The following is a 279,496-nucleotide window of genomic DNA, read 5'->3' on the forward strand; positions in this document are numbered from 1 at the left end:
TTGGGGTGAAAGGAGCCTCTTTTGAAAACTCCATTGCTAGATGCTGCTAGGCAGGATTACAGGTGCTTTTAACTGGGAACCTCTTTCCCCCAAACTTTTGTCAAAGAATCCATAAACCTATGCCTTCCACCATTTAACTTGTTACTAAACAAGAGGAAAAACCCAGCCATTAATCCAGCAGAGCTCTTGCACACCCATCTGTGTATTTGGCATATAATACACAGTACTGTTGAAGTCAAATAGAGGTTTAACACATCACTTAAAAGTTATTCCCAGAGTTGAAACACTTGTGTGGACTTCCTTGGGTTTCAGAACAGCTCCTTCATAGAAATGCCACAGTCAATCAATTAAGAAAGCTTAAAGTAATCAGTCACCCACGGTTGATTGGATTTAGTACTTGGTGAATGCTTTTTTGTTCTTGGATCAACTACACCCACTTTCAAAGCTGATTAAAAATTGTTGATGATCTCTTCCACCTGTTCAGGGTGATAAACTAGCTCCAAAACTAATCATTTCCAAAACCCTGGCTAAGTCAAATGTAGCTCCCTAACAGGCTGCCGCCTGGTCTGAAGACAAAAGCAGGTGAAACATGAAGCAGCATCTGTGGAAGAAGAGTTTACAGACCTAACTTTTTGAATCCATGCTAAAGAAAGCAGTGTCCCTGGGCACAGGAAAAGGGAAGTTGCTGCCTGCAAATACTCAGCAGCAGCCAGTGCTTAGGCTCTCCTTTCTGCCTCCCTCAGAGCCACCCTGCAAGTGCGCAGTGCAGGACAGCATCACTGTGGGTGAACCTCCAAAACTTGAAACAACACTGCCCTGCTACTGAAAACACAACAGAAAGCTTATTTGGGGTTGCTAAGACCCTGAATCCTGGCTCTGCCATTCCCAGGGCTCCTGCAGGCACATAGATGTCCTGCCTCTTCAGTAGACACAGTGGAACACTCTGAGAGGGTCTGCAAAAACGACAAAAATGGTCTCCAAGGGTGCCATGTTGCAATCCAAACCATTTGGGCAAATAAAACCCATCTGCCATCGTAACATGAACCTGAAAACAAAAGCTGACAAAGCCAGGAGTTGCAGGACTCCACAGAAACCCTCCTGTCTGTTGTTGGATACCATTATTTTGTATTGTTCAACATGTACTTCAAACATTTGTATGAGTAATGGCCACAAAAAAAAAAATTCAACAGATAAAAAGACCAACCTGAATGTGCTATCACTGCTTGAGTCATTGCCAAACTGCACTTTAAAATATATTTTCTGGTGAAATAGACAAACAAAATTATCTAAGTTTCATGCAGCACATAGATAAGGTCTAGATCCTTAAGCAGATGCAAGTTAAGCGCACTCCCAGTGAAATCAGTTCATAACACCTGCAGGCTCAGATCAACTCATTTATCCTTATTTCCTTAATTCTCAGTGTCACCTTTCCTAGGCCGTTCATTTATGCTGCTTAAATCAACCCAAAAGCCTATTTAATTGTGGAAGAATTTCAACATTCAATTTTAACCCCTTTTTTTAGAAAGGGGTTAAATGCTTTTTTTAGAAGTATTTTTTCAAACAGAATCTTAACAATTTTCTGAAAAGGTGAAAGTAAATGGTCTTTTATACTTGTCACTCATTGTGAATCTGCTGGCTGGGTAAGGTCTCAGACACAGGTTAATGTGCTCAGCAGATGAACCAGGCACTCCCTGGGGACTCCCGTGCTGAACTCTTAACATTGAATTTGCAGGTGATCCCACTGGCACACGGCAATAGGAGGGGCACAGACCTCCACAGCAGTCTGAAAATTTGAGGCCAGAATCCTTAAGGGACTTTTGGATTTAAACCCACTATAAACTGGCACCTCCAATGCCCACTCCCTTGCTGGTATTTGCGTTTCCAGAGCATGTAAGATTTGTCCACGCTCAGCTGCTGAACAGCCCAAACACTGATGCTGTTCCTGAGTGAAGGATTTTATCCCAGCCTTCCAGTGAGTAGGAGCTCAGAGACCATCCCCTAGAGGACCCCCTGTGACGCCTTAGACCCTGCTCAGGTCCAGGTCAGACCTCGGTGGCTGGTGAGGAGGAGGCAGGACACTATGTTCTGTGAAAGCCACCATCCCAGTGACATTGCTATGGTGAGGAAGGACTAACTGCAGAGCACGGGAGGCAGGAAGGAAGAAGGGCCTGCAAAAGCAGTACCTGCCTCGGGCAGCTCTCTCCACGACTGGCTCAGGGCAGGGATTGCAACAGGCTCCAAGGCATGAGAGGCACCAGAGCAGCACAGCAGGTCCCTCCACACAGCTCTCCAGCCTCTCTGAGCTCACATGGCTTCCTGCTGTGATGGTTGGCTTCTGAAAAACTGCTCCCCAAGGTGATTAGAGAAGAGTTTTGGGAATTTCTTCAGCAGGATGCTTAGTGCAAGGCTGAAAATCCAAGTGGGAAGGGGGAGTTCATTACCTGAGCTGCTGCATCCCTCAGCTAAGCAGGATCACTAAAAAGTCAGCAGTAGGCATCTACCTGCACCTATAAATGCTTACTGACCCTGGGGGAGGCAGGTTATCTTGTCAGAAATGGGAGGGGAGCTGGGTTCCTCATGATGGCTTTGTTCTGCTGACCAGTGGGTTTTTTTCATTTTAAAAATACTCTTCAAAAAATTGATGTCTCAAAATGCCTCAGCCCATTTAATTAACTACAAGATTTTATAGAAGACAACAATGAATAAGTTCAAGAGCACTATAAAAACAAGGATTTATATTATGTTTTGTTGGTCGGGTTAAAGGCTACTAATGCACAGTAGATTACTGGGGTATAATTGCCCCATATATACAAATACATGTATATGTATGAAAGTAAGTTAATGTAGCATATTCTTGTGGCTACTCTCTCCATCCACCCATGGAGAATACATTTTACTAAACTGATCAGAATGAAATGCTTCAGGTTTTAATTTTACTTTTAAAAGTCTACATATTCATGTAACTTTCTCAGAGGCTCCTATAAACAAAGAATTATGTTCAGGGCCACTGCCAGAAATAAGATATGTCAGGGGTCTGTAACCCATTCAATAGAGGATCAGTCAATGGCCCAAGGGTACTTCCCTGTAAGGGAAAGGGTAAAATAACTGAGGTCAAGGCCTCACATGCAGCTCTAGGTTTAATCATGTTGCTGATTTAGAGCTTAACATGCCTTTTTTTTTTGCTTTGCAATTGTCAAAAAACATTTTGTTTTTCTTGACATGTCTACAGTGGCCCCAATGTCCGTTTTTTGCACTACACCACGCTCAGCTCAAGGACAGGGATATTCACCATCAATTAAATGAAAATATATGGGCTTTATGTGTAAATAGATTTGCTTGCTTCATGCTACTGTATAAGTGTGTGGAAAGAATGAGGGGCAGGGAGAGAAAAAATGCCTTTTTGGCAAGGAAATCTTTCAGTAAAATCCATATACTTGGAAGTAAATGAAACAATTGGGATAAAAAGTTTTGAGAGGATTTCTCAGATTTGAGAGCTAAAAGGGATAAAGAGCAGAGAATCAGCAAAAGAAGGGAGAGGGCCCAAGTGTTTAACCCTCACTGGACATTTTGAACAGTTGTTTCTTAAAAAAGATGTAAAGGTTCTTTTTTCATTTCACAATGAAACTAAACAATTTGTAAAACATCCTTGTGCATGTGAAATGGAATCTGTTTTTCCACCCATGACACATTCTCTCTTAATACCTGACTGGCTGAATCCAAGTACCCCAGAAACACCCAGCTGGCTGCCTTCCTCACCCAGCTACAGAAGGTGAACTTGCTTTTAAAATACAACCACCCAGTGCTAGAAGCAGGGCTTTTGGGGACCAGCACTGCACAATACTGTTCTGCTGGCATCACTTTTCCAATTTGAGTTTGGTCCAAAATCTTCTTCATAGCTCAAAATCTTAAGGAAAATTCTTCAAGAGCCACCATTGCTTCTTTGCCCCCACGTGAATGGTGCACATGTGTAATTTGGGTAGTTAAAAGCCTGTGTATCCAAACTAAGCAGCAGCCCTGTAGAGGCGATGGCTGAGGCCACTGCACCCTCAGCACCCAGACGATACAGCCCACGCCCATGTGCCCATCACACAGCTACACCCTTTACACAATAGCCATGCTCTTGATTCCTGGCTTGGAGCCCTCCTCAGGGAAACCATTTTCTGCTGCTCCTGACACCTCTCCCCTTCTCCCTCTCTGGCCGTGAGTCTCCAACACGAGCCCACCGACACAGGCAAAGGTAGCCCCTGAGCAGAGCAGAGCAGAGCAGGCAGTAGCTCAGCAGCAAGGTCATGGTCCCACAGGAGAGGTGGCACCTTGGCCCAAAGGGCACTGTCAAAACTGTAGGATTTCTGCCATGGTGACATCTGACCTTAGGCAAGGTCCAGGCTGGGGAGCAGGGAAGGGACACTATCCCTAGCCAATCCCAGTCATGAATATAAAAAATTATGAGCCTGTAGATTTTTCTCAGGCATAGTGCCCATGGAAACCACCTGGTCTCTAAGGAAGTATCATTGATATTATTAACAAGGTCAGCCTGGCTGCACCACCTTCCCACATCACAAACACCACAGTTCAGGACAGGAGCAAGGGACAGCAATGTGCTTTAAGGTGCATGCAGGAGACACACAGCTCAAATGAACTCTGGGAGTGCATTCCTGTGAAATCTGCTGAAGAGAGTAAATCCCTTTGGGGCAAACACCAGGACTGTCGCTCTGAATTCTGTATTTGTATCTGTTGTGAATAAACTCTAAATTTAAAAAACATGCAATAATTAGAAATAGTCAGTTTCAGGTTTGTACAGCAACTACTTTATTATTTTCAAATGCAAATGTTTGCATTGTTTGCTATTTTACAATTTTACAAACTAGGTATAAAAGACCATAAATAAATGACATAAGTTATGTGTACCTAAAATTCACAGAGGGAGAAAAAAATTACAAATTAAAACAAAATAGAAAAATCTATATATCTAACCCAGAGATCGTTCAAATGCACGAACAAAGAAATGCTGTTAGATTTTTTCAGTATGAACTAAATTATAATATGCCTCATACATTCTAATTTTAACCACAGTCCTTGCATATTCCAACATACTTGCAGTGATACAAAAAAATAAATGCACTCTCTTTTTATTTGTCTGATTAGTATTTCAGATTTTTTTTTCTGGTTATGAAAATGTCACATGAAAGAAAAATACTGCTTTTTAACTCCTGTTTACTGGTTACTTACCAGCGTTTTTTGTATTTTATACATATATATTTTTAATACATAAGATCCATCACAAAATTAGCACAGCAAGAAACCTGGACAAACATCAACCAGTGGTGTGGGAGCAGGACAATTGAACACACTTGTCATGGTGGACAGGCCGGTGGTGGCCTGTCCCGAGGGCAGCAGTGCTGTGGCACTCGCCTTCCTCTCGCTCCAGCTCCGTCTGGAGCGTCCCGTGGCGGCCCAGCCCGTGGCCACCCATGCCAGGCACAGCTGGCACCTCCTGGTACCCTGCCATGCCCAGCCTCAGCACAGCTCCCCTTGCTTCCCTGCCAGGCCCTGCTTCTCCTCCTGTCAGATCAGGCAGAATTACCATGGAGGGTCAGCGAGGAGGGAAAAGAGGAAACAGGAGCAACTTCGGGACACCATGTCACAGCTCGGGCAAGGCTGCACATCCAGACTGCCCCACATGTGCAGAGCGAGCCCCTGTCCCATGGCAGGGGACAGCCCCAGGGAGCACATGGGGAGCACCTCCACCTGCCCCACGCCAGGTACTCATGGCCCTGTGTCCCCTGGGTGCCAGCACTCAGCTCCACTCCAGCTGCCTCATGCTACACTATGATGAATTCTCCAAACGCAGAAAGTGCTCCCAGGTAGTACCAGTACGTTGCAGCACTGCTCCCTGGGCCATGGAAGAAAGAGCGTCTTCTACTGCACTTAACCTGCTCTCCACCTGCACAAGAAACAGGACACACTTCACAACTCTTGCTAACTGTAACTTTACAGGTCTTGTTGCATTTTTGTTCCTTATCTGTGCTGGGAACCAGAGAAGTGTTCTGATTATTACGTTGAAATATTCCACAGCTTGCACACAGAGCAAGGTGCTTCTGCGAATGGAAGAATTGCATATATTTGTCAGCATTCAACAAGTCTTTAAAATCCTATTTTTGCAGATAAAAAAGGCTACATAAGAATTCAGTTCAGGATTACTCAGGATGGAGATGCAGGTCTTGCCTCCATCACCTTGCCACTAAAAAACTGGTTGGTCTCAGTCATGAGCAGGGCATTAGTACAAATAAACAACACTCAACAAAAACCTTTAGCACCCTTTAGATCCCACAATCCATAACCCCAAAACTAACTCGAAATTGCCCCTATTCAGGCTGCAGAACTACTCAACAACGTTAGTGTGGCAACTAAAAAATACTTACAGATACAGAAATTTCAACATTTTCTAATGTGTGTGTTCATGCTACCATTTCAGACATGAGCTATCGGCCTGGTCTCATAGGACAGGGGACTCCTGCACTTCCAGAGGTGTTTGGGGCACATTCACAGGCAATTCTACACATGAGGTGACTTGCACGCCGACACACACACACAAGCACACGTACACACCTTTCAGAGAAGATAATAATCCATTATCAATTCAAGGAAAAAAATATATTTATATCACTGCAATGGCACCTTTAGTGTAAAATGTCACTTCAGCAATGCACATAGGCAGCTCACAGGAACTGGGTTCTTTGCTGTGGCACCTGGCCTGGCGTCCATGGTAGGATGTGTAGTGCTCTGTCACCTGCATTCGTCTGGGATGCAGCAGTGACAGTCAGGGGAATGAGGAGAGACAACAACAAAATATATAAATAAAACCAAAGGTAGGCAGAGAAAGCAGAAGAGAAGGAAAAAAAAAAATCCAGAAGTCTGCAGGGTTTTGACACAGTACATTCCTCAAGTGACAACTGGGTGCTGAGTCTTAACGAGTTAGTTACCGCTCAACGGAGAAAAACAACAGAGTGGGTGGCCCAGGAAAAAAAAGAAAAAGTAAAAGTCACACTCTCTTCAGGGACTGATGACTGTTCAGCACATGTTCTCCAGAATCAGTGCTATGGAAGACGCAACTGTGGGTCCAGAAGGCTTCATGTCTAGTCTGTATTCCTCTGTGGTCAGTGTGATCAACGGGACGGGCTACGAGGCCATGAAAGCAAAATCCATTTCCCTGGACAAAAAGAGAACCCAAATCAAATGTATTAAACCACATGCATCAAGATAGACACCCAGACCTGCCCAAATGGCAGCACTCCAAGGGCGAGAACCCTTTGCCTTCCCTGTCTTTCTTCCTTCCCTCACACTATTTCAAAGTCTTGCTTCCATGGCATACCTTATATACAGATATGTAATCAACCAGTCAATCAATCTTTCTATCTATATTTACATGTGCCACCTTTTGCTTCTTCAATCTGCTCTCTTCCAGCTAGAATCACACTCCAGTGGATGCCCCCCATTGGCCATATTTTATCACAGGAAGCACAACCACCAGTGGCAGTGCTGAAAACCCAGCATCTGAGCTGCCTTCACAGTTTTCATTCTATAGGGACACAGTTTTCCATTTTGTGTGGAAAATATTGCACTGTTTTGAACTACCACTACTAGACTCCAAGACAGCAGTTTAACAAACTGGCCAGAAAACTGGGTGTATTTTGGTTTTAGATAAAAAGATGATCTCAACAGAACGCAACAGATTTACAGCAAGGGAACTTCAAGTATCTCTGCACTTGAGAGGCAGAAGAATTTTTCCTGTTGAAAGTACAAATGTCAGGTCTTTAAAATGAGTAACTACTTCTTATGTTGCCTGGCAAAGTGACATTAGAACATGCTGGTTTAAGTAGATTTTTTTAAAGAAATCTTAAATTTCTTGAAATGGAAAAGCTTTTAGAAGTAATACTGCAGAACAGTTTATACTGAGCTGTCATGACTTGACAGGATTCAAATTTAGCATCTCATATTCAGAACAAGTTGTTCTCTGAGAGAGTTGGGAGTGAGGGAGAGTTAGTGGTTAAAATCAGCAAGTTATTGTTAAAAGTGATAAAAAAGTGATGTGAGTGACAATACAGTATGTGCGATTTGTCCCACTGAGTGAACTGTTTTGGATTTAGGATAAACTCAATTATTAAAAATGTCTGACATATAAAGCCACTAAATCATTTCTGAATTTGCTGTCAGGTGTGGAGTAGGACCAAAATATTACAGACTAAAGAGCCAGTCTTAGTGCCATTAAACTATAAATCTCACCTTTCTGACATTGTGCCTGGCACAGCTGAAATGCATTGTCAGTTCTAAAGGACGTGTCATGAAAATCCTCCTCCTACTCAGCACAGAGTAAGTCGCCCGTCTTTTTATTAAGGTCATCTCATCACTTTGGTCCTCAGAAGGACTTTAAAGGAATCTAACTTACATACTCTGTTCAAAAAGAGTAATAAAAGCCTTATTATAAATAAATTCAAGCCTCAGTGTGTTCAGAGCTTTACTAGATAAAGCTTTATCCTGTGTGACCTACTGAGGACAACCACATTCCCACAGCAGTCTCCTCCACCTAGCAACCCAGGGGATGTTTCCAGTCACTCAATTTCCATCTATTCCCTAGAGCAGGCAGAGGGCAGCTTTTCCACACTCCATCTTGTTGGCCATGCCTGCAGAGGGGTATCAGGCCCCAGCTGTACAGTCTGCACCTGGCACTCACACCCACAGCTGCCCTGATAGTCCCCCATACCTGGTTTCCAAAGTGGATTTTGGTTCCCACAGCTGATCCAACTGGATCACAGTGCCTGAACTGTTACACTGCTGCACTGCACAGAGCTGCCACCATGCCTGACACCCAAACTGCACAAAACCAGCAAGGCTGCATGCGCAGTCCCATTTCCTTCTGCTCCCCTTCCCATAAAATCACTGACACCACAACTGAAACACCTTTCTAAAACACAAATAATGTTTTTACTGCTGTTCATGAGCGTGCCAGTAAAGTCCTTGGTTCTTCTTGCTGCCTTTATGAGTATCTATACTTTACAAGGTTATTCTTGCTTTCTGTGGGATCCATATGCAGCCAAAGCATAAGGGCATCCCTACTGCTCTCAGTGTGAAGTGGGGTCAAGCTCTCAGCTCAGAGCTGAGCCCCGACACACTCCTAACACCTTGTCTGCACACCCTAACATGCAACTGCCTGAGAGCAATTTGAGACAGTGCAATTGTCACCGCCATCAAATAGAGCAAACAATGGGAAAGGTTCAGCGATTAGTCTGGGAAACCAGCACAAATTCTTACAAACCAGTTACAACCCCAAACAATACAAACCACAGCATTTTTTATTTTCCCCCAACGGTGATGAGATCCTAGCACAGTTTACAAAATAAAGCACCATGAACATGTTGGACACTGTACTTCCACTGACCTTCCATGAGGCAAAGGGAGTAAGTTTCTTGAAAGAGAAAAGAAGTCTGAAAGCTCCACAGCCACGATTGTCACAGCTCACTACTGGCAAGATGGTCACAAAAGTCTTTCAATGGTAGGCTTCAGCACAACAGCCAAGAACCTCCCCAGAAGTCCAGTTTTGCCCAGCAATCCACAAGGTGGGTCACTTCATGTCTCAAGCCCATAAACAGGTAGATCACTAATTGGCAGGCACTGATGAGCCACACGATATTCTCCGTGAGGTTTCTGCACGGTGTTAGTGATGCATCAAGTCTGCAAAAAATATCCTAGGGTAGATTCTTCATTCCAGTGAAAGATGCACAACGGTGGCTTCACCCACAAATAAAACACTATGGTTGTAATCCTACGGGTCACAGGGAGAAGGAAAGTAATGCTGTTGTTTTTTAAGCACAGTATCTGGCAGCAAACATAGCATCAAAACTTGAATGTGACTTTATATATATATAGATACACGTATTTTACATATCATTGATCAAGAGAAGTATGTTCCAAGAAACAATTTGTTCCAGGTCTGGTTTCAAATGACGACTTGTCATTTCTGGAGGTCCCCCTCCCAACACACACACTCGGGTTCCGCAATCTGTACATCAAGCAATGCTGCAGATCTTTATTTCGACGGGCGAGGAGACGAAGTAAAAAAAGTGCAGTTCTTCAATTAAAGTGCATGGATGAGGTAAACTAATTTCAAGAGTTTTGAGTTTATTCAGTGCTGGCTCAGACAGGAACCATCCTGCCATGCATCTGTTGCATTTGGGTGCGCATCGCTTGGACACTGCTCAGGATCTTGTTCTGGTGTGCCAGGGCTGTGATCCCAATCCTGGCCAGGTCCCTGTGGAAAGCAAGAGAAGAATAAGGGGCTGAGAACCATGGATCAGATGCTGGTGCAGAGAAAAATATTAAGAGTCAACCACAAGCAGCATTAGCAAAAGGAAGGCAGATGTACAGAAATGTTTAATTAAGTAAGTGGAGGCATTTTAAAGTTATCCTCCATCCAAATGAAAGGCATTCCATTCCTTTAATGAGTGTAATGATATGCAGCACAAAGCAAAAGAGGCTGATTAAATCCAGATTTACCAGTTTTTTTGTTATATCGCTGAGTACTTACTCCTGGTTCATATGCACCACAGCCTCTAGGGTGGTATAGCCAGCAGCTGTGAAGTTATCCTTGTATCGCTCCATTTTCATGGCTTGGAGCCAGTCACTGACAGAAACAACCGCCGAGAACTCAGGGGAGCTGGGATCCAGCAGGGCTGTGCTAGGTCTGGATGCCAAACAGTGAAAGGACAGAGAAATGGTGTCAGCTGGATCATGAACCACAAACCAAAGTCTGGTCTCTACAACAATTATTACCCTCAAGGATGAGGGAAAGCAAGTGCATGAGGCTGTGCCCAATGAAACTGGTGGCTCTGCACATCAACTCAGAGCAATGCAAGAAACTGAGCAAGATGCAAAGTAATAGGCCAATTTTTGCTAAGAGTAAATTTGACCTGAGGTTTCTATTTTTGGTTTGAGATCTAATTTGAAGCACAATGCAGCTTACAATTTCCACCAAGTTCATAGAAAATGCTTTTACTCCCCAAAATAAAGAAGACGGCAATGCTGGAAGGCGTTCAGCCTGCTGGGTCTGTATCTCATGGGCAGCAATGCCAGACCTTGCCAAGCCTGCATGTGTCAGACCTCAGCTCAGCAGCTATAGAAACACTACTGAAGTATGTGCAAAGAACTGGGAGCTCACACCCTGCCAGACTGGTTTGGAGGGTAAAACTCAGGGCGGGTTCAGATAACTCCTGTTTCTAGCCAGGTCTGCTCAGTGCATTCAATCAAACTCAGGACCGCAGGGAGTTAATCCCCTCTTTAATCAATCCATTCCTAACTGGAGTGTGTGCCAGGAGTGGCGGGAATCACACAAGCTTTGATCTTTTGTTTGCACTGTGGAATGTGTTTCTCATTTTCCCTTGCGCAGTTCTGCCAATAATTATTTTTACATTTTCTTCTCTTATTAATATTGCATTTTTATTATTTCATGTATCTCATAAGTCACAGCTTCATTAAGCACTATAAATTACTGCTATCTATCTAATCAAAAAAATTATCATTTAGCAATTTATTTGAAAATGCACATCATCAAAGACTAGGTGTGCAATAGCATGGTTAGGTCTTGCCCGAGGCATTGAGTACACGCTAGTAATACTTGGTTCAACTCTTGTACTGCACTATCTAACACAAGACCAATGATGGCAACCTATTTATATTTAATTATGCTTCCAACACTTCATGTATAAAGTCATATATCAATAATATTATATGCATATTTGAAATTCCTATTCTGAAGACAAGAAAAATATTTATAAAGAGCCATGAACGTGAAATGACCTTGAATAGGCTGTTAACTTAGACACACACACACAGAATGACCTTGAACAGGTTATTAACTATTGTAAAATCTATATATTTTCAAAGAGCACCTGTAAATTGAAAAGAAAGCAAAATGGAGGTTTTCATACTGTGATTCTTCAATCAAATTATCACAGCAGATCATATTGTGATTTTCACCATGTAAATTATTTAAGCCTCAAGGGAGGATACATTTTTGCAGGCTTCCAGTGCAATTAGGGCAATCTGGAAGACGTGGTGATCGTGGCCTCACAGGGTTAATGATCCCTCTTCTGGTGACATATATTGTAAGCAAGACACACAGAGGGATATACAAGTTTAAAAAAGGATGTTGTTCTGTTGGAGGCTGAGACAGAATCTCTGTTGCTCCCTCACTGATTCAAGCAACTTAATTTTGCACTGTCTAGTACATATTTTTGTACCTTCCCTCCTACTAAAAAACATTTTCCTATTATCTTTCTCGTTTCTTTTAAGCTTTTTTTCCATATTTGCTGCAAGCAAATCTACTGACAAAGCAAAGACATTTGAGAAAACCAGACCAAAGCTGGTGTAGATTAGTAAAGCTCCCTTTACTTCAGCAGTGTTTCACCAGCTTAAACAAACTGCTGATCTGTCCCAACAAAGATATTCTGGTTTTACCCTACAACTCTGGGAGTTTCCTTCCTGCTGTATTTCTCTTGCACATACCAGGTACACCATGCTTAGCAAACAAAACAAATGTAATATGGGATCGGTGGAGACATGAAACTGGCTTTCCACAAAATTAAATTCAAATTCACATAAAAATTAATCCACACCTTCCCAATGCCTGCGAGGCGTTGGCTGTAATGCTGTAATGCTCATTTGCAAATCCTACACAAATCTAGGGTTTATAAAACTTGATGATGTGCTTTTCCTGCAGAAAACCACATCACTGCTTTTAGCTGCACTGATTGAGGTTGACCCTACTCGTTCAAGCCCTTTCACCAGGGAGGAGAAGGAGAAAGAAGCAGCAAACTTTGCTTTCCAACAGAGCCTGCCTGTGTCAGGACGTGCTTAATACTGTGCTAGAAACTTGCCCAGCGTTGGTGTGATCCAGCAGCAGCTCTGCTCATTCCCCTTTCCTCCTGGCAGGGCTGGTGAGCCTGGCTGCCCCAGGGGCCACACGAAGCCAGCAGAGCCCCACGCTCGCGCACGCAGAGCAGTGGCTGCTGTGCAGAGCTGTGTGCCACCTGCACTCGGCCTGTCACCTCCCCTGCGCTCCCTCGTACGTCACCGTGACAGAGCACAGCTGACCTGGAGCTCTCACTGCCTGTCCTCTTGAGGCTGTTGGGGTTGCGGATGAGCTTGTCCAGCATGTTGACGATCTGTCCAAATTTGGGCCGGTCGCTGCGCTCCTTCTGCCAGCAGTCCAGCATCAGCTGGTGCAGAGCGATGGGGCAGTCCATCGGCGGGGGCAGCCGGTACCCTTCCTCGATGGCTTTAATCACCTACAAATAGCACAATTAGGAACACATTAGAGAACATCAGACACTGCTCACATCTACCAGCTGGGCACCGTTTATCCTAGGACCATCCAGACTATGGTGACAAACCTACAGTTAGGTGACACAACATTGAAAATTGCACTCAGACGCAGGCAGCTGGTGGTCTCAGAACTATCATTCCTCCTCTGCAATTCAAAACTAAAAGGGTACAGCACCCAGAGCAGACATCAGATACGGCAGGGCAATGTGTCACCAAAAAGCACATGGGATTATTTAAGCCTCACATGGGACACAGGGATGACAGAAGAGCCCTGGTTAGAAATACGCAACTATCCTCATTGGACAGAGGGCTGGAGAAGCAACAGCTCTACAAGTCTTTACTATCAGTCAGTTTTGGGTGCAGTATATTGAGACTGTATTTTCCCCATCATTTTTAAGGTACAGCAGATCACCCCTCCCCCTGTCCTCCTGGCCTAGCTCATCTCTGTCAGTAACAGAGGCCTTGCAGAGAATCTGTTTTCTCACTGCTGTAAGCTCTGAGCCAAGAAATGCAGAGATAGGAACCCTTCTGCGCAGCTTTACAGAAGTCCAACACATCTTAAGTATGTTTTTCATATTTAACATAACCCAGAGAAACTTGGACTGAAGTCACTTCAAACCCTCCAAAAAGCACTCCAGAGACTCTAATGGCTTCTTAACTCTCTCAGGAGGACAGGACATGACCAGAACTCAATTCTGACATGACAGGGACATGACCCAGGAGCCTTCAGATCTGAATTAATCGATATGACACTGCTGGCAGGACTCACCATGAGACTAGAGACCAGGAGTGCTCAGAGACTTGAGTTGCACTAAATTCCCTCCTTCTGGACTTGTCCAATTAGTGGCTAAAATCCACTGGGAGGACAAGGTGAGGGATATGCTTGCATTATTAGAAGCTATTCAGTGACCACAAACAAAGTGGCTCTCACTACTCCAGCACGTATGAAGATCCTTTCGATTTCTCTTGATCCAACAGACACTGAGTATAATTTGAAGTCCACTTCTGCTTTGCTGTGAGAAGCACTGTTCTTGCCATTATTAAGGAGAAAAAAAGGCATGTCTATGCCATGTACCATAAAGAGTGTGCAGAGACAGTAATATTGGCTTTCCCTGTCTTGTTCAAGCCAGCTTTTCAACATGGTCTAGCAGTGCACAGTCGCAGTGAACACCAGCCTAACATAAACAGCTCTAATAAAAACAGCTCTGTTTGTTGCAGTGAGCTCCACTGTGCTGTGCAGACATGCCTGATACAACTGAGACACATCTGGTGTTTTATTTTCTTGCTAAGTCTTGATGACTTCCTGTTAGCAAAAGGAAGGCAAGACTGGGTGCCAGAAGAGATGTTTCACATCAGAAGGAAATTAAAATTATATCCCCCATTTAGATTAAATGCCATCCGCATCTAGACGCTCTTTGAAAATGTTCAGCTCCACAGAAGAAAGCAGATGACTTGTAAAATGCCTTAACCACTCCCATGGCCATATATTCAGATTAACATTTTCTTCTTCCTTTATTTGCTTGTAAATCCCCTGGGAGAAGAATTACAGATAATCTAGGCCTCATTTTCACTGGGATTTTTTTTTCATTTAATAAAAATTCTATTAGTAAAAGCTCTTATTAGCATTATTATTAAATACTCTTCTGGAACAGCAGCCATTGTGCACAGTCCCTCTTGGAACACACTGAAGTAGTCCAGATGGTACAGTTAAACAGGACATGCATAATTTAAGAATGGTCATTTACAAAAGCTGTTTTTTAATGCCCTCAGGGGGCAGCTATGACATTGTCACATGGATGCCCTGACTGATAATCAGAGTTGGATTTCCTATGTGTCGATTTAGATATCCTACATGAAACAAAATCACCTGGAAGAGTTACAAGCATAGTGGAGGTTCAAGAACTAACTACCAATAAGAAGCCCAATTAAATTCAAGTGGTTTTCTCTTAAAGACATTCAGTAAACTCAAGATTTAATATGAACATTCAAATCTTCCTTCTCTTGACAGTATTACGACCTGAGAGTTTAAATATATTAGTTTCCCTTTCCTCCCTTTTTCGTTAATTGCTTTTTTTTAAAATTTAAAATACCAAACCAAATAAACCCCATGCACAAGGTATAGACCCTAACTTGAGAATACCCTAGTCCATGACCACAGACGAACCTTGAAGTACTCAAGGAACTTCAGCTCCAGAGAGGTTCCCTGAGAAAAATTAGGACTCTACCACGCATTATATCCTTTTAAAAGCCTGGAATAAATGTCTTACAACCATATAGCAATTGCCACAGAAACACATCAGCAGACATCTAAGGACAAAGATAAAGGCATGGTGGGGGGAAGGGAGAGAAAATGCAGAGAAGCTCAGAAGGAGACTCACATCTTGATTGGACATGTCCCAGTATGGTCTCTCCCCGTAGGACATCACTTCCCACATGACGATGCCGTAGCTCCACACATCACTGGCTGAGGTGAATTTGCGGTAGGCGATGGCCTCTGGAGCAGTCCACCTGATGGGGATCTTGCCACCCTGCCACCAAGAAAAGGAATCATAGGCTGGTGAGTCACTGACCCAGTAATGTGCATGGCTGACACCGCTCTACACATTCAAAATACAAAATGGTTTTATTGTGTACAACTCCAGAACCCTTCTTAAAAAGGCATCCACTTTCTCTCCTACTTGCCATAAAGCTGTCAGATCCGACCAGGAGGCAATGCTGCCCATCTGTTTTCTTTAGTCACGAGGAGGCGAATCAGTAAATTGTTAAATGTATTTTTATCAGGCCTCCAAGAGATCTCTGCTTAGGGCTATCCTGAAGCCTGAGAACAAGCCAGGGGTTTTACAAAGTATATATTAGAGATTTAGTTGACAAAACAAATAAGTACATGCTGTTAATTACTATTTCCTTGCTTGCCTGTCTGACCTGTTTCGCCTGCTTCAGAAAAATGGGATTATAAAGATTTTGCTTTTCAAAAAGGTAAAATAAAGAGAGGATAAACTGGGAAGATTTATGAATACAGTGGTGTTTCCCATGGGCAATATCCCAACTCCCACCAGAGGGAGAGGGCAAGCAAGCCTGTGGGCTCTCCCGGACCCTGGGGGAGGAGTTCAACAGCAGACCAGGATACAAGGCTGCTTTTGATACCTGTTGGAGAAAGCTGCCTCTTCTTACAATACTTCTTTTTAAACAAATAAAAACGCTTGGGTATCTGATTTGGGCCACTGAGGTCCTACACTGTTTAAAAAGGAACTCACTCCATCCTGTTTATCTGATTTTGCCTTAGCTGAGTGATCCCAGGCCAGAGATTTCTCCTTTTGTTTATGCTAATATGCAAGGTGTTTTTAATTGAGCTTTTGGTTTCCTGCAGTTCCATCTGGGGAATGACTTAAGCTGAACAAAGGTTTTTGGTTTTTATTTCATTTGCTTTTTATGCTTTTTTGATTAAGTTTATTTTGGTAGTTCTTTTCCCAGCCATCTCCTAGATAGCTTTTATCCATAACTGAGAGCAGTGGGTGCATACTTAATAGTATATTGTTCTACTATATCTCTCAAATGTTTAATATGGACTGGTTCCAAAGCCAGGGGAAATCAAAAGGGGTCCTTCTCCTGGCTGCTTCAGCCTTTGCATCAGGCCCTTTGTGAATCAGGTTGTGGCAGTATGTGCCTTGGTGACTATAGGATGCTCTCACTTTAATGAGTTACTAAAAGGAGCAGAACGCATCATTCTCTTAAAAAAATGTTGCTTTAAAAATTGCATTCTGTTGCATCCTCTCTGGTTATGCAAAAGCTTTATTCTTCCTTTCAGACACAGATGCACTGACATTGTTTATACATGCCTGTCATTCTAAAAATTGTCAATAAGCTCTTTATATTTAGCTGCTTGAGCACAGTGGAGTTAATCCAAATATTCCTGATCCTTCATTACTGATACCAAATGAAGACAATGACTATAAAGCAAATGTCATTGACTCTCTTTAGTTTACTCCTGAGAGCCAACAATACCATATCTCCACTTGCTAAATTCAAAGAGAAGCTTTTCAGGCATTTCTGTCTTGCCCTTGTGTGCTTGTCTAAACTCTGATTTCCCTGAATACAGCTTTTCAGACCTCTGCTTCTGCTTCTTCCACTTGCCACCCCTACGAGTGAGGGATACCATGGCTGGCCAGCATTTAATACTACATAAGTCTATCCTTCCCTGTAATGAGCTGTGAATCCATTAAAGGATGAGTGCTGGGATTAAACGGCAAGATCTGAGTGCTGCAAACAAACTCAGCACTAGGGAGAACAGATGGAGAATGGCAGATATTTAAAAACGAAGAAAATAAGCAATTAAAAAAGGAGACTTTATAAACTGACTTTTTTTTTCTTTACGTGCACGTTGGTATCAGAAGTATTGGTACAAAGGCTGGTAATGGCTGGGATGTTGTTTTGTGGCCAGAAGTACTTGCATTAGCCCTGTTCCATGTGCAGCATATTAAAATGGCTTTAGCAAAATTACTTAACAGTGAGATGCTGAAATACAGATAAAATGGGAAACAAACAAATGGGAATGCAGGCCTAACACTTTTACCAGTCCAAATTATCTAGGTCAAATTTATGACTGGCTTTGTCATGGGCAAAAGTGGATTTATCTGGTTTATTTTTTTGTGGTGTGTCCACACTTGTTGTATCAAAGGTGAGTAGGACCAGCCACTTGGAAACCATGTTTGTAGATACCAGAAGGAACAGAAGTCCAGGCTCTAATTTCTGGCATTCAATTCCTGTCACGTGCTGTACCACGATGAAGGAACAAGAGGAATACATGGGTCACATCCTCAGAGAAGAAATACTGCTGTGGCCACTGTTGTAGCAGTAACAGCACATCAATTTATAGGAGCTGTGGAGCCTGGGCCAATGTTTACTTTTAGGTTGAGATTTAGGTTTTCACTTGTGACTGAGACTATTTTAAAACAAACCACTGTCACCTCCCACACAGTCAGACAAAACCAACATGCAGGCACGACAACATGGCCATTCTCCCTCCCCCCTTACCCGTGTGGTGTAAGCTGCCTCAGGGTCGTCCTCCAGGACGCGGGACATGCCGAAATCAGACACTTTACAGACCAGGTTGCTGTTGACCAGAATGTTGCGAGCAGCGAGATCCCGGTGCACGTAGCTCATGTCAGACAGGTACTTCATCCCTGAGCCAATGCCACGGAGCATCCCCACCAACTGGATGACTGTGAATCTGCCATCATTCTTCTGCATATTGGGAAAGGAGCAAAAGCACAGAGCATTAAGCTAAAAGCTACATTATTGCCACTGCTGAAATTGGCAAAGAGCAGAGCTGCGGATTCCCATCTTCTCTCAAATAAAATGCAATGTTACTTCCTCACTCTCCTGACCAGTGTCTATAACTCACCAGTAAAGCAAAAACCCAGAGGTTCTGTCACAGCCTTCAGTGATGCAGTATCCCGTTTGCAATGATGAGCCTACAGCACTGCAATGCTTTCAAAAATGGAGCAAGTCAGAACTGCTCACATTAAACATGGATTATTTAAGATCCTGCTATTTTTAAAATTAATTTATTCTATATTCTTCCACTTTATGTTTTTTCTAGTTTTCGATAGAAGCAACACCAGAAAACAGAATTTCCCAAGTATAAACATAACTTCTTTGAAACTGCACAAGTTTCAGTATCTTTCTGGGGAAAAGAAAAAAGAAAACCAGAAAATGTTTCCCAGTCTAAAATCTCCTTAGCTTTCAAAGAAATCACCTACCCTGAGGAAGGCATCCAAGGAGCCATTCTCCATGTACTCAGTTATGATCATTACCGGTTTACCTAGAGTGTGCAGAAAGAAAAACACAATTCCTTGATGAACACCAATGTTAATGGGATAAAAATGGCTTGCACATGATTTTACTGCCAAGACACCTGGCTTACACAACCTAATTTAATTTGAAAAGCACCAAGCTTATGCCTCAGCTGTGGGGAGCAAGAGATGAAATATTATAGGACAGAAATATTTAAAGGGCCCATCTGGAAGGTTAACCCTTTGGTTGACTCATTGACAAGGTCTTTAACTAAAGTGGCTCCTGTTCTCCAAGGAATATATGAATTGGTAATTGAGAACTAAGAAACAAAGATCTGTCCAAACCTGACAAACATCTTTAATGTAATTAAATTGCTTATGGAGTAGAAAAACGGAATTTGTGAATGCTTTGGTCTCTCTGCCTTTTTTGAAAGATCAATGCTTTAGGCGAGTTAGAAGCTGTCAGGAGCTACAAGGTATTCCAAGACAACTGGATTCAAGAACAAAAAATACAGGCTGTTCCTCTCAATCTTCTCTGTCCCCAATTTGTATTCCGTGTCTCTCGTTATTTATAAATGAGCCAAAGCCATTTGCCTCCTGAAGTCAACCAGGGGCAAAATGACTCAGTGCCCTGTGTCACACATTGGGGGCACAGTGCTCAGCAGCACCCAGCTCCCCATGCTGGGCAATTGAAGGAGAAATGCAATTTTGCTGACAGGGGGATGCTTTCTAGGCACTCTCCTGCCTAAAACAACATCAAATACACAAATAATGCTTGATGTTGTTCTTAAGAGTTTTATAAACATTTAGGTACATACTCCAATTATTTCACAGAGTTAAATCCTACATACTTGCACACAGGTATTTGTAGAAATAGGTCTGATGAAATCTCAAAAGTGACCAATGGCAGAAGTACAGAAGTAACTTATCAAAGGTTGAATGGCAAAAGCCCAGTCCCAAGATGAGCACTGTTAAAATGAGCTCCTGACAATCAGTGCTGACTGGTATGGCAAACCTTCCTCTCTCTTATGCTTTACCTACAGGAACTATAAAATTTTCTTCCTTAAATAAAAGATGGTGTCCCAGAGAAACTCAGCTTTTACTTCCAGGAGCAGGTCTGAATACAGGCACATTATAGGGAAAGAAGGCTTCAAAGGCCAGGTCATCTAGACAGCTCAACTGCATCTTGGCATGAGAGGTACCAGAACTACTTAATTTTTCCTTGCTTCTGTCACCAGCAAGTATCTGCTCCAGAATGACCATCTCTAAAAATTACCCTACCGTGAAATGCTGCAGCATTTGAAGTTCCCCTAATAATTTCTACCTCAGTGCATCTTTCACCACGATGCTTTTCTCTTCATTTGTCAGGGATTTCTGGTTCTGAAGTAACCTTTTTTTAATTAGAAAACCATATGCTATAAGGGCTGACTGCAAGAACCTTTTACCACATTTCACTTAGGCCAACATGTATGTGCAATACATCACTTATTTCACTCATCATTACTTATTTCACCTTTCCGGTCCCAACCTATCCTTTAGAGGCCTTTTACTACTCCTGGTTTTACTTCCCTTTCCTGCTGATATCCAAATTCTTACTGTTTTCATCCTGTGCAAGCTGGCATGCCTGTGAAATGCCATTATTGAATGCTGCAGAGAAGCAGTGGTATTGCATAAAGCAAACTGCTCTGGATGAAGGGCTGAGTGACCTTGGCTGAGCACATCCTTAAGTACAAGGGTGTGATAAAACATCATCCTCCCTCTAATTCACCTTTGCAAGCATTCTTTGGTAGAAAGAGGAAAAACTTCAACCAAATCTGCATATGGCACTGTTTCATTTATTCTTTGCAACCGTGACAGCAACCCTTCCACTGAACAAATACAGCTAAATGAGTATTAATTAACCTTCCTCAATCAAAAGATACTATGTCAACGTAGAAGGGAAAAAAGGGAGACTCTTTCAGTGCATTAACATGTAATTTCATTACTCAGGCACTTCTTTAGCAGGGGAGGGGGGATAGGGAGAGGAAGGAGAAGTTACCATCAGCGAGTCAATTATTAAAAGTACTTGACTAGCAGCCAATAATTTATTCATGGTTTTTTGCTGCCTCTCTCAACCCCCATCTATACCACTATTTATCTCACATTTTAATTTTCAGTTTATTAAATGCATTCATTTATCACAGCATTCAGAAAACCTATGGAGAAATGGAGATAAATGTGTTCTTAAGTAGCCCTGCCTCCCCAGGAGCCCAGCTTGGAGGTAATGGAGCCGGGTTGCTGCTGGAGCATCACTTACTGGGAGCCAGGAATGGAGCACTCCTGGGTCAGGATGGCACCTCTTCGGTGAAAATTCCCAATCCTTTTAATTCACTGACAACTGCATTATGCAAATACATACGGTCATTTATAAGTGCTGGAGCTGCAGCAGCGCAGGGGCTTCCAGCCTCAGCAGGATTTCAACACAAAGATTCCCCTGTTGCCTTTCTTTTACTGAGGTGCTAAAAGAATCACTGTCTGGTGCAAACACCGTGGCCTGATCACAACCCTCATCCCCTTTGTTATAACAATCACAGAGAGAGATGCTCAACCTTCCAAATTTAGAGTACTGTATTTTAATTTTAGTTTTGAGGGAGGATCTCAGTAAAGGATGGCCAAAATTAGTCCAAACTGCTCTTTGCTGTTAAAAGCAAACTGCCACACACTGTATGAGCCATTTTCAAGTGTTCAGAGAAGGCAGATGAGGAGACAGCAACACAAATGAGCAGGGGTAAGACTTCCAGAAACAAAAGTGGCAGAGTAAATATCAGCTCTCACTGACATTCAAGAGGGACAGAGTTTTACAGTGGAACTGATGGTTTTGATAACCCTCTATGAGAGTGTCATAGGTTAGCAAGCATAGTCCTGGAAGGGATGTCCTTGCTAAGGGGTGCTTACAGCTTCCTCTGGGACCTGATAGAACCTATCAGCTGGCCAGTTTGAATTTGGACAATTCTCTAAGCCACTTAAAATTGTGACTGCCTCTGTGATCCACACTTAAGAATAGACAAACTCCCCCCCAAGCTCTCTCTCGTTTCCAGTGCTGGGACAGGTGGCTGCAGGCCCCGTGCGGGGGCCAGCGGGCCCGGCCAGGCCCTGCTCCCCTGCTTGGGCCAGGCCGGGCCAGGCCACGGCCATCCTGGAGTCGATGGACCTGATCCATCCGTGGAACCCCCCCCCACTGCTTTGCCATGGGCAGCTGAGCAGCTCGGCTCTCCCCCCTCTCCACTTCCATAAGAAACATTCAACATTCCAGCTGCAAAGCTGCAAGGCCGAGGTGAGATTAACCCTTTTATTGCTGTGAAGAGCTGAAAACTTGAGGGAAGAGAGAGAGAGGAGATGCTTAAAGCTGAAATTCTGTTGTGAAGCTATGATATATCAGAGTATCCTGTTGTAATTTCATGAAGATATGGGGGGTGGAGTGTTCAATTCATAAGCAATAGACAGATGCTGACGCAGCTGTAATTTCATGAGAAGTTTGGACAGGGAGAGATGGAAGCGATGAGGACTTTTGCTCCAAACGGGAAAGAAGAAAACCCCAGTTCCTAAAGATGGACCAGATGAGGACTTTTGCTCCAAATGGGAAAGGAGAAAACCTCAGTTCCTAGAGTTGCTCCCAGAGATAGTCCTAACGATGAAAATAAGGAAGACCCTTTGCTCCCAGGGAAGGAGAAGGGCCTCTGGTTTTTGTTTTTGAATGGCTCAACCTTAAAATTGTACCCCAAAAAACTTCAAGAGTGGACCCTCGAAAGCAGTTGTGGGAAAAGCTGCAAGTCGGGGGAAGGGACTCACATTGCAAGCAGAGAGACTCCTCTTCCTAAATGGACTGAACAATATTTGGAAGTGGGAGGCTGTCTCGGTGTGATACTGTTTTCATAGCACGAGCAAGAAGAGACTTCTCTTTCTAAATGGACTGAACAAGGTTATTATGGAAGTGGTAAACAGACTGAACATCTTAAGGGTTGTCTTTTTACATTGTCAGTGGGAGAAGGGAGGAAGGTGGGGGGAGGAGGAGAGTTCTGAAGGTGGTATAATTTTTTTTTTTTCCCCTCTTTTAGGTCCGTTAATAAACTTCTTTATATTCTTTCAAGTTTGGTGCCGGCTTTGCATTTCTCCTAATTCTTATCTCACAGAAGATAAACAGTAATGAGTATTTTGGACCAAACCACTACAGAGAGGTATTTTGTTCTTCTAGTAATATTTTACTTTTTAACTTTTCATCCGTCTCGAATTTTAATTGCTCTCACTATTAATACCTTGCATTCATGTTCCTCATGTTGCAGAAGGTGAGCTTTACAAACTCCACTCTTTGACAGCAGCTCACAAGATCATGGCCTGTTTTCTGTGCTACCCTGAGCATGAACCCTGACATCCAAAGGGTCTTTTAGTATTAGCAATCAGTGCAAGGCTTTGCCACCATGCTACCCAGGGCAGTTGGAGCAGGGACAAATACCTACATCGTGGCAGAGGCACCTTATCAGGTCAGACCCAAGCACGGCTGTCTCACAGGTACATTTTCAGCTGTAGCCTACAGACAGCACCCAGCAAGCACTGTCACTCTCTTTCCAAGGCACAGGGAACACTGACAGACTTAAAAAACCCCAAACCAAGCAAACAAAAAGATCATCCAGGTAAATTCTGCAGACTGAAATTAGCACACCTGTAAATCAGAGAAAACAAATAAGCAAGTTTCACACTAAAACAGCCTGCTTCATTTCAAAGGTTTGCTCCTTACATCTGTGCTTTGTACTTTAAGCATATGACTGTGTAGTTTTGTTTTGGTATTTTTCCCCCATCATTTTGAATTCTTCGCTCACCATCTGCTTTTGCCTATCCTGTTAACAATCATTTCAGTCTAGCAAAGATGTGAAAGATGCCTGCTTGGCATAGCAAGAAGGGATAAAAAAAAAGCCAACCCCTGCAGTATTAATTCCCTCTACAAAATCTTGTACAAGCTGCCTACAGATAGAGTATCAGTTGAAACCGTAAACCCATTTATAGCTGACAACAAGATTAATGACTTGTCCTGCACTGATTTCCTCCTATTAGCTATCAGTGGATCTGTTCCATCTGTCACTTTACGGGAAAGAGGGTAAGAAGAAAAAAAACGCCAGTGCACACCACACAGACTTAATTTCTCAGTGACTTTCAAATTGGACTTACCACGAAAATGACCTACTTACATTTAGTAACTACACCTTCCAAGTGGATGATATTGGGGTGGTCAAATTGTCCCATGATACTGGCCTCACTCAGGAAGTCTCTCCTTTGTTTATCAGTGTAACCAGCTTTTAGAGTCTTGATAGCAACACAGATCTCTCTTTTTCCTGGCACTTTGAGACGTCCACTGCATACTTCACCAAACTCCCCTTAGAGAAAAAGGCACAAGAATCCATGGTCATGAACCTGAAGCATGTACTTGTGTTGTCAAACTGTTATGTCAGTACATTTGGGAGAACTGTAATACAAAAACCATAGGATCACACATTCCCTTAAAGCAAATTTAAAAGTATATTTACAGAAAAAAATGCAAAAGTTCTGGCACTTACCCACACCAATAACTTTTTCAATCTTTATGCAGGAGGCATCAATTTCTTTGGCAAATTCCCTCACAGCTTGGTTTGGATCCTCATACGTAAAAGGATCCACATATGTTCTAACACCTGCAAGGCAGAAATGTTTTATTTGAAGTCACTGATCTACATGCTGCTGAACACAGAACATATGAGACTGAAGCCTTAATGATATACAACAGCAAAGAGACTGTACAATAAAAATGTACTGAAAGCCAGGAATGACTGATGAAGGAAGGGAGGACTTAAGCATTTTTCCCCCCAGTGCAATATTTTAAAGTGTAAACATTTAATATTTCCCAATATTGATGTAAGGAATCAGGCTTTTGCCAATTAATGAGCTTCAAAAATCACTGCCATCACTAGCATACCAATGGCCTGTCATGGACCTGTGAGAATAAAACACATCCCTTTTTCCTATGGGAGCCAGGAAGTTCTGAGCTCAGGTCCTCGGTTTGGCATATGGAAGAAGCCATAGAATTCAGTGCTGAAAAAAAGGCAGCAAAGTTCACATTCTCTTTCCTGCAGGATTGCCTCTGGCCCATTCAGAAACTGCTTTAGCAAAGTACTATGGGGAAAAATCCTGCCTAAATTTCGAGTGGCCCAGAACAGGTGTCTTTCAGTGGCAAAGAACAATGCAAAAATTTGATAAACTCTTCTTCTGTCTGTACCCTCAAACCATTTTACCCAGATACTTCTGTTTTCCCTGTTACTAAAATAAATTAATTTCAAAGTAGAATGTTTGCAAGAGGGGAAACCAGAAACATATTCACCTCAAGAAGAATGCAATCCCTTATTTCCCAAGCACCAGAACATGAGCCATATTTTACAACCCAAGCACCAGGGCCTTTTACCTTGGTTCAAGTGCTTCTCCTCATCAGCCTCTTGCTTCGCCTTGCTGTACTTACTGCGCCTGTCAGAACAAAACACAGCAGGAGTTCAGAATAAGGATCTCACTCTGAAACAAGCTCGGTTGTCCTGACCTGCAGAGACTTGAGCTGCTGGCACCTGCCACAGCCATGACACAACACACAGCCAGGGCAGGAGGATCCTCACGCTACTCTATGTGTTATTGGCATCAACAGAGCATCAAAGGAAACACAAACCTATTTGCATCTCAGCATTTAAAGAAAGAAAAAAAAGTTCATGTTTCAGCTACTTTTTCTTCAAACTTAGTTTTGCAGTTGAAGGGCCAAATTGTTTTTTAGCCCTGCTACACAGGGATTTAAATCTACCACAGAGGTGTTTTGGTAGATTGATTTTCAAAACATCATTAAGCAAATGCCGACATCAATACACTTATTTAACTGCAAATTTAAAACTGGAAACAAGTCTCTTAACATGGAAATCAGGATTTCAGCAGAAAAAATAAAAAGACAAACCACCAAAAAAACCACCATTTTTGACCATCAAAAATGAAGATTCCAAGGATTTTGCTTATTCTTTTAATCACTTCTTAATTGTAAGGGCTGAAAAACTCCTGGTGGCAGAGCTCCTCTACTAAGTCTCTGAGCTAGAGACAATAATGTAGCAGAGTATGTTAATTCTGTAGATTACTACTTCTACACCTACACATGTGGTATTGTAATCTAGTTATGTATTTAATTAGTTCAGCTTTAAGCTTCAATGGACAAGTAGAACTATGAAAAGCTAATACAAGAAGTTAGTTTGTTAGGGAGGATATTTAGGAGTCTGCTCAGCCAAATGTGTAGAGATTTGAAGTTGCCCAGAATCAAGTGCTACAGAGACGCAGAGAAATGATTTGGGCTTTTACCCATCCATCCTTGAATGCTCAGAACCAAGCACAGCAACAGACACTGCTGAAGAGAAGGGCTTAATCTTAGTTTTCCCAGGAAATCCAAGTTACCCAGTCAAACCCAGGCGAGCTGACTGGAAAGAGGCTGGGGTGGAGAGAAGAGGGAAGGCAGAAGAAGAAACCAAGCCTGGAGAACAAGAGGCAAGACTGGCACTGCCAGCAACGCGCAGGAGTGGGGCAAGGAACAACCAGGTCTGCCAGGGGCAGCAGAGTGAGACTGGATTAATTAATAGGCTGAAAATGGTGAATAGAAGAGGAAAATGGGAGCAGGTGCAACAAAAACCTGTAAGATGTGAGTTAAAAGGGGTCAAAAAACTCACAGAAAACAGGAAGAAAAGACATAACTGAGAGCCTCGCTTGCAGCAAATCTCCCTGAGTCTTACCATACCTCTCCTGTCAGCAAAACCCCTCTGCCCCTTAGCAAAAAGCATCTCACTTCCCACTCTGCACCTGCCCTGTGGGGAATAGCAGCTTCCCAGTGCTGTCAGATGGGAGGTCATCTCTCAGCCTTTGCAGTCCTAGTGCTGGGTCATACAACACACTATGCCAATAATGAAAAAATATAAATTAACCATGAAACAGAAGGAAAAAAATCCTGGTTTACAAGTGAAGACAACCTGATCTTTGAACCAAGTGTCCCAGTTCCCAATATTGACACACCTTGTATTCAGACAGAAAAAGCAGGTACACAGCCAACTATAAACCACTGGGAGCTTCTTTTCTTGACTCAAATAACTTAAACACAAATGGCTCCACTCACAAGAACAGCATTACTAAAACCCACACTGGATCCAAACATCCATTTAAACAATTCACTTGCCCCAGAACTTACAGCACTGGTATAACAGAACTGAGTGAAATAATGGATTGATGTTCTGCTCCCAGCTACTGAACTGAGTAAGAAGGAAGGGGCAGCACAAATCTCACCCAGTGCCACACAGGACCAGCTCAGCTAAGGAGACTGCAGAGATGGTTTCAGGTATTATACAACTCTCTCAGAGGAAAGAAAAAAAAGATTCTGCATTTTAATCAGGACCCTTCAAATTCATTTTATTAATGTTCAGGCACAGATGGGAAATGCAAAATGCAAACAGACTTTGCATGAAAGCATTTTAAATATGAAAAAAGTCCTCTTTATCTTATTTTTAAAAAGTATAAGCACCCTAACAACAGATTAAAAAATAACCTTCCCCCACTAAAACTCAAAGACTTGCAAAAAACAAAGGGAAACAAAGGGATTACTGTTCAAGCAATATAATTGTAGCTTATTAAGTTTAAATAATACCTTCCAAACTAACTACCTACTTCCACTTCTCCACGTGTCACCTGTTGACCTCTTCTGCCTGGCTTTGGGCAGGACACTGCTGTGTGCCATTGTCCTGGAGAGCAGCCCAGGAGCCCCTCGAACAAGGGCTGGGGCTGCCTCTGGGGCAGCTCACCTGAGTGGCAGAAGGGAGCCTTTGTCACAGATCTGAATACCCTAATTACAGGGATTTTGGCAGTGGTGATTAAGTAGCCAGCATTCAGGAAAAGAACACAGAAGCTTTCAGAACTGCAGGGGTCAGAGACAGGCAGAGCTACAGGTGGGGCTGGTGATGAAGAGGAGTTAAAAGCGGGGGAATTAGCAGGCACTGAGGTGAAACAGCAGGACCTGGTTGTCATGCCCCTGCTCCCACCTCCTCCTTCCCACACAAAGGAGGAGCTGGGGGGGCTCAGGCACCAGGCTGGCAGAGCACCTGCTCCCACACCACTGGCAAAAGGTGGGCAAATGTGTCGGCAGAGCAAAGATAAATCAACCTATCAGCTGGAAGAATTTCTGAGAGAAACTTTCAGACTTTCAGAGGATTCGGTCAGACCATGTAACTCCATGCAAGCCCTTTTAAAGGTGTCTCTCTCTGTTTTACACTTTCCCAAATCCTTTACAACCCATTTAGAGATGCTGCAATTTCCCTCAGCATTCCTGCAGAGCAGGGTTTAGAAACACCCACGCCATGTCCTGCCCACCGCTCCATGGATGTGCCCATCCAAACCTGGGGAAATTTAAATGAACATTAGGCAGATTGGTTCTCGTGTTGCAGGACAGAACCAACCAGCTTGAGCTGCCTGAAGGCAAAGTCCTTTGACTAATTCTGCTGTAAAGATTAATTTTGGGATTTGAACAATGTCTTGAAAAAAGCATGATGCTAAATTACCAGTAATAACCCCGTGTTCAAAAGTGGGCATCCACAGCATATGCCCAGTTCCCACATTTGGCTCGTGGATGCAGAGAGGCCGTGTCTGCAGGCCAAAGCACAGGTTTGATTGTACAAATACGACTTTTAGGTCATGGCTAGATTACAAAACCTTCTCATGGGGACTGTATGGACAGAAAAGCTTTTTCTCATCTGAAGTAATTTTGGAACAAAGTATAATTATTTTGCTATTAACTTCTGCAGGCTTAGGAAGATTGCGAAATATCCCCAAAGTCCACACCTCTAAATGACATTGTGATAGTGGTTAAAATCATTAGAGTAAGAGTGAATATTAAAGTAGATTCTGTTTATTGAGAGCTTCTTCCAGCTACTGGAGAGCTGTGTATTGAGGGCTATTAATTAGCAAGGCACCATTCATTAGTATGCACAGAGCAGTTTCACTGTCCTAGTATTTCATTCATCTTGCTCTGTCTTTCCTCTTCCACAGCCTCTCTGAGAGATACCAGTGAGGAGCCACAGGACATCCCTGAGCCCACAGCCACCGGGATGCTTTTATCTCCATTGCCACTAGTGCCTGGACTGGGCTTTTGTCCCTGCAGCCCACCTGCTCTGTGGTGCCTTTGTGCAACTGCACACTCTGGGCAGAGATAAGTGAGCAGACAGCCCTGGGCAGACCGGTCTGAGCCCAGCAGGTCTGTCAGTACCTGGCTCCAGGCAGCCTCTCCTCTGACAGCTTTATGGCCGATCCTAACGAGAATCAATACGAGGGCAAGGGGTTGACAGTTCATTTTCTAAAGAGTGATCCATTGAGGGCCAATCACCAAGCAGTGTTTATCAGCCTTGGGAAGAGGCATTTTTTTATAGGGGGAGGAAGGGAAGGAATCATCTCAAAGCAGCTCAACAGGCTCAATCCTCCAAGGTGGTGACTCGTAATTAGAAATCCAATGTATCCTGCTATCAATCCTACCTTAAATAATAGTGATCAATAAAAGCAGAGAGGAGATTAAGTCATCAAGCTCAGTGATGCTATTTTCTGTTGCAAAGGCTTTTAATAAACCTGTCTCTCCACATCACATTTTCATATGTTCTGTCTGCTCTTCTTTCCTCTTGCCAGCATGGAGGCTTTGAGTTGGACACCCACATAAAGCAATCACAATGCATGTCTACTTTCCAGATATTACAATCATAGGCACTTAACTGCTCTCTAGGACAATTTAAAGAGCAAATGAAGAGGAGTTTGAGCACATTTACAGCTGATGCCATTAAACCGAACAACAGACTGACAAAATGTGCACCCCTCAGATCCCAGGCTTCAGACGCAGTAATGATAAAACCAGTTTTATCTCAAAGTTACACTGAGGCAAGATCATGCTGGTCTTTTTAAATGAGACTGAACACAAAGACGAAGACAGAAACACTCACATTGTGTTTCTGCTACACTGTCCTCCCACTCACAGGATTGTTCCTGATGCCTGGGTTGAATTTGGGAAAATGAACAAGCACTTGGTAGAAGATTGTGGTGCTTTGTCGGTGAAATAACTATCGATCCAATTCTGCTGTGTTACTGCATCTGATGCTGAATGACTGTGGCTTCCATCTTACAGTCACATCCTCTCACACAGGAAGGACTAACCTGAAACACTAGTGCAGACTCATAGACTAACACAAAAATCACCAGCATGGCAGTCTGATGGCTTAGTTCACAAAAGTGCCGTTGTTTATTCCGTGTCTATCAGGAGTCAGTCCAAGAAAATCTACTGTACCCATACCCATCAAACTTAACTTCAAATTACACTAACCACAAATCTCTAGTTGGCTTGCTTCTCAATGCCAGTTATTGGAATCAGCTTTGCATTTGAAGGGCAAATAGAGCTGGAACTATTGCCATTATATCACATGCTGCTTGGTACTAATGTCGAGAAGATCAAAGCTACATGGGAGAAGGCTTGTAATGCAAATGTACTGTTTATGATGCTAATCAAAGAATTTAGCTTTGTTTGGAGGAGACAAAAAGCTCCCTGATGAAAGAGAGAGGGAGAGAGAAGCTTAAGTTCTTACCTCCTGCTGATGACAAAGGCTGCAATGAGAATGACCACAAGAACAACACTGCCAGCCACTGAAACAAGAAGCACTGTGGGATTGGTACCATCGCCAATGATGGGGGAAGGAACTGAAAACAGAAAAAGGAACGTTAGTGTCTGACAACCTCAAAAAATCAACCTAGGTAGCACACAATCAGCTTTCTGGCTTGTGAAGGCAGTTTAGAGTAGCACTCAAATCTACTTTCAGGCCTTTATTATATCGTCATTTGACACAATTTTCCAACAGGGTGCTAATGAGCTGAAGACATGGTGTTTGATAATGATTTGGGAAACTTCAGTTCATCAAGAACAAGGACTCCCTCTCCTTCTCCCCTCCAGTGTTGCTCAGAGGGTATAATGGCTAATTTTTTTTTCCTTTCTAATTGCTTTCCACACTTATTTCCTCCTCCTTTTTCTCTCAGTGGGGCTAGATGATCACTCCCCAACTGACACTAGAAGAGTAAGTTATTTTAAAATGTCTACCCGCCTCCTGATGGATTGTTTTCAGTTGTTAACATCCTGAATGATATTGCCACTAACTGGCATGACCTTAACTTGATTTAAGGAGACCTGTTATGTCCAGAATAAAATAGGCTTGGTCACAGTGCCTTTCTGCCACTGAAAAGCAAACATTTTGGGGGCTGAATTTGCATGTTTCCTTGAGCCAAGTGAAAAGCCCTACTGACAATGTAGTTTGAGCATTCTTGTCTTTATATGACTGTCTAAGGAAAAGTGAAAATATGGGAGCTGATGTAGGACACCTAACTGATCTATGTCAACAGCTTGTAAAGAGGAGTAACAGGTTCTATTCTCCTTAAAATATATTCCAGGAACGTGCAAACGCCTACATTTACAGGACATAAAATCTCTCAAGCATCAATGGCTTCCAAGTATTTATGGGGTGCATGTTTCCTTATGCCACAGTGAAGTACTGTCATTGCTAGAATCTAGAATGCAGCACATCCAAACAGATGTCTCATGCCAGCTTCACGGCCATGGAGGAACATTTTCTCAGAGCAGACACACCCCAGTCCAAGCATCCAATGGGAAAGTCCCAGCACACAGCCCCGTTACATCTGCACCCTCTGCTCGAGGAGAAGCAGAAGAATTCAGTGGGACTGTCCTTACCTGTGTTAGTTGTGAACTCGAAGGGTCCACTGAAGTCTCCATACCCTGCTGCTGTCCGGGCCCGCACGTGGAACACGTACGAGGTCAGGGGGTTGAGGCCTTTGATGTCGGTGTTCCTGGAGGCCGTTTTCACGATTCGGTAGCTGCGCTCGTTCTGGTCCTGACAACGGGAGAACACAGCGGTGATGGAGTGAAAATGCCTCCCTGCACAGTGAACCTGGAACCCCCACTGCCTTGCCAAAACTGTTGTGATGAAAGAGGATGAGTAACAGCAAAGGAATTCTCAAAATACATCCTGAGGGCTCCTGCTGCTGGCCTTGCTCAATCCCCCTAGCACTGCGTGCTGCATGGAGCCCTGAGCAAGCCAAAAAGGGAGGATGAGGCAGTAGGTATGATGCTCATATATCACTGATTATTTAAGAAATCACACAATGAAAACCTCTGGAAAACAGCCAAGCAATCAAATAGGATCCTATTGATGAACAGCACATTTTACTCACACATGCTGGCACTTTCTTTTTCTTCCTACCAGCCAGAAACCATATTTAAAAAATGATAATAATATTTTAAAAAAGAAAAAACTTAGAAAATATCTTCCAAAAAGTCCATTATTAAAAATTGATCTATTTTTGGCTGAAAACTTTATCAGAAAATGTAACAATCTAGCTTCCCTGCAGATCAGATGCCTTTTTCTGTATGTGGAAACCAAGTAAGTGATTTTCTTTATTAAAAAAATTAGAAGCATGAGTGTGAATGTGAGAGACAGTGCACACAAGCAAGAGCAGGTAATTGTTCATTTTAGCAGAGAGCCTTCAAAGAAAATAGCTCTTTTCATAATTCCCTACTTGAGAAGTTATTTGAAGGAATAACATCTCTCTCTAACTTGGAAAGTATGAAGAATCTAATTTTCTTTCCTTATTCTCTGTTAAAAGCCAGCCAGTCCACACTATCACTCTAAGCAGAAGCTGTCGGCAAACAGATCTTATTATTATGACTCTGTTATATACTTCATTATTATACTTCTGTCTATGAAGTAGAGCTAATGTTTCACTTCTGCCCAACATTATTGACTCTCATTATAAATGTGATTGCTATAAAAGCTCAGTTTCTAGGTAGGAAAGAAATAACAAAATAAACTCATACCATACAGCTGGAAGAGCCTATGAGTCTTATTCTTCCAAGCAACCATTCAAGTACATGAAATCCTTAACTGGATTTTATTAAACTGAATCTATTTGGTTTCAAATGATGGAATCCTATCTGGAAACAAACCACAGTGGAATGAAGTAAAAAAGCTCTGCCCAAACCCAAAGGGAACTCCTTGCTTGCCCCTTTTTGAGCAGTACCTTTTCATAGTATTTGACTTCGTACTCCAGGATGACTCCGTTTGGCCTGTCAGGTTCCAGCCAAGCCAAGGCAACGCTGTGCCTTGTTATCTCCTTAGCCTGGATCAATGCAATCGGGGACGGAGCTGCCAGAAGAAAAAAAAAAAACATTATAAGTGATAATTTAGTTTTAATGAGGAAAATGTATTTTTAATTGTAACTTTCACAACATAAGCACTTTCAGAAACTGGGTTTTTCTTGGGGGAGTGGGGGCAAGGGGAAATTAGAAGCATGAAGTATATTTCCTGTTTTCTCTAACAACATTACATTTAATCATGTCTAAGAAAGATTGGGTTTGGATCCTGGACAATACTAGATAGGTGGGTTTTGAAGTAACAACACAATTGTCTAAACACTGCAATGTTCATGATGTCCAGGTAAAAACCTTCATAAGAGATCAAGGTACTCAAAGGACCTCTTATTTTTGTTCTCTGTCATTTTGGTCCTCTTCTTCCATCTCCTAAAATTAACTGATGTTATTTCATTAGGTATTTACTTTACAGGAACTGTGAAGTTCCTGAGGTTCCAATCTGGTTTCTCTAAAGCTGAGAAAATATTGCCATTGAATTAAGTAAGGCCAGAGTAAAGCTGAATATATATGAATTTGGGCCCTTCCATTAAAACCAGGAAACTTGTATTTCAAGAGTCTGAGCCAATTTGTGTCTCATAACTTACCCTGCTTACACCCAAATCTGTGAGCAGTCCCTGGAAAATGGCCAAGGGTCAGATTCTGGCTTTGGTAGCTCCTTCCCAGCCAAAAGATACCAGAGACTGGTCCATTGTGCACCGAAATGGCATCGCCTGACCCTGTCCCATGTGGCGCTGCATTGATGCCATGAATAGAAAAAGCAGGATTGCACCACCAAGGGAAAGGGATGCAGCATTTTTGGAAAAACTCTACTTAGCAACAAGCTAAACTCCAAGACCCTTTAAACTGTATCTGTGTCAGTAATAAGGGCTGCAATGAAGGAGATAATGGAAAACATCTCTTTGTGCACTGTACACTGTCTAAAGAGCCCCTGCTAATGCTGAAGTTCAGGTTTCTGACTGGCTGGAGGACAATGCCTTCTCCCTTTGCCTGTGATAGCAGCAGATTCATGGCTGCGCTGGGGAACGGGTTTTCTGAAGATTTATGAACCCGGCTGCCCCTTTCTTGCTGTTGTGTTGCTGTGTGGTCACGTCTCTAGCCAGCTGTTATCAAGCTCTTTTGATGCTGACAATAGCTGGTATAAATGGCGGAGTCTCCAGGGATAAAAAGGGACATTCATGAAAATTTTAATCTTATCTAACAAAGCTGTCCTGTATAACCAGAGATTAGAGGTCTTCCTAAATTGAATATATTTCTTCTTTTGTCCCCTGACACTGTAGATGTTCTTTTCTCCCCATTCCCCCTTTTTTTTTGTTTCTTTTTCTACCTTTAACTTTGGGATGAAGCTCCATGAAAATGTTATAAAGTTAAAAGTATCCTTGAAACAGGTATCTTTGAAAACTACCAAGAAAGACAAATAAATAAAACAGTCACTATAAATGAAAGGAAAATTGAATGTTGAAAGCCTCAAACCTACTTGACCATATCAGACAGTTCTGATGGAAGTGAAAATAACCGGTAGACACCGCAGTCACAAAAGGGTGTCTCCTCTTGATGTGAAACCATCAGGGAGCTGCTTCCCGATTTACTATTTGACAGTTTGGCATCTCTGTTAGAAATGCCTCCAGAACCTTTATCTCTTTCTTCCTTGTCTGTCTCTCACAGGCAAAGGCAAATACTGAATGACAGAGGAGACTATAAACACAGCCAACAGGGAGGATTCAGGTGTGCTCCATCAAATTTTATCTGTGGCACAACTGCAAACCTACTTAATAACCTCACACTTCCTCAACAGAGAGTCAAACCTTTTTTTAATTCCCCTCTGCAATAAGAATACTGCTCAGCTAATAAATTAGAAATCAGATTTGTTACCCTAAAACACACGCGCACACATCATTACTGATGAACCAAGAGGAGAGAAATCTGCTTATTTAATGAGTTTGCTGCCTTATGCAGGGCAGACAAGTAATTCATTTTACTGAGAATCTGTCACTTATGCTGGTCTGACCTCAAGAATTGTAGAGAGAAAGTTCACTTTTTTCCCTCTATCCTCTCTTTAACCTCCCTGGTTTCCCATTTCATTTTGGCAGGCATCTATATGGGAATTTAGTGAGTCCTTCAATATTGGGCTGGTAAGTGCTGTATGAAAACACATTTCTTCTCTGTTGTAAAATGGCTATTTGCAGAAGAAGAATTTATATTAACTAAGCCTTCTTGTGAGAGACTCTTAGCTTTATATAGCTTAACAAGTGCTTTTTCCCATCTCCCAAAAATGGACAGCTGATCTTAGGCACTACACCATACTGGAATAAGCAACACGCTCCTGGCCTCCAGGACACAAGAAGCACTTGTACATCAACCCCTTCGTTACTCCTTACAATTTTAAGAATGGCCCTATTTTTTCCTTCCTGCCCTTTATAAGTAAATTCATTCTCCTTAACTTTTAGTATCTTCCTTTATCCTAGATTCTGGAGATAAACCATTTGTTTCTTTGTTTTGACTGCACAACCTGCCTCTCTATATGCTATACAGAAATCCTAAGAATGCCAAAGTCCAACTACAGGACCGAGTACCAGAACTGCAAGAGGCTCTTCAGGAGTGACATCTCTGCAGCACAGACCTACAATGGTCTGTGCAATAGGGTGGTGAGCTGAAATTCTGAGGACCTTGAGGAACTGGACCCAGTACCCACAGGGAGTACTACGGTTATCCCACTGCACAGATACAATCCTCAGTTAACAATTCCCTTTTATTTCTGCAAGTAGTCCTACAAATCAGGTGGGTTTTTTTTCCTTGTTTTTCAGGATCCACCATCTGACCTGAAAGACTGGACTCCTGGAAGAACAACAGTTTCTCCCTGCACATGTATTACCAAAGGGTGTAAGAGTCTGGTCAATATTGTCCAGGACAAAGAAGACATCGGCACTGCCAGCTCAACATGGCACTTCAGGCAGCAGACGCAGCCTTCTGAGTAAGCTTGTGCAAAATATTTACATTCTTTGTTCTTCTGCCTTTTGCCTTTAAATTGCCTCTTAGGGATGATGTGAAGATAAACATGTAAGGTTGTAAAATGATGCTTTGATCACAAGCAGAATAAAAGACAAAAAATTCTCTTCTATGTGCGTGGGCTAGCTGTTCATTAGATACACACATTCCTACCTAAAATACATTGAGGACAGCTTGACCAAAAAGAGTAACGTACACAATTAAGATGTTCACTGTAAGATCCCACGAAACTCATGGAAAGGAGTGGGAGATAACTTTTTCTTTCACTTTTTGCACTTTCCTCCACCCTGCTCCCTTATGCTTGGAAAGGAGCAGTAAACAATGACTTGTTTCTCAATCATCACTGCTTACAACAGCGACCTTTCTGCCACACGTGCACAGACTGCACATACCAAGCACCAATTCTACCAGAACAGCTCATTTCACAGAATGAGGTATTTTGGTGCCTAAAAAGGGGTCCCCCCCTTGAACAAAACCACCAAGTGTAACTTTCCTGAGTTCAAAGCTCAGCAGTTCCTCTCCCTTAAAAACCCCACTCCCTACTGATGTGAATGTTGCAATTTTCTTTCATCTACTTCCTCAATAACCTGCCATTAAACACCTACTAGTAGTTTTATTACCTCGGTTCTGAGCTTGCAGCCTACAGAGAGAGAAAGAGCACAGATGTACTACAAAAACTTCACCCAAATGCTATAAAACCATATCCCAAGGCTAGCAAGTGCTGAATTGTAGCAGTTTTGAGGCACTTTAAAGGATGGCAGAGGCAGAGTGTCAGTTTTTCATTACTGGTTCAAATTAGAAGGGGTGGGGGGGGAAAGGAAAGAGGAAAAAACCAGGAAATAAATAGATGCAATAAAGTCTCTGGCATGTAGGCAGCCATGAGTGAAAACAGCCCTTTATAAAACTACAGCACATGAGTACTCAGATATCAAAGATACACAATGCCCAGTGTTTTATTGAAGACGCCTTCTTACCCACAGCAGGGTTTACTTTCTACTCCCCATGATTTGAATTTAAATGGATCATGTTTACTCAAGGGGTCTTTCACTGACTGAAAAATATACCCACAGTTTGTACATTATCTCAGCTAAATTCAAATAACATATTTAAATTTAATTACTTGAAGCTTAGGGGTTTTCATGCTTTTCTTTATTCCCTCAGTTGCACACAACACTTATTTGTTCTTATCAATGGCTATGCACTTTGTCAAGCATCAAAATTAAATGCTTGAAAGCACTAATGATGTTACTGTGATTAAGGGTTTTTACCTTCCAGGGTAGATACTAAAAGCCTGCTCCATTATTAATTACTAAAAAAAAAAAAAAAAAAGATTTCTGAGAATCTAACACTGAAGAAAAGTCCTCTTAGAAATCAAAACAAGACATTAAAAGCTCTTCCATTAAAAGATCTTCTCTTGATTAGGACACAACATATAGAAGGGAACCTGGCACATTTCAGGTTTTCTCTTTGACCATTTACCTTGTAACACTGTGGGAGTTTATGCAAGATTTTGTAAATTATATTAGTAAATAATCTCACAGCAGGAAAAGGATATACAGCACAAAGAATCAAATATGGTTTTAGTAATTTCTAAAGGCAATGCTCTGGGTCAGATTCTGATCATTTTATTCATGTAAGAGGGCATCTTAATTAACTAGCTGTCACACTGACTTCAAATTGAGGGAAGAGAGAAATGTCCAGCCCTCTTTAGTTACATGTACCAGAATAAATTAAACAGAAGGCAGTTTTCTCTCACAGAATCACAGAATGTTAGGGTTGGAAAGGACCTCTGGAGATCATCCAGTCCAATCCCCCCGCCAAGGCAGGGTCACCTGGGCAGGTTACATAGAAATGCATCCAAATGGGTTTGGAATGTCTCCAGAAGGGGAGACTCCATGACCTCCCTGGGCAGCTGTGCCAGTGCTGTTCTTCCTCATGTTGAGGAAATTCTTATGTTTTAGTTTATAGCCATTGCTCCTTGTCCCATCACTGGGCACCACTGAAAAGAGTCTGGCACCATCCTCCGGGCACCCCTTTGAGACCTCATTGTTGCATTAATAAGATCTCCTCAGGCTTCTCCAGACTAACTAGGCCCAGCTCCTGCAGTCTCTCCTCATAAGGGAGATGCTCCAGACCCATCATCCTCTTTGTGGCATCCACTGGACTCTCTCCAGTAGCTCCTAGTCTTTCTTGCACTGAGGAGCCCAAAACTGGACACAGCACTCCAGATGTGGCCTCACTAGGACCAGAAAACATTTAAGCATGACCACAGTTCCAAACATATGCAAAGCATATGTACAAGCTATATATGTCAATCAGGATAAGCACAGGAAAGGCTCCTGCACACGTGTGAGGCGATGTGCTCTCACAGATTAGATGTCTGTGCACATCTGAAGAGCCGAGCTGGAGTCTGGCATTCCCATTCCTCACTGTCAGCATGACAGCTACGCCTTTCTCCGAGGGACCTGCCAGAGTCTGTGGGCTGCCTGTGCACTTTAAAAACTAACCACATGCATATTTGGGGCTTTTTTCATTATTCCCTCTGTAAAAGTGGAGCAAACATTTATACTAGTGATGATTGGACCAGGTTAAGACTTGGACAAGGATCTAGAGGCCTGATTGCTCAAGCAAGCCATTGGAAGCTTCCCAAGACATTCCCGAGTCCTCTGTCTTCCCACCGTCTGCCTCTCCTTCCCCCAGGAATGACGACTGGCAAGGAACACCTCCCAGCCTGGAGAGCAAAACACACCAAGATTCAGGCCAGCATTTTCAAGCTTTTAGCGTTTAAAGCAAAGACTTTAAATCTCCGCCTCTGGAGCAAAAGCGCCCAAGGTTATCCACCCACACGCGAAAATCCTGGCCAGCGCAGTGAGAAGCGGCATGACAGCTGAGCTTGGTTTGGCCCCTTTCTTCCCAATCCCTTTAACCAGTCCTAATGCTGTTGGAACTGAACTTTCCCTCCTTCTTGCTAGAAATTACACTGCTCAGGGAAAGCACAAGCTTGGCCACAGGGCCACTTGCAGGACACCTTCATCCCAAACTGACAGGCACAAGGGATCTCCCCTTACTTTCCAGGCTCTGCAACTCAGTCACAAAGTCCTCTGAGAAAAACAAGTGACAGGCTCTCAAACCTAGGGACCAGCTCACATCAGTTATGCTTGTAATGATGTGTTCATAAAGAAAGGGGCTAGAAAATGAGATTTTAAAGACTGTTAACACAGTATTATTATGTTTTTAACATTTCCTCTGTTTTAAACTTTTCATTTCTTGCCTCTCCCAAAAGAACCTGTGCTGCAAATCTTGCCAAACCACAAAAGCTGGCTCTGACTTGCATCAAATCAAAAGCTTGAAGGAAAACCCAGGCTCTTAGCAGCAACAAATAGTAGTAGTTGAGGATTATTAGAGTGCTGTATTTTTACCACCTCAATACAGCTTCATTTCTTGGTGACTTGCAGTGGCTGCTGAGGATCCACAAAGAGCCTGTGTATTTTCTGGTCTGCACATCTGTGTCACTTTTAGCACAGAATACTTCAGCATACCAGAACTGCTCTAATTTAGATCAAAACTATTATAGGAACTGAGATGTGACCACAGTTCCCTGTGGTTTACATCAGAAATGAAGGAAGGATGAAGAAGATTTTGCATGCCCAGGAGATGGCTCATTCTAGTGATTAAAGAGGCCCAGCTCTTGACAGCAATACATTATTTTCAAGTACTGGGCCCTCCAATTTTGAAGGCCAAATAATGATGTCAGCTCATGCAATGCAGGTCTGGAATTACTCCAAAGATTTGAATCTGCAAGATACAATCCCAAAGATTGCCTTAAACCAAAAGATTATAGAATCTACATAGCATTTAGCAAGAGATTTGTATTACAACTCAAGCATGGGGTCTGTTTCATCTGAAAACTGCTTGTTTTCTTTCTGCTAGCTTGCTAAGAAATCCTGTTGGCATGTTCTGACAAGGATAACTTAATAGTTGCCAACAGAAACATGGCAGAATACTGTGTATTTCCTGTATGTATGAATGCCAGTTTAAAACAAACAGGAAAACAAGCCTTTCAGTCATAAGGCAATTTATAAAGATCTATCTGAACATCACAACCACTTAAAAACCCCAGCACCAAAACGTTTCTAAATGCTAGAATGATTAACATGGAAGGGTGAACACACTCAGAGCTGTGAGTTACTCTAGAAACTCAGAGCTGTAAGTAATTTGTTAAGATGGGGAATTAGTCAGCAGCTGTCTGACCTGAGCAGTTTTGGAGCCGCTGGTCACAAAGCAGGTCACATTGCAGTTACTCTTCCCTCTAGTTGAGCTTGGAATCTGACCCAGTATAAACAACAATAAATTTTGTAGCCTAAAGAAGCCAACACTGATGCTCCACTACAATATACTGAGAGAAGCAAAAGAAATGGGCCAGGCAGTCCAGACAAAGAGAGACTGCTGTGGGCCAGAGCTGTCACACTTAGAGGTGGGACCCCAGGACCTGCATTTGGGTGGAACACTTGTGGGAAGCACTTGCTGTACTTCCTCTTACTTCCTAGATGCTGGTCCAGCAAGCACAGGCCACCAGAAATCCCTGATGCTGTGCCAAGCATCCAAGGACAGTGGCTCTGGGGGAGCTGGAAAGAGTTAGAGACCATAACCCCTAGTTATTAAAGCAGATAATGTTGGAAATGGAGCATTCCCCAACAGTTCAAAGTAAGTAGTGTGGAGGAAAATGCCCCACTTAGCATCATCCCCTCAGGACTACCCTGCCTCACCCACACACCCTGCTGTTCCTCCCAGGAAGCCAGAAGTAGCCACCAGAGGTAATTCCTCCCCAGAAATAGCCTGTCCTTCACCTGTGCACTGCTGCACAGGAGGATCTGCTGAGCTGCCTTTTCTAAATGAACTCCGTTCCCCCCCAGCCCCTTCCACCAGGAAATCAAAGCTACCCTTAAACACCAGCTGCCCTCAAATGAGACCCCTATCCAATTCGCTAAGCCCTTCCTCAAGTCAAACAACCATCCAGCTACTCCTCCTTCATTTTACCATCCTCCTCCCACAGCCAGAACAGTTAAGACATTTTTGCACATACATCATCAGTCAAGACAAAAGAAGGGAAGAGCTGTTCTTAAATTGTACATAACCAATGAAACAACTTACTGTATCTGTGCCCTGCAAACCACTTGTTGTGTCCAGCTTTCAAACCTCTTACAACAGGGCTTCAATAATCCATAAAACAACAAAAAAAATATTGACCCTGCTGTTTTAACAGGGCAGCCCTTTGTCTCATAGGGCATAGGACAGCTCTCACTTGATGCCCCATGTCTGTATCTATCAAAAGAAAGCCTCATTTCTGCTCCCTGGTCCTTTCTTATACTTACCACCAAGTGACCTGAGCATGTGGTTATCCCAACAGTTAGGGCATAAAGCTTAACCGACTATGGGGCAAATGTGTGATTTGGCACATGAGGCAACACATCCCCTAACGCTGTTCTCCTTGGTTCTCACACAGTTACTTTTTATTTACTTGAAATATGGATGTCTAGATGATGTATATATATGTGCTAAATAACGTCCTTTGTCACTTACTTTCAGCATTAAGAATGTTAGATTTTGTAAAAAGCGCTGCTTAAAAGCCTTTTTGAAATCCAGACAAACAGAAGCCTCTGCCCTATCTGCCACTTATATGCCTTGGAAATAGCGAAGTATCTTCTAAACAAAATAAATAAATAAATGGTATGACTCATTTTGCTAAAGCAGCATTCGCTATTTTAATAAATAGATTTGGCCACATTGCCTCATCCTGGCTTCTGAAGTGCTTCAGTAATAGCAGAGACTTAGACTTTGCCATTTGGGTTTCTCAGATCAATCATCAAAAGTCAGAAATGGCAAGATTCTTGGGGGAAGAAAAAGTAATAAAATTATGAACATTTTACTTCCATTGTGATCCACAGCTCCAACAGCAACTGCAGGGTGGGTCTCAGCCATGTCCTCCTGAGCCTGCAGCACCCAACAGAATCCAAACCCAGGACTCACTCAACAATAAAAATCACAATTCCCATCTTAACACTTGAGAGCATAAATTGTTTCAAAGTCACCGAAGTTAAGGAACTTCAGCCATATTTAGTTTCAGCTCCGTCACAGAGAAGAGGCTGTTGCAGAAGGTTTGCATTTATGTGTTCACATTTCAGCTGAACGAGCTACAAATTTTAATTATAGTTGATATTCAGAGTGTTCAGTTGGAACTCCGGTGAAGTACCTTCTGTACAAAGGTTAGATGGATTTTACATGATACAATCTCTGCTGTTGAGAATGCTTGAGATTGAATCAAGGTTTGGGTTTTCTGGGCTGATGTTAGTAGCACTTTGTGAAAGACACTGGTCTGACAGCACTTGGAGATCCTCATTCTCCCAGGATGCTGCAAGACACTCTGCCATACTCCCCATGAAAGTTCCTCTTCTCTAGGGGAAAAAGATACTCTGTGCTTTTGGAAAGTACCACAGAGGATCAGACTGCAGCACATTTAACTCACACTTGGAGCTCTCCCACCAGGTTCTTTCACTGGAACTGAATTAAACCCCCTTTCCTTCACCCACAACGGGCAGATTTGTTCAGGAAATTAAAAATCATTAATAGACCCGACGAGAGAGAAAAAACTTTGCACACAATGTTGCTGCAAAAAGCAAAATTACCTATGTTTGCCATTCATTAAAAAAAAAAAAAAAAAAAAAAAAAAAAAGTGATGAGGTACAAACTGGGGAAGAGCCCTAAGCTTCCTGAAAGGCATAAACCTTAAAATTAAATCTTACTTCATGATGTCAATAGCCAATTACATCATAGGTGGCACATAATTAAACTTATAAAGGGGTTTCATTATTTTGGTTTTATGCTGGATACAGAAAACCAGTGCATTATTCGTTTTAAAATTGTGTCAGTTGGAAAAACCCCAAGTGGAATCAGCAATTAAATATTAAAGGTGACTGCCTCAGTGTAAAACACTCCAAAGAATAATTGGTTTCCTGTGCATTGCAAGTGCCATTACAAAGTCTGAAAAATTTCAATCCTAAAAATAAATAAACTAAGTAAATAAAAATTAAAAAAAAAAATTCAACCTCATGAAGTTATGAGGCTTTTAAGCTGTACAAAGACCAACCAGTATTATGTCCTGGAGGAGTACTGAGCTACAGTCTGGGCAAATAAAAGCCCACGAAAACAATAATCCCGAATTCACTCAGCAGTCACACAGACTGGTCTGTATTCTGAGTTTGGACCTTTGTTTCTAGTCCCATATTGCAGCAGGTAGGATGATACTCTCTGGTTAAAGCAAAATGCCACTTGTGCAAGCAGTGCTGAGAAGTCTCCCTTTGAGCCCAATCCACCCTTTCCACATCAGTTTTTCCCAGTCCTTCCATAATTGCAGCTTTAACCTTCAGCACAGGCAGCACCGAAAGCAAGAGGCTCTTGCAAAGGCACCGCTGGGTCTGCACCTCCTGTCTGAGGTATCACAGAAAGCCCACAAATCCCTGCAGCTCCTCCAGGACTCTCCTTGGCTGCCCCATCCCAGAGTGCCCAGGGAGCTTGAAAAACATGGGATTTAATGCTCAGCCACTTACATATTCCAGTCACTTTCTGCCTTATTTATGTGCATGCAGAATATCCTGATAAACTATATGGGAGGCTGCGGCTATTCCATCTGCATTCCCTTTTATGCTCGAAAGATAAATTGGGGCTGATTCAGAGGACAGATTTAAAGAACGCAGTCTGTTACCGAGACAAGCGCAATCTTCCCAGGGAGCCCTTGTAACGGGTTGTCTCCAGATCATGCCTTGATTTGTTTGCTAAAATAAATGGGACAGCACACAAAACTCAATTCATATACGAGACACCTCTTCCAGCCCACTATGCCTTCCTATTTTGCTTAGTCAAAGCTGTCTTGTTCTATTATCTCTTGATAGGACCACTTAACAGCAACTTGGAAAATTAAAAATAATAAAAAGCTAATTAAAAATTTCAGTGCTTCCCTTTTAGCCTTCGGTCATCTATGGAAATGAAAGACATTTATATCCAAAGCACATTACAGTTTAAGGGTTTTTCTGTCTGTAATAATCCATGGATACTTTCAATGGATTTTAATACAGACAAAACCAAAGATATTTTATGGAGCAGTAGAAGAATTTAATAAAAAAATCAGAATCAGTCAATCGTCTTTTTAAGACTAGGTGATAGAATTCAATAGCACAGATAAAAGTCCTAATAAACTCTGCGGGAACAGTTCAGAAGGCTGAGACAAAAGCTATCATTTCATTTTAAATTAACAGTAGGATTTTTCCATAAGGGATGGTTTGAAATACAAATGACCACAGGAATAAAATACAAATGCTTGAGCTTCCTACATCTCTCGACTGCATTTTAAAAAATAAATACAAAACCATGGTCAACTTTTGTTATCACCAGTTTCCAAACCACAATTTTCAGAGACCCTGAATCCATTCTCGGAGTGCACTCGAAGTTCTGGGGCTCTGGCTCTTGAATTTAGTAATGAAGGCAGATTACCTTAATCTAAGGAGACGCCATGAAATCCTTCAAGTGGATGCAGAGAGAGGCTACGCATTTGCCCACTTTGTTTGGGAGGGGAAGCCCACTGGAGCCCTGCCATGATAATAAAGCGCTCCCTGCACACCAGTTCACACGTGGGGCTAAATCTGAAGTGACATTTCTCAATGAAAGAAGCAGTATTCACTCGTGTGCTCAGCATTTTGATGTCCACCAGAATCTGGCAAACATGATTATAGAGAACCAGCAGGCATGCCACAGCTCTATTTAGCCCTCACAGTTTAAAGCAATGCTATGCAACATATAAATAAAATATAACGGGCTGCCTTGGGATGGCATTCTGGGAGTGGGATTTCATGAATATGGATGGACTTGACATACATTTCACAAGGACAGGCTATCTGAAGCAGAGTGGGCTGCATTACCCACCCTTTGGGGTCAGTTCAGCATCCTGCCCTCCAAACTATGAGCCAATGCAGAAACTTTTGGGCTTCAGGGACTAGCTGTGTTTATGTGCGCTACTCTGCATGGCATTTTAATTAGTAACTGTGTGGATTTAAAAACTGTGAATGGACACACAGGGGTAGTTGTGAAGCCTAGCTTTTGTGTTTCTACTCTCTCAAAAAATCCTGTTTGAGGGCACCAGCAGGGGGTTAATGGAACCTTTGATAAAGTTCTCTGAAGCCTTTTATTATTGCTGAACTACCAACTGGACTCTGCTGCCTCTCTGACTGCTTTCCAATTAATTTAGTCATCTGCAAAAACAACTAGAGAATTTAGAAGCCCATCTTAACATCTAGTAGGCACAAACATTCTTGGGCAAATTCTCTTTCCACATGAAAATATTTCTGTGCCAATTGTTTAAGGGAAGTGCTCATACCAGTCGTCAAGCTCCATGAATGGGAAATGTCAGTGGGCTGCCGGGGAAAGTGAGCACACAGTCAAATAGTCCAGAGCAAATAAAAGCTGCAGGACCACATCTCCATCTCCACCAGTTTGGTAACTATCCATCTGTACCAGCAGCACTGAGACCAGAATTTTATGCCTCCTTGAAGTAAACTTATATGACTTAAATATATCAACACTCCCCAATGCTGAAATCAAGCATTTCTTTCCCTAGAAGGATGCATAACTAACCTCCATTTTCCATAACAAACCAAGATCTTTTAAAAAATGTGACCAAACTTTTATTTAAATGCTGCAATTACATCTTGGCTCTATCTGACATGCAGCTTGTCTAAGCTGTTCGCTGAACCCTGAAGCTGGTTATTTACTAAGGATCTTTAGAAAGCACTTTTTTATTTCCTTCTGACCAAGACTTGTATCCCCCACCTTGAATACAAATTCATGGAAATGGGTGGTGCAGACAGCTTTGCCAGAAAGCAAGAGGTTGTTATTTTAATTATTATTTCTTTGTGGAATGCTGCAGTTACCTTAAAGTAATAATAATTTAATCCTTCTCAACAATAGTTTTCCCGGTTTTGTTTTTTAAGACAGGAGCACGTATGCCTATAACTACACATTTATTACAGACCATCAGTTAAAGCCTCTGCAAGAACACGGAGTTGTTAAGAAGAAACTCCCACTTGCATCTGCCAGCTTGGAGAAGCTCCTTACTCAGACACTTAAACTTACACACGTAATTAAACGTGCAGCAGAAGAAGCCTGAGGCGGTCAACACATGACATCTTCAAGTCTCTGAGAAATCTCATGTTCAATGCTGAAATTCGCCCATCCAAAGTTTGCCCATCCCCCCACTTCCATGCAATTCCCAAATTTCTAGCACTAGGATCACTTTTCTTTCTGCATCTCCCACTGCATTAATATTTGAAAGATCTGTGGTTTCCCAAAATACATCATTTGGTTTGCTTCAGAAGTCTTCGCAGTAACTCCTTTCAATGCAAGTCTTCAGATATCAAAAGCCAAAACATGAGTCCCTTGGAAAACCAAAGCAGGGGAAGAAAAGGCAGGTGGCTGTCCTGCACAGCCTGGCAGGTCACCTCACTGATCAGGGCAGGTGAAATCCTACAACAGTGGACAGCTGGTCCCAACCCTTCTGCCTTGAACAAGCATGTGAAGGGGGGATCACTGCTCATGTCTAGCAGAAAAATGTGAAGCCTTAGAAACCTCACCAATTTATATTCAAAATGAGAAAGTTGCATATAATTAGCCTGGAATGCTGCAAGATCCTGTAAAAAATCACTCGGAGTGTCATGCTCATGGGTCATCCCTTTTCCAGGTCCTTGCTTACTAGTTTTGATTTTCTTTCCTATGGAATTCAGGCTTAACACAGCTCCATTTGGGGAATAAGGAGACTGCTGATCCATCATCCTTAGTACAAACACCTTAAAGCAAAGTAAGAACACCCCTTTTGCAACTCCCCTTCCCATTACCCTGGCATTTTACAGAAAAAAGAATGCAGCAGCCAGTAGTATCACACACACTTCCCATGCTCTGGACAGCTGGCATGCATCCAGATGTTTGCCAAGAGATTATTTTAAATCAGGTTTGTGGGGAACTGGGTGGCCAGGGTGCTGTGACGGTTTATACACACCCAGCTACGTGCATGAGTTTCCTCAGGGGTTTGCGTGCCTGAAAAAGGACTACTGGAACAGACTACTTTGTATCCTTTGGCTGCGGGGAACAAGTAACTGGAAAGGGTGGGACTGTGCGGGTAGCAAGTACTTAGAATAAAAATAAGAACTCAATTGACTCTTGGATGCCTGTGAAGGCTACAGCCAGGCCAACTGTGCCCAGCACCTGGAGTGCCACTCGCTGTCCTGCTTGGGCAGAGGCACGAACTCACCCTCCTGCACTTCTCCCAGGCTGGGCCATCCAGCCTGATGTCACCTCAACACTTTCCAAAGGGTTGAAACACTCCTGAGGAACAGCCTGGCCCAGCACCTTAATTCCTCCCTCCACAAAGCCCTGAACCCCGCCAGCACGGCCCCATCCCGACATCACCCACGGGAACAGGGCAGGAGTGGGGCTGGAGAGCTCACCAGCTGTGGAAGCGGAGCTGACTTGCACAAGCCTCCCGAAAGCCTCACCAGGGACTAGGGAAAGGGGATGCCACAACAGAAAATTACTTATTTTGCCAGCTTACACTATTTCATAGGGTCTGCGAAACTGTGACATGAGCGCATGATGAATTCTGTCTTCACATTCACAGAGCTCTTTCCCCAGCTATTTGGAGATGAAGTCTTCCTTGGGGTTATACAGCCCTTCAAAAATTATGTTTCAACACAACAATAAACAGCTCTTCACCAGGACTGCATTTTAAAAAAGGAACACTTTTTGCAAGAGCTGGGCATAAAACTAGCTGTCTGAATGACTACAGACCTTGCTATTTTTAAAATCAAAATTAACTTCTTTCAGCACCTATCAATAACATTCTTAATATGCACATAAATATCACCACACACAAAATCAAAAAATGTTATGTTCACTCTCAGCAAACAGAAATGATTTACTATTACTTACCCTGAATCCAGGACTATACTCAAAGAACATGAGGGAGCTCAGAGAATCACATGGATCGATCAACCTTCAGAGTAACTGTTAATTTTATTTTCCAGTAGTAGTTTAAGGCTGTTCATGCAGTCACCTAAAGAAAGCTCTGTGACTGAAATCTACTCAACGTTGTCTTTTGATGTTTCACTACAGAGCAATTCTTTATAGGTTAAGTTATAAATATCCAGGAAAATAGTACATTAAAAAGAAAATACTAAAACCCTTAGCTTTCCTGGCCTTGGCATGCGTTACTTTTGATTTGCCTGAGCAACTACTATTTTTTTGACATGAGGAGTGCACACTGACCAAGGGCAATGTATGTTCATGAATTTTTACTAACTGCAAATGTAGCTCAGCACAAGCTAAACCACACTGGCATAATGTAAGACCTTATATGCATTTTCTGTGCTGTTCTGTACAACACGTGAGGAATGCTAATCAGCATTTGAAAGGAAATGTGGGCTTTCAAAGAAGACCCACCAAAATGCAAAATGGAAATAATATATTCCCCTACCAAAAAGTCCAGAGGAATTTGCGAGTCATAGCTCCCACTTCTTTCCCCTCTACCCCTGCCATTTCTTACTTGAAACACCACCATCCTTCAAAGGATTGGGATCTTTCAGGTTTGGGGTTGTTTTTCCTTTTAGTAAAGGAATTAAGAACATAACAAACAAACCTAAAGGCTAAATAAAACAGTCTGAGTAACAGCTGACATTTCCCTTCCCTGCACTGGAAGTCAGTATTTTGGGTTCATTACAACTGCAGCCTGTCCTAAAAGAATACTCAATTCACACAGATCTCGGCGGTGCTCAAATCCTGGTGGCACCGTGACCCATTTTAGCTCCTGCCTGGAAATGGATACTGAAGCACTGCAGGGCTCTGAGTGACACTGAGGGACCGGGGGAGCACACAGAAGAGGGGGAAGGACTGCAGCACCGCCAGCCACCCCACTCTGCCCAGAGATGAGGCAGCTCTGAGACAGGTGAACACACGGCCGAACAAGCCAGGGGTGGGGCATTGCACAGACAAAGGGGCTGGGACGAAGAGTGACAGCAGGAGGAGTAATAACTGGGACAGAGAGCCCGAGATACTCTCAAGAAAGGTCATTTCTTGATCCTGAGCACAGGCAGCTTGAAAATATCCAGTCTGATGCAACGGGAGAAAGAGTAGGTTTATTTATACTGTATTTTCATCCTAATTGGCACATCCTGCATCCATCTAGTTCTGCCCGTCCACTTAAGGAAACACGGAGCCCCAGGTAACCTAACAAGGTAACAAATCACCACGCAGTCTGTTTATTCAGAAGTATCAACTGCTTAAATTCCAACAAGCAAAGGAGCGGAGCAGGACACACATCCCTCATAAAATGCAAACAAATCAAAGGGAGCCAAGCAAGCAGGATAATAAGTTTGGATTTTAAATCTCATTTAAGCTGGTGTAGGCTCTGCCCCCTACCCTGCTCCCCTGCCTTACAAATGATTTTAGCATCCATGCAAAAACCTTGTCCCTGCAGCACTGCCACACAGAGGGACTGAGCAGGGAACCGGCCTCTCAGGCTGGAGACCTAAATAGCTCTGCTGTTTAATCCTTAATAAAAATATAAACTGTTCAGTGCCTCTTCAAAAAAAACCACACAAGCTTCCTGCATGCTGTGAACAAGATCTCTTTATTGAGAGCTTTACTTTTAATTTTGAACAGCTTCACAGCATTACCCTTAGCAGAAAAAAAAACAACCAACAAGCCCGGAGATTTTTGAGCTACTCAGTCAACAGCCTGATAAGAGTTCCTCATTGAAATTAGCTTCTCCTAGCAGCATCACATGAGAACTGCTGGTCTGCATCTCTTCCACAAGTCATTTCACAATTTTTTAAAGACGTACAAAGTGCTCATTTCATTTCATTGAAAACGGAAAGCCAAAAAGCCACCACTGCTGGTGGACACCCTCAATAACAGCACTTAGAGTACTCATTCTGCTAAGAACACTGGCTCCAAGTTTTAGCAGCTCCGTGCTCCATCCTTGCTTTTTTAATTCTTTTTATTCTCATATGGTAAAAGAGTAATGGGTCCCATCTCAAAAAAAAAAAAATTATTATACTAAACATGCAGAATAGTGAACTGAATTCACAATTCAAAAGTCTTAAAATGTCACAACACTGAAGTATTTCACTAGGAGATAGAAATTTTTACTTGCTTCAAAGCCTGAAATTTTGCCTTTTTTTGGAAAAAAAAGAAAGCTATAAAAACCAAGACATTTTCCAAAGCAGAAAAAATACTTTTTTACATTATTTTTGATCCTACTTTGAATAGGAAATCTTATTTTCATTTAAACACTTTTCTACAGTATTGGAAACTGAAAAGAGTTTCTAAACAGAGTGGAAAGTAAACTGCTTCGTTTCATTATCTCCAGGAGTAAAACAACAAAAGCAAACAAAAACCCACCTGTGCCTTTCAACTGCACCTTTTATGTCATTGCAATGCATTCCATCAGTTTTGTGCTGAATGTATCACCAGTGATTTGTCTTTGCTTTCTGCTTGTCTCCAAATGCACACCTTCCACAGGGGCTGACACCAAGGCAAGCAAGCACACAGATACCCGGATTCCTGATTCTCGCATCAAAAACTGCTTCAAAAATTTCTGCATATTCAGATTATATGGTTGCATATTTGGAAGGTCAAGGTGTTAAGAGGAAAAATTCCCTGGTCCCTTGCATTCTTACCATTTCTACGGAATTTAACTCAGAGAGGCACCTCTTGCAAACGATTTTAGCAAATTCTCCAGAATACAATCCAAAAGCACTGCTCATACGTAAAGAACTAAATAAACCTCCCCATATTGACAACATTTTCTTTCCTATCAGGTGTTGGGAAGCACAAGCATAGAGAGCAAAACCAATAAAGTAATTTACACATTTTCAGTGTTGGTGGTTTCGTTTTTATTAGTAAAACAAGGAAGAAGTGCTATTAAGGGAGGAGCTTGGCTCTAATCTGAATTTAGAATTGCCTTAAAGAAACCAAAGCAGCTTTACATTAGTGTAAGAAAGGTGCAAGATCAAAACCAAGCCTGTGGCAGTGCTCCATCATGACATGATTTCTTTATAATGAAATATAGTGAAAGAAAATTAGTGGCACAAGGATTTTAATGCACCCCAGACACACATATACAATGATTAAACAGATCAGTACTTGTAAAACCCAAGGGTCTAACTTTACAAACCTTTACTCAAGCAAGCAGTTTCACTAAAATCAATGGGATTATTTGCATATGTAAGGCTATTTATCTCAGCTGGGATCTGTAGGTTTAGGCCACACATTTCTATTTAGATCTCCTGTGCAGCAGAAACCACATTTGTACGAAGAAGGGGAGAACACTGCACCTTGGAGTTAATTTTCATTTATACCAGTATAATTATCTCCGTCCCTCTGACGCATTTGATAAACTGGGCATGTTTCAAAATTGGAAATGTTGGCAAAAATACAAATTTCCTGGTGGGAAGAATACTACTCATGGATAATAAACAAAATCAATTCTTATTTGCATACTCAATCAGATTTTGGTTTGCATATAAAAGCATAAGATGGTAGAATTTTCACACGGTAGATGGATCCTGCTCACTTATTCATGCATATATGCATCCACTAATCCTTACACATGCCAAAATCAGTCAGAAATACTCTCTTTGCTAGGCATCCATAGCACAAAAACACTGTCCCTGCTGCTGTTCTCAACCTTCTCTTTTCGTATAGCATATGACAGCACTCTCTCACGGCTTTCTCCTAAGACTCCCTAATAGCCCCTGCTCTCTATTAGTCTTCTTTTCACTAGGCAAAGTGGTAGTTTGAATTTTTGAATCATAATTTAAAAGGGATGCTGTCAACTGTATATGAAGAACAAAAAACACTGGACCAGATTTTCAAAGACGCTTCGGCATGGACTTGACAATTTCGCTTGTAACTGTCACTGCAAAATTGAATGTATTTCTCCCTGGTAATACTGACATGTCCTGGACTACAGCTAAAATTTGCAGATTTAGACTAAGCCTACCTATTTTTCACATGCACCTACCAGGAAACAGAATTCAAAATATTTATATGGTCTGGTACTATCAAAATATGCAATATTAATATTGTCTCATACACCGTAAGCCTGGTGATAAATGATACCCTGTAAGCTACGCTCTGAGGTGCTGAATGCCTGCAACATCTGTGGGACCTGAAGGCAATCAGCACTCTGAGCCATCAGATAACAGGTTTGACGGTCTTGTAGCCAGTCTGACAGTCTGGATATCTAATTTGCATTTAGAAGAGTGTCATATTCAAATGTATATAATTTTGTGCATTAAATTAGAAATTCAACTGGAACCCTGTGCGTTAAACCCTAACTGGTTGCAAGCTAAAAAATGTTTTCATGTAATTAAAGAAAAAGATCAAACAAATTAGCATCAAAACGAAATGGCAATCTGCTGCAGCAGCCTTTGCCCTTACTAAGTCAAGCATAGGGTACCAAAAAAGCAGAGCTGCCCAGGGTATCTGAAATAACCTTGTATACACAGAAATAGTATTTCACTCTCACAGGTGAATGAAACGCAAAAATCAGTCAGCATGAAGATGAAAGCTCATATAGGATTTCTACAGCAATGCCAGCTCTGATCAACTGAAACACTGTCAGCAGCAGGTTAAGGAGGTATTTATTTAACAAGGGGACAGAATCTAATTGACTTTCCAGGAGAGGAGAGCGAGCAGGCAGGCGAGCAGGCACCCACTCGTTCCACTCATTGAATTCTACACAGCCCTTTTTCAAGGGGGGCAGGAGCACAACCCTGTGCTCCCCAAGCACCTATTTTGCCCTCTGCAGACACCAAGGACATTCTCGTGTCCCTGTGCAGGGTGTCCCCTGCAAAGAGCAGAGCTGCTGGTGGTCCAGGGAAGGGACAGGGCAGCCGTGCTGTTGTGCTTCTGTAGAATGCCTCCCAGCGTCCTGCCTGCATGCTGCAGCACAGCCTGCTCCCAGACACAGCACCCAAACCCTCCTCTCTCTCCCCGCCTCTGAAACATTTAAACTATCACATAAATCACCAGAAAATAAGGGTTTGACCCAGTTACACACCTCAGGGGCTCCTCGCATTCATTTGCTGATGCTAAATGTAATGGAAATCACAGCTTTCCTAAAAAACATGCAGCAGAGAGTGGAAGGGAATTGCTGTTTATGTTCCTACCTGCTTGGTTAGTTGTCACAGTGACTGACACAGCCTGGTCCTGGTTGGGGTTTTGCCTGGACACTCCATTCACTGCCCAAACTTCAAAGGTGTAGTTGGTGTGTGCCAGGAGGTCAGTGATGGAGACTTTGGTGGTTTTCAGGCCGTTCTGCTGGGGGCTGAAGTGCACCCCACTGCCACAGGAGCGGCAGCGGCTGAGCTCGCCGGCCCCGCACCTCTTGCACACCACGTTGTAGGAGATGTCCTCCCGGCCACCCTTGTTCTGGGGGGGGCTCCACTCCAGGTTCACTGAGGTCTCATTGACATTGGAAATCAGGTTCTGGGGAGCAGATGGAGGGCCTAAAAAGACAAAATACATGTGTTTTTAGCTAATTAAAAAAAAAAAAAAAGCTTACATAGTAACATCAGAATTAAGAGTTGCAGACCCTGTGCAATTCCCATTTAAGTCAAGGGCAGCAGAGACCAAACAGAATTTTACTTCTCTCAGTTCTTAATGAAGGCAGAAAAATTAACTGGTAAGTCAAACTCTGATCTCTTCATCTGATGAACTAACAGTATTTTCCAGCTCTAAATGAGCCTGAAAGCTCAGTATTGCAATTAAACAGGAGTGGGACTTTTTCACTATTTATACTTGTTATGAAAAATGTTAAATTTACATATTCTACACTAATTTTTTCCATGATCTCCTGAGCAAAGCATCAAATGCACAAATTCCTGCTTCACTTGAGATTTTCAAGGTCCCCAATTACCTACAGGCAGACTCTCATTGAAATTATTATAGAAATATCTCCTAGTATCTTTTTCTGAAAAATATAAGTGCAATATTTTCCAGACAAGTTGATGGCAAATCACATTCAGTGAACACTGAAGCTCATCAAGCAGGGACCTGAACATGACAGCTCAGGATGCAGGATGGAGATTTGAGTAGAAAGCCAGACACAGAACTAAGGCTTTGAAGGATGGGCAATAAGGTTTACAGCAGGGAAGTGCTGGAGAAAGTGAAATTGGAGAGGAGAATATGGTGAGCATCTGAAGGAAGAGCTGATAAAAGAAAACTGTTCAGAAACAAGAGCCCAGACAGAAAGCTTGGCAATAAGGCTGGATCTGAGACACAAGGTCAGCTTTTCCACCACAGGGACAGGAGACTTCAAGACTCAAACACACTGCCAGAGAGCTCCTCAGCTGGTTCCAGCACAGGGACTATGGGATTAGGGCACAGAGCCGAAGGCAGGCTGGGCAGGACCTCCCTGGGCAGGGGAGGACAGAGCCCAGAGGCAGCAGCCCCTCCTGCACCTGCAGCACCTCTCCAGAGGTGCCGTGGCCGGCCCTGCCCGAGCAGACAAGCTGCTGTCAGCACTGCCCTGCCTCATGCCGACCAACGCACGGGCACAAATACTATTTGTGTGCTTCAATCCCCACAGGCCCCAAACCCACAGGCAAACTGAAAATGCAGAAGAGCTAATCCTGTGACTCTTAATCTAATTTCAATACAGTTGAGACACACTTCTTGTACCCTTAAATTTCAGAAGGATGATTCAGAGCGAACCCATGAAAGACATGGGTATTTTACCCATCCCAAAAAGCTTCACGGACCAACACAAGGGAGTCTCCTCTGGGGCAGAGCACACAGGTACTCTGACTACACACACAATGCTTTGGGACAGGGCTTCAGGTAAGCACTGCATCAAACAGAAATGAAACAGAGTGAGAATGAAGCTTGTAAAATACAACAATCCAAACCAGAACACAGTAAAAACAGCTGTGTTTAATAACTGCTGATAGTCAGAGCTTAACATACAAATATTATTAACAGAAAAACACTGGAAATAATTTTGTGTAAAGTCACAAGTTCAAGACATGAGAAAGCTCATGAAAGCTTCTTAGATTTTATCAAAATACATTTGATGACTGCAATTCAAAAGAAGTTAAACCAGATCTCCTGGAAGAAAAGGAAGGGAAGGAGAAAGTTCTGGCATATTTGTCAAATGTTATGGAACTATGAAACTGGCAAAAAAGAATCAGCCAGCACCAACAGTTTAATTAAGTGTATAAATAAGTAAGTCATAACTTCTCATATGCCAAAGGTACAAAAACAGTCATCATGGTAAGACAGGAACCAAATACACTGAAAATGTGGAATTCTACTGAAATTACAAAGTGACTCATCAAGTCTAACATCAAAGAAGTTAAGCTGTTAAGGGATGACTATGGGGAAGATTAATTGTGGCTCCCTCCTCAATTCATCAAGTTCATCTCAAAGGAAGCCCGAGGCCTGAGCAGGCTGCATAGGACAAGGTTTTGAGGGCTGCATCACCTCCTCGGGTCTGTGCTTGAAGGATCTGTACACCAGGATGTAACACATGCTCAACAGGAGACAAGACTTTTATTTTGGGAGAGGTAGGTAGGTTAAGAAGAGGGTCCTAAAAGACATAGAGGTCAAATGGGTCTTCAGTACCTAAATGAAAGGTCTGTTGTAGAAGTAGCTAAGCAAGGATTGTTTGTCTGTGCTCACTTCAGAAATACAAAATTATATATTAATTTTGAAAGGAGGGAAATCCTCCCTTCTTGCCAAACCTTTGAAACAGTCTGTGAGTTAATCGGGGTTGACAGGTAGAATTACTGCAAGAAGAGAGAGCCGAGTCCAACCCCTGAGCCAGGGAGCCCTCCTGCCTGCTGCACCACCAGGCTGCCATTCATGGCTTTTATTTATTCACTGGCAGCATTTAGGACTCCTAAGGACAAAACCCTTTTACTCAAAGATCAGTTACCAAACACAGTAAGAGATGTTTCCTGATCCAAAAAATAGACGAGAAAGAAAAAGGAAAGAAACTAGTTTTAATCACTATTCATCACATGGAAATGGAGGCAGAGAGAGATGTGGTGAGACAAAGGCACACAAGATGTGCTTTGCACATCTGGGCAGCGGTCAAAACTGTCCCACATCCCAGCCCAATGCCTCTGTCCCATAACCAGCTCCCCTTCCCCCAAAAGCTGGTTTTGCCAGCTCCCCTGGGTATAAGAAAGCGGTCTCTGCTTAGCCTGCAAATACACGAGCCTGCTTTTCAAAAATACACTCGGAGTGCAATGAGGTGGAAGACACTACTGAAATTGTGAACTCAAGCGGCAGCGCAGGAACTGCTGAGAAGGAACTGAACCAAACTCCCTCTATCCCAGACTTCCCCAAACTGCCTCACACCTGGGCTCTCTCTTCAGGGCAGGCAGGTGCACAAGGTGGCAACACCTATCCCTCCACACTGTCAAGGGAACAGGAGAATCAACAAAAGCCTCTGGGGGGAAACAGCAGCCTCAGCAGGCTGCAAGCCCAGGTGCACATTGTACAGGGAAGGTCTCTTCTGGCCAGAGCAGCAGCCAGAGCCAGTGGGAGCTGAGGCTGTGTGTCCTCCCAGAAACTGGTCAGGGCCTGGAAGCAGCAAGCCCTGAACAGAAACTGCTCCTGTTGGAAATGTCAAGAGCCTTATAGTAAGAAAAAGCAAAAGGCATTTTGAACAGAGTATTCACTTGCTGCAGTCACACACATGAGAGCATCGATTCAGAGCACAGCCAGGAGAACTGAGATAAGGTGGTGCCAGTGCAAACACCTCCTGCCCCAAGCAGCACCAGCTCTGCCAGGGCCGAGAATATCCCCATTTCAGGGGGGTATTCCTGAAGCAAAGACCTCTATGGGAGGAGGGTTCATACTGCCACAGCTGCGGTCTGAAAGATGTGCCTCTTAGCTCAGATACAGCAGCCAGTCTGGGGTTAAACTCAGACCTAGTCTGATGTCCATTAAGATATTTTCCAAGGCTCTAGGTCCAGTTTCACATGGGAAAATGTGCCAGAATGAATCAAGCTCCTCAGAAGCAAAAAGTCAGTAATTAGTATGTGGGACAGGGCACTGCAGTGTCTAAACAGAGATGCGACGAAGCGGAAAACCAGGGAAGCAGATGCTTGCAGGTCACAGAGATGAGTGCACCACCTCCAGCATGAAAAGGAAGATGCGGGGGAGTCTCCAAATGGTGGGCTGACATTATAGTGAGGGGAAAAGCAATTTCTTTTCTTCCTGGAGCACAGTCATCAATGGAGCTGTTGGCACAGGGAGTGGGGAACAGCTTCAGATTGATGGGCCTGGTTTCGGATGTTGAAATACAGGGTGTATCTACTCCTTCAATGGTGATCAGGATTTGCTTTATTTCTGACAACAGAGCCGCTGCCGATAGATGAGACAAACCCTTTCAGGGCTGTGGCAGGCTGCTGCAAGGGCCAGGATGGTTCCTGGATGAGCCCAGCTAGCAGGATCCCACAGAAACAGCCAGACCATCGCCCTCACACAAACCCTGTGTCCTCTGGCAGAAAAATCTAGCTACAGGGCAGATGAGAGAGGAGACAGGGACCTGTGCCTCTGAATCACCACCACCATCTGTAATTTTATCACAAGTCCCATGATCTATGCATTTTTCATAAATCTCCTGCCAATGGAAGCATGCTATGGCATGGGCTATTTGGCACTCTGGAAGCATGGAGCTAATACTGCCACACTGCCCAGAACAGCTTAAAAATGTGACAGTTCCTACAAGAAACTGAATTTAAATCTAAAAATTTTAATTCTGAAAACCAACTAATTTCAAAATTAATTTTATGATGTAAAGAAGGCAGGTGCTGTTGTTTTCCCTGCACAGGACAACAGAATCTCAGGGATGGATGAGCGGGGCCACTCAGTCTTCTCCTGTTAGGGACTGCAAAGGGGACACAGTTTGATCATGGGGCTTGAAAGGTGGATCCCTCTCCATCCCCTTTAACCAGCACCCTGAACAGACACGGGGGGCTCCTCTGTGGGAACACAGGGAACGGAAGTTTTTAATTTTATTCCTTCCTGGGGCTCCATAAATCCTGCTTCACAATAAACCCATCAAAATCAAGTGAGCCATGAAGCAAATGGGAAGGCCCTGGGTGGAGCAGTTCATTGTGTGTGTCAGAGCTGAGGGAAACACTGAAGAGTCTGTTTAGCAACAAATAATCTTCATCAAGCTAATCTTGCTATCTTCCTCAACCCTCCTATTAGATTTCCTTAAATGTATTGGGCAACGCAGATTGTTTGGCTTTCTCTTGCTGCAATAGCCATTACAGCTATCTGTCTTTCACCCACAGATAGAGAGATCTAAGGATAATGTTGTACCCTATGTCAAACATTCACAGAAACAAGAGTATTTAAGGGGTTAATAGCATAAGCACTACTTGTACTAAAAGGACTGATGTATTTTAGTGCTCCTTTCTACAACTTCAGGCAGTATTTTAACTTTTCATCCATCAACATTTCTCCCCCTTCCTTCCTACACTCAAGTCTCTCTCCAGTCAGAAGCCTCCCACACGCGCCTGTACAACTGACAAGGACCTGGTGAAAACCACGACAAGGGCACATACCAACACCTGACTGTCTCCTTCCTTCCTTCCAGACCACAGGAGATCCCTGTGTGCTCCATTATCTGTGGGCCAGGTCTCTGTGGGCACACTCAAGGAGCCTCGATGATGCATCCCAGGGATGAAGCCTGGTCCAAGCACTGCAGTGACTCACACACAGCTTCCACAGTGAGACCCAGTAATGCACTTGCTCTCCACAACTGAAGGAACACCTGTGGGGTGCAGATGGCAAGGCGACACAGCTGGGAAGCGAACCAGGCTGCAGACTAACACTGAGCATAATGACACCTCAGTAAACTATGTATTTGCAAGGAGTACAATATTTTCCATTTGAATCAGCTGCCCTAAAGACTAAGGGGTATCAGAGGTAGTCGAGTCAAACATCAGCAGGTTGGTTGACTGTTGCTTGGATGCCATCCAGCTGAGAACGTTATCCCAAAGCCCCTTTCTTCCTGTCCCCAAAGGACAGAAGCACAAATGTAGGAGGTTCAGCCTCATGAATCTGGCTAAACCATTCTGCCAAGGAGAAAGAATGTCTACCCCAATGCAATGAATGATTTCAAAGAAAGATAGCACAAAGGGGATTAGCTGCAACTGAGTGAATATTCCTGCTGCCCTGAGGGATCAGCGTGCCCAGCCCTTCACGCACACCACAGGGAAAGCACAGACCGAAGGACGGGGTCTAACTAGAGCATGCCAGGACTGCAAGTGCAGCACCACCACAAAGGCACAAGTGGGGAGGAGAGAGCCTCTCCCCTGGCAAAGGCCATACACCACAAATCCACACAAAGCCATGGCAAAGGACATGCTGTAGCTGGGCTCCTGAAGCTGGAGGAGCTCCAGGGAGACAGGCAGGTGGGCACAGTTGGTTGGGTATGCAGGGAGACTCCAACCCAGTCAGTCCTCCCTTCCTCTCCTACAGCTGCAAACCCGACCAATCCACACAACCAAAAAATATCCCCGAAAACTAACCCTGGGATTTGAAGGTAGACTTGTAAGTGCCCTGTGCTGGGGAACTGTATTTAAATGGTTATGACAGAGGTTTTAATATCCCTGGTTTTACATCTTTCTTTTTTATTACTGATCTGCCCAGCAAGGTGTTTCTCTAAAAGTCTCTGTGGGTGTATGCGGTAAATTCAATTACAGTTTTCTACAAGGAAACCAGACAGACTTGTTTGACATAAAGAATACTGTCTTCACTAAACCAGTTAATTTAGTTCAGCAACAGTGTATGGTTAGGAGGCGTGGATTAAGGCACAGAGAACGGAGATGAGAAAGAAATGATTCCCAGCAAAACAGCTCCCAAGAGACCTTGTCGTCCCATAAAATGACAAGAAATAAGAAGGACCTTGCAGCTTGGTTTTCTGCTGCCCTAGGTTGACAGGACTCCAGAATCCCTGTTCTAGACAACTAGCAGCTCCAAATTTTGGGCAAACAACTTTTGTTCACCAAAGGTAGATGCAAGTAAAGAAATTACTTTTTGCCTTTTCTCAGAGGTCCCATGGCCACAGGACTGAAGATAAAGGTGTGGGCTTTGGTTTGGCCAATTTTATCAGACACAAGTTGCCTTTATATACTGTTTTCTTATGTTGAAAAACAAAAACATCACAAAACAAACCAAAAAGCACATTTCTGTCACAGCCTGGCAGAGGGCTCCTTTAGGTGCTCCCTTTTTCATGCCAGCTTAATCTTCAGCCACCAACAGTGGTAGTGAATTATTCTGGCAGCAACATTACCCACTAAGGACTGAACTGATATTATCAGTATTAGGACTGTAACCACATCTGTTTACTACTAGCCAATGGTATAGTTAAGATTTATTACCTTGAAAGATCTGCCTGTGGGAGGAGATCTATTAAAAACACAAACTGAAACCCACACTCTCCATGGAAGTGCTAATGGACATATTTCAAATATATACCCTCAAGAAGGCAAGCCTTTGTTAGGAGCATCCTGTCAGTCACCAGATTGGTGCATTTAAAATGTACATCCTTTAAAAGAAAGATGATTTCAAAAGATATGTATGTGACTATTTAACAAGCAGGATGAAACTTCTGAGCCCTGGAAGGAGAAAATGATTAAAAAAATAATTTACTCCGTCTGCATGGGCATGTGTGTAAAAGCACATTTCTCCAGCAGGTAACGGATGTCTCTGCAGCCAGGGCAGTGGATAATTATTTTCAAGTGGGTTGTCACACTGCATTCAGCCTGCATTCGCCTGACAGTGTGAAATCGGAAGGAAGCTTCATTGGCAATTCCCAACAGACATCAGAAAACCTCAAGCATGTAGAAAAAACTTTAATCTTCTTTAACTGTTCCTGCACTCTCCTTGAAGAAAATATCACCTCTTTTTTGAGGCAGAAAAAGCAGACCTTAGCTTGATAAGGATTAAAAATTATTTTAACAAACAGAAAAAAATCAAAATATCGTATTAAAAATAATACAATAACCTGCTGCAGTTCAAAGCTTTCTAACTTCAGCTAAAACTGTGAAAACCCTACAAAAATACTGTTAAATGCAGCTGTGTGCCAGCTATGGGTGTTTGCTAATCAAAGTCAATCAGGCAGACCAGCAGGCCTCAATGGGCTTTGGACCAGGACTGACAAAAGGATCCTCTTTATGAGCCTGCTCCAGAGATGCTGACCCTCTTCATCTGCCCTGATTTCAAAGGGAACTTGGGGTATTCAGAAATCTTGAGCTAATTTGCTACATAATAAACAAGATTCATACAACAGGGAAGGTTGCTATGACTCACCGTCGTTTAAAAGGAGCCTAGGATGAACTGGCCTGTTTTGAATCGGCAGCTTGGCCTTGGCTGCACTACAGAGGAGCAGCAAAGTCTTTGATAAGTTAAAGGAGCAACAGGCACCTGGGAGCAAGCATCCGACTGTCTAACAGCAAGAAAACCTGACTAGAAATGCACTATCAGAAGCAGTGAAAAGTTTAGCACATCTGCTATACAAGATCTGAGAGCCAGCTTTTGTGCGTAACACAGCGAGAATAAAGAGACCAGATAAAGAGGTGTACAAAAGAAAAGATCCATACAGTGAACGTTTCCAAAGATATTTGGAGCAAATCTGCAGAGAGCAATGAAATGCCAATGGAAGTACATCAGGTGCCTTTGAAGGGTCCGGCTCAGGCACAGAGGCGCAGTACTAGGGCTCTGCTAAGGCTGTGGGCTGTGTTGCCAGCCTCACCCATAGGGTCACACTGCTGCTCTCTCAGCAAGGCCTCACCACGCTGGTACTGTACGGATGGCCTTTAACAACTCTAATCTGCTCTCTTTAACTTGATCATGATCCTACAATCATCTCCCTGGGGGCAGGGCTGAGCATGAAATAGAGAGTTTACTATTTTCAGAGAGGACGCAAAGAAAGTAATTATTAAATAATCAGTGTCTTTAAACTCCTTAAGTTCACTGACTAAAATGTCTGGCAAAGCTGTGCCAGGCACAGTGTTCAAGAGGAAGCACTTTCGCCTCCTCTTTCCATCTCACAAGGCTTCATTAAGACTGTATAGCAGTGAAGCTGTCAATGATATTTCAGCATGTGAGCTGATGCCCTTCAGATATGCCTTTGTTATTGAGCTCTAACCATCTGAAAGAAAAGTTGTAACACAGAGTAAATACCTGGGCTGCGTTAAGTTTAAGCTTGCAAATAAAGCCCACACTTTCCCGTGACAGTTGTGTATGTTGCTGCCACTAATTGTTTCTTTCAGCAGTTGTGGACAGGTCCCCCATTGTTGTGGGCTAACTTACACAAGCACTGGCAGCTCGGACAACCCTCAATTCTTGTCTGCCTGGCTATTCCTGACCATTTATCATTACAGACTGTGTGTTTTACAACTGGCGAGACCAAAGCCAACAGGCCGCTAGATGCAGCAGCCACTTAAAATACCAGTCATCTGCTCCATTTCCACCCCCCCTCCTCTCTGGGCATAGTTAGCTTTACAACTGTGTTATAATAAGGCAAATGATTTGGTAAACAATTCTTCATTTATTTACTTGAGCAAGATTCCTTTAACTTCAGCGGGCATTCTGCCAAGCTAGGGATCCTGGACCAGTGCCAGTGATGAAATGCCCATTTCACTGGAATGTATGATTTCTTATTTACTTGCCAAAAGTATCCTGGTTCCCAGCTTCACAATAGGCTTTGCTCCTTTCACCCGGAGAACAATCCAATTAATAGCTTCTCTCCTAAAGAGGCTAAAGAAGTTACGCAAAGAGGTCCAGTTACCACTGGCAGAGGAGTGGGAAAACTGATGCTGGCAGGTACCACTCCTTTGGGCTCCAGGCTTCTCTTCCAAGAGCTGCCATGTAAGAATATTTTGCATTGTCACATATGCTAAGACATGTTATCACATCTACTCGAATGCATTGTGCTGCAGACAATACCACCTGTGTTCACTCATTCTTTCAAGATAAAAAGAATTCCACTGCAGAAACCAGAAAGTTATCTGACAGTCTGACAGGAAAGAAATCCAACCAGAAAAATAAGTTGTTCTGTAATTGGCCTGACTGCTAAATTTCTTATTCTGTTTGCCCTCTAATTTACTTCAACAACTCTACAGAACTGGGTCCTGACTAACCAAATCAAAGCCCCCACTTAATTGAGTAAATGTCTCTGTTAATTTAAGGCTCTGGCCAGAAAATCAGAAGACAGCTAATAAACAGTTGCTGTATTTAAAGGAGTGATGATTTTAAGTCTACTGATTATAAACACACACTGTCAAATTATTCCTGTCTCTTCTCTTCAAGCCATAACCACTCCCCTTCTTATTCAATTCCTTCAGCCCATCACCACACACAAGGGGAGACAGCTTTCTCCTTTGAAATTCCCATCACTAACAATCCCTTTCTCTCGGTCTGGCAGCGATGCAGCGATGGATGGTCTATTTTCCCAGCCTACGTGGAGAAGAAAAATCATTCTCTCCTTACAGCCTACCCACTGTTCCCTCTGCTCTTGCAACTGCTGTACTACGGCTTAAAAAGCATTCTGATGTACTATTTACATAATGAACAATCTCACAGGATGTTTTAAGAACAAAATAATTTACTGAAGGTACGGACATATATATATATAAAAAGATGTGGAAGAGTTATTATGTCATAAATTTAAATTCTGAAGATCAGAGGCTCTATTGGCATATACTTCATACAATAGAGAACAGGCTCCAACAGCAGAGGACTGCAGTAGTGCCAGCACAAGGGTGGAAGTGTGGCAAAGCCAGTGCAAAGCCGCCTAGAATGCAGCAGCCAGCATGACTGTGTGGTGTATCCTACTTTCTTTTCTCCTAACAGCCACAACAGTGATAATCCACATCCAACTAGAAGCTCAGAAAAGGAAAAAGTTGAAGGAAAAAGAGCACATTGGTTTATTTATATTGTTTATAGTCTAAGCAATCATTATAAACGTGCTCAAATAATCAGATCCTATGTAATTATTCATCTGCAGCCACAGTTATTAGGTAGGTAAAGTCACTCGTTTTTGAAAATGCAGGTCAAATGTTTATCTCTAAGATATGTTAAATGTAACACAGGATTGCATTAAGGGTGTATATTAGACTGCAATATTTACAAAATTGAAGTGTTTAGACCTTTCAGACCTTTTTTAAAGCCTTGACCTTGGAAACAAATAAGGACAGTGTTATTTTAATGTGCATTCAAATTTTAACAACACAGTCACACAGCTCTAGTGGAATTCACATTGAGTTTCCACTGTAGATTGCTCATCATTTCATTATGGTTCATTATGCTGATAACTGTCAGAAAGCATTAGAAGCAGGAGCCTTGAGTAATAGCACTGAAATGGTAATTTAAAAACAATATACTTTCTGGAGGAAATACTGCAGTGCACTAAATTCAATTAGAAGAGGGGAATGTAAAGACAAGTAAGTGATGTTTGCTGTTTGAAGTGAGGCTATGCAGTTTCTTGATAACCTAGACTGGAGAAGGTCCTTTTAAAGCAGGCACTCTTCTCTTGCATCTCACTATATCTGCTCTTATTATCTTCAAGCTTCTCCAGTATAAGTTGTCTTAAATGCAACCGTTTTTGAAATATTTCAGGCCATGACAAAATATCAATCAATCCACCAGTCCCTGTTTGGGTGACACAACTGACTAAATTATTCAGGGTCATTTACTGAGGCAGATTTCAAGCTGGACAGTCCATGATGATAATCTCTCTTTTGTAAAGGGCTCCCAATTAAAAATCATTAATAATTTGAATCGAACAGACAATATAAACAATACAAAACTGTCCCTTTCTCACTCATAATGCGAGCACTGTTTGTTAAGAGTTAGAGGACCCAACTCATTAATGGTGGGGACGCAGCAGCAACACCCATTAATTTGGGTGGGAACTGCACCTGCCTGCACCAGGCTGCAATTCACAGGATATCTCCTTACAGAGAAGGGAATTCAGGGACAAGGGCCATGATTAAGAGTGATTTGTTTTCCTGCCTCATGGATTCGTGTGTGGGTAAGGCAATTTATTCTCCATTACATTGCTAACCTTATGAAAGACCCTTCCTCTCCGCAAGTTCTGCAACATAATGAAGGTCTGTAGAGTTGCCTCGACATCACTTTTGCTATGCTTCCACAAGGGAAAGGAGCCCGTGTTTTCCACAGTTTGTGCTCAGGTGTATTATGAGTCAATCATCCCATCTCCATGGCCAAGCACACAGCTGACAAGCCCACTGTGCTTCAGAGTTCCAAGTCCGAATTCCCAAGTTTGGCCAAAGCGGTGGATCCAGGGTAGCTCTGCCCCTCAGTGGTGACAGACACATTGATGATTATCCCCAGGAGGCAAGTCTGAGGGGAAAGCTGCACCAGTAAACTCCTGTATGTCAGGGTGCCTCTGCCTGGCCTTCAACACAGCCCACTTCGCTGTCTCTACACCAACACTCTGCCACATTCTCCTCTTACTGGCACAAACTTTAGGCCAGACATAACTACTCACTCTGGCATAGCTGAAATAGAGCAGAATACTAAAACCAGAGTCTGAGTTACTTGTTTAGGAGCCTGATGCCTGGCTTAGCTAAGGTTAGACACAGTTTTTACAGCTCAACAAGGGATGGCATTGTCAGAGAGTGGTGTTATGGAAGGGTAAAACTCTGGAGCACCTCTCCTGGCCAGCACATCAGGAAGTAGCTACTGCTTTTGTAACTTATCATGGGACTTGCAAGAAAGGAAAAGGAAGGGGAATTCTCTAATTCCCTTTCATCCACTAGCACAATCAGGCTAATGGAAAAAGTCCTAACAATCTTCCTCCCTCAGCCTAGAAGACGAGGTAAGTGACAAGGCCAGACAGTTTACTACTAAAGGAAATCAATAGCCAAGGGTCAAAGCTTTACAAAAACACATCTTAAGAAGGCTGAAGTTCTTCATCTTAAAAAGTGTTTAGAAATAATAAAGAAAGGATCAATCCACAGTCCATTCCAGGTGTTCTTTCCAAATTATCCAATGTTACTTTTATTCACCTGGTCTAATAGTTCTCCAAGTGAACAGAAACCTGATTTTACAAGCCAGTGGAGCAGAGTCTATCTTTTTGCTAGAAGAATGGATCTCAGATACTGTGTTTTATTTCTTCATTAGTGTGCCGTCACACTGAGCGATTACTAAATGCAGGCCTGAATGAGAATACCAGAGTTAAAGAGAGCATAATGAACAAAGAAGGTGCCTGATTATTATGGCTGTCAGCACAAGGGAATTGGGTTTGTCACCTGGTTTAACCAACTGGTAAGAACTGATTACAGTCTGAATCCGCCTGAAAGCACCTTTGATGTTTATGCTCCCTTCTGTCTACACATCTTGTCAAGAAAGTCAGACAAACAGGGACCTTCTTCTGAAGGGTCTTCCTTCAGCAGAGGCCCTCTGAATGCTGTCACTTGCCTCAGGTACATGGGCTGAAGGCCATTCAGAGGGGGAGCATGGCAAAGGAAGAGCCCTCAGAGCCCCCCCCACAGCCCCGCGGGCAGGGCTGCATTTTGCGCCTGAGCAGGCACCACCCTTTAAGCACAGCTAAGGCAGGGCTCAAAGAGGGGCTGCCAGCGGGCACAGCAGGACTGGGGAAGCATAGTTGCCCCACAGGCCAGCTCAGGAACAGCTCCTGCATCATCTTTCACCCTGGATCACAGAAAAAGAAGCCCTTGAGCTACAGGAAAATTCAAAGCTGTGAAGCAGGACCTCCAGAGACAGGCCTGTTTTCCAAGAGCAGGTGTCCATAGGATTGTGGTGTTGGCTTGCCTCTGCATGCAGGGTCCTCCTAGGCTGTTGCAGAGATGAAGACTGAGGCCAGCACCACAGCCTTTGCCTTTTCTCCTTCCCCCTTTATATTCTCAGGGTAAAAGACTAAGATCAGGAACTTCAGCTTTGACTGATCTCCCAAGAGAGTGATGGGGAGGAGTGCCTCCAGCAGCCCCAAGACTTGACAAAAAAGGGCTAAGCTTGCAGGGGTACATTTTGCAATACCAGCAAACATACGTATCATTTAGTAACATCTGGAAATGTTTTGCTCTCTCCTCATACTTCACTAACTGCACATGCCTATTTAAATTCAACCAGTTGATTACGAATTTGATTTCAATTTGGTCAAGATATCACTCACAAGGACCAGGGCTTTGAAAATCTTTTATTGGTATAATGTTATTTAGGGTGTATATTCCAAACAATAGTTTTGCTGTTGCAGAAAGACATTTTTCCCATAAAATTGGTCACATTTTAGATCTCCTAGTGCAAATTATATTACAGAAAGCATGTTCCTGCCCACTTAGGCAAGGTTTCACAATACAGTTAGACTCCATTCCCAGTCAATACTTGGCAAGGGATATGTGCACCACTATGCTTCCTACTAAGCAAAAGCAGCTGCTCTTGGCTATGCCCCAGCCTCCTCAACCACCACCCAGCAAAACTCACTGCTGAAAAGAAGGAAATCACTGGAGAACAGCTGGAATCAAGGGGGTGTGAGGAAGGGATGAGTGCTAACTTAGTTATGGACATACACTGTTTCTGCCTTGTAAGGGAGAAATTAAGGTCTAAATGAATGTGAGTCATCTCTCACAAAATTAATTTGCAATATATTAAAATGTTACAAAAGAAGTATCTCGGCCTTCCCTCACACACACACACACACACACACACACACACACTCTCTCTCTCTCTACACAAATATACGGCTGAAAAATCTGGAAACATTTCCAAGAGCTTTCAGGGAAAGCCACACATGGATATCCCCTGGTAAAATACAGCCCTTTCACTTATTGTTTCAAACTGTTCTGCTCCTAAGAAAGTGAAAACCAAAGAACTAGATGATCACAATTTAACACCAGGACATGCCTGGAATCCCAGGTCTTCGACTGTATGAGCCATTAACCAACACACAGGACAAGGAGTTTTTCCAGTAACCCTGTGACTGTGCTCAATGCACCTCTCCTTCTCCCTGTTGAAGGCATTTTGGTGGAACTAAAGCAAATTCCATTTGCTGTACATGATGTACTTACCTACACAGGATAAAATAAACCATGCTTTGGGTGGTTGTTTCATTAAAGTTTAAGATTTATTATTACTACCCCTTTCAGATGAACACTTAAGTTCCGAAGGGTCACCAGCTGTATTTCAAGCAAATAAATATAATGAGATTATAAATATTACCTGTTTACCCGAGGTCATACAATTACAAGGAAAGCTTCCAAAATTTCTACAAATATCCATATGTAAAGAGAAGAAAGGTGATGTGATCTACTGGCCAGGTGTTCAGACTGGAAGTGAGGCCTGTATTTTACTTCTACCTGTATTACTGAGGTGTGCAAGTCCCTCTTTTGTAACTGTGTCTCCTGATTTATTTATACTGCAAGCTCACAAGGGTCAGCACAACCATGCCGCCATTAGGAACTGAGGGCTGAAAACACTTTCACTCAGAAGTGTGAGACAAAATTCAAACTGCGTCTGAAAAGGGCCATAAAAGCTACTGAATGCTCTTATGTCAGAAGCAGAATGCTTTTTAGAGACACAGAGAAAAAATGGGTTATAAAAGGGGCAAGAGATTGTTCAAAGACCAACTTACGAGTGCAGGGCATGGAGGCAGCATCATTTTCCGCTCGGAAAAAGCCCCGATCACAGGTGCAGGAGGTAGAGCCTTCCCAGATGGAGTAGCTGTGAGGCGGGCATTTGGCACAGGCAACATCTGTCGAGAGAGCCTTGTAGTATCCGATTTTGCAAGCTAGATGGAGGAACAGGAAGGGAGAGCGTTACTGGCCCGGGCTGTGATCATAAATTGCTAGCTTACTCATTCAAAATCAAGGCAGGAGACATTTCAAAGAGATCTAATGATGTCCTCTTAGCCCAGGTGAAGAATTAACAATCATCACACTCTTAATGAGTAATCTTATGTCAGGGGATACTGATTTCTAATTCCAACAAGAGCCATTTTAAAAGCTGGCTTAGAGATGGCAAAAAAAAAATTATACTCTTCTGTTGACACTGCCAGAAAATCAGCTGCTTCTTTGTGCTTACTGTGGAGTTGCATGTGGATTAACCCATGTCCACCTGCACCCACACACACACACAGAGCATGACAAAAGGGGTGCAAGTGGTTTATTCTATGACCACTTAAGGAATGGCAGCTGACAGTCAGACACTGCCAATTTTTAAGAGGGAGCGGGACAGGAACCCAACATGCCCGGAAATGGCACATCTCCCTCCTGGCAAGGCAGAATTCATTTGGCTCTTTCTCCCCAGGGGAGGAGATCAGCAATGCTCTCTCCTCCTCGAAGCCAGGGCACAGCAGTGACTGCACCACTGCCACCAGGGCCCATGTGCAGCTGGCAAGCTTTCAGTGACATCAGCTTCATAAATGCAGGGCTTACACAAATGGCTACTTTTACATCACTTGGAAAAAACTCATTAGCATCATTAATAACACATTTTCATGGTGGCTAACAGATATGTCATCCTAGAAATTTCTCCTTTGGCTAGAGAAAAAAGCCCACCATCACCACTGGCTTTTAGCACTGCAGAGAGGAGAGAAAATTCCCAGGCATGCAAACCAGTAAAAAGGAAAGGTTGTTCCCAATATTTACTGTGTGACTCACTCCCACATCTTGTCATTTATCACCTACACTACCTTTAGGGTTCCCCTGCTACATACAGGCTCCTGTTGGGAGGGCACAAGCCCCCGCACAGCCAGGGCTTGCTCTTGCTGTTTCAACCTTCCCTTAGTCCCCCTCACTCTTTCCCTGCTTCTATTACAAAGCCCTCCAGCAGGAAATGCAGAGGGATATTAGCAACACATTTATAAAAGAGCAAGTTACTTCATTCTTATTAGCCAAAGCCATTTATGAAATGTCCTTAACAAGTCCTGACTTTACGATGTGCCGCGCGCCATCTGTGAGAGCGCTGGGACATCAGCCTGGTGTCACTCATTGGGGCTGCCACGGGAGCAGAGGACTTTGTGAAAACACATTGCTCAAGTGACTGAGATTTACACTTCCAGAGTTCACATGCATTGTGTTATTAGTTAAGGTTCGACTTGCAAGGTCTGTTTTGGCCATGCTTCAAACAGCCTTGGGGTTGTTCGATTAAAATCAGCAGCCATAGCTCTGGCAGGGAGAATCATGGGGGTCAAACCCAGCCTCCCCACGTCACAGACAATTTTAGTCCCTGAATACAAATACAAACCCACCACATCTGGCCCATCAGCTGGGCACTTGCTGGACACAAAAGCAACTCCCAGAAAACAGCTTATTTTGCCTGGGATGGGAATTGCCCAGCAAAACAAACAAACAAGGAAAATAAGTCTTCATTTTTTTTTTTAATATGATTTGCACTATCTGGTAAGCAAGTTGCTATATCACTACATGTCCTGAGTTTAACAACAGCAGCAGTCAAGTGCCAGATGCTGGTCTCAGATATTACTCCTGGTTTTCACTGTCACTGGTCAGATGAGAAATGTGCCTAAGTCTGTATATGACCAGGACAGACACCTACGGGAAGAATCTTGCTACCATATATAAAGAAAAGGTATTAAAAAACAGAATACAAGAGGAAAGCAAGCTGACTGCTTTTATCCACAAAATTCTTTCTATTATTCAAGGCTTTAAAAACTAAACATGTAAACTCTAATATTACTCTTAATATGAACATCACAATCCACAGAAATCATTAAGCAAAGAGCCATCTTTAGCATATTCATGGTATTAAAATACTTATATATTCAACAATCTAGCTCAAGGCTGAAAATCCTGTTTGGACTATAACATGCTTCCAGAAAGAAGAAAATGTCACAGGTAAAGATTTTTGTGACCATTCCTCTCTGTCTTTTCATACTCTCTGGTTTAAAAGGGAATAGATGTATTCCATGGGTACTGCAAGGTCAACACTCTGTAATTCAAGGATTTTTTTCCCCCTCGTTTCATGCACTGTATTTTGTTTTCTACTATATTAAGCCAAGATCATTAATATTTCAAGACCTGAAGAAAGCTCTCCAAACACAGTGGTGGCTGCTCCTAAAGCACACACAGCCATTTTGCTTCAAAAAATCAACTACTCCTGAAGACGGTTTTCTTCATTTTAGCGTGCTCAGAGATTCACCACATTTCATAACAGACATAAAAGGGCATAAGAGAATGTGCTGCATTAAGCCAGGAGGTCTTTGCCCCCAAGAGCTCCATGGTACTGCCACTTAAAAATTCGAACCTAATCCTGTAAAAGCTGTTCTTAGCATGAAGTGCTGCTGACACACCTATTACAAGTACGGATGGGCTTTTTTTTGGAAGGTTAATGATTTAGTAGGCAAACAAGAAGCCTGTACAGAACTCATTCCCTGGAAGTCTTTATTGCTTGCTCATGACAAATCTTCACGCAGCTGCTTTTCTAGGAAGGATTTGCTGGGTGAGACCCACTGTGAATGGGATTCTTACACAGTTTTCGAAAGATGCCTTTGTAAAAAGATTAGTTCACATGTGCAATGCAAACTTTTGAGTTCAATTTCTTAGCTTTGCCTTAATTAGTTCTTTCTGTTAGGTTTCTTTTTTTTTTTTAAAGGAGAAAAACCTTTTCTCACATTCAGATCACCCACAAGAGTAACAACGGTTACAATCGACTGCACCACATCCAAGGGAAATTCTCAGACAAAAATATTTTCAGTTCACAGTTTTTCCTCAGAACAAATCACGTTACTCTAAATGGACATCAGCTTGAAATAATTATGCTGATGTCTTTGAGTTATAATATTAAAATCTATTTGGTTTCTCTTTCTACTAAAGCAAGACAAGAGCTGGCAAACATTGTTGATTATTATTACATGCCTTTTTCCTTCTTTTTTCCCAATTTACCTGAGTGATACATGTCAAAACTGCAAAAACTGCTCTGAAGAATTATGAAACTTCAGTCAAATCTAGATGTAAATTTTCTCAAGCTGTTTCTCAAACTCTATTTTCACATTAAAACCTGATTTGAAGATGTAAAGATTCCTCAAAAAAACAGAGAAAATACATGTGTGAGCTGCAAAGTCTGCTTGCTTGGTCTCTCCAAATGCTGAATTTTCAACTAGAAAATTTCATACAGCAATTACAGAATTTAAAAACTCATCTCATAGGGGACGGGGCTCTAATCACATTCTTTTTAAACACAGCTACAACAAAATATATGTATTAAATTGGTTTTAACTATTTTTAAATAAGCTATGTTGTTGGGGTTTTTAATTTGGGGGTGGGGGAAATATTTAAGAAAATTATTCTTTCAAATTTAGAGTTGTTTGCAAAAATGCCCCAGGTACTTGCTCTTAAATTGTTCCTTTATCCTTGTGGAAATGGCAGTGATTCTTTCCATCAGACTTTGGAAAAGGCTTGACATACCTAATACTCCTTTAAAAAAAATAAAAATCATGTAATGTTTTGCAAAGGACTGGATAAAGAAATCATCCCAACCTCTTTGCTGACAAGTTCCTAAACCATTAGAAACGCAGTGCATATCTTAAAAATATCTCAAGGAGCTCCAGGCAGAGGCTCTAGAAGTGCCTGGAGGCTGCGCAGGACTGAGGCAGGGATGAGAGGTACCCCTGAGCCCGCCTGAGATCTGAGCAGTGATGGGATGGGGAAGGCCCAAGAGGGCTAGCCATGAGCTGAAAACTGCTGGGCAGGAACTCTGGTGGCAGCCCTGGACACCAGGGACCAAGGCCAGGAGAAATCCTGCTTGAAGCTTCAGCCTCTGCTGAAGAGGAGGATTTGCGACCAACAAAATACTGATTTCTGATTAGGACCTAATAAAGTGAATAGGGAGAAAAACAAGCACAGACACGTGGTTTTGCTCAAGTAAATCTAGTTAAGTCAATGAACTGATAGTAGAAGCAAATCTGACAGAGATGTTCTGAAGTGCTTACTTACAAAAGCCCAGTGGGATGCAGTCCCACACAGGCCAGCAGCACTGGCTGCAGAGCTGTGTGCCAAAGGCTGAGCTCTCCACACAAGCACAAGGGCCCCCAGCCAGGACAGGACCACAACCAAACCATGCTCCCGCTGCACCCTCCTGCCCAAAATGAACCCTCTGTACCACCAAGGACATTTATTACCACAGGCAAGTGAGCCGTGCTGCTAAAACCTGTGTGTGAAGTCAGCTGAATTGTCAGTAGCTATGCATTCCAGTTTCCATTTTTTGAAGCAGAAAAATATGTTAGCTACATACTCAAGAAAACCTCAGAATTCCTTGAGAAGCAATTTTGAATCAATCTCCCTCCGCACACAACAGAAGTGGGGAAAACTACTTTTAAGTCCACGACTATAGACAACTTTTAAAGAAAGACTCCAAAATAGTGCTCTTGGTGAAATGAAGGACAAGGCAAATAATTTAATAAGAGATATTTCAATGGCACATTTATACATTTCAGTGAGAAAAGAAATTTGTGTTTAAAGACTTGAAAAAATACTTTGACAGCATATTTGATGTCTTTCATCACTGGTTACTTTTTCCACAGCTCTTCTCTCTGGAAATATTTTAAGCTCATGTTTTAACTGCACCCTTAGGAACAAAAAGTTACTTTTACTTTTCCCCTTGAATGTTGTTCTTAGTCTTTAAGAGGATGGATTTTCTCTCTCGCATTGTAACAAAACCACATCTGCCACATAAGAAGGCAGCATCTTCTCAGCTTTCTTTTACTGTTATTACCATTTCTGAACAGATTTTTGTGTGTTAATTATAGAACTGAATTGTTTGGATAGTCTCTTTTGATGAGCTTTCTGCCCTGCACCATGAACCCCTCCGTTATTGTACAGCTGTTTTACTTTCAAATGCTCATCAGGGTTTTCTAATTGTCAAGCTGTCCCAGCAACTAGTTCTTTTGACCTAAAAGTCAAAGAAAGGGAGTCACCCTTGTCTCCCCGACATGAATACCACAGCAGTCCCAGTGGCCCCCCCAATACCTACAAGACAATGCCTTTCCAGATCATTGCCACTACAAGCATAATTGGGTTTTGGGTGAAATGAGAAGATTTAAAATAGGATGAATTAATGAGTTTCTTGTAAAATTAAGTCATTCTCCTGGTCCAATCTAATTACTCACTGTAATGCCCCTGAGGGTGATAAATAAAGAACCTTAGAAGCCAAGCAGGAGGGAATAAAAAAAGCTTTCTCTTGAGCATTTCTTAAAAGTCAAGTTGTAGAATGCGATGTGATGTACCAAATGCTCTTTCCAAATAACATCAGATTCCTTTGATGTTCACGTTGTAAGATCTTTGCCTCCTGTTAATAATGACTGTACTATTGCTACACATAAAAAGCAGCTCCCCATCTTCAACTCGTATCTCTGATGAGAAAACCAGTATTTCTACACACTAAGCATGTATTTTTGATGCATGAGTGACACAAGGAAACACAAACACAATCCCACTGGAGAAAAGAGTCTAGACTGCTTGACTGCAGAGCACTTTTACTCCATGATTGGGTACAAACTCAGGAAGTTCAAAACAGAAATAAAGGTACCTTAGAACATAAATGTAGTATGATTTGAAATCCAAACTCTGAGTATTCAAGCCACTGGACCTGTACAGGCAGGTACCCTGGCAGGTTAAGCACTCAGACCTCCTTTGCAAAGCTGCAGCATAAACCAAGTGGAGGAGCTTTTCACACATCCAATCTGAACAACCATTAAAAAAAACATTAAAAATCTTTGGTTATTTTTTCACCAGTGTAACTGACTTGGCTACAGGTCTGCAGCTAGTGCTGTGCTTTGCTGGTTTTAAGGCTGGGGACTGATCCTGTGATGCCAGTCACATTAGAACTCACCTCTGGCAATCCAAGATTACCTTGCCTGATGTGCACCTATGGAGAGATGACGATCACCTCATTGAGAGGCAGCCACATTTTTATTTGGAGAGACTAGAAATTCAATTGCCTACTTCAGTTTAAGGAGTTAAAAGAAGTGAGCAGCTAGAGCAGCTTCTGGTGTGGAAACAAATCACCATCACCATCCAAAGTGAATTGAATCCTCAGGAGGGAAAGGGATGCAGAACTCACTGCTAACTGCAAGGTGCCCATTGCCACAGGCTGTCACAGACAGCAGGAAATGGCAGTGCACTGACATCAGCTAAATCCTTCTGCACCATCAGGCACATCAGGTCCATTTCACTGAAGTTCCTCTGTATTCAGTCCTCTCCTGTAACCCTTCACTTTCACAGACTCTGGTGGACCTGGAGGGCCAGACTCTGGTGGACCTGGAGGGCCAGACACTAGCAGTGAAAGCCAAGACAAAAAGACATTCAATACCTCTGCCATGTCCTCAGTCACTAGGTCACCTCTCCCACTGAGCACTGGGACCATGTTTTCCTCGGCCTTCCTTTTGCTGCCTGCAGGAGCAGGTGTCCTTCATATCCCACACCAGACAAACTCCAAAGCTTTGGCTTTCCTAACACCTCCCCTGCATCCTCAGGCAATGGCTGGACTGTAGAATCCTCCTGAGTGCTCCTCTTGCATGTCTGAGCTGTGCCAAGGGCTCCCTGCCCATCCACCTTGGCCTTCTGCAACACCCCCTTCTGCAGCTGCTGTGCATGTGCTTACAGCAGATTGTCCTTTAAAACCCACCAGCCCATGTGGGCTTCTTCACTGCTCTCCTGATAAAATTCCCGAACAAGCCAAAATCTTCTGACCTGAATTCCAGAGCTTTATTTTTTTTTTTTTAATATACATGAAATCCAGGGAAACAAAACATGAAAAATGAAGTCTCCAGCTCAGCAAAGGGCACAAGCACAACAGGACAGGACATCTGATCCAGCAATCTGTTTGAGAGAAGAGCTACAGGCACTAACAAAACTCCCAGGTGTATGATACAAGAACCAGAATGGCCTATTAATCCCAGCCAAGGAGGTCCTGTTTGCCTGGGTATCATTTTCTTTGCACAGCCTTCAGAGGCAATTGCCAGATGTTTTTGCCATGCAGTTGGGCACTGCACACTGCGGGCACAGACCTACAGCACCGCTGGCATGGCCACACTGCCAAATCCTCTCGGCAAGGACAGAGTTTGTGGGTTTGGAGTGCCACACCTAAGCAGCAGTTTTACACAGAAAAATGCTTTACTTGTCTTCTACAGAGATATTTCAAACCAACTTGTACCTTATGCAAAAAAAATATAACTATGCTGATAACGCAATCATTTCAAAAGTTGAAACCTGCTTTATCAGCCACCTTCTTCTAAAGAAACTAAATAGTCAAAACTATAAACCAAAAAATTAAATACATATACAATTCATATATTAAGTTTAATAGGTACATACATAGAAAAGACAAAAATGAAAAATTAGCTTTTATTCTTAAAAATTATTAAGAGTCATTCTGAACTTTGCTATATAGCTGATAGATCACAACTGCTAAAAAAAACCTCTTCCTACAAATACACAAATTTGAAAATCTCACATTTCTATGTATTAATACTAATAGCATATCTATGCAACCCTCTTCTCTACTACAGCTGTGGTAGTCGGGGGGAATATTTAGGGATAAGCTTGACATTTCCCACATCATGCTCACTCCTCTCTTTGACAGCGCCCTGATTTCACTTTAGCTCTGTCAACCCCGCCAGCACGCAAAGCTTCCAGCCCTGCACCAAGGGGAACAGCTGCAAAATCTCATCAGGGAAAATCAGCCCCTGGACAGAACATTTGCTGCACTGTGTTTTTGTCTGAAATTAAAATAAAAATAGAAAGCTAAAAATTCAAGGACTAGGTGAAAAAATTCATGACTGAAAATAACCACAAAAAAAAAAAAAAAAAAATCCTTTCTCATTGAGAAGTCAGCACTTTCCACAAGGAATGAAAATCCCAACCTGCTCTGCTCTCTACAGGAAGATATTTGCTAGGACTGCCAGTGGCAAGCCAACAGCCGATGGCCACCAGCGGGAAGCATTGGGGACACTGTGCCTGTGCAGTGGCACAGGGACATGTCCCTTCCTTCCAGGCAGCAGAGCACTAAAAGCACACAACTTTACGTTTAAGTGCTTTAACTAAGAGGAATGTGTTGCTGAACTGGGGACCTGGCATGGCACTGTTTGCATTTTTACTGTTTAAAAGTATTTAAAGAATAAACAGATGCCCTGGTATGATAAAGCTCCCTCTGCTTGCAAACAGCGCTGGAGCAGGCGTGTCCTTTTTGGGAGCAGAGAGCACCAACACTGCCAGCACACTGACCAAAGAGCTAAGGGCATCTTTAAAAAACTGCTGCCTGAGCCAAGTGTTCAGATGTTCTGCGCTTCAGAGTGCTCAGGCTGTCACTCTGCTCTATCACAGACTTCATCTAACTTTGAAAGTTTAATCACCTTTATACAAGCTGTGAGATTTAAGGGATGAGTCAACTAATCAGTTTCAAATAATTACTCAATTAGAAAAACAAGTTGATGGATTCCCTTGAACAGAAGTAACACAAGGAGAATCACGAAAACTAACACAGGTTTTCAAACAAACCAAAGACATTAAGGTGGGGTTTTTTATAAAAAACACAGAAAATCGTGATTTTTGTTCTTTATCAACTGTACTGTACAGGAAAAAAAATCCCCACTGAAGTTTTATGATATACTCCAGTGAAAGCTGATTAATTGGCCTGAATCTCCACATTAACAAGCCCTAATCCTCTTGTCAGGAGACCTGCTTACAAGCTTCTCTCCCCCCTCAGTGGTGTAAAAGCACTGATGAGAACAGAGATGTGTATCTCAAAAGCACTGTCCAGCCAGCCTGGGATTATCTCTCATCTCCTAAATCTTAACAGCCTTGTAGAAAGGCAATTAAACCCCCAAAGTTAGATAAGTCTGTGATAGAGCACAGTATCAGCTTGAGCACTTTAAGACAGAAAGGCACAACACAGAGATCTGACATTACTGTTTAAAATGTCTATTTTCTCCTACCACAAGCATCAGCTCAGGGCCCTGGACTTTGCAAAGAGTGTACTTATAATGAATGTATCATAGAGCATCTAACATGTTATTCCCAGGTATTTTATACAGGCCAATGAGACATTGCAAGTTGGCTGAAATAATTATTACATTAATACCCCTTAACAAATTGTCTCTTGTCAAGAATTTGAGGACTGATCATGAGCTCAAATACTTTAATGCTGTCTCTTTTGTGCAAGTGGAATTTCACTCCACAGCAGAACCCGGCGTGACTGTTATGTTTTCTGCTACTGTTTGAACTTGTATCATGAGTGTGACGGAGCCACATCATGCCAGCAAACTAAACACTACAGTGTTTTTCCGGGCTTTTTAAATTCTTGCTTTAACTGTGAGCAGCCTGGAACACAATTAAACCTCCTATCTCCAGAGCTATAGCAAGATGTCTTAATATGGTTTAATCATCACATCCTCTCTGGATGGCTGTGCGACATTATATATAAACAAACAAAAAAAAAAAGCTATTTTGGTCTCCCCAGAGAACTGCTTGACACAAAGGTTTTGGAAGATGCCTAAATATAGACAGCTCTGGTGAGATCCGGGTCTATGCAAGATAACAACTCTGCACTATTTTTGACTGTTTAACAAAGATGCTGGGAATACAATGACTTCAAAAAAACACTGCTTTGGCTCTCCCCAGCACTAAAGAAAATAGACGAGGTGCTTACAGAGTCATTTAGGCTGGGAAAAAAACTGAGTCCAGCCACTAACTCTGCACTGCCAAGTCCACCACCTGACCATGTCCCTAAGTGCCACATCTACACATCTTTTAAATACCTTTGCTTCTGAGAGACTCCCATCAACACCACTGCAAAAAACTATCAAACCTCTACTAAGTAGTACATCAATCAAAATAGTGGCATGCAAATCATGATCCATTAAGTACTTCACACTTGATTACCCACGACACTTTAGAGAGGGTCATACATTGATGAGTTGCTTCTCTCTTCTTTGCCCTTTGCTATTTGGAGCTCATGACCACTTTTAGTTCATTACGAATGCAAAATTTAGCACAAAGCTCAACTGCAGCCAGAGAAAAACAGCCGCTCAACTGTTTGTCCTTTTCTCCCTTAATCTGCTCAAGCTGCGTCTATTCTACACAGATCACACCTTTTCAGAAGCATTGGGTTTGAGGCACGCGCAGGGGCACCCTCGTTTAACCCTGGCATTCCCTACCAAAGAGGTTCTGAAGGAGGAAGAGGATGACTCAAAACACCCAGGATTTCCCTAGATGCCTTTTTTTCCCCCCAACTCTCTCCGAGATGTGAAAATCAAGCTGAAGTTTCACAGAATGGGTAAGGTTGGAAGGGACGACAGAAGGTTCTCTACTCCAACCTCTCCGCTCGGCAGGGTCCTGTAGAGCACATTATTCAGGATTGTGTCCGGTCCTCTTCTGAGTATCTCCAGGAAAGGAGATTTGCCCCTCACTGGGCTAACCTACAAAGCCCCAAACATGCCAGGAGCCATCTGGAAGCTATTCTTCCACATTTGTTCTCACTTAACAGCCTGAAGCTTCACAATGAGGCGCGATCTCACAGCTACATGGGAGACCAAGATAGGTGTAATTCCAGGCTCTGCCACGGAGGCTGAGAACAGCTTGCCTGACCTGCCTCTGGCATTCATGGACACAACAGTGTGTATCACAGTCTTAGAGAGGAAAAATCATTCATTTTCCTCCCAGCTGATCTGGCCTCACCTTCTGCTCACAAACTTCCAGCTGATCTCTCTGCAGATCATGGGAGATTCCCGTGCTAGGGATAACCCTCTCACAGGAGTTAATGGCATGAAAGAAGCAGGGAGCAGAGGAAGAGAAAGCAGGGCTGTTCCTCTGGGCCCCCTAAATTGCAGAGTGGAACTACACAGACAGCCAGAGTATAAGCTTCAATATCCCTGCCTCAGTTTATCCACTTGGAAAGTGGCAATAAGATTCACAATAGATACATCTAAAAGCTGTTGTGAGGTTTAATTAAGCAACAGAGCACTTGGAGATCTCCAGATAACAAGATGCCCATAAAACAAGAGGAGGTGATTATTTCTGATTAAACAAATCATGGCAACAACCTGGCTCAGCAGGGAATACCCAGGGCTGTCTCAACTCTCCTTTTACAGCCTTGATGGAGGAAGCTTGTGGAGATTGTTTACCTGCTCTTTTGCATCTCAGGCTTTGGCAGGATGTTCAAGAGGATGCAGCAAAATACCTGCATGGGCTGTGAGCTCAGGGATGTGAAATACAGCCCCTATTTAAAAATCAAAGAGTTAGAAATCTTCTATCAGCAAGCCTTCCAATAGAGAAGAGTAATTTAGCAAGAATAGCTGAAATCTTCCACCTTAGGGTGATCTGGGTGGCTGTGAGGAGAAATGCGTTTTGGCAGTTCCCACATTCTTTTATCAAACTTTTGTTGTCTGGGAAAGAGCAGAGTGCCAGAAGCCCTTGCAGGTGAATACCTTGGCTGTTTCATACTCATTTGATTCAGAGCAATAGCGTGTTTATCTAGATGTTTGGAAAGTTATTAATGAGATCAGCAAATCCTTTCCATGTATAAACTGTAAATCACCTTCAGCAATGCCATGTAAATTATCAAGTCAAGTGAGAACATGCTTATTTATCTGTGATAGTCTTTTATCACCAATAAATAAAAGCAAGACAGGGAATTACCTCAGGAGAAAATAGCTCTGAAGCACAGTCTGTTAGGTCACTGACAGAAACACCAGCACAGCAGAACCCCTGTAAAGTTGTGTATCGTGACATCTTGAAGGATATGCCGGAAGTGGCACAACGCCAATCCAGAAGGAGAAGGAAAGCAGCTCTCACTGCTGACCCCATTCAGGTGCACTCAGAATGTTTTCCACCATTCTGGTGCATCAGCACTTGCTCTGCAGAGAGCAAATGTCTCCTCCAAGCCTGCACTCGGTGCCTCTTCATCCTCATACATCCCTGAAGAGTGAAGGAAAAGCACTGGATGTACAGAGGCTGGTTTGGAGGACCTGCTATCACAGCCCCAGTAAGCAAGAGATTTAAAAAAAAAAAAAAAAAAAAAAAAAAAGCCAGAGAGAGACCAGTTTTATGAGTGGCTGGTGGGGGTTCTGGATAAGAAGAATTCCGATTTGAGCTTGACTCAGCTTTTAAATCCTCTGCTATCCTAAATTCATAAGATGTATGGTATCTTTAGATCAGAGCTCTGTTCAACCATCTTCCAGGTCCAGACAACCCACAGATTTACAACACAGCTGCTGCTCCAGGAGTACAGGATCTGGCCCAGTTGTGCAATGGGTATTTTAAAGTAGGGGATTTTATGGAGGCAGCCATTTAATGAATACTTTAGGCCAAGTTTTTCTTCAAAAGTCCTGCAGAAAGTCTCCCTTTGTATGAGAAGGTAAATTAAACAGTATATGAAATTAAATAAAGTCCTGGGTAAAAGAAGCCAATGTCAGGCATGACCAAAAATATTTGGGATAGCTCTCTTCTCTCCGAGCTTAGTCTTTGCCAGACAGTTCCAGGGAGGCTCTCAGCAGACACACCAGTGAGCAGTGAATTTATGAGAGAATAAATTATGAGAGGATGGCAGGGCTCTCTGACTTGCTCCAGGGGAAGCATCCAGAGTGTGAATCCACCTGTACCAGAACAAAGCCATAGTGGCCTACATGGCCACAACATAGTGGAGGTGCCTGCTGCTCCCATGGGAGATGAAGCTCACACTCTAAGCATTGCAGAAGGCACAAACCATGGCATGATAACACAGTTTCAAGACAAGACCAGCTCCAGCACAAGGAATGAGCCCATGGCTGAGCCAACTGCTGAAGCAAATAAAGACTTTTCAGGTGACTGGGTTAGTGCCAGCCAGAGCTGATAAACAAACAAGGGGTTTCTTCCCTCTCTCCATGCAGATCCCAGGATGCCAGTGGGGCATTGTCACACTGCCCTGAGCCTCCAGTAGCCCTGGTCACCAGAGCAGGTACCCAGAGGGCACACACAGTCCCCAGCCTGGGATACAGGTCAGGACACAGCCCAGCCTGCAGAGCCTTCACCCCAGCAACGGTGACAGGCAAGAAGGAAAGCTTCCCTTCGAATTCCTGCTGGATGTCGTACAGCTGCTAATTAGGAGAAAGTGACAAAATAAACACAGTTTTGCTTCTAATCTGGAAAAGCATCTGTCTTCGACAAAACTACTGGCAAATAAACTCAACAATAAGATTCCATTTTGGCTCAGAGGCCCCCAAGGTCAACATGGTAGAGCTATTTATTCAAATATCTACATGATACATAAATTAGTGCAAGATAATAAAGAAATTAATTGTGGTAACCATGGAGCTATTTAGAAATGGCCAAAAGCACCACTGACTTCAGTCCAGGCTACAAAAATTTACTCCAGCAAAGAAACCTGGTAGCAAGGCTGGAGCTGGCATGTGACTCACATCCGCTCTGATCACCTCACGCTCTTCCTGATACGATAACTTATCAGCTCAGAGCTCTTATGAGCACTACTTTAACTACTTTCACTAAACCATATCAAGGCTTAATTTTGCCACAACAATTAACAAAATGCTATCACCAACATCCCAATTGTATCTAAGATAGCTTAGGAGATCGAGGTTTTAAAATGCTGTCGACAAGGTGATCTTGCACAAGTTAAACAAATTTAGTTGGGTATGCAAGACAATCTGTTTTCAGCATGTATTTCTCACTTTTCAAGAGATCTCAAAGTCACACAGAATAACCTCCACTTCTACCTTCAGCCAAGACAGAAGACCTGAGGCAGAAATGGGTTTTTTCCTCCCTTCTCTCTGCCTCTGTCAGTAGGTTCTTCCAAAAACAGAAAAAAATATCTTGCAAAACTTCATTGTCTTCCTGGTGTTCCTCCAAATGTCGAGTTTCATACCGTGAGGCACCTTACAGGTACAGATGGAGAATCCTCAAGAGCAGCCCCAGCATCCACCTATGACCAGGAGAGCCTTTTCCCCTGCGCCCACTCCACAGAAGGGTTACTTGCACTCTTTCACCAGCAAAACTGAGTTCCCATAAGATTTGTTAGGTTGCCCCAGCAAGGAGTCCTTCAGGGACCATCTGCTTGAATTTGCAAGCACTTCATCACTCGTTTACCAAAATTTTTATTAGACTATTAAAAAAACCATAGGAGAGCCTGTACTCTCAAAAACTAATGCTCAGCTCAGCATAGTAGTTCTCCATGTCCCTCACTTGTAATTACTTAGCGCTTTCTCTTGCATGCATTCATTAAGAAATATAAATTTAAATAAACAAACCCCGGATTTTCTAGCAGAACCAAACCATTAAATTTGTACATAATCAAAACTTGAGGCAGTTAAGCAGAACAGGAGGAAATGTGCTGGCTGCAATGAATTAGTTATGGCGTGTCTGATGTGCCAAGTTTATTTTCAAGACATATTTTTCCTATGTGAAGGTGCAGCCAAACAGCAGCCACTAATGGATCAGTAAATCTGCACTGTGCCAGGCAGAGCCCCAAATACATGAGATCAGCAACCAACTGGGAGAAGAGGGGAGATGGGTTTTTTTGCTATATTTTATTCTTATGCATTTGCTTATGTTTTGTGAATGTGACACTTACAGCTATTTTTTCAGTGGTACCCAACTCATCATGGGAGATAAGCAATCTTTTATAAGACCGTATGAATCACTTTAGTCAACATGAAGTAGATTTTGGTATTGCAAACACTTAGTGACTTTATTTGGGCATGCACCAAAGAAGCCAGGGATTGAAGAAAGAGCAGCTGGTCTGGTATATTAAAAGGTTTCCCAGAAATGCTGTCAAGGAGCAGCTTTAGCATCCAGACACCTCAGTAGTTACCTGAACACTCACAGAGCTGCTGCTGACTCATAACCCAATTGCACTGGAAATTCTGCAACTGATCAGGGAGGAGGAGCACTGCCTCAGAGCTCCTCTGCCTTGTTACACACACAGAGCCCATGACAAAGAGGTTTTGAATTTGCAATCCAAACCACTCACGGACTCAAGGTCAGAGTTTCCAAGTTTCAAGAATTCTTTGTAAGTGCCCAGTCTAAAGCACGGATACCAACAGATTGATTTTTTTTAGCTTCTACCTGAAGAAAGCAAAGATGAAGGCTATCATTAGTTCAGCTTCTTGAGGGGGACTTCCCTGTCAGTGTGTGTTAGTGACTCGTTAAACAAAACGTTTTGCAGTAAATCACATGGAAACGTGAACTCAGCAAATGCCAGAGGCAATGACAGGCGGATACGAATGACAATCAGAAAGGCGTGTTCGGATGCTTGAGGTATGAGCCATGACAAAGTGCTTGTGAAATTTCACCTGCCCGAATTGGAACAGAGGTTGTGGCCTTCAGGAAAAAAAAAAAGGAAAAAAAGAAAAGAAAAAAAAAAAAAGAAAAAGCACTCTTGATGTGCTAATTAGAAAGTAAACTCTACTTCTGAACAGACATTCAAATATCCCAGCCTCAGCGGGGAATAACCTAGAGATTGTGGGAATTAGTCTGAATCAGACCTCACTAAATGGTCATAGCAACGTTGGAGGACGACAGTGGAAGCCAATAGTTACTGCAAGCACCTCTTTAATCAGAGGGAAGACTGAATTCTTTTCACATAATCATTCATTTGTACTCACAGGCTTCTAGAACAGATTTAGCAGACATGGATCACCTTCTCTGAGCTGCTTTTGACTTCTTAGAAAATACACGGAGCTGATAACAATCCTTGCAAATTTTGAGAAAGAAAAGCAGACAGACACATACCTTAGCTGATTAAATGTTGAACATTAACAACATCCATTACCATCACTGGCAGCTAGAGATGACTGACAAAGAGGAACATGAAATCACATTACTGCATTCAGCAAACCTTCGGAAAATGCTACTTTTCACAGTCAGAAATAGCATACCTTACCAGCCCAGATTTCATCAGCCCATTCTGTCAGCAGTAAAAGCTGTTTTCTAGGCCACGGCATTTTCCATTAATGCAATCTGATTTGCCATCGTATTTTGAGAAAGCTAAGGTGAATGTGTGATACTGAGAGAGGATGGTCGGTAATCCAGAAATGAAAGCCTGAAACTCCTCATGTAGGGCAAGGTCAAAGAACAGCTGCCCATGGAAACCCCCACGCAGAGAGACTTGCATATCATGCTCTAACTGGTACTCCCAGGAGCTTTGTACTAAGGGTATTTTAAATAAACAGCAATATACGTCTCAACAAGTGATTTAAAAAATGTGGAGATAATGACTTCTCATATGGCTTTATTACTGCTTGCACTTACAAATACGTCACCTGGGTAGTTTTATCTCCCACGTTAGTTGATATTTAGGAAGTTCTGATTATTACTCACACTGTTCTGAGTGTTATATCTGTTCCTAGCAACCGAGAGAACAAGCCAAAATAAAACACAATGGTATTTTTGAAGCCACAATGTAATATCTACCTGGGATAAAATCCTGCCTGTGTGTTTTTAAGAACTGTGGTACCATAGAGTTGGTGGCAGTTTTTGATAAAGACAACTATCCCTCATAAGCTACTGGCAAACTAAACAAAAATTAACAAGCTCCATAAAGCAATTAAAATCCAAAGTGTAAAGTAGATATAATGACTCAACAGCCTGATCACTGCTCTCATAAAACCACCCTCATAATGCATGGCCTAAGTCTCCTCACCTTGATATCACCATAAAATTAAGTAGCAAATCGAAATTCTCATCATTAGTGGGGTTTTACTGATAGAAAAGTTGTAAGGCAGGAGAAGCAGAGCCAAGGGCTGTGTACTGAGAAGCCTCACAAGAAACCAGATCTGTGCACCACAGGATGTCTGAGTTTGGATCCATCAGGTGGTCCCTGTTCGGGCCAGAGGCCAGCTATCAGCACTGCACAGTCTGCACACTGTGTGCTGCTTTATCAATCCCGCCCTCTAAAGACAACTAAGCGGGCACTGTCGCTCACATCCTAGAGGCAAAGCACATCTCTCCTAGCAGTGAAAAAAAGCCTGGAATGATTCTCCGATGGGTTAAAAAAAAAAAAAAAAAAAAAAAAAAAAAAAAAAAAAACCAAAACAAGCAAATAACCAGAACAAAGAAAATTCAACTAACCAAACAACCCCCACCCCAAACTGCAGAAGGGAACAAATACCATGTAAACCCCTAATTTCTGCATTTTAAACCTGTCTCATCACTGGGTGGACAACCCTCCTCTTTCCATCCTGCCCTCTGCACTGCCAATAGAATACTGCTTACAACTTGATGTGATTCAGCCTTAAGAGAACAGCCTCATTCTAGACTTGCTCATTCTAGACTTGTACCCGGCTGAAAAGTTTCAAATATGTTGTTAAGACTCAATACAATAGAACAACTGTCTTTGGTCTCCCAGATAACAAGGCTTTTTTAGTGTTTAAAATAACCAACACGCATTCCATGCATATTTGAACACATCTTTGTATTATTTATTTATAAAGACAACTTTGGCCCTCACAAAAGAGGCTGTTCATGGTCTTAGGTAATACAGAGTATATTAATTGGGCAATACCTCATACTTATTTTGGAATGCTAATTTGCACAGAGCCCAGCTCTCACTGCACCGACTGTCACTTGCTGACTCTTTAGAGGGGTGGCAGCGAATCAGGAACTCAACAGCACATTTGTGAGGTGAATTTCAAGCATGCTTGGGTGTCACAGTATGGTTTGAGCAGTGCCTCTGAACCACCAAAGCTGATGGGTTGAGATTTAACCACCTAGTGCTAGGTGGTAGATGTCATTGGCAGCTTGGGATCAGCTTTTAACTTTGGACAGAGTAAGAGAGTTCAAAAATTAACTAGACACTCCCTGCCAATATCTACCAACAAGCCTCTACCACAAATGAAGCAGTTCTTACTCTCTGCTTATGCAGCTCATATCAAAGTTAGCCCTCAAATTCATGATATTAAAGAGTCCATGCTACATAATAATTTGGGACACCGCCTGCCTGAAGAAAATACAAGCAGCCTGTTTAAACGAATGGAACAACCCATGAAGCACAAACCTCCCCAGCTTGGGTTGGAACAGAGGAGCTCAAAGCAGCCGAGGATTTGCATAGATGCCACTGCACCCCTCCCTCCTGCTCTCCTGAAGCCATTCCTGAGGCTGTGCCCTGAGACATGCCTGGAGCAAGGCTGAGGAGGGAAAGTCAAGCCTGGCTCAGGCACGGCAGTACAAGCAACTGGAGGCAACAGAGCGGTGCTACCTCTGAAGCTGGAGATTGCTCAAGGAGCCCAAGGCTCCAGGACTGAATGGGGCAGCCTCGGGCTGCTTCTGCTGTGTGCTGGTTGGCACCGGCTTCTCAGGGCCACAGAGCCTGCTGAGCCCTCTGTACTTGCCCTTGGGACTGCAGGGGCTGACTCAGCAAGGCTCTGGGTGCTTCGGGCTGAGAGCAGCCCCGTGGGAAAAGGCATGGCTTTACAGCACCTCCAAATCTACTCTTTAGCAAAACCTGGTCCATAGACCCACTCCTTTCCTTCCCTTCCCATCAGTGTTATCTGGACCAGAACTAGTGTAAGTCAAACCCTTGCTATCCTTAGCAGTTTAAGTACATCAGTTTGCCAGACTTTTTCCCAGTAAAGCCACCAGCGACATACTATGACTTGCAATGCTACCTCCTCTTATGCTTCCTTAAGGCACCCTTACATTGCCTTTCCTCTTTCTGAAAATGAAACTTAGTTCAATCAACACAAAATTAAACACAAAGAACCAGAAAGACCCTTCTTTCTTTTAAAGACTTCCCGCTGACAACAGACAAGTATTACTGGTGACTGGTGGTTTTTATGAGCTGGGTAACCACATATAATTCTACAAAATACCCTGTTCAGGTTTCAATTATTTATGTGCTTCTTTCTTACACAAAAAGATGCACTGAAACAGACAGAAGCTCTCACAGCCAAGCCCTGCCGTGAGCCCCACCGCTACAGCTCAGGTGAGGACTCTGGACACCGCCACCTCCACTCAGCTGACACATCCTTTCTCACTGCTTGGGAAACATCACTGTTGACCCCAGCCCTTATTTCCTGCTACTCCCTCCCTGTTGCAATGGCATTCCCAGCAAGAGCTTTAAATAACAGCCTGGGGTACAAGAAGAGTGACTAACTCTTTACATTTCCAGTCATACACAGTGATCTCCCAAAAGCAGCAGCACTGACAAGCCCTTCCTGCATTATTCTATTTAGCAGACTTTTTTTTCTGTGGAAAGATGCTCATAATCATATCTTAGAGCAATTAGAAACACAAATTGTTTTTCCCTTTCTCCTCCCAGGCACTGGCTGGCTGTACCCTTGAATTTCAGGCAGCTCAGCCAGGACCGGTAGGGCCAGCTGCCACAGGGAGTGGGGAAGCAGGAAGGGCTGAGGCCCCAGGGGTGAGACCTCAGCTCAGCCTGCTGGGATTCAGCAGGATTGCTCTGCAAATGAGGGCTCAGGCAGGAATGGCTGGGTCAGGACCATATGAAACTAAGCAGATGAGCAAGAAAGGGTGACTTTTAAATGGGGAAGAGCATCCCAGTGGCCAGGGCAGGTGGCAACCCATGATGAGAAGATGCTGCCCTCATTAGGGCTCAGTGTTTTTCAGACAAGGTTTACTGGACAAGTACTGGGGAGAAAAGCACCCACCTCACATGAGAAAGTGAGCTCCTAATGTAAGGTAAACAGGGTCACTGTAAACTTATCATATTTTATTGCCTTGGTATTGCAGACACCCATGAGAACACCACAATAGTCTTTATGACTCTAAGAAACTTCATTCAAAATGTTTATACTAAAATCAGCATGATCTCTCAGCTAAAAAAATATAGTTGCAGTTTTATTACAACTAAAATCCCAGTGATTTGGCTTGCATGCACATAATTCAAAGGAACAGTCCTTCTCTGGCACTTCCCTAAGCTCAGGAGTTTATACTAGCAAACAAAGTAAGTGTTGTAGGTTGAAGTTACTCTTTGATCTGGTAAATAAATCCATAGTAAATTCAGGTTCAACTACGGTATTTAAATTTATGACATCTACAGTGCTTTGAGAAGTTAGTGATAAATGCCAGTTTCATATAGAAAACATGTATTAACCTGCACAAGCCATAAAAAAAATGAAAAATCAATTGGCTCTATACAGATGTATCAAAATGTACTTTGACAGTTTTATACAGTCTTTTACATGCATTTGTCAATACATTTGTTTGCAACTGTAGATACTGTGAATAACTCACTGTTACAAAGAAATTTCTAGTTTGATACACTGAAAAGTAAAATTTGCTTTACTGATACACCTACATGCATATTCACCAATGCAGTCATTGTTACTGCCAAAATTTCATTTGCATGCAAAATACCTCTGGTGCAAATTACCAATAACATAAGGGAGCCCAGGAAATGTTAAAGACTTCAAAGGATGAGAGAAAAACTATTTGCATTTTGGGCCTGATCCAAAGCACATTAAAGTCAAGAGGAATCCTTCCATTGGTCGCAACAGATGTTCTGACTCGAGGAAGTTCTCATGCAAGTCATTGACATAACAGCAGACCAGCAAGACCACAAAATCCACTTTCTGAAGAAACCGAAAGTTAACTTTGCTAAATACTGGTTTACTGCATGGCAGTTTTCTGTCACTTTCTCCCAGGACAATCTCTGCTGCCTTTCCTGCTGTCCACAGCACATCTTTCAGTTTGATAGCCCACATTCATTCAGCTTTTACATCTACATTTTCTTCTCTCTTGTTCATGGCTTTTAATTTCTTTCTCACTCTGCAGATACATAACTTCATAATACTGTTGTTTAATCCCACAGAAATTACTTATGAGACAAGTATCTATACAGGACAATACAAAAACTGTCAAAATACGTTTTGATAAATCGCTACCTATAGAGCATCAACTGCTTTCAGTTCTTGAAAGACTGCTGGTGGGTCTCATAACAGATGTAAGCCGCTAGCTGCTCATCTGTTTGAGAATAATCAGCTTAATCAATATTGCCTCAGCAATCTCTGTTCTATTCTATTAATGTTTTAGGTGCAACTTTTCATATGGCATGAACATCATAATGGCTCTTACTCCAGAGCAGAAAAGAACCTGTTCACAGAAAGGACAGGAAGCACAGCATGGTAAACGAAAACAAGTGACTGGACTTGCAACAGTGCAGGTAACCAGGCAGATAAATAATAGCATGTTTATTTGCATAAACTTGAAAAATTTATTCTTTTTAGGAGGGAACATTTTTCCTAGAGTGACCTCAAAAGAAATGAACAAGTAAAAGGAGCATTTCTCTAGCACAAACATTATTAGCAAATGCTATATCTATTCTATGTGTGTCACCAGTAAGCAAAAACAAACCCCTGCAATAAAACAAAACCAAAAAAAACCCAACAAATAAAAAGTACTAGGACATAATGCACATTTTTCTTCCTCTCTATACTTCAAAATCATAAGCACTCCTCATATTTCACGGTAAATGGTTTTATTTCTTGGTTCCCGCAGCTTAGGTAATGATGTCGTAACTCAAAGGTGGTGCAAGGCTCACTACAGCTCTGACCTCGTAAACAATTTTAATATCCCTTCTCCACATCCTAACAGATATAGGACTGCACCTGAGCAGACAATATCTCCTCAGGAGTTACTTGTGTATTCAACATTTAAGTGAGCACATGTGCTCCACATTAAAACCAACCTGGATGCAAAGCGAAGGCTTCTGTTGGCATAACAGGACCGTCTTTCAACAAGCTGAGATACATCTGCCAAGGATCTCAGGTGCACAGGAGGGAATGCAAAATTAAGCCAAAACACAGCACAGACCCACAAAGCAACGAGTGCAGCACCACATCTGCTGTACACATCTACTCTGGGCTGCTCCCAGTGTCCGGGACAGCACTGCTCCAGAGCGAGGAGAGCAGCCTTGCTGGAACAGGGGCAGGGGAAGAACTCAGGCAGAAGCAGCATTTCTGCTCCTCTTTCCAGGTCAGCCAGTGACAGGCAGAGCTCTTTATGGCTACTCCACAGCATCCCTGACATACTCTATCATTACCATGGGCTCAGATACTCTGAGGGGATACTAAGGCCAGTAAAATGAAGCTATGAATCTCATATGTAGAGCCATGATTCACTGGAAAAGCCAGGGCCTGTTCAGGGTTCCCCCTCTGGCTCTGTGAAGGACTGGAACAAACAGAGAAGGTTATCCAAGACACCAAAAGAAAGTTCTGTTTAGTTGAAAGGAGCTGGTTAAACTGGAAAGCTGAAAGAGCTCTAGTAGCCAAGAGACCTCTTCAGACTGAAAAAGTTTTTCTTGAGGGAAAGAAGTCAGGAGACAGTATGATCAAGTCTCTCTTTCTAGGTCAGACCTCAAGAGCTACTTTTCAGCTGTAAGACAACGGTGATCCCATAACAACTGTAAGAGAGCACTTACCACAAGAGACACGGGTGGAGATGATCCCAGTCAGCCTATTCCCAGCCCCACAGGAGAATAACGTGTAGTTTAACCATGCTATTGGGTGTCTAACTTACTCTGAAAATCCTCTGATACTACGATTCCCCCACATTCCTGGGCAATCTGCACTGGCACTACAGATCTCAGTAATTAGGATTTTTTTTTTCCCTTGGGTCTAGCCTACCCTTTTGTTTTTGAAATTTAAGCCCATTATTTCTTGCCCTGTTTATCAGCTCTGTCTTGGCAGCCAACTTCTGTGCACCTCTGGTTAAAGAAGAAAGGTGAGAGACATTTCAAGATATCTTCAACTTTAGCAAGTCCAACCTTTGAACTCCTAAAAATTCTGGTCAGTAAGCTGTAACACAGGCAGAAGGGATGCCTTAGTCTCTAAAGCCTGCTTAAGGGCTACAAATCCATCAGTCAAGCTCTGGACTATTAGGAAAGCCACTGCCTAGTGTTTCAATTATTTCCTTCCAGAGTAAGGCCAAAATAAGCTTGTTGATGTGAACAGGTAAAACAGAATCTCCTGGTTTCTAAAAAATCTCTTCAAGGAACAAATTGAGAAGTGCTCTCAAAAATTTATTTGTCCTTACCAGGAGGACTTATTTATTACTGAAGGTCTGCCTTCAAGACTCATGATGCTGAGCTCAAGGCAATAAACAATTTATTTTGAGAAATCACATACAGACTGAACAAAGATATAGGAATTAGAACCTAATACAGAAAGAAGAGGCAGGTAAAATCAGCACTGGGCCATCTTGATAGTATCTCTATAAAGCATCAGTAATGATTAATAAACTTGAATTTATGCCATAGTTTTGGCTCTTCAGAAGGCTTTTACATCAAGAACAGCAAGATAAAAGACTTGGCAGAGGACAGGAGTTATTTTCCAAAAGTAGTAATGAGGTCTAAGTTTCTATTTTATTGGCACAACTCATCCATAGCCTCACTATCTGGCTGACAACTTCCCTGGACAAAATCAGAGCAATGGCACCAACCAGGGCCAGGTCTCCCAACTGTGGAAAAAACTCCTAGGAAACATTAGGAGCCTTCTTCCAGTTCCTGCCAACACTCTGGCAGGGGAGAGGAGGAGCTTTCATTCTTCTAATCATAAAGAGTCAGAGTATCACACCTCCATATACACTTCATATTTTTTTATAATGGGCAAATTCTGCCCTCTTCTATACCCTGACAGCCCCTACTAACTCTGACTGACATAGATACAGTATTTGACCTAATTGCATTTTAAAGCCCAACTGAGGTTCTTGCACTCTAAGCTGAGACAGACAACTTTTTTTTTGTCTACCCACAAGTCCCTGTGACACAATACTTCTGACACATTGCAAATTTCTGAAGAATTATTCCTTCCAAACAAGTATCTTCCTTGTTATTTAGCCAGGCTGAAGGGCAGTTCACTGTCATTTATGGCACAGGCACAGAGAGGAGTGAATAGCAATTACTCAGCATTTGTTAAAGTGAAGGCCTCACCTTTAATAATTGCACAGTCACATTTCTTTCCACAGGGTCAACCCGAACTCCGGAAAGGAGACTTGCTGATTGACACAAATATGTTTGTATTTCAAAGGGCAAACTACAAAGTCAAATAAAAGGCAATGTTTGCACAAGAGTTAACTTTGTCATTCATCATTCTCAAAGAGCTCAACAATCCCATGGAAAAATGTCTCTCCTTAGCTACGGTAGATTTTTGACTCAAACTTTAATACAGGTGTATGGAGAGGTCAAATTAGCACGATTGCTGCAAAAGGCTAGCTAAACACACAGCCACAAGAAAGAGGACTTAGTGGCGACCTTTTAAAGAAGCAGGGGAATACACTGGGCAGAACTCCTGCCCCCCATATCCCCACAGTGAGCTGGGAGCTGCTAAAAACTCAGCACAAATTAGAGTAGCAGGGTCCTCTCATTGCACAGATGGACAAACCAATGCCCAACCAAACAGGAAAGAGGGAGGAGGTCTCCTTTTGCACACTCCCATACCCCAATTACAGTTCATCTCGAACTAAAAACAGCAGCTCTGCACAGTCACCATCTCAGCGCAGCCTAATGGGTACGAGATGAGATAACAGGGCCACATACTGCTCTTGGGACTGCACCACTCCTGTTAAGACAAGGGCAGGTCCCTGCAGTGCCTGACCAGCCCACAGTGCACCTTCAGCAGCCTCTGTCACAGCCAGTGCTGCTCTTCCACAGCAGACAAGGGCTCCTGCCCCTTCCTGGAGCTGGCCAGGCACCTTGACAAAGCTGTGGCCATGCTCCTTTCCCTTCTGCTGCTGAGACTCTATGTGGATTTTGTTCTTCTTTCTCTCCCAAATTAAAGAATCCTAAAGCTACAAATGCATGCTGTCACAGTGCCCACAACCCTTTGAGTTCACTTTCCCAAGCTATTGGGTGTGTTGAATTTAAAGTTACCAAGTACATTAATTCTGGGCACATTAAACCTGGGCACTGAGAGCACATCTTCAAAGAGCCACTGAGAACTTTAAGGTGAATCAACTAAATGGATAAAGGATCTGCACATGGGTAGATTCAGACGAAAAGATGGAAACAGTCTTGCAGATATTTAGTGATGCACCTTCAGTTATACACACCTAGCTTCAGCCCTGTAGCTGACTGCTTTCAACTTTCTTCTCCACACAGAGAGGTCTTTGAACCTCAAAGCATTACAAAACTGTGCACATTATCAGCCATGTCTACAGGCATGTGTGTTTCACTCAGCACCCACTGAAGTGTCATGTCCAGCCGAAATACTGGATCCAGTATTTTAATCTTGTATGGATTTTTGGAAGTAGTCCAAATTTGGGTCAGCCTGACACAACTGCACCTGGGAGTAGTACAGGTTTCTAATGTGCCATGGGAATGACTTCAGCAACACGCCACAAAAAAAGTTCTTTCACATTAAGTGTATCTTAGAGTAGCAATAGTTTAAATATTACCTGGAAATTACACTCATTAACTGCAGAGTCCTTGATTAATGAGCAGGTGGAGCACACATAGGGACCTGGTCCTGATTTCAGCTGTCTTATTAGCTCTACCCTGGACACTACTGATCACCACAAAAATAAAAGAGGAAATCCAAGAACTAATTACTACTGGACAAAATGTGTAGTAACTGTGTTAGGGTACTTCAGAGATTAAGGGAAGGCTGGCAGATGTGCAAGATGCAAATACTGAAGCCACTAAAAAGAAACAGCAACAGAACTCTCCTATCTTCTGGTATCTCTGGTGAGCGAGACTGCAGGAAGCCTCTCAAGAAATAGTCTCCATTACAGAACAGCTCCAGAGCCATTTTGATTACTGCAATCATTTTAACAGCGATGGACAGAGGAGGACCCTCTGGTGCTCCCCCCACTCCCAAGGCAGGGGCTGTCTCTCCTCAGAGAACAGACACTGAGCTCTGCCAAAGGCCCAGGGAAGGAGGTCCGTATCAGTGAGCAGGAGTCTGGCAAAGAGAAAAGCCAAGGACAGGAGAGAGCATCCCACGCCAGCTCCCGGAGGGGGCCACTGCAGGTGTGCAGGCACACGGGCTGGGGTGCACACGGGGAAGCCACAACCACCTTCTGCAGTTTGTGAGCAAACACAGCTGGACCTAAGCAGCTCCTGCTACGATTACCCAGCAGCCACTGCCTCCAAGCATTTCTGCCAAACAGTAGGGACTGCCCACACACCCTCCTTCTAATTTGTGTTTACTTGTCTCTTCAAAAAGCCCAAAGAAATCTCCTACACAGAGCAGCTAAGTACAACAAAACTCAAGCATCAGAAGAGTTCAGCCAACTTGTGCCCTACGACTGATCTCCTATTTCTCCTTCCACTTTCCTTCTAATCCTGTTTATAATTACACAAGCTGTCTGATCTTCCCAAAGCTATCAATTCCCTCAAATCCATTTTCAAATTGCCATCCTTGAAAGAGCCTGGGCAGTCTCAGCTTGACACAACCCACGCCACTGTTGATGGCTCCCCTGAAATGCCGGGGTGCAGCTGGCCAGACCCTGAGCAAGGGCTGCCAAGACCCAGCCCCGAAGAGATCAGGCGAGGGGAAGGTATTGATCCGCTCCCTTTAACATGCTAATTTGCCCAGTGGCTGCTTCAGTCATTGCCAGGCTGGACACTTCAAAAGAAAACTATTTTCAAAGCAGCGATGTCTTTTTCAGCAGCAGAAAAACTTAAACTGAAAACAAATGAATTCAAGCCCCAAGTTCACAGAAGCACTCGTAGGTATTCATCAGCTCCCCAGACAGAGATGTTTGATGTATGGAAAGACAGACTTGTTAATTAGGGTTATTAAAATGTGGCCTGGCAAAAACCCTCTGGGATTTAAAATAACAAAATCAACGCCCTCTAAGTGCACACTTAAATATAAAGATAGCCTGTACTTGTATCAAAAATACTCAGCCATAACCTCTGGAAGTGTTCCATTTATTCCCCCACGCACACAGTTCTTAGGAGAAGAATAAAATATTTAAAATTAAATTTCTGTAATTCAATTTCTGTAATTCAGCATCAACACTGGAGAACATTTTGGCCTTTCCTAGTATTGATAATGGGTAAAATAAAGGCAATTGTTCAATCCCTTCAGACCACTGAGAACACACAGTGAAGGCAAGACAAAACCCTCAGTGTGACAGAGACATTATTAAAGTATTTCGGGAAGCAGCAGCATTATTGACTGACGCCTCTGCCTCAACACTCGCCTTTCAGTCACGGGCTAAATACAATGCGAGGAATGGATACAATGGCAGGTTTTAATTAACGGTCTGGGCAAGTACTGAAATATGTCACACACACAAGTTTTGCAGACAGAACACAAATCAATTGAGTGTTTTGCATCAGTGTTTGTGACTCGCATCATGCTCCTAGGAAAACCTGATATGAACTGTGAAAAGCAGGAGAGCTCTCCAAGCTAAGGGAGATAACAAGCTGCAGTTCTGAACCACAGCATACTACCCTGTTGTCAACGACTGAAGAGCCAGAAACTTGAATTTCCCTTGAAATATGTCTTTATTTCCAAATGCAGGAAGAGCTTAAGTCACCAAGCTCAGCCTGCTCCTTCTCCTCTGGACCCTGGCCCAGGACAGCCACAACCCACTGAGCCCAGTGCTGACTACACCAGCAGCACCAGCCACCCTGCTCCAAGCCCACCTGCCTTGGCACAGGAGGGAATTTAGGATGTTGCTGACCTCTTAACCCCTGGCTGCAGGGGACGAAAAGCTGCAGGAGAGAATAGGTAAATGGGGAGAACTGACTGTCAGCCTGCCATTTGCGCTGGAGCAGGCAGCAGCATTACAGCAAACTCATTCACAGAAACAAGGCATGAGGAGGCAACAAAAAATGCAAGCAAAATGGAACTTGCTTCCTTGCCACTAAATTGTCAGCTTTATGGGACTTCATGCTGAATGGTATGAAAAAAAATCCAATTTGCTTTGAAGCACATTAGTCTAACATCCTAATTATTGTTTACATTGCCATTTGCCTTCTATTAAGAATTGAATAATTACCCAGCACTCCATAGTTTAAAAATACAAGCAAACAGGATTATCTGGGTAATTAAGACACTGTACTGCAGCTTTGTAGCGTGGCTGTACAAAGCTTTCACATACACAAGCAGAAGCAATAGTTATTGATCTCCTTAGCTCAAACGATGTTTTGAGGATGTGCACGATGGGTCCCTCATTAGGAAAAGGTGAGCGATAACTTTTGACAAGTGAGGAGGGGCAGAAGCTATCTACAGCTAGGATGCCACATTCAACCTTCACTCTGGTCTTATCTCAGTCACAGACATCCTGTGTGCCTCTGGGAAAGTTACCCAGTCCATCCTCCAGCTGCTGCAGCACAGAGCATCCTTCCTCCTCCTCCTGCCCAGCACCCCCACCTTTGCCCAGGCTGCCTCTTCGCAGCCCAAGCTGTGCAGCACCAGGCCCCCATGAATACAAAGTCTGTTTCCCAGCACACCTCTTTCAGTGGGTTTGTACAGATTAACTCAGTGTTAGTGAGATTTAAACCCACCCATCTAAGGGAAGTATAAAAAGCAGACCAGCAAATGGAGTTCTTTCTAGGCATCCATGACTAAATGACCCAAAGCAAATACCAACTGTATAGTATAGCTTTTTTTTTTTCTTCAAACCTTAATAGCCCATCCATATTGTACTTTGAACAGCATGACCTCCCCTTCTGGGTGACTATTAGGACAAAAGCAAAGTTTTTGCGCATTCCTTTGTTGTTTTAAAGAGCCCTTCCTCCATTTAATTACACCACCAGGTTTCACACTGCGCAGTTTACTACCCCTGGGAAATTACCTTCAAGTTAAACACTAATTGGACATCCAACAAAAACGAAACCCCCCCCACAACCATGTTTCTCCTTCTGGTTTCTCATAGGATGTAGACCCAACACGATCAGGGTCCTAATTTCATACCACTGATTTATAAAGACACAAAATGAAAAACAGTCCTTTAAAGAAATACAGTACATTCATGCAGCATGTGGTCTAACTTATATCAATAAACCTTTCAACAAATCCATTCTGAACAAGCCTGTGTTTTGGGAGCATTTAATGAGCCTCAGCTTTATTTCAAGCCAAAGGCAATTTTAAGTAAAGTTGAAATAAAGAAAGTTAAAAAGAAAAGAAAGCCACTAAAATCAAAAATAAAATAAAATATGGGTTCTTGTATAATCATGAGGCTTAAGAAAGCAGAACTTTTCTCACAGATTATTTTCATTCAATAAATAAAGACAGCAGAGCATTTCTGCATGTTTACTTACCCAAGTGCTGGGAGCCCCTTTTCACCACACTCTAACCATGGGCCAAGGCCAGCCCAGACAGCAAAGGGAACGACACTTGCCCAGGCCTAAGCAGGTATTTGGCACAAAGCATAGGAAATATCAAAATTTAATGCAGCTTTCTCATGTCCCAAGTGCACACTTTCAGCCCAGAGGGGATCCCACCTCCTGAACCTCACCATCCCCCCAGCTGAAGATGCAGCTACAGAAGAGCTTGGTGATCACTGGTGAACATCTGGAGGAGATGACACCCAAGGGCCTGCAGCCCCTCCAGGCATGAGAAGTGGCACTTCCACACCCCAACCATCATTTTACACTCGGTCAGGGTTTGAGCACAGCACTGTCCCACACACCAGCTGAAAAGGAGCTGCACATCGGGGCAAGAGCAACAATCAGCCATGGTCAAGACATGAGGAGCACACTGAGCAAATATTACACTGTCTCAAACAAAGAGATCAAAAAAAATCAAAATAGAATCCATTTGCATAAAATCCAAATCTTTGAGCTCTGCATAAACAGAAGGAGATTTTGGCTGGTGTTTCCAAAGGAAGCTCTTATCTCCTTTGAAATGGGGAAATGGGTGTGCTACTTTGCATGAGGGTGTATACAAAGGATGTAAATGAGGAAATTGATGCATCCAAAAGGCAAAGCCGCCGACAGCTGCCAATCCCTATTCACAGGGAGAGCTTCCCCAGTCTCTAGCAGGAGGAAGGAGAAGGGAACCAACATGTTTGCTTCCCAGGGAGGTGAAGCAGGCTCTGAATATTCATAAAATGGCCATTTAGTCATGGGAGTGTTAATTGTCTCTAATTCACAAAACTGTGTGACCTCACCTGCTCCCTGCAACATATGAAAAGGATGTGGCATAATGGGATGAAATAAGATATTTATCTCACAAGTTTGGGGGGCTTTTTGATGCAGTCTCAAAAGACCTTAGTGTACTGCTGAGCATTTCTTTAATCACATCTCACAAGCACAATAAAGACCAAGCTCAGTGGAGCATATTATTAGACAGATAATAACCCTTACCCAGGCAAGATCTAAATACTGAACTCATCACACACTGGATGAGTTGTCTGCAAAGTTTTGGGTTGCTGGGTTTTTTTATCCTAAAAGAACACACAAGAACCCGAAGATGGGCTGGAAGTCCCACAAAGGACTACCCAGACCTACCATGAAATCCATATCACCACAGCAGCTCAGCTGGCTTTGATTCTGAGGACCGTGCTTTTTACCAGGAACACACAGAATAAGGACCAGATATTGCTCCCCTGTGTAGTAGCAGAGTCTTAGTAATTCAAAGGGAAGCAATCACAGCTTTTCTCCAAGCAATACATGAAGGGACAATTGCTTGATAACTGTAACTTGACTTCTGAGGAGGCCAGGCAGGAGAAAGCAATAGAGCTCCTGCAATGACATTTAAATGCAGATTTTGAAATGCACCAGGTGGTACAAGAAAATCACAGAGGGAGCAACCCTTGGAAGATCTATTGAGCTACATGAGACTATAACATAACCAAATCAGCAGAGAAGAGAACCAACTAAATTTGGTTCAGACAGACTGTGTTTCAATATCGCTCCCAGGCCCCACCCTGTAGCTTCCGTCTTCTCAGCTCCTTTTAAAACCTAACATGTTGAGTCTGTGCATTTTTTCCCCTGCCAAAAATAATCAACCTGGAAAAAAAAATCCTTCTGAAATCTCTAATCTGCACAGTCTTAGTCACCCTTCTGATCACCCTTTTGTGCAGCCAGACTGTACATCAGTGCTATTCTGACAAAAAAGTTATTACTAAAATGGGAAAGTACACACAAATTACTTTATTTCCCCACCCCTAAAAAACTCACCGTCCAAGAATCTTATCACAGAAAAAACATATAATTAGACTGTAACCTTCTGATGTAAACTGAACTGCTGCTTTCAATGATCACAGCCACTCTTCAAAGCCTCCGAGATAAAAAGAATCTTATCATTCAAATTATTACTTCTTAGGGATGCTCTTATCAAAGTTCGAAGGAAAATTCTAAAAACAGCAGTGATATGAAACCAGGACTGAGCCATATTTTAAATGACACTGGATTTTCTGCCAATTGGCCAATTCACAACTCAGAAAAAGCAAGTGTAGATGAAGACAAAGCTGTTGGCTCTCATAACCTTTACAATATCACAGTAAAAATCTCAACTGTCTCATTTATTTATACTAAATGGCAGGTCTAAAATTGAGATTTGTAATTTCACAGCATCAAAATCATCACAGATGGCTACAGTCTATTGCTTCTTTAATCTGTCTTTTCTCCCTTCCTGCTTGTTTTCCCCCCCTCCTCCTTTGAGTTAGAAAGATACGTGCTTTATCATAAAAAAATCGTAACTAAATCCAAACCACATTTTATTAACGTGTAACAAAACAATTTACATAACAATGATGTGTACAAGTGAAGTTTAAAATTACTTTATGTCTCAGCTTTGCCCTAAAGCACTAATTGCCTTAGCTTTGAGATGTGCCACTATTTGGGACAGTCATCTTCCATCAACAATATTCAACAACCATGTTCTCCTAAACAGATAGCCAGTAACACAGAACATTTGAGGGAAAATAAACAGTAATAGAAATAGCAAATTGGATTTTTTTTTTGGCATCAAATTCACAGCTACAAGTTCACCTGGAAGCAAAGAATCAGAGCTCACCTAAAATCTCTACTGATCAGGACCAATTTTGCAGAACCACTGTCATGACACCTATGAAGCTTCCCAAATAAAAATGGATTAAATACTTAGCTTCTTTTCCTTCCTGATCCAGGTTCTTAAATATATACATACTTAAATATATACAATTATGGATGTTTGGTATGACAATCATCATCAATAAAGTCAGTTGGGAAAAAAACAGCAGTCAGAGAAAGGACAGTTTTTTGTCATCATATTCAAACACCTCCATACCACCGACACAATTTTTAAAAAAATCCCATTTGAGGTCAGAAAGTCATTAACTCCCACTACAAGAAGAACTTTAGACGTGAAAAGGCTTTCCATTACGCTTCCCACACATACATCAGAAATTAGGCAAAAGAATCTCAAGGAAAATGCATTATTTAAAAATTGGGAGGGTGAGTGAACTTGAAGAAGCTTGCAGGACAAGCCAAGGGCCAGCTGGTCTCTCACAGCACTGTGTGGCAGGGAGCAGGTCAACAGAAGACAACAAGGAGCTCCAACATAGACTGGGAATCTCCCAACAAGTGCAAAGCCCCAATCCACTGGCCCGAACTATTCCTGCCCACTGAGCTTTTGTCAAACATTTAAGATCTTAATCAATCCTAACTCTGACCCTAGGATCACAGGGGAAGATGGATGAGGAAACAGACAACCTCTGACCTTTCCTTGTATTTGTCCTGCCACAGCCAACCTATTGAAAAACAATTGAGGTGGAACCTGCTCACCAGCTCCAGTCCCAGACCAGCACCCTTTCACAGCCTTTCCCAAAGTCTCTTCCCCTGCCCCCAGTCCTCTATATCAAAACCACAGGAATCCTCCTCACTTCATCCTCTTCCTCCCCTCCAAAAACCTGTCAGAGCAGAACATTTGCTAAACAATTAAGTTAAGAGGGGAAAGAAAAAGGGAAACCTCATTCAGTGGTGTCAAAGGCCAAACTGCTTTAACAGCCTCACTGGAAACCAGAGAGGAGCTGCACAGTTCTGGTGAGCTTCATTAATTCATCAGGCAGTGCTTCCCAGTAAACTGTTCTGGCTGGAGAATGGCAAATGTGAGAAAAGGAAACCACAAATAACAGCTGATGAAATGAGTTTAGCACTTTCAATTATGTGCTGGCTCGAACACTCTCAAAATGACTAGCACAGGCCAACTTCCCTCTGGAGAGCCCAAGACACAGAACGTTTCTAACACCTTTGTCAATATGGCATCACCTGATCTTCCTTTTAATTGGGAAATGGAGAATTGGGTTTCCTGAGCCCAAACGTCCCCAGATGCAGCTGAGAGCCTTTAGGTAAGCTGACAGTCATCCCCCAGGTCTCGTCCAATGCTACAAAAATAAATTTAAAAAGCATGCCACTGTAATCACTGCCCATCAACAAAACCTCAAAAGATTTCCCCTGAACAACACAGGATTTGTTGGACAATTAGCTCACCACATCTGGGCCACTGACACTGAAAAATGGATGATCTGTGTCAATCAGAGTGACCCTGTGCTGTCCTAATAGGCCTTTAGGAGAAGGTGGAATCATCTCTGTGCAATAAACCTATAAATGGGTTTATTCACTTCCTCCTCTCACAGCCCGGGCTGGTAAGGTGTGTCTGGAAGCTTTGCTCAGGAGTTATTGAGCTATAAGAGAGTTACAGCATCTCCCCAGCCACCAGCGGCTCCCCCGGAAGCACCCAGGCAGTACCACAGCCACAGGTTCACACACATCATGATAAACAGGCTTTCAAGTTTCCATCTCATGGGATGGAAAAATCAACAAAAAAACCCCAAGAAAAACCAGAATATTTCACTCCAGAGAGGTATGTCACTGTCAGCTCATTTTTCAGTCGTCTGTAGGGCCAATGGCAATTTTGTTGCCACTATGCCACACTGGGCATCTGTCATAGAACAAAAACTCAGGAAATTAAGGCTGAAGTTCACATGTAGTGGTTTTTTCCTACCAAGGCTTAATTTCAATGCATAATAAAGAACTTCATATTGACTGTAAATTACTATTTAAAAGAAATCAAGTAGGACATTCAAAAGACACCATTCTCTTAGGAGTCCATCACAAAAGCAGCCAGTTACTTGTTTTGCTAACTTGTTCTCAGTCTCAAGATGATAAAAATGCCCTAGTAAAAAACACACCAAGAAGACATGAAGCAACAGACTCCAAAGAATCTTTTCTAAAAACATGGTTCCAAATCCCAAAACAAGCTGAGCACCTTCAATTCAGCACCCAGCAAAATTAAGCTCACTGACCTGTGCAAGAATCCATTTAAGTTTGATCTTAATTTATGCTTACATGAGCAAGAGTTTCAAAGCAGAGGCTAAAGATATTTTATTTATAAACTCTCTTCTCTCCTTCCCTAACCTTCTACAGCTTCTTTATTCAGAAAAGGGAGGCAAAGAGAATATAGGTATTGAGGTTTTTTCTTTTAGGCGAATCTGTCTTTTATACAAACTTTAATCCCTAATTCTGCAGCACACAGGATGGTGTGTGTGTGTGGGAGGGTGGGGTGGAGACTTTTAGCATTTCTAAGAGTATCCTAGCACTTCTATTATTTAACTGACAATGGAGACTCTCTGAGAAATGAAAATATTTAACAAAGGCAGCAGAGTCAAATATCAAAGGGTACTTAGTGCTAAAAATTTGCAACAAGTAAAACAACAAAGACTTCCACTTCCCAAAGTGGGAAAGTAATCCAGCTAAAACTCCTGTCCTGCCTCCCAGACTCGTTCTCAGCCTACTGCATTACCCAAAGTCGACTCTGTCAGAATTTCCTATGCTTAACAAAGTTCCCTTGAAAGATTTATCTCTTCAAACAACAGTAGCTCAACTGCACTGCTTTGCAGTCATTCACATTTTGGTGACTATCACAAGCCAAATCAAATTTAGGCATCTGCTAGAAAATGTGTTTCACCTTCTGCCTATTACAGCAGTATCATTTGTTTTGCATTATATAATGCTTAGCCTCGCCACCTGGAGCTATTGGACTTCTTCATTAAACCCCTCTGTCCCACCACATCCCACAGGGCTGCTAATCACTGGCTTTAGTCCATTTCTCTCATCTCCGATTCAATTAGGCATTCCACTAAGCCCTAATGAACAGTACAATATGGCTCATCCTACCTTGGCATTCTCCATTGCGCTCCTCATAGCCAGCATTGCACAAGCAGTTGCCAATGGGCACCAGCCATTCGCCATCTGCCCCACAGTACATTTTTGGCACATCCTTCTCTTCCGAGTTGTTGACACAGGAGCCACGAACCTCCACCAGAGAGGAGGTATCAGCCCCAGTAATGGTGTCTGGAAACTGCGCCAGGTTCCGAACCGTCAGCGGACACTTCTTATAGAACACGCGGACAGAGACCAAAGCAATGCAGGCACCGACATCCTGAAAAGCCAAATAAAACCCCTTCTTGCTGAGTGGTCCCACATCCCGGATCTCTGTATTCAACTTCATGATCCTGTCGCCAATGTCCACCTGGGTGAAGCTCTCATCAGCAGCAATGGTGTCGATCTTGGCAAACTGGCTCTCACGAATAAAACGCTCCTTATCATTGTTTGATTCATAGTAATAAAGGTTGAAAGTCTCTTTGCAAGTTCCCATGACACCTGGCAGGCTGTTGCAGTCTCTTAGTGTGAACTTGATTTCAATATAAACCCTCTGAGCCCCCTCACGGGGAATCCAATCAGTTCGTAACCAGTTATTCTGGCTGGGCTCCATCACGTTGCAGACTTGATAGGTGCGGATCGGAGTGTTCTTCTCATCCATGATGCTCACTTCCTCCCACTGCAGGGAGGAAAAGGGGGAGAAAAGTACATCAGTATTAAAAGGAACAACAGAGCTTCACAACAAACAATATGTACTTGTTCCATTACAGGGAATAAACCAGACAAAAAAACCAAACCAAAAGACCAAGCCATAGCCAAGTCCTCAACTACTCAAGCATTAAAGGAAGCATCTGCTCAGGAGAAACAAATTCCAAATCCCCTCATGCCTCCAGGAGCAAGCATGTATTTTAAGGGCCCTCTGAAGCCATTCAAGAATGCTCCCTCGACTGATTAGGTTTATTTGTACTACAGTTCACAGGACCCTGGCTAGAGCAGGGCTACACGCAGGACTTTCCAGACTCACAGAGCAGCACTGACCTGCAGTGTTTCCTCTGCACCAGGTATCTCATGGACCCTGCTTTGCACATGGAATATCCAACAGGTGACACAGCGTGACTTACTCACGCGGAATGACAGCCACACTTTGGACATCACTACCACTTATTTTAAAAACTCTTAAGCCATTCCTTATTATTTCTCTAAGCTGCCAACTACTTTCCTGGGCTACCAATATCCCAGACAAACTCAGCAAAGCCTTTACTTTGGAGCTGGGCAAAAATAGCTGTCTACAGAGACCTGGGTCCTTGACTTGGGTAGCTCTTAGAGAAGGAACAACAGGTAAGGAGACAACATCATCGATCTACCAGCAACACCACCATAACTTTGTTATCCAAACAGAGTTTCTTAGTAGTGGGAAGGTAAAAAAAGAAGAAATATGTACGCACATCTTTTTTCTGGAGAAAATGTCAGGAAACAGCTAAATTCATATTATCAGAATCCCAAAAAGGTCAGCAGAGAGAGAGTGATGAAAGACCAGGATAGCAGCATTCTGCAAAATTGTTACACCCCTGAAATCAAGTTCAGGCATCTTTAGAAGTGCCAAACAGGCAACATGATTATGAAACAACAACACGTGTAATCCAAGGCAGGTGTGGAAGGAGGAGATGAAGGAGTACAGCATAATGAAGTTAGAAAAGGAGAGCACATATACCCAACAGTTCTGAAAAGAATTGGTCAAAGTATTATCAAAGACAGAAGAAAGTTTATCACAGTGCTCTACTGGCAGGGAGAGAAGGGCAAGTAGGGGCACTAGGGAAAGAAATCTTTCCAGGAAAAAAACCCAGCAAAACCATAGCACTTCAAGTTATATTATTCAATTTATCCTTCCCTATTAAAAAAAATTAGATAATGATATGCTGACTAGGTTTACAGGCAATACAATGGAGCATATAACATTATCCTTAGAAAACAGTAGTAACTTTAAGGTAACCTCTCAGAAGTGCTTTTCAGAACTACTGAAGCCATAGCTTTGATAAACAGAAGCCTTCTTGACATGAGGGGGCTTCTTGTATAATATCCTGCATTCTTCTCGCAAGGATTGCTCTTATGCAAGTGATTTTTACTTAAAAAGCTTCCAGCTTAGCTGAATCCGTTTATAGAATGACAGCAGCTAGCACCATGAGTCACTAGGAGCAGAAAGAGTAATATTTTATTTGCTGCCTAGAGATAACTACAAATTAAAATAAAGGAGAGGGGAAATCAATACTCAGCATGTCACTCCTTTCCAGAGAAAAGAAAAAAATAAATCTTAAAAAGCAATCTATCCATGTAAAGAATAACATGTTGTTAGTAAGAAGACAGAGTTGTTTAATTTACAGCACCACAGAGCTAGTTTACTGTTACAATATTGTCTTTATGATCCATCACTTTCCATTCTGCTTATCTTCAGATTGTCTACACTACCAATATTGTGTGTGGTACAAGAGAAAGGAAGAAGCAAAGGGAAATAATACTTGTTGATAGGATTTCCTTTAGTGCATTTACACAATGGAGGATGCTGCTAGAGGATTCAATAGAGAGACCGCTGAGGTCAAGAGACACACAGCAACTGAATTTCAGCAAGTTTTTGGATTGGATTCTCAACACACCCTTCTGCTGACCAACGCACAAATGTACAGAGTTGGACTTCTTATTTCATTAACGCACAAATGCAAAACACATCTAAGTGCATCTTTATGACAGAGCTGCAAGTAACTACAGCCCAAAATTTCCAGCCACTATAAATGACTTGTAACTCGAAGTATGTGGTAAAAGCTGTAACTTTTTGCTTTCAAGCTGAAATTAAGTTTTATAATTCAGCTCTTCCCACAGTTTAATGATGCAGATTAAAACATTCTGGGCACAAAACCTGCTTTTCAACTGTGAAATGCAAGAGTAAATCATTAATTACATTCATAATACAATTCATTAACTCCTCCAGGGCTACTATATAGCTAGTTACTGCTAAATGACTACGTTTATCTCCAGCCTTCTTATCCACACAACCATCACACCCCAGGAACACTGTGGTTCAGATTTAGAAAAATATCTTTTTTTAAACAGACAATAAAGTATACACAGTTAAAGAATAACACTGAAGGACAAATTTTTCCTCAAGACGATAAAGGAGTTTGTTTCTGCTGCTTGAAATAAATCTGCAGCATATGAAGTAAATGCTTTCCAAGCACTGTATCTCAGAAACAGACCATGTACTCTTAAATTTTTCACTACGGGCTTAAAAATAGAACACATGTATGTAGGTTTAGTGAAACGAGTCACGTCCACAACAAGAGCACACATTTTTCCTTCTCGAGCTTGCATGGCACTTTCAGAAAAAACATGGGGAGAAAGGGGGAATCCAACAGCCATTAATAATATACAGCTGTAGTCTGATCATTGATTCCGCTGCTTACTTATCAAAACTTGTATTTTAGCTTCTGTTTTAATACAGAGCATAGATTCCCTTGGAGAGCCTTAGATATCCCCTTGAAAGACCCCATCTCATTAACCGACATTTCCAGGGTGCGGGATTAACAAGGAAGCCCAACTCTCACCGAGATAGAGCTGTACCTTTCCACACTGTCAAAAGATGAGGGCGATTGCCTGCAATCGGCACTGAATATGCACCGTGGGCGCTGCCAGAGGCCTGCCAATCACATCCCCACTCTTTGGAAAACCGAGTTTTGGGGACAGCACAGTGTGCTCAGGAGGAGCACAAGCCAGGACTGCAGTCAAGTTCACCCAGAACAACAATGGGGGAGCAAAACAATCCCCCATTCTCCCATGCTATGGTTATTCAGAGCTTATGCATAATGCATCACCAGCCAACGCAGCCTCAGATTCCTTCCGCTCACTGCTGTTTCCTTAGCTCTGCTTCTTCTAATTACAAGTGGGAACGCACACACAAAAAAAAAATAAGTTTTCGTAGGTTTCCTGAAGAATCCAGTGCTTTGTTGTGCACAGGTCCTGATCTTTCAGCACCTTCCTTTTTCAAACACTTTGACTTAGTTCCTTCTGCTTAAGGATTCCAAGCCGCTTTTACTCATTTAGTGTTAAAAGGATTTGAAACTTTTTTTTTTTACATTCATGTTTAGTGTGCATTGCTGGCATTTTTGGTTGAATTGCTCATACGAAGAAAGAAGGTGCCTTTCTAATTGCTTATTAAAAGAAAGTCCCATGAAGTACAGTCTCCTCCAGATGCCAGCAACTTCAGAGTCCAACATTTGAAGCAGTTTCCCAGAGAGACACTGGGCACCCTGCAGGTCAGGGCACAGATAAGGGAGCAGCACAGTACCCATCCGACAATATAAAGCTAAACCAAAAAATAAAGCTACCTTGTGTGCAGCTCTCTAAGCAAAGGGACTCTAAACCCAGCAATGAATCTTTTAACGTCATCACCACTGGGCAGTGCATTCGAGCAGCCTTCTCTTCAACAAGACAATTGTGAAAGTACATAAAAAGAAACTCCAAGGAATCACAGTCAAGCAATGGGTGCTGCAGTTCATCTGTTCAGAAACCAAAACACACGATGTTTACACTCTGAAATAGGACAACTGACCCATCACAACAAAAGGTCTATCGTGTATATTGATCCCTACTCCTTCATCCAGAAATAGAACAGCCAAGACGGTCCACAGATAAAATAATAGCAGTCAAGAATGCCAATTCAGTCGGCAGATCACATTTCTTGTTGGTATTTCAGTTTTAAATAGACATCTAAGCCGATGCCTCAACCAATCTCTTAATTCTGAAACCTCTTTTCTGCCCTTTTGGTTTCCACTTATTCCATGACAGAACTATCCAAAGGGAGTATAAAGTTTCTCCAACAAAGAGTAATTCACTTGGTAAGCTAGGGAAGAAATCTGACCTCCTCACCACAATCAACAATAATCGAGCCATTAGGACTCTCTGAAAGTTACTAATCACCCCCTTTACCCTTTTGATCAGATAGCGGTTTAAAACTTACCCCTCCTTCCAGGGGACTTGCTATCCACCCCAGCTCTCCCTGAACTGATCTGGAATCCAGCAAGGTAACTGCAGAAAGGTACAAATAAAAGAGATTAAATTCCAGCTGCCAAAAGGCAATATTAAAATAAATTATTTACCTGAACGTTTCCATATGTGCAGAGCACGATCGCATCCACCTACCACTAGAAATGCAATGTTATTTCCGACCGCGCCAATATCTTAAAAACACTTCCAAACTCTCTCTGAGGAATCGCACGTTCGTTTCCTGGCGCACTGGAGCCGCTCAGGGGCGCGGAGAGGAGCGGCGGAGTCCCGGCACACCTGCGGGAGACACCGGAGCGCCTCTCGGAGCGCTCCCGTGGCGCTGAGGACCGCGTCTCCCGCCGCCTGGGACGGCGCGCCCGTATGCCAGCGATGGGCTCAAAATCGGTACTTGCCGGGACCCCAGGAGCACGGCGGGGCACCGAAAGACCTAGCAGAGGCTCCCGAGGAGACCGGCGCCCCACGCCCGCACCGCGGGACGGCTGGCGGCTTCCCCCGCGGAGCTGCCGCCGGACCGTCCCGCAAAACGGGCTGAACCGGGGCCCTGGGGAACGGCGCACAACCGCCGAGAGCTCCCGGGAGAACCGGTTTCATGAGCCGCCCTCCGATCCGGGGCCGCCCCGGCGCCGCTCACGGGAGCGCAGTACCTCGGCGGCGCGGCGCGGCCCGGCCCGGGCAGCGGCGGCGCGGAGGGACGCGCGGGGCAGCGGCGGCCGCTCCGCCCCGGGACACCTGTGCCGGCACCGCGGGCAGCCCCCGCAGCGCCGCTCAGGCAGGTCCGCGGCCGCCGGACGGGCAGCGACCGGCCGGGGCAGCGCGGGGGCAGCGCCGTCCCGACGGAGAGCGGAGCGGCGAGGCGGAGAGGGGATGGCACAGCACCGCCGCCCGCCCGGGGGCACCGAACTTTGCCCCCGGCGCCCCGCCGGGAAAACGCGCAGCCCGGCCGCCGGCAAGCCTCACCTTCGTTGGCGGGATAGACCCGTGAGCCGGTGACGGCGCCGCAGACGCCGACGAGGAGCGGGAGAAGGGCGCAGATCGGGACCCCGGCCATGCCGCCGCCGCCGCGCTCCGGCCGCGCTATCCCAGCGGAATAACTGCCTACATGGGGCGCGCGGCGCGCGCTAGACATTGCCAAGGGGGCGGGGCTCGCCCGTCCGTCAGGCGCTGCCGCCAATCGCCGCCCGCTCCGCGCCGCGCGCCCCGCCCCGCCCCCGCGGGCGTGCGGCGCGGGGAGCCGGGCCGGGCGCTGCGGGGCGCTCCCGGGGGGAGCGGGGGAGCGCTGCCCCGAGCGGCCGCGGCCGGCGAGCGCTCCGCGGGAGGCTCTGACCCTAACAGTGTTCGAACTCCGAAAACTGACGGACAAAGGTGAAAAAAACAAAGTTAGGAGAGGAAGAGCGGCGTGGGAGCCGCGACCGCGCCGCGCACACGGACCTGCCCCGCGCCGAGCCCGGGACGGCCCCGCGTCCCGGGAGAGTCCCAGGAGCTGCCGCCGCCCCGCCCGCCCCGGCCCGGCCGGGCCCGGCGCCACCGTTGAGCAACAGCGCCACCTGGCGGGGGCGGCGTCTCCCGCGGCAGCGGCTCCCCGGGGTCGGGCAGGGACGGACAGAAATGGGCAGGGATGGACACGGGCGGACGGGGATGGGCATTACGGTCGGCCGCTCTTGGCGGCGCTTCCCCGGTGAGCGGCAGCGGACGGACCTCGCCGCTCACCGAGAAGGTGCCAATCATTCACGCTTTTATGCACCGGAGCAGTGGCCGGGCGGGGCGGGCTGGGAGACCAGGATTCGGAGCGATCCCCTCTGAACACTAACATCCATCGGGACGCACAAGCTCGTGCACACCTCCCTTGTCCACAGCTGTACACGGCGCCCGAACCGTGTCCGGGGACACCTCTACTGGCTGATGCCCTTAGCCTGTCCCCGGGAACCTGCGCTGTGCAGCCACAGCCCCGCTTTGCTTTGAACGCTACGAACATCTGCCTTCTAAAAAAAAAGAATAACTCCCTAAATGCGCCTTGACAACAAAATCGTAGTTTTTAAAAGCCCGCTAAGCCTTGGGTAGGTCAGGCAGCGCCAGTGGGCTGAGCACCGTCCTTGAACAGTCCGTACTTAGAGCTGCTCCCGGACCTGTCTGTCTGACCGGCCGTCCCGGCCGCCTCCCGGGGTAGCGCTGCGGTACCGAGGGAAACCGAGCAGCCCTCCCGCTGGCCGCCCTCGATGCTCCGTCCCTCCGCCGCTCTCGGTGCCGCTGCGTGAGCCTCGGGAAGCTCCAGAACCGGCGATTCCCGCAGCGCCTCCCTCTTCGGGCGCCGACCCCGGGGCTCTCCCACCCGCGGCTCTTGGCGGCGGCGCTGCCTCAGTTCCCCGCAGATTCGGAGGCGGTAACACCTCCCCTTCTCCCCAGGGTGCAGCTCCCTCGCTCCCGCAGCGCCCTCTCGGCACCCCCGGCACTCCCCTCGCTCCGTGCGGGACACAGATCCTTCCCCCTGCTGCATCCCAGCACCCGGAATCGGGGAATTGCACTCAGACTCTCCGAGGATTTTTCCTCCGTCTGGCATAAAACGAATCCTTGCCAGCGTTAGCTGTAGTTTCCACACAGAAGCCCCGTACAGGCTCGATTAGCTAAAAAAAACCTTTGAAAGCGACTTAAAGTTTGACTAAGAATTCTGTGCATCAGGAAACACGCCTGCCCAGAATCTCCTGTTTTCTCTTTAAATCACTCTACTTTTCCTCAAATTCAAATACTGTGAAACATAATACTTACATACACACACTTACTGATACTTTTTGCTTAAAACATAGAGTATTCTTCACCTGGTTTAATTTCAGGTCAAGATCTAGGGAGGATGCATTTTTTGGCTCTTAAAACTGCTGTTAAGAAGGTTTATTAACACAGTATTTACAATGAGGTTCCTATTTCTGAGGCTCAGATTGTTTTCCTTAGCCTTGAACATTTCTTTTGGAGCTCCCACTGGCAGAACCTTAAAGATAACCCTGCAAAGATAGCTAGTGTGTTTTTCTCTTTCCGTAGAAAATAAATCTTTTAAGCGGCTGCTTGGATAATGGGCGTTAGAAAACAGTGCAGCACAGTCAGTGCAACTGTTAAAACTTGTACTTCCTGACTTTAATTATCTACAAGAATTCTTGGCCTAATGAGAAGGAAGAAAAGGTTTAGTGCCTTTTTTATTATTTACCCAGAAATATAGGCAGTCTTCAATTAAAACTATCTGAATGTTCTTCTTTTCACATCTTTGATGCCTCTGACAGATCTACTACTAGTGAGGATAAACTTTATGGGAACTGTGGAGCATCAAAACGTCTTCTTTTTTTAATTGAAGTTATTTTTGTGGCAATGCCAGAAGAGTCAGTCGTCATTAAAATTATATAAAACGCTTTGAAACCTTAATTTTTTTTCTGTAATTTAATGCAATTTTAATTTGTTTAAAAAAAAAAAAAAAGACGCATAAAATAAATACAGACAATGTAAAAAAGGCCTGCAAATGTCATAAAATAAAATGTTTGCAATCCTACCAAATCCACTATATTTTGGCTCCAGTATGTGGGGGTTTTTTTAAGAAGTCTTGCCAAAATAATCACAATTTCCTTACTTTGTGTCATTTCAACAAATCGTAAAAGCCCAGCTTGGTTTTAACAGATGTCACTGATACTTGGAGTAAATCCTGTTCTCGGCTTCAGCCAGTAACTCCACCCTTCAACAAAGTGTCTGACATCAAAATTTATTCCTTAAAATTTTGTTACAGCCGTTGGAGCTGTTACACTTGTCTTAAACGCCTATTACCTGAGCAGCCTGTGCTGCTGCCAACCTGCCAGCTTATGTTATTGTAACTCACTATCAGGAGTGATTTAGCTTTGATGGGAACTAATCATGTTTGCACCATCATCAAGTTTACACCATTTAAACGGTCAATTTAATGCAGCTCAATAAAGCACAGCCAGCATCTCTGGTATTTGTCTCAGCTCCTCAGTGAAACTGTATTCACTTGCAGCAGACACTGTAATAATTATGACAGTGCGTTAAATGTTTGATCCTGTCTGCTTCAGAGGGGTCAACCCTGGCCAAATTATTTAGAGATCAGGACTCAAGTGGAACAGACAAACAGGCACATGAACACACAAACACAGAGACTCTGAGAAACTGTAAATCATCTGGAAATGTAAGGACTGAAATATTGTCATATTTCCTACTCACTCACAATTCGTTCTCCTCGTATTTTAAAGCACCAAGGGAATATATTAGTGTATAAATAATTGGGCATTGACACAAGGGCGTTGTCTTGGATGTATCTCTGTAGTTAATATAATTTCTAACAGAACACTCTGAATGGATATTGAATGTCTCTCACACATGTATGCTTATACACACACAGAGTTGCTTTACATTTTTTCCAATCACAAACACAACATTTATAAGTTAAATTACAGCCCCTGAAAGGGCTGTGATTTTGGATGAACATTCAGTTCTATTTTTACTTTATCCTTTCATTCTCCATTTTTCTATGTCCACCTACTCATGCTCGTCCATCTCCCCAGAAGCTTTTTGCTGTCAGTCAAGTGACAACCTCAGTAGGAAGCTCTCTGTGTTCAGGGGCCTCCTGAGGCCCAGCACTACATTTAGATGGGGGAAAGGGAAAAAAAAAAAAAAGGAAAAATAAGAAAGCAGGGGGGAGGAAGCCCAAACTCTTCCTTTAGTATGCAATTCCACAGCCTGCAGGAAAATTTCACCCATCTCCTCTGAAAAGCCTTTTCCTACAAAAATGCGATCCTATTTACTCCACTCCCACACAACTTCCACACTGCTTGGCTATTTGTAAAAGAGTGTAAAAAAACCCCAGGAAGTGTAAGACTCACACACAGAGTCTCATTGTCAAAGGGAATAATGCCCCAAAGGTGCACCTTTATCAGGCTTGGCACCAGAGAGTCACTGCAGCTCCTTCCCAGTACAAGTGCTCAGATGTGCCCAGCCTTTCCCTCCCTGGATTTACTGATTCTTTTGGATCTGTGAGTATTAAACGTTTGCCAGTAGATTACTTGACAAAATTTATTGCTAGCTATCTGAGAATAACAGCTTTTTATTTATATGAGTAAGATTTCATTCCTCAGGTCATGTTTGCTTTAGATGAAGTTGCAGGCTGTAATACAAAAAGCCATAGCAGGAGAACATCTCCATGAAAGTAATATGCATTTCTATAAACATCAAGCTGGCAGAATGATTTTGTTTCAGCTGGGATTAGCAGGAGTTTTGCTGCTGACCTCAATAAGAAAAGGATCAGGTTTATAGCTCACTTGCAAATCCACTCTGTAAAAAAAGTGAGCTTTAGGGACTGTGGATTATTTACACTTCCTTTCATTAATCGTGATCATCATCACAAGATTTTCCTATTCACTACTGCCTTGGTGCTGATTACAGGACCTGTGACAGTGTCTTTATTCAGAGTAGGCACACGGCGTGGCTTGACAATATAAAGACAGATGCATAGATTTTTTGCCTTTTCTAACCAGGAGTGATAAGGGAAATTAGAGAAGTGTAAGTGAAATGTAACAGGATTTTAATGGTAATTGCAGTAGTATCTTTTATTACATTGGTCCTGACAACACAACTCAAATCTCATAGTTAGTCTAAAATTTATAATTACCAGGTCCCTGAAAGGAAATCCTATCAGCAAAGATATTTACAAATCCAGGAGTGTTTACAATGCAGATTATGTTTCCTAAGATAAATAAACATAAAAGGACACTGGCAAAAGGTAAAATCTGAGAAGCAGTACGGATGGAGCAGAGAAATAAATGCACCAAAATGGCAAAACAGGTATTACTGCTTTTCACTGAATAAGTAGATCAAATGTAACAAATCCAAACACCCACCTCTGCAGCAGAGGTGTCAGCTTAGCTCAACCTTAGCTCTCACCCTCAGCAAGGCCGGGGGCAAGCAGAGACCTGCAGGTTTTTTCCTGTGCAAGTGTGACCAATAAACCAGAGCAAATAACTGTATAAGGCTGCAGGTTGTTTGCAGTGCACAGATGCTTGGCAACCCGGAGACGAATCTGCCTGTCCACGTTTCACTGGAAGGTTATTTAAAGCTGTAGAGGTTAACAGACACCTTAATTATTACAAACTGCTTTGGAATTTCTCGGTCTTTGTACTGCCTGTCCTCAGCTGGTGTGCTTCTTACTCAGTCAGGATCATTTGGGAGTAGTGTCAGCTTCCAGAAAATAAGTTCACGGGATGAAGATGTCGGGCTGGCGCAGGAGTGTGCTGGTGTAGGAGAGCTGCTGGCAGGACCAGGGCCACTAGCCAGAGGGGATGTGCACAGGCAGCTTCCTCCGAAGGGCTCCTTGGAGCCCGTGCGAGGGAGCGTGTGCCATTAATAATGAAACAAACGTCAGGGAAAGAGCCTCTGCCAGAAAGTGCAGGGAATCTGCCTGTAGCAGTTTCAGAGGAGCCTTAGCTGAACTGGAAAGGTAAAGCCAAAACTGCAAACTGCATCCAGACTTCTTTAAAAGCACCACCCATTTTTCTGCACTGGGAAAAACAATCAATCAGGCAGACTTGGATTCTCTCTGTCAAGAATAGGGTCGCAGTTTAAGATTCTGAACCAGATTCTGGCCTGTTCTAAGGTAAAGTTGAATTCTACCAGCAGCTTAGCTACTAAGCCTTAATAGCTACATAGAATTTATTCTGTGAAACAGAATAAATCTAAAATTAATATAAATTAAAACAAAGTATTTCCCAGATTTTTTTTCATACTGGAATCTTAGGTTTCCTGCCATAATTTACTGCAGGTATTACTAAAAAAATACAGGATTACTTTAATTGCGCCACTAAAAATTCAGTATAAATAAAGATAATTTTTGTGCAAAAATCTTTGAATTGTCTTTTTTGTAAAACTGTCAAAAGAATAGAGTGTCAGAGCTCTAATTCATTTTTATTCTATGTGTTCAGGGACAGCGATCTTTTCAGAGATTATTTATGCAATGATGGTACCAATCAAACTGCACCGGAGACAGGTTCCCTACAGAGCACTGAAGCTTTCTGGCACTTCTAATAGAGTGTAAATCCTAATTAACTCAGATTAAACCATCCTATCTGAGATAGTCCACATTATTATGAACAAAATATTAGCAACCATACTAATGGTTGAAGAAGTGTGTAAAGAAGAAAAGTGTGTAAAGTAAGAAAAAATACCAACCCCTCCTTCTTTTTATAATATGTGCTATTATTAATACTAGGGCAGACTCTCTGTCCTTCTTTAGAACTAAATAAAAAAATCCTTGCTTTTTGTTCCAAAAAGTGGAAAGAATTTGTGCATTTTTTTCTGTGCAAGCAGGCATGACTGATACGTTCACAGGACAGGCGAAAGATTAACTTTATTAGTTTACCCCTGGGAGAAGGGCTCTGCTCCAAGTTCTGCACGGACCTCCTGAAACAGCCATTGCAGCAACACGTTTGAAGCTGGATATAGGTGACTACCTCAAATTCCCACCTTAAAACAGTGATGCTAAATAAACATAAAGTCAGAGATATCTGTAAGCATCTAGTGCCTGTCATGCCATTGGTGCCAAGAACACGGAGATGTGCAGTTCCTTGTGGTAACATCTGTAAGGAAGTGTGGAACTTGTGGTCTAGAGGTTGGCCAGCCTTAAAGTAATGATGAGCTTACCTCAGGATCTGAAGCATTGCCTGTGTTTCTCTGTCCTGATTTCAGATTACTTGTAGATACAAAAGAATGGTGGTTTACTAACTCAGAAACTACTTGTCCTATTTTAGGGAACTGCTAACTGAAAGAAGTGAGTATATGTGTATGTGTGTGCTCTAGTTCTGTATTTGCACTGATTTTATAGCAGAATAGTGCAAATTCTGGATTAACTTCATGTGTAGCAAAATCGTAGGCACAGAAATGAAAAACTGCAAGGGCAATGGAAGAAAGAAACCCATCCCTCACTTTTATATTAGAAAAGTGGCAGCAGTTATTTTCCTCAGTGCTGTCACTGATACTGGAAGAGTTCAGAGAAAAAGGTGGTTTGTTGTGCTGGGCAATGCTGCCAGAGTATTGCCTTGTTCTCTTTTTATTTATACCCATCTGCTGGGTCTTGTCATGCACTGAGATATTCTTGTACAGCTTTTAGCACAACCAGACCTCAAATCCACTCTCAAGGAGCTGAACATCACTGTTGCATTAGAACAAAAGATGTGCACAGGTCTTATACCTGCATTACCCGTTTCACAGGCATAAACCTCATTTTGAGGATTTTTAAATTTCTGGCATGCAAATTAGTTCTTCCTATTTCCTACACCAAGGGCACCATGAACCATTTTTCTCCAGCTGCAAACACTCTTTGTGAGTCCCATTTACCTCAGAGTTTTCCTTCAGCAGTAACCATCTCATTCCTTTAAATGGAAGTCAGACCTCAACCCTGAGCGCATTTTCTTGTACACAGATCTGTAACAACAATGAAGAGCAGGGACACATCTCCCTGAATCCTACCTTAAGGCAAGATTTCCGTTAGAAATTACTCATTGGCGTTGCTTTACTGAGACAGTCGATTTTAAGGCTTTCCTAACACGTATGCAGTTGATATTTCCAGTGATATTTTTTTCCCAAACAAGTCATCTTGCAGTTTTCTGAGGCAAACAGCAAAAATATTAAGTTTGGGGAGAAATGTGCAACCACTACAGCTTTTACAGACACAAAAATGCCACCCCTTCAGCTACCTCCCGTGACCACTCACCATTACTAATCCTTATTCACACAACCACACTGGCCACAGTTTCCAACGCAGACCAAAATTAGTAGTGGAAAACTTGCTTGCCTTACTTGAACAAAGGGTTCAATTCTGAGAAAGAGTGTGACTAACTATTTGCCTTGACCCATTGTGATCCCTTGTCCCCCATTTCCAGGGCTTGCACGGGACCAGGAAAACAGCAAGCAGTCGCTTGCAGTTTGTTGGAAACAAAAGGAAAGGATTCTTGGTCATTTTTTTGTCTTCTCCCTTCTGCACAAAAGTAACACCCATAGCAAAATTTATGGGTTTTCTTCCCTTAATTACTATCTGAAACTTTCATCAAAATATATCTTTGGGAGAAATCAAGTGAAAGAAAATATAGATTTGTTTGAGTTTCACACACATACACACCCCATTCCAAAATATCAAAAAATGCCAGCAAGATACTCAAACAAAGAGCTGTAAAAGTAAAACAGATTCCCAGTGGTGACATCTGTTAGTATAAGGATTATTCAAACATCTCTAGAGTTTTCCAAAGAAATGCCAGGATTGCTTCCTACCAAAAGGCAGCTCAGTCTAATATCCTCCTTGGCTAATCTACATACGAACCACATTTCTATATTTTGTTGGCACTAGAAAACCCACATGCTTGTCTTGACATGGAAATAAAAAGCAACTAAAAGGGAATCGGAAAATGTATATACTGGGGAATCAGCTTAAACTGACCTTGGGATTAGAGAATTATCCTTTTGTGAAGCTGAACACAATTGTCAGTGCAGGGTTTGGTAAGAAATGCATTTCCTCTGAAAGCAACTCTATCATCTAGTCCAAGACTGTTTCAACTTAAGAGGACACCAGCGTGATAAGGTGGCCTGTAAAGGAATGTTTTCAGTCTATTTTTGATAAAATGGCTTGTTTTACCAATGAGCACAAACAGGCATGCAAACGTGCAAAACCTGAATAAACACGCTGCCAGGCACGTGGATGGAAGGAAAAACCAAAAGGACCCACTAGAAATTGTGCCGTAAACAGAACCACAAGCCATAAAGCTGCTCCAGAGTTGCCCCAGACACAACACTCTCCATTCTCCTCACACTTCTCAGGTGGCAGATGCACACCACCTGCACACTGAACCTCGTGGAGAGAGCTCTGAGCAAGCTGGGGTACCACCCCCTTTGTATCAGTGTCAGAAGCCCCATGCCAGTGGAATTGCATGAGGAATGACATGAGGTTTGACACCAGCAGCTCCATACCCCACCTGGAAATACCTGATGACTTCATCACACTGGGAATTTCCTAGAGCCCATAAACTGTTGACTAAACTTTACTTGAGGATTGCAACAATATTTTTAGCATTGAGAATGAATACAATGGAACTTGAAGTTTCAAAAGCTTAAGCATAGAAACTTAATTTGGGAGACATTTACCAATACACCAATGAAATCAAATACAAGAAGATAGCATTTAGCCTGATTCCAACGCATGATGTTTGTAAGTGCTAATGATTTTTTTCTCCTTTAATTAAAATTCACTTTAAAGTGTTCTCTAAATAAAACATTGCTTAACATGCATCTGCTTCAGAGTCTATCACTCACACTAAGCTTTCAGAAAAAAATCGTCACAACTTAAAAGGCACTATAGGATATTTAGACTAGAGCTATCTCACAACATGTTCTCTGGCTGCTCTGTTATTTGAGCTCTAAATGTTAAACACGTGAAAGCAACATAAAAGGATCTTCCTTTTAAAGCACATTTTCCAAATTCTCTCTATCTGTTATTTAGAACCCCATAAAGATCTCTGTGTGTCTACCCATCTGCAACCACATTTATTTTTGCATGGTTTTGAGTGCATATCTCTCAGTGTCATAAGGTCTTCATAAATAAATCAGCCTACTTAGATCTGCATGCTTTGAATAACAAGTCAGCCACCAAACCAGCAGATGGATACATTTTTAATTAGGTAAGCAGTCAATGCCTGTTGGTTTGAAAACTCTCTTGTTTCTCTTAAAAAGACAGAAACTAACCAAATTAAATCCAAAATTGCAGTGGGACATCATAGTGGTTTTAATCTGCATGTAGCTGCAAATCAGCTTAGATCCCAGCCTGTGAGACAGCTTGAACAAATGCAATATTTTATATCAAGCAAACCTCAAAGTGAAATATTTAAGGATCTTGCAAGAATATATTGTAAACAATATGTATTTTTCAATAACACATGCGGTTACTTATGCAATCTTCTCACTTGAGCAAGACTCTCTGATCTTAATTCATTTACTGTGTTGCCTTTGCAATCTCTCAAGCAAAATATTTTTAAGCAGCAACTTTTAATTTACATAATCAGACATACTTTCCCAAATAACATGGAAGAAACTCAGCATTAACAACATCTTGTACTGCTTAAATAATCCATGAAAAGGAACTTCATCAGTTCCAGTTAACTTCTTCCCACAAAAAAAAGTTTTCAGTTTTGGACTGGGAACAAAATTTAGCGTGACAGATACACATCTTACCCGTTCCAAACTTTCCACACTCCTCTGGACTTCCCCAGCTCCTGAAAGTCCAGGTGAATGCTCCAGAGAACACCAGGACAGAGGTGAGGGCTGGCCTGTGCCAGAGTCCCAAAAGAGACCTCTGTGTATCAAGGACTTCCAGGGCACCTGGCTGCCTGCAGGCAATGGGTCAGCCCTGAGCCACATCTCCCACTGACCCCACCTCACCTACCCCTGATCTGCTCTCCCTTTTGGCTCCCATTAACCAAAACAAGGCCTTTTGTGTCCATTTAGTTCTTTCTCCCATAGGAGTTTGGAAGTTTTCCTGTAGTTTCCCAAGCGTCTTCTATCACTCTTCTGAACTAGTGAAATGAATCAAAGGGAAAGACTCTCAGCCCAGGAAGGCAGCAGAGCTGGCAACAGGCCAGCTCACAGGGTGTGAGGAGACACCATGGTACCTCTGCCTGCCCAGACAGCACTGGCACTCCCACTTCTCCTTTCCAGACTGAGCAACGACCAAGAGACAACGTTATCCCACACAAAATTGTGCCTGTCTCAATGTGACCAGGCAGTGCAGAAGATTGTCCTTGGAACAAAAAGGCTGCTCTGGCAGTAGGAGAGCCAGGGTTCTCCATGGGCAAACAACTGTCTCCTGCTTGTAAAAACCACCCTTCACCACGTTTACTGTGCACACTGACCCCAGTGTGCAGCTGCTCCATACCCAACACCCAAAACTGTCAAAAGAATTTCAGGGGCCAACATGAGGGTCTTATGTTTGTACTGAGGTGACAAAATGAATTCTTCTTGATCCTTATTCAGTTTTATGCTTACAAAAACGAATAAAATTCACAGAGTAGAGAAAATCTCCAGACATAAAATCTGATACTTAAACAAAATAGCTTAAAAGTAAATGGGCCAAGTTTAATCTTTGATGTCACTTCCTTGGATTTCATGACACAACACCTGAGGAGAATTTTTTCTGTTTTACTGCAGCACACTCTTTTTCCTGTGTAAGCTTATGGTAAAATAATAACCAAGTTTCCCATATGTGAAATAATAAAATTTAGTTGTATCATTTCTTTCTGTACCTTTAGAGTCTCTTCAGTTGACTAAATGGAAAATACTGTATCTCTAGAGCAGGCTGGAAAAGAAATAAAGGTCTGACTCTCATCCTAGTTTTATGGGGATTGTGCTGATGTAATTGTACTGATTTCTAGGAAATTGCTTCAGATTTGTGCCATTAGTTAGATCAGAATCTAGATGTCAGTGCACTCTGAAAATACCCAGCTCTGCAAAAAGGTTCAGGATTACTCTCAGAGTTTTACATCCTGACGTCTAATTGCTGTGTGTAAAATAACATTTATTAAAGAGCAGATATGAAACATAAAGATGGCAATTATTTGAAATTTTAGGATGTAATATTTGCCCACTGATCTACATGGGCCATTATGCTAAAACACTGTAGCAGTACAGGAAATAAAATTTCTCTTATATGTGGCATGACTTTATATTCTTAGTTGAAATGAAAATCTGCAAGATGGAGAATATTAGTAGGGCATGCTGAGGCCAACTTGTATTGTTTAGAAAATCTTTTTAGTTGATAGTTCCTGTCCTGTGCTGCAATTTTCCTTGTGCCTAGTCTGAGGTATATGTTGTAGCTCACAATTGAGAGGGAAGGAAAATGCTATAATTTCACAGTTGCTGCTGATGAGAACTCACCATATTTATTTAAAAAAGCAGAAAATTACAATGGGCCATGCAGAGCCCTACTGCTCCCATGTACAGCACCAGTACTGAAGAACTCAAGCAGAGGTCTTGGAGCTCTGTAGGCTAGAAGGTAGGTGAAAGAAAGGGGCAATGTGCCCACTGGTGATCTGGGGGCCTGAGGGCTGAAAAAAATGGGATGAAAATGTCCTTGCTGTATTTCAGCTCTAAATTAGCAAATTGAAGCTCAATATGCCAAGATGAAGGATAATCTAAGTCCTTTGCATTCAAGTATTTTTGTACTGGGACCTGAAGCCCAGTGCTCAGACTGCCCTGTAGACCATCCAAATAGCATCACCCAAACGCAGAGGAATAGACCCCGTTAGACAACCACCACAGTCTTTTGTTTTACCACTTTGTACAGTTTCTTGAAAGGAGTTAGGCAGTTAGTATGGGGGGTTTTTATGGGAAACAGTAGAAAGATGGAGCCTTTCTATTGAAATAAAGGGATTTCTGATTTACATTTATCTGATGATCAGTATCGGAATAAGTTAAAGGAGGATTATGCTTATTCCATTTAGCAGGACTTCCAGATCAGTGTTTTAAACAGTAAGAAGAGTGGGTGTAAATTTCAAAATAATATTTTTTGTGCTTATCCTTTACTCCTGTTCTGACCTCCTCTACTAGATTCTCTTAAGTAAAAATGTATAAAAGCCTAAAGAATACAATACTATTGCTTAATTTTGTCTGCCTTTCATTAACATTTATAAGAGTTTATGCCATGCCTTTTGCTGTTTTCCAGCTGATAAATGTTTTTTTAATATTGTGCACAGATCATTTTGCTTATAATCAAGGAAGAGAAATCAAGTTTAACATCTGAGAGCTTTAGGCAAAAATGTCAAGCGTGGACCAGATGACCGCATGAGAGCTGCAGCCTCTCTTTGTGCCCCAGATTGGCTGGTATTGTTGGTGCTGCTGCACTGGAGCAGCAGCACTAATGTAATTATGAGATCAAGCAACATCTGGCGGGTTTGGCACCCAGCTCACAATCGATTGTTCCCTCGGGTCACGGGATGAATGCGCCCCAAGCGCACGTTAGGGTGCGCAATCATAAAGCTGCATTAGCCAGCAAGGGGCAGCCCGGCATTCTTGGGTTTCATCACCCTACAAAATTGATGGCCCACAAAAGAGCAGTGGCACAACACACAAAAGTGGTGGTGCCAGAGAGACTGACGCGCTGCGGGCGGTATTTGACATCTCCTGGCTCTGGGCTCTTGTGTGTTGTGATTTATGTCGCCCTAATGATTGATTGCTTTCAGATCATTCCCATTCTACCATATCTCTGAGAATTTCCCTCTTCTTCAAACATCTTTTTGTTCCACCAGCCCTAGGCTGCAGATGGCATCAACCCACGCATCTCCATTGTTTGAAGCCTGCAAGAACTCCACCATTATTTGGGGGAATGCTCATAGTTGAGTAGCTAGTGTCCAATTAAGTCCTGAAAATGTGGCTGCGGGCACTTTAACCTTTATATTCCCTTGCTCTTTTAGGAATTTCATTGCCTATGACAGCTGCAATTCAACAATACCTAAAAAAGTCATCAAGAAAGAAAATCAGAAGGTGACACATTTTTGAGGTTATGGAAAAGTGCTTCAAGTGATGGCTACAGCTGCATCTGTCACACCTCCATAAAGGTTCTTCTGATCATGTTTCACAAAGTGAATTATCATCTCTGGCATGCAGCATTACAGCAGACTCTGTGTGAAGACAACAGGCTAAAGCTTCTGCGTGCTGGGAAGCCAAAAATGCCTCTGGGATGCTTATGCAAATCATTAGTTTTCTCTGATATCTCAACCACTCTGTGTCACACATAAAATATCAATGACTCAATATTCATGTGGCAGAGAAAACACAAGAATTCAGTGCTCACATCAAGAAAACATTGAATTTTTAAAAATCTTTAGGTTTGGCAAATCTAATAGGGCACAGTATCAGAGGAATTGGTATAGTGGATAGTGAATATCTTAACTTCTTCAAATCACAGCAAGCAGCTACAACAGACTTTATTAGTTTGTATTTCCTCCTCCATCAGAAAGAAACACCACCAAAAAGAAAATATTTGCGACTACTTCAGTCACTGACAAGAAGATATCCAAAAGAACTCCAGGTTTCCACAGAAGGCTTTTTCTGCCAGTGCGTACATGTAATACTGCTGCCCAGTGCTCTCTGGAACTCTGTGTGCTCTCTTTCACTTCTGGAAGCCCTGGCAGATGGAAAGGGATATACCACAACTCCCAAGAAATCCTTCCAGCTTCATGTTCCTCAAATACCATCAAACACCATTACTCAGATACAATACCAAGAAGTAGCAGAAAGAGCTTTGCTTTTTGTCCCTCAAAGAACAGACTGGTTTGAGGTTTAGGTAGGATGTAGCAAAGTCTAGAACACATTTTAGTTATCAACAGTATCTGTAGCAGGATGAGCTCCTGTATAAAGCCAGTCAGGATTCAAGCCACAGGGCACACTGAGGCCCATCAGTTTCAAAGGGATTGGGCTTCTGTTTGACAAGCACCACTGTCACTGTATGTCCAATGCAGCATTGCATTTTGACCTTCTGTCAAAAGCCAGTGAAAACTTTCAGCTGGACTGGGGAGGCCTGGTGATACCAGACAAAATACTCAAAGGACTCACATAGTGCCAAAAGGGAAAAAAAATTACCAGAGAAAGAGGGTAGGAGCAATAGGTCATCTTGTGCTGGCCAAAGTTACAACTGATTGTACTTTTCCTTAAAAACAAGGCGATCCTCAAACGTGGCATTTAATAGGTCCATGGACAGAGTTAATTTCTCATATCCAGTGCTGCTCATCACTTGCTTTGTTTAATTTTTGTACAGGTAACAAGGGATGCAAGGTGTCTGTCAATGGCTCCAAGCCTGGATGTGTCCTCAGAGTGAAGCACTGATCTGTGTTTTCCTTTCTTTTGTTTTGGTTTGTTTGTTTTTTTTTTTTAATAAGTATCTGAGGAGTTCCTGTGAAAGCATTTAATGTACCTGGGTCACAAAGAATGAAAGCTATCCTTAGGCAGCCTTTGAACAGGTACAAATATGTTTTCCTCTTTATTTCTTTTTCAGCAGAATAGAAAACATAACCCCCTTTCCGTAGGCTTTATTTCATTTTTAACAGGCTCTGCAACTCCTGAGAACCCATAAACACTGCTGAATGTAATTCAAATAGTCCTCAATACACACACTCCAGGTCTGATTCCCATTTAAACTAAGGTTTGCATTATCTTAACACCCACTGTAAAACTGCTTTCATTGCTGGAACCACAAGGAAGGGTTTCATTTTAGGGAGAGGGCAGATCAAAATATTTTGACGCTTCCAGCTCAAACAGGAGGTCCTGTGCTGCAGAGAGAGCACTGCTACCCACGAAACAAGGGCCTGACTGGTATCGATCCTGTACTGAAACCCAGTTCCCACTGGTTTAATTTACTTAAATGCTGTGCATGTGTAGAACTTCTTAATGCAAGAAATGATAGCAAATGTGTTTTTGAAAGAGGGCAGATGAGCTCATGTGCCCTGACAATGGTGAGTGATCCCAGTCCTGGTTCCCTTTGCAGGGGTGGGACAAGCCCCCAATGCCCCATAACATGCTTTTACTGACTTTGGGGCACAGTAATCTTAATCTTATAATTTAGATATATTCAATATAACCTGGGGGCAATGAGTCAAAAAAATTAAAAAGGGATATACGTTTGGAGAGTTGAGAGAGTATCTATGGCTTTCTTTTGCCATACTGCCTTTTACCTGCCTTGTGATGCCCTGATGTCTGCTCACAGTTGCCATGAGCTACAGCAGCTCTCAGGTAAAAATAAATTATTTGAACTGACTGAATAGTTGCATAGTAGGGTGAGGTGATGGGGAGGAGAGCTTCTCTTCAGTTCATACTGGCCCAGAAAACAGGTTATACAGCTCAGTTAAAAAAAAAATAAAATAAAACTCAAATAACTATTTTTTAGTCATTGGGCAAGATGGTGTTTGCCTAAAATCCAGTTTACTTCATTGCTAAGCTGTGAATTGTGTTTTGACAGAAAACTCTGCATCAATGCTTGCAGTTAAGCATCAGAATTTCAAAGGCTGTGTAAAGGGTAGAGACTCACACGCAGCCATCTCTCTGTTGCAAAAAGGATGTATTTTTCTCAGTACTGTCTTAGTGAAAAGCAGGAGGATGGCTTTTATTCAGCCAGGCACTTAAGCATAAGTATTGAGTATAAAAGCACCTCTCTTGACTTCCTCAAGATTATTTGTGTACCTGCCTTTCGCATTTAAGCACTAAGTTGAACCAAAATCCATAATATTATCTAAAGAAAATAACTCTATATTATTATCTAAAGAAAATAACTAAATATACTAGACTAAATCACTTAATAGAGTTTGTGATCATCATAGCTATGGAGCCCATTTTGTAGAATGGATAACACTTATAGAATAAAACAGGATGGAGGTTTCTGCTGCTCTATCACCTGAATCCAAATGAAGAGACTGAGGAGTTACAAATAGAGAGTCACAGCCTGAATGAGACGGGCAGGGATCTGTGGAGGTCATTTTATCCAGCCCCTTTCTCAAGCAGAGTCACCTACCACAGGCTCCCCACAACTATGGGCATTCTTGCTATTTTGAAAACATCTGTGAATGCTAGAAACACATCCAAGTTAAAAAAAAAAAATAGAAATTCATATTATGAGTGAGTTTACAGATTCCCGAGAGAGCTGAAGTTAAAGCAAAGGCTGGCAGGAGAATAGAAACAGTCATGAGCATCACAAAATAAACTCTCCTCGGTCTCCAATCTGACAGCAACTGATGATCTTAAGATAATACATCATACATCATATTGGCCTAAAGACTGGAAAGAGCTCTTTTCGTGAAGTAACATCCCCTGCAAAAGGACAGAGCGTTCTCTCAATTCAATCTCTACAGCTCTAGTCTGTATCCCCCTATTTCATAAAGATTGTGGGGACATGACTGAAGGCAGAAATGGGCCTATTCTTCCAAAGAAAAAGGAGAAGATGTACATTTTTACTAAGTAAATTAATTTTTCCCTGATGAAAACTATATAGTTAGACATTTATTGTTATACCATATAAATTCTACAGTACCTGCAGAATGTACCTACAGCAGAATCAGCCCACCTTTTTGTCATGGGAGAAGGAAATGTGCCTTGTTCAGAAATGACCCTTTGAAGGATTATCTGGCACAGTACCACACCATGACTGCTGATGGGAGTTTTGCAATGGAGACAGGAAGCTCACTGTCATGGAAAAGCAGGATCTCCATCACAGGTTGTACAGTTCACAGATCCACATGAGATCTGACATAGACAATGGTTGTACTTCCAGCATTTGACTCAAAGTCACACACAGCAGAACCTATGGACAGCAGTGGGCTCTTCCCAAAACCAAAGCAGGCAGAAGAATGGAGTGGAAATACTCATTTCTAGACTGCACATGCCTTCCAGGTTCCCTACAGGAGGTATTTCTGGACAAAGATGGACTGGTCTAATGTTAAAATACAATCATCTGCATGCTAAACACAGTTCTAGTGATGTTTCTGTGAAAATAAGCCTTGACAGTAGGCTCAGCATACATTATTTCCTTTTTGACTTCTCTCCCCAGTGAAAATAAGCCTGGTATGTAAACCTGTGTCTGAATTTCTGTTTCATGCCAACAGAAAAAGAGAGGCAAACCAAGAATCACTCCTAAAACTCACTGGATTTCCATGCTCTCATCAGGTATGAGACATTCATGGCAAAGGCACATCTCATCTGGAAACATAGAAAGGAGTGATCAGTATCCAGATCTGTGTTCTCGGGAAAAGAAGAAATATTTATATTTTCTTTTCTATTTTTAGTGGCACTTATTTAGTAACTCCACTAAAAATCAAACAATATTCTTGTATCTACGACCAGCATATAGCTCATAAAGAAGAATCAGACGTTTTCAATTTCAGCTCAGTCACTGTAACTTTTCTTACACTCTCTTCTAGACTTCTCTTATTTATTTATTGTATTTCTAAGGATTTTCTGTTAGGGCCTGTGGACACATGTACACAACAGCCATAAAAACCAAAAATACAATCACAATCCCTGACCAAACAGGGTTAGTGAAAAGAAATGATTTATGCTCTGCACAATTCCTCTATGTGTAAAGCTTAACAGAAGCAATTGTTTTTCTTCCAACTGCACTCATAACACAATCACTACATTTGCCCTTGAAAATCTCTGCCTAAGAACTACACACCTCCCAGGGTTAAAGAGCTGGGGTTTGGGGGGTTTTTTTTGCCCCAGATCAGAATCTCTTAACATAAAAGGTTCAGAGATTTCGTTTGAGCTACTTTGATGGCTGCAGCCCTGCACAGGGTCGGGCAGCAATAAGCAACCCTGCTGCAATGGTGGGTTTTCTGCTATTCCCCCTCCAGTGCAGAATAAATATCCTTTCGTCACTCTGTGGAGCACTCGATTTCCCACAGAATGGTTTCTTTCTGCAGAATTCTCCAGGCGCTCAAATCATTCTGTTCTGGTGAGCTCTGCACGTCTTATTCATGGTAATTACGTTCACGTCTTTGATCTCAGATGAGATCTCTTGTGCATATTTTGTTCTATTTATGTCTTTGATCTTGTTACTTGTTTTTCCCTCTTTTTTTCCAGTCACCTGCCTTTCCATTTGAAAGGTATTCATCCTACATCACTTTAAAGACAAAAGGTGAAACACTGCTGTATGTATCCTAAGTAACCTTGCAGAATATACAGGAGTACTGAGCAATTTTGTGAACAGAGCGCATCAGGGTTTTGTCTCCCAGTTTAAATGAGCAGTAGCACATCATGCTGCTGACACCAAGAGTGTGTGTAGGCAGCTGAAAATGAGGTGTGGTATAGAGAAAAAAAGAAAAAGCCCAGTTGTTGCAATGACCAGGGTGACAGCAGATTACCCTGGCAGAGAAGAGCCACATCAGACCCGTGAGTGTGCAGGACCAAATCTGCTCTCCATGGCAACAGGCAAGTGGCAGGGGACAGTGTGGCAGGAGACTGTGTGGCAGGAGCCCCATGTGGAGCAGGGACATGCTGTCCCACAGCCCCCACTGCCCCGACCAGGCTCTGCAGCTCTGTCAGTGCTGGAGGTTTCAGTCTCCAAAGTGCCTTTGCAGTAGACTTGCCCCACAACAGGCATTTACAAATAAATCAAAGGAAGTAATACGTACTTGTACCTTTACAGGTGCTTGTACTGTTAATACCAAAACACTGAAAGTGTAGGTGTCCGGCTAGCGTCCTGCTACCATCCTGCATAGTGGCTCTGGTGCTGAGCAAGGAGCTCCTCAGTGGGCACACAAGCATGTGGCAGCTCTAGCACTTAAAGTCAACAGGATCTGGATTTATGGTCGAGAGTAAAAATGCAATACTGTTTCACTAAAGCTGGTTCTTCACTAGTTATCAAAGCAGAACAGAGGAGTAACATTTCCAGGGCTCAGAATTACCACAGTAAGATGGCCTGAATTCACTGCAGCAGTTCATGGGGATTAAGCTGAAAGACTAGATGGATCTTCAATTATGGAAGAAAATGCATGGATAGGTCAGAGCTACTTAAAACAACTGTCTTAAACCCCAGGTTCAGCCAAAACTTAAAACCACTTCTTTACTGTGAAACAGTTGCATATATCATTCCCCTCCACTGTTCTGGCTTGGCTGAAACAGCAGAGGGCTGACAGCAGATCTGTGTTGTGACACAGCCATGGAAGTATCCTCTGCTCTCCTTTACTGCCTCAGAGAAAACATTTCATATCAGTAATATAGAGAGTCATCACAGAAGGTTACAGGGCTGGTTAAGGGTGAATGAGTTTCTATCTGAGAATTTCTATGGATCAATCAACACTTTCATGCTAGAATTTCTCAAGCTATGGGAAACATGTAGATGAGTGGCAGAAGACTTCCTTGAGAAGGTTGTTTCTAAATGCCTAAGTTTATCTGCCAGAACTCAGTGGAATCTCAAGCAGCCAGTATGTTCATACTATGTTGTAGCACTGAGAAGCTCGTAAATCCCTGTTTGTCTACTTATGAAACACATGGAAGTTATGCTAAATCTACTATGTTATGGTAACATAAAGCTACCAGAGCCATAGTCACTGCCTGCAATGTGCGTGTAACTAATTTCTCTGAGATCTCAATTACCTCTCCACTCATCGTGTTGGGAAAGTGGAGTTATTACCTCAGCAGGGAATATTAGTGTCACATTGCTTACTTTCCACAGGTTCCTCTCCACATGACTAATCCTTCACCCATGGATATAAAGGTGCAGGGCTTGGTTGTTAAAAACTGTGTGAAAATAGCAGACAGAAACTGTAACTCCCAGGTCATCCCTCATCCAACGGAGCTGTTACAGAAAGTATGAGCAAAATATGTTCTTCAGGTTTTTTTAATTATGTGTAAACAAGAATTCATTAAACAATTGAGATGGTGAACAAACTTTTCATTAGGATAGAGCTAAGAGGACACAATATTATTAGAATATTACTATTTTGAAAAAGAGAAGACAGAACCTTCAAATTATTTAGTCTCTGCCTCAATTCCAGCAACACAGAGCAAGAGTTTCTTTGGAATTCATCTCAATCTCCTCAGAAGCTATCCTCATATTTTCTCTTGCCTTTTAAAAACATAGCATAAATCTCACTTCCTTATTGTAGATGAGCATTTCCCAAGCTACTCTCATTTTAAAGCAGAACCAGTGAATACTTTGCAACCAAAACCTCTCTGCTGGCAGGATCCCTGCCCCTGCAACTGAAGTGCCTTCTCAACCTGAGCCACAAATTGTGCAGCAATTATGTCACTTGCTGTCTTTGATGATGTGCAGACATCCCAGTCTTGTGCAACCCAACACAATACTCCATGGGAAAGTCCTTTCTGTTTAAATTTAAGGTAAATGGAAAGAAACCTTCATGTGTGTAATCCCATTTAAAAAATAATTCTATGGCATGGGAGCCTGGAAATCCCTGTTTGATCTGAAATTAAAAAGCAAACAGAACCAAGACATTTTAAAACCTCCCATATGTGTTCTTCCGTGATCCCAGTAATATGGATTACACTACGCATTTCAGAAACTTTAATTTCTCATCTATTGCTTGGTCGGACTGGTTTCCCTAAATCCAAACATCTTGTGCCATTTTAATCACTGAATTGTTAAAAATAAATGAGGCAAATCAAGAGCTCTCCACTGAGACCCCTGCCCAAAGCAGGATGCCATTCTCAATAGGTGTTTGCTAACCTTTCCTCAGGAAGCTCTGCATCACCCCAGAGAAGGGCTGTTTTAACACCACTGCCTTTTCCTCTCCCCTCAGTCCTGACACCTGCTTATCCCATGTGGCTCCTATTTTGCACCCAGCCTCTGTCCCACATCTCCTCTCCTGAGAAGCTGGGCCAAAACATCCCTCAATTCCATGCAAGCTTCCCTCACCTTTCTGCAGCTCTGCTACTTTACCAGGCTTGGGTGGTAACCAGAGGCACCACAGACAGACGTCCAGTTCAGGGGTGTGGCTGCACAGAGGGTCCCTGACCCCCCAGTCTGACCAGGGCAGGGTCCCCCCTTTAGCCTGAGTGATGAGCCTAAAACCTTCTTTAATCCTCCCTCGGCAGCTCCACCAACCCCAGCTGGAGGGAGGGCTTGGACATGGCTATCAGGCCATCAGACTGAAAACTTCTTGCAGTCAGCAGCATTCGAGGTGAGAAGATGATGCAGTTTGTGTCCAGCTGTGGAAGCAACACCCCACTGCATCCATGCCTGGTTCGCAGTGAGGGGAAGGCTGTGCCACTGGAATTCCCAGCACGGTGACAGGGAATGGTGGGTGGCTTTGGGAGGGGACAGAGGCTGGAGTGTGGCAGCAGAGATAAGTGTGACCAGCAGTGTGAAAAACTGCCAGGAACTCTCTTGACTTCATAGCATTTCTGCTATTTGGGGAAATTGCATAAAACACATTTTAATTTTTATTTTTATTTTTTTGGTATGTGAAGAACAATGCGCTATTATAGTTGATAGTATTTTAACTTTTAACAGTTTTTTGCATGTGTTCAAGGAATATATAAATACTATTATATTAAAACATATATTCCTGCAATATATAGATGAATACATATTCTATTTCATATATATATTCTATATTTGCATATAAAACAAAGGCTAAGACACTGTCATAACTAGCAGGTGTTTTAACATAATTTTAGACTTTTGCCATAATAGAATATTACCAAGAAACTGAACTCTCGTACAAATGAGAGGTAAAATTCAAGTCAAGCAGCTATATTTTTTTTCCTTCCCAAGAGGAGTCATGGTCATTTTAGACAAGATCAAAAAGTTCAGTCCTCCCAGATTTTGTGATTTTTTTTTTCTCTTTTGCAGAGATATTCAGTCAAAACATTTTGGCTGCAAGGAAAGGGGTTAACAACTGTTAATACCTTTCAACTGCAATGATTTCCATCATGATCATTTCTTGACTATGTGAATTTCATGTCTTAGAAAAGTATCTTAATTTCAGATTGAATACAATGGTTCAGCACTATAATTACACCCCACTCCCCCCTTTTCCTTCTCTTATGGAAATAAAATTCATAATTCTTCCTGTCATTTTTACACATTATACTCATGTCACCAGGAGTTTTAAAGTTTCTCTTTTTTAAGGTAGTTACTGGTGGTATAATAAAAGAGAGAAAATTAATTTCCTGCAGTTTGAATCGAAGTGCCCCAGTGTCTCAAGATGCAATGTTATAGTAAAACCGTAAAGTTAATGGAATATTAAAATCTTTCATTTGAGCTACACAGGGAAAAATAGTTCATCATCTGTAGATTGAGAGCATGATAGTAAAAGGGGCTATGTATTTCACCAATTAAATGCTCAAAATTAAAATGAGAGAGAGCCTGTCCTTTCTGTTTACAGAAACAAGAGCTGTGTTGCAACAATTAAAAGCTCCTTCACATTTTCAGGTAAATAATAATTACTGATTCTTTTTAAACATCATATGACAATAATAGTGCTCCAAACACAAACAGTTTTTCCATGCCTTTGGTGGAGTGATTAAAATGTTGAAGGCATCCCAGCAAGTCCCTGAGCTCCTTGACAGCTGTCATTGCTATTGAACACAACTATAACAGCCAGAGAGAGCTTTATTGGTAAACTGTTCTGCTTTGCCACAAAGGCAATCTCACAGGCATCTGCTGCCATATTTCGGAGCTTTATTCCTTTCCTCTCAGATGGAGGCGGTGATTCGGTGCCATGTGCAATTTCTCCCTCTTTATCAATACCATTTGGTGAGGTTTGTGCCACCAGAGCTCAGGAGGTTTTGTTTCCAGGAAAATGAGCAAGGAAAATACATTTTTGCCGAGTATAATGGCCTCTTTCTGCGCTAGTCATGTGCAACAATGGAGCCGAGGGCTTTTCAATAGGGAGTGGTGTGACTTCAATGTTTAAATATAAATGCAGAGTTTTTATGAGAAGTGCTGTACCCTTCCAATTTACATCTTTTTTTTATGGTAGGCAGAGGAGAAAGCTTCACTACAATGAGCTGCAGGCTCAATAAAGACAGGTCAGACAGCCCCATGTCTGGCTGAGCGCCATGCACAGCCGCAGCCCCAGCACTGCCAGAGCCCCCTGCCAAAGGCAGCCCCTCTTCCTCGGCTCCCCAAGCTGCCCTGCCCCTCACACCCCTGCACCCCAAAGCTTTCATCCCCACAAAGCCCCTCAGACAGTGGAAAGCACGTTTGCTCTACTTTCTGTATTCTACGGACAGCAAACCGAGGCACAGTGAAATAAGGTTACCTGCTCAAGGTCCCCCAGGCAGCCTGTGGCAGCTGGGAGCTGAACCTCAGCTTCCCAAATCTCAAAATTGTTTAACTGGGGGGCCATTCCTGGCCTCTCTGATGGCCTGTCCCAGCATCTCACTTGCACCCCAGGCAGACCAAGCATCACAATTCTCCAGTGGTAGGTAATGCTGTCCTATACCCTGTACCCAGTTCAGCTACCCTCTGCAGGTCCCCACATCCCCAAAGTCCCTTACCAGCACATCCCAGTATGCAGCAGCACCTCCCTAGGCTCTTCCAGCACCTACCCCAGTTACATTTAACACCTCTTCCTTCCTCCCTTCCCCACACTTCCACAGCTGGATAGCCGTGTAGCTGCAGGAATGTACCTGCAGAAGGTGGCTTAAGGTATCAGGAAGGACACAGTGTCTCAGGGAGCAGAGGGAGGGAGGTTGGCACAAGACCTGGGATTAAGCTGCACTGAATTATTTCAGCCATGAAAGAACTGTTGGGGCCTGTATATGTCAAAAATTTTTGGATGTTTGTGCTGTGTGCTCCTGGAACAATAACCAGATTGGTAGGGTACAAGTTTCATCTGCTAACACCTGAAATACTTCTTGGCTTCTCCCCCTTAGTGGAAAATGGGAAATCAGGAAAGAGTAATGTCCATCACAAAGACAAGGACTACTGCAATATCTAAAATATGTATAATCTCTGGGTGCTGAAAGCAGTTAATATCAACCTGTATTTATACAGTTCTAGTAACCCAAAAAGAGATCTTAAGAACAGCATGATTCGAACAGACATAAAAGGAATTTTTATTCTCCCAGTCCAGATAGTGCAATTCTTCAAATCTCTCTGCATAAAGCAGTAAGCAATTCTCTTTTCTGAATAAATCACTGCCTGAACAACACTTTCAAGTTAGAGAATTATGATGTCTTCCCTATGTTCTGCACCTTTAAATCTGTCAGACTACTGCTATCCATTTTAGACTATTGTGTTCATTCATGTGTGCAGACATACATTGTGTCACGGAGACTGCAGCACGCTCTTTCCTCTTTGGTGTTTTTAAATATAAAAGTTATTCTGACCACAATGATCTATTTACTGTACATTGAAATATATAAAGCTTTATCCAACACTGAAATGCATTCGTGCTTGAGGTGCAGTGTGAGAGCTGCTCAGCAGCACAAGGGAACAACAGAACTAGAGCTGGTTAGAAAATAGATTTTATGTCCTGCAAAACAGTCCAAGATTTCTTCTTCTTTGTTGTTGCTGCTGTTTTGAGTCAGGGCAAAAAGCTGTATTTCTAAATGTTTTCACTTGATTCAATTCTACAAGAGGGAAATTATTCTTTGTTTGATATATCAATTCTCTTCGCTTGTATGTAAAACTCTTATTTCAAATGAAAAGCATTTTATAGCTATATATTTGCGCTTCAGAAATGACAAAACCTGGTACAGTTGGATTCCTACCAAGTTCCCACTCCCTTTTTCTTTGTCCAGTCCTCATTTTGTGAAGAAGGGCCATTTTGTCAAAGTACTGTTTTCTACATAGGATCTGTTTTTTCAAAAAAGAGAAAAAAAGAGACCAGATTAAGGTAAACAGACGAGTCTCTGAGCAGTTAAAATTGCCAATCCACACAGTGAGAATGCAAGCATGTGGCCTTAGCATTCATTCTTCCCTAACTGCCAAGTACAGCCAGTAACTTCTCACAACCTGCAAGAGGTATCTAAATGTTTTTAGCTGCTCCCAAGAGACCTCCTAACCCCTACTTTAATATCTGTTCATTTCACCGTTATGAAGCCTCATCTTAAATTTCAGACTATCTCAAAAAGCTCCAGGAAATTCAACACTATCCCAAAGAACCAGCCCCACAAAGGGTTAAAAAAAGAAGTGAACAGAAGTACTGTTGCATTAAAATAAATGGCTAGCAAGTGGTCTAAATAAAGCATTGCTATCTGATGCCTGAAAACAGATTTGACTGAAAAGGTATGCTTTCAGACTAAGAAAGCAGAAAAAACTAATTAGACAAGAAGCAACCGTGAACAAACATGTTAGCAGAATCAATAACTGGAACTGATCAGCTATTTCTTTAATTGTGCCAGCTGGGCTCTAGCGATGTGCTTAGAGGAGCATAATTACCCGTTTCGGTTGTACAGCAGAGTTCTTTTTCTTTCCCCATCCTTTTATTCAACCTCTTTTCTTTCTTTTTACTTTAGGAGCTGGTCATATGCCATTAAAGAAAGAAAAATAGGGTTGAGAAATTAGTGGAAAATGGGCCATCCTCATACATAAGACAATATTATATGAATAATTAGAAGTAGCCCTAAACAGTTATACCAAATGTAACCTAATAAGAAAGTGAGTCATCAAGGAAACGTAACTAATTTCTTAATGTGAAAGGACATTGTGTGTGCTGTGTGCAAAGCAGTGCTGCAAAATAAAATAAGATGAAATAGGGACCGTTCTCTGTCCTATTTGGACATGCGTACCAGGGATTGTTCTAATTTGTAAGGCTGTGACTGATCCAGGCACAGAGTTCTGCTGCTAAAGCACTGAAGTCCACGCTGTACAGCTGCCTGCTACTATTAGAAAGAAACCAGGACAGATATAAAATAAAGCACAGAAAGGAAAGGGAAAGCATAGAGGAAAGAGAGAAGGGGCTCACTGATTAATTAACAAGCAAAAAACCAACCCACCCTTCCTTGACTGATGTTTACCCATCTTTAATTGACAGCAAAACAAAGGATTTAATAACTACAAGGCTTTTATGGGCAGCTCCATGGAAAATCCATAGCGGCACAGAGCAAGCTTGGCTTTTTTGATCTATAGCAATGGCTAAACGGGTCTCCATTAGAGCGATGGCTACCTCGAAAAGTGAAAATTAAAACCTGAAATATACATTTAATCAGCAACAGGCTAATATATCAAAAGCGTCAGCCTATCCCAACCAGGGGCCTGATCCAAAACACATTGACGTGAGTAGAAAAAAGATTCATGCCCCACAAAAGCTTGAGCTCAGAAACTTGTCCAAAGCTGATCTAAACCCTTTATACAGCTGAAAGCCTCAGAAAACCACGACTGGTCCTATTTTCTGGTTTCATGCAGGTCAGCCCCCCCTCCAGGGGCAGTCCTAATTGGTGGCATGACCAGAGGAGCCCAGCACTGTGCTGGCAGGATGGGGTGGCTCAGTTGTCTCCATCCCCTGGCAGGGCTCTGGAGCACTCTCTTCAGCACCAACCACTTCTGCCTCCTCTGATAACAGTGTGAGGGTGAGGTGAGGTGGTGACCACTGACCATGCCTGCTCTCTCCAGCCCTCCTGAAGCTGTAAACTGCTCACCTAAGGGGAAAAGCCCCTGGAGTGAGGTAGGAAGCTGAAGGGAAGTAGAAGTAGGAAAGAAGTGAGGTGCTTTGGGATTAAGATGTAAGAACAGGCACCAGTAGCAGACAGTGGCCCTCACCCACAACCTGAGGCTCGGGAATAAATTCCCAAGAAAGCCATGGAGGAATGCTGCTCACAGGGGTCCCTACAGCTGTAGATCATCCCCAAAACCCAGCAGAATGCATTCAACAGAATCAGTCCAGGCCGGCTTGTGTATGCCAAGAGGCTTGTGCAGGTTGGTATTTTATCTGAGACAAATATTTCTATGCTTATCATTTTCCTAGCTGAAGCCATTTAGTTTTATTGTGTGGCACATATGTCTCTTGATATGGAAAAGAAACTTTTGTGAGGCAATATTCAAAGGGGTATGCATTTATGTGGGCAGTTACGTCTGGCAGACGTCAGCTCTTTACAGAGAGGAGTAGCAGGATTCAGAGCTAATTAGGGAAATTATAAAACAAAAAGGTATTCTCTAACAATAAAAGATTCTTCAATCAGGATCAGTCAATCATCCTGACAAGGAAAATAATTTAAGATTACTTGCAGAGAGAATAAAAATGCATTAAATGGGGTTAAGTTACAACGACATTCATGTTATCTTTTAACATAAGTTGCTGTATAGGCACTTAGCAGCATATAATACACATAGAATATTATAACAGAAGATCTCAGTTTCATCTTTCAGCCTTTCAAAAAGTATCTAAGTTCCTGATCATTTAAATCTTTGCTGATTATTCATCACTACCGCATTTTCAGAAAGGAGATGCTAAATTAGCTACTTACTATGGATGATATTCACTATGCTGCTGAGTGCAGTCACAGAACAAGCCTCACAGAAGCAGTGGATGATAATGCCTTCTGTGCTCATCCTAGGTATGATGAGCTCCATTTCAGCACCAAACAGCCTGGCACAAAGGATGGTCACGGGGCCAGGGAGAATGGAGGTATCGGCTGTTAGCAACAGCTATCAGCACTGATACAGGTGATAACAGAGCACTGTTCCAAGGACTTCACCTTCAAACAGCCTGATCTGGACAAAACAAACTCTGAAGGGAGAAACTTGTGCCAAATTAAATTAAGGCATTGATTAGATTTCACTGGAACCCATTTCTTACACTGACAACAGACCTGGTTTGGCTGCTCATCATCAGGCCCAGTTAAGGTTCATTTCCACAAATATTGTAAGAGATGCAAAGACAGCAGAGCTCTGCCCAGGATTGCTCCACCTCCAGGAAGAACCCATGCTTCCACTGCTAGCCCGTGCCTGTGCCTTGGTGAGGTGTCCCAGGCAAGGGAGAGCTTTGATGAGCTCAGAGCAGCCTGGAGGAGGATGCTTGGGAAAGAGAGGGATAAGAGATTTCCCACTCCTTCCTGTCAGCAGACTCCCCTTTACTCCTGTCCAATGCAGGTGGCCTTCACAGGCAGGGAGGAGATGTTTGGAAGGCTCAGGCAGAAGAGGAGTCTCTGGGAAGCCTCTCAGGAGGCAGCAGGCAGGAGGGACACTGGTCCCTGCATCCAGAGCTCAGAAGAGCAGACTGGCTGTGCCACCACACTGCTGCTGAAAAGCAAACCTGAAGGCAATGGGTTTTCCCTTCTCTTCGAACAAGTCAAAAGTTCCTCTTTGCCTTCATATTACTGCTGTTGTCCTCAGAGGCTCCAGCTGGAATCAGGTACCCCCGTGCCAGGCACTGCTCAACCTTCAGGTTACAGGCCCCTTCTCCCAGGGTTTGCAGCCTAACAGAACCAGACAGACCAAATTAACATCAGTCCTACTTTCTAAGTAGGAAGCTGTTTCATAGAGGGATTTCAAATGGAGCTGGGAAATGTTTCTAAAGTATGGCTTTCAAGCTTTCTGAGTCTCAGAAGCAGAATAAAACGCTACCTTCTCCTCCTATAAAAATACAGTCGGACTTTGGAGTGACTTCAGAGCCTGAGATACAAAGGGAGCATTTGGCTTCATCCAGAGCATGAAACCCGGCCCCAGTCACACAGTCTGCTCTAACAACCGATAGGCTTTTACATCACTAAATGCCAAGGTGAGCATTTAGTGTGAAAGGGAAAATGTTTTAAAAACCAAAACAGCTCTGAGAACTGTTAAGCAAAGCTGTCATCAGTAAATTATTCCTTTCTGCCGTTACATTTTTTCCCCTCCTGTAGTATGATCGGAGAGCTAAGTGCAGCAGTCAATATGTAGTAATCAGGCTAATGATTGTCTAATAGCTAAATTAGAAGAGTGACTCTTAATCATGCAGTTGATGCCAGTAGTCTAGCACTGAAATCCAGACATGAAAACTCTTTGATTACACTTCACTTTTTTAAAGACCTAATTAACTTTTATAAGACTTCTTGATTTTTAAAATATCTTGAGCAAACAGTATTAACATGAAAGCTCTATAGAAAGCAGCAATTGTTTCCCTGACATTCACTTGCATGGTCTACAAAGATGGTGGACCCTCACACAAAACTGTTAAAATTATGTAGCCCAGAATCATATATAATGTTACAAATCTTTGTATATTTGTATTAATTTTCTATAAACCTAACCTCCCTAATAAATGCATTTTAAATGGTCTTGAAGAAATACAGTCCATTAAGCACTATATAACCTACTCCTGGACCATCTTATAATGAACCCTAAGTGAACTTGTTCAGTTGAAGCTCAGAAAAAAAGGTAAAGGGAAAATGGGAAAAAAAAGTATAATATAGACAATATAAAACATGGACAAAAAGACAAATGGGCCTGTGCAATCTCCCTTCTGTGCACTAATATATTTGATTAGTCATGTACTGGTTCTATCATTCATATTAGAAAGAGCTTCCATTAAATTAGGGTGATTTCAAACCCTTTATTACAAATCTGTAATTCTTCTAATGAAATAGGAATACAGAGATCCTAATTTTATAAAACAAAACCTCACAATATACTTTGCTGAGATTACTGACAGTGGAACAGGGGAACCGTCTGGCTTCAAATAATATTATAGTTCTTGTTGCCACGAAGAAAGAAAAAACAAAAAATCCAAACACCTCAAAACCCAAAAAAAACAAACAAACAAATGAATACATACCAAACTATAAGTATCCTACTTAGAGAGAGAGAGTTACTTGCAGTCTGGATGATCTTGCAGACTTCCTGCCAGAAAAACATCTCAGAAAACAGGAGGAATTTACCATAGCAAAAAATAAATAAACTATAAAACCTACATCTAATGCTCACAGAAATCAGTAGGGAAGTCTTTTGGATGAATATAGAAAAAAAAATGAGTGCAATTAATGCAGCTAGAGACCACTTTTCTTACTTAGAAAAATATTTCTGTTGGCTTCAAGCAAACCAACTGCATGGCTACAGCAAGCGGGACTTGGCCCATCACTGCTGGAGAGAGGCAAGGGAACACCATGGCAACTCAGAAAATTCCTTCAAGGGAAGGGGCAGAAAAGAGATTTAACATGCTTTTCCCCTACCTACACATTGAAGTTCCTGAAGTTTCGAAACTCTCTTCAATCACATCCAGCATGCTTTCCATCATGGGGAGACTGCAATGCACCCCTCTCACTTTAAAATAAATTTGGATCGCTATCCATCTGCCTAGATAATGAAAACAAGATCCTCAGGTACTACAGCATTTCAGAAATCAGATAATGAACTGAAATCATATGTTTCATGGATTAGTCTCTCCCTGAATCAATTTATGTTGAGTATTTTGTTGGAAAGCTGACCCAGATTCCATACATTTTTTTAATTACTGGAAAATCGCTTCATCCAATTCTCCTGTTATGGATGACATATTTCATCGTTGTTCAATATTAAATCATAAAGGAAAGAAAAAATTAATGGTGAGGTGTAGGAGTTTGCATTTCACTTCCCTGCACTGACTGCAGAATTTTATATGTGATTAGTCTGATGGGTCACTGAATTACCTTCAGATTACTAGGTCTCCAATTCAAAAGCATTTCTTCTATTATTATTACTTTAAAATTCAGTCTCCTGTTTTTTTAACAAAGGTGCAAGTCAAAATAGAGTTTTATAATATGTTATAATATGTTTTCCCTGGCCCCCTGCCTGTAGTTGTTTGGATAGCTGGCAGAGCATGGTATCTGACAGTACAGGAACAGTGTGGATAGTTTGCCATTCCTATGGGGATCTATCTTTGGCAATAAATTTGGACTGGATGTCTGTTAGCAAAGTGTGTCAAAACTGTGCCAAAAGCACCTTTGGACATATAATAATAATAAATGAGTGTTGCACTGCATTAGTAGAGGAATTCTAATACAAGTTGTCCATCATTTTGCACTAAGTTCTTTACCATGTTAGTGAATTTATGTCTCATAATAAATTAACCGTACCAAGTACTTCATCCCTTAGGTTCAGTAAAGTAAACATACATAAGTCTAGGCAACTTCCATGCCAACAGAACAATGCCCACATCCCTGCACATTCCCTTAGCACACAACTCAAACAAACACAAATCTCAAGGCCAAATCCATGGCAGGAGCAGGAGGGCACATTAGAGCACAACCCACAGAGCTGGGCGAGCTCAGAGCCACCTGCAAGCTTGGGGTTCTGCAGAAATCCTCAGCTCATGGGGTAAAAGCTCCCTCCACATTCCACTATTCTTACTCTGGAACAGCCAGTCTGAAATGGCTTATCTTTATATAGCTTTCCACTCTGATGCAGAAATGTAGACAATAAATCTCAGTTGGAAAAATATGACTTAATTGCTATGAGAACCATGCCAATCCTTCACAGTGTTGCAGCCAGTGTATAGAAAATAGGTACGTGTTCAAAGCAAACAAACACATCAGAAATATTGGGTGTTTGTTGAAAAGCCTCATAAATATAAGAATAGGTAAACACCCCAAAGGATTTTGGCACCTCCAAATTCTGAGAGCATTTGTGAGAACAGGTGATAGGAATCTGTAGATGCTGAGGTTTGGCACACATGAGGGCACCAACAAATGATCACTACACACAAGCAGCAGCCCAAAAAATTGTTACACTCATGAAAAATTTACACCATAATCTTCAGGTGGAAGAGTGAGAAAGGACTTAATTTGGAAAATTAAGTCACCAAAATCCAGACTGTCGAAGGAAAACACACATTAGTTTTAGCTTCTTTTTTTAACCATAATTTAAAAATTTGTTCTTTTAGAAGGCAAGACAGTTATTCACAAGCTCAGTAACATCCCTGAATAAAGCAGTACATGGCTGGAAGTCCATGATTCAGCTTTCACCCCATAGCTTTCCTACTATATGGTCATGATATGACATGAGAAATATTTTAAAATATTAGGCTTAAAATGCTGGCCAAAAGAATCACAGATTCATCCAACTTTAAGGAACATCATGAGCTCATCATTTCAAAGCCAACAGAAGTTACAGGTGGGCCTACTTGCCAAAATCCTGTTTTTTAAATCTGCTTAAATATGGATTGCAAAATGCTCATGTTTGAGCAGTGACTTGCATGCACTGACTCCCCAGGGATAGCCTGAGGGGTGCATGCAGGGAGGCAAATTGGCTGAATCAGGAACACAGCACGGCCTGCCTTTGCCAAGAGGCATCTTCCAGACGTATCACAGAGCCAGGAGCAGCATGGGAGGGTGGGTTTGAGATGGCATAATTTGCAATGCATCTTGCACAGCAACATGGCCTACAGACAGCAAGAGTACCTGGAATTTCTGCTGTGCTGTCTACAGAGAAGCACTTTTCCCAACCCGAAACACTAAGGAGAGAATTCCTTTCCACTCTCAAAAAACTCTCTACATGTCTTCTCAGGAAGAGTCACTGCCAAGAGATGCACATGGTGTATGAGACAGGCTGGAACTCTCCTCCACCCAGGTAAGAGCAGAAACCTTCTGAGAGAGATTGCAGAGTGCAGCTCCGAATGGAGCAGCAGGCAGGCAGCGAGCCAGGGTGCAGCTGTGATTGATGTGCACTCAGTGTGCTTTGTGCCTTGCTCTGTGATATTTCTGAGGGAAATTCTTCCGAGCAGTGACTGGCTCATCAGTTGTGCAGCTTCCCTCACCAACAACGGGAGCAGCACAGCTCAGCTCTCTCAGCCCCACTGGAAGGTACAGAGCACAGGGAGCCTCAGACCTCTGTCTAGATGGGGGCTGGGGTTGGCAAATGATATATTCAGGAATAACAGCTCAGCACCATGTAGTTTTTATTTGTATAGGTGTTTTCCTTTCTTAATTTATTGTGCCAAGGAGGTGATGGTGAGGGTTGTACTGTGGCAAATCGCACCAACATCAGCAAGAAGGGCAGGGCTGGGACCTCCCTCCACAGCTCAGGCAGCAAAGGGTCACTCACAGTGAGTCCAAGGGGGCTGACACAGAACACAAGGAAACTACACCTGCCGTTAACAGGCATCCAGTAGCAACCAGCAGAAGGAGCCCACCTGTTAAAACACCACTGCCACTGGGTAAAATGAAAATAGCCACAATTTTCACCCAGCCCTGATTTTGCTCCAGCACTAGCCACCTCTTAGGTCTGCTTTGGGGCAGCATAGTTGTGCGCTGCCTCCTACTACAGCAAAATGGGGGAAAATTTAGTTTAACTCTACAGTGGTAATTTTTAAGGTGTTTTTTTAAGGCTATAAAACACCCTTCCTCATGTAGTAGGCATAAATGTACTTCATCACTTAAGATGTTGGTTCAGCCAACTGAGATGGAGTAATTTTATTTCAATAAATGGTATTTTTCAACGGTCCCAGATGAATATTTGTATTTCTCATAATGGCTGAGGAAGGAAAAGTCAAAATGTTATACTGTGAGAGCACTCTCATTACCTTTTCTTTATAAATACTGTTATTTTAATTGAGACTCAAGTTCCTGCAGAAAAAGCTGCACATTTCTGAAATATACTTATTTTAGTGCTGAAGAACAAACAGCAGACATCTGAGTGAAAGTCACATTGTTTCCACTTTTTCATCTGAACACAAATACTGGCTTACTGTGCCTTGAGGAAAGCTATGAAGGATGGAGTGCTGTGGCTCAAATGTTCCCAAGAATTCTTCTGGACATCTGTTATAAAGCTCTTGGTGGTACTGAAGGTCTGGTCCAGAGCACTCCACCTCAGTTCCAAAGTTAGTATTTTTCTAAGGTCACCATGTAACCAACCCCTTTCTGTTGTATTCTGACACTGATTTAAAGGACCTCTGGTCAAACCAACACCCACACCAAGAGCAGGTTGTGGGGAAACCTGTACCCTGTGACAGCAATACAAGCATGGCAAAATAAGATTCCTTCAGCAAATACTGTACAAGCTACTTCAGGACAGCACAGTTTGGACAAAGCACCTGACTCTACCCCAGGGCTTTTGCTGGTGAGGGTCTGAGCTCTCCTGACCTCTCTGTCTGTACTGAGAGGTTAACAGCAGAGACCCAGCCCAGGCTCCACGGTTTCTCTCTCCAAAACTGTTGGGGGAAAATAAGTCTCCAAAAATGAAAATATGCCAAATCAACCAAACATTTTATGGAGGAAGAGAAGGTTGGAGGGTTCTCTTCAGCCCCTTCAGGGATGATGCAGCACAAGCCCTCCCACTGCTGCCAATGCTCCATCTCCCACTGAGGTAACAGCCAACCAACTGCTTGCTTTGGGTGCAGAGCCATCCCTGAACAGGACAGCTGGAGATCTAAACACCTAAATGGCAGGTGTCTCTAATAAATTCTGGACACACAAGCGCAAGCACTTTTCCTTCAAGCCCCTGGTAGTTCATTTTTCTAGCTGTGTGCTGAATTCTGCTCTTGGGCTCAGTACATTTTGGTCTCTAAGTCTCTCTATTACAGTTCTCAGTGTGCACACACACCACTGACAACTGGAAATTGGAAAACCTAAACCCTGCTTCATAAATTTAAAACCTGTAAAAGCCACCTAATAGCATTATAAAATTCTTAACATAATTTAATTTGTGTACATGCAACTCTTAAAAACTCTGATTTGCCTGACAAAGAGAGCTGATGTATTTTTATTCTGCTTTTGTTGTGTACACTAGCCCCTATTAGTACATCCTAATAATATACACAGAGCGATTAATTTGTGAAGTAAAAGCTTTTCTTCCTCTCTAAAAGCCACTTAATGTAAACTGTAAACATCATGAACACTCTCACTCAGACTGATTCCAAGTCCTTAGCTGGGGCTGAGAGGCACAAGATGAAACGTCTGTGAATGCTGATGGATGGCTCTAGGCAGGGATTGCTCAAATTTGCACTGGAACCACTCCTAGCACCTTACTGGAGTAAAGCAATCTGAAAACCACCAGCAATCAATCCAGCTAGGTTATAATGCCTTGAAAGAGCAGAGTTTTTCTTAGGGCAGCACCTGGTGTTGACAGGAACATTAAAAATCACCTCTCCCCAAAGCCACTATCCTTTGCATCACTTATGCATTCAGAATAACCCTTATACAATTCTTGCTACTGTTCATTAAGAGTCACAACATCTACTGTCACAATGCCTCTAATCATGGTCAAACTCAACATATTTTAAGGAATATTCAGTGGAACAAATATTGTGAACATAAGTGGATTTTTTTACATGTAATCAGAGCTATGTTTTCCAGAGATACTTACTAAGCTTGACCAATTCAGCTACAGGTCAGCAAGGTACATAACAACACCTGTAACTTCAAGCATATGTGTTTTACCCCTGATTACAGCTGGGCAAGTCATATATCTAAGTTAAGTACATACTTAAAGGTTTTATGGAAACATGAATTTAATACATCAGACTTCGAAGTTGGGGTTTGTTTGGATTATTTTACTTCTCCTGTTTGGACTGATTTCTCCACCACTTCTATAATTTTTGACTGATTATTACCCAATTTATTTTTAATTTAATTTCATACACGCCATATTTCCTTGCAGGCAGAACACTTACTTTCTGTCAAATAGATCTCTGTCTTGAAATACTGACCTATTTGCCACTGGAAAGAAGTAAAATATAGGCTCTGGTATAATGCCTACTGAAATGGGTCTGGAACAGGTGCAGGATCTGACACACAGAGAAGCCGGTAAAATGCAAATGGTATTTAGTTACTGAGGCAAATGGCAGGCTTTAAAGCACCACCTGTGTATATTTTGCAACATATCATGGAAGTGGTGAGAACCGTCCTCATTTATTCATGCGTTAACTTGTGACATTTGGCTCAGAACAAAAAGCTGTAGGAAAGGGTAAGTTATGAGATGTCAGGGAAAAATGATATGTCACACTGTAAGATGGGGCACTTTATATTTTACTGTTCACTTCAGTGTTATTCCCAGCCCTGTAGCAAGGAAAGAGTCAGCTGGGGGGGAAGGATGGGTCATTTTCCTTACACACTGAGAAAGAGAGCCCAGAGTTAAGTTCATCCCAGTGCCTTGCCAGCCCCACTTTCCCCTCCACTTGACCAGAAAAACACAAAACTGCCTTTTTCCCCGCTTATTTCTGCAATGCAAGCTTTTCTGTCTCCCATCTCCCAGAAATTTGGCAAGAGAGAAATCCACCCCCTTTCAGGAGGTCAGTGAAGGCAAATTGCACCCAAGATATTCTGAAGGTCTGTGAGCCAGCAGATCCCCTGCCACTGTGTAACATGCCAGGGGAGGATTAATCTCAGACCCACCAGTGGAGTGTCCCAAGCTCATGCTTCCATTAGTGCCACAAACTTCTGGAGAAGCAAACAAATCATATCCCATGTCAGCATTTTATATAAAGTTAAGTTTTATTTATTATTATGCATTTAGGCTGTTTTAATAGCTACAGAACCCTATTAACATAAGAAATTGCAATGCTGCTTCTCTATTTACTTCAATATACTTACCAGTAAAATCTGACAGCTGACAGCTTGTGAATGTGATGGTAATGTAATCATTACATTTACACTGGATAGAACACAACTTTCTGAAATCGTGTGACAATATTTTCAGACTTAAATGATGGTTTAGGGATAAAGACATAAGTATTTGTTTATAAGTAATCTATCTTGAATATGTTCATTAGTAATATTCCTGAAGGCGTCCAACAAAAGTTACTTGAGATTAATTAGAACAGAAACAGCTAATTTGTCTGCCTGAGTGGTTATCACATAAGCCCTGACTTGACATAGCACCTAAATAAAACAAATATAAACCTGCCACAAGGATGTGAACATGCTGTCCCAAAAGGCACAACCACTTAACTTGTGTAATTGTCAGTACAGTCAAGAAAAGCTGTTCTAAGATTTGGTTTTCAACACCGGATTAAACAGCATGTCCAAACAGAGCAAATTAAATTAGGCTGCATCTAAATTAGACTTCTTCCAATGGCAAGATTACTTTACATCAACAGAAACATTGATCTGCCCCAGCAGCATCTACTCAAGATGGCTGTGGAGCCAAGAGGAGAATTTAGAAAGCCACTCTCAGACCTGATCCAATTTCCCCCATCCTTAAAATAAGACCACACAAAACTCACTCTCGTAGGGTTCAAAGGACACCAACAAACCCCATTGTTCCTGTAATACCCCAATGTTTTCACGAAAAAATTGCCTATTATGGCTTATTCTGTTCGGTTCATCTCTTCTTGACATAAGCCAAATCTCTCTATTACTGCATTTATTTACTGAGTGCTTGAGCAGAACTTTATCACTTAAAAACATCTCCAGCGTTGCAAGGCAATAAACCCTAATGTTAGGAGATCAGTGTCAGTTTATACACTTCTCATTAAAGGATTCTAACAAAAAGAAAAGCCTTTAAAAGTCTCTGTTGCTGACCTGATTTTAGGATATAAAAAGATGACCCAGAAGGCTTGAATTTGAAGATATCCCTGCTTCATCTTTTCAAGACCTCTTGGTACACCATGTACAAGTGGTAGGAGCAGGGGAGGGAGAAGAGAGAGCACTTTCCCCTGCTTGGAGAGACCCTCCAAGTCTCTTTTAAGGATGTGCTTCTGAAAGTTCCATCTGCAGCTACAATTGAATTCAGCAGGAATTTGAGGCTGGCAGCCAAGCAGAGGGTCTGAGGTGGATCTTGTATGGAAACCAAGGTCTGACTGGGGGTAGGTGGGACTTTTCTGATTATTACTTTTTTTTCTTCACTTTGAGAACATCAGAATTTACTTCTCTAAAACTTGTAGCATGTGCTAAAATCCAGGCTGCCAGTTATTGATCAGTTCTGATCGACGGCTCTGCAATCAATAGTATATTGCAGAGGAAACCAAACTGCTAAAATGAGGGCAGAGTAAAGGATGGGAGATGCTTGGGGAACGCAAATCTCCCTGTCTGGGGGTTCTCCTGTTTTCAGTTGCTGCCAAAACTGGGAGGTGCACACAGCAGGCAGATGGCTGTGACCTGCCCTGTTGGATGTGGTTCACAGATCTGTGGCAAATATCCCTGAGCTCCTGACTGATACATTTTTAATTTCTTTTCAATTTTGTAGACAATAATTAAGGAAAAGGGGGCTTGCATGTTTTTACTGAAGCATGGAGTCTATATTTTCTGTTTTGGGTGGAAAAAAACATTATTGCTGTCTTTTCAGAAATAATGTCATGAAATAAAACCATGATAACAATTTATTCAATCTCCACATTATCAAAATAGATTGAACCTTTTGTCACAAATCCACATTTTACAGCTGCAGAAAAAAATTACAGAATTGGTACCAGCCACAGTAACAGACTGGGACTGGAACATATTTCTGAAATTTGCCGTATTCTAGAGGAAATAACAATAGACTAAGTAGCAATCTATGAATGTCATTAAACAATTCTTCTAATTTTAAAAAGGAGAAGAATGAGGTAAGAATAAAATCCAGAACAATCAGTCACAGCTGATAATGAAACAGGTAGCTGAGTCCAGACTAGATGACTGAAAAGATTCCTTACTCTCTATACTAATTTTTATGGAGGATTCTTACCTTCTTGGGGGAAAATTCTCCTGAACCTGCTTGTGTTTTGGATAATTAACCACCGACATTCTAAAATAGTCACTGAGACATTAGCTGCTGCACATGGACAAACTGAACCCTGATCTGCCTTTTGCCTCTGTCTACACTCTCCCCCTGACAGCACAGGGTATTTATAGGTGTTTTCTCAAGGAAAGCTCCACCATACCTTAACTCAGTAAGCAAGCCTCAATCAATGACAATACATTTTTGCCTGGGTTAATTGATGCTGTACACAAAACAAGGCTTGTTCCAATTTTCTAGAAAGGTGCTGGAGGTGAACTGTATGGTATGGACTTAATTCTTATCAGGCAGAATACAAAGGCAATATAACAGGTAAATGTGTCACAGGAATAATGGGGTTTATTGTTGATTAAAGCCTCATCTGTCTTGTGTCCATCTTTCATAAAGAGTACAGGTAACACAGAGTCACTGCTCACAGCTAGTTAGACAGCCAGCTCACTGCTACGTATTATTTAAACTGGGCTAATGCCCAAAAAACCTCACAAAATTGTTCTTTGCACAATCAAGTCCCTGAGAAGGGTAGATCCTACCCCAACAGCCACAGGTGAATGTAACAAGCAGACGAGAAAGGAACAAATATATTGTGTACCAAATATTACAGATTACCACCGGGGATCAGCAGATTGGTGTAAGCAGAAAAAAAACCCAAACCAAACCAAAAAATAAGTTTGCAGTAAATTATTTGCATCACTCCTACTAGCAAAAAATCTCCTTTTTATTAAATATGGAGCTTCATTATGCATCTAGACAATTGCCTGGATAAATCTGGGGCAGGCAGAAAAGTTAAGAACCACTGGAAAGTTAGTTTGAACATCCAGAGATGGCTCAGAAGTATTTTCTTCAGTTTTGAAACAGAGATCTTTCCTAGTAGACAAAAAATCCCTCTTCATCCAAAAATAGGTTAAAAATCATCCAGGAGAAGAGCAGGTGAACAAAAGGTCAATCTTTCCTCAGTTCTGTCACCCCTGTTTTGTATCACAAAGAGGTGGCATAATGTGTGGAAAGAGAAAAGGCACCAGAAAGCTTTAAGGGAAGAGGGGGAGTACCGAGGGGGCTTTTGCCAAAGAACAGCCCAGAAAGGAGGGGTCCCCACACAGCCAGGGATGCTCCAGACCACAGGCATCACACACTCCCTGTGTTCTCTCCTTTGCATGTTGCCAGTGTCCAAATCAATCATGGGAAACAACACCACACCATTCTGAGGCTTAAGTACAGTAAAATTTAAACTACTTATTATTATGCCTGTAAAAAAGTTTTCATTGTATTATTAACCAGACAACAGATTAACTTCTTAACATAGAAAGGTGACAGTGAAGGGAAAAGGAAGATAATGTTACTAATAACTAATTCTGCATGTTTGGGAGTTGATTATGAAAAAATCAGGAGGAGAGGAAGAGGACAAAAATCTAATTACAAAACCATCATCAGAAAGTGAAAACAGTACCAAGTTGTAAACAAACCAAGGAAAACAAATCATTCTTCTGTGGTATGGAAGGGGTATTTAAAACTAACAAAAATATGTATGGTCTCAAGAAATGACTGAAACCACATGAATTCTCAGCAGATTTCTTCTAAGAGAAAATACAGTATTCCCTGACTTAGAGGACAGTATTTGAAAGGATAATTAAATCCGCTCACAATGAGAAGTCCTGTATAAATACTAAGAGATGGGACTGATAAATAATGTGCTTATTGAAATGTTGTTTTTTATTTTCTGAGGAACCTATAAAATCTCCAGTCATTTGTCATCTCATTTTGTTTCAAAGACTTACATTTGTAATAACAATTTTATTAAGAACATTCAGAAAAAACTTCTCCACACAGGGACAATGCATCATATTGCATCTCACAGGATACAGGAAAGTTATTTTCAGGTACAAAAATATATCCTGTGAAACATCTTCCCATCAAGTTATTAGTGTAAGTACATTGGAAAGGGAAAGAAAATGTGAGCTGAAACATGGATCAGAAAAGAACTGAAGCACTGCCTTAACCATGTTTCTGAACTGGGACCTTCAGTTTAACTTTTTGTTGATGGAATTGCACATTGTTATGGGTCCTGTGTGAAGCATTCCAAGATTCATTTTGGTTTTAAGATCACTTTTGCATCTTCAGACCTAAAGACAGTGCCGTATTGGTGATAAACCTCTCAATGGTTTAAGCTGGCCCTTCTGTAAGTGTGCAATGTCTCTTCCTCCAGAGAAATAGAGGAGGTCCTTGAGGCTGTGGTTACCACTGGTCAGAGCAGGATTTAGCAGAACAATGCTGAATCTTATACAGAAACTGTGCAAATGATGCTAAAGTGAGTCCACTGGTAAGAAAACAAGAGAGAACAGCTTGCTCCCCATTCTGAAAGCTGTGGAAAACAGCACAGGAGTCAGAGTTCCCCACGTGCAAAGCCAGGATTGGAAAAAGTCCAGTAAGGAAGGCAATGGAGGAAATTGTGAAATAAGAAAGGGAGCGCATAAAAGGTGAAGAAATCAGCCCAGAGCTCTTTGACAGAAGAGATACCATTTTCTCCAGCCCTGCTGGAAGGAATAGTCTCCCATTGGTTTAAAATTAGGCTTCAAAGCCTTGATATTTGTAACACATAACCCCATTAAGATTGCTTAACTCTCACTCACAGAGATCCATTCTCCTGTAATCTCTGCATATTCACATGGGCTTTTTGCCCTCTTTCCCAAAAGGGCTGAGTACGATGCACAGGCTGGCAGGCAGAGCCCAGCTCCAGCAGGAATACCCCCTGGATTACAACTGGTCTCCTTGAAGGCAGGGCTTTAGCTGCTAACCCACCCTGTGGGGTTGGGCACCAACCAGACACTGGCACAACTGAGTAATTTCGTGGAAGAATTTTACTTGACATTATCCTGGGTGTCCATGTCAGCACTGACTGTTCTTCTGGCCACCCAAGTATCTAATGGTGCTTCATCAAGCTGTGGCTGCAATCTGAAAATACACATGTTTTCTAAACACAGCTATGCTTTAATTCCTTTTAACTCTACAGACAGCATGCAGCTGTTTTGAGCTAATGGATGTTACTTCAGTTGTAAGATTGCTTGCAAATATAATGGATCATGTAATGGCAAACGAACAAATACATTTTATCAGCCTCTGAAATTAGTCATTTATCTTCTGGGCTATGTACTGAATCATGACACCAAATGATAAGTTTTATCTCTTTTACTGTCAAACTCAATCTCAGTCAAGCCCCAAATTGCCACAAGTGAAGAGCGAGCTTTACTCCTGACTGAAAATGGAAGAAAAGCTAGCTAGCTGGCCTTTCCCTAAGCAGCTTTAATCTTTGTGGGGCTTGGCTTAAATGAAAGCGTATGGCAGCTCCATCCCCCAACACCCCAGCACGAGACCCCAGCACAGCTCCACTGGCTGGGAAGGTTATCAGCAAGCAGAGTGCCTGTCTGCCCTCTCTGCCTTCACCTCCTTACTTTTCCTAGGAAAAACATTAAGCACTCTCTAGTCACCCAACCCCACTCTGATACTCAGTTAAAGACATAAATTTCCTTTTATTACCTCTTTTAAACAAATCAAACTTTCCATCATACTGTGCAATTAAAACTTAATTTTGTGTTAATTCTTGATAAATGATACCTAATATAAAGGTTTACCCTTGGAATAGGCTAACCTTTAAGGCTTCGATGAAAACCAAGCACTTATGACCTATATAGCAACAGCTGTAATATCTTCATTTAACTCATGGATAGCCAGCTCATTTAAGAGCCATTGTATTGTAAAACTCAATCATTTCCTTCTGAATTACTTCATAAAGAATATCAAAATTTGATAGTGATGAAGGTACCCCATGCAGATATGCTAAAAATTACTGTTCACAACAAAAGAGAAGCAAGATGGCAAACATCCTTCTTGGGGGCAGGGCACAACTTCTGGTGCTACTAGGAAATTCTTCAAACATGGAAATTTACACTCTTGTGACTATCAGCTTAAGATCTATCCTAAAATAAGTGTATTTTAAAACATCTAAGACCACAGACATGGAAGCAAGAGCCTGTGGCAGAAAAGGAAGTGAAAGAAGATTTATGGCAGGCTAATTTCATTTGAAACAACCTGGTTTCAGCCAGCCGAAGAAAACAGAACCCAAAGGAAATTTAGAGGAAATAACCCTTAGGTCAATTTGATATCTGTTACACTATGTGTGAAGAAACGTCCTTCACAAAACCTGGACCCTCCAGTCACAGGAGAACTGGTAATCAAAAGTAATGTGGAGGAGAAATTGTTGTCATCATCAACAACCACAGGCAGCCACTGCTGTCACCTAAACCTGCAGGCAGGGCACTCCCGCACCAGCCCCTGCACGTGGGCTTTGGGGAAAGATTGTGGGAATGTGGGAAGTGCCCTGAGGCCATGAAGCTGGGGAGGTGACTGTGCAGATACAGCTCTTCCCAGCAGCATCCCCACTCCCCTCCTCTCCCAGGGCTGGCTTTGCTTTTCCCCACTCTCTCTTTGCCCAGTCAAGAAAAGCCTGCCCCAGCCCTCACCCCAGTGACAGGGATGCTGCAACGCCAGCTCAGACTGCTCACCTGTGGGAACCCCCAGGTTTGATATTGCACGATGCCAGCTGGTGTGTGGAGCGGGGATTTGCTTTTAAGGGACAGGATCTGTGACCTTTCCATCTTTGATCAGCACTATACTCCACGTATAGGCTTGGTTTTGGAGAGATGAGGGCTCCTTAAAGATTCTGCTCAGCACAAGAAGCATGGAAGAATCCAGGCATGAATGTTTTATTTTAATAAGTCACAATTTTAAATTGACAATATTGCCACTTGTTTTCCTCCTAGGATGATGGAAGTGCCTGGACATAATCTAGAGCACAAAATATTTCCTAATGACATTTTCTCTGTGTTCCTTTATTTGTAAGACAACAAGTAAATAATTTATCTGATCCTTCTGACAACAATACCAGAAAAGAAGCATTCTTCTACTAATTTTTTTGGTTTTATCTGCCTATAGTTTCTACAGAAAACAATGTCACCTGTGATCTATCTCTGTTATAACCTCTTGTGGCAGTCTGTTTTGCATTTTCTTACAATAACCTTCCTTACAGAATAGATCTGTCATGAATAATAGAAGTGCCACCACATTATGTATCTCTATTTCATAACATGTGATTCAATATCAAGAATGTTGGCTTTTAAAAAAAATCTATATCATTTTAAAATGACAAACCCTTGAAAATATTTTCCACCATGATTTTGAGGGCTGCATAAGTCATTGCAAAACTTCTGATCAACTAAAAGGACAAGAAATGGGGATCCAAATCAATGGGGAAATGGCAGAATACACAAAAAAAAAAATTATCTCAACAGTTCTGTGCAGAAACACCGAAAAACAGGTAACATTAAGCAAAAGAAACAAAGAACATTACACAGACTTCTAAAGAGAAATACCTAACAGTTGTGCACTTAGACTATGTAAAGTAGCTGTAATTATTGATCTCAGTTACACTCCAGGTAGTGCTCAATTTTACCTGCTTTGTAAGTACTGCTTCGTAAAGAGGAAGTGGTATAAGCTGTCCAGCTACTTGAGGGAGAGAGAGCATGAACATCTGAATTAAGGTACCAGCTTCTGCATGCTAAAAAATAGCTGCGGGTCAAATCCTCCACTCAGCACCTGCAGCAGAACATTCTTTCTGAAGATCCAATTTTAGTTGCAAGACATGCCAACTCTGCACTGATCATGAGCCAGTTCCTGAATAAAGGACTTTGGGCTCAGGCACCAAAATTCTATTTCAGGTGATGCCAAATTTTCTGTCCTGAAAGCCTGTGATCAAATAAATATACTGTAATCTTGATAGCAGTTACATTGAGGACAGGTGTGAATAGGAAGTGCCTTTACCACAGGCTTACCTCAGCTGCAGGTCTTCTTTTGAGTGAGGCAACTCCAAGCCATACCTGCCTTCTACAGGGAAATTCCTAACCCCGTGTAAATGTCCTTCTTCCAGGGCCAGGGTATTACTTCTGGATGTGTCCCAAACACATACGATTGAGGCAGGAAACAGGAGTGCTCACTCTTCTCCATAAAAGCGAATTTAAGAGAAAAATAATGGAGTTCACTGCTTCAGAGTGACTGGGAAAATCCAGAGAGCAGGGATCCCACTCTGCATAATCCACACCATGTCACAGCTGCAGTTCCTTGTCTAGCCTGACTCCCTGATCTCAATTTCTTGTCTTCATGATACCTTTCTCCACAACTGTCTACAGAGTATCCTTCCAGAGGATGTGTGGCTGAATTTATTCTGGTGGAAGACAGAATTGATCATGGTTAAATCACTGAAGAGTGAGCAGCATCACTCTTCCTTTTCTTCTTCTGATAATTTTATAGAAGCAGGGAGAGAGAACTGGGGAGAGAGAGCCCTGGTTGGCTTTTTGAGAAGTCTCTACCTTCAGGAGACATTTGCAAGCTCTGGATAATATGTTGCACAGAGTGTCTCTACTGCTGAAGAAAATGACTGAAAGTTACTGTCTTGCTCCCATTTTCCTGCTGCCTTGTTTTAACAACCATGCTCAACATCTTGCATGGTTTAGCACACTGTGAAACTGCCCTGTGCTTTCCCCATGCACTCTCAGGAAGCCTGAGGCACTGCAGCCATTCTGAAGCATTTTCTTAGATCTATTTCTGAGCTGAGCGATGCTACAGCAGTGTTTGTGACAATCAACCTGACCACTGAAAACATAAACACTTGGTTCTGAAGGTCCTAGTTAGCACAGATGTGATAGAAAGAGTTCAGAGTAGCAAGGTAGGAGTTGAACATTCAGCTTAAAATGAAAAGATTTTCTTCTACTGTGTCTCTGGCATTTACTTTATAGCATCAACAACCTACTCCAAATTAAGCACAAGTTTTACTTCTTCTGTCTGATACAGAAGCAGCTGGACTGTGTTTCTTTGATAAGCTCTCACCACCCTTAAACCTCTAACCCTTTCTGCCTATTTCCCTTCTCCTGAAACAAGCAGAGGAAGATGGATTTTAGCAGCCTCCTTGCTCCACCCCAGAGCCTTCTCTCACTGCACAGGCAGTATCTCCCACCCAACTATTTCCACACATGGTTGGAATCTGATTTCACCATCCACTTACCACACCTGCTCTTTCAGGCCAGGCATAGAAAAATGACCAACCTCCCTGCCCCCAGTACTGTGTTCAGTACTGGGAACTGCACATGGGAATTTTGCAAACCAGTGGACATGGTTTGTCACAGCAGCTAAAAAAAGGAATCTTGTAGAGCTAAAGGCGTTGCTGCTGCTAAGCCAGTTCCAGAGACACCCATCACAAGTCAGAGAGTAAACAGCAATGGAACTTGTCCTGCCTAAAGAAAAATGGAGGAACAATGATTAATATGTTGTAATGGACCTTTTCATCCTTATCACTTCCAGACTGTGGAATGTTATTTCTGGCACAGAAATCTTGGTAAAGTATGAAGAGTCATCGATTGGATAAAGTGCTTGATTTAGCCCATTTTTATTCTATTACAGAATGACAGAAAGAGGTTTTAGACAGGAATAAAATCAATAGAGGGGAAAAGTAGAACTTAGCAAAATAACTATAGCTTGAAATGAAAATGATCTATTTGTAATGTTGAATAAGGATTAATTAAAAAAAGAAGTAGAAATCTACTGTCAGAAATCAAATAATTATAAACAATAATATTTTAAATTTTAAAGTGTTCTTTACCCTTATTTCCCCCCCTAAAAACTGTACTTTGCATTCTTTGTCTTGAGCTGTCATACAAGGGTTCCTCCATGGAACCAACAAAGCAGGAGGCAGCATCTCTGCTGCTCATCCTGTTCCTCTTCTCTTCAGGAGACTTGGGTGCCATGAGATCCAGGAGCCTGGCATGTCCAGGAGGACCCTTCCCAAACAGCAGGACATGGTACAGATGATCCAAGGGGAGGAGATTGTCTTGACCCCAGAACTGGTACAGAAGAGGGGCAGGGGGGTTAGTTTAATGCAAAATCACAGTAACTCCTGACAGGCTGACACCAGATTTTTGGTCATACATCTGAGGTTTAGAAGGTTCTCCAAAGGTTATTAATTGTTATTTATGTGAAATAACATTACACTGTCCAGATTGAAATCATACACTCCACATACCTGCATTCATCAGGCACTTTCAGTGCCTTGAAATGTTCAAAATGTACTTTTTAAGGAAATTAAATTAGGGCAGTGGCAGACAAAGAGCAACGTTAGCTGTTACAACACTCCAGGACACTCATCACTATCATTTATTAAACAAAAACTCTCTATGAAACGTGTTCTTTCCTAAGTGCCACTAATCTACAGAGTTGACCAGCTGAACTTCTGTGCACAGCACATTACGGGGGTTCCTTGAGGCAGGTTTAAAAGACGGAGAGGGTTTGGACTTTTCAGATCACCCAAGGAAGAGCATTCCTTTTGGCATGGACAGACTGGCAAGAAGCAAGCTAACTGGATATTCCTCACACTGAAATAGATGGCGGGAGGATATGATCTCACCTGGAGCATCAGAAAGCAGCCTGGCTTTAGAGAAAAACAAGAACAGCAAAAGTAACAAACTTCAATTACTGAAAACATCACAGCCTGGCTATGGTGGCTAAACTGGCATGGTCCCTGTGGCAGGCAGAGTTCAGTGCCTTTGGAAAAACCCTACTTCTCCTGTGGAACTTCTCCCAGCTTAATGTGGGTAGCAAAACTGCACTGTGACCTCTGCGGGCTTTTCTCCCAGCACTCCCTTATAGGGGCTTTCTCCTCCTTGTCTTCCCCTACCTTTGCACAGACAATGGGGCCTGTAATGCTTTGGCACAGAACCAGCAAGGCAAACACTCTGCCAAACATCAAGATCCTCAGCAAGAATAAACACAGGCTTATTCTTCCTTCAGCTCTGTGATCAAAACTTCCACTGGGAGATTGATAAGACAAGGGGACTGTTATAGTTAAATACTGCAAGTACACATGGGGCAGATTAATCTCTACTTTACTCCAGGGTAACTGATAGCTTGAGTCAAGTTAGAGAGGTCGAGAAATGAGTTTCTTTCTTTGCTTAATATTACATTAAGTTTCTTGTTCACCAGAACAGGAATGCAGCTCATAGGAGAAAAAACTACTCATTCGTAACTTAAGGAAGGGGATATATGACAAGTGGTAAAATCACAGGAAGGAGTGGAGAGCACAAATATCCCATCACTGGAGAGGAAGGTTTCTAGTGAATGCGAAGAAAACTGCTCAAAACTGGCACCACTATGAAGCAGTGACATATTTGAAGGTCAGAAGGGACTGCTTTCATCCTTCTAGATTGATCCTTGAAGCACTGAGAACATTCCATTTTCCTCCCTCCAGCTGTCTTCATTGACTGAATTTCCCCATTTGCACAGACCTCTGTCCCAAGAGCTTTTCTCTGGGTGAAAGAGGAGAGCTCAGAGAAGCCCTGCAGGTTTTCATACCCACAGGAGAGTCCAGTCCCTGCTCTTGGCATGACAAAACCTTTGCCCTGGGATGCCATGGCTTTGTCTCTTTCTTAAATATTTGCTAGCTATTTGCCAGCTATTTTCTGCCATCCTCCTCCTCCCTACACTTCTCCTTCCGCTCTCTTCCAGCCCCTGTCCTCTATTTGTCCTTTACTGGAAGCCAGGGAGACTTGAAGGAGTGACACTGTGCCCTGCCCAGCACAGGTAAACATCACCAGTCTTCCCTCAGAACACGTAAGAGTCTATATCACAGGCCCTTTCCATTGTGCACCAAGGCCAGGGCCAAGGACAAACTTCTTTGTAAAATGGAGATCCAAGAGAGAGGGGGGAGAGGGTAAGTCAAGCACTTGTTGAAGTCAATGAGCAGGATCAAACCTCTAACCTGGGTAAACAAAATACAGAAAATGACATTGATTGCAGATTGACTTTAACAATGAATAATTGTGCTTTAACGTGTACATAAATGTGATAAAAATCAAAGCAATATATTTGAAACAAAATAGAAGAAAAAATACAAAGGGATATTTTACAACTAGGCTCCATTACCATCTATCTAACGAGATTAAGTAGTAATTGGTCTGTCAAGAAAAAATATAGTGGTCTCAGTGAATGAAAGATCGTGATAGGATCCTGTTGTGTTATAGGCTCAGGTCTTGCTTGAGAGCAGTGAAGGGATTTTTCCAGCATTGCACAGCCAACCCTTTTTTAGTTTTTTAGTATCAAAGGCTTTTCCCTGGAAATGCAATTCTTAACAACAAAAGCATTCCTCTTCAGCCATACCTGTAAGCCTTGTTGAAGTGACCAGCAGGTTCTTCATTCCTTCACTTTAGTACAAAATTATCTTGAAATCAGCAGTGCTTTAAAGCAAGCTTTTCTGCTCTGTTTTCTCACTGAGGATGTAAGGACTGGTTTGTCATGGGATTTTAGGTATTGCACTCAATCGTCTTAAAGTGCAAATTTCAGTATCATCTAACATTAATGAATAGTGGAGAAACAGTCTAAAGTTACTTGAACTTGCATTGCCCTGATGGTAACATGTTTGTTTAGGCTCATAGGCTACACAGAGTCTTCAAGACCAAGACACCAATATCACACTAGAATTCAATGAAAATTAAGTCATTTAAAGGTATCTTTAAAAGTTTCTTCCTTAATTATTCTTTGGACCTATACACAGAATATGAGGTGAACACAGGACAAAAGTTGAATTCATGCATTTTCTATAGGCAGAGAGTGCTGGATTTCTTTGGTATAACATTAAACTGCACTAAGATAAAAATAACAAGTCTAGAGTTAAGTAGTTGTTAGAAGAAATTCACATTTCCTTTTTTTCTTTTGTTATGGAAATCCTCTAGATGGGAAAGAAAATAAATTTTGACTTTCTGAAACACATCCATGTAGAATAACCTACTCCACAGAAGGCTTGGGGTTACTCACATCACTAAAGTGAATGTAATCTGACTATAATAGAATGATCTCTCCTGAAGATGGTGATAGACACCAGTTGTAAAGCTCACCTTAAGACATGAGCTTCCAGCCCACTTGTTTGAATCCTGCTTGTAATACAGTGTCAGTGCAATGTAGATGGAACACGTTTCTACAGGTAGCTGGCTTCAGGAAGAGAAGCTTGGGACAGAAAAGCCTGAGGAAAACAAAGAGGGTTGAACTGGTGCAAAAGATGAAAATGGAATTTAGGTTTGGTCCTCCTTATTTAAGGAACCAAAGCAAGTGAGCTTCACTGATAAAACAGGGAAGGAGCAAAGACTTCTTCTTTTGTTCTATTAACTCATCTGGAACCGATGAACTCACTCTCTCCCATTTTCCTGCTGGCTGCCTCCAAACAACTGTACTTGACAAATTACATCAGCAAGTCCAATCTCATGCCTTGTGCATGAGGCTCCATCATTTGATCCAGTCCAGCTGCTGCAGATTTTGTTCCCATCTGCTCTCTGCTAAGGTCTGTAAGACAACAGCCTCTCTTGGCACGAGCAGTGAGTGCCAAGAACCACCGCACTGCGCGGTGCTGAAACCCAGCCCTTCTGGGCTATGAAATGCCATATCAAAGAAAACCAGTCTCCTAATTCGCCCCTCCTTATCATGTGACCATGTCTGTTCTGTTGTGGGAACCCACCTGAGGAATGTCAACTCTAGGAAGAGCAAGCATGAGTGTCCTGTGTCCTGTGGTGGGTCCCTCACTGCACCAACACCCCTTTCAGGAGGTGCTGCATGAGCCATCCTCACTCTCATACCTTTAAAAACCAGACTTACAAACTGCTGAAGTCGCTCACCACAGACCATACAGGAACAAAAACAGGCAAGCTAAACACTCAGATTATAACAGTGTTCTAACAGCAATTGAAAACATCACAAATTAAAACTTTTTTTGCCTCTTTGTTTAAAGCTATCAAAATACCACAAAGTGCCAACACACCTTCAGCCAGCTGTATGGGATCACACAGGTGAAAGATAGCTCACTGCCACAGCTGAACCAAACAAGAACTGCAAACTGGAAATAAAAACCAAACAAAAACACCCCAAAGATTCAGGGTAATGATAACAACTGTAACAAAATAGTACACATTTTGGTTATCCTAAATATTCATAGTTGCTCAAACACTTTTCCCTAAGACATTTACATGGCTTTCTATTTTTATACACTGGTAATTGAAGTTTATAATTTACGTATTACAGTGCAGTAGAATCCAATTATAGCAAATCTACAGAGAGGCTGTATTTATGTCAGGAGGAAGATACCGAGGAACCATGTCAACACGTAGCAACATAATGACTTGCTCACTTTCTGGCTTTCATGCAAAACATTGTAATGATTAGGTTTCAGACACTGCACGAGGATACTTAAGGATGAGCTATAAAACCATTACACATCTGTGCTTGTTTTATTAGCAGAACCATTTCTGGGAAAAACAGGAAAGCAAATGCTGCTCCTACTGCTAATTCTAGATAACTCTTTTATGTCATTAACCTCATTACCAAACACTACTACTTGTAATCCTTTCTCCATATCCTCCATTCTCTGTTATATATAAATTTCTTGTCATTTCCCCCATCAGCACTGAAACACAATTATAACTAATGCTAATTGCATAGGTTTTACATTCCATGTAAACTCAGTTATGGAGATGGTTTGTCTATGGTAGATCAACAGAGAATAAATAATGGGAGAAGGAATGAAAAAGAATTCGTATCAATTCTGAGATCGTCCAGGTTGGAAGACTAAAATTCTTTTTATCCAGATAACCATTCAGATTACTGCTAAAGTGATCACAAATGACAAGCACCTTGTTCTGAGTGGGGCTGCTCACATGCAATTGCTGCTCAAGACAAGGGCTATTACTAGTGCTCATCAAATCCCAGACTCCAAAGTATTGTTTCTCACTGGATCAGCAACTGCAAGTCACCCTGCATGCATAATTTTATGCAGGTAAATTCAATGGGACTATTTAGCCTCCTGTGAATTAAGATATGCTTAACTGATTTTCTGATAGACTTTGCATGAGCCGAGATTACCAAAGCTGCTGAGGAAACGTGGGAATCCAACACCCCTATTCATTTTGAATACTTCAGGTTAATGACCCAAATATTTGCAATCTTTCCTTCCCTCTGAATCTGCTGTCTTTGGGAAAATATTGTCACATGCTACTGTTATATTTTTTATATCTCTTTCATCTCTCCTCCGCAAAATTAAAAAAAAAAAAAAAAAAAAAGCTGGTATGATTGTTCATGAGTCATTCTTCAGTCATTGTAATGAGCTTGTGCTTGATTAATTAATAACATCAGTCGAGGGTAATCAGAGAAGCATGCTACTCCCACTTCCCTATTGGTAAACCGACTCAGCGCTGGCTGGCTGCAAAGCCAGCTTGAACAATGACACTTTGAAGTCGATAACTCTCTGCTTTCTTCCAGAGTAGCAAAATTAATCACGTTACCCCTAAAAGCTCTGTTGTATCTTTAAAGTCTCAGAAAGCATTCGGCATTATGAGAAAACCAAGTTCTGTTTCTCTGTCTCTGCCAGTAGCTTCCATTTCAGTGCCTTGATAAAATGACGGTCCTGTCACAAAGAAGGGAAGGGAGCATCTGTGGCAGGATTTGCCAGCATCCTGAACAGCTGCATGCACTCCAACTTCATATACTTTTCCCACTAAAATTGCGCATAACTGAAAGTAATGCAAATAACAATAAAGCCTGCATTCAGGGAGACTGTAATATCTTTGTAGACAAATATATTTTTCTCCCAGAGACTGATGAGAAAGGACTATAAAATAAAAACCTGCTTCATTCCTATTACAAAAAAATTCAAAACCAATGCTGCCAGCTAACCATTAACTGAAAAATAATGAGGGCTAATGAAATAGCAAGAGTCCAGATCTTTCACTGCTCAGACAGGTCTCTTAAGGGAACTGAAAATGAATTAGCCTGAGTTTGACAGCAGAAAAAAAGGCACCCAAGACACTGGAAGGTGGGGACGAGCTGTCAGAGGAGTAAAGAACAGATTGACAGACAGCCTTATATGAAAAGGAGTAATTTAGGGGTTAGAGAATAACTCAGGAAAATGTTATAATAGTTGGAAATCATTATAGAAAAGTAGTGCTAAGCAGACTCTTATATCAGCATTAGGACTATTCAGTGGCTCTGTATCATCAAGAAGAGGGTCAGAACAGAGCATTGTAATGGTCCCCTCTGGCTTAAAAACCTATGACTGTATTGAAACCATCCCAACTCTATGCTGCTGCAATTCTGTGTTCCCAAGTAACTCAGTCAGGACATTTCCTTTTCTGTGTTATATAAAGCTCATCCTCCAGAGCTGTGAATTCCCCATGCCACCCATTTGCTTGTACACGGGTAACAGGATGGTCCTGACAGCTGGGCTTGGAAAAGGTCCAGCAAAGACTATGGAAACTGGTTCTCTGATATGTGGGTTATAAGCACTTTAACTCAGGACCTTCTGACTGTCCTGCCTTGTGCAGGGGACTGAACTAGATGAGTTCCAAAGGTCCCTTCCACCTGCATTTTTCTAAATATTTCAACAAACACTTTAGCACAGGAGCAGGTAAATGTAGTAATTTTTTTTGTTTCACCTGCAAGTGATATCTCTCTCTGCATTTTATTTTGCATTTATTTAAAACTGACCCAACCTGAGCATAGATAAAGATCTGCAGGCAGAGAGCAGAATGCCAGTCCTTTGGAAGGTGCCCCTTCCACTCCCCACATTCAGAGCAGGTGTAAGGAAAGTAGCCTTCAAAACGTATCTGTAGTGCCTTTGTTTTTTAGAGCAAGCATGGTCAGAGGAGAGGTAGTATCACTGCCAGCTTTAGTTTACACAGCAGCTGAGTAGTCAGAGGACTTGCAGGACTCTAAGGTCTTGTGTCTCGTGGGAGAGCAGTGCAATCCCAGATTGACAAGCTCAGAAAGCTTCACATTCCCTCCCACATACTGTGGCACTGCACAGAAGAAGATGCTGGTGTTAGAGGACATGCAGGATGTAGCAAAGTCCTGTTATCAGGGCCCTCAGGGGGTGGAATCACACTTTTTGATGTTTGAACCTGATCGTTGTTGCAAAGAGGAATCAGTAACCGGTGCCAGGACATGTGAAAAAGCAGCCCTGGTTCTGGCTGCACACAGGACATTAATAAATCTATGTCACTGAAGTGTGTGATTTCTAAGATATCGGGCTCTGGCCAAGACAACAAGAATCCAAAAACCAGGAATGTATGAGTCTAAATCTATCTCACATTAAAACACCAGGCAGCAGCAGGTATTCTGATTAGAGTAGGCTGTTTTGGATGGAGGGGCATGGAAGTAGGCCTGCACATTCAAATTAACAGACCCTTACTAGGACGGAATAGATGTTTGAGAGCAGACTGAGGCTCTGGAAGGATCAGCTCAACACCTTCCAAAAAATAAATGGAGCACCAAACAATGTAGTGCATGCAAATTTCTCAGATAAGACCCAAGAAGACTAAGAAAGGCAGGTCCCTCCGCTTGACTTCTTGTACTTTTGATTACAGAAGAAATTTACAGTGATGTCTTTGCTTAATAATATATCTCTCTGATATATCATTTACTGATTGTTTAGTGCCTGCAAAGCACTGCATTTCAATGATGCGCACAGTATGTACCCATATAATGCCTTACAGTCAGCTTGATTAAGAAAAGACACAGATACACAGATCTACTCCTTGTTTATGTTACGTTTCTCAGTCCAAGCCTATCTCCATCAGAGTTCCTTGGGAAGAGCTGGGATCATTAACCAAAGATCATAAACCCTTTTGTGGCATACAGGGAGCAAAAACGAAAACTGAGTGGGTGTAATCTCCTTTCAGAATTACTGCCCCACATTATGGCTATTTCAGGGACCCCTCTACTCACAGCAGTTTCATGCTTGTTAGAAAGGTCACAACAATAAGCTCAGCACCTTTTATTCAGATTCATAGGTCAAGATGTCTCAGCTAATTGAGAGCTCGCCTGGATAATCTGCTCAAGTACCTCATTATGATTTTGTGTAAAGCTATCAGATGCTGCTGCTGAAGAAGATTATAGCATGAAAAAACTGAAATAAACCCTGAAGTATTCTGTTTAAGCACTTAGACACATGCAGGAGATTGTTATTTCCAGTACTTCTTGGAATGAGCTGAGTCTGTCATATCCCCTGCTCAGAAGGCTCCAGCTAAGAGCTGGTGGGTACCCCATCCTGGCAAGGATAGTCTTTCCAAGGTCCAAATGTACAAGTGGAGAGAGTTCTCATGTCTGCATGTGTTCCAATAAACCAGCAGGGTGATTTCAGTCTTTGGTCCCTTCTCAACTGAAAACCCCAAGGATTTCTACAGGAGGAAACACAGCAGAAGACAGGACACACAATGTGTCTTGTCCACACTGTATTTGCAAGAAAGGTGCAGAAGGAAGGTGCAAGCATTGCAGTGATCCACATGTGGTGCTGTGAGAACCAGCATGGTTTCTAGAAACCATCACTTGCCAGTTCTGCAATGCACTCAGTGCCCTCTCTACAAGGCTTTCAATCATTTCTGGAGCTGAAATTATTGCTGGCTTTCATGGTGTGTAAAAAAAAAAAACGGGGAAAATGGAAGATTAGATTGAAAAGGCTTAGTCTATCCCTGGTTTGAAGAAAAGCTGGAAATTTCAATGATATCTTGCATTTTCAATCCCTGAAATTAAGGCCTGTCATTATACCTGGCAGCATCTGAGAGAGAGCAACATCCCTGGGTGTCCAAAGTTCCTCTGAAGAAAGGATCTGGAATATGAGCCAACTCCTGCAGATAAAATGGACCCTGAAGTGCTCTCTGCAGGGAATTTCTGCACACAGGGTACAGAACATGCATCCCAGAGTGATTACATCTCTTCCTTCCTGCTCCCCTATTTTTGGAGCACAGCCATGCCTTGCCCTTTCCAAGAGAATTTGCAGGGTGCCAGTACAGCCTCAGAAAAGCATTTCAGCTGGAATGGCAGATTCAAAATTTAGTGCCAGAAGAAGGAAAAAAGATTAGAAAGCCAGGATTATTCAGAGTTATTAATTTTACCTCATGAGTACAATTACTAATTAATCATAGAGGGAGAAGACTGAAAGAAAATCAATCATTATGAGCCTGCAACATGTGGGGACTTTCCATCCTCACAGAGTGGCAATACCACTACCTGATCTGGCATTGGGTCAGCTGATACTCAGTTTGAGGATAAAAGATGTCAGCATCTGTACTGGCATAAGCAGCTTTCCTTCTCATCCTTCCCCAGGCATTCCAGCCATTCTCTCAGCTGCCCTAGCACCGCTGGTTTGGGAGCCCTTTTGATGTGATTTTTAATCCAGATCATTCCCTGATCTGATTTACCAGGCAACTCTGCAAATAATTGCTTCAGTACAACCAAGGGGGAAAAATAAGACAGTAACTAAATTGTTTGGGGAAGGACCAAACAAAAACTTACCAGAGAACAACCTTAGATTTATATGAGGGAATTTCTTCCCAACGTTTTTATTAAATGTTTATGTTGAAAGTTTTGGATTAATACTAAAGAAACTTCATCTTAACAAGTGCAGGTCATTACATTTGTAATGATTGCTGAGAAGCAGATCCAGCACATCCAGCATCTCCATAGAAAAAGTATTTTGAAGTCAGGGACTAGTTCTGAGACTTGTTTTCCCTTTTAAAAAGACATTTAATGGAAGATAAAAGATTATAAACAGTGCAGCACAAATCTTCAATGCAGGAAAGAATCAATGCAAAATCTCAGACAAAGTCTGCAAATTGCAGTCATGTGCATCCTAGCCAAATCCCACTATGCTTTTACACCACAGCCTTATCGACTAAAGCAGGATTTCTCCTGTGAGAAAAGGGGATTCCAGAATTTTATTTAGAATATCTATAATTAAGTTAGTAGCAAATTATATATAATTACAATTTTATTGTCTTTGGATGTAGTATCATTGCATTTATCCCAGGTGGACTCTTAGAGATTCCAGCTTTCAGCAACCTCAGGCTCTTTTGGTGCTCTCATTGATTTTTAACGAGGGCAGAACTGACTTCGTGTACAATTAGAGCTAACAATGTATGGAGCCATTCTAGAAGTAGGAGCTGCATATTTGTTCATTGACAAAGCTCAGCAGGGAGAACCTGACATGCACACAGACAGAAAACTCTTTTTTTAAGAATACCAGGTGTTGCAAATAATAAAAACTCAGGCAAACAACACAGAGGAAATGCTGGCTTTCAGGTAAAGGTACTGTGAAATTAGTGGTTATCACATGTGCACATCTGTGGACAGAATTAGGTTTTTACAGAGCCACAATATTGAAATCATTTTATGATTTTAACTTGAAAGGACTAGTTCTAAAAATTAAACATATATCTATAAATATGATTAAAAGTTTAAATATTTCAGAGCAAAAACCTTTTCATACAATATTAATGTTTAAAAGTCTCCTGTGGATATTTCCAGTAAATAAAAATATCCAAAAAAATAACTCCAGCTGAAACAAATTCTGAAATATCATAAATAAAATGCATTCATGGTCCTTAATGTTCTACCTTACCATAAAAAGAGGGGAAATGTTAATGAAGCAAACCCTGGTCCATGGATAGGAATATGGTATCGCTGAAATAGTCTTTATTTCTCTGTCAAAACTACTTGTGACTCTGTGCTGATTCCTGTTCTCTCTGTTAAAGGGACAAAGCATGAGTATTGTTAGAATTTATTTCTAAATAAAGATGAGCTGCTAGAGATGCAGGATGTTCAGCAAACTGCATTTCAGAAAAGAATTCAAATTATTTGGAGTTTTTTTGCCTATATTCCCCTCTTAAGTTAGCTTAGACTGACAAAACATTTCCCCAGACAGCACTGGAATTGCAGGTGATATTTAGTCAGATCTACTCCTCAGAGCTGGCATCTGCTTCCACTGATTTTGGTGAAAGTGCTAATGTGCAATTTAACCTTAGCATACAAAGCAAGCTGCTTGCATTGCACAAGTTCTGGAACAATGTTTAGCGACAGTGAGACTGATTTACAGTTTTTACCAAAGTTTTTTTACCAAAGCTCCAGAGAACCCAAACTGATCTCCCCCTGAGGCATTACTGGGAATCAGAAGTTTGACAGCATCTGTACCCACAGATTCACTGCTTCAGGATCTAGTCCCAGAGAGGTTTGTACAGCTCACCTCATACTATGCTATTTTTACAACGTCTCTGTTTCCTGTGAGTGAAGCCTACAATCCTTTGTCATTAGCATGAAGGGGTTCTTTTTTGTGCATTTGCAGTGTTCAATTAACTTTGTTCAATGTACTTGCCATTCCTCATGCTGAGATATATGGGAGGTAAATCAGTACAAGATGGCAGTTCTTTGTCTCTCCTGGAAAGGCAAATTGCTACCCTCAATTACAGGTTTTCTTCCTTGTTGGACCAATACACACAACCCAGAATTAACTTACTGCAGATGTAAACACCATTGTGCATCCCTGGTGGGTTCTTTGCCCAAGTCCCAAGATTTTGGGGTTTGTCACCACCCAGGTATGGAAGCAGAAGTCATTGTCTCTCACCATCTAATCAAGATAATAATTACAGGCAGTGGATCTGGAGTGAAGAAGAGGAAAAAGGCTTTTCAATCACTGCCTCTGCATTTCAATCGAAGCCCCATGCTGTACAACACTGGAGAACAAGGTGTAAATCAGCTTAAGAACATAGTTCTGCATTCAATGCATTGTGGTTTACAGCTCCCAAATGACCTTCATCTATCTTCCTTAGCTGTAGAGGTGTATAATTGAACTAAAGAGAGCCTTGAATAATGAGGTTGAGAGTGGCAGCTCCGCTGCTGTTTCTTAATAGTGTACCAGCCTTGCACTTTGTTTTCTGATATGTAACAAAATACTGTAGTGGGTCCAATTCTTCAGGGTGACACTTGGTGATAGTCCCTCTTTTAAAATAGAAAAGAGCAGAGGTTTTGCAGGAAAAAAACTCCTATAAATCTTTGGCTCAACTAGGCTCCCAAAAATACAATTATATGAACCATTTTCTATTCAATATCTGCCCACAAAAGCTCAGAGAGACAAATAGCAATTATCTGCTCTTCTTTCAGTCATGGAATCTATTTTTTTAACTTTTCATCTTTCTTGTGAAAGATTCCCTGCTCAACTCAGAGGAGTACTATGTAACACCCTATAGCAAGATTCCTGTACCAGGACCCTGCCAGAATGAGCAGAGATGAAGTCTCTGAGAGCAGCCTTTCAAGCAACAGGACCTTGTTTTCAGATCATACTTTTCCTATATTTATGTGTGCTGGAGTCATCCTTTCTCTCTGTGGTGAGATTAACATTAGAGAGCCGCAGTCTCTTCAGCCCTTCAGACACTCCTTACCACCAGTTCATTACTGACAACTGCGCTGGAATAAAGGTCTGGCAGTCCAACAGCCTGGGATCAATGCAAGACACCTCCCAGCCAAGTGGCTGTAAAAAACAAATGTTCCTCTCGTGGCATTTGTGTTGATTTCACGGACACTAAAAGATTTACTTGTGCATTTACAGCACCAATTAAGCAGTCACTGCTAACTGCCTCCCTGTGCCCCAACAGCAGCTCCAAGCCAGTGTAGGATCTGAGAAACCCAAAGGAATCCAGGACAGAGCTCCCAGACCACACAAGCACAGCCCCAGAAGCACTCAAGTCCTCCACGGATCCACCCCGTGGGAGCAGGGTGGCGGAGGTGCCAACCCTTGAGCCAGTGAGGGAAGGAGAGAAGGAGGAATGTGTGATGCAGCCTCTGGAGCCTCTGGAGATGTATGTCCCCGTCTGAGGAAGAGAGAGACAACCTACTTTGCTCACATTTCCAGCTTGTGGGGTGAAACGCTACTCTTCATACCCCAAATCACCTCTACAAGACCACAGGAAGCAGAGTGGCAGTGTTCCCTCCAAAACCTGTGTCTGTCCACCTCACATCTCACACACATAAGAAAAAAAAAAACAAGTTATACATCATACTGTCTTCAGGATTTTCACTTACTAAATATTTTACTCTCCTCCACCCCCACTTTTGTTGTTTGTCTGCTTGAGAGGGCAAGTTTATTCAGGGTTGTTGGACTGGCATATTTCTTTTGCATTGTTCACAGAGACCATGGGAGAGAAGTGCTGCCTTCAACAGTCCCATAGCTGAGCTCTTAGGCAATGTGATTTCTCACACTTTCATCAGAAGGGTGATGCAGGTGACAGTAGTGATCCAAACAGCAAGACTAAGTCCTGTTGCCCAGAGAAATGTCAGGAGATAAAACTCATTATGAGTTTATTAATGCAGCAACTTTTCCTAGAGTGAGAGGCATGCACACTTGAGATACACAGAGTCACAAGGAAAATAAACCACCATGGCTTCGGATATTTCACAGGAAAATCTGCCATGTAAAATTGCAAAAATATAAAATAGATTTCATATATAAATGACCCAGTCTGGGTTTGTACAAGTCACTATTGATTGCTAAAATACACGTCTCTGACAGGAAAAAAAAATGGGCTTATCAAATTTATGTTTTTCCTGGCTCTAGTATTTCAAGTTGTGATTCTATCCTGTGCTAAATGCCTCCAAAAATATTAAACAGTCACCATGCCCACATAACTTTATTGTTCTTCATAGAAGTAAGCTCAGCTTGGCTTCACTTTACTCACATGTAAAATCTTTTGTAAAGTAAAATAGTAGTACCAAAGGCTGCAGGTATATGAAATTGTACTATATGAAGCTGTAAGTGAAGTGCAGTAATATATAAATGCTTGGGAGATTAAGTAATAGTGAATTAAAAGCCTTTAAGGGCAGTCTGATATAAGTACTGATTTAAGAGAGTAGATTTCCTTACTTTTTAATGGATTTTTATTTGCAAGCAAAGGGTACCCAGTCTACTCCCAAGCCTGATATGAAGCACAATTCTGAGCAAACTTCCCTCTACCCAAAGCCTGACTGATATAACAGTTTGCCAAGGCTGAATTTTTCCCCTTCAGAAAGGACAGTATCCCTGTGTCAAGGTTTAAATACACTAAAGAAAGATGAGGAAACACAGACTGGCAAGAGCTACAGCTGCCCCTTCCCTGGAAGGCACATCGAGCAATGCAGCAAACACTGGTGTCTCACTTCTGCATGGGATGTGGCTTTGCCACAAATCTGAAAAATCTCATTAGAGAGAAAGTAATAAAGGTGGTAACACTGTCCTTTGGGACTTCCGGCCTTTAGGTAAGTACAAGAAAACTGTCTAGAAAGAATAAGGCAGGAAGCATTCGTGACTTTTTCAATTTCACACCTCCGGTACCTGCCTACATTGGTTAAACTCAGCACTGTGCTCAGGGCCTGATGACTGACTCCTTTATAGGAAAGCACTGCTGGATATTATTTTCCAACGTGATAACACTGACACACCAGTGCATTTGCCCAGGAATAATGGAGAAACTGTCACTTTTCTGTCTGATGGCTTATGTTGCTGTAAAGAAGTGTAAAGGCAAACTTTACTTATCTTCAGATTCCTGCTTGTGAAAAAGGCTCTGCTCTCAGCTCTTCCCATGTGAGTTTGCCACAACATCTTTGGCTCCAGCTCAGGGGAGTTGCTTTGGGTTGAGACCAGTTTACCTGAAGCATAGGCTGTGCCTGTGGGCTGCTTCCCATCAGCCTAGAGCCTGCAGAGGACTTTAAAACTGAACAGAATGAGACCTCCCATCCCTTCCTTCATCAGCACAACCACTTGTGACAATAACACCAGCCTCGGACACTGTGAATCTTCAGAGCTACTGGTAAGTTTAGGCCTACAGAGGAACAAACACATTTGGTTTTGTGGGACTGGGCCTTGTATTCAAAAGTAAGAGATAAAGGCTTTGGTATCCCTCCTCTTCCTCATGCAGCAGGGCTTCAGCCATTTCCAGAATCCCAAGCTTTGTAGATATTGAAGTTACCCCAAATATGATGACACCAGGGAGGTTTATGCTCTGAGATGACTAAATTACCACCACTACTTGATTACACATTAAGTTTTTGGGCAGACTCTTAATTGTTCCAATTTACTACAGTCCCCCTGTACTCTGGAAAAAAACAGAACAGTTACAGAGGACATAATTCTTCCTTTTTCTGACAGAGGCAGAAGGATATCATGCATGGAGAACCTGAATCAGGACACAGGAAAACACTTTGAACTGGCATAATCAAGGCAGGTATTTTATTGATCTGACTTTGGTCCTCGGGGAGTTGGTACAGCTGGAGCAGGCTCAGAGGATGTGCTATATCCAGAACATTGGGGTTTCTGTTTGCAACCTGGCAATAGTGATCTTTAGCCTCAATTATCAATACAGAACTCAGTGCTGCAACTTTACAGGTTACTGCAGTATGTAATACAGTAGAAAAGGGGCTTGAATTCTAGCAGGGAACATCCACTGCCCACATAAAGTGATTTTGCAGCTGTTGCAAGCCATACAGACCCGTGAAATCTCAATCAGCAGCCTTGCTCTGGCTGGGAGATAGCTCGGTCACTGTCATAGACACACACATCTTGTTTAGCTGCACCTCACTTGAAGATTTTTCATTGTAAAAGTGGCTACCAAAGACTTGAGAAAGCTTTCCGTACACACACATGCTTCTTACTTGTGTGAGGACGAACAGATAAAGACACACAGAAGAAGCTTTGTCATCTATTTTGTCTGCAGCCAGAAACAGGAGGCACCCCCGAGCACATAGCTATGTTCTCACCTCCCATGTCACACATGAGGGCAAGGTTCTCCTGAATGACTGAGCTGCTTTTGCTCAGACACAGCCTGACAGTGGCACACAGGCAACTCCTGCCTGCTCCAGGCAGGACCTGCCAAGGAGGTGATGCCCAGTGGGGTCTGTCACTGCAACCTCCCCTCTCCCAGTTTTTTATTAAAAAGCCCACACCTACACTTCACCTCTGCCTTCACTCAGTATTTGCGCTGAGGCACAGAAGAGAATATTCCTCTTCCAAACATCTCCCCCTCAAATGGAAGAATCAATCAGGATCCAAATCCAAAGCTTTCCCCCCTGCCATTAGCTGAACCCCCTTTGCCTTGGTGAGCAGTGGTATCCCTTTGAGAGGTGTCCTCTCCCAGGGCTGCAGCCAGGCACCAAGGATTCACTGTACACAGAGGAACACCCCTCCTTTTTGAGGGTGGCCTCTCAGTCTAAGTGCACTTCAAACCTCAGTCAGGTATTAAAACTTTATTATAAGCAGCCAATACTTTAGTCAAAAGCATCAAAATTGATCTCCATTTCCTGTGGAAAATCCTGTGATTTACTGCAAATACTTATTAACTGCAATGGATAATGTGCTCTAATCATCTGAAATAACTGAAAACCCATCCCTCCTGCTAGGTCATCCATGAAAAGGGGCACCAACATTTGGCAAACTGATTAAGCTTTGCCAAATGCTGGATGCAGGCAGCTCATCAGGCGATCTGTTTGTTTTTGTGGGATGAAGACTCTGACCTAAGGAAGAAAACACAGAATTGTTATATCTTTTCCTAGGAATGCTTTGAAAATAAGTGCCTTTTGGTGCCTTTTGGACCCTTCCAAAGGCAAACAAGCTGCTCCTGAAAGGAAGTACCATAAGTGCTCTCTGACAAGAATGTTTCAGCTGACTGCAAAGGCAGCACAAGCTCCACCAAAGGCAAAGGATGCACAGCTCTCTCCATCCCCTCTTCATAGCCATCCCAGAAATACTGGGCACCTGGACGCCAAAGAGACACAGTCCCCCTCACTGCAGCCACCTGACAGGCAGAGTGACAACCTGAGTGTGTGCACTGGGCTCAAAGCATGCCATGGGTTTATGTACACATGAGCAGCATCTGAAAATCCCAGGCTGGTGGAAACACAGGGAAAAGGCAGATGATTAACTGACGCTCTTAAAAACATACTCTTTTCCTTACAATGGTAGATGGGGCACATCTGGCTAAATTGTTGTCTGGAGACTTACAGCAAAATTATTTATTGGGAGATTACAAAAGCAAACTATAAAAATAAAAGCAGCTAAAATACTGCTACATTAGGAAAGTCTGACTACCAAGCCAGCTCCTGAACTACTGCTATGTTTGGAAACCAATAGAATCTCTACAGTTTTACTGACAATTCTTACTTGTTTGAAAAACCCATTCTATTTCTAGAAATAGAAAGATCCTGTATGCAAATTTCTCAGTTTCTAAACTTTCAAATAATGCTTGATTACCTAATCACCTTCCCATCTTCACAACCTGCTTTCAACTCAGAACCAAGTCCATGTGATCCTCTTGGGAAGCACTACCATATCAGCTAAAGCTGCTCTCAGCACTTGGCAGTCTCTTAAGCTGTGCACTATAATTATAGCAGAGGGGAAAAAATGACTTTGCATAATGTAGGTGAGAGAGCCACATATCTCTGTACTTCATTCTAATTATAGAAAAATGAGAGATCTGCAGAGCTAAGTATGGACAAAAGAGTCCTAATTGTGTTACTTGGCTATTAAGCTGGACTAACCCCATGCTAAATTTGCTATCTTAGGCCCCTGGTTTTTAGCCACCCTCCCTCTTTTCTCTTTCTGTAATTTGAAGACCTCAGCTATAACAGTGGAGAATCCACATAATGTTAAATATAATTTCTAAAGAGAGAAAGAACTGACAAGGTATTTAAATAATTATTGAGCCCATTTCTTCATTACATCTTTAAGAGACACTGATCAATGTACTATTTTTGAATGTACACTTACAGTTCCATGGTAAAGACTTACAGAGCCCTCAGAAGCATAATACTAAAATCACCAAAATATCCATAATCTTTAAATATTTTATTTTCTTTAATGCAGTTTTTGTGCAATCAGTAAATCAGTTAATCCCAGCAATGCACTAACGGGCCCTGCTGATCAGTTTTGTCACAACCTGTTTTAGGAAAGAAGGTCCTCAGGAGCCAACAGTGACCTGTCTGAGTTCAGTGTAAATCAAGAGCAAGTCTACCAGAATTGTTGGTATAAATTTTTAATTTATACACAGGTATAAATTAGAAGAGTAAAGGTCAAAGATTAAGAAAAAGTGAAAATTATCAATTAACTCTCAGTGAGTGATTATTTGTTTTACAGTAGTCCTGAGAGGCCAAGGGAGACAGAGCATTCCTTGTGATAAAAATCACACATTAAGAAAACTGCTCATCTGGAGAGCTTAAATGAATTCACCACCATCCAGACTATCCTGTCTGCACTTCTAGAAAATTAAAACTGCAGGAGTTGTGGACTTTGTTTATATTTTATGAATATTTTCTCTATTTAAAAAAAAAAAATAGAGACAGTTGCCATGCAAGCTGCAGCAAGTCTGTGCTCCAGCACACCCAAGCTCCCAGCAGTGAGCAGACTAGCGCAGACCCCAAAACAAAGCCATTTTGTCACAGTTATTTAAGAGCTTTCCAGCTCACCTGGTGTTTACCCTGCCATAGAGGGAGCTGCTCTGACACAGTGGAAATGTGTTTGCATCGGTGCTTTTTCTAAGAAATAGTTAAGATTCATAGAGCAATGTCATGCTGTTATGAAAAACAACACATAATATTAGCATTATTGTGGGAAGCCAAAGAGGGACGCTCCTAACACAGACTGAACACAGCCTTTGTGGGCTGTTACCCAGATTTTTGATTCTTATCCATGCCCCTGGTTAGACACCAGTAACGTGTCTGAGGCGGTGGGCTGTGTACAGTATCAGGATTGGAAGTAACTGATCTGAACCAATTGTTCTCTGGAGACTGAGCAAACAACTCCACAGACTGGGCTTTCAATACTGATGATAAAAAGTGCAAACATTTTATTCAGCAGACAAGTGTGTGAAGAGGCTGCCACATACATTTGTCAATTGTTAAAATTTCTCACTTAACAGTTCTGCCTCTCTCAGGTTAATATTTTTCCAGAGCAGAGACTGAAAGAATTTAATGATCACAGCATCCTTCAGATCTTCTGAGCAAACCAAAATTCTTGTCAGGTAATTCGCGTTGGGCCCTGTTTACCAAATGCTCTTCAGTCTATAACCAATAAATGATTAACAGGGAACTTCTCAAGTCACTTTCCAGATGTTGTTTATTGAGACATCCTTGCACTGCAATGACAAATGGAGCAGAAATGAGCAATGCACAGCTTGGCAAGAATATCCCCACTCAGCAGAATATCCCCAAGGCTGAATTATTTGGGTGAAAACCACTGTAGAGAGGTTAAAGCTACTTTAGTTTGCACAAACAGAGATGTGTCCCAGCTGGTACTTGTTAGGTTTGAAGAACCAAACACTAGTATTTTCTCAAAACAGGTAGGAACAACAAGGCTTTATCACAAGAACAAAGGGTAACACTTCAGGGTAATACTGTTTAATGTGCCTAATGCTTTATTCTCTTTTTGCTGAAGAGGAAATCTTAAGACAGCCACAAAATTTGCTAGAATGAGCTGTGAAAATTTACACTCAAAACAAAGAGGGAGGGAGGCTCTTTTTTCCATTCTTTTGCACCTCATTACAGTCTCAAAAAAAAAAAAAATAGTGTTACTATAACAATAATTCCAATGCAAAGCTATTTATAGGGGACAAAGCTGCACACACACTGCACTGACCTAAGGACAACTCTGTACTACCAGGATTTAGAGGGACTCAAGTGGCCACTAAAACCGACAACACTTGGCACAATTAAAATGTCAAAAGTCATGGCAAGGGCTTTAGTGGATCAGCATGTATACAGGTGGAGTGCATGTCTGTAAGTATTCCATATAAATGCAGGGTGACAGAGCTCCATTCTCAGAACTACTGTGATGAAAATCTTGAAATCCATAAACAATTTTTTTCCCAGACTATCTAATGGGATGGGATAAAAAAAAAAAATTGACTCATATGTATACACAAAATAAATTCCAGACTTGAAATAATAAAACTATAATTCAAAGAGTTCTAGGAGAAAAAAAAAGTATATTTCAGTGACCAGATTTGCAGGTAGCACTGCATTAAGACAGTGAAATCTACTAGCTGGTTTTGCAAAACTGGAATCTCAGAAGCCTGAAATTCTACAGAAATTTGCATATTTTCAGTGCCTTATGTTACAATCTATAATGATTCAGGCAAATTTAAATACAGACAAAAAGAAGGATAATAGGGTCTGTCTGGCTTGGGATTAAATCAAAACCTGGGACCCTCCCTTCGATTTGGTTGTGATTCTCTACTCTGCATCAGACAAATAACAGTAACAGCTCCTGAGATAATGGGTGTTTCAGCAGGCAGAAAACAGCACAGAACAGCAACACAGCACAGCAAAAAAGATCCTCTTCCTTCCCCTCTCCCCCTCCTCAGTACTAATGCTTTGTGTATGACAACAGGAGACCCTTTTCAACCACTACAAGCGACCTGTGGTGATGTTCTAACAAATCTTGCTCTGATTTTCAAATCCCTGTGACCCTGTGATAACAAACAAGACCTGGGGATGAGAGAGGCTGGAGTGGATGCACCATTATTTGACTTCTGTTTCCTGTGGTTTCAGCCACGTACTGGCAGTTCCCCATCAATTTCACTGGCATTCTCTAGCCCCAGAGGATTTAGTTCTGCTAATCTCTGGATCCCATATAAGATTAGATATTTAGGCTGTGATCTCAGGCAAGGATTTGTCTCTAGAGTCATATTAGATTACTAAGCCACTGGGAAACCAAATAATTAAGGAAATGCATAATGAGGGGTAGTAGCTAGAGATGTATTCCATGCCACAAAATAAACCAGCCAAAAGACCCTGTATAAAAGGAAGAAGAATTTCCTTCAAAATGGAAAAATGGCCACTTTGTAGGCAGCATCAGCTGGAGGCAACTGGAGGCAGCTGGACACAGATTTGGGCAGCAAGGCCACCATGAGGTCAGCTGGACTGCACAGCCCAGGCAGAGCCTTGTTTTTGAGGCTCCATAGGTAGATGCTGGTAAATCCTTTACTGCCCATACTGGAAGTGGGTAAACTTTATTTACCTGCATTCACTGCCAGCTGCTGCACCAGCACTATCAGCACTACAGATGGTGAACTTGAGGAGGCAGTACCCTCCCCAGGTTTAGGTAACTCAAACATTTGGCCCTCCTTTCTCATTTCACTCCTGCACACATGCCCCAGCACAGCGAAGCAGGTTATTTATCTGGTGACCTCTAGATGCTGGAGTTTGATAGGTGATGATTTCACTGCAAAGCAGTTAATAAATAGGCTCAGTTTCTTTCTGATTCAGGTAACGACACAACTGCAGAAGGGCCTGGAAGAGCTGTGTGATAATGTATTGATTATAAACAATCCAAGAGCCATTGTCAAAAGCAGTAGGCATTGTTCTTTCCAACAATCAGATCCATACTTTAACGATCTGTTTTCCCTCATTAAACACTTGAAAGGCTTTCTTAGCAGCACTTTTTAGTACACAGATGTCCTATTTCATTTTGACACATACAACATGCTCCTGTCATTCTCTTCATTCTTTAGTGGCTTGTTTTGTTTATTGTAACATGGAGATGTTAGTTTCTGTCATATCTTCTCCTTTGTAATGCTCATTTACAAATGGAAAATCCACGTAGACCTTTGTCTCCTCTGTCTTTAGCAATCAAATGAACCAATCAAAACCTCTGAGTAGGAAAAGAAAAGTCACACCAGAAAAAAAAAATGGGGAAAATAGCAGAATTTGGTTGAAAAATATTTGGAATATTCGGTTCTGATTTTTCTTTTGAGGTTCATATGACTCTCGTCTTTGATGAAATGGTAATGACTGCAGATAACCATGGAAGCAGATGTGATGCAAGCAGATCACCTTCCTTTGCTGTATTCTCTTATGCTTATTTTCAGCAATCTCATGTGAAATGATGACAAAGAATGTGAAAACGTTGACAAAGAAGATTTCATTTTTTGCCTCATCTAGGACTAGTCATTTCACCCCCGAATGGCTTCATGACCTTTCGTAGGGACTTCAATTTTACTTACTAATACTCTGACTCTACAACAAAAAGTTATTTTCTCAGTAGAAACAGATCAGTGGGAATAAGGTTCTGGGTTCTGCCTAAGCGGATTCTGTATTAACAAAACATTCACTCCAGTAGCAGACAGGACACGTCTCTCTTTCCAACTACAGCTGTCTGGTGCTGAAATTCAGGAGTCATCATAAGCAAAAAAATCTTTTCTCCCTCAGATCAGCCCAAGTCATGTTGGGCTGCAGAAGACAGAGGGGAACACATCTCAGCCATCTGGACCAGTTGTCATTTCCACAAGAACCATGGCTGACTTCTGTAAAAAGCTGGGTTGTGAAAAGCTAAGACACCTACAGGAGCCAACACAGACAAGAGAATTTGGTTGATACAGCTGCAGGATGTTTAATATAAACTTGAGCTTCTGCCACCTAATTACCCCTTGTGTATTTCTTGTTTAATGCTCTTAGGATCAAGGGCTATTCCCCAGAGCTCCTGCTGAGATGTAGCCTCCCAAATGTTTTTGAAGTATGCACATGTTGAAACTCACTACCCACAACCTTACAGATGAAACGGGCTGAAAAAGTACTTTGTCAGCATGAGACATTATTGACTCTTGTAACATATCATGCTATTTAATGGTGAAGCAAAAAAGTATGCTAATTGGGAAATACATGTAGTGCAGTCAATGAGTTGCAATGGTCACATCACAGTAACCAAGATCATCATCTGGTCTATTATTATTAATTATTTACAATAATCTTGGCTTCTGTGTATGAATACATCATCAAGCACAGCCTTCTCTTTGCCCTGACGCTCTGTGCAGTGCACATCCTCAGATCTGGCACAGAACACAGATACAAACAGAAGGGCTGAAGGAGAGCCTGGGAGAAGCTGGCTCTGCTGCCCATTCATCACAGAGCCACATGGAAACAGCATATCAGGCTTTGTTCATGGATTCCAAGGCTTTTCCTCCCCATCTAGGAAGCATAGACACTTTGAATTACTTTCAGTCACTCCCACAGCTGTTTCAGAAGGAGATTAGACAATGTTTGTACAGATCTTTGAGAACAAAGCCCTGCATATGCATTAAGCACTATCTTTATTAGTTTCATGGGCAGGTCTGCAGTAGAAAAACTACAGTAATTTTATTGTGCATTCCCCCATGTTAACTCCTCGCTCCTGTTTTTTCCTCGCTGTAACAGAGCTGCTCTCACTGCCCTTGTATTCGCTGACTTCCCTCAAATAGCTGAACAAACAGAGTGGCAGTGTTTGCCAGTCCTGAACCCCTCGGGTTTACAACCTACAAGTGGGCTGGCAGCAGCGCCTTGAAACGACTCGCTTGCCACAAGCACCCCAAGAGAACAGATCAGGTCAGAAGAAAGGAAAACTGAAAACCAACATCCGCTGGAGCTCTTTTTTTTATTTCAAAAGTGTTTGAGCGAATGAGTGGAAGGAAGAAGTCTAAAGCTCCCAAACTACACTTTAAAGTATTTTACTTAAGTGTCAAGGACCAAAGCCCAAATGTCAGCTCTTCAGGGCTTTTTTAATGAATCACTGCAAATAGAGCCTGAGACAAGAAGGGGAAGACAGTATAAAGATGTTAGGCAAATTCTCATGAGGTTGCCCTGCTTTTCTCTCTTTTCAATATTTATAGGCATAACAGAGCATGCTTTTAAAACAGTTCTGATTTAGTGCACTATTTGCAGTACTGTTCTGCTTATTATTATAATTAACCAGAAACCCGTTCTGTTAGAATTTGCCTCAACTCTCCCATGTTAGGAGTAAACTACACGGATATTTCCTAATACCTTGATGCACAACTGGAAAGTGCTCTACCTGATGAGCTTTCCAATGCCTTTTGTGTTAAATAACTATTTCTGGATTCATTTTACCCTCATACACACCAAACACTGGAACACTCACCCCTGCTGCCATTCTGATGTTAAGCAGTACTCCCCGCAGGAAACACGCCCATTCAAACCAACATAAAATCATCACTGCTGCTGGGATTCAGCTTTTTTGGGTCACAGAGGATGGAAAACTATGCCAGGAATGAAGTCCTGCTAACAATGGAGAATTCAAGACTCTTACCCCAGGGATCATGAACAGCTCTTCAGGTCTTCCAAAGAGCTCCTGCTGCCTAAAATACCAAGGACAAGGACTCTCAGCTCTGTGTCCAGGACAGAGCCATCAGTTCAGATGGGAACAGGGTTCAGTGTTGCCAGCTCCTACTCTCATCACTCTGTGGTGCCACGGTTACTCAAACTGACCTTACCACACAGGAGCAGGAGTTGCTCTCCAGAGCCCATCCTCAAACACTTCCAGAGGGCAAGGCCAGCTTCAGTGCTCCCCCCCACATGACAGAAAACATGCATAAAGTTTTATACATTTAAAAAGTTAGCTTTTGTCGTGTCACTATTTAGAGAGGAAACTGAGAGTGAGAAGGAGAGGGAGAAAGGAAACACGACACTTGAGAAATGAGGATTTCAATGTCAAATTGTAGAAGGTTTGTATAAAAGGACAAAAACCCATAAAATCAAAACATGATAAATTATCAAAAAAGCTAATCAAATTCCAGGCAGTGGGCTAGAGCTGACTTGTAACAAGCTACAAAGGCTTCTTCTATTCAGTGAAAAAAGAAAATCTCTGTTACTATTTCACTTTGTATCTGACTTATTTTGGCACATGTTGCTGGAAACTCAAACAGAACTCTGTAACCTAGATAGTAAATAATCTCCAGCCTTTTCCTCAGGTCATGCAAATAATCTGTGTGCAACAGAAGTCAAAGGTACTTTTGTGAGAAGAGCACTTGAAAAGATTTATTTAAACTGCACTTCCAGTTTCACATTCCTTTAAATTCTTCAAATTCAGTATTCTTTCAGTAATATCAGTTAGAGTTTCACTGCTCCTTGTGATGTTATGCAGCATTATTAGCATTTAGAGAGAAAGAGGAAATTCTGTAATATTCATTACTGGTCAATTATCAGTTACATCATGTGTTCATTTTAAAAGATCCATCTGTACAGTATCTATAGGCACAAAAGCAACACTGAAAGCAGTTGTAATAGGCACCCTCCTCTCCTACCCATCTTCCTGATGACTTCCTGAGGGAGACAGCAATAACTTTGCTGTAGCATCACCTTCAGCTATTCAAGTGTCGGACTGAGTTCACACTAGAGGAATTTCCTTCAAGCTTTTCTACCTCATTTGCCAGCAGTTACCCTGAGTATAGGCACCCAGTTCAGTGCTGATTCTCTCCTTGAAGACCTCTAACACTGCACAAGACAAATGCCTGGCTGTAGCCTCTGGGACAGGGCTCTGCTCTCTGACTGTACAGCAGATCCTGACTAGGGCATTTCAATGCTGCCTGGATATGCCAATCCTGGTGATACTTTTGATACTGAAAAGTCAGTAGAACTGAAGTTCTTTTGATAAAACTGCTTGTAGATAAATTGTTAAGTATATTTTCATAACTTTAAATTACCCTGAATCTGCTAATCCCTGTCTGTGCTGAGAAGACTGTGTTGTGGTGAGCACCAAAGCCAGCAAGTTCATACACCGACCACAGGAGTTAGGGTAGGCAGTGGTTATGCAGTGTGTGAGAAGCTGTTCTGGCCACACTTCCCCACCTCTTCAGCTCCAGACCAGCCTATTTGGGTAGTCCCTGGGACAAGCTCTGCCAGGGACTGGAAGCAGAGGAGACGGAGCCTGAAGTCCCTTGGAAGCAGAGGCTCTGCACACACAGACTGTGCAGTGCAGAGCCTCAAAAGAGAAGCACAAAGGAAGCAGGGCTGCAGCTCTAAGCTGCTTCAGCAACCCACTGATACTGGACAATCAAAGAGAAGAAAATTGTACCAACTAATGCACAGGAGCATGGTCTTCTCCACACTAGAACCCTAAGGAGGGGCTGCACTACTCAGGACACAATTCTTGCTCTATCATTACTAAACAGGATCTAGCTGGGAATGACTGCAGAAGAATCTGTGGCTGAATTTCTGGCTCTCAGTTGGAGCTGCACCAGCACAGACACAGAGCTTTCATTCCCTCACTTGGACTTTTCCAGACTATCTCATCCCAGCAAAATTAAATTGCATAGAAAACAAAAGCCAGTAAAAACATTAAACACAGTAATTAGTCAATAGAACCAAGGGTAGGAAACCATTTATTATGAGAATTAAGGGAATGATTCACACTGAATAATTTATCTAGCAAATTTAGTTTTGGGTTTTGTTTTTTTCCCTGCTGGGAGAGAATTCAGTAACAGTTTTGCTCACTGCCTTAACACTGGTTTGGTCCCCAGGAGTCAGCAGTTTAAACTAGCTGTGCCTCAGCAAGAAGCCCATCTTATACAATGGGACAGATGAAACTAAAATAAAGGTTCTTATGCACCTGAATTTAACCATTTACATTTATTTTGTAACATCTGCTTAGAACAGGTATTATTAAGGCCACCTTACGCACAACATACCAGTACTCCTCCCTTCCCCTCTCTCATTCAGAAAATGACTGCGAAGCTCAGCAACCTTCATGCCAGATGAAAGACTGGAACCAAAGAAGAGTCATTATGATCTGCAATATTGAACACAAGGCACAAATAACTCCCACATAACAACACTATAGATTCCAACCCTTCCTTCATATTTCACTGCTCAAATGACAAATAAATGAACCTATCAGAGCTCCTCAGATGTATCATAAAGTGGAAATATTGCAGATAGAATAAATAAAACATTTTTATTGTACTTAATAGCACCAGAGTGGATAGAGTTACATTTTAATAAAAGTCTCTATTATTTGAATCAGTGTTGGACTCACTGTGACTAGTCCCACCTTTCTTTTGTGCAGATAGAGCAGTTTGATCTCCTATCCCCCATCTGAGGAGGCTGCAGCAGCTCTGCCCTACACTCATCTTGAAGAGGGCCAATGACAAGACAAAATCTTCTGCAGCACACAGAGGGCATCCCAAGCTATGGGGCCTGAACTGTATACACCCCATGTGCAGGGCACTTCATGGTTTGCATCCCAGCAGAGCCTGAAGCATGAGCCCCATGGCCAGAGCTGAGAACTGCCACCATTGCTGCTCCTGAGAGTAGAACCTGGCCTTCCCCACTACTGAGAGTGGCACGTGGTACCAGGGCTGTGTGACCAGCCACAGAGTACCCACAGAATTTACCCAACTAAACACGGTTGTCCTAGGAGATGAGATTGCAGAGAAAGGCAGAAAAGGATGAAGATTCCCTTTACAGGTACTGACAACTCCCTTGCAGTTATACACAAAAAAATTCCTTACATACACAAATTTTGTAATAATCTCTGCTGCTCTTTAGTAAGCACTGCCTTTTGACTGGCATATCTGAAAGGCACATCAGCTTTCATATATGCTAAGCAGTCTTTATCCTGATTAGTCCTTTTTTTTCTTTTTCTATTCATAGATCAGATAACATTGAAAATACCTGCACACAAACTGAAAAGACATTTGAAGGTTTAGCCCTGCTTGTCCTCCTCCAGAGGTGATGAACTGTAATACAGCATTTCATTAAGAAGCTCAATATATGTCCCACATCAACAAAATGTTTCTGAAGTAGTAGAAACATATACATTTTATATATTCTTACTTCGTCTCCACAGAAATTTACTTCAGGTCAAAGCATTCTTGCTCTGAAGTCCTTGAACCCGGGTATGTAATTTGCAACAGTGTCTGTGTGTCAGTGCTCCAATGCCACAGGGCACAGAAGTATGGCTTGGCCAGGAAAATTCAGCAAAATAAATTACTCCCCAAAAATGCTTACAAAGGTAAGCACAGAGCAGCAGACACCGGAGTCTCCAGCAGCAGGTCAGGCTAGAGGCCCCTCTACACACATGAGGCTTGATGAGCTTGAAATAACAGATAAAGACAGTAATTCTGCAGCTGATGCTTGTGGTTTCCAAAGTTTTTTCTTTCAAACTAGAGGGACTTCTTTTTGATTCCTAGGAAAGGCATGGCTAAAATGCAACAAAACACAGCTGCACATGAGTGCAGCACACAGACCTGTGGGAAAGAATGTCATTTTCTACTTAGAAAAAAAGTTTGAGATAAAAAGATTGCTTTAGCTTTGGGAACATCTTTTACCTTCTGAAATGGCACATGTTGACTTTGGACCTTTCTCTAGTGTGAATATTGTTAAAGGCAGAGCAGAATTGTTGTCAGACCTTGTATCCATCATGAGATATGTCAAAGAAGAATTACACCAGACACCCTCTAACTTTGCCTGAGCTTGTAAGATCCGCTTGGAAAATGCTGGGAGAAGAATAAAAGGGAAAGAGAGCTGTAGACAGACCCTCTTTTCAAAGAAACCAGTCACTGTAGATTCAGTGGGAGCACAAGGATCACTGTTTGGAGGGCAGAGAAAGGGTAACCACTGCTGAAGAGGGAGAGATTTGCACTGCACTAGTTCAGTTAGGACAGCAGCCTGAGACCACAGGCAGCCAGGCTGTGAGGTGCTGAGCACTACGTCCACACACATGTCCAGCAGGCTGCTTCTAATTGCAGTGTGCCCAGTGCTCCTGGTCAGCTGGATAAATCAGATGCAAAAAGTGTCCCTTTGATTCACTCATCTACTGCCATGGTTCACAGCAGAGGAACATCAAGGCTTTTACTACAGTTGTAGAACATTTTTAGCTGAGATGATTAACTTAAAACAGGCATGTAGAGCATGATGCTTCTGTGGAGACAAAGCAAAATAGTGAGGTGATATCATTGGAGCCTTCTCTGCTGCCTTCTCTTTTTGCTAAAACGACAGAGCCTTGTTCTCACTTGGGTTCCAGCTGGAAGATTGCTCACACATACAGGTTATCCCACAGTTAAATAAAGCAAGCACGGTTCCCATCATAAAAATGACACTGATACTTGGAACAAGAAAGCAAATTGTTTAATTTCTACTGCTTGCTTTTAAAGCATTGAATGATTAATAAAAATCCTTTAGAGTCACCACAAGAGAATGATACTCATGAGACCTGTTGGTTTTTTCCCTTCTGGAGGACAGGATTCCTTTTAGGGTCTTTTTCTGAAGAGAGAAGTTTGTTATTCCCTTTGTGCCTCTAATTCTCGTAAAACATAAATCAACCCATGGTACAACCCTCAACACCATTAACATTAGATAGAAAAACAAAAAATGCTGATGCTTTAAGGCAGTTCTTCAGCATGTTAATCATGGGTGTTGCCCCCACTGACTCCTAGAGACAAACATAGATTTCAGAGTTTATCAGTGCCCTGAGAGTTAGATTTGTGCTCATGCTCACAGCAGCATAATCACTGCCCTGCATTTTAGCTGCCTGCGAAGCCATAGGCACTTTTTGCTCTTCCATCTCGCTTTTTTGTCACGGCTGTTTTTCTGGTTTGGGCTTTGTAGTCGCGCCGTGTTTGCTGATCACACACCAGCTTGCTGTCTGGGAGGGCATTGTTTGATTTAAGCATCTGTTGCTATTCAGAAGGGGCCGAGGAGCGACACATGGCTGACAGGGCTCCTCCTCCAGGTAGGGCTCCGCAGGAGCCCGGCGTGCATGAGCCAGATAAGGGCCAGCACAGGAGGCAGCCGCTGTCCCCAGCCCCGACGGGCGCAGGCAGGGAGGAGGGGGCGTGAGGAACCCGGGCTGCGGGGTCTCATCCTGGCCTCGCCAGCGGGATGCTGCAGACAACGGATTCCTTCCACCAGATTAAACTTGCAAATTTCCTACCTTGCCCGCCTGGCATTGTAATTCAAACTCTGCGCCACGGAAAGTTAATGATTTACCGCTCCCCACAACCCACACAAACTGACACCAGAGATTTGTGAGTAATTAATTGATAGCGCATTACAATCTGAGATAAGTAATAAGCACTTTTGCTCACAGAGCTGGCAGCACACGTTGCAAAGCTTCCTGATTTGGCCCAATCAGTGAAATATGCACCGAACTGCATCTTTAATAGCGTTATTCACCATCTAATTATCATTATTTGCATTTTTGATAGGTTAAATGCAGTGAATAGGATCAGACACACAGGAAACACTCAGCACTGGGGATACAGAAACAGTAAAAGAGAGATCTCCCTTTTGGAATGTGACATTGCCAAATAGAACAGGTCCAAAATTTGACCTAAAATGCAATGCTGAAGACAATAAAACCAGAAAACAAAGCAATAAACCAGGGAACGTAATGCAGTGGGATGTTATCATAGCTCTGGGTTGAACCCAGAGATACAGATGCAAAAATGAAAAGCAAGCAAGCAAGCAAATGTAGCACCAGCTCAGATCCTAACATGCCACCCCCACCAGCAGCATCAGCTCAAGGAGCTCCCACCTACACTTGCCTGGTACAAACATTGCTCTTCGGTCCCTGTGCAGCTCTCCTGTAAAACTTCAGCAACAAGTACTACAAAGTCCATATCATAAAACTCAAGCTGTTCTGAACTATCAGAGCAGTTAGAAAATTATAAAATATGCAGCTTGGGAATCCCCTCTCTAGGCCTGAAGGCTTGGCTGAGAAGCAGAGGAACAATAAAGAGCTAGGAAGAGGGTGTCAAAGGTGTTCCAGCCATTGAACGTATCTTACATAAAGCATTTTAAAGAAAACACAAAAAGCCCATGGAGCATGGACCAGTGTGCCCCCTGCCAAAAAGAAAATCCCAAATTACTAGGGCACAGAGCAATTGCCACCCTTTGCCTAGTCCTGTGCTTTACACAGTGTATCCTGCACACTTTAATTGAGGGCGCTCCATCCAAGGCTGCACAGAAGGTGCTTCCTGGGCTCCTGGCTCCCCACAATGCACACCAGACCTGCTTAAATGCACTTCAGCTCCCTCACTGCACTCACCCTGGTCCATAGCACCCTGGATTCCCTCTGAAGGAAAGCAGGGCATGTGAAGGGATGGATTTCATCCCCATGTATGACTGAGAGGATGCCTGTGAGGCACAGCACAGAGCCATCCACAGGCACAGCCCTGTTGCCCTGGGCTGGCCCAGGAAAACACACAAACCCCTGAAACATGAGGTTCTGACTTTCCCTACCAAAAAAGAGAGGAACATTCATCTTCCTCCTCCTAGATTTCTAAGCACTGGGCTGTTGTGCAAAAGGTCCATTGCACCAACATGACTCTTTGAGAGAATCAAGGAGTTAGCCCGAGCAGTTTCTGTTAAAAAAGGCTACGGCAATTTCCTTCAGGGGCCATAAATCCCAAGTAGAGAGAGGCACCTCCTGGCAGCACTGAGAAAAGCACCTGTGTGTCCTGCTTCTCAAGAGCCCGATGCACCCTCTGCCCTCTTCCGTGTACTTATTTGGGGTTAGCAATCACTCTGACTCCCTGAAATCCACCCCAACATACCCAGACTCTGCCCCTCACTTCCCAGGACCTGACTGACTCAGAGCTGTCAAGTCCATCACTAGCCCCGGCTGCCTCATAGTCAGTGGCTGCCATCCTGATGGGTCTAAAATTCAACCCCTGTGGCTCAGTTTTCAAGCAGAAAATAGGAGTGTTCCCACTGCCACCTCTGAGCGCCTTTGTGGCACATATGTGTGCCCAAAGACTACTCCCCATACAGATATAGGACTCATGATACCTCTGCAGACACCAAGGGTAGCTGACAAAACATCTTCATAAAACACAGACAGACTTCTGCTCCAAACCTGCAGAAAGCCAGGCAAATGGGCTATTTCATCACAGGCTGGAACAGTTATGGGAAGCACAGGTTACCCCAAGAGAACTCAGGCAGGTACGTGCTGCGACACTGTATGGAGAGGACACACAAGCACCTTTCACCCAACACTGAGACAAACAAGCAAGTCCACAGGGCTGACCCCAGTGCACTGGAACAAATCACCTTTCTGATCATCTCCCTTTAAAAGTTTACTAAATCAAGCAGGATTGATAGGACAGGGCCACAATACCTGCAAACAGACTGCTTCTCATTTCTAGCTAGAGTCACAGCAATCTTCATGATGCTAATGCATCAATTATGCTGTTTCATACTAATTTGTTTTGCAGGAATTCTGCACCAACCTCTGTGTGAAAATTGAGAAAAATAAATGCCTTTAAATATCTTCTCACCACAGATTCTGCTTTGGTGGTCAAATCTGCTGAGGAGTTGTGAAGGGAACTCTAGAAACCAGGGGTAAATACTACAGCAGTGCAAATTCATCCAGGGTACAGCCTCAAGTTTCCTTCAGCTCCAGCCAGTGACAAAGCCAATAATTCCACCAGCCCTGGTAACATCAAACCAAGTATTCCAATGCATAATCAGGTTCAAGAGCTTTCCTGTAGATCTGGAGGCCAGGAAGCTGGACTACCCCTGACAGTCAGGGAAGAAGGTATCATTACACCAGAGTGCAGACTTTACCAGTTATCATTAAAGAACATGTATTCAACTAATTTTGTATTTTTACCTACAAAGCCAGTAAGAAAAAGAAATTCAAAACCTAAACCAAAATACTTAATTTATTCCACTCTGTTTAAAACACATAATCAGCTGGTCAATTCTCTTTCCGTCTTCACACCAAATTCCATCCCGTTCCTCCCAATAGCAGATATCAGGAAAAACCCCAGAGAGACCCTTCAGTACCGTACCAGGCCCTGAAACAAATCACCACAAAAGAACAGCTCCAGTTCACAGAATTAGCCACACATCTGCTGATGGCAGCATCTCATGGTGATGGACATCCATGTTGTGCCAAGGTTTGGGCACTTAGACAAAATAAAAATACCAATAAAAAAATCCACAAGATTTTGCTGCCTTTGACCTTCAAGACCCCCTTTGATTTAGATATTCTCTCTGACAGCTAATGATGATGTGACTTTATAAGTCTGAGGTTGTCCATGCACCCAAATGTTCCCTGTTCTGCACTGTACTGGTGTGTAGTGAAGCACTGTCCCTGCCAGAGGGATACAGCTGCTGTCCTTTGGCCTCTTGACAACACACTGGGTTCATGGAATTAGTGTGCCAGCCTCTGAAGCAGGAAAACCCAAGCTCTATGAACTCTGTCATGGTTTTCAGCATGTTAATTATTTCACTTTCAGGGATAATTATGCACACATTGCAGTGTGCTTCTGTGCCAGAGCAGGCACTATCTCTCACACAAAAATGCTCATTGTGGCCAAGCTAGTAGACTCTCTCCTTATCTTCTGAAAGGAAATTTATTTTCCTCCAGTGTGGATGTTCCTCTTGCCTTCCATGAAATCCCTGATGGAAGAAAAGCCAAAGGGGAAAAGGAAGAAACATCCTCATTCTATTTTTTTTTGTTATACAAGAAGCCAGTTCTCCAGGATTACAGACTAGCACTCAGTTCTGTAATGAATTATTTATCCTAGGAAAACAAAAATGTTTTATTTAAGATGACAGAGAGCCTGTAAATTTGCTTCTTATATATGCATTGACTAATTAGATTAATTAAGCATGCATACACTTCTGAACAATCAGGCAGGTGGCAAATCATATTTAAGAGAACTTATAATATTCCTTCTCTCATCCTTACACTTGATAAATGACATCTATTCCATCAAGAAGCCAGGGCAGAAAATAGCCTATTATTTGCAATGTGCTATACCATTACTTTCACATTTTATTTACTTCTTTAAAGAAACTGCAAGACAAATAAACGGCTTCCAGCAGCTAATCGTCTTTCATATGAGACCCCAGAAATATAATTCAGTGTGCTGCATTAAAACAACAAAACCTAGCAAAGCTATTAACACCATGACTGAAACTGAAATCTGTGAGATAAAGGAACTCTGTAGCAAGGCTGAAAAACTGTGCTGAAGCTCTTGCAGGGAGTTCTGTGAAACTTCGCTATTTCAACCTGTGAAGATTCACACAACCTTTCATTTTCTCTTCAAGCAGCAAAACAAAAGAAGGGAATAGCGGGAGATTTCTTTCCTGGATCTACAGCTTTGCTGCTTTTGACAGCTGCGAGCACACTTGGAGCCCCCCAGGATGCTGCAGCCTGGAATGGCAGCCAGCCTAGGGAAGGGAAATTGCAGCCAAGTGCACAAGCACTGAGCTCTGGATGCAGCTCAAGCCCTCAGAGATGCGAGCCCTGCATATCCTGTGCCAGGAGGAGATGGAGATGGGCAGAGGTTGAGTGTGGCAGCTCTCAGCCAGCAGTGCTGCCCTGGAACCTGCCCACACTCAGAGATGCTCCAGGCTGCCACATGCACAAGCCAAGTGACAAAGCCCATCTCCACCTCCAGCCAGCCCCAGCCCTCACAATGTCACCACCGACAGCATGGAACCAGAGCAGCACTACCGGAGCACAGAGGTAATGGAAGCTCAGCAAGAATAGGAGCATAATCAACACTTCAACTGGTTATTTCCACAAAACCAAGGCAGGCGCCTAAAAAACCCCCAAACCAGCCAAATCTGAATGGAAAGGATTTAACAGAGTCTTTCCTCATCTTTATGAAGTTAAATGCTGAGGCTTTCACTATGAGTTAATGACTGGTTTGCACTACTCCTTTCTTTGTGCGTGCTGTCACTAATCAGGAGCAGCGAGCTACCTCAAAGCCTCATTACTAGCCAACAAAAAAAGCCAATGAATCCTCAAACAGAAGTTTTGCTGCAGTGGCATATTGCCATTTAGCTGGAGGGAGGCAGGAGAAAGCAAGTCAGCAGTGACATATTCTGTGCATCCAGCTGGGAGAAAAAGAAAACCCAAGTATAATACCGCATCTTATCGGAAGTAGTTAATCTGACATAACTTACTTAACAAAAATTACAGTCTATTAAAAAGGCATGTAAGCAATGCAGCTGAAAACAAGTCTACACGGGAATCAGCTAGCATAATTACGGCTGGCTAAAAAATAGCAAAGCCAGAAGAAAACTGTGCATAATTTACCAGCTGACAAATGCTAATGACAAATAGAAGAAAACAGGTCCTTGACAAAGAAGAAATAATAGCTGCTCACTTTGGAGTTTCACTCCAGAACTCAAATATTTTTATCAGGGGAAAAAAATTTAAAACAACAAAAAAAAGACCATCTTGCATCTTTGTGAAACAAACAGATAAGCACAAGATAAGGTCTCCAGGGGAGGGGTTCAAACTGGCTTTGGTCTAGTGCTGGTTACAAGCAGGTTGCACATGAAGAAAATACATTTGTGTCTACAATCTTGTAAGATTATTATTTTTCTCTTCCTCCTAACAAGGTAATCACATATTTTGCGTAACACTGAGCATATGAGCAGCCCTTCTGGAGCCACACTTTAAATTCAGGACACACTGAGCTACTTTGCTGAGCTGGAGCCAGGGGAAAGGCACAGGGCTTGTTCTGTATGTTTTCTGCAGACAGATGAGAGAGCTATGAGGATATAAGCACCACATACTGCTACCCACAAATATCTCTCGTTACAGTGTAGAAAAGGAGCCATTGTCATTTCCAGGTGTTACATTTTTGTTGCTTAGTTTTAGGATAATTTCATATATTGGAATCATAACAATGATTCACAGAGCAGCCTTCAGTTGAGCAGTTTTAGGATGGGCTGCATAGAGGTTGGAGGTCCCATGCTCCTTATTAAACTTTTTTTTTCCCCCCTCACATTAAATGCAGCCAACGTTATTCACCTGTAATTATGTATCTGCCATGTGAAAACTAATCCTGGATGGAGGTCCAGGCCATCCATCTGGAAAAGGAAAAACTGTCCTGCAGCAGAAGGTACTCAGGCATAAGGCACAGTACGAGAGCTGGGGTGGCATAGAAGCATCGAAGAGAACAACTGCTTTTGTGGTATTGAAAACATGCAGAGTTATCTTGGGAAGGAGACAGGCTAAAATCCAATCTCGGGCCGGGACTAAACAGCAGCTTGGTTTTTAAAGGTGTATTGGTGCCTAATAAGCAGCTAGTAGGATTTCCTGCATCATTAGGCCTCCAAATACCATGGCCTGAGGAAGCAAGCATGCCCATTCTGCTCTTGAATTGTCCATGTGCTCCACAGTCAGACTGTTACCTAGATAAGCACATGCTTGGGATAAATTCCCACTACCTTTTCATGGATGCAAATGATTTGATCATACTTTAAAAAAAAAAAAAAGGGGGGGGGGTAATTACATCATTACCAAGATGTCAGTGATCAAGATCTAATTACTAGAACCTACTTTACTATCTGAAAAAAGGAACCCAGTGTGACAAGTAATTATTTTACACACTCACATATTCACATGGTCTTTCAGGAGGCAAATTTTCCATAGCAGAAGGCAATCATTAACAATATTCAAAACTGTTACGCATAATTAGGATTTTTGGAAAGTGCCTTATTAGATACCTAAATGCACAGTTCTGTTTATAGGAGATATATTGTCAGGTAAGGGAAATCTTGATTAGGAAAGGAAGGGGCAAAAGAAATAGGACTAAAAGCAATATGAAACAAGAGAAAGTCCAGAAACAAGTAATAATCAGAAGAGTCTTTTGATATGTAATTTGTAAGACGACAGAAAACTATCAGTGAAATTTCATAACCAGAAAGGGGAAAAAATAAAATAAAAATAGCTGGAAAATTGTCCAGATTAGGTACAAAAGGCAGCAATCTGTAGGGAGAGAAAGGCAAGGGTTGTGTGCATGGCTAACACCTGACCCAGGATCAGGGTATACAGTTGTGTCTCCCCAAGCCCCTGAACTGGCAAAGCAGCTCCTATGCAGCTCCTATACAGCTGTGGGCACTCAGCCACTGGTACAGGGCTGTGATGGTGTGGCTTAAACCATTCAGTCTTATTCTTCAGAAAACCCACACCATTTCACAGTGCTGAACCAGAGGTTACAGAAAACTCTGAGGATTCCCAGGGGCACTTCAGGCATCTTTGCAGGAAAGAAATACACTGTCCAGTGTGATTTTACAGCATGATTCCCATCTACCCTGGCTGAAGAGCTGATCCTTTACTTTACCGTTTCAAGAAAACATGACATTATATTATTTAGTGTATATGCCTTATAAAAGGTATTTTGGAGGAATGAAATAACTGGTGACCACAATAAGATTTTTCTTGAAAAAATGCTCCTCCTGCATTGATTTGCTGAGCAAAGAATGGGAGGAAGAGGCCCTAGATAGCACCTTCAAAATCTTTACCAAATACTGTAAAATGTTTTTTGGACAACTCTGATAAACACAAGGAACAGAATACAAACATTACAAATATATGTTAGCACAGAACATGGAACAGCATGCATGTAATAACCTTGGCAATTTTTGCTTCATGAACTCTAGTTTTCAAATGTTGTTTCTCTGCTCCCCCAACTCTGGCATGAGCACTGCACATTTCATGTCTGAGGCTTTTTTTAATTCCTCCCCCACTCCCCTTTAGAGGTCAGTCTCAAGTAATAGCTTCTGCATTTTAGCTGTCAGCAGTATTTCCTCTTCTCCTGCTGCTCAGGTCAATCATCTTTTCCCACTGAGGTTGGAAAACCTGCCTGCTCCTTTGCTTTCTAATTATAATCTCCAATTCATCTTCCTTCACTTTCATTCAATTCTTGAACCCCATTTGTCTTTTTCTTTCTCTCTCTGCACTAAAATATGCTTTTTCCCTTCTCTCAGGATTTTTTTACAGTTAACCAGTAATACATAACTAGTAACTAGCATTTAGTTCCATTCACTAGATACCTGTCCCTTCCTAAGTGTCACCGTGCAGTTTAAGCATACACAGCTGAACATTTATTATGTGGAAAGAGCTGCTAAACATTTCAGCCTGTAGCAGAGGACCACATGTGTTGTGCCTTCCAAGTCCCAATCCTTCTTTTTTAGCCTCCTACAGCAACCGGCTCCAAAGACCCCACTCATCCCCCATGCTGAGTGGCCAGAGGAGAGCCTGCCATTCCTGTCAGGAATGCTGCCTGCTTCCACGGAGGAGCTGCCAAAAAAACAGACCAAGAAGCCACCAGAGAAACCACATGATGATGCACACAGCATATCCTGGGTCCTACAAACCCAGTAAACATCCCACCTTTTGATCCCTGACAGTGGTATAAGCAGTCTTGCAAGTGGGGTTGAAAAAGAAAGATTCAAGAAACTTCAATATACTGCAACCATCAGATTTAGTAGCCTGATTTTTTAATAACTTTGTCATTATAGATATGTATTAAAGCTTTCCTGGGTATATACATTTCCATCTCATGAAGCAAAATTAGCCTTGGGAATTGCCAATAGACAAATAATTCTTTTTAATCCTTGTCTTTTCAACTTCTCATTAGTTTTTATAAGTAGCTCAACCAAAACACTGGTGTTATTTAAGAGAATTTAATCTCTGAGTCGTTCTGAAAGACATGTTACATTTACTTGACTTCATGAATCGCATTCAGAGCTTTCCAATGTTACCAGCAGGCTGGCCAGAGAACATTTACTAGAAAGACCCTGTCAGAAACAGTAACCCCACCCACCCCTCTGGCTGTCTGGTCAGGATGAGTGCCAGCTTTCCTCAGACTGTCACAAACAGCTTCAAAACTCTTCAGCAGTCAGTTTTCCAGCAGCTAGGTCAATTCAGACAGTATGTGAAGGAGCTCTATTCTCTATTTTTAACACGTTGCTTGAAAGCTCGGTGAGAAGGAAGGTGGCTCTCGGGATCATAGATCCCGCTGGGGCACTCCTCAGGACACACAGCAGAAACTTCCATCGCTTCCTTTTACAAACCTCCAGTACCCACCTCAGGGCACCTTCCCCAGAGCACTGGTGAGGAACAGCCTCCTTACTCCATGGTTCTGCTCCTCTTCCTGGCCAGCCTGAACGACCTGGCCCCTCCAGCCTGGGAGGAAAGGCCGGTGCCAGCACTTGCCTGAGAGGACAGTCGAGATGCACTGAGTCTCTATTCAGAGCCCTCTTGCTGGAGCCAGCTGTACCAAGGCAGAATCCACTTCTCAGTCTGTTAGGGCCATTTTTCCCCCTCCTGACAATTAAAGCTAATATAAAGACTTTTATTAGACCTTTGGAGCCAACAAGTCCAGCGATCTCAGTGTTCTGACAAATACAAGATGCATTAGTGTGCCTATATGGATTGAAAGCAAAAAGGTCTCGTGACTATCAAGAATCAGGAAACATGGCCATAAGGGTTTCTTTAACCCTTTTTATTAAAGCCCACATTTTTTCCATGCTGCATTTTTCCTGTAAAGAAGCAGAATACTGCCACAAAATGTGGCCATAAAACAGAAAATAGTGAAAACAAATGGCATTTCTTGTGGGTTCCCCTTCTGGGCTACAGTTTTGCACAAAGTCAAGTTCTCATTAACACTCCAAAGGACTGACAGTAACACTAGCTCACACAGAGAGAGGAGAAAGCAGAACTCGTTCTATCAGTAGTACTCATGAAATATTGAGTAACTAGACCCACAACGAACAGGGAGTAGAAACTTGCAATAAGAACAACATTCCTTGGGTAAGGCCTGAGACAAAAATAAAAGTTCAGGGTACCAAAGATCAGAAACTCCAGAGAAAGTCATGGAACACACATTTAAGTGAAAACCGGTGCACTGTATGGGGACACTGAAATAAAACATCACAGTAAGATAATGATCCTCGTCTCAGTCAAACCAGCAGAATCACAGAATGGTTTGGGTGGGAAAGTCACCCTGTTCCAAGCCCTCTGCCATGGGCAGGGACAACTCTCCCTAGACCAGGTTGCTCTGAGCTCCATCCAGCCTGGCCTGTATTATCATTCCTGATCATTTCAGTGGGAATATATTTCCACCCAAATTCTAAGTGTGCCACATGCTACAAAGGAATATACATGGAAATCTAGAGTCTATTTTTGTCTGCCATCATTAAATAGCATCTTAATTAATCAAAAACTTGTGGCAGCTCACTCATCACAGAACAGAAAAATAAATATCAAAATACATGATAAACTGGTCATCACAAGTCACAGAAAAGAAGCAAGGAACAAGTTCCAAGTCAGTATCCAGAAGATCTGCTCACATAGCAAAGGAAACGGAGAAAACCACATCAAATCTCTGTTGAGTTTTTCTAGTAGGTTAATTCTGAATTATAATAGAGTTTCCAAATTAGGCTGTGCAGGCAGGTGTAATCATTACAAAGACTGATAGACTGTACAGCACCAGTGTTCAAACCTTAATTTAAATCTCTGGTAGAATTCATATTAAGAAACATATCAGCTGGTTTCTGTTAGACTGCTGTGAACTTTCCATTATATTAAGTAGTCTATAAAATATTTTCCAGTAGACTGTTGGCTGTCCTAATTATACAGTGGCTATATAATCTATATCATTTGTAGTTCATTCTCTCCTTGGCAAATTTCCAGCAGTAAAATAGTAAACCCGTTGTGTGGTTTTTAAGTCAATAAGTAGTTCAAAAATAAAGTAAATTTCTTTTTAGAGATCTCTCTTTTATTTGTTTTTCTTTAAAAGGAAGCTTTTTAGTCTGATAGAGATCAAATAAGGATCAAAATTGACAGTTTTAATACTACCAAATCTAGAAGAGAAGGCTGACAGAGATTATAAAATACGAGTCTGAGGGCTTGTGCTTAAAACTGGAATTGTTTAGGTTCAAAGGACAGTGAATTCATTAAAGAAGCTACTAATAAAAATCGTTGTGGCCTTTTATTTAGTTTTCATTATAAAAATTATTTGACATTAGCATTACAAGCTCTGCCCTCCCTAAGGGAACAGTCATTTCTCTGTACACAGTGTATGCTCTCTGGAATACAAAAAGGTTACTGCAAGGTAATCAATCATTCCCACCACCCAACAGTCTTGTAAACAGCCAGCCAAACTGTTCACTCCAGGTTGCCTTGCAGCTGCTTTTTGATTTGTGCAGGGCATAAATACATATGCATAATCAATATTGTAATTTAATTCCCACCCTCTAATGCTACTGTAATTCCTGGCAGATCAATTCTTAAAGGACTGCACCTGGAAAGAGTACGAGACAATAACGACAGCTCAGTACTTTTTAGGGCCATCAGGAAAACACTCTCAATCACAACAGGCTGCTCGTGCCACAGTGATGACTGGTTAGTGGCTCCATTACAGCTGCCAGGTGCTTACAGTTAGTTTAATTCCACATAAATCCTAGGGCTGATCAGAGTAAAATTTCAACAGTGATAGTATTAGTAACAGTAGGGAAACAGGAAACATCCCCCTGTCCCAAGCCATGTGACTGCCATCAACCTTGCTGCTGCTGCAGCCCTGAGCCCTGGTAATGTTGATGGCTGTGAAGGAGGAAAGGGAGGAGGAGGAAGGAGAGGGAGGAAGAAGAGGAAGGAAGATAGATTGGTTCCAGGTGCTCCACGCCAGATGCAAAACTTGCAGAAGTGTCAGTTCACCCTGATTTTCAGGCAGTTTCTCAGTCAGTTCATGGGCCCAGCTCCACTTGACTTCAGCAGGGATGTGTCAGGACATGCCTCTCTGAAATGTCAGACTGCCTGCCAGGGTCAGGGTGTGCAGAAGGGAGCACAATTTGCTATCACGCTATCCATGCAAAGACAGAACAGCCTGCTCCTGCCAGCAATGGGTTTGTGAACACAAATGTATACACAGAACACACAAACAGAATTACTTGAGAACAAAAATATTTGTGATACTATTCTGGGGTGTCAGAGTAAACAGTAAAGTTGAGAAACATTTGTTCTTCATGGAGGCAGTTGTTTTTGTTTAAGAAAAAGCTTATTTTAAAATCCCAGGAGGAAAACTCCTCAAAGGCTTTTCAATCCTAGATTTCAACATACCTGATAAAAAGAAAAACCACCATTCCTCCTTTTACAAGCAAGTCAAGAGGTATAATGGACTTATCAAGGGTCAACATAGAAATGGAGAAGAGCTGGGAATAGAACCCATTTCCCAAGCCTAGCAAAATGGTTTTCCAAACCATAGAACTCTCAGAATTAGAATGAATATACCTGTATATATAACACACATAGAATACTGTTAGGCCCGTGTAAGGCTATCATAATTCCATGCCTTGTCTTTTAGAGTCTATTCATAAGTGGTAACATTTAAGGGCCAACCTCAGCAAGTGAAACACATGTGCTGAACCTAGTAATTTCTGACAGTTTTAGTAACTGCATTCTGATTTCACAGGGTGTGAACAATTTAAAAGAACTGGGGATTCTCTTCATGTTACATTAATTATTTACTACAGTCCTGCCACAGACTCAGTGCTTGAAGAGAAACTCCAACCTCTTTAGGTCACTGTCCTTAAATTACTTTCCCAAAAAGAAAAAAAACAACAGAAAACCCACAAAAATGCTAGACTATTTATGTAAGTTTATTTCACTAAAAGTCCCATTAAAGTCAAAGGGGCCATTGTGAAAATGCTGCAAGTTTTCCAAAGGGATGCACAGATCGCTGGACTCAATGCAGCTTGGGGATGCACCCGCAGCTCTAGGCATTAATAGGATAATAAAGCCCCCAGTTACTGAAGATATACAATATACTGGTGCAGGTGAAAGCATGCACTGGTTTAAGCTTCACAAACAGAATTTCCTCTCTCTCTCTCTCTCCCTCCTTCCCACATGGAGCTCACCTTTCTCATTCAACTCACAAACTTCCTCAGCTAAAGAAATCAAAGAACAGCACCACCACAGGTAATCTCCACTGGGATATTTAGAAAAGCAACTTGTGAATCAGAGAAATTTGTGTGTGTACTCCCTGTTCCTGTTTGTACAGCTACCCCCTCCCACACACAGAGATAGGAAGATGACTGTCCAAAGAAGCAGGAGTGAAGCAGGCCAGCTCTGCATCCCTGTGCTTAACAGCTCCTGCATTGCACTGGAAGTGACACAGTAAAGGTTACAGGTGGCTGGCTCCCAGCTTTGGTCCATGTTGAATGGGTTAGAACCATCTCGGCTGGAAAACCCAGCTTCTCTCTCCTGTCTTCCAGGAGGTTCCTTCTCATAAAGTGTCTCAGATGATTCACGATGCTTACGGGGTCATTACTAACAGACCTTCTCACTGGTCAAAATTAGGCTTGTACAAAACCCACAGAATACCTCGTGTGGGTAAACATGTTAAAAATCTTATTATCTCCATAGTTTTTGTCAGTTGGCTGTAAGGAAACCATCCCTAGAGTACCACCAGGAAAGAAACAATAGGGTTCATCAAATGAAGGGCTATCACTATTTTTTTTTTCACATTCATGTTCAAACTGTACTAATTGATCAACATTCTCCAAAACAAAACTGCTCTGGAGCAAAGGATCTGTCTTCTGCCATCTGTATTTCCTAGCAGGGAGATCATGTTTCTCCCAATAAAACCAAGACTCTCTTTCAAAAGCACTAACAAAAGAGTAGATTCTTCTAAAGGCATCCAAAAGAGCAGAGGAGCAGAGTGAGCCCACCTTCCATTACAGATGAGGCAAATAAAACGCATTCCTGTCTGTACCAACATCCTAACTCTCATCTCACCTGTGGCAATTGCTCCTCAGAATAGCTCAATTCCCTTCAGAGACGTTGCTATAACACATGTCAATTTAAATGAGATCAGAAACTGTGTGACATTGAACAGCAGAACAGACTGGTGCCAACAACCACTTGGATTTATTTCTTTTTTTACATCTGGTAGTATTATTTTGCATCTTATATAATCATTAGCTGTTTACATATTCTCTATATTTTTAAAGACTGCTATATAGCTTTAAATGAAATAAAAAACATATGAAGAGGAAGCATATCTAGACTAAAAATGCCTCTGGAATTACTTTGAAAAGTCATATTTTTATCTTTTCTCTATCACAAAAAGATACTTTATTTTAAAGGGAGTGCATTCAGGTGATGAATCATGGCCTCAGCAGAGATTTTACAGTCTGTGATTGAGTCATAAAGGAGAACAAAGCAGTCAGGGTAGCTGGCAGTTGAGAGGACAGGGACACAGGCAGCAGGATGTGGGTGAAAACATACCAACACTGCACAAAGGATAAAAGAACAATTATCAAGGCCAAATAGAGGCATTCAACTCTCACAGTCCAACCCCATGAGACTGAATATAAGCTTTTCTTTTTTTTTATGTTTCATTCTAATCTGATATTGACAAAGATTTTTATATCTTCTGATGCTTCCTCTGAAAAAAAACCTAATGCTCTTTCAAACTTAATGTTTCATATTACATACCTCTCTATTTTTCAGGAAACACAGCAATTATACTTTTTCAAAAGCTTCACACAGGTTTTGTATTGTCCCAGATTTCAACTTTCCCATCACTGGAGCAAAGATCATGTATAACAGACTTTTTTCCTGTTTGTTTAATAATGTTTTAAGAATTGAAGGTCTGACGCCTTCTTTGGGGCTGGGGTAGGGTTAGGGTGTAAATTTTATATTTATGTCTCCTCAGCCCTAGGCCTTCACATCGACCAATTTATTTTTCCACTTACTTCAAGCCATCAACCTATCTCTGCCATTAGCTCTGATTTATAATGCCTAAGAACATAATCCAATCATGAATCTTCCTTGGGAATGCTGTAGTGGCATGAAAAAAGAACCCCATTTAGTACTCTTCCTAGGGTAGGAAACATGAAGTTTCCAGGGCTATCAAAAACATGAGAGGCTCTTTTGTCTGACATTCCCATTCCAACCCTCACAAAGTATCTGCTCAGCAGAGAGCAAGCACATCAGGCACTTACAGGTAGGGAGGAAAGGGATTGCCTGTCTCACAAAACTGAGACTTCAAAACACTCCCTTCTCACAACCAGATTTAGCAGAGAAGAGAAAGAGATTTAACAGGAAAGAGAAAGACCAGTTGACCAAATTAACCAAAGGCCATAATGAGGGAGGATCCAGAGCTCAGACTCACAGCCTGAACTGGGCAGAGCAGTCTCAGTTTCTACAAGAGCATCTCACTTGGGTCATTCAGAGGTCTCTGTGCAGCTAACCCCTCTTAGATTTCCAGTTCCAAATTAAGAAATCTTATTGTTTTCTGTCTCTTACTGAGACTAAATAATTTTAACAAATCCCAAATTTTTCCACCTAAACACTTCTTCTTAAAATTCCATATCTTGTTTGTTGTCAGCCCATGCTTTTGTCACATATTTCATAGGATTGGTATGGGGTGGGATATTCTATTTTTAAAACAATGTAGAGGAAGGCTGGAAAGTGTTGCCTCACTAAACCTCAAAGCTTGCAAAATGAGGATTACAAACAAAGAGAGCAGGATTTATTTATTCAGTCAATGTCACGATCTTGCTGATGTTATTCCTTACTTTTTCCTGTCTTTATCACTTGGCCACTTCTGCTGTAAATCGTCTACACAGAGTGGAGGAGGGCTGTAAAGTGATCTTAGGATTTATTACACTGCTTTTGCGGGATAAGGTTCTGTGAAGCAGAATACAGAAGATTCCTATGTAAACCTGAGCCCTCTTTGGTTATTTTGATCTTTTCAGCTAAAACTTTCTGAAGTCACATAAGTGACATAGGAGCCTAACCCCTGAGCTTTCAGTGCAACTTGTGCCTCGCTGTTCCCTTTTCAAAGGGAATTTAGAATAAAGATGTAGTCAATACTACATGAAAATATCAAATACAGTTCACTTAAATGTTGTTAGAAGAGTTCTGCAATGTAGTTTTATAGCCAGGAGTCACCATTTCAGTCTGAACTATTTGGCAATTTTATATAGGAAGTGCCCTATATTCCTGTGCAGTATCACATTATGTTCTCCTGAATACCATCTCCTGAAGATTCATCTTGGACACTGCAGTGCAATGAAGAGCAAATTAATATCCACTGATCTGCCACTTGTCATAAAAAGTCTTGCCAACAGTTCTCACACATCTCTTCTCTATTGTTTTGTCCAATCAATAAAAAGACTTATCACTGACTTTCACATGAAAATGGAGTGGAGTGAGCCCTTACCCATCTTGTAAAGCACTGCGCTCTTCTGAGAAATGTTTGGCAGGCTCTGTTTCTTACAGTAACACTTTGCTTTAATGGCACTTTAATGCTGACTTGACAATGGAAATCCCATAGAAATGTTCAAGGCATCCACATTAATACTAAATAAAAGTCACTATGAATTCAGAGATATGCCAGGACAGAAATATCTAATCTGGCAGACTCCCTGGGAGCACGAGTGGGAGATGCTTGCTAACCTTTGGAAAGGGCTGCCAGCCTGCAGAGGCAACAGTCTCCTGCACGACACAGCACTTTCCTCACCAGGGTACCCAACCCTCCTTAAGGCTCCTTCACATTCACTCTTCAAATCAAAGTTGCTCTCAGGTTGTTCCTGGGGTGAAGGGGCAGCAGACAGGCAGGCAACAGGAACCTGAGACACAAACAGCACCAGTAGTAACAGAGATGTTTTGCCAAGGATGAGCTCTGTGAAAGCTCCTGCAGAAGCTTGGAGCAGACAGAAGAGATCTTGCTGTTGCAGACTGATAGTTTATCTTAAGTGTGCAAGAGAGAAATGCAGCATAAAATTTGCTAAGATTTGGATTGAAATTCAAAACTTAATGAGTGTAAATCATTCATGGTTTGAATCCCTTACTAGAACACAGAAACCCTGAGTCAGTTCCTGGATTTATTCCCTGCTCCTGCCTGCCTCTGCTTCCTCCTCACAATGAGAGGGGAGTTAATCTTTGAGATTCCCTGGCTACTACTCCAGAGAGGGGACACATATCTTCCCCAGCTGTGTATAGAAAGAGATGCATTAACATACTGTTATGCTTACTATAGCTGGAAAAAATATAATGACCTTTTTTCAAACGCTACAAAGGCCAAGACCAGAGCCACTGACTTTGTATTTTACATTTACACACATTTTTCTTTCCCTTTCCTCCACACACACACCTGAACAAGCACAGAAAGAACCAGACAAGCAGGTGGTTCTCCAGTTCTCTATTTTTTTTCTCCCAAAGTCAAAGGCAGATTTTCAAGAAGAAAGGGTGTAAGCCAGGCAAAAGTAAGGTCATGCAGCTACTGAGGGGAGTCCCATCTTTGGAACAAAAAATAGGTTGGATCCTGTCCTTCCAAAACTTGTCCTTTAAATGCTAAATATTGCTGACCCTGACACCCATATCTATACCAAATTACACTTTTAATCTTACTCATCTCCAGCTCTTTATTTAAACTGCTTTGTCTTAAGCCAAGCCTAAACAAGCCATCAGTTTTTAAGTAAGTCATGTGTAAAAATCACCAGTTGAAAGCTGAAACACTCCAGCTGCTTGGAGCATATCAGCCTCATGTTTCAGCATGACTCGATGGGTAGAGAGTAGGCTGGTGTGCAATTTCCCATCATTTTTCTGCCCCACAAACTTTCTCCACTGAGGCTGCTGGACATTTAGAGCTCAAATAAATCTGAAAAATTAATCCTTACTTTTCTTCAAATCAAATTTCTGTGTTGAGAGAGGAAATTACTCATAAAGAGTGGACACACATAGCCCTCACTGCAGTACTATTTCTGAGCATTGGCTACATGATGCTGGTAGGAAAATACTGCCAATTAAAAAAAAAATGAGCAGCTTAATTAAACGACCTTCATTTCAAATAATACAGATCAAAAATAATTACTAAAAGGGATGCTGCAATCTCTGCAATAATATTTCATATTTACTGTTGGAGAAATAATCCTTTAAAAAGGTCAAATGGGCTCCAAAGGTGCAATTGAAAAGAATAAATTCTCATGCAAGTTTAAATTCAGTTATGGGCTACAGAGCAGGTTCCAGGCAACGTCTGTTTGGCGAGACAGCTTCCCTGTTTGCAGTAACTACAGAGACAGTTTCTCCATCTACAAAAGAGATAATGGTGTTGACCTTCTTTGTGCATTCCTCTGACATCCACTGATGAAAAAGATGCCATAATAAATACACTTTCTCCTCAGACTGTAATCCTGTGAAGTTTCTGTGCAACAAAGCAAGAGTTATATCATCTTTTTCTGCCCCAGAATACAGAGACTGTCCTTGAGAACAGAGCAAGAAAAACAGAGAAGAAAATATCCTGCTAGAGAATAGAGATATTTTTTTGCTAAACCAAAACTGGCAACTAGGAACCAAGCAATAGGGTAGATGCCACCAGTGCTAAGCCACCTCCTTTTCCATGAGCAAGCCTGAAGTGAACAGCAGCTCATGATTCACAGCTCTCTCTATGTAGTTAAAAAACACTTAAATTTTAAAAATTCCAGAACCTGGGTGCTGTCTTCTGCAACCATGGCAGACCCCAGCAGGTAACACAAGAGCTGTGCCTATTATTCTACATATAGAAGAGTAGAGGTTAGAATATCATTAGCCTTCATTTCATAGTCAAAAATCAGGGCAAATATTATTAAAAACATCTCCCCAGAGCAGAGCATGCAGCCCTGGGACATATCCACTGCAGGGCAGGGCCTCAGATTTGCCTGCAGCAGCATGGGCCCAGAACTAGAAAATTCCTCATGGACATAGGACACATTGTCAGGCCTTTTATAACCTCTCTTTTTATATACATTTTAAAATATATGTAGTTCTTTGCTGAAAGGCACAAAGTGTTTTGCATCAGGGATTGCCCATTAAAGTCCTTCCTGCTTTACAGATGTCATGACTGATTCAGTTTTTCCAAGCAGCCCACAGATATGTTTTAAAGACTATCAGACCTTTACTATGATTCAAAAGTTGAAGTCACTAAGCAAGTTCAGAGCCTAAGAAATAAATCACAGGTCTCATTTAAAATATACATGAAACAGGTCTAACTTATTTGCCAACACACAGAGATGTGTCAGGTCATCTTGCTGACAGCCCGATCTTCCTGTGCCTCACTACCTGGGTGAAAAGTTGAAGCACCCAGTGGAGGGACTAAACCACTGTTCTTTTACCCCAAGAATGGGAGCAACACTGACAGCAGTGGGGCACAGCTCCCACACAGCCCTGCTGGCGTTTGCTTCAGCTGGGAACCGTAGGGATCAGCACTTCTATAGCAGAGAAATTAACCCATTCTTCATGCCTCTCCCAAGCCACAGTATCCTCTTTCTGAGGCTGCCAGGAGCACAGTCTCACAGGCCACTTTTCATTATGCTCACCTAATGCAGCTACAGTATGTGATGCATTCCCATTAGAAATGTAGGGCATTTGGATACTGCCAGCCCAGCTAAATTTACCCACTGAAAGTTGCAGTATTTATTTAATAGGAGACAATAAAACAATCCACTTTACTTTTGCTGTGTCTTATTCCAGTCTATAAGATTTCTTCCCTCAGTTTCAAATAGAGGGAGTGAAAGCTCTTAAAGAGAAAGTTTATTTGCTAAGAACACAGTTTCTATAGCTTTTCAGGACTTGAGAGAAAAAATGCAATAGCATAGAAAATGAAAAGGCAGGAGAGCTAGCATATTTGGAATAGTATTATCCCAAACTGCAGTTCTTATATTGCACAAATCCTGTCCAGCCTCAGTGGATTATTAGGCCTGAATTTGATAGTTTAATAGCAGAGAGTACAAAAACTCACACATAAAACCAGCAGTTGGGAAGTGCAGAAATTGACTTCTAGCATTAGCTACATTCTTGAGAGGGGTAATGTTAAATCTGCCAGGCAAAGGTCAAGACCACACAAAGAAAATAAATCAAGGCATCGCTATGTGGACCTGTCTAAAGGTTAAGGATCTAAAGGATATGCAGATACTCTAACATATAAACAGCTCCTGGGGGATAATTGCTTAACCAAGTCCATTTGAGCAGTTCTGAACAGATGGTTTAGTAGGTATATCAACTATTGCTGTGCTTTGTGACACTATTTATTACCTGCTGAGACTGGGAACAAGTGATACTGTAGACATGTAGCTGGTTCCCTCTCTAATCATGTGTATCCTTGCAATATCCAGTGACCCAGAAATACATTCCCAGAGGTAACATCTCCCACAGGCAGCAAGTACATAAAGCAACATCAGATAACTTCCTGGAGGAATAAAGCCTGAATAGATTAAGCACAAAACAGGTTGTTTGGCTGAATTTTCTCTTCACTGTAAATTACAGCTGTATTGTTAAATACACCTGAGATAATACTGAAGCTGCTGGAAGTATATAAAAGACTCATCAGCTTTATTCTTGGCTCTGAATGCAGGTCCTAAGGCTGTTCAGCTTGTTGGCCCAAGTTTCTTCAACCACAAATACTTTTCCACTTCGTCCAGGCATCACACGTATCAATGCTGTATGTTTTACCTGAACTTCTTCTAGTTCAGGCTGGGAATAGGCTCACACCAGTTTATTCAGGGCAAGCATAACCACGGTGGAAGTGCAACAGGAAGAAACGTAACCTCTCCCTGCTGATCCCATCAGGGGACTAGGAAGACAAAAAAAAACCACTCCTGCCTGCACAGGTGGCCAAAGCCAGGTTTATGCATCACTAACTCCCCTGTTACAACGACAGTGAGTAGTAAATTGGGTTACACTCCTGTTGCCTCCAGTGTAACAAGCAATGATGCTTGAAATAAATCAGCAATTTGAATAGGACATGTAGTAGCTGTGCTGGACACAAGCTCAGAAGCTGTCAGCTCAGAGAATTCTTACCAGGACAGTGACTTTTCAGTGTTGACCTTAAAAGCCCCCACCTTTGTAATAATGTCCTGCAATTCAGCCCTAAACTACTTTTTCTAGGATCCACTCTTTAGAATCATTAATTCCTATCAAACCTGCAATTTGCAGTTTTGCTCTTCTTTATCTGTGCTTCAGCTTTGCAAAACAAGTGCACCAAAGATGCACCCCCCTCCCCTGCACAGCCATGAGCAATACTCCAGCACCTTTCTGTCACAGAGGCAGCTTTCCCAAGGGAAAATTTTGATCCAATAAAACCTGAATTTGACATTTGGTTGTGACTTTTGGACATCTGGCATACACAAGGGTCTGCTGGAAAGCTCAGCCATGTCTGCAGTGTACAGACAGATCCACTGCACACAGCCCACACAGTGCACCTGAGCCTGTCCAGGAGCAGTGGATTTACTGTCCAGCCTGTGCTGGACAAATTATTCATGGGAATGGGCTGAGCTGACATGTCACAAAAGCAGTGCACTCATGGTACACATGTTGATCATATGTGTAGTGTGTGGCAGTGAGACCTGGCCCTTTCCCTTAATATTTGATCAGTGACTTTGCTTAATCAAGAGGAATTTTACCCCTTAGCAGAGCCCAGTATCACTGCACTGCAGGGGACAGGGGAGAACAATCAGAACAGTGATGAAAACAGAAACTGAACAGATATTAATTTGGAATACCAAGAGAGAGAAAGCAATTTACAGTAGAAGTACAAAATAAGGTGTCTCCAATGGAAGACAAAGACATACTCAGTATATTTTATCAAAGCTAGAGCAGGCAGTCCTGCGAAAGATACATTGAATATTTAAGTTCCCTGATTTCTGATTCTGGGTAAGCACAAAATGCTCAAAGTTCATGCTTTAGGTCTCAATGGGCTGGGCCAGATACTTAGAATTGGAATTGAGAAACAGGGCTGCACATGGCTTGTGATCAGTGCCTTAAACAGAGGGAATGTCACCATTCCTGCTCGTTCACCACCTTCCCCCCATAAACAGACCTTTTCTTTTCTAAGCCGATGCGAGAAAATGGTTGCTAAAAAAGAATTCAGAACCTTGACAATTTGGACAATCCTCCACTAATCTTCCCTTCGGGGTGCCCACAATCCTTTAAAGCATGACAAACTGACAGAGGGAGCTCCTTTACAGTCACTGGGCTCTATATCTTTATAAACTGGCTTTTCTGTATGCGGCAGAAAACCTGGGAAGGCAGACACTGCACAAAGGAAGGTGGAAACAGGCACATTTAAGGGCTCTTGAGGGGCCACCAGATGAAAGGAAAAGATCTATGCACAGTAATATGACTCTTCAGGTACAAAGAGGGAAAAAGCTACTACAGCCTTGTTGAAGAATCCCACATGCCTGCTAATCTACCCACCAAAGGTTAATTGACACTTAAAAACAATATTTGGAAGGCTCTCAAAGCCAAAAAACCAGCTGCCAGAGAGAAAAATCCTCCCCCCCATCACCGTTCTGCAGGTTTAGATGTTATTTGTAGCAGAGCCAAACTGATACACCCCTGACACTTGAAGAACGTTACAGCTCCAGGCAGCTTTTGGTTCAGTGGGGCTGAGAAAGTTGTGTAATGACAACCAAGTTCATTCTCCCCCTCCATATTTTATTTTCTTTTTAGGATTATCTCTGTTTTGATAATGCCACTCTGATGCTTCCAAACAGGAGGAGGGCGCACACTGAAACACACCAGCTGCTAACAAGCTCATTCTGAGCTGTACCCGGCCTAGAGAAATTCTTCTATAGATTGGAAAGGCACATGTCAAACACAACTTTTAAGAAGCCAACTCTGACACATTTCCAACTGCAAATTTCACACCAATTTTTTTTCTACTGGCTATCTGATATTGAGTTCAAAAACATTGCAGTAATAAACTAGTCACCTGCCATATGGCATTCCAATTGCTGAAGATGACCAAGCCTGAGTTCACAAATTATTTTTCATTTAGACACCAGAAATAGCATTATAACTGTGGACAGAATGGATATCATGCTGTTGGGTTACAACATACTGTGATGCAGACATAGCCCTTTCTGTTGTACATAAACACACGCACACCTTTATACATATATATATATATATATATAAGAGCTTTCCTCCCAGTCTCGATTTAGAGATTAGGACTGTCATGAATAAACTTGGAAGATGAGAAACTAGATATCTCAGATATCCATGTGAAACTTAAAAGCTGAATTGTATTACCAAAGACAGCTTTTTCATTATTACTGCATATAGTAAAAAGTAGTACAAGAACTGGACAACTTAATACTAAGATTGTTTCCAAATGAACTATTACATGAACTCTAATACCATTCCCAATTTTCAAGATTATATATGTTATTACAAGAGACTTAAACAAAAAACAAAAAAGGATATGGATGTCTGAAAATAAGACCTCTCAGTTAATAAACCAACTTCCAAACCTATTCATTTACTTTGTCTTTTTTTTTTTATTATTATGGCAATAAATTTAGAAGTATGTCAGCAAACACACGTGCTGCACCTGTGGAAAAGCAGAATTAAGGTTAACACCTATGCTTAAAAAAAAGATTGCTTTTAAAGATTATAATTCACAAGCTGTGCATACTAATTCTACCTCATCCTTCTCAGCAATTAACAAAGATGAAAAGAGAGACTGACTAAACATATAGACTTTGAAGCATCCTTTCATCTATTTAAAAAAACTGCTGGGATCTTATTGACATCACTTTGCTGTGTTTTATAGCTTCCTGAGATTCTTAACTAAAAAAAAAAAAAAAAAAAAAAAAAAAAAAAAAAAAATCAAAAAATCCATCTGCTTGGAGCAAGTCCTACAGGTATTTTTCAAATTAGAAATACCTGAAAGTTTATCATCCCTCTCTCATTCATAGAGCTCTTGACAAATATGATTGGAAAAGATTGATATTTTGTTTCCTCATTTCCTGTACTTGAAAAATATTTTCTCCATGAGTCACTATTTCAACTTGTCATTCTTCCATTCTGGGGCAAGCAGGAACAGCTCCTGCCAAGAACCAGCCTCTCTCATCCTGAAAGGCCAGGAGAGGAGACACATCCACAGGGATCACCTGGGTGGAACACAGGGGGGGAAAGTCACTTGGGAATATTGTGAGCTGAATAAATCCTGTGAGAAAATGAGAAAATTTGTTACTAGAGCAAATTTAAAAAGAAAAAAAAAAAAAAAAAGAAGAAGGGGAAAGCACCCTGTTTTGTGTTCCAGGACAATTTAAATTATCACCAATTACACCAGCAGTAACAATGGTACCTGCATACGTGCAAAGGTACAAGCAGACTAATCATGCAGCAAGATAAAAATATCCATCTCAAAAGAGCTGCTGCACCCCATCTGAGAAAGTAATTAAAAAACCTAAAATTCATTTCTCCTTTTTGCTTTTTTCCAGGAAAATTTTTGGTCAGGATTTGGGAAAAATGAGCATTGCAATATAGGTAAGCAGTTAATAGTAGAAAAATGGGAAATAAAATTGATAAATTTTGATAAATAAAATTAATAAATTAAGAAAATAAAGTATCTTGCTTAACTGCTTCCCTGTCCTCACAAAATGGAGGAAGACTTGAAATGAATCTTGAAGTTCACACTGTATGTGAGAGAAGAAGCGGGGAAAAAATAAAGAAAGAAAGGAAAGAAAACCCTCAATGGACTCTGACACTTCAGAAATTCAAAATCTCAGCAGTCTGCTCAGGGATGCCAAATGCAGGTTATCACTGTGGCAGGTGACCCCCGAGCACAGGGCAAAGCCCAGGTGAGGCCAGGACAAGGCTGGCACAGGGATTCAAAGCAGGCACTGAAGAGCTCTTCCAACAGAGCTCCTAAGCCTGTGCACAATTTAAGCAGTCCCATATTTAAATGTTCTGCTGAAAGAAGACTTTTGTTTTGAAAGTTCCTGTCAGTGCTCTCTTTTAATAGGAAATCAATATATCATTTGTTTTCTAGAAAGTAGACACCCGTCCTTCAGGACTTGTGCAGCCAAGTTTAGCTCTTGGTGAAAAATTGAGAAGTTTTGACCTAACTTTTCTTTTTTCATGAATGTCACTTTCCTTACCCTGGGGATAGGAGGTAAGTGAAAAGCAAAGGGAATGAACATTATGGTATAAGTTATATCTAGTCCTAACCATGGCCGAATTACCAGCTCTTAATTATTTTCAATGCTAGCAGAGCAGAAATCCAATGTGAGCAAAAAACCGATCAAAAGATAAGAAAAACGTGATCTGTTTCCATTGTGTTTGGCTCCTACACCAGCAGCAGGAGGAAGAAAGTTGATAGGGCTGCTTGCCAAGAACTCTGCCCTGCAAGTAGACACAGATGAGGCTTGACAAAGACTTGGCAACAGGAGGGCCTCAGAATAATCTTCTCCTTTAATATCAATTCAGGTCACATAAAAGAGAATCTTGGTTCAAAAAATAAAGGAGTGAAGTGCCTCACTCATCCCCAGAACAAAATGAGGGGTTCTTGGGCTTTCTGGAAGGAACTGAAGGGGCAAGAAACAAGGAGCACACTCTGGTCAGTTCCCAGGCACATGTGGCAGTTCACCACCTTAGGCAGATTGGAACATCAAAGCAGCCTGAAGAAAGCAACTTGAATCCCTCCTTCTCTTCCTTCCTGAACTGCAGACAAAACCATGGCCTTGTTGCAAGATGTTTATTTACAGCTGCTTACAGTAGAATGCAAACAAACATGTTGTAACACAAGCTGCTTGACAGCTTTCTATTACACATACAGAGCTCAGCAGTGCTTCAGCAGGTACTCAGCAGTGCTGCTCAAAGACTAAGTCACTGTGAGAATATGCAGAATTAAATTTGATGTCATTTGCCCACCTTCATCATTCTTCCCATGGAAGGCTAACATTCAAAGACAGAACATCTGATCCGCAATCTTAGTAAGAAATAAATCACTGAACAGTCAATGATAAAAAGGGAACAATTTCAAAAGCAGCAGTTCATATTCACAAGGTACTAGAGTTGAAGGAATAAAATATGATAAATGGCAGTTCCATAGTCACACATAAGAAATCCACACTTAAAAGGAAGACATTGAAAATTAGATTCAAACATTGGATAAGTAATACTGAATTGTGTATACAGAGTACTGGATCACTCTTCAGTCACAAGTTAGCTGACTTACCTGACTTTTGGGGGCTTTTTAAAATATTGACACTATTAAAATTTGTAAACTGGGATAACCTGTTTGGTGTGTCTTTTACTTTTACATAAAAGCAAGCTTGCCTATCTATGACCAAAAAAAAGTCCTTGAAGAGAGAAAATTCAGCCCTTTGATCCAGAATGACAGTCCTTGCAGATGGGCACAGACCTTACAGACAGAATTTCTCCCTTTGGCTCCCTGACCACACCATGCCCCTTCCATGGCAGATATAAATATCTGCTTCAGTGTTAAGTATCTGTGCTGCTGTTCACAGCACGAAGTTCCAGGGTGCTGGACACTGCACAGCTGAGGACACGACGCCTGGTGTGAAGTGCTAACAGTCCACATTCCTCACAACTTACACTCCAAACCTCCCAAGCCTTCACAATCTGAGGTTTTGATATAAAGCCACTAGTTAAATTATTTCTTCTGAAGAAACCTACTTTTCTTACAACTAGAAGATGCTTAAAGGGAATGGGCACCAACGATGCCAAAGTCATGGATTCAATCCTGTATGGGCCATTCAGCCAGGAGCTGGACTTGATGATCCCTGTGGGTCCCTTCCAAATCAGGACATTCTGTAAAATCTGTAAAATTCTGTAAAATTCTTACCATTCTGAGTACACGATTCATCCAAGACAAGAAAAATGGGACCTTGATGAAGTTCTGTTGCTGGAGAAGGCTACAGCATATCCTAGCACTGCTGGTACCTTGTTAGGCTGGTGGTAGGTCTGTATGGATCTGAAACAAGAGCCAGGGAAGCAGTTGGTCTCTACATACTCAGGGCAGGAGCAGACAAATTGAACACCTTGCAACATCACGTTCCTGATGCCCAGCATGTGAACATGGGCACATTTGAGTATCAGGTAAAGGAGAAGGTTATCAAGGTTACTTTCTAGAGCTGAAGTTGGCAGATGTGCAGTTTTTACACAGCACAGCTTTACTAGCAGGATTGCATCCATTCAGCCCAGCAATTTAAGAATCTTAGGAATCAAAGTTGTTAACTTGTGTAAACGTTGGGATACCTAAACAGGATTGAAACAGGCTTGGATTTGTTCGCCAGAACAAGATAAGGTATTTAAACACACTGACATTAAGGATTCACACAAATTTAATGGGACCAGTTTTTAAGTGAATTGTGAAACTAGTTTGTTGTTTGAGGGTTTTCTTTGTGTATATAGTGTAAAATATAAATTTCTATACAATTCCTATACAAGCACTTCTATCCCTCCTGGCAAAAACCTGATTAACATGCCAGGACTGCCATGTTTCTACAAGTCCTTTTTGTATGGTCTGACTGCAGCTCTTAAGTATTTAGCCTGCTTTCACCTCACTCCTGCTTTGCTGCTCTCAGCTATTAATCCCCAAAGTAATAATCCCTGACCTGAACTTGTTCCGATTTCTTTCTTGTTTTGCCTCAGGTTATTCACTTTCCACTGCTATACAACTTCTCATGGAATAATTTCCCCACCCAAATGTCTTCAGTAACACTGTCACACAATAATTTCAATAGAGAAGAAAAAAGTAAAAGTATCCTAAATTCACATTTACATTCCAAATAATAAAGAATATGATGTTTTCAGTACTCCAGAAAGCTGCCATTCAAGACACTGACCCAATTTCCTTTTCAAATGGACAAATTAGATTCCCTTTAATCCTCAGAAGACAGTATGGATCCAAAATTTCCAGAATTTTGATAATAGCAGGCTTTTCCACAGAATGAGTTTGGTTTATTTATATTTTATATGTTTATTTTTAATGTCTACAAAGACTGTTGCAATTAAGACTCAGGAGATTCAGAACAGATGCCCAAAAACCTGCAAAGAATATCTGTGGGAAAAGGCCTTTACTTAAAAAAAATTCCTTATAGATATAGAAAATTTTTTTAAAAGAAAAGAAAAACCTTCTTTTGGCTGTTCTGTTTGAAAATCATTTAAAAAATTAAAATTCTGTCAAAAGCAAATAGTTTAGATTTATCAGTATCTTATTCCATCAGTTGGTTCAATTAGAATCACACTGCTTCAGTGACTTCTATGAAAGTCAGTAATTCCATTTCCCCAATTATTCAAAGAGTCCATTTCATTTTTGTCTTATTTAAATAACTACTTCAAACAGAAATTAAAAGCAAGAACCTAAGAACCCTCCCCCCAATCTATTACGTACTCAAAAGTAATCAAGTATTGTAAATGGACAAGCATATCATTGAGTCATGAAAACAGAAGTCCCCACTGTATGTGAAGAATCATGGAGAGAAAATAAAAGCTTCCAACTGTTGGCTATAAAAACAGGCAAAAAAAGCCTTCCAGAATCTACTAGTAAGGAAAGGAAATAGGCTATTGTCTCCTACTGTGTGGAGGGGCCTGGGGGGGTGGGGGAACAGCACTGAAACAATTCTCAGGTCCTACTTTTTGTGTACAAAGCTAAGAAAATCTCAGAGGAAATTACTTCCAGAATCAGTGATAAGTGCTGAAATGTTTCCAGTGGAGAACAGGGTACAAATCCTTATTTTTCTTTTGTGGGTGAAGAGGTCACTAATGTGAGCCCAAACAGACCCTTCTCAAGCAGCAGAATGCTACAGAGAGACACCAAGATCTCAGGAGTGGTGCTTGCCTTTCATGGTTAAATGAAAGTCACTCGTGGAAGCAAGCCTCTTGTTAGGTGCAGGCTCAGATCTCTCTGTGCATAGCAACTACATTCAGTCTGCTGCATCCATCTACTGGGGAAGGATGAAAAAAAAAAAGTGAAGAGTTCTTTTCCCAGAAAAACATGAAATAGAAAGAAAAACTATTTTTAAGGACCAATTTGTTGTTGCTGCTACAACTTGTGAAGCCACAGCCTCTGATCAACCTTGCCTACAACCTCCTGGTGGGAAACTGAGTATCAGTAATGGAGAGGTGAGAGTGGGAGAGCACCAAGATTAAAGAACTTCCTTTGCTGTCCAAAATGCTAGAAAACAAAACAACAAGACAAACTGTTCCAAATGCTTTCTTATTTGTTGCAAACATTTAGCTGTGTACTTAGCACACTTCTGCCTTACAAGAAATTCAGGAAAGCTTTGGGATTTGTGATGTTACACCCGGTCTGAGCAACACTGAAGGGAAGACTCTTTTCCTGTGCCTGAACAAGGAGGGAAGAAAGCATTCAGCACCCCACAGCTCCCTACAGAGCTCATCTTCACTGCACAGCACAACAAACTCTTACTCCACAACTCCTCATCCCACTGGGGTACCTGAAAATGAGTTGAGCCTTTGATGGTGTTTCCTTCACATCTTAATCCAACAAAGCATGGGAAGCCAGCCATGCCCCCACCTGCTCTGCTCAGGCTGATATGGTTAAAGAAAAAGAGATGCTGAAGGCTAATTGAGGAGATAAAACCCAGGAATATATATACATATACGTATATATATGTATTTTCTAATTCTTTGAGGTGCTTTTCAACTTGTATCAGAGCTGATACAGTGGGGCTGAATCAAAAAAATAGTCTCTTTGGGGGTGCAGTCCTCCTTGGAGACAGCGGCACAAATACTGAGAAAATAAATGATCCAGAGCTGATTAACTGAATAACCTGCAGCTTTTAACAGGACCTTTAAAAGGTGCAACAGCGTTGCCTGGTCATCTTTAAATAGTTGCATCATCAATGTAGTTTGAACCACAGCAGCCCTGGCTGCTGACTCAGACTTCCTGGCTATGGTGGGAAGCAGAGGCAGATGTGGGAGCATCACAGTTCCATCTTTGCCCCATCCTTCACTGGGCACATCAGGTCTTTAGGATGCCCATTAGCATCTCCTGCCTCTGCACTGAGCCAGAAATTTCCAACCCCTCAGCTCTTGAGGACAAATGGTATTTCTTTGTAACATTCCCTGTGGAGTCGGGAGCCTAAGACAAGAACAGACAGGAACCACTGCCATCCTTCACAAGAACAGTTGGGCCCATTTCTCTTCTAGATATTGCTGCATTCCAAACAGGTCTTTCCAGGAAAATGCTGTTCCATTCCAGACCTTGAGTCTACTGTCGGTGGCACTTAATATAAACTTTGACTTATAAAAGTATAGCCAAAATCACAAACCCTTGAAATCATCTGAGAGACCAGTTCAAAACTAAAATGTGAGCAGAGGAACAGATCCCTTGCAGCTTACAAAGCTTCTGTATTTACCCAAGAGTCTTGGGAATAAAAAAAATGCCCTCTACACATTTGCTGTGCTATGGTCCCAAATAGTTGCCTCATCTCTAGCATTTCAAGAGAGGTGCCTTTTCTTTTCCCTTCCCTCACCACCCCATTGCCTCTTTCTTCTTCCTTGTAAAATCATCATCTGTACAACATCTTTCATCAGTTTTGCAGGAACAAAATATTACCAAAACCACAAAGAACAGGAAAAAAGTGAACAAATTTCAAGACCTTCTATATGCAATATAGAACAAAATAAAGTAACTATGCCAAAATGCAAACTAAATCCCACTAGTTAATCACAACCAGGGAAGGTTTTCATGACATAATCAAAATAAAAGGATCAAATTAAAAAAAAAAAAAAAATCATAACAAATGCAAAATTTGAAACAGAAATATCCAGAGAATTTAGAATTCAGTTCTGTAGTTCACTCATGCAGCCTGAATTTTTATTTACTTCACATTTTCTGGGAAACTTCAATGTTTACTTGACAGATATAGATACAGGTAGAATCAGACCTAAGCCTTCCAGTTTGCTCTGACATTGCCCCCTTAACAAACATGACTCAACTGTGGATCCCTAAAACCTGAGCCCATAGAAGAGAGTTCTGGGCAGGAGTTCAAGTGGGCTGCCAGTCAATAGTGGTGGTTTTTTACTACAGGATCAATTATTCCACCATCATTCTTGGTGAACGCACAAGAACAGGTTTGGTGGGAACTCCCAAATTTTTCAAAGTACTCCATTCCAGCACTGCAGATGCTACGCTGAAACCAACGTCATTGCTAGCAAATGGCACAAGTGCCAGAATAAAGTGCCGTTTGACAGATGGAAGTGCAGTTTTTGTTAAAAAGGCTCTTCATCTTACTATTTTAAAAGCAGACTTCTCTCTCCGTTACTCTTGTACGGCAAGCCAGTTACATTTTATCTGAACAATTCATCTGGTTCTCAAGTCAGATTTATAGCGTAAACTTGCAGTAGCAATAAAAAATGTGAGGAAGATGTCACTCTCACAGTTTTCCTATAAAGCCAACACCTTAAACACCATACCAAACCAATGCTGGAGCCTCCTTCTGTGTAAGCAGTCCCAGTGAAAACAACTGAGTCAGAAATGTTCACGTTATGAACACAGCAGAGAACATATTAACTGTGATCTACACCATCAAGAAGGTCATACAAAATACAGCTTTAAGCTGCTTTATAACATACATGAAAATAAAAGGGGGGGGAAAAAAATCATTGTCAGAAAGCTGCACTTCAGTCTAACAGACTTTTTTTCCTTCTTTTTTTTTTTTTTAAGAAAACAGCTATAGCTGCTTTGTTCTTTTTATAACTCCTGTACTTATTTCCAACTGCTATAAAATAAGCCCAGTCTTCCACTAGTTTGCTTATTATGATTCTTTCACCTTTTCTTTTTAGTGCAGATTATTCAGAACATTTTAGCTTCAGGGAAGCTGTTCTCATCATCTTTCTTGCCATGCGGAACTAGCCGAAAAATATTAATGAAAGATTCACTAGGCCAAATTTTCTATAAGTATAAGCAACATCAATATTTCAATGTCTGAAAAATGTGGCTATTCTCTTGCCTTAAGTATGTTGTTAGAAATCATTGGACTTTAATGGATTCAAAATTTCTTGCCAGATTCAGTACGTATCTTTCTTACGAAAATTCATAGGGGGAAAAGATATTTTTCTTTCTAAACAATATTTGGGGACTAAGAACCTGCTCATGTTTTACAATATACTGGTGGTAGTGTAGGTGGAAATATGACTGCTGATCTTTTCATCGTGGTCCTCGTAGACTGCTGGTTTCCCAGGCAGTTTCAGCTGTCACAGTTGCTTAGAGTCCACTGAGCTGTTTTTAGTTACTCATTCAAATATTCATAAGAACCGAGGGCTGCAGTTTGCTGTCTGGTAACAACTTCATTTTCCGCTCACACTGAGCTCGTCCTTGTGGGCTGCCTTTTCCCACTCAGATTGGCTTTTCCACAGCCACGTGACCCTTGAAGGATAATGGAGCTTCCCTGGGAGCAGGCGAGAGAGGCATGTTCTACCTTTTATCTTTGCTTGGCTGCATGATGAAAATAATTGCAGAAGACAGTTATGGATTACCAAAGAGACATGTGAAATGATCAAACCTGTATCAAGCATTGGTTTCTGCTACTGGAGAAAGCACATGCTTTAATTATTTACCTCGCAGGACAGCTCACACCTTAGGATGGCCACATTTTTGTGCAAATATTTACTTAACAATATTGTACTTGAGCAGAGTAATGAAAATAGGTGTAATCTCATGTAACATCCCTGGGAAAGACCAATGGTCTGTGACATTTCTCTGCATGGGGGAAATCACTAGAGTGCAACATTTCTATTATTTCATTAAAACTCTTGCTAAATAACCCTTCAGGGCAGCACAGTTTTGCATGTTTAGGTAAAGGAAATAGCTGAAGAAAAGGAATCCACAACTGCTGCCAGTTAATAATAGTGTGTGGTAGGATTTCTCAGAGAAAATACTACTTAGCACACATGAAAACGCAGACACACTTCAATTAACGCAGTATTTACAGGAAGCTACACAACATCCTGCAGTTACGAGGGCGGCTTCCACCCCGTCGGGTATTTCCAGAGCCAGGAGAAGGCACAAAAGAGGAAACCTAGGCACCACCCCTGGCTGTCTGCACATCATTGCTGCTGTCTCACCTCTGTCTTCTCACTGCTTTGTACCAGCAATTTTCCTGGAGGAGCCTGTGGGCAGCTCCCACATTATCACCCACACAGAAGAGGACGAGCTCCTTCCAGCTTCATCTCTCCATGAAATTGCAGCCCAAATTATGGGCTTTCCAGAGAGAATTTTAAATTAATGTAACAGGTCAGCCTTTCCCTGGGTATCAGTTAAACAAGCTACAGAGGGGTTTTTTGTGCTTTATGGAAAAAGGTTTCATTTCTGTCAATACATCGTACTAGAAATACGGCATTTTAAAATGATCATCCACTTAATTACACTGTCATGACACTTTCTTTAAAGATTGTCTCCATCAAGGCTTCGATTGAAAGTGTTTATTTATACACTTACTGAACATAAGTACATAATAACATCAGACAGCAGGGAAGTCTTCTGGATAAGCTACAATCTAAATCTTCCCTGTCTGTCCTGTTCCACTCCAGATTCAACAGGGAAAACAAAACAAACAAACCCTGTTGCAGGTTAAGCAAAAAAGATTATGGTTTTGAAGCTAATGAATGATAAAACCACCTTTGAAAGAAAGCAGGGGGAGTGGGGGAAAAAAAAAGAGTCCAATAACACCATTTGTTTATATTAGAGAAACACCCACTACTGCAGACACTGTTAAGATACTGTCAGCGTTTCTATTATGATCCCATATTTCAAAGGCTTATAACCCGGCCATGAGAAGTCACTTTTAAAATTGAATCCAGAATATAGAGTGAGTTTAGCTACATTCAGTATATTATTGTCACCATGTGGACACCAAAAATAGGTAATAGAAATAAATAAAAGAAAAAACAGGTACAGCTAAATTAAAACCAGGTGTACTGAAGAGCTATCAATGCCAGAGGCATCTCAGGCCCAAGTCACTCAGGTAACCCCTTGTTCTGTTGTATTTAAGACAAAAGAGTGGACAAAAAAGTACATTTTTTCTGGATTTTTGGTTTGTATTGTTTCTTTTTTGGTTGTTACTATAGCTTCCATTCAAGAACAAGAAAAAACCTAAATAAGAAAATCATGCAAGAGCATTATAAAATACATTAAAACCACAAACAAGGAATAAGCACCAAAATAATCTCTGCTTCTGCAGCACCTGCAAGACTTATTTGTTTCTTTGTGGAGACAGAAGGAGCAGAAGCTGTTTAGTCGAAGGAGGGGGCAGCGAGAGCCAACTTGCTGGATTTTGACCTTTGATGAAATCCCTTCAGCCTGCTCTCCCAATCTATTTTTCCTTCAAGTTTTTTTCTTTGCAAGGCTTCTGAAGAGCAAAGGTTAATGAAGTAATCTGAGTGAATGCTAACATATGCAACGTATGTACAGAAAAATGCACATCCCATTTTTAACATTTCTCTGGAAACAACTATGGCCTCTTATAGCTGCAATTTTGAAAGAATGCAATTATGGTATAGAATTTCAGCTACCTTTGGGCTGAGGCCTCTGGAGAGATGCAAAGAATTAGTGCATTGTTGTGTGATACATTTGTGAAATCATGTTCCCCTAACATTCTCCTCTAAAACTACAATGCAATTCCTCCCAGCTAAAAATTATGTCTGTCTTTACTTTTGTTTGTAAAAATGTCTCTTAACAGCCTAAAGGCTTATTTTCAGTTTCCAAAAATCAAAGACGCATGTCAGCTAAATTAGCAATAACTAATGCAGCTAAAGGACTGATCTGCTGATGACAAGAAGCACTCACTGGGAATAAAGCACCAAAGGTGACAGATGTGGTGGTGCAGGTCTCCTGGAGAAGAGGGAATCTCACAGATGAGGGTTCTCCACCAAACTGGCTTGTGCACACTGGTCAGCTCTGCCAGCCTTTTCTAAGTTTTGGTGTGAGCAGAGATAAAATGTGAGGAAAGAGGTTGGACCAAAGCTGATTGAACAAGTCTAAATGACAGGCAAATCTAACATGTAAAACTGCACCTCTCATCACCATCAGACCTGACTCCTGGAGTGTTAAAACCAATGACCTTTTGCTGTTTTCCTTCATGCAAATACCAGTGCACCCAGGCATTAAGTTCACTGGCAGAAAGGAAGTCCAGGTATTCCTCTCCTTGTGCAACTGGCTTGATGATTCTGCATCAGGAATATAGTTGTCCCAGAGAGCTCCAAGTCTAACATGGCTTAGGCTTATCTTATTGACAGCATCTTATGTGCAGGAACTCAGAGACCAGATATATTGCTCAGAATAGCCTAAACTTCAACCATGAAAGCTGGAAATCCACTTTACAACCAAATTGTTCCTAGTATCTGTTTTACTTCAGCTATGCTTCTGCTCAAGGTGTTTGTTTAAAATATATTTACAGCACTGATATTAATGATACCTAATGAAAGAAAAAGTCAATTACTATCATCAAGTCAGCTCCTTAATACCATTTTGAGGTCATTGGATTGCAAAGTAACTTCAGAAATTTTGCTTTACCTGACAGGAAAGCCTGACTATTGCAGGCAGCTGGTCAACTGCTGAAGATACCTGATTACTACAGATACCATACACATTCATAAAGCCCCAGAAGAACAAAATCAGCACCTAGTAACTAAGAAAAAGAAAATTACATTTTCATCAAGCAGTATCACTGGTCACTAACACTGCCATGCCTAAGCCTGCAAGAACTCAGGATAAAGACTGGGATTTGAGTGTGGCACAGATGCGGTACTTAGGTGCACACCAGGGCTTTGCAAGGCACATGAGTAACGAGGTGAGCCTTCATTTTGCACCATTCCCTGCACATCAAGCCCGCAAATTTTCACCAAGTCTGTTCCCAGTTTCCCCAGACTATCAAGTGGTTGCAAGTTAGGTGCTGAAGTGAAGTGCGTAATTATTGACCCAGATACTGCCCACCAGTTTTAGCCAGATCCTGGTTTGGTCAGAGCTCCTCTTTACATTGAAAGAGGAAGGAAACTCTTACTTAAACCTGTTTAAGCCTGAAGATTTGTGGCTAAAGTCTGTTGTGGGTCTTCAACACTCTGGGAGTCCACAGGATCACTTGAAATTTCAGCTTTCTGAGCTGCAAGAGCTCAGAAAATATATATATATACACACACACACGCTGAGACCCTCTGCCCAAAACACTACACCAGCAAGACTACATTGCTTTTTCTCCGCTTTTACCTTCTAGGCACTGCTATAGTCTGAGTACAGCCTGATTCATGCAGAACACAAAGCTTTTCCCTCCTTTAAGTCTTCCCATAGAGATAAAAGAATTCCCCTTACACCAACTTTTCAGGATGTATCCTCAACACTTGCATGAGGTCTCACAAACTCTGAGCAGCCTAGTCAAACAACAAAATACTTCATGTTTTACATAGTAAACCAGATTTCCCATGTTTTCAAAACAGTTACCTGTGATACACTTGATGTACTAATAAACAGCAAAGCCGTCTCCTTTCAATCCCCCACGTATGGCACAACATACACATTACATCAAAGTTTCTTCCTGCAGCATCTTCCTTCATTTCTAACAGAATTTACTAGCAGCAGCCTGCATTATTCTTTAATAATGGTTAAAAAAAAAAAAAGAAATTCAAAACTATGCACTGGAAGAATCCCTAAAAAATAACTATTTGTATGTAAATGCAAGAGTCTTGGAAATTTTCATTAATAAAAATATCTATGATGTTACATACGAAGGCCATAACCACTATGATGTCATTTCTTCGCTTACCTTGGCAAAAATAAGAAGGGGTGGAAATTTAGCCATGGTAAACAAAAGAGCTTGGGTTGACTTTTTATCTTAAATGATAGGTATGTAGGTAGAATGATTATTAAAATTTTCTGGTTGGTAAGGATTACACTTCTGCAAGTTAATCACAATAGCTACATTTGCTTTTTCTTTACACTTGGTCCTGAACCACAACACTGAATCATGATAGTGTTGCCCAGCTTATTAAAAAAAAAAAAATAAAATAGCATAAGGCACAGTTGCAATATAAAGAATACTCCCAGGAATACTGCAAGGGTCAGAGTGCAACCCTCTTGTTTCCATTTAGCAGCTGCAGCCTCGCTAAGAGCAGCACTGGCAGAGCACAGCCCCAGCCAACACGGCCCGTGCTGGGTGTGCCGAGCCCTGGCAGAACCGTGACAGACATCCCACGGCTGTGGGAAGGATGCACAGGGACCAAACCCGGCCTTGCACCTGGCAGTCCCTCAGGAGATGGGAATTACACCCATAAACTGTATGTTAGATCCCAGTCTAACAGTAATAAACTGTGTTAGATCCCAGTCCCTGCACACCCCGGCTGCACAGAGCACAGAGACACAACCGAGGACCACTTCCAGCCGACCCTGAAAATGACCAAACAAAACCTAGCCAAAAACACTACCCAAACCCCACCCGCCAGCACACCCACATTCACAATAAACACAGAGGAACCCATGCTTGGGGAGAAAGCTGCCTGCGTAGAACAAGGCGTTTTCCAGCACCAACAGTAAATCCTAAACCCAGAGCGCCTGCCAGACATTTAATTTCTCCTCTTTTACAAGATTTTTCAAAACCACGGGGTTTCGGCCGCTCAGCCCTATCCGCGGTGCTTCCCTGCTCCTTCTCACGTAGCCCTTATCCCCTCGCACAGGCTTCCCCGGGAGAGGCGGCCCGCGCTTCCCGGGAGCGGCGCGGCTGCCGGAGCCCGGCCCGACGCTGCCCCCTGCCCGCGCTCCGGAGCCGCGCAGCCCCGCCCGCCCGGCGCGACGCACCAGCAGCTCCCGAGGGGCTCTTCCCAGGCCTTCCGGGCATCCTTTCCTTGATAAACACCTGAAGGGTTTCAGGCTTTTCCCCTAAACAAGGGAGGAATAGGAAGAGCAGCTCAAAAGCTCGCTCCTCCCCTTCTTCTCCCCTTACCCCCCATCTCTCTCCCCTGTACCTGTTCATTTAGAGACTGACTTTCAAAATTATGTGGGAAAAAAAACTTTAGAGAAGCTTACCTCCCCACCATGCAACAATTCCAAATATTCCCAACCGCAGCCAGAAAGCATTGCTGCTGCTGCTGTGCACCCTGTCATGCCAAAAACATCTCCAAAATCCACATCAAGTGGCCTCTTCTCCCACTTCCCCATTAACAATTGCTAATGTCCTAAAAGATTTGATTAGAATACATTGGATTTTATAGTACTTTGATTAAGACTTTTTTTTTTTTTTAAGCTAAGAAAATTAGTAGTCAGAGCACTGACTGAAACACAAAGCAGCCTTACAGGAAGGACACCTTCTCCAGCAGGAAGGACAAGGGACCCTTTGGGACTTTCACCTGTGCGTTCTCCAGAGCAGCCTCTCTGGAACAGCATCACAATAGGCAGCACATGCAGCTCTCCTCATCTGCTCATTTGCACTCTGCAAATACACAGTTTATGAAATCCAGTGCCATCACCACCTCATAGACTTGCACAAAATAAACTCTTGAATAAATAATTACACAAATCTCTGCTTTGCTTCCAAACCAAGCACAAACAGCTCCCAATCCTGATAAAGTTTGCTAAACCCACCTACTGAAGCTGCTAATCCGCCTGTTCATGCCATTCACCAGCTGCAATTAATTTCCGCAAGCAGCTGACATTAAAACTGATTTACTGATGGTCCTGCATGGTCCTCCCTGCTGTCAGACCCAGCAGAGCCTCCTGTGTTGCCTGTGGGTGCTTTGCCATGGGCTGCACAGGCACAGCTGGGCAGGGGCTGAGCTCCTGGGACACCAACTTAGCTCAGGGGACAGGATGAGATAACTGGAAATGAAGCAAGACCATCCCTGTGCTCCTGGCATTGTTCTGGACAAACCAAACCCTCACTAATACTCTGCAAAGAATTCCTCCTCTCCTAGAAAGAGGGTTTCAAGGAGTTCAGTCATATTGGTGATTTTCTTCCCAGTAACTACAAAGTCCACTCTTTCCCCCATTTTTGGAAGACTAAGTTATTTAAGTAATTTTAAAAAATAACTAAGAGCAGGGGTGTTCCCCTCCCTTTTTCTTTTGTTTTTAAATAAAACCAATCAGCATCTAATAGAAGGCACATCTTTACCTCAGCAAAAGAATGTCTTTCCCCATATTTAGTAGGAAAACTGAGTTTTTTTACCCCATTTCAAAGGATCAACAATGTTATCTGAAGAAAATCTCAAATGACCTTTAAGATCAGTTTTATTATTCCAAGGGACATTTTCAGTCACAAATCACTACAGGTTGCTCAGCTCTGATTTTCTTAGAGGAAGATCAGCTGTACAGATAAAGGGATGTTTGCTCCAAAACAGCAGTGATCTGAGTTTCCAGAGCAGTCTCATTATCAGTGCAAGGAGCAAAGAGGATTTCTTAAAATTACCTGGCAATTTGTTCTGAGATTTGATCCTTTGTACTTCACTTAAATCCTACTTATTTTACTCACATTCTAAGCTGATTCCACACAATCTTAAAAGAGACTTTCATTCCCTTCATTTTACACATTTTTGATTACTCTTTTCTTTTGTTTCTAGGTTGGGTGAACTGGGTCTCATCAAAACAGCTTAGAAACCTGACAATAATAAAATCTGCCCTTAAATTGCTCTAAACGCACTTTGTAATGAGTTAGTCCTCTTAGCAGAAATTCACTTTAAGAAGGATACTAGGAGACATCAAGGTCTCCAGACTCAAGAGGTGCAACAATGTTTTCACTCTGCAGCACTAACGGGCAATAGACCCTGCAGGCAAAATAGCTAAACTCCTTCAAAACTCTTCTTTCCAACTCACAGCTACATTTGAGCAAACCCACAGCACTGGAGCACGAACTCAAGGAGCCTTCTTGTTTTGTGCCCTTACCTAGGGGCAAAGGGAATGGCAGGGGCATGGCTTGGGCCAGTGAGGCTCCATCCTGGGCTGATCTCCATAGCGCAGCACAGCCCCCTTTGCCAGCAGAGCAGGGGCTCCTGCAGGGCTGCACCCCTCTGTGTGACACAGCAGGGCTCTTACAGGGGCAGAGCACCCTCGTGCCCTTCCCTGGACACAGTCTCACCTGGAACACACCAGGGTGGTGGTAAGGGGGAGCATCATCACTCCAATCCCTTACTCCTGGAGCATTTGTCAAGCATACCAGGTTACTCTGAACTACAGGGCCTTGCCTAAAGAATCAGACTTAGATCTGACACTGCCTTCCCCTGCCATGCTCCCTCCTCTACTGCGCATTCAAATATAAAACAGAGAGGTCCAGTCCTCCTGGCCTTGTGCAGAAGTGGAAGCCCAGCTCATTTATTGAGGTCTCATTTTCTTTTCCCCTCATCTCCCCTTTCCCTGTATTTGAAAAGGAGAGAGCAGTGCTCCCTTCAAAGAGGGCCTAAAGTTTGTAAAGTGGTTCACGAGGCTGAGACAGTAAGGTTGCAAAGGGAAAAATTTCATTTTCTTGTACTTGTATTGATTTGATCTCTGTGTACATTTGTTATGCTTGAGGATACAGAATACCTTCCATACACAAAGTTATTTGGGGAGGCCAAGATGACGTATTATTTTAATCAAAACATCTGGGAAGAAGTTCCACTCCAGGAAAAGTTTTGGTACATCAGCAACAGCAGAAAGAATGAATGGCTGGTTGAAGAACAGAGCTGTTCCAGGACATCTAATTAAAAACAAAAAATCTTGAAAAACAAGCTAATTATTGGTCTTCCTACCACAGGAGATGGGTTCTTTCCAGAAGCATTGCCCAGGCACACGAGGTTCTGTTTGTTTCTCACACAAAAGACATTTAGCACAAGATACTGCTCTGAAAAGGTAATTAAAGACCTTCACTTCACTATTTGTTGCTAGTCATTGAGGACTTCACCACTGTTGCCATCCTGGGGAGCCTTCTAAAGCCATTGCCAGGTCACAAATTCAGTTCTGAAAAAGACTGGCTCAGTCTTTATCATAAAACTTTTCATCAGCTGAATATTTCAACGTGTTCATTTCCATCATAAGGAAGCATTAATGGTGATAAAATAATCAGTCAGCAAAAATTCTATTACTTCTCCCTTAGTAAATGTGATCATTACATCCTCACTCAAAAGTTTCTCATTTCCTGAGGGATCAGAACAACTATCAGCTAAAAAGCACAGAGAAGGTGCAACTGACACCCATTAAACGCATACAATTCCATTGCCGTAGAGAAACCCCACAGAAATTGCACCCTGAATATCTGTTTCAGGTAGGTGGCTTAAAGTATTCTTGCTTTTATTAGGATTAAGAACAAAAAATGTAGCAGGGAAAGATATAATTGTATAACACAGCCCTTCTCTTCTGCTCCCTCTTGTATTTTGCCTTTCTGTGCATTGAAAATTTATTCTTTTAACTGGATTAGTTAGTTAAAATGCACAGTATTCTTTTTAAATGGCTCTCCATATTTCTCTCTATGGATTACTTTGAAGCACAACATGTCTGTTCTTTTGAACAGATTCACTCTCTTCACAGGTGTTCATTAAAGTGTGCTCAACTCTAATCCCCTTAGCACTGAAGTATGCAGCTTTTAAAAAGGACCCAAGATAAACCAGCATTGCTGAACTCTTCAGTGCTGAAAAATTGAGATTTTCAAAAGGAAAATCAGTGTCTTAAAGACCACACATGCTCCTCCTGAAACAAATACTGACCTACTTAGTAAACCAACTTTTAAAAAGCCATTTTATCTTTGACATTCACAAAGGAGAAGAGCCACAGCAGAATACAGTCAACGTGTAAATCTCCCCTTGTTGGTGAGAGTACACATTGGAAAACCCACCACCCTATAAATAATAGAGGTGATTTTCTCAGCATCTTGTTTACTGAAAAGCTGACGTCATGGAGGAGAAAGGTTGAATAAATAACCAGCTCCTCAGATGCTTTCCTCAGTACTCTTTGCAAACATTTACACAGCACTTGCAAGAATGTAGTTCCTCACACATCACCCTTCCCAAACTGTCCTAGATTTTGTCCAGATTAAGTACCACTAGGACAGGTCCACATCAGCAAGTATTTTGGCACAGCAATGAATCAATAGGTGAAAGTGGCTGGTGCTCCACCCCCTGACACCTCCACTATCTGTATTTCAGATTTGCCTCCCTGTAGGTTTAGTCTGGCCCTGGACTAAACACCCTCAGTGCACATGTGGTTTGATGTTTCACCTCTCGGGTCTCCTCCTAAGAGGCAACAAAGCGACATAAAAATTGCATTCTGGCAGTTTTCCTCATGGCTGTGCTGACAAGAGTCACCCAGAGATGCTGGGCTTGAGACACAAACTGATGGGTCTGTGTTGCCCTTCAGATGCAGCTTTACCTGTAAGGGCTTGAAAACTTTTGGTTGGGGGAAACACTGAGCCCAGTCAGTGAATGTACCCTCCTAAGACAGTCATTACCAACAGCACCCAAAATTAAAAAGCAAGAACCACCTCTTTCTAGTTTTCCTCAGATATTGCAAGATTTTGCTATACAGCATCTTCATTGACAGAAATGGATGGAAAGACAGACAAGCCTTTTGAAAGTTTCCCTTCTTTTGTAACTGTTCAAGTACCTCCTGTATGTGCCAGTTAGTTTAGGCTGGCAATCTGAAACATGGCAGGAGGCATCTGCTATATGTGCCAATAGAGTTTTGCACTGCAAATTCATTTTATAATTCAATAAACATTCATAGGCCTTAGTGGAGTGCACTCCCTATCGGCAGCAGCAGCAGTCATCCCCCACCAGTTTTGAAAATAACCCTTTGTGGTGCACAGAAAATGCTGGATCCCTTTACAACTGAATTTGTCTCATTTCAAGCTCTTCTTGTGTCCTTCTTTGAAGATTTCAAAGCTCTTAACAAATATTAAATACGTTTCTCTTATTTGAGGAGATTATTAGAATACCCTTTACAAAGAGGGTAAAGAGACAAAGGCAGAGTCACTGCTAAATGCTGCATGCCATTGGTAGGAGAGGAAAAAAAATGGGGAAGAAAAAGGAAAAAAATAGTAAGAATCCTCATTGGTATCCCCCAACTTTATCAGAAAATGCTGTCCTGTCACACAGATTCAGGCAAAAAGAGAACTCAAGCACCCACAACCATCACCTAAATACTCCACACTGAAACAGGGTAACTGTCTGCTCAAAGGATATTTATGTAGCTTACATAAAACCACACTAATCAGCCTACCAGCACAATTTGACACCTGCCCTGCCTAGGTAGGGATCTGCTCCAACCCTGTGCAAAAGGCATCACACTTTTAACTCAGTCTTTCTGACTCAGCAGCAACTGTGAAGCAAATAACCCAAAAGAGCAACATCTGGAATTAATCATTCTGCAACTGTTGGGCTACCTTGCATTAGAGATGCTGAGATCTTGATCCCTCAAACATAGTCTTGAACTGGTGTGGTCACTGCTACAGGCGAGATAAACTCATGAAAGTGATGCTTGTGCAAGTGTACTCTGACCAGGATATTCAGACACATGGACGATTCCTGTTGGAATAACTTCACTGATGACACTGGTTCTTCCTTATGATTTCAGGCAACTCCAGCCAACTTTTCCATGCAGCTATTGAACTGGAATTGTGCCTTCTGTACTGCACTGGAATATTTTACGTATGTGTAAAATATATATGGACAACTGTTGTGTAATGCTACAAAATTCACGCGTGAATTGGAATTTCCAATTCTATGGAATTGCTAAAGATTTTGCTATCTTGTTGCATTCCCAAAATATGGGACCAAAAGGTCCATTTTCTCTACATGTTGCATAACACTGCTTGTCAAGAAAGCATGAATACCTTGTTTTTAAAGCAGTGTTGTGCTCTGATATTTCATGAAAAACAAGCAATTGACATTTCTTAAATCCATGTATTTCATTGACATTTTGATGAACTGACTTAACCTTATACTGAGTCTTGACTCCTGAACTTCAAGTTCCATAAATAAACAGATCATTTGCTTCCCAACCATTAGGTTCCCAAAGCAAACCTCTTTTCCAGTGCACCCTGCTATGCTCCTCTCAAAAAATCTTTGGAGAAATAAGTGCATTTCTTGTCATCAGTCTCCATTTTCTTCCATGCACTGAAAAACTGCAATTTCCAGAAAGCAATGCCCATAAGGTAAAAACGTAATTGTAGATATGGTCAACAAAACCTTCTGAAGAGGATCAGATTAACTAGAAGAACTAACAAACTACCACAACCTTTATGAAACCAACCCAAGGCAAATACTTGTTTTTCCTGTTGTCAGAAATGCTTCCAAGGAACATAAAGAGAAATATTGATTTGTGCAAAGACAGCTTTCCAGCATAAAGTGCTCACCTGGACCTACCAGCCAACAGCTTACAAAACAACAGTGTAGCAGAAGCTTTTGTTGTGTTCAGAACTGTCCTAACAAGGTCATTCTCTTGTACTGCGCCCCTTGATAGTGTTCCTGCTTTACCCTATTTAATCTGATTATTGAAATAAAAGTATGAAACCACCATTCCAGACAGGACAGAAGTACAAAATTGTCTGTTTCACAACAGTGCTACTTCACAGAGCTCACTCCTATAAATGTCTTTCCTAATTTTTCAGGCTGAAGAAGCACAGAAATGTATAGGGATTCCTGATGTTAAGCCAACATCCCTGATCCAGCAGAAAAATGTCTGAGCAGCTCTTTGCTGCATCAGTGCTCACATCTTTTCTAACTTAAAAATGTGCATGTTGTTTTTGCTTCTCAAAAAAATGTATTAACTCTAAATCCATTTAAAGCAATCCAAATTTTAATTGGAAAAGTAGGAAGGAAGATCTCTCTGTAATGACACAGGTTAAAAAGAAATTTAAAATCACCAGTATGGAAGAAAAATACCCCAGATCATAAACATTGATAGGTTTTTCATTTCTAATAGAAATTAAACTTGCCTGTCTAAAATAATAACCATAGATTTTTTTATAAGTATGCCAATAAAACATTTTCCAGATAAATATGTTTCAAATTATAAGAAGTATTTGAGTCACTGGAGAATTTAGTTCTTTTTTCACTCCAATTACTTCGAAAACTAAAATGCATCTGCATTTTGCTTCTCATTAACACAGCATTATTAATCATTGCAATATTTGCTGTGTATTTAAATATGTAAGCACTGGTATTTAACTATATAAGATGATCAAAACGAGCAAGCTTAAATAAGAAAAAATATCAAGACTATGCCCTTTCACCTGGAAATTTGTTCCTGTAGATACTCCTTGAAATGCTATCGCATTTTAATATCTTACTGAACAGCAAATTAAACTATATCTCCGCTGTCAAAAGAAATTAAATCAATTGACCTTTATGCTTGATTTAAACAGAAAATATCAAATATAATAATAAAAATATCAGAGCAGAGCTCTAATGGCATAAATAATCACAAGCATTATATTTAGAACTAGAAGGAACAGAAAGAAACATTATTTATACATATTTGTTCAGTAGTTAAACACTAAATTCTAATTATGGCCATTTGTTTCTTGTTTAGAGCTATGGAGGTGAAAAAATAGTTTTTAGTAGGATCATATGAAAATATTATGTATGATTTATTCAGAGGCTGAATGCAAGTCTTATACAGTGCTCAAATTCTGGATGTACCTTCAAATTAAGAGCTAAATTGGACTTAAGTGGGGTTTTGACTTCACAACACAAATTACTCTAATAATACTAAGGTATTATCTCAAGTCCATTTATCACAGGCCACATCTGCAGAGGGATTTGATTAGATCTCAACATAAACTGGGATTTTACCTTATGGATTAATTTATGAGCACTTTTTGCTTAAGTAGAGAGAAAGCAGATGTTTTGTGTGTTTAGAAAACAGTAAACTGAAAACAATCTTCCCCTCTCAATCTATATATAGGGGCAAAAAAGGGCTACATACACATCACCATGGCTGTTGATTTATTTAGATAAAACATTTTCTTAGGAAGGACATTTTGGATTCCTTTTACAGTTCACCACAATCAGGTGTCACCAGAGCCAGCACATTATAGAGTGCAGAGTTTAGAGAGTACATCCTTCTCAAATTCCATGCTGGTGTGGTGCTACTCACTGACCTCTGCTCCCCAACAGAGAGCCATACCCTGTCTCTTGACTAAGTTTGCCTAGAACATCCTCCTAAGTTGTTTCATAAATTCTTACAGAGGAAATTTACCTTTTCACAGTAGTGTAACAAAGTAAGACCAGTCAGCATTTGGCAGATGTGGTTAATAGTTTGCCTAAGAAAACAGAATTCCCTGTAGTCCATATTCACTCTGTGGTGTGCTCTTTTCATCCCCCTTCGCCCACACTTTTCCCCATGGGCTGCAGAAGGTTCCTAGGTTACACTGACTACAAGCCAAGATATTCCTGATACACACCTCCCATGCTTTCTGTGTTGTTTTTTTCTTTTCCACACTTCTGACACATGGTGAATCAAGTACAGTGCTTAGACTGTTCGATGGAAAGATAATGATTTCAAGAGGCAACAAAAGAGTCTGGAACTAATTTGAAGCCAGATATCTTCAGATTTTCTGCAGATTGCTTTTCTAATTACAGCAGAAGTAAACATTTTCCTCCTGGCATGTTACCACCAAATGCTCACTGAGACATAGAACTGCTAATTCTAATGGCACCATCCACTAATTCCACATACTCTCTCATCCTTGAAATGGAAAAGAAAATTATCACATATCCTACTTAGGATAAGCCAGGCTTTTGCTCCTTCTGATATCTTTGCTCAGTGGCTTCCCTGATTCTAAAGAATTATTGAAATTGTGTATGAAAACCCAATTACCGCCAAAGCCAGCAACTACAGCAGCTTTGCCACCTGCCACACACAGCACCAGCAGGGTCAGTGTCCTCTGTTTTATCTCTCTGAGCTGGACTAGGCTGGTTGAGGAGCACCAGATTCACTCTCCACCTCCTGAAGGCAAGTGAACAGAAAACTTGTTTTCTCCAAGAGCAGAAAGAGGAAGAGTCAGCCCTGCTGATGGATGGTACCACATCAGCCAGGCCATGAAAACTCAGAGAGAAAGCTGACTATGTGTGTGGGAAACCAGGACAGGGGGAAATGATTAGTTAACTCATTTCAGCAGAACATTTGCTCTGTTTTGGTAAAGATACTCTACACTCCCTGCAGCTGCTCTGACGTGCTCTCCCAGAGCTCTGCTTCTGCATTACTTACCCGACAAGTCCAAACTCCTCAGGCTCCCTCCAGTAGGAGGGCCAGCCTTAGCAACCTTTGCTGCCTTCTGCTATTCCAGCTGTCAGGCAGCAGCAGGAATTCCATCCCTACATACCTCTGCAGAGTGGGATTTTGCACCTGGCTGACTCCCAGGGACATCCATCGCCACTCTAAGCAGGGAGGAAAGCAGTGGGTAACAGCTTTGCCCTGCAAATTGTTCTCTCAAAGATACTGACATTTTTGAATTACATACATCTTGATGCCATCAGAGCCTGCAGGGCAACAACTGAAATGATCAGAGAGTGATTCCTCAATTCTCTGCGTGGCTGGGAGCCAGGAATAGGCTAGCTCCATATGAATCGTTTGCTTCACTTGAACCAAGCTGCAATTTGACCAGCTCTGTTTTCTCAAAAGGAGAGATTTGCTGGTTTTAATCTGTTCCAGACAACAAATGAGCTGAAAGCAAACATATCTGTCTCTAGACCAATTTGCAGGTTTCCTTGCCTTGTTCTAAACGTTAGCCCACTCTTATATTCCCCTCTACAGACATAATCACACACATGTTTACAGTTTCACCTCAGACCTTCAGTCTCTGTAATTTACCTAACCTTACACACTAACATGCCAGATAGAAGAGCATTACTCCTTCAGCTGACATCCTTTCAATAAGTACAGCTTTTGAAGCGCTGGATTTGGCACTAAGTACGGAATTCCAGTGATCATTTTCAAAGCCACTTCTTTTACCATTTTGGTACCTATTACAAAGAAAAAAAAAAAATTAAGACAAAAAAAAGAAGAAAAGAGAATTAAAAAGGGGAAAAAATGAAACACAACCAGTTACAAAGGATGTGTCCATTAAAGCCATGAAAATTTTTCTCTATATGGAAAGATTTAAACACTACCTTAATTGCACAAGTAGGACTCTAGTGAGGTACATAGACCTGGCTGTCTGACTTGATCAGCATAACTGTTCATCCTGGCTGTTTGGCTTGATAAAGCCCACTCACACGTGGGACAAGATCTCAGATATTCTTTAATATGTTGCTGCAAAGATTGCTGGTAAAAGGGAGAGAACAAACCCATCTTTACATCTGCAGGTGGTAATAGGCTTAATGTATAGCAAAGATGACTTCAGCCAGCCATTAGGGAAAGCTTTACAACGGTAGGGATAATTAATAGATCACCAAGAGACAAGAGATTGGGATGTTTCAATCCTTAGAGGATTTTAATTACAGTTTAGGCAATATCAGACAGGGATGGGTTGCCACTACCAATCACACATCCTACAATTCTGTGTATCTGTATTTGGATGCAGAAGCTCCAGCAATTACCTCAGTTTATCCAGTAGGCATTATGGAGCATCACTGAGTATGATATGGAACATCACCAGATTAGTTAATGCATGGTAATTCGTTAGCAATGAGAAGTCATGGGAGAAGCAGACTGATGCATTGGAATTGAGCACAAGGCAAATGTACCCTTGTGCACAATTTATCACTCCGCTAAACTCAGCTTAATTTCTGTTAGAGCCTCTAAATGCCCTCTGGCCCCATAGCAGGGTAGGGAAAGAGTGATCCAAGACCTGTGTGCCAGTTATGTGCTACTTTTAATAAATTTTTTATTCTCAAATTGTTTATTCATATCAATTTATAGCCATCAACATACCAGCAAACAGTAAAATGCTTGGACCAAGCTGAATCATGTCCTGCAGAGGGCAATGCAGAAATGTAAGTAAAAATTTACTTAGGTCTTTGGATGTGACAAGTTTACTTCTGATTCCCCTGGAGCTCTGCCTCTCTGCCTTGATGCAAAAAATTTCTCACCCACAGAATTTATAAACCCTGTCAACATTTCCAGGAATTATACTATATTTTTGCTTTTCTTTTTTCTAGCTCCTATCTAAAAGATAAAACAAAATCAAATCTTGGCATAGCTCATACCTACCAGTCACATTCCAGCAACCAGTTGAGACTGGCAGCAGGGTTTGACTTTTGCTAATCATTCAGAGATGGATTACCATCAAGTACATGGCAAAAAAAAAAAATCAAGAATAAATAGCAAAGTGTCTCAGATTCTCAGAAAATACATCCTCTGAATGTTCTTAATCAAATTGTTACTGCCTCCGCAAGTAAAACAAGCCTGACTCAAACCTGAGCATTGCCTGCCTACTGCAACATGCAGAATGCTTGACTCCAGCATCTCCCTGAATTACCCCGTAACTGAACACTAGAGAGCAGCCTTTCTCCAGCGTATTAAGAATTGCACAGTGCTTTTCCCTCTGCTTTCTGGAAGAAAATTGACCCTTATTCTAAGAATTCAGTGTTCTCTACAGAGAAAAAAAATCAGATGTCTGATCATACCAGACTGAGCCATAAATCTTCTAGATGGCATAATCACGGCATTTTTTATGGATACCAGCTGTTGATAGTTTGCACCCAGCCTTCAGAGAGTCACACATTTTTACTGCAGACTTTATTTTCTAACCTGGGTTATTTGTATTAATGCTGCACTAAAAAAAAAATCCAAAACAACCAGACAAGGCTCCAAAGGGAAATTGAAATCAGTAAGAAAATGTGCCTGTCTGTTTACAGCCTGCAACCTCAATTTAAAAGGGTTAAAGAATACAGTGAATTTATAGCAACACTGAGAATTAGACCAAAGAGTCTTTAGTGCTAACTCTTCTCAGTACTGTCTGCATTAAGCCCACCAAGCGTAGGCTCTGCACTGAACTAGCAGCACTGGAATCTAAAATTCCTTTCCTACCTGCAGGTTATCTGTTCATCAGCACTGGCAGATCCCTAAGGGTTCCTCTACAGTCGCCCCCTCTGCTTGGGCATGTCTCTGACACGGCCTTTTGTAGGACTGGGGGGAGAGTGTTGTATTGTACCTCTGCTGGGCTGGCAGAAAAGGATACCCATTAGTGCTGCTCATAACAGCAGTCTGTGACACAAAACCTGTCCCCTGAGAAATGCAGCGTGGCTTTCAGCTCATCTGCTGGAGCCCTGAGTCACCAGAGTGAAACACCACCAGTTCTGCTTCTAAAAATCTGCTGGCAGCTTCATTGCATTTAGAATAACTTTAGTAAACATCATTCAGTTCAAGACACACTTTAAAAGGCACAGAAGAGAAAGACATACCCCTCACTTATTGTAACAGAGAGGTGTTCTATGCCCAGGTAATGATATTTTTACATATCTGATATGAGATCCCACTGAACTAAGGTGTATAAATGTACACTACAGCTATATGTATGTATTCAAAGTGGCACTTTCTACAATGCCTTACACTTTGGCACTTAAAGGAAGTCCCAGCGTTGATAAGAATACTTACTGGCTTTTAAATCATGATCATGGTCACCCTGACCATGAGATAACCTACATTCAGGCAGCAGCAAAGACAGAAGCAAATATTTTCAATAGCAAAAACATAGGTGGCTATTACTTCTGTTCAAAGGGGAGGTTATCAGATACAGACTTAGTAGGGGAATTACTCTCTTCAGTGTTAGAGAGTAATAGGAATTCCTCGGACCTCTGCCCTCACATCACACTGTTATTTCCATTTGTTCCCTTGTTCTGAGTTGCAGTTTTCAGTCCAGGGCACTGTATTTTTGCTGAGTGCCTCTATGTTGCCCAGTGCAGGAGCCTCAGGGGACCCCACTTTCAGCTGCCCTAAAAATCCTTAGATTAGATAGAAATAAATTGTTGGATTGGCCTGCTCCACAAGCTTCCTATGACACATATCATGTTAACTGATACTCATCTGTATTTAAGCAAAACTTTTTACCCACATGAGCATCACTGCATCATGAGCGCCTAAGTCCCATAGCAAGGCCAGATTTTGCCCATTTGCAAGGATATGTAATAAACCACAGAGGAATCACTACAGACTGTGTCTGATGACCTTGTTGGCCAATAACTCAGTTCAAATGAGAAATGTATTTAGGAGCTTACCTCTTGGAAATAAATACACCAAATTTATGTATTTTGTCATCCAGTTCCTTTCTTCCCGAGAATAAAACTGAAGAAGAAATTGCTAAACCAATCTCACCCCAGGGGAACTCCAGATGAAAAGAAAGGGAGGAACCAGAACCAGCCCCAGCAAGGTCTCTGCCCATGGCCAACCAACAGGAACCCCTCACTATGTGCTAAGCACAGCTCATATGAAGAGGCCAAAAAAAAAAAAAAATCTATGAGTCAAAAAGGACAGGAGAATGAAATACAAGCAGTGAACTAGGTAGTGATGGATGAAGCCAGGGGGAAGCCAAGACTAGAACCAGAGAATTCTAAATGGCTTATAACCCTGCTTATATCACATGACCTTTGATCCCTTTGGTACTAATGAGCCAATAATAATGATAATATTTAAGACTCATTCTTTTCTTGTCTCAAATACATAAAAGTAAGAAAATACATTGCATATCCCAGTGAGCAGTATTCTTTTATTCAGAGTTCCCAGTACTTTCCTGGTAATAAAACTAATGAAACTCAACTCATTTTTAATTCTCCACCACACAAAGAAACAGCAGACATTTCCTTCCTTCTAATTTGCATAATTTTAGTTCTACAGTAATTACTATATGTGAGGAAACATTTACAACAGTGTAAATATGAAGAACTGTGGCTATTTGGTTTGAAATATGGAAACAGAAGATAAAAATGGGATACAAGGAAGAAAGAAATAAAATGAGGTTTAATAAAATAAGTTTTGCCTTAAGTACTCACTCATTGAAACAGGAATGTTAAACACTCTCAGATTAGTCAAGTTTCAAATTCAAATAAAAACTTTAAATTAATTCTTCAATTGTAAAACACAAAGCACCCAACAAAGCTGGTAGGAAATTACCCTGTAAGGACTGTAACTCCTCTTGGCAAATGAAGATAGCAAAAAATAGTTGCTTGTTGTTAAATCATTCTGCAGTGGAGTTGTTTGGTTTGGGTTTCTTAATGTAAACAAAAGAACCCACAAAGTTACTTTTGTCATTTTCTTTCATTCCTGCTCAGCACATTTGGTGCTGGATAGCAGGAACTCTGAACCAGAACACCACTAATCCAAAGTCTTATTTTCTTAAATTGCAACAGCATTTTGAAGTATCTCAGCTTACAATGATCAAAAAAGACCATACACAATAGGTTCTCCAATGAAAAATGCAGATTTGATTAAATTAAAATATCCCACAATAAATGTCTTTTCACACTTACAAGATTCAATCATGTCACTTTTTAAATTTATGTTAGAAGGAATAACCATAGCAACCTTATCAAGTATTCTGATAAGGATGAAACAAAGAAAGTCTGATTACTTCTTTTGGTAAAAATTCCTTTTGCTTTCATTCAGGATGAAACCAGTAGACAGAAATTCTGCTTCATAGCCAGCTGCTAGAAATAACTTTGCCAAATTCTACTGTATACATGAGGAGTCCTTCATTAGTTCAAGCAGCCCTAGGCCAGGCTAAAGAATCACAGAAGAACCATGTCAGGTGTATCTCAGGCTTAAAGTTCTTCTCCAGAGCTAAATCCCCTCTGATATCTGTTCATATCCAGGACTATAAAGGTGCAGGTCCCCCTTCTCCAGTTTGGCTGTCAGTTCAGTTATACAATCTGCACAGGGACTGATCTTTCTTAAACAGGTGGGGTTTGCACCAAAAATATTACAGGCCAAATAGCAACTGATGGGCAAGATCATGATCTTTTGTTGACAGTACACTGAAATAGAAAACCATTCAAGACCCATCAGGCAACGTTTAAATTCCTGTCCTGATTTTTTCTTGACCTTCTTTCACCCCTTTATATGTCATTCATTACCCATGCTCCCTTTTTTCTAATTTGGTGTTGCTTTACTGCTTTGTGACACAGGTAGACATCTGTTAAGTATTTTCAGTAGTAGATATACATCAAGAAATGCTTTACTGAAGGCTGGCAATAACAATAAGATGTTAAGCTGTGAAATCTGGCAAGACCATATGTGCTCAATTAAGACAACTTCTTTGCAGAGACAGCATGAAAAGTATTCCTCAGGTCTCTTCCATTAACGAACAGAAGAAGCCAAGACAATGCAGCTTTCAACCCAGACTACCTGAAGGCAAGGAAGATCCCTGTCAGCTACAAGCATGCCCTGTATCCTGTGGTGCTTTTTTCTTCATGACTTAATATAAGATTATCAAAATCATCAGAGAACAGTGCATTATATTACAAACACTTTGTTTACTTTGCTGTACACAATGCTAAGGACATGTAAAACTGTTACAGGATCAAGGCCAAAATGTTAAATATTTCTGTATAACATGCAGGTTTGTTTCAGTTAGTCTTTAGGACTTTTGTAACTGTAGGTTCTTTCAGTAGACAGAAAAATGTTTATGTGCAGAAAGTTGTTCAGTCCTCCTTATGCCTGAATGGAGATCTTGTCTTGCTTCATCAAGTGAGAAAAGTCTGGAGAGACTTCCCCCATACTTTAGTGCTTCATAGTGTCTAAACTCAGATGGGATCTCAACCTAATGCCTCAATCTCAGTACAGTTAGAAGCATCAGTCACTGTTCTGCTAACAGCCTATGTTAATCCATCAATATCTGAAACCTGTACAGCAAGCCAACAACACAGGAGCAAAAAAGATGTCATCTTATCAGATGAAAAGGAACACAGGCCAACCAGACACCATTTATAGAGAATAAGCACCAGAAGTGACAACTGAAGCCAAGACTCCTGGGGGAGGGAATGTTGTTTTGTCCTATAATTAAATTCACCCTCCCTTTGCCAAGCTCCCTAATCCTGTTTTGAGTGGGAGTCATTTTCCAACAGGGAAAATAATATCTATGGAATCAAACAACTTGCTTCAGGCAAAGCAGAGCAGAGCAGGAGGGAAGGGTGGGAAGCACACCCTTCAAATAGTTTCCACTCCTGCTTTCAGCTCACTGACCTCAAGCTGTTGCAACGTGAATCTCAGAACAGGCTGCAAGGACCTGCTCGACCAAACAGCCCTCCTGCCATGGGCTCCTTGCTGCCAGATGGCTTCCAGGGAGGAATACTTCAGGGGAGCAGGAAAAGAGACAGCCTGATAGTACAGATGCTCTGTTGTTTCACCTAAAATAGCCTCATCCTTACAACAGAGCCTTTGAAGTATGTGTACAACCAAGGCCCTTGAAGGTTTTCAGAAGTCTCAGAATTAGGCTTTAAGACTGGACACCTATTCCCAGTGTTTACCTTGCCACTTATTTCCTTTGTGGTTTTGAAGAGTCTTGGCTCTGTCGCCCACATGTATCACAGCATTGATGGAATTTCCCTATCGCAAAGGGCTGATGCATAACACAGATACTCCAAGTCCTGAGTGAGTTTTTCACCAGGGAAGCACAGTGACACCTATGATATGCCAGATCTCCTGCTAAGTCAAATTAAAACCTCAATAGCTTGTAATAAATTTGGATTGAGAACTTTTTCCTCTAAGTGTGATCACATGAGCAGTCTTGGTTTTGGCCACTATCCCCAGAAAAATTGTCTTTGCTGGATAAATACAAATATATAACATAGGGCAGCTGTTTGTTGACGTGGGGTCAGACAGTTCCCCTGCTTTGCTCTAAAGGAAGCTTGAACAGGGTTTCTGGTCTGACTCACATTTAAACACTGGCCATTAGCTGTTTGCAACCAATTTTATGAAAGTGCAACAACTTACACTGAAATTCTACTGCAGAAGCACCTCATCTAAACAGCACCTTGCTGAACTGAGGGCTGTTTGGAGTTTTCCCTTGCATCAAAATAGTTTGAGGGTCTTTTTGAGACAGCCTAGGTATGTCTGCCTATTGTTTCAGAGTTAAACATTTTCAAGCCCAGCAAATAATTTACTTGGACAATGAGGCTAAGGCAAAAAGACTCAAGTCAGAACTTCTCACCAATATTAACCATCCCACAAGAAAACAAGTTGGGTCCTTGTTTCATGCATGAGTTGTTCTCACTGATGTTTATTGGCTAATATTTGGTTGTTTAAGAGTTGTTTGGCACTTTTCCAACACAACTGACAGCTAAATAATATATAATCTGTTTTTCAGCAAAGCAATTACTAAGTAAACTTGAATACACTGAAGGAGTAAACGACAGGTTACAACACCTAGAACAAGATACCACACCTGAAAAAGCTAATATTACCTGAATAACTATTATCTGTAATCACCAGAATATGCTGAAATTATTGCTTTACTTAGGGGAAGATTAAGCCACCTGCTCTTAAAAGTACATACTAGGTACTTGTTTACTGCTCTTCCCCCCTTGCACACAATTAACAATTCCATAATTATTCTAGCAGCATATTAGTGGACATTGTGTGTGAATTTCAAGTTTCAAGGCCAGATTGCTCCTAGAGACAAAGTCTTCTTAATCAAGCTACTCATTCCTCTTGAAAAGCAATGTACAGAATCTGGTCTTATGTCAGAGCTCATAATTAGATCTGTGCAAACATTAGATTTTCAGAAAAATAAAAGAAGATAACCTAAACAGCCAAAGTGTTCCATCTTTTCATTGAAATGAGCCCTCTCACTCCTCACTCTCAGCAAAATGGTTTTGAGAGTCAAAGTATTACATTTGAGACAAAAATCAAAACTTCATTTCCCATCCAGCTAGATTAATAGGAGCTTAATGATTGAATTAATTTTTTTTTTCCTCCCACAGGTTTGATTGGAAAAAATGAATAGTTTTAAATATTTCAATGAATCCATTTCACATATTTTGGACAAAATGTATTTTTTAAGTATTTTCTCATCACTAATCAGAAAGTTATTTGTTGCTACTATCATATATCAATTCTTTATCACGCTTATGGTAAGCATGATAAAGCCACCAAGACTTTTCTTTAAGCTCTGCTTTGAATTTCACAGTAGCAGCATTGAAAACAAGTAACAGTAATCACCATCAGTGGGTCTCCCTAATCAAAGGTGTTCATTTAGAACCAAATTGAGGTGATAACCATAGCAACAAGCTGCAGATGGAGAAGGCACAAATTACCACTTCCCTTAGTCTGTCAGTTCAATACTTCTGATAATGCTCCATCATCATTAAGCCATAGGAGAACCCAGAACATCATAAGACAATGATGATGATAACAGAGCTGTTTGAACAGCTGCATGGCCTTATTAAAAGACAGTCTAGGTTCATTAAAGTATTATTATATACTGGAGGATTTTCCTGAAGTTATGTGTCTGCTCTGAAAATCACTATACCATAGTGGTAAATACATCTTAAAGCAATTAAAAGCAGTTGTACAGTCTTCAAAAACAAGATGATAGATGCCTCTATCATCCAAAAAAATAAGTATCTGGAATAAACGTGCTATTTGAAGAGGAACTCAATCAAAACCAGATCCTGTCATCTAACCAGTCTGGAAGAGTTTTGACCCAGTTTTGCACTTCCCAGCAGGCCTCTCTCTCTCTAGTAAGCCAGACTGAGGGTTTGTGTACAGAGTTTTTGCAGACAGATACGAACAAGCTTTGCCTTTGCTGCAGGCAGCTTCCACATTGTTCTTCTGACATAAGCAGGATGCAGTGCCAGTGGCAACACCTTACCCTTGAGCAGCTCTCATCTGCACAGTGGGAGCACTGTAACAGCCGTGGCAGCCCAGTTTCTGCTCCAGGAATTGTGCACACATGGCTGAACCACTTAAGTGCCTGTTTACACATTGCCTGCAGCCCTGCCTCAGCACTCCTCCGCCAAACACCCCTGTGCTTGCAAAACCTCCCATCTTAAATCCAGACTTGGCTCCCGGCTCCAGCCCATTTCTGAGCCAAGTGCAGCACTCATGCAGGCTGCACCAGCATCCACTGGCCCTAACCCTGCCTCACTCCTACACACTGCTCCCAGGGAAGTTAGCTGTAATTCCTCATCCCAGAAAGGAGGTCATGGAATGAGTCTTTTCTTTCAGTGCTGGGAATCTTACTTGTAGATTGCTATTGTTTCATTGCATGTCTTTATCCTCTACTCACTACAAGCATGAGTAACAATGGAGTTTATGCAACTACTTTTTTTTAGTTATCTGCTCTTGTGGACAAGTTTTCTATTCTTATGTGCCATTTAATATCCCATTTTTATTTATACTCCCTCTAGGGGTGCACCAGCTGCTATTACTGGCGGCTGAAGGAATGCCTTCTCCCACAGATTTCTTATTAACCACTTCTTATTCTCTTGAATGTATTTACAATGGTTTAAAGTGCTGGATATTACCAAAACTATAGACAATAAGCCTCAGTACAGACCATTTGTTTCAGGCTGTGTAAACTGCCACAAGACGACTGTAACCAAGTTTTATTGTATGTATTAATTATTGTATGCACTGATGTATATTTTATTATAAATGTTAATGTTCTGTTTTATATGTGTTAGTGCTTTATTTTATGGACTAAAGCAAGTATTAATTTAGGCAGGCTTTAGAAGTATGCAAATAAATATATTTGGGTTAATATAGATTTATCTGAAGGGGAAATATTGATCTTCCCCTGACCAAATTTCTGACTGCCATATACAAGCAGATATAATCAAAACTTTTCAGGCTTTATTGAAGCAGAATTTTATCAAAACTACAGAAATCAAAATCGTGACATGCCCCCATTTCTGCACAAGTCAGTAGGACTGCTAAGAGAGTTTTCATAAACTTCTAGCAGCGTATGAAAAACCACTTTTTGAGAATGCTGCTTTTGGAACAAACGTTCCCCATCTTACTGCGGTCCTCGCAGTCCAAGCGGGAACAGCAGATGGTGCTGTTTGATGTTGTCTTCTCCCCTCACATTTTATTGTCGCTGGAATTATCACGTTATTCTTAATGCATTTTTTACAACATGTGCTAGGGAAATTTCATGCAGGGACCTGTTACATCACCACATTTAAAAACTATTTGATATTTATTCTATAATGATATTTCTTTATTGCTTTCCAGACTTCATTTGAAGGCATATTTCTTAGAATTTCTTACCTCCTCAGAAAGTGAGGGTGGTCCATTTGCCAGCCAGAAGTCATTATCAAATGCATGGTAGAACCAATCTTTGTCACAATTTGTCATGAGAGGAACAAATCCTCCCCAAACTAATTAATTGGTGGGGCCGAAGCCATAGAAAGGGCCAGCAAACATAATTAACAATAACATTTTAATATTTTTTTAAACCTCCATCAATTTGCAGAACTCCGAGTACATGACCCCTATAGAAAATTAAATCAGTTATAAACCTGGCAATTTAATTGCTTGTTCAACCAAAAAAACCCCAAACCTAAGCAGATTTTAATGACATCAGTTTCAACAAGCTAACAACTTACAATCAGTTTCTCTTCCTGTTGTTAAAAATACAGCTCCAATCTTTGGCTGCAGGACGCTGCGCTCCCTTCCTGTCGCTCTCCCGTGACTGACTTGCTCAACATCACATTCAAACTTCTTGCCCTCACTTTGAAATCCTTCACAAAAATAACCTTCTGCTGCCACTTCTATTTATAACTAATTCCCTGACCTTAATGATTCACCACTTATGTTAGCTTAATGAACATGTCTGCCCCCTCTACTCTTCACTTTTCTCTGCACACTCTGCAGGATCCAACACAGCTTAGAACACTCCAGTCTCTCACACATTTTCAGTTTTTTCCTCCATGACTGAAAAGAGTTTGCAAACAAATAAAGAAAGCGCAGCTGAAATAAACTGGGGGCATTGGTATTTCTAGAATATTTACACAAAAATAGTGTGAGTTCAAGACACAAATATGCAAAATTATAGACAAAGACATTCTAACACTTCAGTAGGACCATTCACTTGCATGCACAAAAGTCTTTACAGGACCAACTGCATGGTTTGAACATCCCCTGAACATTGCATGCTACCTGTGCTTCTAAAGCACAACCGCAGCTCAAGTCATCAACAGCAGCTGAAGGTTTACATACAAGATACTTGTGCATGTCAGCACAGAAAACAAAAATCCCCAACAGAAAGTTTGGGTGGTCAAATTAAAAAAATCAACCATCTTGCATAAGGCAACAAGCAAACAGGAACCAAGACTCACATGCAACTTGTTCCAAAACACAGCAAGGTTTTTCTTTTAAAATATGTATTTTTCCACAAACAAAGATTTCATGTTTTATTTTCCTGACCAAAAAAACAGACATTAGTCAGCCTCCCTACCACTGTTTTCCCTCTCTCTGTCACTACTCAGAACTTTTCAGCTGTTAAGGCAGTGGGAAGCAGTAGTGTCAGACCAAGGCAAACAATCCTATTTCTTTCCTTCAGTGCAGGGAAAGGAAACACTCAGAGGATAAGATCACCCCACTTCCCCACCTTCCAGCTCTGTTTAGAGCCTGGCACATTTGCAAAAGTCCTTCAAGCCTGGGAAAAGCAGGAGCAGCGTTGCTGCTGGGGGCAGTGACCTTCCCACTACTTCCAGTGCTATCTCAAACAGGTACCAAACATAGCAGCTGAGGTGGGGATCCCCTGAAGGGCTCCACACAGCCTGGGCAGCCTCAGCCTACGAGGGCCACAAAGGGCCTGGAACAGCCTCATCACTGTGAGAGGCATGCAGCAAAATCAGTGTCAAGTTTTAGAGTGCTGATATTTTAGAGAGCTCCTCTAGGAAGGAAGAGCAGTGGCCTGCCAGCCAAGGAGAAGGACTCTCTTACTTGTCTCAGTTTGTGATGTGAAACAAGGCTTGTTAATTCCTGCATTTACATGAGACATCTGGTTTTGGAGAAATTTTCTTATAGTACAGTCTTAAAAGAGACTTAATTGCATAAACAAAAACAGCAAGAAGAATGGGAGAACCTGCAGTGTTAGGAAAAGAGGGATAGGAGAAAATAGGACAATTGTGCCTGAAGGACCGGGGTGGCTGCCATATAGGTACAGCACAACCACCAAGCCATGTCCCTGAAAGCCCCTCAGAACCTCAGCTGAGAATGGCTCCTGATCCTCCTGCACCATCAGCCAGGACACCACACATGCTGCACAGTGGTCTTACACATTTAATACACTTAGTCTTTTTAAAACAACATTTTTCCCCGAGTTTTTTCATGCCTTATTTATAAGAGGAGATAGACTATATCTCTGAGGCAGCGACACACATTTCAACACTCAGTAGCAGCTGTGAGGAAGGTTAGGAAAGTGGCTCTTTCCACACAAGGAAGACCAATTTAAAGTTAAGCCAGGGCTCTGAAAGAGGAAGCACCTCCCCTCAGCAGCCTAAGACATTTAGCACTGCAGGCATCCATAATCAAGGCGCTTTTTTCTATAGTTACCTGGGTTGCACCACTGCAACCAGTGAAATGGAAGCTGACATCTCTCTGGACAACTAAAGAAACATGGGCTACTTTTTAAATTCAAACCTCCCATTTTCATATCATCATTTTGGACATGTTCACATTTTGCAATCACTTTCTTTGGCTGTCCATGCAAATGCCTCGTGTACCCACTGCCTTGAAAAATTTCAACCCCTGGGCACATGCACACAGGTTAATTTTTTTTTAATTCATGTCTAAAAAAATTATATACAATCCTATATTGACATTTTCTCACCATGGAGAAGTTACTAGGATTTGGTTAGCGTACTGTCAGGCATTTAGGACCTCCCAGGCACAGACCCAGCCAGACTCCCCTCCTTTCATCAAAGCCTGCTCCAGCAAGTACAATCCCTTCTTTCCTAAGTATGTGCCACTCCTTTTTTTCTTCTCCCAAACTTCCTTGTTTTTCAAACCCCTTCTTCAAACTCCTCTGCCAATTGCTTATCCCATTTGCCACTCTATTTCCCACTCTTCAGAGCAGGCTTTAACATTTTTCCTTTGTTCTTTGCCACCTTCGCACACCCTTTAATGAGCCAGGCAGATTTCTCAAAGTTTTTTGTGTGTCACACTTGGTCTGCCCACTCACCACCAGGCACAAACACGACTCCCACAGCTCCTGGGAAACACAGGCTTGGGAAGCTGGACATGCAACCCTGCTGCATTTTTAACCCTATCACTTCCCCGTTCCTGTGCAGGTGCCAGCAGGGCTGTGCCAGGGGAGGGAGGTCAGGGAGGTGGCAACAAGAAGCTCTGTCCCTCTGGCAGCTGGATCTGTTGGTGCTGACTGAAACTCCTTGGTTCAAACTCTTTCAAACCCAAATGGACAGATGCAAGCAACCCAAAGGTACTTTCATACGCTACAAACTCACTTAGTAAAATTCTTCTTTTGCTTCCTAGCTCTGCTGCACTTCCTGAGTGTTCTCCTACCTGTCCATGATTCCTGCTACCTCAGATTTTTGCTGTCTGATAGAAGGTCGTTTCTGGCTTGTTCAAGTGGCCAGTATGACCAAAATAAAGCTCCACAATTTTTTTAACCCAGTTAGTGAGAAGTAACTTCCTGTACACCTAATTCTTATTAAGTGTTGAGTTCTCCCCAGAAAGCCCTTGAAAGAAGTTGCTGTGACATTAAATTTTTATAGGGAAGATGGAAGATGTAGTGTAAAATTCACATTTCTCCCAACCTTTCATTTTCTGATAGTTACACCCCTTCTTTAGATAGGATAACGAAGGCCTTGAGCTCTCATCAGCCCCCTGAACTCCATCTCATTCAGGAACAGTACAGCTGCACAGACCATTTGGTGGTGTTCCCCTGAAACAAACCAAGTGTCAGTCCAGGGATTTCCTGTAAGCTCACTGCCAGCTGTAGTGCTTGGGAACCCACAGGGGAATTCTGCATCCCCTAGCCTTGCTCAGTACCGTTTGGGGACTGCCTGTGATATGGAGCACTTCAGACTGCATGTGGCACTCCAGCACCTGCAATGTGAGATGCTGGAATGAAAACATGCTGATGGGATCTGGCAGCTGGCAGGATGGCAGCCAGCAAAAGAGAAGGGCAAACTTCTTGCTAAGCAAAGCTTTATTCTGATTCTAGAAACACATTTGAAGTGTCCAGGACATATTTAGGGTATTAGGCTATTCTATACTACACTTTCTTTACTAAGTCTTTCAGCAGGGCTAACTGTGAACTCTGTAGTCAGTAACCAATTTATTTCCAAAGCTTTTTCTACCAGAGGACTACAGAGATGACAATAAAGGAAGAATTTGTACTTCCATAAAGTATATAGGTATTTATAACAGATCACCCACCTATACTGTTCCCAGAAATACCTTAGAGGATCTATCACAAAAAGAAATCACTCTGGGAGTAAGAGTCAGCAATTCTTTTGCCTTATTACAGAAAGAAGCACAAGACATTCATGTGGTTCTGGCGACAGCTGAACCTTGAACTGTAAATTTAAAGCATTAATTGCCAGTGGCACAGTTTCTACTGCACCATGTTCATTATAACTGCTCATATTTTTAACCCCATCAGAATCCAGTAGAAGTGGGCTAGTGAGTATTCACCTGTGGCAATTAAAGTGTCACATTCAGAAAGTATGAATAAAAATAACTCAGAGGTTGCTATTTAATTTACAAATCACACATGTAAAAACTAGGAAGAGTGGAAAATGTCAAATGTTAGCTGAATACTATATTGCTATGTTGTGATTTTCTATATTCAGCTTCTGAGGAATGAGGAGAAGGTCACAGGTGACTATATATTTACAGACTGCCATTTTATGTAAACGAACCCGGAGAAGTGAGGATAACAGCAAATTCTGTACACAAGCCATTTATGACCATCAGCAGCTTTTGAGCATTACATTTTATCCAGAACTAGTAACAATAGTCGACACCACGAAAAAAAACTACCCACATTACTGTAGAAACAAAACTGTGCTGAGCTTCCTACATTGCTAAATCTAGGATTTAATTTAATGAACCTGGGCAAGATCTTCTTTGTTTTGTTTTGCTCCCAGCTCCTCCTAGAAGATATCCTAAGCACATCCCAAGAAGTATAGGCAATTTTCAGATGTTGGAAGTACTCAGGTGTTCTCTCTCTGTAGCTACATTAACAATTTTCAAATGCTGTTAGGCAGTGCCTGTTACTGACAGTACACTTGGGTAACTGCTTCAGTCAGGATATATGTAGTCTATTCTTGCACAGGCAAGAAGCCAAAAGAAAAGTAAACAACCCACCTACCTCTAGAAACTAATCCCACAAAGGAAGAAAAAACTGTCATCAGCATTATATAGATACAGGAGTATTTCCCTTCTGTCAAATTTCAGTCCTGCTAAACAATCCAACAAGCTAGAACTAACACAAAATGAAGACTCAAGAATGGAGAACTTGGGTGGTTTTCACTACATCCTTGTATCAGAGAGCTTTCCAGACAAAAATATCTCAAGACTCTCTCCATCTTCATTCTTCTATACCAGCTGCCACTGTAGCTGTGAGAGGTGTAATCACCACACAGGACAGGCCAGACTAACAGTAAAGAACACTTACAGCATTTTCTACGTTGCCCTGAATGCTTTTACAGTGAGCAAAAGTTCAGCATTAATAAAGATCCATGAGTCACCTCCTAACTCACAGAGCTCTCTAGTCAGGTAGATAGAGACTTCTACAAAATTGAAGAATAAACAGTGACATATTTCAATTAAATACAACAAGCATTGACCCATACAACATTAAGAACAGAAAAAACCTGTGGTCTGAAAAATTAGTTTATGCATGACAAGTGTCTTCAATGGCCACAAGGAGTCAGGACAGCCATTGGAAAAGCTGATGAAACTGCTCAAAGCTACTGAAGCTACTGCAGAAAAGCACCTCGTGTGTTACTGCTTCACAGTACAGAGAAGCTACTTGCTGTACCCCAGCCTGAGAGTAAATGTACCTCACGATTCTTCCAAAAAGCAGAAAAACTGAGACCTCATGCTCGTGTCACTCCAACAAGGGTTTACTGAGAAGCTGCACTTTCCAGTTTTTCAGGGAAACATCTGTGATTACACAGTTATATAGCATCTGTAGGCTTCTTTCAAGCTCCCCTTGGTGTGAGTAAAAGGCTCCAGCTTTCACAGATATCGTTCATGACTCAGCCACGGTACCTCTATCCTTGAGAAAAAAAAAAAATCACGGAACTTGCACGTCCAAATGAGATGACAGGGAAGAGGACAAAGAGATATTAAATATTTCTTTATACCCAAGGAATCTATATGCCAGCCCATCTATTCCACGGATGTACAATTTCTCTGGCAGCCTGAATAGATCTCACCATTTACCTAAGGAGATATTCATTACTACTCTAAATCTGTACCAATCACTCATCTGGGAGATAGGGCTGGGAAAGGCTGAAGCTAGAAGCTCTGCAGTAAAAGACACAGAACAACTGTAAACTACAGGCTACAGCAAGATAAATAAAACTTGCATTTATCTCTTGCTTTGGTATAATGTGACTGCTAGGATTTATGGCCCTGGGCATATCTCATGTCATGTGAGAGTCTCTCTGCCTGGGAAGAGTGTGGTTGTACAGCACACCACAGAAGTGCAACGCTGATGAACTGATTAGTCAGAACACAGCTTTTTTTCTTTTCCCCTGCTTTTTTCTACTTTTCCCAGACACTTAGCACTGTAACCCATGGCCACACTAGCTTATCTAAATTCATGATCATATGTTGCAATCCCCTCAAATACGTGGTTTATAAAGTTAAGATGTCTTAGCATACCTTTTACAGAGTTACTCAAATTTACAACATTCAACATCACTGTGCCTCTGAAGGTTTCTTTTTCCATCCTCAGAGGATCTAATTCCCATCAGCCATGGAAGTACACACAGAAGTTTTATGTATAACAGGAGAGAGAGGAGAGTGAGCTAATCAAAATACTCTGGATGGTTTGGGGTTTTTATTTGTTTGGTTGGGGTTTTTTATGATACATATTTTTGACCACTTAAAAAAATCTCCCAAGTATCTGGATCTGACAAAAATTAGATCATATTGTCCAAATGGATATTTTCTGTGAAACAGATTTTTCCATCATCTGAACTGTAAAGCCTGGTTGGATCATATATTTTGCCTGTTCTTCCACAAGATCTTGCAGTACTCACCTCACTTCTTTGAGGTGCAACTGCTAATCATTTCCAGCAAGTAGCAAAGTGACCATGAGGACACTTCCTTTGGAAAATTTAACAATTTCCAAACCACATTTCCAGTGGATGGGATATATTGATTTAAATTACATCTGGTTTTAAATCTATACAAAAGCTTGCAACTATGTTGTAGCAGCTTCAAAGAGTCTCAATTCCATTAGATGAGAGCACACACTGTAATCTAAAAGCAACTCAGTTCTGGTGCCTTCACAATCTCTCTTGCCAGAGAAGCAGATGTCTAAATTCCAGCTGTGAAACAAAATGAACCTGTTCTACCTCACCTCATACTTAAGGAAGCAGAGAACATAATGCACAGTTACAAGAGTGGGTTTAGTGGCAATGGTATTTTGTTAGTGACTATTACTACATCAGGTTTGATTCTGTGTATAAGACACCAAGAAAATTCCAAACCACCCAGGCTTACAAGAGAACAGCCTTTACCACAGCTTCATGGCATCACTTAAAACCATGGGCTATTTCATGGCCTGTCACACCCTGCAACTCACTGGTGGAGATGGGCACCCGCCTTTCAGATCCTCTCTTCAGAAGACACAGTTGTACCATTCAGCACAAACAGTTAATTTAGAGAAAACAATTCGCTGCTGATAGACAAGTGAGGTACCTAAAATCCTATTGCTGGTTGGAAAAGGGATCAGTCTCTAAAAACAAGAAAGCTCTGAATTGCCTGTTACAAATAGAGGGGTTTATGAATTCTTTTCCCCCTTTAAGTTAATACTGCAGACTCAACACATCTATAAGCCATTGAGACAAAGTTCAGTTTCCTGTTTTATCATCAAAATTGACAGGAAAAAAAACCTCCCAACAGAGCTGCACAACTACAGCCGGGGTTTGGAACAAACCCTTTCAAACTGTGGTAAGACTACCAGAATGCCAGAAGGACAACTCACTCTTCTGCCTCCCAAGGCAGCGCCTCAGTGAACACAGAACCACAAGCTGATGTTTGCAAGCTCATTTTTCAGCCTTGAAGAGCAGTCCTGCCCATCTCTATAATTTGTAATCATACAAAATATCTGTCTGAAAACACTACTAAATGCCTTTAGAGAGAAGAGTGTAAAACAGATATATCAAATCCTTTCTCAGCCACATACCAGAACTTGTGTTTTGGGCTGTTTATGTATATTTTTAAGATTACAGCCAGCCAGTTCAGCTATTTGAGGACGATGTAACCATCCAACCCAACAAGTAGAATTAATAGCATCCACTCACATCTCAGAGTATTGTTAAGTATCATCATCATGATCCTATTATCCACCCTTCAGTCTTCAAACTTCACATTGAACAGTAGTGCAATTCTTCCAGGCTTTAGTAGGAATGAGGCTGGAGTGAAAAATTAATTAATTGCTGGACTTGACCCCTTTTCCATCATCAAAATGACTATAATTTTCTGATTTACTACACTGCAGGAAAGTGTGATACTAAGCAGAAATAAACATTATCTTCGTGGAATTTTTGTACCGGAAGCTTTTCACTTGGTGCAAGAACCAACACAAGATAACTTTTAGTGGAAACAACAGAAATGTTCTCATTGACTTCTCTCCACTTTGGATCTGATCCTAAGTCTGCAGTTTTCTTCTGCACTGTAAAAATACAGGCTCAGGATAAAGCTCTCTGCAGCTCTATTTATTCAGCTTGTGTCGTGACAGCTTGAGAAAAAATTCCCACTTACTCCTCCAGTGAGGAAAAAGTTGAAAATAAACAGCTCACCAGAGCACCAAAGGAAAAGGAAACATGAGATTAAACACCAGCATTTTACATCTCTATTTTGTCCACTAAAACCACAAAGACACTAAGATTTTCTGGCTCTGAAGCAGCACTTCCAATAAAAATCAATAGAAGTATCACCACCAATCTTCAGGGGAACAGTTGGGCCTATACAGGTTTTTTTTTTAAATCCCATCCTAAACTCCCAGAGAAGTGTTGACAGCTTGGGTCACTAGAAGCTTGAAGGCCATTTGTGGCAAAGACAACCTCACTATCTAAACACACTGCAACAGCAGTTGGTCTTGTTGGAAGAGGAAATGCAATTTCCAACTACTCCACTCCTTCCTCTGCTCTCTTCTGAAAACACCAGTGGAGTGTGCATCCCACATCCAAGTGGAGTTAACCAAGGTCCAGGAAACCTCAGAATCCAAGGTGGCCTCAGATTTCTCTGGCCAAAATGCTGTTGTAATTCTACTGCCTAACATGGAGTTTCAAAGCCAGGCTAAAATCTGTGATATTGTTACTCACTCCTCTTTCATTTTATGATTAACTGAGTGCTAATACTTTCCTCTCTTCCTCAGACACAAAGGAGTTTATGACCAGTCAAGCAGCAGAGACAAGTTTGACCTGTGTGCTGTAATAAATCAGGTGCCAGGAGCAGACGGAGAAGGGTTAGGAAGCACACTAAAGTCATTCTTGAGTTACACCTGTGGTATATGGGCTACCCAAACAATTTTTGACCACATAGCTCAGGAATTTGTTTTCAAAGCCGGCAACAACAAAAGGGGGGTAACAGGGGAGAGAATGTGAACTGTTGTGGGTCCCATTTAACAAGAACTCACAGACTCCACAGATTTCCATGGCAAGGATCAGCAAATCTCCACTGGGGTTTTTTGTCAATGTCAAACATAACTATAAATCTCATTTTTATTTTCTATATTTTTTTTCTGTTTCATGGAAAAATGCTGCTAGGAATAAAATCAACCTTTTCATACAAACACCACTGGAATTATATCAAAAGTTTTAGCCAAGCTTTGCGGATAGTGGGATTGGTGTGATTGCTTGAACTTAAAATTTCCATTGTGGGCTAAATTTATACAACATATTTGGTCTCCAGACCACATTCCTTTTCCTGCTTTCATTTCCATCTGTCATATCACCTCTGTACTTGTCCTTGAATATTGTTGCAACTTTGTAATTCAGTGTTTCTGTGGCTTTTTCTTAGGCCACTACTTGAAAAATTTATTTTTTGTCATCTCCAGACCAAGATGAGGCAGAACAGGCAAGATTCCATACTCCCAGGAATAAGACAAACCAAACACTGAGCACAGAAGCTCATGCAGAGGCTCCACTTAAGTCAACAGAAGCCACATGTGGCCATTCACCTATGACTTTGAAAGTGTTTACCTTAACCATTACTGGGGTCAAAGCAACACAATGGGCTTGCATTTTTCATAGATGAGCTTCTAGCAGCACAAAGCAAAAAGCAAATGTGTGACAATGACATCTACTCAAAAGTGCCTGTTCAGATATCACCAAACAGTCCCTGCACTGCCACTGCACTCAATTACTGCTCCTTCATCCTTAATACAGTCTCTTATAATTCAAGTTTCCTTTTGCAGTGTGTCATAATTTCCACCAAACTCAGGACACTTAAACAGGTTAGCTTGACTTCTGCTTCAGTACTACTTTTGTTTCATTTAAGTTTTTGAAGAGAGTTAGAAATTGGGGGTTTTATAAGGGAAAGAACAAAGGGGAAAAGTTATTCTCTTTAACATCTGTTCTTTTGACTTCCAGACAATTAGAAAAGCTGTATTGCTGAGTGTTATTTGTCTGATGTTGTTGTTCCTTAAATATTTTTAGATATTTTCCATCATTTCCCATAAAATCCTAGGCCAAAATACCACTTAAAGCATCGCAGAATTTGTATGCTGTTAAAAAAGATGGTATTTTCTCCCTGCAGGAAAAAAAGCTTGTTCAGCTTCTCACATGTGTGTATAGGCATAACAGTTACAAATGACTAAATTGAATGAGGTGATATTTCAGAGGAAATAAAACATTTTTCTACTATAAATGTTATTACCTTCACTCTCTTGACCTGGGTCTGTTTTCTGAAACCAGAAAAAGGGTAAGTCCATGTCTCCAATAGTAGTAGTAGTGGTTCTTACATAAATGGTTCAATAGTCAGGAAGATCTTGTCTTAGGATGGATCCTTACTGATACAAAGAGCACTATGTTATAACATGCCAGCAGTGGGAGAGGATTGAAAATAAGTTAAAGGGAGCTTCCTAAACTGATTTATCAAAAATAGGCAACTTAACAAAAGTTTTAATTAGAAAAAAAGAATTAACTTTCCTTTTAGTACAGCTTATGAGTTTCTTGAAGACTTTGCTTTGGACAGGACTTTCTATACTCCCTCAGCTTTTCTGCCAGGGCTCACCAAAAGGTTTGCAAGTGTCAGCTGTAGAGTCAATGGCAACAATACAGAATAACCACCCAGGATTTGATCTGCCAGCACCAAAGCTTGATTGCCACTGGACAGCAACATGTGACACATCAAATTCAAACCAGTCATTCAACAGTGAAGACAGCTTCCTCATCTTACTGTACTCTGGATACCAGCCATGGTTTTCAGCACCCGGAGGAGGGGTATTCCTGCTAACAAGGCGAATATTTGCAGTGAATTTAAAGTAGCAATCCCTTTCCACTTTAAAGACACACATCTCTGCTGGCTAACAGGCACTGAGTCTAGTGGTTGTTTTATCTCTGTTTCTTACTGACTTATATCCTAGCCCAGTCACATTATTTTCTTACGAATGTGAAACATAGGAAGTGCCTAAAATCACGAACTTTTATTCTCTATCTTTTGTTGTTGAATTTATGAGAGAAAAAATAAAAGATGCAAACTCAGTCAAGCCATGAAGCAAAGAGAGACAGCAGTTACAAAGATTACATCACTGGCTGATTTCATCTTCCCAAAACCAGAGTGTATTCTATTGAGTTTGATGTGCCAGGACCAGAAATTGGGAAATATATCAAAACAAATATTTAAAAAGCAAATACACATTGTTGCTCTGAGATAGGATTGTTTAAAATATAAACAGCTATGCAAATAAGAAACACATTGCCTGGAATACACGAAATGCAATGCACATTAACCAGCAAAAGGAAAACTGGGGAGTTGGATCCTCACTCGCTGCTTTGGCATCATGCAGCTGTACCCCTTCCACTTGAACTAAAAGTTTGGCCCAGATGTGAGAACAGATAAGGTGTGACCATTCTTAGGCAGTATTGGAAACCTATGGTGCCCAGGAAAACTGCTGGTCTACATTTGCAGTCTCTTTCTTGCCTTTTTTTTTTTCCCATTAATTATGGTTTTTTTCCTCTCTTCCTAACAAAATCCCTTGACTGCAGCTGAAACACAAACTGCAATCCACAGCACATCCACACAGCCAGTCAGAACAACAGAACTTGCTGTCTATCAATACATTTTCCCCGACTTTAGACAAGTGGCATTCCTGTTCTCCTGAAAAACGTCGCATGAAAGTTTTGCAGAGCTGTAAAATTTAAAGCTACGCAACTCTTCTCTCTACTGTCTACCGTTCCTCGGAATTTGACACTCTGTGTAGGTGAAAAACTCCTCCAGTAAACACAGTTCCTTTAGGCTCTCTAAATTAAGGAAGATGTTGAGCATTGTGGAATGGACAGGAGGAAACCAGAAAAATTACAGGGTCTTTTCAACTGCAGCTTCCCTGGAACTACGGCTGATGAGCTGAGCACAACACAGGTGACTGTCTGAGACAGAAATGTGAATGTTCCAGCCTGATTTGACTGGATTAGGACTGAGAGCCTGAGACAAGAGCTGCTATAAAGTCACTGTGCTCCTTTTCTGTGCTGCCTACCACTGTAGCTGCTCTCACTTGCCAGGCTAAAAGTGGATTCATGAGTGTGGTCTGCTCAGGGTAACTCTGTGGTGAGGTGTTATATCTGCATACACCAAGGTCATCTCCAGAAATGAACACTGTTTCTCTGTGTGAACAGAGTGGTACATATGTGTTAAATGAAGTGGACAAGTTGATGTCACTAAGCTCTTTTCATTAAGTTGGTGCCAAAAAGAAGAAGGCACGAAGTTAAACATGAGGCTGTAGCACAGATCGGACAAAATTTATCCACCCATCACACAGCTGAGTTGAGCAACAAAAGAACACACTGAGCAAGGAAAGTAAACAATAGTGATCAGTTCAAAGGAGACTTGGATCCATGTTTGTGGAAGAAAACAGAAGCTGCAGCCACCAATTGAACTTGTTAGTTCACAGTGGTGATGGATTTGTTGATTAGATTTTTTCTGGGTTAATAAGGGCAGGCCTCAATGGGTCAATAAGCTTCTCATCTTGCATATTCTACTGCTAAGTAAACTAACAATATTAGATAGTCAAAGCACGGGGGAAAAAAAAGTGATTAGGCTCTTTTGTTTCTCAATATCTGCTTTCCCTTGCCATGAGGTTGATGTGCTGAACTGGGGATTCTGCAGCAAAACCTGAATATAAAACAGTGAAAGGGTAAAGCATTTAGTTTTGACCTAAGCACATTTGGGTGGTATAATGATGAAAGACAAGAAGCAAAAGTTAAAATGAAAAGCAAGGAGACAACTGAGCAATGTAAAAGCCTAAGGTCTTCACCTTTCTCCCTTCTTTTCTGAGTAATGAAAAAACAAGTCACAAAGAACATGACACCATTCAAAAGAAACCTGTCTCACAGTGCGCCAGGGGAATCCATTTATTTTACTGGAATCTTGCCTGACTGTAAATGGACAAAGTGTGAAATCAAAGCAGAACTGCAGCAGAAGATTCTCAAGAGAGACCAAAAAGGGAGAATATGCAGAAATCATTTACCCAAGAGTGATCAAACACCCCAAAATTCAGACCTTAAGATATACATCCCTACATCCTCTTGGGATAGAGGTCAGCAGTAACTGAGAAAAGGAGGAGACTGAGGAAAGCAGCCTTCAGGTAGGTAAAAACCAGCAGAAGGTGCATTCTCTGGCCCCAAGAGCAAAGAGGAAACAGGCAGGAAAGGAGAAGGGTTAAAATTTCTTTCTGGTACAGAGATAATAGCAGGTGGTAGACACTAGACAGAAATTCAGATGATGAAAAAGTAGGTCCAGGCTGATTTTCAGGAAGAAGGGCACTGTATATGGCAGAGTCTACTCCTAAACTGAAGATCGAAGCCCAGTCAGGGTAAACAAAACTTGTAACTGAAACCAGCTGCAGTCCTGTGTAACACAAATGGATTAAACAGATTGCATGGCTCACAGCAAGTGTGAAACTGGAGGGATTTTCAGTGCTCCACCCAGAGCCAACACTTATCTTATCTGTTCTTAAAAGATTCCAGAGAAGTGTTTTCTTAAATTTTCCTCTGTTAGCAGAGCTACCCCTCATATTGGAAAAGGTTTCAGAATAGGCCAATCTATTAAAATCAGAGCACAATAAAACTTTATATTCAAAGAAGTCTAAAATTTTACAACTACAATCCAATCACCCAATCAACTGTTTTTAAAGGAATTTGTATTACAAGAGGAAGCTCTGTCTTTAAAAAAATAATCTGTAAAATGTAACTAGACTCAGTAACCGCACTTCCACAGTTGATTCCAATTTTCTGTAACAAGGAAAGTGTTCCTGGAAATATGATTCTTATTGTTACTTAATGTTGATGAGTTACTCAACCAAAACTAATTAGTTCTAGAATGGAAAAGTTGTATATGTGAGTTAGGCACGGTCTCTGGAAAAAGCACTGTTGTAGATTAGCCCTCCTTGATGGAATAAATGCAGGAAAGGCAAATAGCCTATTTCTGGAGTCTGCAAAATCCAGCCAGGTACTACTGTGCCTTTACCTTTGTACCCTTTATTAATACGAGGAGAGCAGTATAATTGCAATGATTTTTTAAAGGTCAGGCAGCAAGAACAAAATATTACTTCCCAATTTTAGAACAGCCTTTGAAATGCTTATGAAATGCAGGTCATTTCAACTTGTCTTTATTTAGCCTAAGCACCAGTGAGTTGATCTATTCAAGTGATTTATGCCAGCAAGTAGCAACAGCCAATTCAGACTGTTACCTGCTTTGGTCTTGATCACACCATTGACTCAGTTCTAGTTCAACAAAACAGGTAACAAGACACTCTGCATTTGTCAAACTATGGTGGAATGAACAGGCAACAGCTACTAGATATTTAGTGAACTATCCTCCTGTAGTAAAGATGCATTTTCAGCCCTCAAGAACTGAGTCCCTACAAACCAATGATCCACATCTCAGAAGAGAAAACCAGACTAACACCTCAACTGTTATATCTGTTCAGTTTAGTATATAAAGCAATTATGACTATGAAGAAATCTTAGACAAAAATTATCTGCTCTTCTGAACGTTACATACTACTGCTTGCTCTTTCATATGTAAAATTCCTTCCTATCAAGTTGATAAAGTGAATAGATGTTAGTCTACCTGGCTAGTGGGCAGAGATACACCAGAAGTTGATACAGCAATCTTAAAATAAATTTTTATATAAGTGAGTATAAATGCTCTCAGAAAGGCTCCTATTTCATTTCATTAACCAGCAAGGGTGCCTAACCTGAGCAGTTTTGACTGAACTACTAAGTGCAGAATAGAAGACCTATCCAACTTTACTGAAGTCAAAAAAAAAAAAATTAGGGAGAAAAAACCCCAAAGCACCACCAACAAAACCACACTGACTTAGTGGCAAAATTTTATGGAAAACCCAAAAGCTAGAGTTCAGTCATCAAGAAAATGATCAGGTTGATTCCTGTATAGCGCCAGCAATGAAGAGATGCTTTAACTCAGAACACTTTCTTGCATGTAAAAACATCATGGGAACTGCAAGGAAACATTTTATGAGTTGCAAAACTTACTACAGGCGAAGTCATCAATTGGCAGCCTGACCTCATCCAGGGACATCTAAACCCTAGAGGGAGATGTGATTCAATAAGTTCTGAGTCACCAAACTATTGTTACAGCTATTCTTTCTGGCCCAAAACTTTTCCATTTGTGGGTTTTCCATGTTTCAGCAGGTTTGAAAGGTATTGTTTTCATGGCAACATTCTACAAGGTCAAAGGGGGCAAACACTCCTATCTGCTCTCCCTACAAGGAAGGAGAGAAGAAAAATTAAAAAAAAAAAAAAAATCCCAAAAGATCTGGACTAGTTTGGCTAAATTTAAGCATGGTTGAATTATATTACATCACTGAATCTCTGAGAATTGTTAATCAAAGCACAGTTTCCCCCAAACAACCATGAGAGACAGCTGAAGCCACCGTTGTGTCTCTTCAAACACCAATTCCAACGTGAAGCACCAGCACTGTTTGAGGTAGGAGTGAACACAAATTTAAAGTCCCTGAGATTAGCATTTCATCCAACAGTAACACATAATATAGGAACACTAGGTCTGAAACATGCAAACAAGGGTAATGTCCAAGTGGAGAAAACTGGTGATGAACAGAGGTTACAGAAATGAATCCCTTTGCATCAGAAACTAATGGGATACAGGCAGAGAAAAAGGCCTGCACATCCAACTGGCATTGAACTTGGAATCTGGAGACTTTTGAAAATGCTGAGTGTCCAAACCCAAGCTCAAAACTAATTGAAGAAATTTAATTCAAGAAGTTCAAACAAACGAAGTGCAGAGTCTCATATTTTTAATTTGTGCAAATGCAGAAAAACACCGTGAAATTAATCTGTTCTGCACTGGGTGGTACCCAAGTCCCCAGAGCTTTAAGCACTTTATGACCAGTCTTTCTGTAAATTATAGAAATTTGGCTCACAGTTGGCTGACAGGTGTCCTATTTTCTGACTGAAAAATGAATTAAGGATGAAGGAAAAAAGGAATAGTTGAGATTGAGATAAAAATGAAATAAGTAAAGAAGCAAATAAGTTGCTTTTGGAGGAATTTATAGAAAAATAGAAGTCAATAACAAAAACAATATCCAATGTTTTCCTTTTCTTTCCACAAAGGCCACATGCAGCTTAGAGTACTCAACCATGTACAAAATAATTAACTCAATGGAAGTGAAGGACATTTCTTACAAAAATAAGTAACACTGGACACATCCTCAGCTGGTGTGAATTGAGGATGCAATCCTGGCTTCAGGAAAAAGAGACTGATTTGCAATAGATGTGAGTGGGTGCAAGAGAGAAATCCCAACTAAACTGATAATGGACATGTGCTTCTAAAAATTTCGTTTTGACCAGCTTCTCTACTAGGTATTTATAAAGGATGGCATTTTTGGTCTATGCTGATGCAAAACTAATGGTCAGCAACAGAACTAATAGATACAAAACTAAAACTCACAGATCAAATTCCTCCCTCAGTCTCACCCCATTAGCTGAAGTGACAAATGTTCTGGATTTGAAACCCTCATGCTGTCTGGTACGCATAATCCTGCTTATTGTTCCTCTGAAAAGTACCAAGCATTTCAGAAATATGTACCAAAAAGAAAAAAATCAATATTTCAGCTAAATGCAGCATAAGAGAGTAAGAGAGATAACCCTCTCCTGAGGTCACACTGCTCATCCCAACAGAAATTTCGAAAGTTTAAATAAAAAGTGGGGGCAAAAAAGAATAGTATTTTATCAGACCCAAAAAAAAGCTAACTAAATGGTCCCAATTGCCTCTTGATTCTCACGTGGCTCCACTGTGTATGGCAACATCTGGCAAGTAATCAGGTGACAATAAGAAATCAGGATAGCCAAGCCCAGTTAACTGGCTGAATAATCAGGATAACCAGTCCAAGGTTCATGATACTTGACCTGGTGAAGAGGTGGCAGTGAGGGCCCAGAGTGCTGCAGTGCAGCTGCAGTGCTGCTTTCCTGCCCATGAGCTGCTCAGTGTACGAGCAGGACAGAGGACAGAGGTCTAAACATGCACAGGGAAACCTTAACAGCAACACAAGCAGCTCTGGCACAAATAACCAATGTTTCCCAAGATCTCTTCATTCCAGGAGAGGATCTGAAGCAACTCAAATGTGAGAAAAGAGAACTAACCAGCAGAACTGTGGAAGCACAAAACTGTGAAATCCCATGGTCACACAGAGGGGCAAAGGTCCCATCCAGTCAAAACACCTTTACACTGTGTGTAAACTTTAATCACAAGTCATGCCAGGACAAACACAGAAGCGAAAGAGAAACCTGTTGTTTAAACAGCTCTTGAAAGTGGCTGAGAATATGATTAGAAGTGTTGGGACGTTTATACTTTCTTCCAGTGCAGTTGTGCAGTCAGACACAAATCATGGGTAATATCTGTGAGATGCCTCCCATTCATCCTACCCAGCTCACACTCTTCAGCTAAAGGAAATTTATTTTCTGCATGGCACAATGCAATTCAATATAATTCAGAGCTGGCACAACATTCTGACTACAATTTTTGCTGATAAGCTTAAAACACCAAACACCCTCCAATTAATACATCAGTGCTTCAATGAGTATGCGCTTCCAAGATGGGGAACATTTCATTTTGACTGCAGTCAGTTTCAAGAATGAACAGCTGGAAAACTTGTATTCCCTGAGATTCTCTTAATACAGAGTTGATTTTTTGCCTTTTTTATTAAACCCTTTGATTTACATCTCTCTATATAGTTGTATAACAGCTGTGTCTGACAAAGCAGCTAAAAGCATGTCACACGATGCAGGACACAGAATTTTTAAAGTATTATTTCAAACACAAATAATTATTAACCTGTTGACATAAATAAAGATTTATTTAAAAAAACAGCTTTACCTGTCTACCAGGAGGGATATATTTAAGTTTAGGCCCCACATAGAAATGTGAATTTGGATTTAGTGTGTTTACCCTATAGGGTAACTAACAAAGAAGAGCAGGTGAGAGCTGCAGCCTTGCCCCCCATCAGCCCACTCTGCTCAGAGCCTAAAGTTGGTTGCTATGAGTAACCTCCCTGTGCCAGATTTAAATGGTTTTCATCCTCCTCAGATGAGCTGTGCATCTGAGCTGACACCAATATAAAGCTAGAGAAAAAAGCTGGTTAATATCTTCCACATCTTGATTTTGCAGCAATGAAACAAATGGACACCCAGAAGGATGCAGGATCAAAGCATACAGTTGAAAGTTAGAAAAACACATTTTTCTTTTTCCCCTCCTTTCCTAAAAATAAACAAACAACAACAACAAAATCAATACTTAGTGACTTGAGAGGACAATTAGGGGCCAACAAATTCCCATATTGCTCACAATTCCAAGACCAGAACCAACTTCACCATTCAGCAGGGGAGTTTTCTTCAAATTACTAGAAAATGAGAATTGTCATTTTCTAGATAGCTCCTGTGGAAGCCAGGAGCCCTGCCAGGCTGATAGTGCTCAGTGCTGAGGACAGATTACACTCCCTCTCCTCCAGCCCGTCAGGATCGGCACTGATAAGCAAACATGAGAGAGCCCATTCTAAGCTCCGACAGAACCACTCCACTGCAATTAACTCCTTCCCTCAATACACAGCAGTTTGGATGAATCAGCAAATACCACAGAGATAGAAGAAAGAAGAGACAGAAAATGTTTCGACAGAACTTCTGTATATAAGTAAAACCACATGACACTGCATGACCAAGCCATTTATGTGATTATCTAATGATTCTGTGCATCAAAAAGTTTCAAAGACTTCATCAGTAAAAAAGGTCTGCTGAAAATAAAGCTAATACAGCTTCACTTAAAGCTATTTTATTTAAAGGGGGCAAAAAAATTTAGAGCATTATGTCAAACAGATTTTTTTTTCCCCCTTGCCCTAAAACAATTACTGTGGAACCCCTTGGTTCATCAAGGTCACTGTGGACAGCACAGCACTCAGATTTTTCTGAAGCAAGGACCATGCTTAGCATTAGGAGTCCAGGAGCACATTACTCCTCCCATTATGCCCTTTCTAAATCACAGATTTGTGTCTGTCTGTAAAATCCTCAGCGTCCTGTCACCTCACAGTGAGCCTGCATACCACCATATCATGAATTCAACACAGGTTTGACTCTGTTGCCACACTGAGACACCTCAGGGACTCATGGCAAAGTACAAAGTGATCACTGTAAGCTTTTGACACTTGTGCCAACAAAACTGCATCCAAGTCTAGTCCTCTTCAGACACAGGAGGTAGGAATTACATCATCAGCATGCAACTACAAGAAGTGCCTTGCCAGGGCAGAAAACAAGGACAGCTACCCCAGCAAACATACTGGGTCTGACCACAGGCTTCTAAATGAGCCAGAAAAAAGTACAATTTTCTTTTGGCTTATTGAACATAAATATACACACAATGATACCCAGCCATGTAACCTCAATTGGCAGAAACTTTTATCTTTGTGTTAATTTTATGACCCCTTTGGTTGTTCTTTGTCTTGGGGGATGAAAGCAAATATATGGCAGGGAGGGGGCACTGCCAAAGGTCATCTATATTTAATGCAGTTTCATGTGCTAGGTCACATAGCATTCCCAGGCTGAAAAGAAGGCTCTGTTACTGAGAATTTGAAAAACAAGTTGAAGGTAGTGTGGAGTTATACTACAAGAAGTTGTCAGTCAAGGCTTACTGTGTCTTCCAATTTTTTTTTAGAATAGCCAAAAAAGCTGGAAGGTCTCCAACTGTGTCATTCTGTTATGGAGGAAAGGAGTCTTTGGAGGGTTCACATTCATTTGATTCAAAACAAGCCCCCAGAATTCACTTATTCCCAGAAGTATGAGCGTTGTTAATTCACTAAGCTTACTTACAAGGCAAAGGATTTGCTATTACACATCCCACACAAAAAAAAAGAAAAAAAAAAAAATCAGCCTCTTTCAGCTGCTTAAGTTTGTAGCACAGATTGCTGCACTTATTGAGTTTCCAAGCTCGGGAAGCAGGCTTGCTCAGGAAAACATGGCAGCACATGTTTAGTTTTGAGCATATGCTCTCCAAGTGCCACTGCACTCATACACATGACTGACAGAAGACTTCAGTGTAGACTTGTGTGTTCCTCTGAATCCAGGCCAGAGGTACTTGAACAATTCCATAAAATCATTTTATGTGTTCCTCTGATGAGAAAAGTGTTTTCTTACTAAATATCAGGCTCTTTTTGTCTACGCATGCAAGTATGTCACAAATGAAGTGACAAAACTTTGCAGCATCTGCCGTGCTAACTAAACAAGGTAGAGGCATGTATGGTACCAGGCTTGCTTTAATTCAGGCATACTTAATTTTTTCTGGAAGGCAACAGCAGGCACTACCATGAAGTTTTCTATACATTAATAACTACAGTGAAAGAATGTTCAATGTCTACAGCTGTCTACAGGCTGCAGGAACACTTGGTCACCCAATATGTATTTTAGGCTCCCCATAGGTGCAGAGAGCTTCATTTGTAGAGTTCGGAGCTGTAAGTAGTCAAAATGAACCTACAATATAAGTTTCAGTTCTAGATGTAACTCACATACCAGCAAACACCAGAATTTACACCAGTATGAGGGCAGTACAAAATATCTGCCATTCTAGCTGATGCTGCTTATTTGTCATAATTTTGGCATTCAGAGGAAGACAAACCCTAATACACTAAAACACATGTACCACATGGGTATATACATAGGCAAATAAAGTTAGAGAAGACCCTAATATTTCTCAGCAGGAGTTTAATCAGAAGTAGACCTTCTTGCAAACCAGTCTGAGATAGCTACAGTACTAATTCACAAAGGCTGAGTGGAAACTACAACATGCCTGCATTTCAGTGAAGCCTTTCATAGAGTATCTCAAAATGCTCAAACTAAATGCAAAGTGGACGCCTCCCCAAAAACAGCCCACGCACATCAGCTGCAATGTGTTACAGAGGGCCACAAGAAACAGCAAAAAGTAGGGGAACTAAAGCAAGATCCACAGCCTAATTTGTTTTAGCATGTTTCTTACTAGCAAGGAAGAAGGAACAAGAAGGTTCTTAGTAAGATCACCAGATGAGTGATGTTAATTCAGAACACCAGTAAGCAGAAAGAGAGGAAAAAAAAACCTACAAATCAAAGACAATTAATGAATCCTTCTCTTCTTGCAATGCTAAAATTTTTAAAGTTCAAGGCACTTATTAGCATGTAGAACTGAGTCTTGCTGCTACAAACAGCCTCTCCAACTCCATTTCCTATAGCGTGACAGCCCCTTGCCTGGGCTGAGTCCTCATTATGGTGCCTTGTAATGCTCTCCTTCCCCCCCCCCCCCCCCCCCCCTTCCTTCTCCAGTGCTTATCCTGGAGCATTCTGGTTATCTCAGAGGTGTAAATCATACTTCACAGCCCAAGGCTCACCATGAATGGAGTTATTTTGGCTCTCCTATTCCTGTTTCACACACCACACACAGAAAAGCAGAGGCGGCTGTAAAGGAGACTGACAGCGTTACAGATCAGAGGCTTCTGTGAGCTCTGAAAGCACTGCACAGACACTGGTTTCATACACAGAAGACAGAATGGGGTGGATAATTCTCACCTTAACTGTCAGAAATTTCACATCATGATATGTGTGCCATTTATCCCTACCCTCACCACCTTCTGTTTCCAGAGCAGGCAGCCAACACGTTATTCTATGGAGGCACCAAAATTGCAGTGCCTTGTCATGTTTCCTTCTGCTGAGGGAAGGAGATGCACCTCCTTCTCTCTGCACACCACTGTTTCAGATAGGGCTCTTGCTTGTCCTACAAAGCTGGCATTCAACTCCCAAGGCTGCATACTAGTCTTGTACACTTCTTGTACACTTCCAAACCCAAAACTTCTCCAGTTCCAGTTAGTTCATTGGATAGTCAGGAGGGCAGAGGGATGTGAGTGCACTGAAGGTTCAGAAACACTGCTGTGGCTTTTATCCTCTCTCTTACATTACTCACAAGATCTCCTGGGCAGGGATGGACAGGCTTCGACACACAAGAGAAAAAAAGCCAATAATGCCACCAACGTGTCCTGTGGCTAACATTGACAGAGAGACATTTTTACTACTGCATAGAGACAGGACAGGAAAAAGCCTCATCTTGTTGGCACACACACACACAGAGGCACACACAACGTAAAACTGTTTGAAGAGCTTGCAGTCTTCTTAAGTGAGTTGTGAATGTTTCCAAAAAGCCTAAATGCCAGACAATGGCAGCACATTACTAAGGAATGTTTAAGGGATTTAGGCTGATCTGATAATTGTTTGGTCAGATAAAGCAGAAACTGCTCACAGAAATAAAGGACATGGGTTTGAATGAAGTTTCAAAGAATTATCTTTAATTTTTAAGATGGTATATCATACACTGCAAATAATAAAAAAAACACTACTAGACAAAACCAGTAAAAGATAATCTGTCAGGAGAGCAAATCCACATTTACACAGCCTTTCAGAGCACAAACAGCCAGAACTCTGTGTTGGAAAGAGTCAGTCTGCCCATTTGCTCCAAGCCTCACAAGCCACTCAATTCAGATTGATTTCAATTTCACATACTCCAAAGTCAGGAGCATGATGTGAACACAGATAACTTGAACTTTCATTTTTCCACTCCAAACTCTGTAGATGAAGCAGCCAGGACACGCATAACATAGACGAAACACTGATTTGTGCAAGAGCTGCAGCTCTAGTCTTCTTACTATAGTCAAAACCATTTAAATTGGACTTGGATGAATCGAGCAAAAGTACATCTGTGAGCATTTTCTGGCCTGTTGAACTGCTTGTGTTCATACCTTTCCACATCAGTGTTCTGCACATATCTCACCCCCACATTTAGACAACAGGAGTGGCCTCTGCCTCAGATGGCCACTGTCTGACCAGCAAATCCTTGAAGGCTGAGGAAGTACAACTGAGAAAATATCACCTTATTCTTATTATCTTTCTTTGGCACAGCCATCAGAGACAGAGCACTCTGAGCTGAGTCAACACCTATTTCTACAAGTATTCATGCTGGTAAGTTGGAAGCAAATTTTAGTTTTATGAGTAGTTATGCATAGCATCAACCTCACTACTTGCACACACACCAGAAACACTTATCACATCCCACCAGGAAACAGGAACAACATCTGATCACTCAGCCCAGGATGAATATTTATACAATCTTTTTCTGAATATTGACAGAATTAAAAATCTACACATCCCTAAAACTATCCATACATAATCGTGAACATTACACACTTTAGAAAAACCAAATCCTTAACCTTGTAATTCCACTAGAAGGAAAAGAAAAGTTAATACATACATGGAAATTTATTTCGCCCACTTTGGCTTTGTCTGCATACTAACTAGGAAAACTCAGAGCCTACATACCACCTGAAAATGATTACAGCGCTCAGAGAGCCCTCTGAGCAGCCACAGGCTCTGTAATGCAGCCCCATGTGTTATGTATCCAAGCAGTTACACACAAGATACAAGTGAAAACCATTAATGGGAGACCTTGGCTGAGGCAGGACACAAGTTAAAGGCTCAGAAGAAGAACACGTGCTATCGGAGCAGTGTCATAGCACATCCAGGATATCACTGAGCACTTAAGCTCTGTTCTTTTATATTAAGCACAGCAATATGTTCTATGTCAGAACTCTGATTTTTTTTCAATACTTATTAGGCAGGAGAAAAATGAGTAAGTCAGATGGCAGTCTAATGTGTTCAGTACAACTCTGAGCAAAGCTTGTGCAATATTTTAGCAAATATTTACTACAGACACAGAGAAGCCCTTCCGCTGTTAGGTTTGTGATCAGCTGTAGTTACCATCCTCTATAAATGAAATGTATACTTCAATTAGAAGCTAGTGAAGAATAAATACATGCAAAACATGGACAAGGCAAGGACTCTAAACTCACTCTGAATACACGACCTGTTTTTCCAGTAGATGCATTTTAATTACATTTTGCAGATGTTTTTTTTCAATCTTTTGCCATAGCATATGAAATTAATTTTTGAGGGGAGGGAATGCAAGAGGAGCTTTTCTATATTTACATGTTAAATAGTATTTGTTGGTCTAGGCAAAATGCATTCTGCTATTCCAGGGAGGCACTTCCCAGGCATACCACACTCCAGTTCCCAGGTCTGAAGGACTCAGAAGCAACAGCATTCCACTGGAATGGGTATGTGCATACACAAACTTGTCCTTGGTCTTAAATTCAGGGTCTCACTGCAGGATGGATTCCCATTCCTCTTGCACAAACTGGAAACAAAAGCCAAAAAGGTCCACTTTTCACTCTCATTTTAAAGTTTATAAGATTTCTCCAAAATTTAGAAAATATATATTCCAGCAACAAATGGATTGTGGGAAAACAAAAGAAAGAAACTTCATCTTCCATTACCTATTTTAAGCAACACTCTGATTTACTGTGAGGGCAACGGTCAAACAAGATAAATGTGTAGATCTTCGCTTGAGATCTTGGCAGCAGAGACAGTCCGGTGAGTTTTGCAGAGTATTTTGGTTTAAGGAGTTCAAAGAATACTTTCTTCTTCAAAGTCAAATTTCACCACCGCTGGCCGGGTCATGTTCCACTTCTTACTTCAGTTCCTATCCTCAATGAACTCCTGGTAAGGATCTTGCTTTGAAACTGCTTTCTTCGAGCGTACATAACCAAAAAAGACAGTTAACGCCAGGAAAGAGTAAAACAACATGACAAAGAGGATGAAGAAATAGGCATTGTCATATGGTTTGTATTGTGGCTCTTTTTGTTCTGTAGCATTTTTCCTTGTGTCCAGGTTCCTTTCCAGAAGTTGCAGAACACATTGTGAGATGAGAGCAGCTAAAGCTGTTTGGTTCATTTTGGGGAATTCAAAAGCGTGTCAGAAAATAGAGGGGAATGAGCATCGAGGGGCCCCAAGCAATGCTTCATTGAAGTGGGGCTCTGTCCACCAGCTCTAGCAGAGTTGGGTCTGGCCTGGAACCATTTCCTCTTTTGGTAAGGAATGCTGTTAAGCACTTATTGGGTCTCAGTCATTTGATAATGAGGCATTTGGCTGATAAGCCTGCCTTGTCTGTGAAGTCTACTAATAATAACAATAATAGAACAATAACAAATCCTTGAGACACATATCTGCCAGGCAGTTTAAAATGTGTGATTAAATTTTTTTTCCCCTACCCCCACAATATTTGGGCAACAAATCTGCCCAGGTTACTAGGTGAAATGACTTTAAAAGCACTACTGTGATGTGATGGGGATTTAGGGGAAGAAGAAAAAATATATGGTGTTTCAGACAGCTGCTATCTACAAGCTGAACATGAAAACTTAAATTTGAACTCAAATTTGACAGCCTTGGAACTTAGGTGGAAAGTCGAAACTTTTAATGTGACTGCATTAAGCATTAGGACTAGCCGTCTGTGGCTGTGTGCTGCCAAAAAATACGTGCCACACTGGAAATATGCAAGAGAGCAATATCCAAACAGAAAAGTACTGCTTATGAAGTTGTTCTGGAATATGAAACCTTTGACTGCCACTGACAAGTGGACTACACGGAATGTTTTCAGACCAGGAGCAAGGAGGTTAAGTCTTCTCCAGTGTGGTTTGTCACAGGTCATGTCTACTTGCATGATAATAGCAGAGCAGTGCTCCGAGGATTCCTGCTTCCTATTGTGTTTTACAGGCTAGGTCACTCTAAAGTAAATTGTTGTTTTACAAAGTAGTGAAACCTTATCTTGCTACAAAAAAAAAAAAAGTCCTTACTGCCACAAATGACAATACCAGCTGTTTCTTTCTGTGATCTGAATTCTGGGGAATAAGCACCATGACTTTGAAGTGGAGAGCACATCACCCGACTAGCAGTTTGCCAACTCTGCACTGTTTCTTTAGGCCTGACCCCCTGAACTGATTGTATGATGACTAATTCACATGCTAAGATTGCAGTATATCGGTATCACTAAACAGCCTGCATTTGTCATTAAGGGTTTCTTGTAAAAAGAAAGATGAAAGTGAAGTCTGTAATTTTATATGAGCAGCAGACTACGGTATAAGTACATTTAGAATATGCAACTTCTAGAAGAAGTACTCAGCTCCACATTTTAACTATTTGTTTTAAAATCAGTCTTAAAAAAAAAAGGAAAGAAAGAAAAAAGATTTAAAATTCCAATAAAGAGCAATGCAAAATCCTGTTCTTGGTTGGGGCCAAGTTATAGGAGAGATCTAATTTACCTATCCTTGTGGGTAAATGAGAGGAGATTCAGGGAACCTAATCTTGTTTTGAGGCAACAAAAGAAAAGCTTTATCAGCAGTTTAACTACAAATAAAATATATACATTGAACTAGTATGAAATCTTCAGGGGAACTATGCCCAATTTATATTCATGTAACTGGAAAAGGATTTTCATTTAGGTTTTGCAACTTTTCCAAAATTCCGTAAACTCTTACTGTTTGTTTGTTTGTTCTTTAAAGAATTTCCTTCAGTAAAAGAAGCCTGCAATTCTGCATTAATTAAGTTGGACACATGATAATCCCTGTAAACTTCTTGCCTGCTTGAGAAACACATGACCTCTGTTGGCCAAGTTTCTGGGGCTTTTTGGTATTGGCAAAATAAAAAAAATTAAAGGGAGGTTTTAGGAGTATGGCACCACAACTGAGTTGAGAATTGAGTGACAAAAATCACAACAGTGAATTCACAGTGACAGTTTTGTGTATGCAATGAACAAGGAATGCTGTGCTTCACCTTGCCTCTTAAAACATAGCTTCAGCTCAATTCTTGTGATGCACACTCATTATTTCCTAGAAATAAGTGTTTTAACTCATGTTATGCTATGCAGTGCGCTAACATCCTCACACATCTCACCAGTTTTTTAATGCTCAATAAAAGGCGCACAAAAACTTTCTCCACCATTCAGACAGTCAGAGCCACATCAGCCTAAGCCTAGAAGATCAGTTACTGTGTTAACAGTAGGTCATGCTTGTCAACACTTGGGCTTCATCCCACAGGTATCTCACAAACCCAGAATCCTGGCCCAACAAACTCAGTGTGACACATTCCCTTCCAAACACGCTGTGACATACCCAGGTCACCCAGAGGAGAGGCCACTCAAGGCCAGAGCACACCATCCTTGGCATAACTAATACTGCCTTTCACCAGTTTCCACATAACTGCCCACAGAGTTATCTCCACACCACCTGAGAAAATGTGCAAAGGAAAACTTACTTGGGGCTGCAATGGTGTCCTCTGCAGGAAAGGTTTAAGGGCTCTGCATCCACACAGCACAGCTCATTCCCTCCTGCTCGGGAGGAGCTGCACATGAGTGAACCACAGAACTCACCTGTGCTACCCTCTTTGGCCCCTCCTGAAATGCTCTTGCCCAAACACACCTGCACCAGGAGTCAGATGATGGGACCCAGCCCCTATCAAAGGCAGATGCTTATTCATCCTCCTGCTCATTTAAAGGAATCTGGTCCTATTTTAACTTGGGGTGTTCCAGACACTGTTTCTGCATCTCGTTGAACATATTAGTGTTCTGCTAGGTTACACAAACAAACACTGCTTTTAAAGTTGCTTTTTCTCTCTCCTTTTTTCACCCTCCCCCAAACAGTTAAAAGTACATAATGGTGCTTTGAACAAGATCCTAAAGAGCTATTTCCATAAAGTGGTCCAATTCTTTTTAGAGATGTAAGTACATGAAATTCTTCAAATGCAGGGGGACAATGAGTGAAGATTAAAAAGAAAGTAAAAGATTAAAAGGAAAAGACCATAAGAAAAACTCAAAGGGGGGGAAAAGATCAAAAAAGAGGATTAACCATGTTACTTGTTGTTTTTCAGAAATTAAAGAAGTATGGAGGATAAGGAATTTGTTTCCCTTTGGCCCTAGAAAAATGCCAATTATGGTAGCTAAATTGCCAGGATCACATATCAGTATGCTTTGGAAATGTGAGAAATGGATGGGAAATATAAACACAGGGCAATAGCTTACAGTTATGTTATGAATTAAGCCACAAAAATATCAAGATTTAGTAACTGAACAAGCTGCCAAAGTTAATCTTTCCTGATGAACTTGAGCAGAATCAGAATAGAAGTAACAGAACTGTAGTTTCACATATCAGAATTGCCTTGTTCACTCATCTTTGCTATCTCTGGGTCCTCACACACCTAAAATTTCCACTAAAAGTCAAAGGAAAGTACATGGGCATAAGATTGAACTCCTTATCTGTTCTGTGTATTCTTTTTGGGAGTTTTATTTTTTAATATTTAGCAGTAAAAAATTTAACTACTCCAAGTTCCATTCTGGCAAGAGAGCTTGTGATACTATCCACACTAGCAGAGATTATATTTTCCTTTAGATGGGGAGTGGAGAAACTGCTTCCTTCCAGATCCTTCAAATATACAGCATTTATGTAACCCTTTATGAATAAGGATTACAAAAGGAGGTAGGCAAGGACCTCTGCCACAAGCTTGATGCATGTCTAAACCCCATAAATTATTCACCAGAATCTACAGTGTTATTTTAGCCAAATCACATATCTTTACTGAGTCTCACAGGTGGTTTTACTGGGCTTGGTTCTCAGCGAGGCAGGGCAGACCAGCCCTGCACTCTGTTCCTGCCCCCGGGGTCAGCACCTGGCTGGGACAGCCTGGGCACTGGCAGGACTGGCAGAGACCTCCCACCTGAGATTCCGCCGTGGTCTCAGCACTGGCAGGCACAGTCTGGATCATGACTGGGTCTGACAAAATGCTCTGAAACCAAAGCCAGGCTAAGGCGAAGGCTCACCGGAGCTGTCTGCCCTGGGAAGTGCAGTTACCAAGCAAATCCCCAGGAGATCCTATTCCCCACAATACCCCATTGCTGCTCACACATGGATCACCTGGGACCACCACAGCACTGGCATAGCCCTGCCATGTCCCAGTAGCCCCTGCAAAAGGGAGTGGATTTAATTTTGCACAATGCTCCATGTACCAGGAGCCAACTCCAGAAATGGCACATGCTGTTCCCAACCATTCCCAAAGGACAGACTGAGCTCTACTCAAAGGCAGCACCTCTGCTGTGGCTGGGAACACCTCTGCCCTGGCTGCTCCCTTTAGCCACCCCTTGCTGACTTCACACACTCGAGAAAAATGCACTTTTAGGGGTACTGTGGGGCCACAGCACCATCTCCCCTCCCACCCACTGTGGACCTTCCCCGGGACAAAAACACCCATGTGGAAAACGGTATTTGGGCTTTACCCTCAGCAGAAAAAATCCCTTAGGTTTCTCAGAGGATTCCCAGCATGGTTCCTGCTGTCTCTCCATCCACCCACAGGGAAAGCCGTGCTGTTTCTGCTGCACATGGCATCTGGACATCGTGGCACCAGAGAGACCAGATGGTTCACACACCACTGAGCCCGTCCCACCACCAGCAGCTCCCAGTTGAGTGCTGTCCTCTTGACATTCCCCAGTCCCAGCAGGTCAGAAGCTGCTCCTGGCAGTGGCTGTGTGCTCTCCTCAGGGCTGTGTCCTCTCAGCTGGTGAGGGCCACGTTTTGGCTGCTCCCCACGTACTCCACAGTGGCCCCCCTTGACCCCTCACCACGCCCACCCCATGCCTGCCATGGCTACACTGCACTGCACTCAGAAATCTTTCTGGGCTCTAAAGGAAAAGCTGAACTCCACCCTGCCTTTTCACACACATTCATTATCCCCTTTTCAGATCAGGCAGCCCTGACTGCATAAACATTTCCCTCAGGTTTCAGCACCAGGTGAAACAGTGATGTCCCGTTTTGGGAGCGCTGCAGTTGGTGCTGGTGCTGGTGCTGCTGGTAGGAGTCTTTGGGAAGAGCAAGTGAGAGAGAAATTCTGTTGAGCTTATGCAGGCACTGGGATAAAAGGTGTGGCTGGTGGGCACCTGCAGAGTAGCAGGACTCAAGTTTGTTGGGTAGCCACGGGGAAAGGGAGGCAGTGAGGAGAAGCCATGACATCGAGTGCAAAGAGTGTGTTCCACCACCTGGAGAATCCAGATGGGAACGATGGAAAAAGGGTTCAGACAAATGCTGTGTCATGGACTCCACAGAAGGGCAAGACCCCAGTGAAGGTCTATGGCTTGTGTGGTGCAGAACCAGATGGTCCCTGCAAGCCACACCACCCCCAGCCCCAACAGACCCTTCCCCAGAATAAATGTGGCCAAAACAGCATTTCGAAAACCTCAGGAGATTTGTACCCTTCATTAATAATTCTGGTACTGACTGTGGAGACACTCACACATGGGTGACTCCAAAAACATTTTTTCTGTCTCTGAATTGCAGAATTATAAAATATCATGGGTTGAGTGTGCAGAGTACCTGTCACAATCATTCTTTTAAAGCTAAATTTTTACAGGTATGTACACTTGAGATAATTACGAATAAATGCATACCTATGGGGAGAAAAACGTTTGTGTAAATAAAACTGAGTCTGTGAGAAAAAAAACATGGATATTTGTAGAGACATGAGAAGAACTGAGACCATAATTGCATACAGCATAAGCAAAGATACCCATGTGAGTGCCAAAAGGAGGGGAGTGTGGGGAGAAATAAGTAGCTTAACATTTGGTTATGGCTTAAGGGACAAACTTTGCTGAAGATGAAGACACTGAATGGTTAATAAAGCTTCTGAACTGTTTCCAATTCTTGGACAAGGAAGCAATAGTTCCGGTCTTACCAGCAACTGCTCTTTCATATTTGTGTATCAAGCTGGCTTTATTAAATTATTCAGCAAAGGTCAAATGTGATGTGTCTTCCTAGTTTTATTATGATTTTTCATGACATTGTCTGAGTAGCTGAATAATAAACAGTGCATGTCAAAATGCTGCAGTGCCCAAGCTGTCCGCAGCCACTCTGGGTTAATCAGTCACTGGTTCTGAGGCGATGTAAATGCACTAAGCAAAGGTTTAAACTGTGTCTGAACACTGCAAAGTGCTGCTTGTGGGAGCCATGATGGCAAAACAGAGCCAAGCACCAGCACTATGTACACATCCTGATTTTGTAGCCTGCTTGTACGATAAGTATCTGTACGTTTTTGAACCTGACTAAACCTCTAGCTATAGCATTTTGCTCCCTTATACTGATGAGAATTTCCCTGCCTGTGATGAGCTCCCCAGAAGTGCTGGGAGAGAACAGGGAGTGAAAATCTGACATGTCAAATGGCCTCTTACCTGCAATGACTAGAGAAACAGACTGCAAGTTTTAGTATTTTACAATAGACAAATATATTGAACAGATTCAAATCAACTCGTGATTCTTTAAATAACCCTAGGACCCTCCAGTTGCTCTAGGAAATATCTACTTGTTATTGGAAAAGTCAAAATAAATTAAAAATGGGATCTTCTAATCAGGATTCAGGTTTTCTTTCAATTAAACAGAACATTGAAGTGAACAATACAAAGAAGTTTATAAATTCAAGCTGTTCCAGGTTTCTGATGGTCCCACTGATATTGTCTTAAATTAATTTCTTCTTATTTCCTAGTAATCCACTTTACAGACATTAAGGCCTGAAGACTTTATGGATAGCAAATGTTGAGAATGTTCATGGTTACCAACACAGCAAAAATGCATGCTTTACACATCAGCAGTAACCAGAGAGAATAGATTTCTTATACGTATGAGGATATATCAGAGAATTCAGGCATAACAAATAGTTTGCATGCTGTTGTCTGCCATAATTCTGAGAAAATACGAAGACATCTTTACTACAAAATATATTAGTAGCATGTGATAATTTGGGGTGGGATTTGGAATTCTAAAGTTAAGTAAATTTGTATTTTTTCATTACATTTAGAGAACAGGTTACAGACCTGTAGCCAATTTTTTTTATGTTTGAATTTGCACAGACCTTAACCTAGGGATTAAAACCCTAACTCCAATATCACATAGGTGCAGAAATGGATTTCTGAGGACATAGAACCTGTTTGACAATCAGTTATTTTCAGTGAAGATTTGTAGACTTGGGCAGGCATTTTGTGCCTTTCAAAATAGCTTAGAAAGATACACTTCAACAACATTTGTTATTTGGATAGAGACTTTTGAGCAATATTGAGTAGAAAACCCCATGTGATTATTGGAGAAAAATGTTTATTTCTAGTTTTTATTTAAGAAACATTGAAATATCAAGGTAAAAGAAAAGGATAAATTTGTCACTAAAAATTATTCTTTTCCTAGTTTATTCATTAATGCCCAGATAAAGGAATAGCAATACATACTAAAGTAATTATATGGCAAAATGCATGTACTGGATATTGCAACGGGAGTAGAGGTTATTTCTAGATAAAGGAGGACTTAAAAGAAAATAATAAATTAAAAATCATGGTTGTGACACAAAGAAAAAATATTTTTTTATGAAAACCTGTCTCTTAAAAGTTTCCTATTCTTATGAGATGACAGTTGGTTAAGCAGCTGTGATGATGTATTTCCATCTTGTAAAATATGCACACTCACACATGCAATAAAAAGGAAAATAAGAGGAGGGACCCTGAGACCTGCCCTTTCTGCACTAATTAGTGAGTGGGGTTTGGACTCCATTGCTGTGAGCACATTCCTCCCAGCTATTGCATGGCTTTTCTGTCAAATGCAATATCCATGGCAGGCTCATTCCCCTTTGACTTTCTGAGCATTCAGGATTCGTATTCCAGAAACACATGTGGTTCCCAAGAACCTTGTCAGTCGTGACAGCAATAACAAGAAGGGATCAACAGTGTCCCAAGTTATCCTTATAGTTTTGTCAAAGATTTCTACAGCACATAAATCAAGATACTGCTTAGTCCCTCTACCCCAAGCTCCTCCCTTCCCATGACAAAAGTTCATCCCAGTTCTCCACTGCATGGCTTGACTGTGAGAAGAGTGGATGATTTTCAAAGAATCGTAGAATGGTTTAAGTTGGAAGGGACCTTAAAGATCATCCAGTTCCAACTCCCCACCATGGGCGGGGACAGGGCCTTTTCTCCTTATCTGTGTTGTTTCCAGAGTCTCCTGCTCTGCATTAGGCTCTCACACAAGAAGGTGCTCGGGAGACCCTTGCAAAGACAATGGAGCAGCCAAAACACCCATTCTCCAATGTGAGGTCAGTAAAGCACCTCGGTGGGATTGAGGGGATGGGGAGAAATCATAGCTGTGTCCCACCCCTGCAGCTGCTGGAACAGAAAAGGGCATTTTTCAATCACCCTGTGACAAGGGGAAGGGGCACTCATTGCCCAGTTCCAAACTATAAGCAAGCAGGATTTGATCCAGCAGTTTACAGAAAGGGTGTGCAAGTGGGAAATAGAGGTCTACTTGGCCTTTGCAGCAAGCCCAGCACGAGACAATTACCAAGGGCCTAGTCCTTGGAAGCGCTATTGAAAAAAATCAGAAAAAAATAGCAGTTTAGAGTAGTAAATAGGTGTTAATAAGAGAGTTTTAAATTTTAATTGTCACAGAAGTTAAAAGTATCAGAGAAAGAGAAACTGGAAAGGAAAAAAAAAAATCTCCTTTCCCCATTTTTCAGCATTTTTAATGTCCTCTTTTCAAGAAATGTATTTCTTCCTTTTGCAATGGAAGAGGGCTAGACTTAGAAGAACAAAATAAAAATAAAATGTACATGGAAAAACAGCAGAAATAAATTCAAGGTGGTTACATCCCCTAAAAAATAGTGAGGAAATTAAACACTCACCAATCCTAGGGTGAGGTAAAATTCCCTTGCACACTGATGTACCAGTAAAACTTACTCCACTCATTTTGAAAGCTCTTCCCAAAATTTCAATCAGCTTGTGTGTAGGCCTATTAAAAAATTCTTGAGGTTTCTAAGGAAAAAAA

The 279,496-nt window shown here is 41.8% G+C and overlaps 1 protein-coding gene and 1 long non-coding RNA gene across 10 annotated transcripts; both read right to left on the reverse strand.

The window, feature by feature from the left end:
* Nucleotides 1–4,785: 4,785 nt before the first annotated feature.
* Nucleotides 4,786–213,857, reverse strand: EPHA4 (EPH receptor A4). Of its 9 annotated transcripts, none has more exons than XM_069024177.1 (19): nucleotides 110,602–110,746; nucleotides 109,598–109,665; nucleotides 104,608–105,271; nucleotides 69,221–69,376; nucleotides 53,745–54,083; nucleotides 33,342–33,466; nucleotides 31,996–32,155; nucleotides 30,845–30,956; nucleotides 25,633–25,691; nucleotides 24,755–24,868; nucleotides 24,389–24,574; nucleotides 19,137–19,198; nucleotides 18,409–18,618; nucleotides 15,756–15,905; nucleotides 13,147–13,340; nucleotides 10,583–10,738; nucleotides 9,437–10,306; nucleotides 8,284–8,451; nucleotides 4,786–7,210 (listed from the first exon to the last, which is right to left on the reverse strand). In XM_069024177.1, the coding sequence occupies exons 1-17, from the start codon at nucleotides 110,690–110,692 to the stop codon at nucleotides 10,192–10,194; spliced, it is 2,961 nt and encodes a 986-aa protein (XP_068880278.1). In that variant the 5' UTR covers nucleotides 110,693–110,746; the 3' UTR covers nucleotides 4,786–7,210; nucleotides 8,284–8,451; nucleotides 9,437–10,191. The 9 variants fall into 9 exon arrangements, with proteins under 9 accessions (XP_068880278.1, XP_068880279.1, XP_068880280.1 ...); XM_069024178.1 differs by lacking the exon at nucleotides 8,284–8,451 and having other exon boundaries at nucleotides 104,608–104,872; nucleotides 104,963–105,271; nucleotides 110,602–110,723; XM_069024179.1 differs by lacking the exons at nucleotides 8,284–8,451; nucleotides 110,602–110,746 and adding an exon at nucleotides 213,790–213,857.
* A 54,196-nt stretch (nucleotides 213,858–268,053) lies between these two features.
* LOC138114581 (uncharacterized) lies at nucleotides 268,054–273,053 on the reverse strand. The gene is made up of 3 exons (XR_011152678.1): nucleotides 272,916–273,053; nucleotides 270,104–270,356; nucleotides 268,054–269,964 (listed from the first exon to the last, which is right to left on the reverse strand). It is a non-coding gene; the product is annotated as an uncharacterized lncRNA (long non-coding RNA).
* Nucleotides 273,054–279,496: the final 6,443 nt, after the last annotated feature.

The sequence above is a fragment of the Aphelocoma coerulescens genome, chromosome 9, assembly GCF_041296385.1.
Source record: "Aphelocoma coerulescens isolate FSJ_1873_10779 chromosome 9, UR_Acoe_1.0, whole genome shotgun sequence".
Lineage (NCBI taxonomy): Eukaryota > Metazoa > Chordata > Aves > Passeriformes > Corvidae > Aphelocoma > Aphelocoma coerulescens.

Excerpts from the sequence above, each read along its gene's own strand:
- EPHA4 (XM_069024176.1), bottom strand. The coding sequence starts at position 110,692 with ATGGCCGGGGTCCCGATCTGCGCCCTTCTCCCGCTCCTCGTCGGCGTC. Across the intron at positions 69,377-104,607 it reads GCGCAATGGAGAATGCCAAG|CTTGCAAAATCGGATACTAC; the intron begins GTAGGATGAGCC and ends TCCTCCATCTAG. Across the intron at positions 13,341-15,755 it reads GGGACATGTCCAATCAAGAT|GTGATTAAAGCCATCGAGGA; the intron begins GTGAGTCTCCTT and ends TGCTATTTGTAG.